Below are 248,966 nucleotides of genomic sequence, written 5' to 3'. Positions count from 1 at the left end.
TATAGGGGGTGGCAAGGGCTAAATGTAAGGCCACACAGTCTCCTTGCGGAACCTTCTTTCTTTCCCAATGGTTCTTTTCCCAGGAGGCCTATCGAGGGCAATTCCCCAACACATAATTCCCCAGGTACTTTTGTTAAGGCAAGATTACATAAAAGCCGGAGTACAAGAAGCTTTACTGTTGGCAGGCTGCCCTGCAGTCCCGATCCGTCCACCGCCCGGGCCCTGCCATCAGGCCGGTTGGATAGCTCGGCTTCCGGCACTCTAATTTTCCTATTGGTCCACAAAGCCTAAAACATTTCCTGTATGGTCTTTTAGATAATTTACCAACGGCTGCTCTAATTTTTCTTAAGTTTAAATAAATATATAATAGAAAATGTTAAAAATCAACTACACAGAACAAAGCGAAACAGCTACATTGTTTCTAAATAAGCTTAAAACTGTTTAAACATGAAATCTGTCCCAAACATCAGTATTCATTGTAATCTCATACTGACAGTACTTGACTTGCATAAAATGCACCTTTTATTAGGTGAATAATAAAGGCCCTATTGATGTTAAGGCAGGCATTTCATTAGTGTGAAAACCCTCACCCCTCCAACTCCCTTGCATTTAAAATTAATGCTGTTGCAGCATAAACCAAAATTATAGTATCTGAAGTTCAAGATAGCACAACAGACAAATCTCATTAAAAACATCTGATTCCTGGGGTGCCTGGGTGGCTCAGTCGGTTAAGTGCCTGACTTTGACTCAGGCCATGATCTCCTGGTTCGTGGGTTCGAGCTCCCCATCGGGCTCTGTGCTGACAGCTGAGAGCTTGGAGCCTACTTCCGATTCTGTCTCCCTCTCTCTTTGCCCACCCCCTCTCAAAAATAAACACTAAAAAATAAACATCTGTATTCCTGGGGGGGGGGGCGGGATGTACTGAATTCTTTTCCTCTAGATGTTATTTTAGAATATTTCCATGGATATTTTGACCCGATGTGTTTTAAAACCTCCCCAAACTAAACATTACAAGCCCAGCCATAAAAAAAATATAACTTCTTCTTTGATAACATCTATGCACAATTGATACCCCTACACATTTCTTCCAAGGGGCCAAGCAAATGGAAGTCCCTAGGATTCTGCATCACTACCTTGAATTTCATTTTTAAGTAAAAGGAAAGGGTTGATCTCTCACTCATCTGTGTCTAGAGTGGAGCACAGTATGTGTCCTCTAACAGAGGCTCAAGTGGCTGATTGGCTAATATTTTGTTATCAATTTTAATGGGAATGCTGCAACTCCATAAAATTTGAGGGTCTGAGTTTTAGGTACATTGGCCCTCTCTGGTTTCAGTAAAGTCCTATCTGGAAATGCTACATTTGTTCACTTGTTCACGTTGTTGCAAGCTGGCTTTTTAGGGCACTTTTTAGGTTCTGGAAATAGTGGTGTAAGTTACTGTTCACAAGTGAATAAGACAAGCTTCCTGTTCTTGTAGGATTTATAGGAGTGGGGTTATGGAAGGGAAGAAGAAAGAAATTTCTGGAGTGATCTTAACATTAACAGGATTGCGAGGGAAGATCTCTCTGAAGAGGTCTCACTTACATGGGACCTGAAGGACAGCAAGTTCCTGGGAACAAAGACTCTAAGGTAGGAATGTGATTGTTCAAGACACGTTGCTTGAAGTCTGAACGAGAGGAGTAGGAAATAAGGGTGAGGAAAGGGACAGAGGCCAGCTCACGTGGGGACTTTTAGGTCCCGCTATAAAGGCGGGTTGTAAAGTGCAAAGGACACCTCTGGAGAGGTTTTGTGGGTGGTGGTTTTTCATTTTGAAGTAAAGTGAGGTGCAATTCAGACGACCTAAAGCTAACCATGTTGAGTGCACTTTGGTGGCATTTAATACACTCACAAGCCCATACAACCGCTGCTTCTATCTAGTTCCAAAACATTTCCATCACGAAGAGGCTCTGTACCCTTGAAGCAGGTTCTCCTCAGCTTCCCCCTCCCCCAGCCCCTGGCAGCCACTCATCTTCTTGGTCTCCGTGGACTTACATATTCTGGAGATTGCATAATAGTCCAGTTCTATGGTGTAACCTCATGTTTAGTTTTTCACTTAGCATAATGTTCTTGAAACTCGTCTACACTGTAACACGAATCAGTATTTCTTCCTTTTGTGGCTGAGTAAATAGTCCATGTGTAGATACACTACATATGTTTATTCATTTAATGCCCACTTGGGTCGTGTCCACATTGGCCGTTGTGACTGGTACACATTCTTAGGTATTTGTTAAATATGTCTTCAATTCTTAGGGTAGATACCAAAGGGTGAGATTGCTGAGTCATGGGATAATTCCACATTTAACTCTTGAGGAACCACCAAACTGGTTTTCACAGCGGCTGGTAGTAGTTTACTTCCCCAGAAACACGCAAGGGTTCCAATTCTTGCACAAAGCTTGCCAACGCGTGTTTTCTGTTCCTTGACTCTAGCCATTCTGGTGGGTGTGAAGTGCCATCTCGTTATGGTTTTGACTTGCAATTTCCTAACGACTGATGATATTCTGTGCATGTTCGTGTGCTGGTTGGCCAGGTGTACATCTTCCCTGGAGAAATGGTCACGCAAGTCCTTTGCCCATGTTTTAATTGGGTCATCTGTCATTCTGTTGCTTAGTTGTAAGAATTCTTTACATAGTCTCAATATTAGATCCTAATCAGGTATGTGCAAGCATTTTCTCCCATTCTGTAGGCTGTCTTCTCACTCTTATTAAAGTATTTTTGCACAAAGGTTTTCATTTTTTTTTTTTAAGTCCCATTTGTTTTATGTTGCTGGTGCTTTGGGTGTCTTATCTAAGACTCCACTGCTAAATCCAAGGTCATGAAGACTTACTCCTATGTTTATTCCTAAGAATTTGTACTTTCCTAAGAATTTTGGATCAGTTTATCTTTTATGTGTGTGTAAAGTCAGGGCACAACCTCACTGTCTGGCATGGGGCTAGCCAGCTGTCCTGAGCTATGTGTTAAAGATTGTTCGTTTCCCCACCAAATGGCTTAGCACTCTCGATGAAACTCGGTTGGCCACAGGCGAGCAGGCTTACCTCTGGACCACCGTTTCTATTCCACTGGCCTAGGTATCTTTCCCTATTGAGGCACTACACTATTTTGATTGATGCAGCTTTGTAGTTAAGTGTTAACATTACAAAGTGTGAGTATTCCAACTGTATTATTTTTTTGAGGTTGTTTTGCTTTGTGGGGCCCCTTCCATTTCCATTTGATTTTTAGGATCAGCTTTTTTATTTCTGCAAAAAGGCCATTGGCATTTTGACAGGGATTGCATTTAATCTGTAAATTACTTCAGAGGACTGCCATCTTGACAATATTAAGTTTTGCACTCGACCACAAGATGTCTTTCCACTCACTCAGATCTTTAATTTCTACTGACATCTCATGGTTTCCATGTGCAAATCTTTTACCTCCTTCATTAAATGCATTCCTTTTAATGTGCTGCTGAATCCAGCTTGCTGTTATTTTGTGGAGGATTTTTACCTTGTGTTCATAAGGTATACTGGTCTGGAGTTTTCTTGTGATGTCTTTAATTTTGGGAGCAAGGGAATGCTGATCTCATAGAGTGAGTTAGGAACGTTCTCTCTTCTATCTTCTGGTGTTAATTCTTGTTTAAATACTTGGTAGAATTCTTTGTTGATTATGGATTCAATCTCTTCACGTGTTATAGGACTGTTCAGATTTTGCTTCTCCTGAAGTAAGTTTTGGTAGTTTGTGTTTCTAGGAATTCACCACTTTCCCATGAATTATCTAATTTGTTGCCATATGACTCTTTATAGTATTCTCATGATCCTGTTTCTTTAAGGTCCGTGGTAATGTCCCAAATTTTCATTCCTGATTTTAGAAATTTTAGTCTTCTGTGTATCTCAGTCTAATAATGGTTTACCAACTTTTGGTTTTGATTTTCTATTGCTTTTCTATTCTGTGTTTTTTTTCTTAAATCTCCAATATTTTATTATTTCCTTCCTTCTAACAACTTTGGGGGTCACTCTTTCTCCTAGTTTTTTAAAGTTGGGTTACTGATTGGAGTTCTTCGTTTTTAACTTCTATAAATTTGCAGCTGTAAACTTCCCTCTCAGTGATTTCACTGTGTCATAGAAGTTCCAGGATGCTGCATTTTTGTTTGTCCCAAAGTATATTCTCATCTCCCTTTGATTTATTCTTTGACCCATTAGGTAAGAGGATGCAGTCACTGGAGTCTCAAGTAAGGAAGTGGCACGCTAGGATTTATGACTTAGCAAGAATATATTGGCTGCAAAGTAAATAAAGTATTGTGGGAGCACGTGTGTGAGTGCTGGAGAGCCATTCAGGAGGCTGGTATGGTAGTCTGTGTGAGAAACAGTGACACTGTCAATAGTAGTGACTGTGCAAGTGACAGAAATTACACATTTGGAACATACTTGGGCAGTAAAATCCACAGGATCTGATCAACTAAGTGGCCACTTAGTTTCAGTTAAGGGAAAAAGAGAAATCAGAAATTCCTTCTAGGTTTTGGCTTGCATAGTCGGGTGGCTAAAAGCGACATTTACTGAGATGGAGAGACGATGTTTATTTTTCCTTTGGTGTTGAGAAGGAATGCCAAGGGAGAGAAATCAAGGGTTGTTTTGAGACCTGAGATGCTTGTTAGAACTGTCAATAACGAGTGTGTATGAGATGCTGATGTCCAAAGCAAGGGTCAGAACCTGGATACGTCTGGAAGTCATCAACACAGAGATGGTGATTACGTGGAACCAGATGCAGTTACCTAAGGAGGAAGTATAGATTGAGAAATGAGCCCCACATCCAGAGGTAAAGGGGAAGCCGGGAGCGAGACAAGGAATGGAAAATATGCCAGGCCAAGTCTGGGTGACAAAGCACTGAGAAGCTGAGTTAAGAAGAAGATAGAGATTAAACTTGGTAAAATCAATCACTGATGATTTTCATAAAAAGTCGTTTCGGGGAAATAGTACGTAAACAGCTGGGCTGAGGGAGGGTGAAGCACAAGCAAGAAGTGTACAAGCTGAGATAGTAACTGGGAAAAATTCTTTCCCTATGCTCTGTGTGGAGGTGAGTAGAGAATTACACGGGACGGGCAGCAGTCAGAGGGGAGCTTGGTGCTAAAGGCCTTGTTTTGTTTCGTGTGTGTGTGTTAGTAAGTGTGGGCTACACACCCTGCAGAGAGATGCCAGAGACGGTCAGATGCAGAGCACTGGTGGGGACGGTCCTTAAATGAAGAGGCACATGTGCCACTGGAACACGTGGGAAATCGGGAAATGCCGGTATTGGCAGGTAACAGGTCAGAATTCAGGGAGCAAGGATGGGCAAGTGGGAAGTGAGGCCCTCAGCTACAGGGGGAAGAACAAAGGACAGAGGTACTGAGATGCAACGATACTCCGGAAAAGAGGCAAAGCCAATTAAAAGGGGCAAGTGAGGATTGTCAAGCAGCCATTTGAAATGTGCCGTCCTGACGTTCAGGTTGTGGAATGAGGGGTGTGAATTAGCGGATGCAGCGAGAGGAGAGAGTTCTTTTCGACTGAAGAGCCGAGAATAGGTAAGGAAGCAAAGACAGACAAGGAAGGGAACAGGCTTAGCGAAGCAGTGGTGGCGTCAACAGCCCAGACCACGCTAGACAGCAAGCTGGAGAGACGCGACAAAGGTCGGCGCGGTAAGAAGGCTGGAAACGGAGCTTCAGAGGGGGAGCCACGACTGGCACTGGCCAGCTCACAGCTCACACTCGGGCTGGCGTCCACGTACAGTGAGTGTGGCCGCAGAGGAGGTACGCAGGGAGGTGGGTCGTCAGGCGAGCAGCCCTCATGTCTCGCAGGGCAACTCCTCCGGGCAGTATTTACTGCTGGACGGCTGTCGCGGTCTCGTGCCATAAAATGCCTGCTACCCTATCAGTAACGGAATAAAGCTAAGACGGAAAGGGTTTGCCTCTGCTTGTCCAGACTGAGAAAAGCCACTTCTAGCATGCTGCTTCAATGCTGGTAGTAGCAAAATTCTCTGCTACCATTAAAATAGTGAGTGAGGCTGCTTAATTTCATACTTCAGATGTCTGATTGTACAAGGATGTTTCGTCTGATCCGATGTTCGTAAAATGGGGAAATGATTCATAACATTTTATTTATAATCCTTATCCAAGTGGCACAGCATTTATTTCAACTTTAATACATTGTGTATTTTTATATTCTAGCAAAATATTATTATAGTGAATAGTAGGAGCTTAAAAAGTACTTGTCAAAAGAGCATGCTTAGGAGTTAAGGTATCTACCTGGAATTAAAATATTTAGAAAATACAGTAACTCTTATAGGCTGTTTAATGCCTTCTAATACAGGTGCCATAACTGAATAAATACACTCTCCAGCAGTGGGCCAGAAGTACCGACTCACACTCCGGTAAGCATCTGAAATCAGAGGCTTCTCCCCCTTCTCAGCAGGGCCAAGTTTTTATTGCATGTAGTATACTCCGAACTAGTAATACCTTATATTTAGTCCAAACTGTATTCATTTAAAAGTACATTTTCTATGGTAAGTTTTAGTTTATTAAAGAAACTAGTTTTGTGAGTATAGTTAACTCAGTAAGATTTGTCTGTCCAACATACATAGTCCTACAGAAACAAGCAAAATTCCTTTTACTATTTGGTTTTCCCAAAATTTTTCCCTAAAAAAAGAACAGTACTATATAGACAAAGGTCTTTTGAGGCTGGAGTCATGTTAGAGTGGTTCTTTCTCATCCATAAGACAACAATTTCTTTGGATTTGGAGGCTCCTACAAAAGTACTCTTGCCTGGGTGACGTCTGTTTTTCTCTCGGTAGAGCCACTGTGGGATTTCCTGGTATACACAAAAAGGGGTAAGTGGCTACAACTAATCGCTAACACCCAGACATCACACATGAACGTTTCTTTCATGAGCCATGAATAATGACATCAGTCCTCTGCGTACGTTGAGAAGCTCCTCTTCTTGCTATAGCCGGGGAGGGGGGGAAAAATCACACTTAGATTTTAAATGATCACTATAAAACCATCAAACGGAAAGAAAAAAGCAAGCTGTTATTAGGGATTCTTTTCAAAACAACCCCTTTCCTAAAGGTATTTTGTATCAGCGCTCATTCTGTCTAGCCCCCCAGGATCTATTGCTAGGTGTCTCCGGAGTTCAGGGCTCAACACGGATATTCTAGGCGCTCAATGTAGAGATCCGGTCTTTTAAAGCCCAAACTGCTGTTGACATTTCTTTCTAGACTGCTCCCCTCCAGACTGTCTTCGCCACAACAGTCTGCTGGGGTTCTATTAATGGAGCAAGTACACTAGTGCTCTGTGTACAGGAAGTCTTCAAGTCTACATGGAAAATGTCTGCCATCGTTGAGAGCAGTGCCTTTGGGCCCCTCCCCTCCCCGCCAAGGGTCTTTTCCCCCAGAAAGCAGCTGCTGGGCTACTAGACCTCTGGGTCAAAGTCCACTACTTCCATCATCCAATCTAAGTTAATGGAGTCCTGCTGTCCAAGCAGACAGCGATTCTGGGGGCTCTGTCCTGGCACACCTTCTTCAGAAGGCACAGGCCTGCTGCCGGGTACAGTGCTTGGGTACAGAACAAAGAACAAAGAAGTTACGCTCTTAGCTCATGTAAACATTTCCGAACCGATACTCCCTTAGGAGGGACTCATTTAAATCACCTCTGTGACTATCGTACTCTCGACTTGCTCCCATTATTCCAGTTTAGAGAACTCAACCCACTGGGCTGAAAGCCTCTCTCCATCCCCACAGGAGAAAAGGCTGTGGGAGAAGTCGCCGCTACGAGAGACGGAAGCACGTGAACCCCAGGGGGCAGCCGACCCACCATGTCCTTCAGAAGCTGTTCCTGCAGCACCTTCATGTCCTCCTTCATCGAGCACATCTGTAAAGCAGTATTGCACCCATGACGTTTACCGTCACATTTTCACAGCGAAGCTGTATCGATTATAGGAGTGTAAAAAAGCTTGTACCTCAGATGTAAAAACGGCGTCTTCGTAATCAGTGTTGTAGAAGACATTTTTGTCCAGTGACGCTTTCAAGTGGTGAAGCCTAGCAGAGGAAGTCACTTTTGAATTGCTATAATATTGCAATTACGTTTATATTTAAAAATTGTAAGTGTATATAGGTCATAGTCATTAAGAATGCCACACCAACCTCTGCAGCTCACTTTTTTGATAGGCACTGTACTTCTGAAGTATCTTCTCCCCCAATTCCTACATTTAAAAATACAAAAAAATAAAACTTGCAGAATTCCTATGTTCCTATTCCTAGTTTAAATAAACTTGGCTAGATGCTGAGCATATTCTAGATGTCATACACTGTCTCAGGGTTTCCCCCATATTATCAAAGGTACTCATCATAAGCTTCAGTCTCTAAGTGTGTGTATATGAAACCTAAAACTATTGTTTTTAATGTTTAATGTTTATTTTTTGAGAGAGAGAGAGAGTGTGTGAATGGGAGACACAGAATCCGAAGCAGGCCTGCACAGGGCCCGGTGTGGGGCCCGAACTCATGCTCCATGAGATCATGACCTGAGCCAAAGTCAGACGCTTCACTGACTGAGCCACCCAGGCACCCCTAAAACAATTTTCTAAAGAACAAAATTAACAGAAGTTTTCCTGAGTGTGGCTCTTTAAAAAAAAATTCTTAAAAGCACAAACCACAAATTCCTTCTCCAAATCTTTTAAAGACTGTGAATCTTTTTCAAAATTCTCCAGCTCCTCTATGATGATGAATTGGAATTTATCGAGTTTTTTGATCCTATTAAGGAAACAAAATGAAAAAAAATTTTAAACCATAGCATTCAGAAGACTGCAAAAAAGGCTTTTAGTACAGACCTGTACTCCTGAATCTGATGGTTCATGTTGGTCAGATGTTGTTGAGCTGTTTTCCAAGACTGCTTTGCAAAATAATCCATCATTTTTTGGCGGATCTGAAAAACACATTTTTAACTTGAAAACTCTTCACAAAATAATAATTTAACCAAGACTGTTAATAACAAAGCCTTTACCATGCAAATGACTAAGAAAAACTCAGAGAAGTAAAAAATGAAAAACTTGGTGATTTAAACTGAAGTGTTAATAAAAAAGCTCAGTCAGGGCAGTGTCTGGTTCCATCAAGAAAATTCTAAGGATTGAATTGATCATTGTTTCCATAAGGACACCACACTCTGTTTATAAAAACGCTAGTGATTATAATTCTCTTCAGGAACAAAGCCCAAATTCACACTCAGAATGACTGTCTTCCACAAAAACATATATTTGCTGGATCTAGCCAGATGCAGAACAGAACAGATACACATAAATCAGGGCGGCTTCTCTGTTTATAGGTTGTCCTTTGATAATTAAAATATACAGAATCTTATTTCAGACGAAGGACAAAGACAAGAGAGGGGCTGATGATAAAAGGTGTTTTTCCACACGGGTTAACAGGAGGCGAAGACAAGTATTCCCAGCACAGGCACGTGAGATAAAGAGGTAGGTGGAGAAAACAAGAGTTGATTGTTTTAGAAAGTATTTTTGCAAACATCACCTCACTGGAGCCTCAGTGGCTAAGGCTCCATGAGCAGTGACCTGGTAAAGCAGTGCGAGAGGATTCCTCTGGCTTCCTCCTCGACTGCAGCAACCTTGCTAGCTGTCATCTCCACGCAACGAAAACATGACGCACGGAAAGAAAATTGTTCAGACCAAAAGGAAAAGCACGGAAGGGTCAAAATGGTAAACTGAAAAGGAAAATAAAGAATCTAGGAAAAGAAAGACTATGGAAAATGCACAGACTTGAGAAGAGAAACCAGGCTTAGAAGACAAATCACTCCGCTTCTCACCAGTCCGTGAGGAAAAGCGAGTTCCTAAACGGGTGTGTTGTTGCCAAAGGATCAAACGAGCTGCTCGTCTAGTAGACAGGTGGCATATTATTTTATTGGGTATAAAATTGTCATTGTCATTTAAAGAATGGTAACTTACATGAAATTTCCTCCTAAATTCTGTATTGAGCTTCTCACACATCATCCCCACACCTGAAATTTCACTTTCCCAGCTCTCCGCAGGAAGAGACAAGTCATTTGTTGATAACGGAGATATACTTTCAGATACTAAAAAATGGAGACAATCAGCTGAAGATATGCATTATTACAAATTTAGCCTTACTTGTCATGAGGCTGAGGACAAAAATCTTATTTTCAGATTCTATGTGTGATCTAATAATATGACATAAAAGGTAGTTAAAAATATTTTCATTTCTAAAAAATCCTCTTGGCATGGGTATTGAGGCAAAAATGTTAACGGTGAAATGGAATGGTTATTTTTTTAACTATTTCCATGTTAATAACCAAATATTTAGTGACATACCAATGTATCTGTAAATTTACATTCTAGTAAAACGTGGTAATCAGTAATAGAATTAAAAAGAAGATTTAGGGCACAAAGACCCTTACTAACTATATTATTCACATAAAGTGAACTTGGTGATAGAGCATCATCCTTATGAGACTTATCCAAAGTTCTCTTTACAAAGGGGATTTTGTGTGTGTGTGTGTGTGTGTGTGTGTATCATTTAAGATCTCAAAAACCATCTTCCACAATTAATTGCATTTTGACACAGGCATTTGATCTACCTACCTTTATAAGTGTGATTGTCTGTGTCTTCAGTTCTGGATAGTTTTTTGGGAAGCAAGTATACTCTCCCTTCCTCCTCCTCTTCTACTACATCAGCATTACTTAGATTATCTTCTTCTATGTACATTCGTTTGCGACTAAAATGCTGTGTGGGGCCTTAGGAACAGTTAAAAAACAATAGCGCTACAATCTTGATCAAAAATAACCTAATAATTTTCTTGCTTTTATTAAAAAAGCCTTTCAGTTATTTGTTTGCATTGTTTTAGGCAGCTGTACATTAAATTCTCTCCAGCTTATTTTCAATTTGACATTAGCCACATTGAATAAATGGTATGACTTAAAATGTAATTCCTTTAGAAAGTGAAATTGCATAGTAGTTCAACAATGTTGTTTTTAAAGCAATGCTGTGACTACAAACCTGATACATGAGTAGAGTCACAAGGAATGTCGCACCGTATTTGCTCTCTTCCTTCACTAGACATAGATAGTGGAGATGCGGAATGATTTCCCTAAAACAGGTATTAGAAATTGGGGGAAAAAATTCTGTAAGTCCTCTTGGCTTCACCTTTGATCATCCTTCTCAAACCCTAAAGCAAGTCAATTTGCAATCGTCCATTCTTTTTTCAGATACTTTTGTTTAGGTCCCTTCCCAGCCCTCCTCCGCCAAGCTGTAAAATTTTGCATTTACCGTTCTGTGTCTTACAGATTATTAAAAATATTTTTGTTGATGGGCTATGGACTGTGGTAGTGGCACGAAGTTCAACCAATTCCTAAATAATCGTGAAACCAGAAAGTCCCCATTACAAATACATGTCAGTGGCTCAGCAACTATATCTTCACTATTTGAGAACTGACAACTTCTCATTTCAAAAATTTCAACTTTTTTCCATGATCTTTAAACATGGAAATACTTTGAACATCAGATTTTCAAGTAATAACCGTTGAAAAATATTTAAAATATATTAATCGTTTAGGGCCAGTAGTCTGATTCTTATAAGAACCATCTTAGTTTAAGTCTGATGGCTATAGTGTCCTTCAAACCTCTATTGCTCCTGTATGTGATCTTCTTTGTTACGTGCAAGTTCAACTTTGATATACTGTTTTTTCCCAAACTGTGTTTCCATCTGAATAGCTGGTGGAAAATTACGTGTTTCTTATGTAAGCACCACGGAACTTATTATTTTTTCTATGCACAACAGTATTATAAATTGGAGTATGCCTGGGCTATGAATGAGCAAGACCTACAGAAACCCAGAGGAAATTAGAAAATTATTTAAAGCCCAAAACAAAACCACAACAATATTCAACCAAAACTACTTATATTTCGAGGGAATAATTCATTCGCTGCTAAAACTCAACACCCATTTATAACAAAAAGGGAAAAAGTCCTTGGACAACTACAACGTTAATTTGATAAGTATCTACCAAAAACGATGGGTAAGTGTGTCTGCTAGTATGGCATTTATTTAACATTTCCCCAGAGGTCACAGTCACCTTAACAATAAGAAACTTAAGTATAAGGACTGGAATGGGAAATACACAAGTTATCATGAGTAACTGTCTATATCCAGAATCCAAGAGAACCTAGGCAGGGAATTATGACAAAATTAGTGAAGGTAGGTGGAGATATAAAAATCCATAGTGTTTCTATACAAAGCAAAAACATTAAAAACCCAGAAAAAAATTTTAAGGTTTTTTTTTAGTACAGCAAAAAGAAAATCCATAAAATACAGGAATTAATTTTCTTTGTGGAAGATCTGGCATCATTTTTTGGCAATAACACCAAAATGTAGAAAGAAAAATATATGGGTGAGAAAGCACCCAGTATCAATACTAGGAAATGGCATTCTTCCCTTGAACAAAGTAATTCCAAAATTTACATGGATGATTCAAGGGCCATGAAGATTTTAAGTAAAAGAATGAGAGGGGCAGGGTTGGCGAAACAGCCTGCAAGTGTTAAAGTCTATACCAACGACAGCAATGGGGCATTAGCACAGAGACAGACTGGCCAGTCACACGGAACAGTGCCCAGCAGTTGGCCCTCCAGGTTGCCTAGGCTGTGCCCAGATTAGCATTACGAACGATGGACAAAGGAAGGCACTTCATGTATGATGCTGCACTAATGCCCGAGAAAGACTGAAAACCTAGAAGTTAAAACTAACATTTTTACAAGAAAGGAAAATATGACCATAGCTGAGGGATTTCTTGATCACAGAAAGACTCTGGTAAATTCCATTATAACAAGTTTTGTCATATGGAAATTTTTTTTCATTTAAGTGAAATTATAGCTACTGGAAAAAGAATGTTTGCACTGCACATACATAAGCAATTTAGAATATCTAGACTATTTTAAGAACTACAAGTTTATAAAAAAAAAAGTCAAACAATTAAAAATTAGCAAAAAAAGGCAATTCACAAAATGGCCAAAAAACATGAAGTACTCACTGATGTTTTTAATCGGTAAAATGCAAATCAAAGTTATACACTACACATCAGATTGGTGATCACAAACAGAACATCTGGTAACGGTTAAAACTGTAGAGAAAACTGCCACTATCACAGAGAGTGTCGGAGAGTATAAGCTGACAGAACTAATTTATATAGCAAATTTCTAATATCTCAGAGTCAACAGTCAACGGGAAACAAATGGCCGATGAATATGTAACAATTAAAATTCTGACTAGTACAACGTAGCCTGAAAGAAAAGTGGGCAGGGAATCCCCTACGTTTTGAGATTTGCAAGACGGGAGGGATACTGGAGGGATTAAAGGATTCAGGGACACGAACGATGGTACAGCAAAGGACCATGGGATGGTGACCTAGTGGAAAACTGGTGTTCTGCAATTGCGAGCCTTGCAAAGGTGCTTTGGGAGTTACCCAGGAGGGGGGCTTAGACCTGTCTGCTTTACATGGTGTAGCTCCACTGTTACTTGTTTGGCACACTGGAGGTTTCATAAGAGATTTGGTTAGAAAAATATGCTCTGTGAAAACTACCAAACAGAATAAAAGGACCTTAAAATCCTGCAGAAATACAAATATTCGGTTCAAAGTGATAGGACAGAGTTTGGTTTTATCAGAGGTCTCCTATCTGGGCTGTGGGTACACTGAACTCTCGTTAATTCCATGTCCGTATATGGAGGTCCACACACATCAAGAAAATAACGTATCTGGGTACTTACTACGTATCAGGTATTCTGCTTGTACAATCAGACTAATTTTTCACAACCCTACTGTACAGATGAGAAAACTGAGGTAGAGCGGGCTTCATTAGCTTGTAAAATGTTACACAGCTAGCAAGTATTTAAATGCAGTTCTGTCTCACTCAGAACTCTTTCAGCTATACCCAGTTATACTATCTTGGCAATCAGTTCTATAACTTTATAGAGAGACCTATAGAGAACTATAAAATTCTCCAAATTAAGCCATCTACACAACCCAAGTCAAAAGGGGATGGCAGTGGGGTGGGTTTTAAACTGGTACCGAAGTATCCACAACTCACAACTCTTCTCTGTAGGCATAGTATTTTAACCTCACTTTGACCATAATTGATTCCTATCTTTAATGTCTTTTTACAACACTTTGAACATACCTACACGTTAGGAAGAAATGGTACACGTCACAATACACAAGAGAAGAAGAATGAAGAATTTTCCACTGTATCACTAACTCTGTTCATCTTAATATTCACTCATTCATGAACTATGTGGTTTTGATGCATAGACGAGTGAGCAGCGCCTCTGCTGAAGTGATCATTCCTTGAGAAGAGACACACTCGCTACTTCTCACGCCACCACACCCTTCCTCCTGGGCAGCTAATTAGTCTGTCAATCTCACAGAGGCCGTTCTACTTACCAGTACGTTATTCTTGTCCCACAGACCAAACCCAGAACCCTAAGTTAGGTGGACAAGCAATGTGTACTTGATTAAAATTAGAGGGAAATGATTTCCCCACTTCAGATAGATCTGATAAAGGAGGAAAATAGCGTATATTCTTACCAACAAGAAGGATCGTGGAATTGGTGAGCAACGTTCTCGTGCACATACATTTTTGTCACTGTTTTTAGGTGACTTTGCTGGACCTCCGACTCTATATTTACTGTTTAAAGATTCAGGTGATGAAGTTTTCAGATAAGGTGATATGGATTTTGTTATACAGTCATAATCCTGAGTAAAATCCTTCTCTGTTATTTTCTCTATACCTATATTGCCTCACAAAACACAGATGACAGGTATTATCATTGATGTCTGCTTTGGAAATAGTAAGATGTTAAACTCTAAGACTACAATGATTTATCAAATCCTCATCTTCTTTGTATTTAAAAAGATAAATTTCTAATAAATTTAATTTATATTAAAATCATTTGATTTGTAAGGCTTAGAAAAATATTAATGGCTCCATTTAAGATGTAAGTATAAGAACTTTCAAAAGCTCAAACAAAAATATCTATAGTATGAGCTGCACCGTAATGATCAACCTAAGCATTATCTTGAGTATTTTGACATCACAGCCAGAACTGTTATAAAGTCACAGAATTTTCTGGTTGGAGATGGCTTGGGAAATCATCTTATCTAAATCCTTCATATATAGGTGAGGAAATTCATGGCTGAAATAAGTCTTAGTATAAATGGACTCTTAGTTTTCAGATAAAATCAGGGCATGTGCGTCTCTGTTACAGTGTGCGGTTATCGGAGATGTCAGTGGTCCTGGGCGCTGAGAAAATATTCTAGTAAAGAACAAAATAGCTACTTTGGAGGAAGTATATATTAACTTATGGATACTTGGAAATGCTTTAAAATATCCTTAAAAAGAACAGAAAAAAAGTGCAAACTTATAGTTACTATATTAGAAAAGTGTGTGTGTGTGTGTGTGTGTGTGTACCAGAGCTCCAAAGAATATGAATTTTTCTTTGTCAGTTGTCTTTCAATAAAAGCAAACCTCAAAAATAATCCACTATGGGTCCACGGTATGACTAGGATGTTCCTTGCAGACTTTTTTGTCAATGAAATGTAAAAGAGAAAAAGTAGAAATCCCCATCATTATTTTCACATTAAATGTGTCTGGGGATTAAAAACCTAAAAGTTGATTTAAGCTTTCACATTACAATTTGTAAACGTACATTAAGTATTTTCCACATTGAACCATTTGGTCTTTAACGTCCTCCCATGAAAACCTTGAGTGTCGTAGTGACACCGTTGCCACGTCTACTTAGCAAAGACTAAGTTACTAGCATTAACTAGTTCACAAAATGAAGTTTGACTACCTATAATTTTGAGGCACATATTTAAGATTAATCTTCAAACTCTGTTTTCACAGAGTTATAATAGAAACTTGTTGAATATTTAAAAGAAAAAAATGATACTGACATCTCATGACTTCTGTAGATGATGGGCTCCCAGATAAAGATACAGGAGATAAGCCAAGGCTATTATCTCTTACGGCATCTTTTAGTAGAGATGAATTTTTCCATTCTTTTGATATATCCTTCTGTGATTCGGCAGAGAAGGCTTTCTTCTGTTTCTTTGGCAGCTTTATGGTTTTGCTTCTGGAATGGATATTTTCCTCCTAATTGTATTGGTAAGTTTTAAATTATACTTGAATGCAAGAAATTTATACTTGGACGCATAAAACAAATTATGCTGAAATATCAAATATCTTCTATTACTATACACGAGCACAACAGGGGCTTCAACATGAGTACTGAAGGACTTTCTGCGTGTAGAAGGCATATGACAAATTCATAGGAAAATATACATGGACTATAATATCCTAAGAAATGCAAATAAGCACCGTAAGGAGGTTATATCCAGTTTAGGGAAACTAGAAACAGTTCCTGGATTTCATGGTACTTGACGTGCTCGGGAGGTATAGAGAAGACGGTGAGGGGAGACCCCTCCCCCCGACAGGGTGCAGGGACTGGAGCTGCACAGTCTAGTGTGGGAGTCCCAGGTTAGCCCATCTGGCTGTTTCAGCTCTGAGCATACACCGGGGAGCAGGGGAAATGAGATTGCAAAGGTATTCTGCTGCACTGACCACATAGAGACTGTCAGCGTTTTTCTTTGAAGAGGGAGATGACGACAGGGAGCTTGGGAAGACTCATCTGACTACATGGAGAGTAAATTAAAGTAAGAAGTGATAGAAAATGCAGACGTAAGTTATGAAGTCCTTAAAGTCTTCCAAGTAAAGAATAACAAGGTTACAAACAAAGGGAGGTACAACTTTAATTATGTGCCATCAGTCAGAACAGTGTAATGATCAGACCTACCTTCAGTGCCAGACTCTTTGGGTTCAAACCTTTGTTTTACCACCTCCTAGCTGTGTGACCTTGGGCAAGTTCCTTCATCTCTCTGAGCCTCAATTTCTCATTTGTAAAATGAGATGTCAATAATAGTACTAGTCACCTATGGTACTTAAGAGATTTTAAGAAGTTAAATCTATAAAGTACTTAGAATAGCACCTGGCAAACTATAAGCACTATTTTTCTTTTTTTCTTTTTTGACTTTGTTAAAAAAGCTTTCAAGCACAGACGGCTGGGGATATGTCTGTAACATTAAGAGACAGAAAGAAGTCAAGGATAGACACAGGTGGGCAGTGTGTGGGAAGAACCTCAGATCTAGTATTTTTGCTTCCATTCAACAGAAAGAGTCACAGCTTTCCAACAGTCTGCACTTTTCTGACGTATAATTTGGAAAAATTCAAGCCCTTTTCTAATTCAAAAATGTTATCTTAAAGTTCTAATTTTACTAGAGTCAAACATCTGTTTTGTAACACTAATGCCAACTTATCACACATTTTAACATACTGCGTAAAGATCAATTTTTAGCATATAACATTTCTCATATAGAAGGTTCAATCTTAAAATGTGACAAATTCGACATTTCTGTAAAAATACATTCTCTATTTAGTATTTTAACAGGCTTTTTAGAAATTTTTAATCTGAATTATATCTATTTACTTACCTTGACTAGCAATTTCTCTTTCAATGAATGTGAAAATTCTTGTTCACTCTCTGATTCTGAATTTGAGAGATCTTTGTAATTTTTTTTGGTTTTTGCCACTCTTCGTGGAAGTCTGGTTCTCCCATCTGGAACTGTCTCCTCTACCTTTTTGGTGGTGTTTTTGTTGGGTGTCTTTAGGAGAAAAATTTTTGAATTAGTAGGTCAATATGTGAGATGTAAGAAATACAAGCTATTTGCTATAAACTTGGCCCTGTGACAATACATAAAATATTTGTATTTTATAAAATTCCTGATTAATATTTTAAAAATACTGGATTTTATCCTTCCGTCCAAATAACTTCCCCATCACCTTTTTTATTCCTATCACCAAAGCTCTGCGGGGTCTGGTATATCTATTACCTAACTTACATAAAAAAGAGAAAGAGAGGAAAAAAGAGGAACAGCTATAGGTACTAGAATCACAAAATAAAATAGACCTAAAACAGGCCAACATGATTCAACAAGGCAGAAAGTAAGAGTATGCATGCAAAGGCTAGAACAATTATGGAGAAACAAGTAACAACAAGGATAAAATTATAACACGAAAAGTGAGGTTTTTTACATGCTAGGAGAAAAATAATTTTCAAGGGATGTTTGAACACCAACGTCTTGGTTTTACCATTTTAGATCTTGGTTGTCCCCTTTCCAATGATGGTCCTGCAATGCAAGAAAATAAAGTTACATTTTTCAAATAGATTAGAACTGGTATTAAAATTTATTAGAATATTTCTGCATAGAAGTTAAAATCATAACAAGAATACATATTTAAATTCATTCAAAAATTTGAATTTCGAGATGATTTGAGGCTAAACTGACATCGATAACTTTGTAGTGTTTGGTAGGATATAAATGACCAATTTCTTTTCTCCTTTACACTATGAAACTTCTTCAACATGCGTGAGAAGAGGGAATGTGAGTTATAAAGTGAACACCTATGCATCTATCAATTTAAAAGCTAGATTATGGATAATGATGTTATCTATTTATGTGTACTCTCTCTGAGGCTCAATATCCCCTCTGCCAAAAGGGAGTATTTTCATTATCGTGAATTGTTTCTCATTCATTTGGTCTTAAAAAAAATAAAGTTTTACTTCACAGATATGTATCCCTAAACAATATAATGAACTTTATAAAACAGTATCCTCTCCTATGTAATATTCTACGGTGTGCTTTATTTTTCGCCCCTCATTGTTTCTAAGATTCATCCATATTTCCTGAGAGTAGCTTTAGTCCCTATTCCTTTTTTTGCCTTTCAGGCACAATCAACTTTCTGAATATTCTCTGAAGCCTAAGAAATGGGACTATCCAAGCCAAGGAAGCAATGAAGTTCTGGGAGAAAGGTCTTCCAATCCTGGCGATAAGCCAGTCCCTACATGTGACTTGCAGACATGCAGCCGTTTAAACAAAACCATTCACTCAGAAGTCCAATTTTTTTTTAAAGTCTGTACTGATTACAGTACTCTAACCTTGAGTGTCTCAAGATGTTACAAATGAGTATAAACTCCCTGAGAGCATGTGACTTTTATCAGCTCCTGGCTGATACCACGCCGCTGCCCAGAGCAGGTGCAGTGCATCTTTCGGCCTCTTCTCACAGGTCCTGTCTGGGCTCTGGCCACCCCCCACCCCCCGCCCCCACTGCACTCCCCGCACCAGCACATGCTGCTGTCTCAGACTTCTCTCTCTCTCTCTCTCTCTCTCTCGTAAGATGATTCTGCTGCTTCTCGTCTTGGCGGAGATGACAGGCCTCATCTCTTTTCAAGATTCAGCCTCATTCACCAATACGTGCCAAGCTTCATTTCCAGGTTTTTGTTTTTACTTCTGTTTACGCCGTCATGCACCCCACCCCCCACATACACAGAGGCTACTATTGGTTATATTTATCCTGACATAAAGTAAAGGCTGGTTCTCTTAAATATCAACTTAAAAGGTCTTATTTTAAAAATGGAATATATAAAATCTCTGTGTTTTAGTAAACAAGCTAGGAAAATGGTCCATATGTCTAGCCAAAAAACCCATACCTCAAACTCTTATCCAACTGCTTTAAGAGATTCACTAGACAAAGCAAAAGCCATATGCTGGGAAGACATTCTGTGGAAGATTTAGGCAAAAATATTTCTGCAAGAAAATGGTTTTCCTTATAATATGTTTTTATATGCATTCCTAAAAAGTACATGTGTTAGCTGTGACAGGAAATGGCATGTCCAAGATTTGATTTTTGCTTAGAGTGTTGGGTTCATGAGTATTTAATAACACACTATCCACAATAATTGCTAAACAATTGTAGAACAGCAGGCCACGAGTGGACAAATGGTGAAGAGTATGCATGAACCAAAGAATACGACAATCACATTTTCTGTCTTTAAGATTCCAGTAAAAAAAAATAATTTCTACACAACCATATTACTAAAAAGAAAACAAAAAACAAAACCACTGTAGTGTCGTGGTGTATTTACTCTTCTACTCATAAGACTACATAGTTATCAACACTAACAATGTACAGATATACTTGTCAGCCAACAAAGCATTTTAAGTAGTTGACATGGTAAAATCATTTCCAATATTTCTCTGAAGTCATTTCTTACTTGATTTGCCACTTTTCTGTTTCTTCACATTTTTATTTCTGCTATAGTCTATCAGCTGTGGTTTTGATTTTGGTTCCTTCAGCCAGCTAACATCGGTCTTGCTGTCATCACATCTGTATTCTGTGTCAGTATCACTAAAGAGATTTTTCTTTTTATGATTTGCTACAATCTATTAAAAAAAAAAAAGAATCCATATAATAGATGAAGAAACGTGTCTCATTATATACCATTAAAGGTAAGTTAAGCTAGGGGCGCCTGGGTGGCTCAGTTGGATTAGCATCCAACTTTGGCTCAGTTCATGATCTCACAGTTCGTGGATTTGAACCCCGCATCAGGCTCTGTGCTGACAGCTCAGAGCCTGGGGCCTGCTTCGGATTCTGTGTCTCTTTCTCTCTCTGCCCCTCACCCACCTGTGCTTGTCTGTCTTTCAAAAATAAATAAATGTAGGGGCGCCTGGGTGGCTCAGTCGGTTAAGTGTCTGACTTTGGCTCAGGTCACGATCTCACGATCCGTGAGTTCAAGCCCCGCGTCGGGTTCTGTGCTGACAGCTCAGAGCCTGGAGCCTGTTTCAGATTCTGTGTCTCTCTCTCTCTCTCTGCCCTTCCCCTGTTCATGTTCTGTCTCTCTCTGTCTCAAAAATAAATAAACGTTAAAAAAAATAAAAATAAAAAATAAATAAATGTAAAAAAAATTTTTTTAAAGTTAAGCTAAAAAACAAAAAAACAGAAACGACCCAAGCAACAGAAAAACTAACTTAATTTTTTAGCATACTAATGTACCTGGCATTAAGAACACATATCCAGACAGACAAATCACCCAGAAACCCAGATCAGAGACTGAGATTCCTATTTTGTTGTTGTTTGAAAGTTAAAACAGCTTACTTCCACACAGACACGAGCTGATGCCATCAAAGAAAGTAACTAAAGCTATCATATCTTCTGTTAGTAGATGACTTACAAATAGCTCTGAGACCATAACAGAGTCATAGTGGGCACATGAACAGTCTAATAGAGGGGGAAAAACCCAAATATTTTTGTTTTCTAGATCTGTGATCATCTCTGGCACAGGAAATTTTTGTTTAAGTATTTATCTTGAGAGAGAGGGTGTGCATACGCGGGGGGAGGAGTAGAGAGAGAATCCCAAGCAGGCTCTGTGCTGTCAGCGCAGAGCTCGATCTCAAACCGTGAGATCATGACCTGAGCCAAAACGAAGAGCTGGACACTCAACCGACTGAGCCACCCAGGTGCCCCAGAAAATTATTTTTTAAAATAAAGTTCTTAACGGACACATTAGGATATTGTAACTTACTTTTTTATCTTTTGTTTTGAGAGAAGATTCAAGTTCATCATGATTCCTCAAACCTATCCTTAAACAAAAAGATGCATTAATTTTAATTTCATTACTTTTTCCTTAAGGTAACATGCACCGAACAGCTAGACACGGGTCTTCAGCCTTACTCTTTCACTAGCTCACTGTATAATTCTGGCCAATCGCTCATCCTCTCTGACCTCGGTTCATTATAAAAATAACAAGGTTGGATGAAGGACTGAGTCCCTCCAGCTTCATCATCGGACACGCACAGCTAACATGACAAGTGCAGAGGACGCACATGTCAGTTTCAGGAGTAAAGGCCGAAGTGTCAGGAACGTCAGGGGGCAGTCCCACCAACAACGTTCCCCATCCTTCTTCTCAGTGTGGTAGAGCCTCTCACACAAACTGGGAGGACATACTGAAGAAAAAGAACAGCTGAGAAACTTATTTTACTCTGATCCATCCGATTATAATAAAAACACCTACAATTTTATTGAATTATCCACACAGGCTTCTGTAGCTGCAGCTTGAAATTCCTGGATCTAGATTGTGAATAAACATTAAAAATTTTTTCTTAGTGTCAAAATAAGGTAAACATACATTTTAAAAAATAAACATATAAATTCTAGTTTCTATCACTTCCTATCGTAAGACGCATCAATTAAATTAAGCTTACTAAAATACTTTTATATATAAAAAGAAAGTTAATACTATAAAATATATTAAAATATATATATTATATATATATTTTATAATATATATAATATATATATTTATAAATATAAAAATATCGTATATATAATATATAAATATAATATAATTTATTTAATATATATTATAAATATAATATAAAATATATATAATTATGTATAATTATGTATAATTATATAATTATATAATATAATATATAAAAAATATATTAAAAAAATAAGTAAGAGTAATGGTTTTAAAATGTCTTGTATCAAGAAGCAAAGCGATGTTCTTGAAGTAGTAGGGTGAGTCCCCACTCCCATGTCCTAATTACTCATTTTTCTCTACTTCAGGCCAAAAGGTTTTAAAGGAAACCAAATATGCCTAAGTTGGTACAAAAGAAGTTTTAAAGTATTTAAACATACTTTAAAGCATATCTACGAGAGAATGGAAACCAAAAAACATACACTGTAATAACAATATAGTGAATACAAAATAAATACTGAATAACCAATACAAAATACTGATTTCTAGCTTACTCCAAGTTTTATAATAGGCTCATCAGCGCCATTCAAGTTAAAATTGTAAACATCATTCCTGTAAAAATGAAGAGAAATATTAACTTCATTATATAATAAATATTCTTCGTATATGAAGAAAACTGCAAGATCTATGAAAAATTACTTACAGTGGGCATTCAGAAGTAACATTAACAAAAGTAGTCTTCAGTTGCCTATAACTTTTTTTCTGAACTTTTTCCTAAATACAAAAGAAGTTTATATACAACCATTGAAACTTGTACATTAGTATACTTGGCAAACAACATGCGCAATTGTATTTTTCATCTATTTTCTACCTGTTTCTACTCATATTTTCCATCTGTAGCTGTTGCCTTAATGTAAACTGAATAAAAGTATTAAACATCCACACTGTTATAAATTTTGAAGACTTAGGTATTAAATAAGAATATGACTGAAAGTAAGTTAAATACAAACATAGAATCCTTACTTTTTAATATGCACTGCCATCACTGTACACAGGTAAATGACCTTTTCACTGGTTTCAAAACAAGCTGAACCTTAGTGATTCCAGAATCACAAAAGAAACATGCTTCTTTTTTTTCTAGACTTGTTTGCTTTAAAGTCTTCAACAGAAAAACTTTGGGAGAGACTAAGGTTTATGGAAGATCACTACTAATATCACTAAATGATTGCTTACCGAAAAGAGATGCTCAGAAGTCTAATAAGTTGGAAATATTAAAACAAAACATTCATTTTAGTTGTTAACTATATTCAATTTGATTATGTACTTCGGCTATCTTATATATAATTATGTGTATTATTCCAGAAAGTTTATCCCTTAATATATTACTCCTCTGATCGCTTATCTGAGTTATCCTTTCCAATATGATTTTTACCAGTGTTTAGATACATCTGTTAAACTCGTCTATTGCACGCTAGTGTGTGTAGGTATTACAGAAGACACAAAGATAAGCCAAGATATAAAGAGAGATACAAAAGTAAGCAGAAGTGTCACACAGGATACAAAGATGATTTAAACAGACACACTCTAATAGAAGACACCAGAGAGAAAAAAGAACTGCAAGACTCAGTAAAGTATCAAAAAATGGTACAAAGGAACTGGCGTGCAGATTCTGCCCATGTGGGGTTTGCAAGTTTTCAAAAAGAAGGCGGACTCTGAAGCAAGACTCGCGAGGAGAAATCAAGCTCTGATGAGCAGAAAAGAGTGTGAGAGCATCCCGACTCAGTTCGGTTTTTCATAAAGAGGGGAAGAAAAAGAGAATAAGCACTTAGGGAAAACACTTCGGGGAATCTCAAGTTATTATGCTTCAGCTAAAGGAGACATGTCTAGGGAACTAATACTCGGAAATAAAGACAGACTTTTAAAGGGACTAGAGAGCCCGCCTAAGTCTGCACTCAGTAAGCAACAGGGACCAGAGAAGGCATCTGAACAGAATGGCACAGCTGAAGTGTGTGCTTTAAAAAGAGAAAAAGCTGGCACTGAACAGAATGGCGGACTGACAAGAGAAATACTAGAGGCAAAAAAATTACATAAATGCCACTGCAATAATCCAGGGATTAGAAATGAGAACTCAAACTAGGATAAAGGAGCTACATAAGGCGGCAGAGGGTGATGTAAGAGGAACGTACAGAAGGTGAACCTCAAAACTTGAAATTAAATGGATAGGAAGTAATTGTGAGGAATAATTCAAAGGCAATTGGTATTTTAAGCCTGCATAAATAATTTTTTTAACAGAAATACAGAGTTAAGAAAGATCTTCTTGTCAGAAGAGATGAGATTAGCTAAGGAAAACAAATGAAAACAAAGATTTATTGAATCACAAGGCAGAAAGTGAAAATATCACACTCACACACGTAAAAGAAACATTTTGGGGGCACCTAGGCGGCTCAGTCAGTTAAGCGTCCAACTCCTGACTGCAGCTCAGGTCATGATCTCACAGTTGGTGAGATCAAGCCCTATGCTGGGCTCTGCACTGCCGCTTGGGATTCCCTCTCTCTGCCCCTTCTCTCTCGGTCTCTCTCTCTCAAAAGAAGTAAATAAATAACTTAAGAGAGAGGAACTTTTATTTTGAAAAGCAGAACAGAAAGGACTATTTCGAGTACTTGTCACTAAACTTGCGGTTGTTTAACCCATTTATCAACATGCTGAAAACATTAACTCCATCCTACTGTGCTTCCATTTTATGTTTACAGTTATCAGAGTTTGACTATACATTTGGTGTAGTGAAATAAATGAAACCTACCTTACTGAGCTGTAGATCAGATTTGTTTGAAAAACCACTATAAAAGAGATATTGTCAAAATGAAACAAGCAATCATCAGTGGAATGTTCTTCGTAAAAGCCATGTTAGGTAAGGTAAAACATTTGGGTCGCTAAGTTTACATTCGATACGCTGTAAATAACTGCAGTGTGACAAGACTAGTCTCGTAATCCTGCAACCTCCCTCCTCGTAAACAGCAACCATAACCGCTAATTCTAAGCTGAACCACGCACGCGGCAAAAGGTGCCGAGCAATTTGAAATGAATGGTTCTGCCATGAGAGGGTTTCATGCCTTGTAGTAAGGCCAGAATTAATTTAGACATGAATTAACCACCTACAACCTGTAAAGAAACATCTTTTAATAAGAAAAGACCTAACCTTCAGAAAGACTGCAGACAAAAAATAACATATTTATTATATGAAAGCGACTCAGCTCAGCTCATTTCGATTTCCTATTCCGTTCAAGCAACATATGTACACGTATTTAGTCTTACTCATCACTAGGCTCAATAAATAAAATCTGAAAATGTCGATAGCCTAAAGACTTATGAAAAGGTATGCTCTATCAATATGGTATTTTGATACTTTATAAAATATAATCACATACTACAATGACTAATTTCAAATTTAGTTCCCTTCCTGTATAATTAAAACAGCTACTATTTACAAAAGTAAGTAACTAGGTGTTTTCTACTAGAAAGTTAATACTATTTGAACATGTTCAAAACTAATTTTCTTGTAACTGTGAAATAATTTAGTTGGATCTGTCAGAAAAATATTTATGTCTAAAATTTAAGTACATACCCATCAATCAAAGACTCCTTGAATTTTCTTGTAGACTTTATGTCATCCTTGGGTTTATATCTCTTATTGAGTTGGTTTATCAAGGAGTCTGCTGCATCGGTAAATCCTTTCTCTTTTGACTTTTCCCTCTGAAACAATGTATAAGTTACTTTAAGACTCTACCAGTTAACCTTCAAAGGAAAATAAAGGCTGAAAGAAATGTTTAAGAAAAATCTGGTTTTATATATAACTACAAAGAGAAATAAAGCGGGTAAGAAATGATTTAGTAAGTTTGGGCTTCGTTAGGCATTAAATAACACAGGATAAAACTTAACAAAGAGAACCAAGCAGAGTGCTCTGTAGAGATCAAAAGAAAAGTTTCCATCCATGTAAAAATAAATGGAACTAAAATACAACTGTGATGGCATTGCTGAAGGATACAAGGTTAATATACAAAAGTTGACTGCTTTCTTATAAACTAGTGATGAACAACTAGAATTTGAAATTACATTCCGTTTACATTAGTACTCCCCCCAAAATGAAATACTCAAGTATAAATCTAACAAAACATGTATGAGCTCTATATGAGAAAAACTATATGACGAATGAAGACAATCAAAGACTCTAAATAAATGGAGAGAAACTTCAGGTTCACAGATAGGAAGGTTAATATTGTCAAGATGTCCGTTCTTCCCAACTGGATCTAGAGTTCATGTAATCCCAACAAAAATCCCATAAGTTATTTTGTGGATATCAACAAAGTGATTCTACAATGTACACAGAGAAGCAAGAGACCCAGAATAGCCAATATAATGTTGAAGAACAAAGTTGTCAGATTGACACTACCCTACTTTAAGACTTGCTAAAATGATACAACAATCACTATAGTGTGGTATTGATGAAAGAACAAATAGAATAATAGAACAAAACAGAGAGCCCAGAAATAAGCCCTCATAGTCATCTGATCTTTGACAAAGGAGCAAAAGCAATGCAATGGAGAAAGGACAGTCTTTTCGGCAGACGGCGATGGAATAACTGGACATCCACACATCCACATGCAAAAACAAAACAAAACAAAACAAAACAAACAAACCAGAATCCGGACAGACCTTACACCTTTCACAAAAAAATTAACTTAAAAGGGACCACAGGGGCGCCTGGGTGGCTCAGTCAGTTAAACCTCTGACTCTTGATTTTGGCTTAGGTCATCATCTCACAGTTGTGAGATCAAGCCCCACGTCGGGCTCTGCTCTGAGCGTGGTGTCTGCTTGGGATTCTCCGTCTCTCCCTCTGCCTCTCTCTCTCTAACTAAACAAACATTAAAAAAAAAAAAAAAAAAAAAAAAAAAAAGGACCATAAACCTAAATGTAAAATGCAAGCTATAAAACTCCTAGAAGGTAACATAGAAGAAAATCTAGGTGATCTTGGGTTTGGCAATGCCTTTTTGTCTATAACACCAAAAGCACAATCCACAAAACACAAAGTTGGTAAGTAGAACTTCACTAAAATTAAAAACTTCCGCTCTGTAAAAGACACTGTTTAGAAAATGAAAAGATAAGCCATAAACAGAAAATATTTGTGCAACACATATCTGATAAAGGATTTGGACAGGCATACCACAACATACCGTGGGTTTGGTTCTAGATCACAGAGATAAAGCGAGTAATGCATTAAAATGAGTCCAATGAACTTGGTTTCCCAGCACATATAAAAGTTATGCTTACGCTATACTGCAGCCTATTAAATGCACAATACCATTATGTCTTAAAAAAACAAAGTACATACCTTAATTAAAAAATACTTCAATGCTAAAACATGCTAATCACCTGAGTCTTCAGCAAATGGTAATCTTTTTGCTGGTAGAGGGTTCTGCCTCATCACTGGTGGCTGCTGACTGAACAGGGCGGTGGCTGTTGAGGACCAGGGCTAGGGCGGCTGTGGCCATTTCTTAAAATAAGACAGCAATGAAGTTGGCTGCACTGACGGACTCTCCCTTTCATGGGCGATTCCCGTGTAGCATGCAACGCTGCTTCATGGTATTTTACTCACAGCAGAACTTCTTTCAAAAATTGAAGTCAATTTTCTCAAGCGACGCCTATGATTTTCTCAGCTAAGTTCATGTAATATTCTACATTCTTTGTGGTCAATCTTCCCAGAATCTTCCCCAAGAGTAGATGCCATCTCAAGAAACCACTTTCTCTGCTCCTCCATAAGAAGCAACTCCTCATCCACTCAATTTCATTGTGAGATTTCGGCCATTCAGTCCCCTCTTCAGGCTCCACTTCTAATTCCAGTTCTCCAGCTGTTTCCACCACATCTGTAGCTACTTAGGTACCTCCTTCCTCCACTCAAGTCCTGAATCCCCCAACGTCGTCCATGTAGATTGGAATCAACTCTTCCAAACTCCTGTCAATGTTGATAGTTTGACCTTTTTCCATGAATCATAAATGTTCTTAATGGTATCTCAAATGGTGAATCCTTTCCAGAGGTTTTCAATTTAGTTTACCCAGATCCATCGCAGGAATCACTATCTACAGCAGCTGTAGCCATATGAAATGTATTTCTTAAACAGTAAGACTTGAAAGTAGAAACTACTCTTTGATCCACCGGCTACAGAATGGATGTTGTGTTAGCAGGCATAAAAACGTTAATTTTGTTGTGTATCTCCATCAAAGCTCTTGAGTGACCAGATATAATGTCAGTGAGAAATAATATTTTATTTTTTAAGTGTTTATTGAGAAAGAGAGAGAGAGGGAGGGAGGGAGGGAGGGAGGGAGGGAGGGAGGGAGAGAGAGAGAGAGAGAGAGAGAGAGAGAGAAGAAGGAGGAGGAGGAGGAGGAGGAGGAGGAGGAGGAGAGGAGAGAGGGAGACAGAGAATCCCAGGCAGGCTCCACAGCTGTCAGCACAGAGACCAATGTGGGGATCGAACTCACAAATGGCAAGATCATGACCTGAGCCCAAACCAAGAGTCACACACTTAACTGAGCCACAAAAGTGCCCTGAGGAGTAATAATATTTTAAAAGGAATCATATTTTTCTGAGCAGGTCTCAACAGCAGGCTTACAACATTCAGCAAACTGTGCTATAAACGGATATGCTGTCACCCAGGCTTTGCTGTTCCATTTATAAAGCACAGGCAGAAGGGATTTAGCATGATTCTTAAGGGTCCTAGGATTTTTTACAACATTAAATGGGCACTGACTTCAACTTCCTATCACCAGCTGCATTAGTTCCTAACAAAAGAGTCAGCCTGTCCTTTGAAGCTCTGATGCCAGACATTGACTTGTCTCTAGCTATCGAAGTCCCAAATGGTACCTTCTTCCAAGATAAGGCTATTTTGTCTACACTGAAAATCCACTGTTTAATGGAGCCAAACTTATTACTTATTTTATTCCGGCTGGATCTTCCAGAGAACTTGCCGCAGCTTCTACGTCAGCACTTGCTGCCTCACCTTGCCCTTTTAGGTTCTAGAGACAGCTTCTTCCCTTAAACTTCATGAACCAACCTCTGCCAGCTTCAACCTTTTCTTACCGCTCGCAGCCTTCATAAAATTGAAGGGAGTTAGGGCCTTGCTCTTAATTAGCCTTTGGCGGAAGAGAATTTGGCGGTTGGTTTGAGCTTCTATCCGGGCCACTAAAACCTTCTCCAGGTCAGCAGTAAAATGGTTTCACAAGAGGCTGAGCTTTTTGCTTATCTCAGCTTTCTGCTTGCCTTCCTCATTAAACTTAATCCTATTTTTTTAGCTTTCAACTTCAAGTGAGAGACTGAGAGACGTGTGCCTCTTCCTTTCATATGAACACGGAGAGACGACGACGGTAGGGTTATTAACTGGCCAAATTTCACTACTGGGTGTCTCAGGGAATAGGGAGGCCTGAGGGGAGGGAGAGAGACGAGGGAGTGGCCAGTGAGTGGAGCGAGACGAACGCATTTGTCACGTCTGCCATCTTCTCTGGGTGTGGTTGGGTTGTGGCACTTCAATTACAATCGGAACAAAAAACACTGATCACAGATCACCATAACTGATACAATAATAACGAAAAACTTTGAAATATCATGAAAATTACCAAAATGTGACAGAGACAAAAGTGAGCAAATGCTGTTAGAAAAACGGCACCAATACACTTGCTCAATACAGGGTTGCCACAAACCTTCAGTTTGTAAAAAATGCAACATCTACAGAGTGCAATAAAGTTTGGCGTGCCTGTATCGAAATTATACAAACAACTATTGATACTCAACAGTAACAAAGAACTCACTTAAAAAATGAGTAAGAGATCGGAATACGTAATGCACCAAGGAAGACATACAGAGGGTAAATAAAAATATAAAAAGATGCTGAAAATCATAGATCATGAGAAAACTGCAAATTAAAACAAGACACCACTGAGCACATACGACAACAGCTAGAATCCAAAACGCTGACAACACCCAATACTGGCAAGGGTGTAGACCAATAGGAACTCACTCATCTGTTGCTTGGAATGCAAAAATGGTACAGCCACTTTTTCCACTTTGGGAAGACATGCGGTCTCTTACAAAACTAAACACACGATCTAGCAATTCTCCCAAATGAGTTGGAAGCTTACGTCCACCTAAAACCTGCACGTGAATGTTTACAGAAGCTTTATTTATTAAGTGTTAAACCACGGAAGCAACCAAGATGTCCTTTCACAGGTGAACAGATAAACAAATCTCGGTACACCATGCAATGGGATGTTACTCAGCAGCAAAAAGAAATCAGCCGTCAAGCCCTGAAAAGACACAGAGACACGTCACGGCATGTCGCTGAGTGAAAGAAGCCATGTGAAGACTACATACTATATGGTTCCAATTCTACGACATTCTGGAAAAGGCAAAAGTACTACGGAGACAGCAACAAGATCAGTGATCGACACGAGTTTTAGGAGGGAGTTAGCACAGGGGAAGTGTAGGCAGGAAAACGATTATGTAGGATAATGTAACAGTAGGTACAGGCTGCTATACATCTGTCAAAACACACAGAACATACAACACAATGAATGAACTCTAACCTCAACTACAGGCTTTAGTTAATAATAATGTAACGATGTTGGTGCATAATTTGTAACCCATATACCCACTGATGTAAGATGTCAATGACAGGAGAAACTGGGGTGTGGGTGAAGGGGCATATGGGAACTCTGTATACTTATACACCTGAGACTGCTCTAAAAAATCCCATTATTTTAGGGGCATCTGGCTGCCTCAGTTGGTAGTACGTGCGACTCTTGATCATGCAGTTGTGAGTTCAAGCCCCACACTGGGTGTAGCGATTACTTAAAAAAAAAGTAAAAACGAATAATACTCTAAAAATGGAAGGACTACAAAGAATTACTACCTGCATAATTTTAGGTAATTTGGCTGAAAGAAAACTCCCTATAATAAAGACATGAGTTCTCTTGTCTTAACTTTAGTTTTACCTTTCTCAGGGAACCAGGCATATGTTTTGTTTTTAATTATGGTAAAATACAACATGAACATAAATACAAAACTTACTATTTTAACCATTTTTAAGTTTATGGGTTTGTTTTGTCTTTTAAAGTTTACTTGGGGGGGGGGGGAGAGGCAGAGAGAGAGAGAGGACCCCAAGCAGGCCCTACGCTGTCAGACACGGGGCTCCACCTCACAAACCGCGAGATCATGACCCGATTCAAAATCAAGAGTCAGATGCTTAACCAACTGAGCCCCCCGGGCGCCCCTACGTGTATGTTTTTATATGTAACAAAGATAGTAAGTTATTACTTACTATCTCTTCTTGAGATTACTTGGCTTCGAACTGTAGCAAAAATGAACTCCCCATAAAATAGCGAGCGTGTGATTTAAGAACTTCCAGCATAATTAGAGCCAACTTGGGAAATGTGTACCATCGTGCTACAGAGGTTCTATTTCTCTGGATTAACAGTAAACAAGAAGCAGAATCGGATGCCTACCTTAAAAAGAGAGTCATCCATGTATGCGAGTGGCAGAAAGTCTTATAACACAGGGAGCACCACTGTGTGAGACTGAAGAGAACTTCCTAAGACAGGAAAGTGGATTTTAAAGAATCAGAGCACAGCTTAAAAGACATGATCAGTTTCCATGCTCCCAGGAAAAAACGAGTAGCCGGCTTAGGGAAATTCTGTGGAATGATTCTAAACTGCAAAGAAAACAGCTGAAAATAAAAGCTCAGCACTCAGACAAAAAGAACCTACTTTCCCTGGGTCTGAAGGAACTAAATAGCTAAGACTAGAAAGAACAGCATACTAAGAAACATGAAAAAGTGACCCAAAAGGATTTGGTCAAAGAAGAAAGTTGCCAAAGCAGGCAAAGTGAAATACAGATTAAAGACAAAATACAAAGGCCGGTTGAGACAAAGGAAATAATGTCTAACCATAAAAGAACAATCGGAAATTACCTCTTAAGTATCTCATCTGCATGGTGAGATGTCCCAACACATGAACATTTTACATCAGCTCTAGATATTTGGCTATCCAGGTATTAATACCACTCTGGATGATAAATGAAAATAGAAGCCTGTAAAAGCTGGATCTTCTAAGGAGCAGTGAGGAACAGACTGTATGACTGGCAGTGGAAATGTATTCTAATTACAGAGTTTTCTTAATCTGCATCTTGACAGCAATGACAAGAAAAAGATTTCCTGTAACTGCTACAAAAAGTAAACTTTCAGCCTAAAGTATGGCGCCGCTCAAACCCCTACTAGAGATGTCCTACGGAGGATTAACCTCACGTAGGAGGTAAAGGCTCCAAAGGGGATGAGCAACAGGACAGAAGATCGACTCCTGCACTCCACCTACATCTTTTCTTGAAAAATCTTGCTAAACTTGGATGCAATCATTCAAGAAATATAGATGCTACCGTGTGCAAAACTGCTAGGCCGTTCAGGATAACAACGGATAAAACACAATCTTTAAACTCTAAGAGGTTAAAGCAGGAGGAAAAAGAACACACAGAGACAACCAGTTTTTAAAACAAAGATAAGCACCGTGAGAGAGGCACAGACGGTTGCATACACATGCTCAGAGCACCTGCGGGGCAGAGTGAAGGAGAGCCAATGGGAGGAGACGAGGGGCTGCCGGGTGCTTTCTTGCTACACCCATTTACACACCTGCCCTGCGCCTGCAGGCACACTGGCTCGGTGGGGGCTGGTGCCAGGACAAGGTGAGGGAGTCGGGAGGTACTCACTCGCACACTGGAGACCTGAGTTAAAGAACGAGGTCTCACGAATGTTAACTCTGCAGCACTCAAGAAAGCGTCTTTCACTGTCTATGTTATTAGGTAGGCATATCGTAAGTATGCAGAAACCAAACACACTGAAAGCTCACCATTTGTTTTTGTTTCAGATCCCAGGAATCAAGTTGAGACGTTAATCTTTTCCCTGATCTTCTGTGACTTTTCACATTTTTTCTAGGAGAAGGGCTTTTATCACAAATAGCGGTATTCATGTCTTTTGACAATATGTACTTCTTCCTATAGATCAGAGATTCCTCAACTGTCTTATTTAAGAGAACGGATTTGAAAGTAGTTTCAGATTCAATACGCCAATCACTCTGCTTGGTACTTTCAGTGTTTTTCAGCTCTGAACGTTTAGGATGATTTAGTTGTTGCTGACTGTCTCTTTTGCAAACTCCTACTTCCACTTTATCTATTTCGCTATGCTGCGTTGTTTTTTTCTTATGCTGCACCTTTTCTGTTTCTTCACAATTATCACCAGATGTTGAAGAGGATGATTTCTGTTTAGTAAGTTTTTTGACAATAATACCTAGTGGAAAAATAAAACATTTATCTTTAGGAACCTAATAAACTGGTAACACATAAATTTGTTAACATCCAAGATGTTTATTAGACATTTAAAGAAATGAGTATTTCCCTGAGCTCCTGTTATATACAGAAAAAACGATGTTTCACCTTGATTGAATGTATCTCCTGATGAAGTACTTGCTCTTTTGTTATTACGTAGGTTAATATTTGCTACAGGGGTCCAACATGACCATTTGGAGTTCATCTTATTTCCACAGACGTTGTCCAACACATCAGATAACCTGGAAAATAAAACAGCCTGCTTAACGTATCATAAAACATTAGCCTAGGACTCTGACCTGAGACCTTGATTTTTTTTGTATCTAGTCAATGTTTATCGATGGTCATTTGTTAATAGTCAAGTATGAAAATATTTTGGTAAGTCATGATGAAAGTTAAAATTTACTATATAACTGATGAGATTAAAAAATGTTGTTACAAAAGGTCTATTATCGCCACTATTTGATATCTACTAATATGTCTCGTATCTTACATGTACTACTGTGCATTTAAACTAGGTTAAATTTCTTGACATTCATACCTTATTCTTTTAAAAATCCCATTCATTTTGAGTCAATTTGAAAAACAGTTCTGTTGGCTGCTATGGAAAAGCAGACTATTCCCCATTGCGCAGTCATAGTAATACATGTGATGATCAGAGCTACAGCCAATCCCACCTTCTAAGAATACACGGGCCTTTTCTTTTAAATTTATTACATTAATCTAAAACAACATTCATATATGCTGAGTTGCTTGATGGTTTTTGATACTTACCCAGGTTTATCTTTTTTTCCCACTGTCTGTGAGTCAGGAACAGCATCCGGCAGTTTATCTAAATAAAACCAAAATTCTGGCATTTTCAGTTTTGTATGCAGCTGGCAGGGTAAAATGGGAGTCGGTATACAATTTGATCAAGGTTCACATATTAGGAAGGAGAGACTGATGTTCTTTTAAATAGAGACTGTAGAATATTTTCCTGTAACCTCTACGTTTCTAAATGCATAAAGCCAAATGCATTCATTATGAATCTTTCTTTTTCAAATCAACAAGTCAGTGGAATTGAAGGAAAATATGAAAAGAATATTTTATAAATATTATAAATATTATATATACATACATAAATTTTATAAATATATAAATACAAAAAGAATAAAATATTTTTTTAAAGAGAAAGTAAAATTAAATTTAAGAAGTACTTACTAAAATTTTGGCTTAGGAATTCAGTGTCCTTGTTTTCCGTCTTCTCTACAGCTTTAGCAGTTTTGATACGCTATAAAACATAGGGGACATGTTAATGTTAATTTAAACAAGGTATTATAAGAAAACAACCCTTAAAAGTCACCGTGTTAATGTTTAAAACCTTTAAAATAAATCTGCCTTGCTATTAAAAGTTGGATAGTACTTCTACTGTTTCATAAAGAGGATGCCCATTCCAGGATATTGCTTATCCTAAAACACAAGAAAACCATTTTCATTGCAGACAAGGCAGAAGGTTCTACAAATTTTCTGGACTCATCCAGGGCTAGTACAGTAATTCGGCTTCCATCTGTAGCCGACACTCTCTAGAATTGCCACGGCACGTCTACTGCTCTGCTGCTGCTCTCACAGCCTGCACCTATTCTCGTCTTTTCACCAACATGCCTAGAAGATTGGGAAGTTACGAAACATTAAAGGATTTGGTAAAGTTGTGGCCACTGGGCAGGCGACCTCTTGCCTACACCAAGCTTCCTTCTTTCCATAGCCACAGATACACATGTACCCAGATCAAATAAAAACCTGCCGTGACTATCAGAAAAACACACCCTACAGGCTGGGACGTCGTGCCTCGTCCTGCCTGTCTCCCCTACTGAATCCGGCCAGTGGGTCTCTAAGTCGCGAGAGGAGCAGTGGGAACACGTGCTGGTGCGTTTGGTTGTCACGAGGACCGAAGGGCTCCCTGACGAAAAGGCACAGGCCTAGAACACTCAGGACCACGCCACACCACTGAATGAATGACAGTGCCCGGATTAAGGAACACTTAGCCTGAAAATCGGAACAACTCCTTCTGACTCTTTTCTTAGTACCGTTGATCATTCTGCCACATACCATTTCATCTTTCTCAAACCCACACCTATTCTTTTTCACTGCAGTAACAAGGCTGTTAAGCTTTGCTGGAGAAAATTACACATATTTCTGAACTAATACATGTGATAGAATTCAGCCTTACATTTAGAAGGCCTTCACTTTGCCTCACACCTTTACTTACTCTTCCTTCTCTCCATTATCTCTTAGTAGCTATTTCAATCTTTACAGGTCTCTGAGCCTCTCCTGCGACATAATGCAATAGAAATTCACCAAGCTCACCTGACACTTCAGAGAAAACAGACCTGTTAGGTGCTCCTCATCTACAAACTTAACTTACCTGTATCTCTCATTACCTCCTACATCTCCCAGGAAATAACTTTCTTTTACCTATTCTCTTATCTGTTGTTCTTCAAGAGCATTTCCTGGTCTTCACCCACGCCTCCAGCTCTGGGGCTAGGCACCTGCCCCTCCATTAGGTTCCTACTGCTTCCTTTATGTACAGTCTGAGAACATTTAGACAATATTATAATTATCTTATTAATCTATCTAATTTCCACAATAGACTTTGAGATACTTAAGGACACAGTCCACTTGTATTTTACATTTCTAGCAGACACTAACTTGTATAATAAACTAAAGAATGATGGCAAGTCCATTTCTCCTCCCGAATACATAAATCAAAGTTATATTGAATGGATATTCCTAAATTTTATTGGTAGCAAAATAAATAAAAGTCATAAGGACTGACTTTCAAGAACAAGAAGTCATATGTATATATACATAGATATATAGATATATAGATATAGTAATATTTTAAACAAAGTGAGACACTACTTGCAAAAGAAATTAGCTCAATATGTATTTCTATAGTAACTTGATAAAATTAATTTTTTAAAATGTGGTCAAAGTAAAATTACTTTGTCTGTATTATCTCTGCTCTTTCTTTCTTCAGATGGTCTGGATGTAAGTGATTCAGCATTATCCACCCCACTTTCGGACGTTTTAGGAATATCAGGTTTTTCTGCAGAACTCATCATGTGCAGCGGTGGTTTAACTCTTCCTCTTCGTGGTGTTGCTAAAAAGGAGGACAAAGGACTGCCGTATTTGTAGGGTTTTAAACATTACATATTGCGGGGCACCTGTGTGGCGCAGTCGATTAAGCGTCCGACTCTTGGTCTCCGCTCAGATCGTGATCTCACAGTTCATGAGTTTGAGCCCCATATGGGGCTCTGTGCTGATGGTGCAGAGCCTGCTTGGGATTCTGTTTCTCCTTCTCTCTGCCCCTACCCCGTGTGGACTCTCTCTCTCTCTCAAAATAAAATTTTTAAAATTACATATGCTATTACTGAGGCACTTTTTGGATGAGGAATGTAAAAAAGGGAGGTGCTGGGATGGGCCCAAGACTTCTGGTTTAGAAGAATAAGTGGATACAGATGCCATTTACCAAGGTAAAAAAATGGACAAAAAACTAGCAGGGAGGGTGGAAAAATCAATTTATTTGGGACCTGTTAAAATTGAGGAGCCTGTTGGATATTAGACAATTGCCCAGGAGGCAACTGGATTTTGGGAACAGAAGGTCACTATTAAATTGTCATAAGACTAATAATAAATATGACTGTTTTATAGCAGCTAGTACATAGCATTATGTTTTCATTTTTATTCAGCTCTTAGTAGGTACCAGCACTGTCTAAATGTTTCACGATATTCCTCATTGAATGAATGATTTTCATTTTGTCTTCTAAACAACTTGATGAGGTAGACACTTTAGCTCCACTTTAAGAAAAGAAAACTGGTTCTAAACTCACCTGGAGGATAATCTGTACAAAGTACACACCTGGGAGCAGGGGAACAAGCCCAAGCAGCCCGAGGGACACAATGTTTTAGCTGCTATGTTATGGCTGACTCCTGCTTAAATTACAAGTTATTAATCTGGGTATTAATATTTTGAATAATGCTTATATGTTAATACCTGTCAGACCTTTCTTCGAAATTTGAAATTTCTTGGCAATTAGAAGACGTTTGTGGTTTGTATCTTAACAATTTCCATATCTCTAACTTATCCTCTGTGTAAATTAAATCCCCAGAATATCTCTGAATTAAAAAATGCCTGCTTTAAAGATATAATAATGTCTGGGGCACCTGGGTGGCTCAGTCGGTTAAGTGTCCGACTTCAGCTCAGGTCATGATCTCGTGGTTTGTGAGTTCAAGCTCCACATCAGGCTCACTGCTGTCACCCTGTCAGCGCAGAGCCCACTTCAGATCCTCTGTCCCCCTCTCTCTGCCCCTCCCCTGCTTGTGGTCTTTCAAAAATAAAATAAACACATTAAAAAAAAGTGTGTGTATATATATATATATATATGCATATATATATATATATATATATGCATATATATATATATGCAAAAAAATATGGACATATATATAAATATGTATGTTAGAAATCTTTCAAGAATATAAAACTTACATGTGTTGATTAAAAGTATTGGGCTTCTCACAGTGTATCTATCTGCACCAGGAATAATCATTGATGCTTCAGACATTTTTCTTTTGCTAGGAGTAATTACCTGAAACCATGAGAAGCAGCCACAGTAAACACACATCCTCTTTTGAAATGAACTGTCCTACAATTTTATTCATAACATTTACCTTGACTACACCCAAAAGACATATGGTATTTTATAAATGACATCATATCAAGAAATTTCTGTTTTAGGCTGACTTGAGAGGTTCTATCCTAAATATTTGGTATTGAATAGGTAGCCCAAACAAGGAATGTTGTTTTAAAAAGTATTTATAGAGGGACACTGGGTGCCTCAGTCAGTTAAGCGTCCGACTCTTGATTTCTGCTCAGGTCATGATCTCACAGTTTGTGAGTTCAAGCCCCATGTCAGGTTCTACACTGACAGCACAAAGCCTGCTTGGGATTCTCTCTCTCCCTCTCTCTCTCTGCCCCTCGCCCTGCTCGCATGCTAAGAAATAATTTTTTAAAAAGTAGTTATAAAGTATCCAGATATATGGAATACAGCACCTTTATATACCAGCTGAAAATATTTTACTGATACTGGGTGTATCTTACAACCAATGGCTCAGTTTCTTATTCTATTTCAGGGCGTGATGTTTGGATACAGACTTAGGCGAATTTGTTCGTGAATGCTTTCATAACGTTCAGCATTCCTCAAAACTTTCACATATTTTAAAAAATTGTATTAATAATCTGTGGAGACCAAACTGACTTTGGAGTAAAGGTAGCTGCAGGGATTCAGAGACTCAGCAGCACACGCACGAGCTAGTGGCTCTGATAAAGATGCACATTTTCTGACTTCATTCTAGAGTGACTGAACAGAGGGAGGCAAGCAGAGGCAAGGGCTGCAGGAACAGGAGTTTCAGGGGGCGTCATATAAAGGAGGAGATGATGAAAAACTGCAAAGAGGCAGAGGAGAACCGTGTTGTTGTTGTTGTTGTTTTTTAAAGGCACCTGCCCCTGAGACTAAAAAAAAAATACTGCAGGTATTTTAATAGGTATGTAAATGGGGTAAGAAGGAAAGGTAGAAAGGAGAGGAAAAGGGGGAATTCTAAGATCGACCAGAAAACAAACTACTGAACCAATGGATTCTTGTGCAAAGAAGGATAGTTCCTAGCGGCATAGTGAATGGGACCTGGAAAGTCACTTATTCATGTAAATGCTTCACAGTTAATTCTGAACGAAAACACAGTGGGTATTTCACAACGGTGCAATGTTTTTTAGAGAGATCTTTTCCAGAGTTTATGACTTACTGAGTTTAAGGTGGGGGTCCTAAGAATTTTAAATAACTACTCAAGGTACAACTTGGATATAAAAGGCACAGCATTGCCAAGTAGTATTCCATTGTATATATAAACCACATCTTCTTTATTCATTTGAAATCTGGCCATTTGCAGCAACGTGGATGGAACTGGAGGGTATCATGCTAAGTGAAATAAGTCAGTTAGAGAAAGACAGATATCGTATGTTTTCACCCATATGTGGATCTTGAGAAACTTAACAGAAGACCATGGGGGAAAGGGAAAAAAAAGTTACAGAGCGGGAGGGAGGCAAACCATAAGAGACTCTTGGATACTGAGAACACACTGAGGGTTGATGGGGGAGTGGGGGAGAGGGGAAAATGGGGGATGGGCATCGAGGAGGGCACCTGTTCGGATGAACACTGGGTGTTGTATGGAAACCAATTTGACTATAAATTATATTACATAAAAAAACCAAAAGGCACAGCAAATGGCAAATGGCTTTTATAACTGAATTGTCTAAGGAAAACTGACATTTCACTTAACGAAGAAACAAGATTAACGGGAAAGGACAGTAACACCAACACGTCAAAGTGTATGGGGGAGCCTGTGAGAGTTCCAGTTGTGTAAAAGTGAGAAGTCAGTAAAAATTGCAGCGGGAAAAGGTCCATGAAGGGAAGTGAAATTAATCATCAAGCCTTGCAAACGTAAGGGCCGGGGGGAGATGGGGAAAAGTGAAAAAAAAGGACACACAACATGGATGAACGTAGAGGCGCAAAAATTAGTGCGACACAAAAAAGAGGCAGAAAAGCAAGTGACTCAAAGTGGTCTTTAGAGTAAAATGAGACGCGGAAGGTCCCAGAATCGAGTCCGAGTTTAGAGGCAGGAAGGTAAACACAGAGATCACAAAGTTTCTGAGCAGAAGAATGCTACCAGGACGCCGGTATTAAGAAAAGCATGGGACACCACACGGGGTAGCTCACAGGATGAAGCAACCGTGTCCGAGAACAACGAGGGGGTGGCTGCATCAAGCCAGGTGTGCGAAGATGAGCAACAGTGAAGGGCGTGAGGAGGCAAGGACTTGAGAGATGCTGTGAAAGGACCACCGCGGGTACCTTGGTCCTAGGTGTGACAGGAGAGGAGGCTGGATTCAGGACGCCATCCAAACACTAACTGTAGCCTCACTGAAGTATGCAGACAGATGCGAATTTGACACAAAAGATTTAAAAGAGTTTGAAGTCAGACTTTAGGAAAAGACTTGGAGGGACACACCAAAGGAAACACCAGAAGAGCGAGGCGTCACTGTGGCACTTTGAAGAGAGGTCCGGTACATTTCAAGAGTTTACACTGGGCACGTGAAGGAGCTCTGTAAGCGAGAAGGCACAGACGTGTTCAGGAGGCTGAGCCACGCTTTTAGAGCAAATCTACATCCAGAATGTAGGGAGGGAAAGTACCTCCAACGTAATGACAGAGTAGGGAGACAATTAAAATGCTAGCAGAAATCAGAGGAGGAGAGGACAATAGGAAAGACAGGGCTGTTGGCCATGTCAAGTGTCACAGCGAGGGAAGAAGGTGGAGTGCTGGTTCTGTTGAGTGTGGCCTAGAAGGGAGTCTCCACGAGGAGGAGGAGGAGGAGGAGGAAGAGCTTACTACTTTGTTTTCTGTCCTTGTGTGAATAAAGAGACACTGCATTATGGATTTGTGTTCTGCATAAGGCCAAAAGCAAATACAAAACAGGGGATAAATGTAAAAAGTGGTAGTTACTCTCTTACACTTACACATAAACAGAATTGCTAAAGCACAATGCTTTTGTTTGCATTTGTAAAAGGCAGGGGAAAATACTCTGAAATGTTATTGATGACGACCATTAATGTAAACTCTAGATACCTTTTTCTATAATTACATACAGCAATGATTTGATCTATGCCGTTTTATAAACAACTATTTTGACACCGTATTTACCCCAAGCTGACTATTCTTTCTGTCCCCTTGATTGCTGTTTTTGATACATTTTGGAGGTTTAGCGAATTCCTTTTGGGAGTTAGGTTTTTCCTTCAAACTAATGATTTCCTCTTGCATGGGTGAGATTTGACTTTCTGGCACCAGAATCTGTTGGAGAGAATGTGGAAAAAAGTATTTCAAACTCCAAACCACACAAAGTTCTCAAAAATCACTGGATGTCTTGGGGCGCCTGGGTGGCTCAATCGGTTAAGCGTCCGACTTCAGCTCAGGTCACGATCTCACGGTCCGTGAGTTCGAGCCCCACGTCGGGCTCTGGGCTGATGGCTCGGAGCCTGGAGCCTGTTTCCGATTCTGTGTCTCCCTCTCTCTCTGCCCCTCCCCCGTTCATGCTCTGTCTCTCTCTGTCTCAAAAATAAATAAACATTAAAAAAAAAATTTAAAAATCACTGGATGTCTTAATCAAGCGCCTACTCATCCCACACTTGGGTCAATTCTTTCTGTCTTCCATGTACTTAGTCCTACAGATTGACCCAACAAAAAAGCATCCACGTTTCAAATGTCAACAGACATAAAACCAACTTTGGCAGTAGAGGCAGGACATATACTTCTAATTTTTAAAGTTATCAAAACTATTAATAACTATCTTCTGTACTAAAATAGTAACATACTTTAAAAATCCCATACATCTTATTGGGGCACTCTCTATGCTGAGACAAGAGATCTTTTAGCTACTCACCCTCTAACATCATACTGTCCTATTACTTATGGTTCAGCTTAGCCCAGTGATAAAAATCAAGTAAGTCAGACACATACCTGTGATCCACTTGCATCAAAAATTATATGCACAGATGTTTTGGCAACGGAAATACCTTGTTTTCTGGTAAATTCCTAAAATTAATTCAAAGAGATGTCATTTTCTCTCAGTTCCTTCTATTTTAATGCAATTATTTCCTGTTTCCTTTCAAAACTGCTGTATTATCTCAAATCATTATTTTGCATATGTAAATACCCTTCTCAGAATACCGTAATGTCTCTTCACTAATCAGTCTTCCTAGCCTGCCATTTTGGTGAGGGTCCCTCAGAAACATAGTCTCTTTTTCTTTACCATAAATCTTTCCCACAGCTATAAACTGAATGTGTCCCCCCCAAAATTCACACATTGAAACCTAATCCCCAAGAGATGGTATTAGGAGGTGGGGCCTTTGGGAGGTGAGTGGGTTATCAGGGCAGGGCCCTCATGAATGGGATCAGTGCCCTCATGAGACCCCAAAGAGCTCCTTCACCCCCTTCTGCCATGTGAGGACACAGCGAGAAGATAGCCACTGTGAACCAGGAAGTGGGCCCTTACCAGAAAATAAGTCTGCTAGCACCTGATCTTGGATTTCTAGCCTCCAGAACTATGAGAAGTCAATGTGTGTCACTGAAACCACCAAGTGTATGGTATTTTTGTTACCGCAGCCTGCACAGACTAAGACATGCATTACCCAAGCTTGTCAACGGGATATCTCCCTCAAACTTAACATGAATTGTCACCTTACGAACTCATGATGTCTTCCACAATTCTAGAAAGCACCTTATCTAAATTACACCCATCAATTTCCAAAGCCATATCAAGCCCCATCTCCAAAGCCTTTCCTTTAAGTCTCTTAACAAGCATTGTCTTTCCTCAACTTCTATACCCTATTTTCCCTATGCCACTCATTCACTTCTTCTGGGGTACAGTCTGTAATTCTCACAATGTTTACTATCGTAAAAACAGGGTTTTGTCTCAATTCACTTTTTAAACACCTAGCAGGAATTTTGTCAGATGTTTTGAGTACTGCAGCTTATTTTGTGATCTGAGATTCTAAACAGGTGTCTCAAGGATACAACTAACAATCTGATGGCTATTCCACATTACAAATTTTAAAAACTAAAATCTACATGTCATTTTAAGAATTCTAGGGAAAAAAATCAATGAAACTTATAGCCCCAAATAACAAAGTTTCCAGAATTATGAAAATAAATATTTATTTAAAAGAATTTGATGAAAGTATGTATTAAAAAGAATTAAAACACTTACCCTGTATTTATTTGCACCCCAAATTTTTTGTGTCACACTAGCAATTTCCAATGATGCATCAAAATACAGAAGCAATTCTTTCCCTTCTCTTTTACTAATTTTTACTATATTTTTCAAGATTATGGTCAGTAGCTTCTTCGATTCTCTCACTGCACATAGACAAATCATACTGATTAGTTTACATTCATTTCTATGCTGCCACTCTATAGGTACAGTATAAATAAGAAAGTCATGCAGCATATTCATTAAATCGAAATAATATTAACTTCTGGATCTAACAATATGTAATTAATTCTGGGACTAACTATCTATGCAAACAAATCAATTCAATTTATTTTTCCGAGTCTTCTGATCGATGAATTACAGGCTAATAACTAATAAGCTAAAGCCATAAATATGTTTTGGACACTCACAGGTTCTTAGTAAATATTTCTGGAACACATCTAAGGGAACTATTTGCTTAACTTAAAAGAGGCAAACAAAATAACTTCAGTTCCATACATAAATAAGTATATTTTTAGGCAAAAGCATCTATTCAAACATTTCTGTTAAATCCAGTTGTTACAAACAAGTTGACAGTCAACAACGGTCAAACAACTTGAGTGCCAGGAAACTGAAGAAGAATACGGTGCAATTCCTCATGAATTCACTGATCCAGTGAAAACAGTCAGTGCCAGTTTGTAAGAGGGATTTACGTCCCTTCGGAATCACTTGGCATCCAATTCAAGTGCCTGTACTATGGACTACAGGCCACCAGGGTCCTGTCCTACTCTGCCAGTGCTCCTGTTGACTGGCAAGTCGTCACACCTGCCCCCAGTGTACACTTTGGGGCAGGAGGAAAACACCCTGATGGAAATGGAGCACACCATGTAGAAAAATTTCTCTGCATCAGGGAAAGCTCTACTGGCTACTCCATGACCTAACCCACGGGATAACTGTCTCCATTGGCTATAAAATTCTGATTCCTATGAGGCTTACTCAAGCAGAATATGGGTTGTTTTTGCAACGATATGGTCATAAGAGCTTCCAGAGTAACATCTGTCACGGTAATAAGAATTATTAATTGCTTGAAGACAGTGGTGACAGTCTCTAATTTAAAGAGTGCGGTGGTTTTATTTTGGGAAAAAAAGTCATGTGTGTCAACAGGAACAGGTATTCAGACTTTAGAGATGAAAGTTTGGTGACTTTGAAGACAATAATGTTTTGAATGCTGATGATGAATATTAGAAAATTTATAATCCTGATGTATATTTTTGCTGATTATTGTATCTCTCTGATCTGATTTTTTTCTGCAGCTTGCTATGAACTAGTAAATGAAACATTTACTTCGCTGCTTACCTAACCATGGTATTAGAAATTACTTCAAATGTTGCTGAATGCTTTGTGCCTTTATGTGCAAAGTATCCTCCACATATATTGTAACTATATAAGAATTAGTTGATATTTGTTATCTTTTATTGTCAGCTTTGTTGAAACTTCTGGTATTTCCTTTGACTGCGTGGACTATGTCATGGCTTGTTTTTAATTAGCAATATTACTGAGATATCAGAAAAGTCATTTTATTGCTTGCTAAAGAATCCAAGTATTTACAGATAAACATATTTGGACCTTATGTTATCTACATACCCATAGGAGATTCCAATACACTATAGGTACATGAATATAATAATATGCTTTCTCCTGCAAAGGCATTTAAAAAATTTTTAAGATCGTCCATGGAGACTAAATAAATAAAAATTCTTACATATTATATACAAAAGGGTCTAACTGCATGCACCCCATTGTGCTGCCTCCTCATCCCCTAGTCTGCAAGTATACTAACTGATCTCCAGGTTTTGCTTTTTTTTTGTTTTTTTTTTTTTGTTTTTTTTTTTACTTCCATGGGTGCCATTCATGTAAAAATTCGGTCTTGCCTGCTCCATACAGGTTACATTAGATTACCACATTATTATGAAGGATATTAAAGAATACAAACAAACAGCCAGGTGGAGAGATAAGTAGCGTGAGGTCTGGAAGGGTCCAGAGACAGGAGCTCCTATCCCTGTGAATTTTAGGTTGTACCACCCTCCTGGCACAATGATACATTCTTATTCACCAATCAGGAAGCCCCCCCAAAACACTTTTAATCCACATATAAAGAACTTAATGTTTTTCATAAAAGTATCCTCGTAAAATCAGGATGAGTTTTATATCGGAAAATCTTAAAAATCAGCTTCAAGTTATGCTATTAAAACAATGAAAATAACTTTTTTTTGCCCAATTATGTGCAGCTACACTTGGCAAGATGCAAGACAGAACCGCATTAAGAAGTGGCAGCAGTGATTGGCGTGAAAATAGAGGAGAGAGAAGAAATTCAAAAGATTTTAAGAGACAGTAAAAAATGGATGTGGAAAAAGATCAGTTAAGGGAAGGAAACGATCAAGAGTGGCTTCTGTATGGGGCGGGGGAAGCTGGAAGGTTATCCTACCATTTGTCAAAACAGGAAATAAAGAAGGAGTTTGGTGGGATAGAATCGTGAGTTTAGTTTTATTTTTATCAATTTTAAGGTTATTTAAATTCAAGTTAGTTAACACACAGTGTAACGTTGGTTTCAGTGATTCATCACTTACATATAACACCAATTGGTCAACACAACAGTGCCCGCCTTAATGCCCATCCCCCATTTAGCCCATCCGCTCACCTACTTCCCCTCCAGCAACCCTCAGTTTGTTCTCTGTATTTAAGAGCCTCTGGGGGCGCCTGGGTGGCTCAGTCGGTTAAGTGTCCGACTTCGGCTCAGGTCATGATCTCACGGTTCGTGGGTTCAAAGCCCCGTGTCGGGCTCTGGGCTGACCTCTCAGAGCCTGGACCCCGCTTCAGATTCTGTGTCTCCCTCTGTCTGCCCCTCCACCGCTTGCACTCTGTCTCTTGCATCGTCTCAAAAATAAATAAACACTTAAAAAAAAAAAAAAAAGAGCCTCTGGTGGCTTACCCCCGTCTCTGCTTTTATCTTAGTTTTTCTTCCCTTCCCCTACGTTCATCTGTTGCGTTTCTTAAATTCCACATATGAGTGAGTTAGGGTTAGGGTTGTTTGTCTGACTTATTTTGTTTAGCATAATACATTCTAGTTCCATCCATGTTGTTGCAAATGGCAAGATTTCATTCTTTTTGATGCTGAGTAATATTCCATTGTGTGTGTGTGTACCACATTTTCTTTATCCATACATTGGTCAATGGACATGTGGGCTCTTTCCATAATTTGGCTATTGTTGACAGTGCTGCTATAAACATCGGGGTGCATGTGCCCCTTCAAATCAGCATTTTTGTATCCTTTGGATAAATGCCTACTAGTGTATTCCTAGGTCTTAGGGTAGTTCTATTTTTAATTGAGTTTAGTTTTAGACGTGGGTTTAGATATTTGAGACATCTGCAAACATATAAAGGTGGGATAGTTTATTGCTCACATCTCTATCTAGAGCTTAGTTAAGAAATTAGGAAAAAAGATTCAAAAATCAAAGTGTAGTCAACAGTGTCAAATGTAAGGGAAGGGTCAGTACGAGGACTGCAAGTGTGCAAACTGATACTAATAATAAAGTTTATTATTTGGACATCTAAAATTCAGTGGAGTGGGACAGAAAACAGAATGTAGTAAGAGCAGGACTGAAAAGCAGGAGAAAAAAGATTTAGTAAAAACTCTCAAAGTTAGCTATAAATGGAAAAAGAGTAAGAGGGCTAGAGGAAGACAGAGGATCCAAGTAGGCTTTTTGTTTGAAAATACAGTAACATATGTATCACAAAAATATGGATACCATAAAAATATAAGATGTGAGGGGCACCTGGGTGGCTCAGTCCATTAAATGTGCAACTCTTGATCTTGGCTCAGGTCATGATCTTACTCATATTGCAAAGTTTCTGACACACGCAAAACCAAAACAACAACGACAGACAGACAAAGAACTTTTTTGTACAACTGACAGCAATGGCACAAAAGCCAGGAAAGCAAAAATGGAAGTATACTGTTACGGAGTTCCCATGCTACACATAAGAGGGCGTAATATTACACACTATCAAGCTAAAGATGTATAAAATAAACCCCAAATCAACCATTGAAGGGGGTATAAAGCCAACAAAAGAGACATAATAAAATCACTGGAAAAATCAATTAATACAAAAGAAGAAAGAGAGAAAAACAAACATGGCAGAAGGAGTGGTAGGGAGAAAAAACAAGAGCTAGCTGGTAAATTTAAAGCGTATTCAGAATCACATCAAACACCGTAATTCAAAGGCAGACATTGTCAAATTACACTTAAAAAACAATGCCTTTAGTATATGATGCCTACAAGTAACCCACATTAAATAGACAAAAATGAGTTAAAAATAAAGAAAGATATGCCATGCCATAATTAACCAACAGAAAGCTGGAGAAGGTATCTTAATATTAAAGTAGATTACAGAGCAAAGAATTTAACTACAGGAAGAACAGGGTCATTTCATAAAGATCAAGGGGTCAATTTAACAAGAAAAGATTCTACTACATGTTTGTGCAACTAATCGTAGAGAGTGAAAATACCTGAAGCAAAAAATGATAGAACTCAACAGGAAAAAAATCACAATTACAATGGTGACTTCCATACCCCCCTCTCAGTAACACAGGACAAGCGGATGAACAGGATATGTAAGACTCAAACAACATTGTCAACCCACCCTCCCACCCAACCATAGAATGCCCATTCCTTTCAAGTGCACACAGAAGATTTATCATTACAGACCACATGCTGGGTCATAAAATAAGTGTCAAGATTTTTAAAAGGATTCTCAAATCATACAAAGTATGCCCTCTAATAACAATGAAATAGTTATCTCTGAAATCCCAAATACATGGAATCTACATAAAAAATTTCTAAATAAAACTATGGGTCAAAAAAGAAATCAAAAGAAAAATCTTAATCAGATTAATGAAAATGGAAATACAACATATGGTAATTTGCAGGATGCTGCTAGGAAGTACTCGGGGAGAATTTAAAGCTGTAAATTGTAAATGGCAGGACACCTGGTTGGCTCAGTTAGTCGGTTGAGCGTCTGACTCTTGGTCTTGGCTCAGGTCATCTTCCCAGGGTCGTGAGATTGAGCCCTGTGTCTAGCTCCACATTGGGCCCCCCTGCATCAGGCTCTGCACTGAGCATGGAGCCTGCTTGGGATTCTCTCTCTCTCTTCCTCTGCCCCTCTCCCCTCCTCTCTAAAATAAAACATAAATAAAAATTTTAAAAGCATCTTCATAAAGTACAATACAATAAAGCTGAAATGGCTATACTAGAAGAATAAACAGTCTCAGATCAATGACTTCAGCTTCCACCCTGAGACACCAGAAACAGAAAGGCAAATTAAAACCAAAGTAAGCTGAAAATAAAGAAACAATAAACATGAGAGCAGAGGTCAGCAAGATTGAAAACAGGAAAACAAAAGAGAAAAATCAATAAAACCAAGGGCTGGTTCTTTGACAATATCAATAAATCGATATTCTCCTTTCATCAGACTGATCAGGAAAAAAAGATACAAGTTATGAACATCAGAAGTGACAGACAGGCCATCATTATAGTCTACAGACAGTAAGGACAGGAAGGGGCCACAATAAACCACTTAATACCAATAAATCTGACAATATGGATGAAATGGAGAGATTACGAGACACAAATTATCAGTTTACTCAGGAAGAAATAGGTAACATGAAAAACTCCTTAGTTATTAAATAAACTGAATTTGTGGTTAAGAGCCTTCACAACAAAGAAAGGTGCAAATACTAGCAAGTAGTTAAGAAAGAAACAATACCAATTTTACACACATTCTTGTAGAAAACTGAAAACTATGCAGTGCCTGGGTGGCTCAGTCGGTCAAGTGTCCAGCTCCGGATTTTGGCTCAGGCCATGATCTTGCAGTTCGTGAGCTCAAGCCCCATACCGGGCAGGCTCTGTGCCAGCAGCACGGAGCCTGCTTGGGATTCTCTCTCTCTCTCTCTCTCTCTCTCTCTCTCTCTCTCTGCTCCCCTCTGCTTGTGCCCACTCTCAAAATAAATAAACTTAAAAAAGAAACCTGAAGACTATGGAAAACTTGCCAATTCATTCCGTGAGGCTAGTAACACTGCCTGCACTCTGCCACAGAAAGACATAGACCTAGCATACAGAACATCAAATTCCTGCCTGACTTCTGGGAATCAGTGCCAATGATACAGAAAAGGAGAATACATACCAAAACCAAGTGGGGTTTATCCCTAGAATGCAAAGTTAGTCTAACATTGGAAAATCAATGTATTTCTATTAGGAACCTAACAAGAGAAACCATATATTACATCAACACATGCAGGAAAAGCATTTCCCCAAATCCAACATTCTTTATTATCAAGGAGGGCTCTCAGCAGCTTAGGAATAAAAGAGAATTTCCTCAGTCTGATAGAGGGTACACATGAAAAAGTGTCACCGTAAATAGGTCATAGTGAAAAAAAAATGCTTTCCCCTTAACATCAGAAACTAGGTCAAGACATAGGCTCCCATCACTTCTACTCAACATGGTACTGAAGGTTCCCGGCAGCGTAATACGGCAAGGAGGGAAGACTGACCCTACGGAGTGTCGTCAAGGATGTGGACAACTGGAACTCTCACACACTGGTGGTAAAAATGTAAAATGATAAAACTGCTTTGGACAAGTCTAAAAGTTTCTGAAAAAGGTAAACCTATACCTGTGCTTTTGATCACACTCCCTGATATTTATCCAGGAGAAATAAAAGCATATATATAATCACACATACATGAAGATAATTATACATGAATATTTTCAGTGGCATTTTATAATAGCTGGAAACAGGGAACACTCCAGATAGTCATCAACAGGGGAATGGGCGGAACAAACTGAAGTAAAACCATACACTGGAATACCATTCAGCAATAAAAAGGATTAAACTCTTGATACATGTGATGTGGCTAAATAAAAAAAAAATACAAATGTATATACAAAATATGTCCTATATAAATGTATATATTATGTGTAATATATGTCATGTAAAATATGTAGAATATATACTTCTACATGTATATTTTGTATATTATATATTACATAGACAGTATACATAAATACATCATATACTGATACAAGTATGTATGTATACACATATGCATTACTAAAAGAAAGTAGCCAGAAAAAATTGCTACATGCTGTATAATTCTATTTATAGAGACTGCAGAAAATGTAAACTTATCCAAGGTACAGAAAACATCAGTGACTTCCTGGGGATAGAGTAGGAGATGGGATGAACAGATCAAAAGGAGCATAGGGGTGCCTGGGTGGCTCAGTGGGTTGAGTGTCTGACCCTTGATTTTGGCTCAGGTCACGATCCCAGGGTCACGGGATCAAGCCCTGTTTTGGGCTCCACACTGTGTGTAGAGCCTGCTTGAGATTCTCTCTTTCCCTCTGCCCTTCTCCTGTGCTCATGCTTTATTTCTCTCTCTAAAAATTAAAAATTAATAAATCTTTTTTTTTTTTTAACGTTTATTTATTTTTGAGGCAGAGAGAGACAGAGCGTGAACGGGGGAGGGTCAGAGAGAGAAGGAGACACAAAATCGGAAGCAGGCTCCAGGCTCTGAGCCATCAGCCCAGAGCCCGACGCGGGGCTCGAACTCACAGACCGCGAGATCATGACCTGAGCTGAAGTCAGATGCTCAACCGACGGAGCCACCCGGGCGCCCCTAAAAATTAAAAATTAAAAAAAAAGGAGCATAAAGAACATTTAGGGAGACTGGATATATTTACTAACTTGAATACCCTAATGGTTTCAATGTGTGTTTATACATGTGAAGACTCACCAGCTTCCTCAACCCGATGGAAGTTTATCTACAAAAACCTTCAGCTAACGTCATGCTTAGTGGTCAAATACTCAATATTCTTCCTTAAGCAAAGATGATGAAGAAAGCAAAGATGACCACTTTTACCACTTCTATTCAATATTGTACTAGAAGTTCTAGCCATTGCAATAATGCAAAGGGAGGAATAAAGGAAGGGAGGGAGGGGAGAATAAAAGAAGGATAAAGAAAGAAAGGGAGGGAGGAATGGAGGAAGGGAGGAATGGAGGAAGAGAGGAATAAAGGAAGGAAGTTAGTTAAGGAAGGGCCTTAGAATCAGAAGTAAAACCCTATCTATCTGCAGACACCATGACCGACTACCTAGAATAACCTCAGGAATCCACATTACAACCACTGGAACTAGTGACTTTGGCAAGATTGTAGGATACGAGGTAAGTATTGCAAAATCAGTTATATTTTTATATACTAATAGAAAATATCTGGAAAATGAAATTAAAGATTCATTCCATTTACAATCATATAAGGTAAGATTGAAGACTCAGGAATAAGTTCATCAAGGGGTGTGTAAGATTTCTACACTGAAAACTACAAAGCGCTGTGGAGCGAAATTAAAGACCCGAATAAATGTAAAGATATACCACATTAGTGGACTGAAATACGTACTATTGTCACAATGTTGCCTCTCCCCCTCTCAAACTACAATCGCAATCATACATCCAGCAGGCTTTTTGTAGCAAGTAGTAGGTCAACTCTAAAAGTTATATGGAAATACAAAAGATCTAGAATTTCCTGAAAAAAAAAAAACCCACAATTTTAGAAGACTTGTACTACCCAATTTCAAGACTAACTAAAAATCTACAGTAATTAAAACAGTGTGGGACTGGCATAGTGAACGGAAAATAGATCCGTGGGATGGAGTACAGCTTTAAGAAATAAGATGTGAACTTCTATCAGTCATCTGACTTTCAAGAAGGGAATCAATGACATCCAGTGGGGAAAGGAAAGCCTTTTCATCAAATAGTCCTAGAAGTAACCGCATGTCCATAGAAAAATAAAAATGAACCTCAACTCCTGTATCATACCAGACCCAAATATTAATTTGTAATGGATCATAATCCTAAACATAAAAGCTAAAACCACGAAGTTCTGACAGAAAAACAAAAATTCTTTATGATTTGGTAGTAGGCAAAAGTTACATAAAGCAAAAGCACAAATGAAAAAAGTGATAAAGTGGACTGTAAACTTAAAGACTTCTGCTCATTAAAGACACCATTAACAAACTTAAAAAGCAAGACACAGATGGGGAGAGAATACACATATGTATCTATCAAAGGATTATTGGATTGGTATGCACAATATTTGTAAGAATCCAAAAACTTAATATAAAAAAAGACAGCCCAGTAAAAAAAAGGACAAAATATTTAAACAGATACGTCACAAAGGAATACATATGAATGACAACCAAGCACATGTAAAAGTGCTCGAAGTCCGGAATTGTGATGCCTACAGCTTCGGTTTTCTTTTTCCACATCACTTTGGCTATTCGGGGTCTTTTGCGATTTCATCCAAATTTTAGAATTGTTTGTTGCAGCTCTGTGAAGAATGCTGGTAATATTTTGATAGGGATTTCACTGAATGTGTACATTGCTTCGGGTAGTACTGACATTTTAACAATAATTGTTCTTCCAATCCAGGAGCATGGAATGTTTTTCCATTTCTTTGTGTCTTCTTCAATTTCTTTCACAAGCTTTCTATAGTTTTCAGCATACAGATCTTTTAGCTCTTCAACTAGGTTTACTCCTACGTGTTTTATGGGTTTTGGTGCAACTGTAAATGGGACTGATTCCTTGATTTGTCTTTCTGCTGTTTCATAAGTGGTATATAGAAATACAACTGATTTCTTCCTGCACATTGATCTCATATCCTGCTACTCTGCTGAATTCATGTATCAGTATCAGCAGTTTTTTGGTGGAGGCTTTTGGGTTTTCCACGTAGAGTATCAGACTTCAAGCTATACTACAAGACTGTAATCAAGATACTACGGTACTGGCACAAAAACAGACACATAGATCAACGGAAGAGAATACAGAACCCAGAAATGGACCCACCAAGGTACGGCCAACTAATCTTTGACAAATCAGGAAAGAGTATCCAATGGAAAAAGACAGTCTCTTCAGCAAGTGGTACCGGGAAAACTGGACAGCGACATGCAGAAGAATGAACCTGGACCACTTTCTTACACCACACACAAAAATAAACTCAAAATGGATAAAAAACCTAAATGTTAGACAGGAAACCATCAAAATTCTAGAGGAGAAAACAAACAACAAACTCTTTGACCTTAGCTACAGCAACTTCTTACTAGACACGTCTCTGGAGGCAAGGGAAACAAAAGCAAAAACGAACTATTGGGACCTCATCAAGATAAAAAGCTTCTGCACAGTAAAGGAAACAATCAACAAAACTAAAAGGCAACTGACAGAATGGGAGAAGATATTTGCAAATGATGTATCAGACAAAGGCTTAGCATCCAAAATGTATAAAGGACTTCTCAAGCTCAACACCCAAAAAACAAATATTCCAGTGAAGAAATGAGCAAAATACATGAAGAGACACTTTTCCAAAGAAGACATACAGATTGCTAACAGACACATGAAAAGAGACTCAACATCACTCATCATCAGGGAAATACAAATCAAAACCACGATGAGATACCACCTCACACCTTTCAGAATGGCTAAAATTAACAGCTCGGGCAACAACAGATGTTGGCGAGAGAACACCCCAAAGTGTTCAAAAAGGAAACCCTTCTGCACTGCTGGTGGGAATGCAAACTATTGCAGCCACTCTGGAAAACAGTATGGAGGTTCCTCAAAAAATTGAAAATAGAGCTACCCTACAACCCAGCAGTTGCACTACTAGGTATTTATCCAAAGGATACAAAAATGCTGATTCAAAGGGGCACATGCACCCCAACGTTTATAGCAACACTACTGACAATAGCCAAATTATGGAAAGAGCCCACATGTCCATCAACTGATGAATGGATAAAGGAAATGTGATGTTTATGTGTGTGTGTGTGTGTGTGTGTGTGTGTGTGTGTGTTATTATGTGTGTGTATGTATACGTGTGCGCAAACACACACAGTGGAATACGACTCAGATCAAAAAGACTGAAATCCTGCCATTTGCAACAACACGGATGGAACTGGAGGGTATTACATTAAGCTAAATAAGTCAGTCAAAGAAAGACAAATATCATATGATTTCACACATGTGGAATTTAAGAAACACAACAGATGAACACAGGGGAAGGGAAGGAAAAATAAAATAAAAACAGGGAGGCAAACCATAAGAGACTCCTAAATACAAAGAACAAACTGAGTGTTGCTGGAGAGGTGTTGGACTAAACGGGTGATGGTCATTAAAGATGAGCGCTGGGTGTTATACTTAAGTGATGAATCACTAATTTCTACTCCTGAAACCATTATTACACTATAGGTTTACTAACTTGGATTTGAATTAAAAAAATAAGAAAAGTGCTTAGCATTTCTGGTCACCAGTTATTTGCAATTAATGACAATCATGACTGGGGTGCCTAGGTGGCTCAGTCGGTTGAGCGTCCAACTCGGCTTATGGTTCATGAGTTTGAGCCCCTCGTTGGGCTCTGTGCTGACAGCTCAGAGCCTGGAGCCTGCTTTGGATTTTGTGTCTCCTTCTCTCTGTGCCCCTCCCAGCTCATGTTCTGTCTCTCTCTCTCTGTCTCAAAAATAAACAATCATTAAAAAAGTTTTCTTAATTAAAAACAAAAGACTATCATGACATACCACTACATCCCCACTGAAATGACTAAAATATATCTCGATATGTGAATCTGTAGTGGGGCCAGTCTTACAAGTTGTAGGACTTTGTCCAGCCATGTTACACAATGGCAGTCATAAAAGTGCAGGAACTAGATGTCTGGATCTAATCATACTAATAGAAGAAAAAGGCAAGAGCCTTGAATATATTGACAATAAAGTGACTGATCATGGGTTTTAGACTAGATAACAAAAATAAGTTCCAAAAGGAGTCAGGAAATTGGGGGTGAGGGAAATGTGGGTTCAGGGAATTCTGTTAGTAATGTGAATACAAGAAACTGTTGACTTTGTTTTCATGAGTATTTTTTTACCCCAGAGAGCATATAACTGCCATGTGATAAGAATCAAGTAGAAAATAAGCTTAATACCTTCAATGCTGTATATTTGTACTCTTTCCTCAGGCACAGTCACTGCTTCCCATTGATGATCCTTAAATTCAAAAACAGGTTTGACCATAAATAAATAATTTACCCCTGCTTTACACCCTCTTTAAACACCAGTTTTTAAGTTATACAATCAAGTTTATTTTTTATTAAGTACCACTAAGTAACCAGTTGATACAACCTATTTCTTGCTCCATCAATTGACTGTGTAATAAATACATTACAGGCCACATTTAATCTGCTTGTTCACTTTTTTTTTTTTAACGTTTTTATTTATTTTTGAGACAGAGAGAGACAGAGCATGAACTGGGGAGGGTCAGAGAGAGGGAGACACAGAATCCGAAACAGGCTCCAGGCTCTGAGCTGTCAGCACAGAGCCCGACGCGGGGCTTGAACTCACGGACCGCGAGATGATGACCTGAGCCGAAGTCGGCCGCTTAACCGACTGAGCCACCCAGGCGCCCCTGCTTGTTCACTTTTAAAACAAAATTTGATGGTATAATTTCCTGGTTTTCTATTCTTGACCAAAAAAAAAAAAAAAAGAGTAACTACCATTAATATATATTGGAGAATATCCTTTTTAAGAATGTTACCAAATCCTGTTATCTTGCCTTTGAAATACTGTGTGAAATCATGCACATTCATCAATTCCCACTCAATTGATTGACTGTCCTTAGATTCGAACACGGAATGCATACGAATAATAGCTGAAATATTTCCCCCTTCTCCCTTCCCAGTGCTTTTGCTGAAAAGTTGTATAACAGGGTAACACTGATTTCACACATGCACAAAAGCTACAGGAAAAATTAGATTCCACTGCTAAGAGATGGGATCCGAAAACCTCCCACTAATCTGGTGAGGAAAACAGACCCAGACCTTTTGTGGTTCAGGACAATTCATTCTAGGGAATTCACCTGAACCCTCCATCTGTTTGCTAACTGCCTCCACTTCTCGGCCTGGATTGAAACCGGTGCACAGGCTGAGGGCCCCACTGCTGCTACCGCTACTGCAACCACATCTCTGGCTACGGTGCTGGCTGCCCCACATACCGCAAAACCTCAGGGCTGGAAGGAAAGGGTCGGTCTTGTCTTTTCTGCCCGACACTCCGAGCAGTTTCAGGTCTCTCTGGGTATAAAAAATCTTGCTCCTGTGAGGCATATGCAGCTGGCCATTTTCAGGTTCTAACTCCAAAGTGATGCTTCCTGCTTTACTGCCTTCCTCTTTAAGAAATTTTTATCTTAGGGACATTTTCATATTGGTTAAAAGTAGAAGTCCTCGTATAACAAAACCAACTGTGCCCTCGCCGAGCCTCCACAGGCCCCGGTACGCTACGCACATCTTGCTTCACCTTCACTGCCTACCCTCCCTCCATCGTATGCTCTTCCTCTTGACCTTGGTTTTTATTTGTGTTTTTTTTTTTTTAACGTTTATTTATTATTGAGAGACAGAGAGACACAGAGCATGAACAGGAGAGGGGCCGAGAGGTGGAGAGACACAGAACCCGAAGCAGGCTCCAGGGTCTGAGCTGTCAGCACGGAGCCCGACGCGGGGCTCAAACCCACGAACTGCGAGACCATGACCTGAGCCGAAGTCGGACGCTGAACAGACTGAGCCACCCAGGCACCACGACCTTGGTTTTTATTTAATCTATCATCCTGGCCATCGGTTTGGAAAAGCTCTTATTCTTAAAGTAAAACAAGTACCTCACGAAAACCCTCCTTTGAATCCAATCTCACTTTAGCGACTACTGTGCCTTCGCCTGACTTGGCATCCTGACTTCTTGCAGGCATGCAAACGTTCCAGGAATGGCCAAAGCGCATGGCTTCCATAGAACTGCTGTCTCACGGACCACCAGTTCTGATGTCAGTTAACACTTGATTTGACACTGTCCACCATTTCCACCCTCATAAAAAACACCCTTCTCTTCACTTTCATGACACCCTTCCAGTTTGTTCTCTGTTGGCTGATTCTGTAAGTGTCCTTCGGGCTAGCATTCCTTCTATCTATGCTGCGTATATCTGTGGTTCCCAGTTCTGTCATTACATCCCATGATCGTGTTTATCATCTATACATAGATGGCTTCTAAATCTCCACTGTGCACACTTCCCTCACTTGAATTTCAGATCAGTGTATCCAACTGCCTAGCAGACATCTTTGCCGAATGTCCCACAAGGATCTCCACGTCACACATGCAAAACTGAACTCCCCCTATTTCTGCTACAGAACGCATCCTCCTGTGACACAGCTCTAGCCACCCACTCAAGCTTTATTAATCCTTCTTTCTCTTTTTGCCAGAAAAAAATCAGGTCTGCTCAATTCTATCTCTTTTCAAGTCTTCCTGGAACCCATTCATTTCCATCCATCTCTACTGTCACTTTCCAAGATCACACCAGCATGACTTCTCACCAGCATTACCACAGGTCTCCTGCCACTGGTCTTGTCCCTTTTTAATCTGTTCTCCCCCCCCCCCAGAAGAATCTTTAACAAGAAGGTGAGCCTCAGTGCCTAGCGTAAATCTTGCACAGAGTAATTTCTTACTTAATATTCCTTGATGTTACTTCCTACTTGTAACCCTTCTTTGGCTCCACACTGCTTTATTTCTTTCCAATCTCCTTTCCACTCTATGTACTAACCATACCCTAAATCTTCCAGTTCTGTGAGTTTTCTATTCACTCATTCTTGCAATAAATTTGAGTCCTTGATTAGCTATAAATAAGAAGACACAAGTCCTTGATTTCATAAATCTTATACTCTGTTGGGGGAAAACAAACAACAAACAAAATGATTTTAAGCAACAATTACTACTGTAAGGGAAATAAAACAAGACAATGTGATATAATGTGGTTGGGAGGCAACTTTAGACATTAGATTGAGTTACCAGAGAATATCTCCATAAAGAAGCAATACTTGTACTGAAACCTAAATGGGAAGAAACGAAGATGCAAAGATCTGGCACCTTCTAGGCAGAAGAACCAGCAAGTAGAGAGATCCGAAATGGGCATGATCTTTGTTAAATAGAAAAAAAAAAAAAAAATGAATGTGGCTGGAACATAGTAAGCATAGAGAATGGTCTTGAGATGTCAGAGAAACAGCCAGGGGCCAGATCATAAAGACCCTCATATACAATGTTAAAGAGACAAAAGATGGGTTTTAAGCAGCCACTCTACAGAGTATGGATTCTAAGAAAGTCAGAGAGAATACAGGGAGAATGTACTATTGCTACAGAAATCCAGAAAGGAGGGGATTCTGAATATATGTTTTGGAAGAAGAATCTCCCTACATTTCTAGATCAGTATCTGAAACACAGCAGGATTTAACACTTATAAATGCATTTTATACTATCCCTACCATGTATCATACTATAATTGCTTATTTTCTTGTTGGAATCATCCTTAACATCAAACTGAGTAAAGGTAGGGACTATATCAATCCTATTCTATCTTCTTCCAAAATGAAATCCCACTCCTAAAAATCCAGTTAAAAATATTCCTACAAACCCTAAAAGAATAAATACACTAATAAAAACTATCAGTGACCCTGAGAAGCAGTGCTAGTATCTGGAACTCAATTTTAATTAAGTATTCTATGAAGATACTCTAACATAAAAAGAGGGGCGCCTGGGTGGCGCAGTCGGTTAAGCGTCCGACTTCAGCCAGGTCACGATCTCGCGGTCCGTGAGTTCGAGCCCCGCGTCAGGCTCTGGGCTGACGACTCGGAGCCTGGAGCCTGTTTCCGATTCTGTGTCTCCCTCTCTCTCTGCCCCTCCCCCGTTCATGCTCTGTCTCTCTCTGTCCCAAAAATAAATAAAAAATGTTGAAAAAAAAAAAATTAAAAAAAAAAAAAAAAAAAAGAAATAATGTGGAAATCTTCAGGAGCATTTTGTTAAGGTCTATCCATAGTTTACCTGGAACAAAAAGCAGTATTTTACAAGAGCAGACTAAAATGACTAAATCCTCATTAAAGTATCTGCAACCACATCTGATTAGTAAATGCGGATCAACTCTTAGTTGGATGTTTACGAAGTGACTATATGGTTAGGACTAGAAGCTTGCCTACGGACCAAATATTAAGGATAGCTATTTGGAAACAATGACTCAAGAATTCGGCTCAGGTTAAAAAGAAGTCAGTAGAAAATATACCATCTGGCTGGAAAGTTTAAACATAGCTATTAATATAGCACATAAAGAAGTAAATCTCTTCCAAATACCACCATAAGAATCAATACTTCTCTATTTTCAAACAGAAGATTTTAGAAGGTATAAGACCACTCGTCATTCCCTGTTAATATTTTTAAGTGAGTGCCTCTGTATTTGAGTAACTGGTGTCTTTTCTAAATTTCACTCTTGTTCATATGAATGTTAAATGTTATATCATTAACATGTAATTTATTTCTGAAAAGCTTAGATTGAAAAACTAGTATTAAAATTTAGCATTTTCTGTTGCAATAAAACATCAGAAATAATTTTCATTTCTAATTAACTGCTAAAGGGTTACCATGCTAATCAAAACTATGGGGCTAATACTAAAATCTATTAAAATAGCTAGAAAAATAAACATACAAAAAAATCCACATTCTTAAATTAAGACATTGTAGACACACATAAACAAACATATAAAATGGTAGATGGAATAAAGCTTACGTCATTATCTCCAGCAACGTAGAATGATAGAGCCTGGCTCCCAAGATTAAAATCTATCCAAAATTCCTCAAGTTTTTCATCTGAAGGTATTTTCAACTAATAAAACAAATATATAAAACTGTTATAGACTGATTTTAAAAACAACAACAGAAAATGAGGCCTATGTTATGTTCATGGTTCAGTTTTGTTTGTGTGTTTGTTTTTAAGAAAAGAGAAAGGTGAGGAAGATAAAGGGCAGACAAGTAGAGCATTTAAACCAATTTAGAAACAATCAAAAGAAATGCTTCTTTAATATTTTACACAGAAATGAGCTCTACGAAATCACAAATATTCCAAGTGCAAATAAAGGTTAACAATATCAGTCTGAATATATTAATGAATGATAAATCAATTAGTGGGCTTAAGGGAAAAAAAGAAAATCTGAAGCACAGACTTTTATTTAAGTTATCCTTGGCTATAAATATATCACTTCAGAAAACACACACACACACACACACACACACACACACACACACAGAATACTAGACTAGACTAGCTGTATCTGTGATCAAATTATGACTATTTTTAATGTTCTTGTCAATTTATAAGCTGTAATTCACTTGACCCTGGTATCAAAATTCATCCAATAACTAAAACATGTTAAATTCAAAACTCACCTCATGTTTATCAAGAAATGCTGACAAACAAGGAAATGTAAAGACCCTGGAATAAAAAAGTAGTTTGCACTAAAGATTAATAGGCCTTCACAGTGTAATCTTGACCAGCCATAGAGAGCATATCTAGGATCAGAAGGAAATCAGGAAGTAGGCATAACGACTGAAATCAAATCATCTTTTCTTTCTTATTACTTTTTTTTTAATGTTTACTTATTTTTGAGAGAGACAAATAGAACACCAGTGGCAGAGGGGCAGAGAGAGGGAGACACAGAATCCAAGGCAGGCTCCAGGCTCCGAGCTGTCAGCACAGAGCACAACGCAGGGCTTGAACCCACAAGAGGCAAGACCATGACCCTGAGCAGAAGGCAGACGCCCAACCCTTATCCTTCTTTATTACATTTTAAAATAAGAGTTTAATGGAAATTTGTTTCTGTGTATTATTTTGAGGATACTACTCAACCTTCCATTCTGACTCGAGTGAGTGTACCAATTTACTTTTCATGCCATCGACTCAGAGTAGAAATTCCTAATTTAGCAGATACTTTCAGTACAGTGGAAGCTCCCATAGGATTTACGTGGGAAAAGAAGAGTAGAAATAAATAATACTGCTGATAAAAATGACCTAGGGGGCGCCTTAGTCTGTTTAAGTGTCCCAACTCTTGATTTCAGCTCAGGTCATGATCTCACAGTTAGTGGGTCCAAGCCCCACATCGGGCTCCACACTGACAACGTGGAGCCTGCTTGGGATTCTTTCTTTCCCCCTTTCTCCACCCCTCCCCCACAAAAGCTCACATGGTCGCTCTCAAAAAAATAAATAAATAAATAAACTTAAAAAAAAAAAAAGACTGAATTCACAGAACGCTTTCTTGGGCAGATAATATTATGAGCACTTAGCATATGATCATCTAACTTAATTTTCACAACAAACGTACGAGGTAGGTGTTAGTATAATTTTACAGCTAAGGAACTGAGACAAGTAAGTTTAGTACTTTGCCCAACATTAGAATAGGAAGAGGAGAACTATAATTCAAATCCAAATAGCATGAGTCCCTGCACTTAACCCTCAGCCTGTCTTTTGTTTCCTCAAGTAAATGTGAACTCACACATCCAATAAATGTATCCTGAGCATCTAAAATACAGTGCAAGACACTGAACTCCAAATACTATTCTTTTGTTACTAACAAAAGTAATTATTATGATAATTACCTTTCATTCATGCCCATTCCCGAGATTAGATAACCTCAGAAAGGTTAGCCTTAGTGTATGTTAATTATAAAAAAATGTATTTGTCGTATATTTTTATTACAGTACGTGGAGAAAGGAGGTAGCTCAAGTAATATTTATAGCTAGATTTTTATAATAATGCAAATGGAATTCTAAATTATAGTAAATCAATTTCAGACACTCAAAGTTATTAATATTAACTAAAAATGCATGTTTCCTCTAAAAAGTATGAAGTAAAATAAGACCAGTGGAAGATTATTTCAGCCTACCAATGTAGTACCTTATTACACAGTGTTACCATAGGATATTGTTTTAAGTACCTCTGTGCATTTTACATTCCAACCCAACAAACAAATTTTAAAGGTTCAACACTTTGAGCTCTAGTTCTTTGTCAGTAAATGGGTGAATTCTGTATGATGCTTACCTTCTCTTGTCTCCAAGCATGCCATTTACAAGGTTGAGAAATACTCTGCAATCCTAATTTTAAAAAAAAGAGAGACTTTTAAAAAGCAGAGTGGTTTTTAAAAACTGTTGTTAATTTGATATTTTTATACTACTCACCGTTTCAAATTCAGAGTCTTTAATTCCTTTAAATGCATTAGCAATAAAATCCATTGAAAACCACCGACACGAAAGTTCCTGCCTTTGTTTTTCTGAAGTCATTCTACATAGCGCTTCTACGATACCTACTTGTAAGTCATAATCTTGAAAAAAATCGTTAATATGTTATTTGAAATTGTGAAAAAGAAGCTCACACGTCATCATTTATAAGGTATTAGAACAAGCAGGAGAAAGAAACAAAACGTTAGTGTAATTCACTCTTTTTTTTGCCACTTTCTTTATAAGAATTAGATCTATCCCATCATCACAAAAATGAACACAGTCCAAATAATAAGTTTACTAGCAGAAAAAAGGAGTAAAACTTTTCCCCAAAACAGGATATTTAAAAGAAACTCCTAAATATTCAAAGGCTCTGCCATTCCATTATTCGAGTTGTGAACTGCAAAATAACTCATACAATAATCTATAAATCACAGAATCTTTTACTTTTGTACTATGTTTATAGTTATTCCAAAGTACTTTAACCAGTGGTTTGTTCTATATGTAAATCACTACATCAAAATGTTCTCATATGAAACTTACAAAAGAAAATTTGAGTTCTTCTAATAAACACATTGTTTAAAAACAAACTTATTAGTCCCCAAAATATTAAAACTCCCAATTCCAAATATAAAACACTATTTGAGGAATTTCTTAGGAAAAGTAATTCAAATCTATTAGAAAATTAAATTATTATTCATAATCTACAACAGGCATAAATTATATTTAACAACTCCTATTATCGTGCTTAATTATTGTTAGCCCCATAGATACAGACCATTTAATTTCTTATTAGTAATTAAAAATTGCTCAATTGTACAGAGTTTATAATTTCCTCACATAATCTCACTACATTAAAATGTTAATGTTATTTTGACTAAGGAGATATTATATTCTATTAATAAATCTTGAATAATTTCAAATATGAACATTTGAAAAAAACATACTTACCTCCAGCATCTAAAATCCTTTCTCCCATACGACTCCTGTAAACCAAAATAACAGATCATATACTAAACTAGTATCAATTAAATAGAAAACCCACGTATTTGGGGGGGAAATTTTCACTAAAATTTACAATTGGCTAGTATCACAGACCTCTGCAGGACATACAGCCATAAATTATATTACAAATCTAAAACAGCTTATCAGTTTTAATTATTAATGCAACTCATGGTTGCCTATAGCCTTGTAAAATATCCTTTAAATTATTGACTGGAACCACTAATGAAAGCAATGTAATACAAATTATTACATGAGAATAAACATTTCTTGCTCAGAGAGTATTGTTCTGGTGTCTTGAGGCATTTTGTCAAGCATAGCATTCATTTTTTTTAGAGCCTAGAAAAGAAAAAAAGATAATCCATCAACTTTATATATTCAGTTATATAAATACATACATGTGTATATTTAAGTATTTAAAGAAATATTCTAGGTATACAAACTTAGGAGCCTATTTAGCACAGCATTTTATGCGGGGAATAGAGAAGGGTGGAGGAAAGAACATAAACTATAAAACAGTGAATACAAAAAAACATGACAAGGATATCAAAAATAAAATATACCACGATACCCACATTTATCAGAATATACCATGAGTCCAGTTCTACTCTTTGCAATAAGACATAGGTTTTCTATTACTCTATTTTAAGAACTCAAGAAGCAAAATTATTATTTGTTCTTACAGTTACCTATACGTACACACATACATAGAATAATACAGGTTGTTTTTAGGATTTAAATACTGAGAACTCCTAATATCTGGATGGTTGAACTTATTTTCATCTGAGCTATGTGTACATAAACCCAGATGGCTATGACTATTCAATAAATATTTAGGTAACATTTATTCATCGTTTCAGGCAATAAATTAAGACAGCAGAAATACAATACATAATTAATTAAATACCAAGATAAAATGATTATTCAATTTGATGAATTGCTACTATATTTTCTTCACTTTCTCATTTTTAGGGTTTAAAAGAAAATCTAACAAATGACTTCACCTCTTGCTGAATACAAATATTCACTCTTGAGTCGATAACCAGGACACAGATTTGAGGTATAAAATTTTCCGCTACTTGCCTTTTACCTGAAAGTGTTAAATCATTAATTAATGTATATTTTAAACCATTTTAAATGACAGTCTTTTCTTATTTGAGTTAATGAAAGAATGCACTAGTTCAGACATGGCCCACTGTCTAGATGGGCATCAGAAAACATGAAATCCAATCCTACCTCTTCTATGAACTAGCTATGTGGCTCCGAAGAAACACCATTCAACAGAATGACTCATCTTAATGGCAAAGGAAAAACCCCAGATTCAGCTTCTCCTTTTGGGCACCTAAGGCAGTACTGACTTATAGTTCAAAAGTTGAAATTTCTATAGTGACGTTCTTATGAAAACAGGCCTCATTAATTTAGTCATACAGTAAAACCTTGGATTAAAAGTAACTTGTTCTGCGAGTATTCCACAAGACAAGCAAACATCTCTAGTAAACTTTAACTTGATAAATGAGCAAGGTCACGCAATACGAGTCGTACGTGATGCCGAATGTCACCTGATCACAACCAGCCAATGGTTCTTCTCTTTCTCTCTCTGAAGGATCATGGGTGACCATCTCCCATGCTCAGATGCTCAGTTTCAGGACGTGGTATTTGGCAGAAATCAGTGATTATTCAGGACATTGGAAGGTGCCCACAATTGGTGCTAGTGTATTTTTTGTCACTTTGAAGCACCTATGGACAGGCCTTTGCTTTTCCAGGCAAGAGTGAGCTTAGGAACGCTTTGCTTCATTCTAGGTCAGGCTGCCTGCAGATACAGATCCTTTCCTCTGCTGCCGTATTGCCAGTGACATTATACAGTATATGGCAAGAGTTTATTAATACTGTAGTCAACATCTGGGCGAGCGTATACAATGGCTCCCAGCAGAAAAAGGCTGAAAAGAAAGGTGGTTAGAAGAAGAGAGGATTATGGCGGAAGTTAAGAAGGAAACCATCGAGAAGTACGAATGAGGTATGCAGTGGCCAAAACTGCAAGATTTTGTAAGAAGTCTACGTCTGCATCTCGTCTGTAGAGGAGGAGAAGAGGAAGAGGAGAAAAGGCGGGGGAATCCCTCACCTCAAATGAAATTAGGGAGATGTGTAAAATGTGGGAAAAAGTACAAGATTTTGTAGAAAATCACCACCCGAATAAGGCTGTAGCAGAGCAAGCGATGAATCTGTTTAACGACAACGCAATGTCACACTTCTGCAAAATCCTCTAAAGAAGGCAAAAGTAAGTGTCATGGGATAGGTTCCTTGATTAAGTTGCACAAAAAGAAAAAGATTCCATAGATAGCAGTGATTCGGTCAGTGACAGCGAAAGCTGTCCTACACAATTACCTTCCTCCCTCTTGTCTCCTTCATCCACGCCACGAAAGTTTTCAAAGGTAAATGCAGGTTCATTTGTGTATTTTTCTTTATATTTTGTATTTTATAATTTTGTACTATATTACAATATCATAATCATTTTTATATGAATATTTTTGGGTTGTGGAACAAATCATCTGAGTTTCCATTTCTAACGGGGAAATTCACTTCGATATACAAGTGCTTTGAATTACAAGCATGTTTTCGGGCTGAGTTATTCTCGTAAACCAAGGTTTTACTGTATAGTGTAAATTCCATAATGGCCATAAACTCTTGTCGATATAAAGATCCAAATATTTGAGCTTTTTCTAAAAGTTAACCCTATTCTCAAAAGAGCAGGCTTTATCAATACTAAATATATTCAGAGGAATTTGCCACATGCTATTTTATAATGCAAAGATAAAAAATAATTTTAAATAATGGCAATACTGCAACAGAAAATATACAAATTTCCAAAGTGACTACATTGAAGGTAAAAAAAAAAATCATTCAATGAGATAAAAAGATATAATGATTTACTTAAAATTTTTTTTGATTACTTCATACTCACTGGTGCCTTAGGACGGTTTTCTTCCCTAAAAACTTAAGAATTTAGACTAGACTGTTCAATCAACTGCAAAGCAATCAATGAAAAGGTAGCATCAACTACAATTGAAATAAATAGCAATGGAGCTTTTCAAAGGTTTTGGTTTTGAAGGCAAATTGTTCCTTTATTTACAAACAATTCACCAGCCTCAATGACCAATCCTAGGTAATTCTTCCTCAACCAACAGAGATAAAATAATTTGGACTGATTGCTTGGCACAAAAAAAGGGCTACTCACAAGTGAGGATGAGTTGTAATGTGTTCTCTATTTTGAAAATTTTGTCCCATTAGATCAAGAGTTGGCAAATTATGGCCCACAAACCAAATCCACCCCACTGCCCATTTTGTATGGCTGTATTACTCATCAGCAGGTGACTCTGTGGAAATATTTGACTCAATCATGTTTCACTGAACCAGCAGTAGCAAAGTGAATTTCATTCTACTCTCATGCACTTAGCCAACATCAGTTACCACTGAATGGTTTCTGTAATTAATTAGCACGGGCTGCAGAGCTGATGTTTCTTAATGAATCTGACACAAAATTACAAGGCAAAATCATGCTGATATGACAAACTTACACCTCACTGAAGTCATTTCAATGAAACTAAGGTTATCTGAATTACAAGTTATGCTAAACTGTTTTATACATTTCCCAGGCTGTCAAAAATTAAAACAAGGAGTGACATCTCCATTCTCACACAAATTTACAGGAGTACATTTTTTCCAAGCTCCAGCTACAGGTTGAGCAGCATTTTTGGACACTGACAAAGCGCAAAGGACATTCCCATATTTCAAAACCCATTTAAATGTGCAATTGAGGGGCGTCCACCTAACCTTCAGTTGACAGTCATTCATCTGCATGCAATGACATTCTAAAAAGCAAATATTAAGAAAGGAACCTAATCTTCTACAAATGCTTTCCAAGTGATGAACACGCTCAATTAAAAATCGTGCTCATGAACTGATATTTGGCATTATCTACATGAAGAGACAGTTTCTAATGCAATATACATAAAATCTCATTACAGATAAGCATAAAAAATGAACATTTGCAATGAATTCTGATAACAGCAAACACTAACTCTGAACCGTAATTAAGTGAAATGTCATCCCCTCAAGAGTACTATTCTCATTAGTTGACCTATTACAGAAACATTGTACTCAATTTTATAATATTTTGAATTGTATAAATAAAACATCTGTGGATATTTGTTTTCTTTCTTGTTATATAAGTGGCTATATAATATTCTCACTTTCTTTTTCTTGGTCCTAATATAAAGCTTATAATGTTTACTATCTGCCCCTTTACAGAACAAGGTTGTTGACCCCCAAATTAACTAGTAGATTCCTAATATTAGCACACTACTATGAGGATTGCAAAATTATACTAAAACTCTAATAGGAAATTAGTGTTTTAATAGAAGTAAAATGCTTATTATACCTTCATCATTGGTGTCATGTATGACCTGAAAAAAAAGTGAATAATATTTAGTTTGTAATTTACTATCTTATAAGCCATTAAAAATAGTATTAAAATAACAGATCACATTGGAACTCACCATGTAATTATTTAACTTTTATTTATTAACTATTTAATTATATTAATCAGGATAAGTGCTTTAAACAATCTGAATAGAGTAATTAAATCAAGTCACTAGCCAATTTGTTAGTGACTTTTAGGCTCAGAACATATAGAACACAAATTGTTTTTTAAGTAAACAGACTTGTAAGATTAGTTAATCAATGTGATTTTTACCATCAAAAGATCAAATAAGTCTTCTATCATATTTATAGCTGCCTCATCTTTTGAATTTCCTCGATTGAGAATAATCTCCTTGGATTTTTCAAACCAGGCAACCATGTAAAAAAAGAAATGTGCATATTAATTACTTTGAATTCAATTTTAATAATTTTAAGAATGTACTTATCTTTGCATAAACAGTAACCTAGGAATAAAGAAACATCAAAAATAAAAATTCCAGTATTATATGAAAATAAGTTTATGTTTTTAAACATCTTTCTTGTTTTCATTTTTTGGTATCTCACCATATTTTTCCATTGTTTAGATGGGAATAGATGAACTAATCCTAATTCTAGGTAGACCACCTTTCTTTTCCCCTTCAAATACCTAGTTCAGGTACATTCATTAACAGATAAAAATAAATTATCATCATATATTAGATTATTTTGGCATTATCACTATTTGAAAAGTTTTAGTATTATTTTATTGAATTTTTAAAAATTTTTGTAACATTTTATTCATTTTTGAGAGACAGAAAGAGACAGAATGTGAGCAGGGGAGGGGCAGAGAGAGAGAGGGAGACACAGAATCCAGAGCAGGCTCCAGGCTCTGAGCTATCAGCACAGAGCCCGACGCGGGGCTCGAACTCATGCACTGTGAGATCACGACCTGAGCCAAAATCAGATGCTTAACCAACTGAGCCACCCAGGCGCCCCTTAATGAATTTGTTTTAATGAATTATTTTATTTTAATGAATTCAGATATTTGAGTAGATATTACATCCCAGGTACTGTTCTCAGTGTTAGGTACACAGAAATGAACAACACAAATAAAAACCAATAACCCACATTCTAGCATGGGAAGTAGAAAATAATATAAAAAGAAAAACAAATAATGCTAGATAGTAAACAGATAAAATAAAGCATGCAAAGGCCTGAGGGAGTCTTGTGATCTCAAATTCACATGATTATCAAGGAGCCTATGTACAGAGTGTCCTTTTGATCTTCATCGTTGTAACACGTAGCACAGGTTATAGAAACGTTTATTTTATCTAAAAGTTTTTATAAAGTTCTCAAATTTATTTTTCAACTGTTTGAGCTGTTAATTTTATTAAACGACACACCTTTAATCATACTCCCTCACATCAACATCACACATTTCGTACTTATCTTCTGGACTAGTCCTTGTTTTATCATAGTTAAAAGTCCGGCTTGCCCCAATATACTGATATTTTTACCACATCTTCCAAAAGAAACAAAAATGGTTGAAACAGTTTGGATGTCCTTTTTATTAAGCTCCTGAAACAAAAGGATACATGTAAACATCTGTAAACACAAAACAGTACAGAATTGGCATTGTGCTAGGAGCTTTATAATCCTCACAAATCCTGTAAGTTTGCCATTATCATAATGTCCATATTGCAAAGTACAAAAGCGTGGTTTAGGAGAGCACTAGGGTGGCCTAAAGCCACCCAGCCAGTGAGTGACAAACTCAGTATAAAAATGCAGATTTGTATAAATTCCTGAAACTTTAGACTATGATGCAATGCATCAGTTACCTTCCATTCTACAAAACTCTATGTATGTAACTAATGGATAAAAGAAATTTTTACTCAGTTTTTAGATTCATGATAACAAATCTCCTACTGGGGGAGACTGTCAATACTCACTTTTTCTCATGTATAAAAATACCTTACATATGATAAATCAAGTCCAAGGTTGTAGATAATTTTTGTTTATTTGTTTTATTTTTGAAAACACCAAGCTCTGGCCCATAACATGAAGAATATGCTGATGGCTTTTTAAAAAGTTGCTCAAACTTCAAACAGGTAGACTATTTTTCCCCAGTTTAGGTAACAGTTAATAATTATGGGATCACTATGTAAACATAGCTTTGTGTACATTATATTTAGAAAACAGCAGACCGATATGTTATTTGGGATTCCTCAGGCTTTTTTTGGTTTTTAATGAGCACTTACTGGGGCACCTGGGTGGCTCAGTCGGTTAAGTGTCTGACTTTGGCTCAAGTCATGATCTCGTGGATCATGAGTTCAAGCCCCACATCGGGCTCTGTGCTGGCAGCTCAGAGCCTGGAACCTGCTTCGGATTCTGTGTCTCCCTCTCTCTCTGCCCCTCTCCTGCCCATGCATGCTCTCTCTCTCTCTCTCTCTCTCTCTCAATAATAAATATTTTAAAAAATGAGCACTTATTTATATAACTATAACCGAATTTGCCAAAGCCTTTTTATTCATTTTTTCCAATGGAATATTTCTTCCTAGAAAGTAGAGTGCTATCTAATAATTTCAATAGTCATTCAAAGAAAAGGAGTACTTACCCTGCATACAAGGTCATCCAACTTGTGTAAAAATTGCTTGCTGCATTTAATCTTTACATCTTCACAAACACCAATTTGTAAAAGTGTTTTCAAAGGTTTGAAATCATTTTTTCTTAAAGCATCATCAATGCATTTTTCCAACTGCTAGAGAAATATAGTTAATGGCACATATATTGAATCAAAACCAAAATTATCACCTCATGCAGTCTAGTCTTCACATGAAAATTCTCAACAGATCTTATGTCAATTCACTTTATTAAAAAAAAAAATACCTGTACACTATGAAGTTTGAAGTAACAGAGATCAAGTTTCTTTGATAATAGCCAAGATTCTATATAAAATATATATATTCTAGTAATTTTCCATTTCACATCCTTTAAAGTCATCAGTACGATGAATTAAAAAAAAAAAAAAAAAAAAAAAGACCCCAGGGCACCTGGGTGGCTCAGTCAGTTAAGAGTCGGACTTCAGTTCAGGTCATGATCTCACAGTTTGTGAGTTTGGGCTCCATGTCGGGCTCTGTGCTGACAGCTTGGGAGTCTGGAGCCTGCTCTGGATTCTGTGTCTCCCTCTCTCTCTGCCCCTCCCCCGCTCATACACGCACTCTCCCTCTTTCTTTCTCTCTCTCTCTCTCTCTCTCTCTCTCTCCCCCCCCCCCCCCCCCTCAAAAAAGAAACATTAAAAAAAGTTTAGGATGCGCCTGGGTGGCTCAGTCAGTTGAGCGTCCGACTTCGGCTCTCAGGTCATGATCTTGCGGTCTGTGAGTTCAGGTCCCGCATTGGGCTCTGTGCTGACAGCTCGGAGCCTGGAGCCTGTTTCAGATTCTGTGTCTCCCTCTCTCTCTCTGTCCCTCCCCCACTCATGCTCCGTCTCTCTGTCAAAAATAAACATTAAAAAAGTTTTTTTTAAGTTTAAAACAAAGACCCTATTAATAAAAGAAGTGAAATAAACTATATAGTAACTAATACTTAACACCATGGAGAAAACCCTAACACATCTGACTATAAGTTTCTTAATGAGGTTTCATTTTTTAAAAATGCTTAAAGACAGATAAAAGCACTGTTTGGAAACCACAACTCAAGATAATTTAAGAATTTACTTCGTATACTGTGCATTTTTTAACTCTTACAGAATCCACCATCGTTACTACTAAAGCATACATCACTAATCAGGAATTTTCATACTACAATCTAAACCCCACATTTGGTGGTGAACTACATACACATTAAATACATATATCAAAACTTTTTACCTAAATGATAGTATCTTACAATTTTAAATCCTAACATAAAAATACCCAGGCACTGGTTATATATGAATCACTGTGTAATTCTTGTCAATGTAAACGGTAATAACCAGCATCTTTCATACCTCGCAAGTTATAATAGGTTTTGAAAACAAATTTATCAAAAAAACTGAAAGAATAACATTTCATTTAAATTATTCTACTCTTGAGGGGCACCTGGGTGGCTCAATCAGTTAAGCATCCAACTTCAGCTCAGGTCATGATCTCACAGTTCATATGGGTTAAAGACCTTCATTGGGCTCTATGCTGACTGACGGCTCGGAGCCTGGAACCCGCTTCAGATTCTGTGCCTCCCTCTCTCTGTCTGCCCCTCCCCAGCTTGCGCTTGCTCTCCCTCTCTCTCAAAAATCAATAACATTAAAAAAAAAATGTTAGTTAAAAAATTTTAAACTATTCTACTCTTGACCATTTCATGAAAAGAAGCAGGCTTTGTCTTTCCTAAAAATATAGCACTTAACACTTATAAATAAACCAAAATGATTTCAGGAATTAAAATATTTCCTTTTGGTTTAGGACTACATACCTGGAGATCTGGTCTTATTGGCATTTTGATGTAATTTTAAAACAGGAAGACAAAACAAACACCTATAAAACAAAATATATGCTTTCAATACCTTATAATCTATTCTATATATGTTTATTTACAGTTCAAAAATCTTAACACACATAAATAAGCTTATACCAAAGGCAATAAATAATTTCTTCAAGTGCCTCACCATTTAAACATGAAATTACACATTTGAATTTGACCAAAGAAGTTTCTGGAAGAAAGCCTGAAGATCATTTATTCAAGCCTTCTCTTTTTGTAGATTACTTAAATAAATGTCCAAAGTCTTGCTGAAAGGTCACAAAACTAGTTAGTGAAAGAATACAAACCTGGACTTTCATGAGCAATTCCTGCTGTATGTGTTTCAACTTTGGGAACAAGAGGAAAACTAATCTTTAATTAACGTATAAATGAAATTCAGTCTAGTAACCTAATACTCTTATAAGAAGGGGGGAATATCCCAGTACATTACCAAAGAACAGGATATAAGAGAATAGACAAATATGGAATGAAGGGAATGAGGAAAAGAAAACCTAAGAACATGGTCCCTTCAAAGAAGAATGGAAAACAGGAATCAATCGGGTTACCCTGATTGATTCACAAAAGCATCTAACATTTTCACAAAAGCATCTAACATTTTCAAATGTAATTTAGATGTCAGCTCTATAAAGGAAAAGAAATACCATCTTTCCTAGACATTATAAGTGGAACAATTTAAAAATAATCTGTACTTAAAGAGCTCTGTAACAGAAACACCAGGAAATCCACCATAGAGAGGCAATTAATTAATCCAAGGTGAATACAGGACCATGTATTCCTAAGAGAACGAGTGGCATTAGTCACAGTCTACTTTCTTGCACACGCTAGTAGAGAAATTTAAGTGCCAACAAGGGCACACATATCAGGCACGGAAAAGGCATGAGTAAAAAATCTCTTATAATTTCAAATTAACTCTAGGGGGAAATATCTGATCCTCAGAGAAACATTCGCTCCATGTTTATTAGGAGCCAAGTCTAATGATGTTTTTGCAGGACTGTGGTAAGTGGCAACAATTCAAAAGTACCCAGATAGGCGTTGGGAATGGGAGGGAGAGTGAAGAATGAATAAATAAAATGTGGTATATGATAATCAATTTTGTAAACGTAACAGATGAACCAGAATTTTAGATATCTGCAGTCAATTTTAAGTTAAATTAAAAAACAATGTTGCCAAATGATACATACTGTGTAATGGCATTTATGTAAAAAAAAGAAACATTGTCTTACGTATGATTAGATCTCTAGGTGTAAGTATACACATATTTGCACATATGTTTGTGTGTATTTGTGTGTGTGGTAGGGGGAGAGAACCAGAAAGGGAGAGAGGTGGAGGGAGAGGGAGAGAGAGATAGATACCTGTACCATTTCAGGACAGTTGGAAAGTTAGCTTACTGGTGAGGAAGAGTAGTGAGTTCCACAGAAATGTAACTTGCTATTTGTCAGAGGCAGGCTTTACTTGTAATTTATGCTTACATGACTTTTTAAAAGTACAATAAATTCTTGCCGAAATATAGGTAAGTGGAATCCAAAACATGGGAGATGTAAAATGTGGGTGGGGTTATAGTGAGGGGACAAAAATGACCAAGGCCAGCCTCGACAGTTAAGCAGGTGGGAAGTCTAACTGGCTCCATCCAAACCTATTCAGGGGCCAGCTGTGATTCTGTCCCCCCTGGTTGTGCTTGTCTGCTCTGGCCTCTATTGTATACTAAAGGGGCAATTCTAGGTCTGTGGCTAGCTGGGAATTCCAATATACCAGCAAGGATTCCAAGATCTCTAAGTAGCTGGTAGTCATTTTGTCACTTTGCCTAACTCAGAGAGATATGACCCAGAAAATATTGGAAATACAGGGACTCACTCTTTGCTTCCCCAATTCCAAAGAAGGGGTTTATCGACTTTCTATTTGGCTTAACTCTTTAATTCTCCCCAGGCCATCACAGAAGATAGAAATTTAGGTTGGTCCTGTTAGAGAAAGTTTTACTATACACTTACAAGATTTTAGTACACCCCCCCCCAAAACAGACTTGCTTCATATATAGAAAATAGTGGGGGAAAGACATGAAAAATATTATCTCAAACACAGGAGTAAAAAATAAGTACTGAAGGTCAACAACCAAATGGGGGTTAATGAGGAACAGCACTGGCTAGAGAACCTTAAGTATCCATTACTGCCACTATTATCATAAGCCTAAAGCTTAGGGGGTGGCTCTCTGTATAAGGGACTATTCCTTGGGTAATATGATCCAGAATATCACAAGGAAATGAAATGACAAAATGTATACAAGAAAAAGTTGATATATGAAGGAGAGATGTAGATGTTCCAGTACCTATTCAATAAGAATGCCAAAAATTATCTTAAAAAGACAGTGGGGGTGGTAACAGAATAACAGGCAAGAATTTCCCCAAAATAAATATACACATCCAGGAATTTAAGGAGTCTACTGAATCCCAAAGAAGACAAATTTTTAAAAGTACATCTATAAACATTGTGAGGATATTTCTGAATAATAAAAGAAAAAATCTTAAGTCACAAGAGCAAAAACAAAAGCATGCAAAAGAATATGATACCCTGTTTTCATAATACAATACATTTCTGTGAGTTCGAGCCCCGCGTCAGGCTCTGGGCTGATGGCTCGGAGCCTGGAGCCTATTTCCGATTCTGTGTCTCCCTCTCTCTCTCTGCCCCTCCCCCGTTCATGCTCTGTCTCTCTCTGTCCCAAAAATAAATAAAAAACGTTGAAAAAAAAAATAAATTTAGACATCTGCTACAAAGATAGCTTTAAACTTCCCATCTATTTAGAAACTAAAATATGTGCATGTGAATAGTCCTCATGATATAAAAACAGAGAAATGAATAAATATTTAGTGAATGAGAAAATGTGTATATACAAAAAACTGTAAGAGCAACCAAAGCAATATTTAAAGTGAAATTCATAGACTTGGGCCAATCTACTGAAAAGTGACAAACAACAGTAGTAGCCTAAAGTAACAGGGTCACAGGGCCTCCAGATGGTAAAGTTATTAAACACTTTACAGTAACTATAAGTACTGTGTACATAAGGATTATTTAAAAAGACTGGGAACTTTGGCAGAGACCTAGAAACTGGGGTGGGGAGTAAGGAAGGCCACAGAAAATTTGAACAAGAACCACATAATTCTAGAAACAAAAAAATAGTCAATAACAAAATTATTTAGAACAAAACAGAAAGACACACAGATGAATGAAAATTACAGAAATGGGAGCCATATCAGAAAAAAAAAAATCTATAAAGAAACAAAGATACACAAAAATATGGGGAGGGAGACTAGAGGACAGAACAACACAGAGGGTAAATAATAAAGCCCTATGTCTGTAAATGAAATCCCTGGGAGATAGTGAATGGGGCAGAGACAATAGCTAAAAAATGATGACTGAGAATTTCCCGAAACCAATAAAAGACATCACTATTGATTCAAAAAGCCCTATGAACCCCAGAAGGAAAAAGAAAAACTATACCCAAGTGTACCACAGAAGACTGCTAACAATCAAATACAAAAACATTAAAAGCTGCCAGAGACTAAAAAAAGACAGCTTACTTTTAAGTAGCCTGATAAGACTGATAGCTGACCAACAGAAACCATGAAAGCCAGAAGGCTTAGAACAGTATCTTCTTTAAAGTGCCTAGGAGGCGTCTGGGTGGCTCAGTCAGTTGAGCATCTGACTTCAGCTCAGATCGTGATCTTGCAATTTGTGGGCTTGAGCCCCCCACGTTGGGCTAGCTGCTATCAGCGAAGAGCCCACTTCAGATCCTCTGAACCCCTCTCTCTCGGCCCTTCCCCCATTCATTCACACTCTCTCAAAAAAAAAAAAGAAAATTTAAAGTGTCTAAAGATCAGACTTAACCTACACATTAGACCAGATGGACCTAACAGATTCATACAGAACATTTCTTCCAACAGCAGCAGGATACACATTCTTCTCAAGTGCACATGGAACATTCTCCAGCATAAGTCATATGTTAGGCCACAAAACAAGTCTTACTAAATTTTTAAAAATGTAAATCATATCAAGCATATTTTCCAACCACAACGATATGAAACTAAAAATCAATTACAAGAGGGGCGCCTGGGTGGCTCAGTCAGTTGAGCATCCGACTTCAACTTAGGTCAGGATCTTGTGGTTCGTGGGTTCAAGCCCCGCATCAGGCTCTGTGCTAACAGCTTGGAGCCTGGAGCCTGAAGCCTGCTTTGGATTCTGTGTCTCCCTCTGTCTCTGCCTCTCCCCCACTCATGCTCTGTCTCTCCCTCTCTCTCTCTCTCGCTCTCTCAAAAATAAACATTTAAAAAAGTCAATTATGAGAAGAAAACCAAAAAAAAAACCAAAAACCCACAATTATGTGGAGATGCTTCTGAACATGTTTCTGAACAGCCAACGAAATCAAAGGAGAAATTAAAAAAAAATACCTTGAGACAAATGAAATGGAAAAACAACAAAACAAAAATTATGGAACACAGCAAAAACAATTATTAAAAATATTTCTTTATTTTGAGATGAGGGAGAGGGCAGCGAGAGGGAGAGAGAGTATCTCCAGTAGGCTCTAAGCCTGACCTGGGGCTCAATCCCACAACCCTGGTATCATGACCCGAGTCAAAATCAAGAATCGACTGAGCCACCCAGGTGCCCCATTTTTAAAAATGTTTGCAAAAACAGTTTTAAAAGATAAGGTTACACTGAAAAACACTTACAGTAAGAGAAAAAAAGATCTTAAATAAACAACTTAAACTTACACCTCAAAGAACTAGAAAAAGGAGAAAAAACTAAGCCCAAAGATAGTAGAAGGAAAGAAATAACAAAGATCAGCGTGGAAATGAAGGACACAGAGACTTAAAACACAATAGATCAATGAAAATAAGAGCTGGATTTTTGAAAAGATAAACATAATAGACAAACCTTTAGCTAGAGTTCCCAAGGGGAAAAAAAGAGGCCTCAAATAAAATTATAAACGAAAGATACATTACAATTGATATCACAGAAATATAAAAAAATCATAAGACACATTAACAATTACATGTCAATAAATTGGACAACCTAGAAGAAATGAAACCTAGAAGAAACATACAAGCTAGAAAAATACAAGACTGAACTGTGAAGAAATTCAAAATCTCAACAGATCAATCACTAGTAAGGAGACTGAATCCATAAGTAAAAACCTCCCAACAGGGGGCCTGGGTGGCTCAGTCAGTTGAGTTTCAGACTCCAGCTCAGGTCATGATCTTGTGGTTTGTGGGTTTAAGCCCCTCTTTGGGCTCTGTGCTGACAGCTCAGAGCTTGGAGCCTGCTTCGGATTCTGTGTCTCCCTCTCTGTCTGCCCATCCCCCACTCATGTTCTACCTCTCAAAAATAAACAAAATGTTAAAAAAATTTGAGGCAAAAAAACAAAAACAAAACAACTCCCAACAAAGGAAAGTCCAGGGCAAGAGGCTTCACTGGCAAATTCTACCAAACATTTAGAGAAGAACTAACACCAATCCTTCTCAACCTCTTCCCAAAAACAGAAGAGGAAGGTACACTTCCAATTATGAGTTAACATTCTCTTGATACCAAAGCCAGACAACGACACTACAAGAAATTACGAAGTACTGAAAGAAGAAACTACAAACACAAATTCTACAGCCAGCAAAAATACTATTCAAAATTAAAGGGAAGAGGCTTAGAGGAAACATACCTCAACATAATAAAGACTCCTATACGGAAAATGCACAGCTAACCTCATACTCGATGGTGAAAAACTGAGAGCTTTTCCCTTAATGTCAGGAACAAGACAAGGATGTCCACTCACACCACTTTTATTCAACACAGTACTGGAAGTCCTAGCCACAGCAATCAGACAAGAAAAAGAATAAAAGGCATTCAAATTGGCAAAGAAGAAGTTAAAACTCTCATTATTTGCATATGACACGGTAGTATATATAGAACACTCTGAAGACTCAACCTAAAACTACTAGAACTGATAAATGAATTCAGTAAGGTCGCAGGATACAAAATCAACATACAGAATTCTGTTGCATTTCTACACACTAATAACAAAGTAGAGGGAGAGAAGTTTAGAAAACAATTCCATTTACAATTGCACCAAAAATAATAAAACACCTAGGAATAAACTTAAACAAGGAGGTAAAAGACCTGTACTCTGAAAACTATAAAACACTGATGAAAGAAATTGAAGACAGACACAAATAAATGGAATGATACTGGGATAGGGAGAGCAAATATTATTAAAATGCCCTTCCTATTCAAAGTCATCTCCAGATTTAATACAATCCCTGTCAAAATACCAAGAATGCTCTTCACAGAACCAGAAAAAAATAATCCTAAAATGTGATTGAACCACAAACACCCCAAATAGCCAAATCAATCTTGAAAAAGAAGAAAAATGGAGGTATCACAATCCCAGATTTCAAGGCATACTACAAAGCTGTAAAAGAGAAGTCAAAATTGCATGGTACTGGCACACAGACACATGGATCAATAGAACAAAACAGAAAACCGAGAAATAGGGGTGCCTGGGTGGCTCAGTTGGTAGAATGTCCCACTATTGGTTTTGTTTGGCTCAGGTCATGATCTCACAGTAGTGAGATTAAGCCCCATGTCCGGCTTTGCACTGAGCGTGGAGCCTGCTTGCAATTCTCTCTCCTTCTCTCTCTACCCCTCCCCTGCTTGTGTGCACTCTGTCTCCCCACTAAAAAAAAAAATTAATTAAAAAAAAAAAAAAAGCCCAGAAAGAAACCTACAATTAAATGGTCAATTAGTCTTTGACAAAGGAGGTAAGAATATGCAATGTGAAAAAGATCGTCTCTTCAACAAATGGTTCTGGGAAAACTGGACACCTACATGCAAAAGAATGAAACTGGACCACTTTCTTATACCAAACACAAATATAAATTCAAAAATGGATTAAAGATCTAAATGTGAAATATGAAACCATAAAAATACTAAAAAGAGCACAGGCAGTAATTTCCCTGAAATTAGCCATAGCAACATTTTTCCAGATAGGTCTCCTAAGCCATGGAAAACAAAATAAAAAATAAACTACTGGGACCGCATGAAAATAAAAGACCTGCACAGCAAAGAAAACAATCAACAAAACAAAAAGATAACCTACTGGACGGGGGAAAGGTATTTGCAAATGATATTATCTGATAAGGGATTAGTATCCAAAATGTATAAAGAACTTCTACAACATCGAAAACACAATCCAGTCAAAAAATGGGCAGAAGACATGAATATAGACATTTCTCCAAAGAAGACCTGCAAGTCGCCAACAGACACATTGAAAAGATGCTCAACATCATTCATCTTTGGGAAATGCAAATCAAAACCACCATGAGATATAACCTTACACTTGTCAGAATGGTGAAAATCGACAACACAAGAAACGACAAGTTTTGGCAAGGATGTGGAGAAAAAGGAACCTTCCTGCAGTGTGGATCAGAATGCAAACTGGTGCAGCCAGTGTGGAAAACAGTTCCTCAAAAAAGTAAAAATCAGGGTGCCTGGATGGCTCAGTCAGTTGAACACCCAACTTTTGGTTTCAGCTCAGGTCATGATCCCAGGGTTGTGGGATTCAGCCCCACGTTAAGCTCCACGCTGAGCATGGAGCCTGTTTGCAATTCTTTTTTTCTCTTTCTCTCTCTCTCCATCCCTCTCCCCCATTCACCCACTCTCTCTCTCCCTTAAGAAAAAAGAAAAGAAGAAAGAAAGAAAAAATAGAACTACCATATGATCCAGTAATTCCAATGCTGGGTAATTACCCAGAGTACGAAAACACTAATTTGAAAAGATCTATGTACTCCTATGTTTACCGCAGGATTATTTATAGTAGGAAAATTATGGAAAAAGCCCAAGTGACCATGGATAGATGAACAGATACAGAAGATGTGGTATATATACACATGTATGTATGTGTGTGTATGTATATATGCACATACATATGTATGTGGTAGAATATTACTCAGCCATAAAAAAAAAATGAAATCTTGCCACTTGCAACAATATGGATGGATCTAGAGGGTATAATGCTAAGTGATGTAAGTCAGAGAAAGACCAATACCATATGATTTCAGTCATATATGGAATTTAAGGAACAAAACAAACAAAGGAAAAAAGAGACAAAAAACAGACTCTTAAATATGGAGAACAAACTAGTGGTTACCAGCGGGAAGGAGCGGTGGGATGGGTGAAACAGGTAAAGGGGATCAAGAGTACACATATTGTGGTGAACACTGAGTAACATATAGAATTGTTGAATCCCTATATTTTATGCCTGAAACCAATGCAACACTGCACATTAGTTATACTGGAATTCAAAAAATTTTTAAGTAAGATAAAATATAAAATTAAAGGGAAGAATAATCTTTTTTGATAGTAAAACATATTACAAAGTCACAATTACCAAACAAAAAAAACCAACAGTGTTAAGAATAGGAAACAAATGGACCAATAAAACAAAACAGAATGCAAATGCACACCCAATGCATATATTGTAAGTTCATGTACACATAAAGCTTCATAAATCAGAGGGAAAAGGTAAACTAGTTGATAACTGGTATTAGGAAAACTGACTTACCACGTGAAAACAAATTAGACCTCTATCTCCCACCATTCACAAAAATAAAGTCTAGATGAATTAACTATCCAATGTAGTAAGTGTTTAAAAACTACTAGAAGGAATACATACAGGAGAATATCCCAATGACCTTGAAATACAGAGGCATCTAAGACACAAAAAGTATAAAGCATAAAAATAGGAGCTTTTTGTACATCGTTGTCTCTCTCTCACACACACACACGCAATTTTATTAAGGAGCACACAGGAATCTCTATTCATTCAGAATCCAGTACTGGCCCAGCAAGTCCTAGAACCACGAACACATTAATTCTTGTAATTCACCATCTTCAGGCCCCAGAGAAACACTTTCCTTGCCTACGCCCTTGGAAGAAGGGGACTTTAGTTAATTACACTATTCTGTTTATTTTACATATGTTAGAATCTTCTATTTTAAAAGTTTAAAGGCTTGGGGGGAGGCTAAAACAATGCTGAGAAGGTTGCAGGTTGTGCTGGCACTGACATTTTTGTTTCTGCTTTAGAATGGAGGTAGAATTTGAGAAACTTAAGTGGTCAAGTATGAGAAAAGACATTAATTCACTGTCAAATCCTTCTGTTAGCAGAACAAGAATACAGCTGATTCTTGCATAATGAAGAACTGATCCTTAACAGTGCCAAATGCCCATTTTCTTGCTTTTCTTTGCATTTCAACTTGTGGCTCTACAAGTACCAGCAACTCAGTGCACAGCTGCGCATGGTGACTGAGGAACATCTTGTAGTTCTAAGCGATTCATAGTATTCTTTAATTTGTACACATGTAAATCTAGACATAAATTGCATGAGCATAATATGGATTCTATCATAGCAGAGGGCAGGTAAACGCTAGAATGATGACTAAGTTTATGTTTATAAAAAATTTAGTAAGATTCAATTATTCAAAAATAATTTCAGCATTATTAAAAGAATTTTAAGATTAATGTTCATTAATAATTTGTATTTTATCTTAATCTTAAGAGAATTTTAATATTTCAAAAATTTTTAAGGAAAAATATTTTTATACTATGTCATGTTCTTATGAAAATATTCTCAAATTAGATTTTGAAAGCAATTACATATTGTTTTAATCCTTAAATCATACTGTCTATAAAACACAAAAGTCTTGATTGTAACATATTGGTGATTTATCCAAAATTAAAAATTATGGCATATCTAACTTCTGACTTACATAGATCGATATTTTATTACCTATCCAAAATTCACCAGTCCATCACCAAAGATTCAGTTAATCTTTGATATTTTGCCAACATTCAATCATAAAAATAATAGCTTTACACATATTTGTCTATTTTATTGCGATGAAGGTATATCTGTAAAACCGAAGACTAGAACATTTTATTTAACATTTGAAAACTTGGTTAAAAAGTTTAAATACTTAAAATATATTTTAGGGACATCAATTTGTACTCTTTCCTAGGGCCAGCAACTTTGGGGGCAGGCATGCCTACGTCCTTATTGCTTTTCTGCCTCCACAAATAAAACAATTTGGATTTGAATCTAAAATGTACTTTACGAAGTACTCCTGAGACATGAAATACAGCAAAAATCACTTACGGCCAAGAGGCACAAAAATGCTAACAAGATGGTTTAGTTCCTAGACTACCCTCCTGCAAGATGTCAGCCAAGGAAAACTGATTGGTATCTACGCAGGTCAATTGAAAGTGAGAAAACCGAACAATCCGGTGACCTGTCCCTCCGTCGCAAGGCTGAATGCCTACTGGCCTCAAGGGAGCCAAAAACTGAGTACCACTCATTAAACAAGCCAGACATTTGCAGCTGAGCGATTAAGGCCGACTCTAGAAGGAAACAAAGGGGATACACTCAACTGCCAGAACGAGTGACCCCCTCCTAAAACATGCTTCCGAGGTACCACGCAACAGAACGGGAACACCAAGATGACATAAGAAACCCGGCACAGAACACTTTTCACAGAGAGTGTGGGGCTGTGTGTCCAAGCAGGCTTTGAACCCCGGTCCACTTAGGGGCAAGACAGAACCAGTGAGGCGAGGAATGCGAACACGCAGGCGGATGAGGACTGAGGTTTGAGAAACGACCAGACGGCTTGACAAACAGGAGGGGCGTGTACTTTCCCCGCAAAGCGGAACACTTAGCAGCCCGGGATCAACACAAGGTCCCCTCCAGCACCGGCCCGACGGCTCACATTTACAAAGGCAAAGAGGAGGCCGACCCCGCCCGAGGGACGGGAGGAAGGGGGGGTGGTGCGCAACGGGGGACGGGGGCGGGGGCGACGGGATGGAGATACGGGAGGACGGGGCAAGGGGGAGGAGGACGGGGCAAGGGGGAGGAGGACGGGGCAAGGGGGAGGAGGACGGGGCAAGGGGGAGGAGGACGGGGCAAGGGGGAGGAGGACGGGGCAAGGGGGAGGAGGACGGGGCAAGGGGGAGGAGGACGGGGCAAGGGGGAGGAGGACGGGGCAAGGGGGAGGAGGACGGCGCAAGGGGGAGGAGGACGGCGCAAGGGGGAGGAGGACGGGGGGGGGTGCTGGAGACCGGGGATACGGGGTGGGGAACGGGGTAGACGGGAAGACAGGGGTTGGGGGTGGGGTTGGGGGTAGGGTCGGGGGTCTGGGAAACGGGAGGACGGGTGCGCGCGGGGGGCCGGGTGGGGGTGACGGGGTGGGCGGGCCGGGGGGCCTAAAGGACGGGAGAGGAGCGAGCACCACCTTCCTGAAAACTTAACCCCAACTGTCTCATCAAACCCCCGCGATGGTACTACCATGGAGGCCAGCACGCGCTCCCATTTTATCCGAGCAGGGCAGGCGGCGCCCAGGAAGAAGGCCGCACGGGGCACGCAAGGCCGGGGAGGGGAGCACGTTGGCCACGGCTAGCCGGCGCGCGGAAACGGCGCCCGCAGACGGAAGCGCTACCAGCCCAGCCCCGCACCCCAGCGGGGAGCGCGGACCACCCCGCCACACGCACGCCAGCGGCGGCCAGCACGCCCCCACCGGCGTCCCCCGACCGGCGGCGCGCGGACCCGGCGGGGCCCCGCCCAGATCCTCCCGGCCCACGCCTGCCACACCCACGCCTGCGGCTGCCGGCACGCCCCCACCCGCGTCCCTCGAGGGGCGCAGCGCGGACCCGACCCCGCCCAGCTCCGCCCCGCCCCGCTCCTCCCGGCCCACTCCGCGATCTGCGCGAGGCCGGCCCGGCCGGGGTCCGCCTCTAAATCCCGCCACCGCGCCGCCCAAGTCGTTTTCACAACGGCTCCGCCTCAACCGTCGGGGGATGGCCGCGCCCCCCCCCCCGCCCGCCCGCCCGCCGCCAGAGGCCGGCCCGGTGCCGCGGTCCTTCTCCACACAGCCCCGCCAATCAGGGTGGCCCGCCACGGCCCCCGGCTCAACCTGCGGCTGGAGAAGGCCTCCGCGTCGCGCCCACGAAGCCGCCGTTACCGTCGCCGCCCCGCCCCGCGTCTCAGGCCTCAGCGCCTCACCTCAGGAGGCCGACGGAGAGCGGGAAGCGTCTGCCCAATCGGCGCCGCCTGCGTGCGGGACCCCGTCCTATCAGCGCGGCACGCAGGCCAGGCTCCGCCCCTCGTGCCCGTCAGCGACGCCGGGGTCGCCTGAAGCGGGGGGGGGGGGGGTGGGGGGGGGGAAGGGGGGCGCGATTCCTGGCCTTACTGGGGAGGTGGACTGCCGCGCCTAGGCCACGAGCCCTGCCCCTGCCCCGGCCTCGCGGACGCGCCCCAGGAGCCCTGACTTGCCTCTGCAGGATGCCGGTCGGCCCCAGGAGACTCCCTGGCTATCCACCACCACTCTGGACGTCGACGGCTGGACGGGGCCGCAGAGACCCGGGGTGCCAGCCTAACCTGCGAGGGGGGCGAGGGTCCGACTCCCTGGAGGAACACACACTGTGGCCCGCGGACGACCGCAGAGGCAGGGCGGGCGGGTCCCCACTGACTCTCGCGTACTGCCCCCGCTGCTTGACTTTACAGGCCGGCCACCTGCTCCACCCGGCCACGCCCCCGGAGGTCACGCCCTGAAGACCACGCCCCCTGGCGCCCCGCCCCGCCCCGCCCCGCCCCCATCTTCATTTCCTAGAAGCAGGAGGTGCCGGGTTCTGCTGTCCTCATTAGCCAAACCCCAGACTCCTGAGGGGCACCAGGCCCAGGCCATCTAGGGGCGGTACTGGGCACAATCATCGACAATATATTCCAGGCTTCTAGAACATTTCCATTTGAAGTGTCAGTTTAAACGATAAGATCAACAATGGATGCTTGGTGTTTAAAAACATGCATGGATACACGGATACAGCAGACAAGCACTTCAAAATTTAAACTACTGATTTCTCATCTTGCCACTTTTTAGTAGAGAGAAAAAAATAATTGTCCTTTCTATTGTTTCATGTGTCTGGAAAGCATAAGGATTGTTCAGTAATACCACATGGAAGATCAAAGCAGATCAACTTAATCTTACTTGAATTGTTTTTAAATGGGTTTTTAGAATGTGGTGTTGGAAAAACCTCATCAATCAATCATAATTGGACTTTCAGTTAAATTTAACAAGCACTTATTGGGAACACCCCATCACAGGGCAGAGCAGGTGGATTCTGGTATAGGTTTGAATGCTGACTTTGCTCCTTACCAGCTGTGGGTCTTTCGAAGAATTAAGCCTCTCCGAGCTTCATTCTCATCAGCTAAGAAAATAGGGGCATTATCTACCTGGTAATCTTCAGAGTCTAATGAAATCAAATACATGCAGTAGCTATCACTGTGGGCAAGCCAGTGAGAATGAGTGAGTGCACAATAAATGTCACAGTTTCCTTCCGCTACGTGCCAGGCTCTGCACCGGGTGAGGGAAGGCAGATACACACTCATCACTCCATACACAGGATTCAGTAAGCACTGAAAGAACGGTCGAGTATCCCATACCCTACATTCCCTTAGAGCTTTCTTCCTACGTTAGCATCGACCTGGCATAAAGATTGTATCTCACGGGGCGCCTGGGTGGCTCAGTCGGTTGGGCGACCGACTTCGGCTCAGGTCGTGATCTCACGGTCCGTGGGTTCGAGCCCCGCGTCGGGCTCTGTGCCGACATCTCGGATCCTGGAGCCTGCTTCTGATCATGTGTCTCCTTCTCTCTCTGCCCCTCCCCCACTCATGCTCTGTCTCTGTCTCAGAAATAAACATTAAAAAAATTAAAAAAAAAAAGACTGTATCTCAGTTTCTCAAAGACATACACAACTGTGCTGAAGCTGAGGTACAATCACAATTCTTTTTTGGTAAGGCCCTAAATTTGATAGTGCTTTAGGAAGGACAACACTTATATATGAAATGATTTAAACAAGAAGTTTCTCAAGTCTTTTTTCTGTATTAGACCGCAAGAAAAACACTCCTCAGATAACAATGTATGCACATACTTTAATATTTAGGCTTGAGTGAAATCATCTTAAGTGACATTAAAATATGTTTGGGGAGACAACCCCACAATTGCACAATCCACTGCAAAATGTTAACCTGTAAGCAATATAACTGTGTTAGGGTCTGAAAGTTCTCCTTAAGCTGAACTTTTATCAACTCCTGAATCAACTAGGCAGGTATATTTAAGTTTTTAAATTTTTAAATGTTGATTTTTTTTAAAGGCACGTTGAGGTTCTCTTAATATCGAAGACAAAGCATTTACTTTATATTCCGTGACCAGGACCTTTTTGGCAAGTGACTGTCACATGGACAAGATTCTTACATGCCTTTACACAACAATACACCTGGCAGCTCTAACTCTTACACCTGAATACCCTGGACAATTGTCTTGCATTCCGGGCTGGGGCCAACGACACAGCAGCCAAGGCTCTCACAGGCTCGCTGACCTAATTGGACAGTTTACTAAACAGCAGGAAATGGAACCAGGCTTCTGCCTCTCTTGCATATCAATGTAGTGCACAGTGCTAATAGCCAAAGGTTGTTCAATTTAATTACAATACCTTAAATCAAAATTCAGTGTTGTTATTATCAAAAGGTACCAAAGAAAGCCATCCCTCTTCTTGGAATTTCAGAAACCCAGAAGTTGCAGTTATAAAAACAAGTTGGTTAAAAGGCAAAACACATCTTTTACATATTGATTTGATAAATGTCAGTAAGTATTCAAAAATTTAGAGTGAATTTATTGGTGACAGCTATCACAGATTCATCCCACCGGTTTCAGCTGTATCAGAACCAAACGTCACAAGCTGGAGACCCTGTTCATATTAGCTGGATTTTCACACCCTCAGTGCTGGCATCTGCTGTCAGAAACCACCACTCAGCACCAAAAGAAATGATCAGCGCCTTGCTGGGTGTTTGAAGTCATTGTGGCATTCAGCAGGGGACAATGGCCTTGACTTCTTGGAGATTTAAAAAAGAAAACAAAACAAAGAAGACGAAGCATTTAACAGTTTAAAAACTGGGGGGGTGGGGGGAGTGGGGGGGGGGGAAGCCCAGACGGATGTTAGAAACTCTATCTGAAGGCACAAGGATGTTAGAAACTCTATCTGAATAAAGTTGGCAGATAGCTGATAAAACTGGGCATATATAAATACAACTTAAAACGATTAAAAAGTATAAATGTTTGTGACTTTTTTCCTCTAGGGCTCTGGCTATTGATGAAAACACCTTCTAGTTCCACTTGGTAACCTGACTTCTGAAAGATGACTGCTGGGAATTTTCTGACACTTAAGCAGACATAAAAAAGAGTCACCTTAATCATCAAAAAGGTAATTGCAAAGGGCATTGTTGCCTGAAATTACTCTATAGAGCTGCCTGGAAATTGAAATAACTTAAGGCAGAATTTCTTAAAATGTTTAGGTAGTCTCAAACCTAAACAGAATGGCCTGATCACATGCAGATACAGAACTGTCAAACACGAAGAAGGGAAACTCACAAAGAGAGAAGAGAGACTCCAAGAGAAGGGGCTGTTTGGCTAGTTTAAGAGTTAAGCTTTTCCCTCTTCCTTGGCTCTTCCTTTCCTCTTCCACGGCCTAACCAGGGCAGCCTGAACTCCCAGGAATGGTTGTATGATGACTGATGAGGCATAAATTTCTTGCCTATTAATAGTTTCCCACTGTTAGAGGTCTACAGGCTTTGGCAAGCAAACCTAGTCTCAGGTTTTCCTTGTCCCAGGGCAGAAATGCCTCAAGGAAGCACGGTGGGAGTCACACCATGCGTTCTGTTTACAATGGGCACAAACACACCAGACTGACTTATTCTTTAGCTTGTTAAACCCAGAATGTTCCTGAGAAGGCATCCAGTAAGGGTAAAATGTTCCAACATCACAATGATAATAAATAACAGCTACGTTTACAGAGACCCAATCAGGACACATGCACAAGCCACAGGCCTTTCCAAAAAACAAACCAACTGACCCCACCTGGACCGTCGCCGGAGGGGCCAACACTGCCATGCATCCCCCCCCCCCCACCCTGCACCCTCCCCCCACCCCGGGCGTGACACTACTCGGCCTTCTGGCCACCTGAGGCTACTTTTTGAGACCTAGCGACACAGGCAGTTCAAGTAGAAGACGGGAAGGGCCACTTCCCAGGGACCCTGCAGCGGGAAAGGAGGTCAGAAGACTCAGGCAGGGGGTGGCGTGTGAGGAAGCGTCGCCGCCTGGCCCGGAGTGCCCAGCGCGGGAACCACTGCGGGGCGGCCTTAGAGGGGACTCGCTCAGATGAAGTGGATCCAGCTCTCTTCGCACTCCCCGCGAGGCATGTGCAGCGCGTGGTTGCGGCACGTGAGGCTGTAGTCTCGGCCGTGGTTGTTGTCCCAGTACTCGGCGCCGGCCACTCGGTAGCGGAGCGCGAAGTGCACGCGCGAGCCGAGCTCCAGCAGGAAGGGAGGCACCGGGAAGCCGAAGGCGAAGACATCCTCCGTGCCCGCTGCGCCCGCGGGCCCGCGCCACCTGGCCACCGCCTCGTGCGCGCTGCGCCAGTCTGAGAAGGTGTAGCGCACCGCCACCTGCTTCTCGAACGCCACGTTGCGCACGCGCACCGTGCCGCTGATGCCCAGGTCCGAGCAGGTGACGCGCTCCAGACAGACGAGCTGCCGCCCCAGGCGCTCGCCGAAGTCCGCGGCCTCGACGGGCGGCGGGAAGTCGGGCACCAGGCACTGCAGGGTGAACTCCAGGTCCTGGCTGCTGCAGCACAGGTCCGAGTTGATGGCGAGGCGCGACAGCACGTGCAGCGGCACCGACGGGTCTTCGCCCGCGTTGAACACCTTGACCTGCGCCAGCTCCAGGCCCAGCGCGTCGGCGAAGCGCACGCGGAGCTGCCGGCTGCAGCCCGGCCGGCAGGCGGCTCCCGGCGCGCCCCCGGCCTTCTGGCGGCGCTCGGGCGAGCTGGGCAGCGAGCGCGCCCGCCGCAGGATGATGGGCCGAAGCGGGGGGTCGCAGCCGGACGGCTCCGGAGGTGGCGGCGGCGCGCGGCCCGGGCTCCCGGGGGGCCTGCAGGGCCGTGGCTCCCGGGCCGTGCCGCCGTCCAGGTCTGAGAGGCAGCTGAGGCTCCGCGGGGCGGGCTTCCGGGGCCCCGGGACCGGCGTCGCCGGGCCGAGACCTCCGGACATGGCCCGGCCAGCCGTCGGGCTACGGGGAGGGGGAAACGAGGGGCGGCCTCCGGACCCCGCGCCCCCTACCTCGGGGTCCCCGCCGGGCCGGAACGGCAGCGTGCAGGGAGCGTCTGGGGCGGGCTGAGCTCTCCCCTCGCCCGCCACCGCGCCCCCCGAGTCCTGGCGCGGGTCTTCCGCCTCCGGCAGCGAGAAGGCAGACAGAGGAGTGCTTTTTCTCCAGGGGAGAGGAGGTTTTTCCGCGCGCCCCCGGGAGCGCGGGGTGGCGCCTCCCTTTGGCCGCCTCGGAGCCTCTCGGGGGCGGGGGCGGGGGGGGAAGGCTGCGTCCGTGGAGCCGCCCCTCCCGCCTTCCCCGCCCGCTGCGTTACTTACATGGCTGCAACTTGTCGGGGCGCAACTTCCCGGCGAGCCTGCGCCCCGCCCCTCGTGACGCCGCCGCGCGCCCGCCCCGCCGGTGGGGCGCAGCCCCGGAGCCCGCCGTGCCGCGCGCCGCCGCCTCCCCGGCCCTGCCGCAGCGCGCCGCAGTCCGACCTCCGCGCCCGGCGCCGGGAAGGCCGGCGGACGGCCTCGTCACGTGTCCTCGGCGACCGCGGAACAGGTCTGATCCATTTCTGTCTGCGTCGGCCCGGCCCCTGCGCCTATCGACCGTAGATCTGTGTCTGCACAAGCGGAGGACGAGGAAGATGCATGCGGCGGGCCCTTGGATTTCTGGGTTACTGGGGGTGGGGTGGGGGGTGAACGCAAAACGTGGCCTCCCCGGGAGCTGGTCCCCGGGCCAATTTGAAGTCTCTGGGCTAGCCAGCTCTTTGGACGTGTGCACTGCAATGCAACCTGGAACCCCGTCCAGATCCAGGGAGCCTCGCTGCGTAGAGGACAGGCGACCTGACCACACATCACCCACAATGCTTTGCCGCCCAGACGGCCGGCCTGTTCCCTGGAGGGTGGGGAGGGGCGGTGCTGCCTCTGTCCGTCTCCTGGCGCCTAGCCTGAGAGGAAGATGTGGGAAGGCGAGTTAATGCCCTGTGATGAATTATGCAGCTGCCCTTAGTCAGCCGCTGGCGCTCGGGAAGCAGTTTTGTAGCCAGTCTCAGACTTGTAGCTTTGTTCCAATGCAAGCCTGAACCGTCAGGGAGCCCGGGAGCTTGCTTTCTGCATCTTAGGACCCTACAAGCGTTCCTTTCCTGTGTCACTCAGTAACGTGCCCAGAAAACGCTGCCGCTTATGGTGCAGAGCATGCCAGGTGAAATGAACCGGGGGGAAAAAAGGTGGAAGTGCACGTTCCCGACAGCAGTTTGGGGCCAGGCGTTGTAGAGGGGCCCTTTTCGCTGTCCAGAGGGAGAAAGCAGAAGGAAAACCAAACTATTGAAGGAGGGCTGGTAAAGGGAAGAACCTTTTCTACATCTCAGATGAACCCAGCCTGTTGATTGTGATAGAAGTCATTAACTGTGAGAGCCTGAAAAGGCACACATACTTATGAAAAGTAATACAGCAGAATTTCAGGAGGACAAAAGAGTCTTCTATAATCCCACCTTTTTTCCTGTTTTACAGAGGCAGGGGATATTATGAAAGACAATATTCACTTTGAAATCAGGGCACTTTTTGTAGGCCACCCACTGAAAATCAGGGAAAGCAGCATTCTCCATTGTGAGTCAACAGAGATAGCATTTTGTGCACAGAGATAGCATTATGTGATAGGTATTACTAGATTGACAATCTTTTACTGGATTGATGTGATCGAAAAGGCAGGAGGATTAAAGGGGAGCTTCCCTAATAGTTTTAGTTCTATGAGAGCAGGGATATGTGCATTTTCTAGGCTCTCCTGTAATTGTTGAATGAATGAATGAGTGGACATGGGAGATTAGAGTAATACCTGACCTTAATTAGCCCTGCACATTTCCTGAAGGTGTTATTTCCAAGGAGACTCTGTGTGTATGTGAGGAGAGAGAGAAGGATTTCATTGGCAGCATTTATAGTGGTCTGATTTTTGTATCTAATATCCACCGTGAAAAATAAACAAGCAAAAAAGATGAAACTATAAACAGAAGGCAATACCCCCCACCAACATTTCAATACTATGCAAATATTTCAAAACAAACAAGTGAAAACCAGCCCAGTACCGGTGGCAGAGCCGTTTGCAATCCATACTTACCTGCCATGTTCTGTTACTTCTAGTTCCGGTGGCCTGGAGGAGTCCTTTCCAAATATAAGAGGAATAAAGAAGTCACTTCCCCAGCTGTCATCATCTGCCAACAGATTGAGCAAGAATATTTCAAGCACTACAGAAAAGGTGATGTGAATTTTGAGGGGAAATCTTACTTAGATTTGTTTTGCTGTTTTGTTTGGGGTGTGTGTGTGTGTGTGTGTGTGTGTGTGTGTGTGTGTGTTCATGGTATTTATTACTGCATGTCTGTTTTTTAGACAGTCCATCAAACCCTAGATGATGATCAGCCATGTGATTTTTTCAAGAAAGGGAATCGGGTGAATCAGTGTCATCAGAAAAGCAGGTAAATAATTTTAATTGCTTTCTCTCGCAAATGGCACGTTATATCAGTTCTCCAGACCGAATATGTGTGGCTGGAAAAAAAGTAATGTCTGTGGATACGAAATATGTACTTATGTTTTTGACCCATCAGAAATGAGTGGACAAAGTGGTTTTAAACAGTACCAGTTAGTAAAAATTCCAGAGGCCATAATTCTGCCACTGTTAGCAGAATCTATAATTTTAGGTAAGCCCCTTAATCATCCTTCTATGCGTGCTTCCTTTTTTATAAAACGGATATTGATAATAACTTTTACTGATATACACTGACAGAGTAAATAGAAGTTATAACGGTTTTGGTTATGAGTTCTAAGTAATGACAATTCCTTTATTCATTTTTCCAATATATATTAAGCACATGTTAGCTATTGCACATGATTCAACACTCTCCATATTTATTAAAAAAAGTAACACATTTTCAAACAATTGCTTAGTGTGGCAGAAACCACTGGACAGGTGACCTCTGAGCTTTCCAGAAAGCCTGTTTACTGCCCATTTTCTTTTACCCTACCTGACTTAATGTTCCTGAGAAGCATTATGAATCCTAGTGAGATGCTGTGTGTTGGGTAAAAAGAAAAGAAAGTATTTTCCACTCTGATATGAGATCCTGCCTGGGAATAAATCACCTCCAGGGGAATTGCAGCTGTGCTGGTAATGCACACAGAATCCGTCATTCCCATTTCCTGCCCCTCACAAGGGAGCATGAATCCTATGTTTTTCATTCATATGGTGTTTTAAGGCACCGTAAGATTTTTTCTCTCTCATTTTAAATACGGTTTTTCTGAGTGCACTTCCTATTTGAAAACACATGAATAAGCTTTCGATGTTATATATGCTACACTCTTTCATGTTAAGATTTTATTTATTTATTATTGGGCCCACCTGGGTGGCTCGGTCAGTCGAGCGGTGGACTTCAGCTCAGGTCATAGATCTCACAGTTTGTGAGTTCGAGCCCTACATCGGGCTCTCGGGCTCTCTGCTGTCAGCACACAGTCTGCTATGAATCCTGTCCCTCTTCCTCGCTGACCCTCCCCTACTCACTTTCTCTGGCTCTCGAAAATAAATAAAAACATTTCTTAAAAAGATTTTATTATTTATTTATTTTGAGAGAGAGAGAGAGTGAAAGGGGGGAGAGGAGCAAAGGGAGAGAGAGAGAGAGAGAGAGAGAGAGAGAGAGAGAGAGAGAGAATCTCCAGCAGACTCCACGCTGCAGGGCTCAGTCCCACGACCCTGGGATCATGACCTGAGCTGAAATCAAGAGCGGGTTGCTCAACTGCCTGAGCCACCCAGGTGCCCCTTTCATGTTAAGATTTTAGGTGGTTCAGGCTCAGAATCACCACCAATCAGTGACTAAGTTCTATACAACTTGCATTTTATACCTTGTTTACTTTTCATTGAAAATAGGCTTGTCAAAGAAAGCTGTGGCTTTTACTTGTCAGTGTTGTTAAACACTGTTCATCATTAACAGAACAGGTTGAGAGTTTACAATAGATTTTTTCCAAACTGGTGGGGTTTGTTTGTTTGTTTGTTTGTTTGTTTTGGAATACACACGACTGGTCTAAAATTACAAGCACTTTAAGAACTGTCAGTGTTTTTCCTAAAGGTATCTGGTATCAGACAAAATCCATGCATCCACTCTGGGCACCTGTGTCCTGTCACGTTTCTTGAGTGGCGTCCTGTGTGCCCAGTTGCTCTGTGAGCGCCACCGGCTGGGCAGGGGCCGTGCGGGCCTTCCTGGGGACAACCGAAATGCCACTGGCGGGTGCCTGTTGTCTGTTTAATCACCGGCAGGCCAGGTCTTGTCCAATGAACTAAGAATTACAGTTTTATCTCTCACAGCAATATGAATGCTGGCCCATCTTGGAATAAAGCACAACGTTCAAAAAACTCTTCAGGAAAAAGGCAGAGCAAATCCCAGGCACCCCAGGTGTCCCCCCATCTGCCTGTGGACAGACTCAGAGAAAGCGTTTCCCCGGAAGGCAAACCCAAAAGGAGCCCCCTGGACCCCAGGTGTCGGGGCGCCTCGGGGAACGAGCTGTTTCTCGACCTTCAGTGCATGAAAATCATGAAGGAGGGCGCAGACGAGGACGAGGACAGCGCCAGCGACTTGTCGGACTCGGAGAGAGTCCCGGTGCCGCCTTCCGCGCTCGCGCCCCCGGAGCTGCACCTGCGAGCGGAGGAGATCGATGCCGCCGACCCGGACCCGGACCCGGACCCGCGGGGCACGCAGACCACCTACCGCTACGCGGACTTCCTCCCGGCCCCGTTCAGCTCCTGGGACCTCCGCGACCTGGCCGTGCCACCGGGCGCCGAGCCCAGGCCAGCGGCTCAGGGCGGCGCTGCGGGGCTGCTCGCCAGGTACATCGACAGGCTGCTCCAGCTCGAGTGGCTGCAGATGCAGACCGTGCAGGGTGAGAAGGGGAAGGGCGCCAAGGCCAGGCCTCCCACCGCCCCCGGCATGGCGGGGGCTCTGAAAAGCCCAGGCAGAAGCAAGCTGGTGGTCAGCGCTCCCGCCAGGCCTCACCAAGAGGGGGCTCCCAAGCCAGGCGCTTCCCGAAGGAGAGACCTGCACCTCGAGGAAGCCCGTCCATCCTATTACGCCTTTGACACCCCCCGCAAAGCTGTCCACGTGGCGCGGAGCGGCGGACCAAGTTCGCAGAAGCCGGCCTTGGAGGGCAGGACAGAGGAGCAGAGAAAGAAATGGAGTAAGAGCCCCAGGCCGCAGCGCCGGGACCTGCCCTGCCGTGACAGCGGCCCCCGCGCGGACAGCGGCGGTGGCGGTGCTTCGGCGCAGGCGGTGACCACCCCGGACTCCTGCGGGGCCCCCAGAGCGCAAGCTCACGGGAACCTGAAGAAGAAGGGCAGTGCCAGCACCTGCTCTCAGGCCACCATATCCAGTGAGAAGAAATTCAAAACCAATGGAGTAAAGCAAAGCACATACAGATTCAAATAACAAGTGAAATAACGAATTGCAAAGACCCGTGGATACCTAAACATGAGAGCTCTTGCACAAGTCACAATACGGTGCATTTTAGGACATTTTATGATGACTGACATGTAAGTCGTTGACTGGCCCTTTAAGCGCATCCCCACCCTTACCCCAGCCACACTGGGCTTATTTCCAAACAAAGGTGTCTTTCAATAAGCCTTTCTTTGTCTTGACTGTCTTAAGCAAGTGAGAGCCCTTTTGAGGAAAATTTAACCAAGATCTGTGCCATATAAAGAAAATGACAGGGAAAGAGAGGTCTGAACCGGAAACAGCAGCCAGCCCACGACATAAGGCAGGCGGTACCGTTCAGCTCCCCACTTGCAGTGCGCCTGCGTGTAGAAAGTAGCGCATACGTACTGCTTTGGACCCCTGTGGGATCTGAAACGTCTGAGATCGAGTTCTTGGTGTCCTCCTCATGAGCTGTCCAAACAGAAGTTGTGTCCAGCCCGAGGAGAAGCTTCAGCTCTTAAGTTTGGGAGCATCTCTTTTGAGCCAAGTTATGTATCACTAAGCTGCTTGCTCTTTCTAGACCATGGATTCTAGCACTTTCACAGTTGTTTTTTTTTTTTCTTTAAAGTGTTTTAAATGTCGAGGTGGTGGGGAAGTCTGCCTTTGGAGTCTTTGTATTTGCGGACAAAGGTGCCAAGACTTTGTCCGGCTGTAAGTCAGCGGGTCTCAGCAGGACCGCTACTGTTTGGTGAGAGATAAACATGAACTTTTTGGCACCCTAGTGTTTCCGGCGTGTATGGCTTCTGGAAGAAGGTGCACAGAAAAACCACCTTTTTGGAGTTTGTACATGAAAGGCCTACAATCAGACACACACAGAGCCACATGTGACTGTCACAGTCATTCCATTACTGATTTGGATATCCTGCTGTCTGTAGTCAGTATAAGGATCTGTTTTACTTTGCAAGAGCAGGATTTTACCACCCTGCTTCGGGGCAGAGGAGTGAGGACACATTTCAGGATGGAGAGGGGCAATTGGATAGGAATAATAGGGATTACTGAGTGTCTTCTTAACATCCTTAGCTGGTCCCTGGCTCCCTGGCTCTCCTAGATCCTAGATGCTGCTTATTTAACTGTCCTTAAGTGATGCCTGCTTGTCCATACACTTGTGCTGTGATACAAGTCACATACAGATTCAATTCTGTTGCTACTGTGAATATCTTTAAAACCTTCGGTTGACTGCTGGATATCCAGTATGTTTTGATGACTGTAGCTGATTTTATGTCTTTAAATGATTACTCTCTTTGTTTTCATACACATGGGTTTCAATTTTTTCACCTTTGGGCAAACTAAAAACTTGGCTCTTTTCATTTGAAAATGCATACCGGCCTGCAGGCTCCGTGGACCCTGCCATCCAAGCGCCATCTAAGATGCTTTGAGTTAATAGCCTAAGGACAAGATGCAGTTATAAATAAAATAATCATGGGCAGAAGTTCAATATTAAGGTGCCATTTTAAAATCTGACTTTGATAACGTTAAACAACATCTACACATTTTCAAGGTCACTTTTTTCTTCCAAGAATTTATTTCTAGAGTTTTACAGATTCCCTGTTAGAGTCTTTATCTTTCACAGCACCCTGTGGGAGAAAGCATGCTCTTCACACGAAGATCTTGTACCTTTGGATGTGAACAAAGACGTGCATCCAGCGGGCATCCCTTCCCGAGTTCTCGGTGACGCTGTCACTTCCACACCCGGTGTCTGTGTTGTAACTTGAAAACAGCGCTGATCTTACTTCACCTTTCTGTGCTTCCTGAGTGGCACCCCGTGTGTCCTGCACCCTACCTGCTGCTCGTGAGTGCACACGGACTGGTCCTTTATACACGGCTGGTACTGCACCTCGTGCACAATCCTTTCTCTACTCAGATTTTTACACAGCTCTTGATAACATTTCAGGGTCGATAAATCTCTGTAAGCACGTTATACACACATATATATACTCCTGTTACCGATACTATGGGGTTTAGGCTGCGTCGCTGCCTTCTCTGGTAATGCTCCCTTTGGGTACTCTTGGACACCCCCCAGGGTGAGGCTGTCGGGCTTCTTTGCCTCGCGTGTGTCGGAGCCAACATGATTAAGAAATTTACAGGTGGCACCTGACATGTTCCATTTGTTCCTTGCTCTTTGACTTGAAGTCAGTTGCCTAATTTGGGGAATAGTTATAATGTCACCTGTTGAGACCGTTTTAAAAGCCTGTGAAAGTGACTTTGCCTGTTTACTTTTTTGCCTCAGGTTGATGCTTTATTTTAACCAGTATTCTTGCAACGGGATCGGGGCTCCTGATGAACCGCATAGGTTCACTGCAGAACGTAAGCACAATTTGAATTCTGGGATTTCTGGTACACATCCCCAGCACAGCCTCCTTTTGTAAACGCTGCAGACAGGAGTGTGGCCATTTTCACGCAGATGGCCCTGGCAAGTGGGAGTCGGGACCTCCTCTGGCTGGTCCGGTCGCAGCCACCGAGTGTCCTGCTAGTCTGGGGACATGAGTCGTTCATTCAGCATTCAGAGAAGTGCCTCTCATTTCTGGGGAATTGTTTACATCCATGTTATGCTTCAACCAATTAAAATGATGCAAGGTAAAAAAAAATGTAGAGAATGTAAGAATTAATTGCTTCCGGCTCAGAACCAGTGGAAAATGTAAAAACATACAAAAACAAACTGCAAAAATATATCAGTATTAGTACAGTTATTTAGACTGAGACTACTTCTCAAATCTTCAACGGCTTGATTGGCCAAAGGTTCGTAAGTGACTGGGCACTTACGAGGGCAGGGTGGGTGCCCCGTGTCAGCAAAGATCGGGGGACGTGGTTGATCTTATGGCAGCTACGGGCTCAAGGGAGGAAGGTTTGGAGTGGTTCTTAAGCTATTAGGTTAGTTTCCAGAGAAACGGAAGAATCTTTACCTTTCATGCTTTAAATATTGCCTAAGTCATCTTTATGCTCACCTACTTGAGTAGTTAAAAATATAAAACTTTAGGTAGGTGGTACTGGATTTCACGGTAACAGAGAAGCAGTATTTATTATGTATTCACGTGCACGTACAGAGCTCCGTTTCAAATGGCCTGACTCTGTGGGGCATGTTTGTTATTTGCTGTTATAATTATTGTATGCTTGGTTTTGTACATAATAATACAGAGCGCGTGCAAGTTTTTGTGAGTCTGGATTTCTTTCCTTGAGATCAATTAAACAGTAGGAGATATCATCTGCATTTTTTGGATATGGTTTTGTTTTGCTTTTCGTGCAGTTCTCTTCCTGTTTGTCTCTCTTCTCCCGGATCACCTCACAGAACCACAGGGGAGGGGACTTGGCCCCAGTCCTTTCTTAATACTGAGCAACGTATGTGACAACATGACTGGATGCACCTGAGAACCACTGCCGGTGTGTTTTTGAGTCCCTCGTCCTCTTATACCCCCAGAAGGTGCTGAACGCTTGGGGAACCGGGATGGAAATTCAGTAAAAGTAAAATGGCATGTGACGGAAGGGGCTCACATTTAGCTTGCACATCTAGGACTGAGCGCCTGCTGTCCCAAGGAGGGCACCTGGGTGTCGCAGACATTCCGAAAGGCCCTTTGCTCCTTCACCTAAACTCTTTGCTCCTTCTTCTAAATTCATATCTGGCAAGGAGGTGAATTCTTTTGAGTCTACCGAATAGTGGTATTTAGAAAAACAATTTTTAACATTTATTTTTGAGACACAGAGACAGAGCGTGAGCAGGGGAGGGGCAGAGAGAGGGGGAGACACAGAATCCGAAGCAAGTTCCAGGCTCCAAGCTGTCAGCACAGAGCCTGACATGGGGCTTGAACTCATGACCTGAGCCGAGGTCAGATGCTTCGACTAAGCCACCCAGTCGCCCCCAAATCGTGGTGGTTTAAAAAATAATTTTGGGGGTGTTAAAAATTCAACTGAGAAAATTTTATCGATCTTACTGACTTTATTTAATGATGCATGAGTCAGGCAGCATCCCATCCAGCAGATGGAAAGGAGCCCCAAGGTACGTCCAAAAGGGAAGGACTTTTATAGGCAGAAGGGAGTGGGCATGAGGAAATTGTACAAGGTCACTTTCACTTCTGGGGTGGCCAAGGTCTTACCAGGCGGGTGGCCTCACTAGTGCTGATCACATGACTCCTGACTATCTGGTTTAAGATCCTGCTCTGGGAGAGGCAAGACTGTGAGTAAAGCTGGGTTCAGTGACGGGCCGGTAGTCTTGTTATCCGGGGGTTTAAAAGTAAGTTTTTGGTAGTTTGAAAATTAACCACGTTGGAAGTTTTAAGTCCTAAATTTGTACATAAGACAGTAGATTGTTTTCGGATGGTGCTGTGTTATTATCCACAAGGTAACAACTTAACCTCTAGACCTAACCTAAAACAACCTCAGTCTGCCGTCTCCCTGTTTGATTGCTTTAACACCTTAAAACAACTAGATCAAGAGTAGAATAATGCTCAATGAAATAACATGGATGAATAATTTGTAAAAATCTTCCTAGAGACCCTGTTTCAAAAAATAGGCCTCAAATAGCCCTGTCCTCGGCGGTTTGATATGTAAGGAATTAACTCTGATAACGCTGGGAAAATATAAGTGGGATTTTAAAAATGGAATAGTCATGAATACAGTTGTCCTCGTGTGAATGATACTTGAGAGGAAGCCAGTGTACGTTTCTCTGTACGTTACATTCAACCAGAGCCGTCTCATGCCGTGCTACCCAAGCTTGTGAGCCCCACCTCAGACCTGCTGCACGTGAAGGAGTTCAGCACACGCCACCCCAAAACGTGACACTCTGGCGAACTGACTGCCTTGAGCCAAAGGCACTTGAGAAACAGCAACTCAAAGGAAAACACTCTTCCCTTCCTTTTTCTTCAAAGCAGGAGATGAAATTCCTATATGAAAGACATCCTCCCTGCGCCAGAAAGGAAGTAATGTGCTTCTCATCAGGGATGAGAGGCTGAGGCCAAGAGGACTCTACACGCATTTTGTTTGTTAAAATGACCCTTATCTGGGGCGCCTGGGTGGCTCAGTCGGCTGAGCATCTGACTTCGGCTCAGGTCATGATCTCACGTTTCTTGGGTTTGAGCCCCACGTCGGGCTCTGTGCTGACAACTCAGAGCCTGGAGCCTGCTTCGTGGATTATGTATCTCTCTGGCTCTCCCCCACTTGCCCTCAGTCTCTCTGTCTTTCTCGCTCCCTCCTCTTCCTTAGTCTCCCCACATGGCTCCCTCTGTCCAACCTAATACCAAAGCAGGTAACCGTGGCCATTTCTTTGGGTCTTGGTTCCTTAGGAAGTCTGCATCATGGAAAACTTGTATTCTAGAATTTGCATGCTTTTGTCCCCCTGATCTGTCTTCTGTCAACTTAATTCTCAGGAGCAGCCAAACAGAACCCTAAGAGGGTACAAGGGGAGCCGTGTTTGCAGCCCCAAAATACACCTCTTTGACATAAGCATGATTTTAGGCTCCTTATATTTAAGAAACAGCATACACATAGGAAAAGCTCTGAGAACTGAGAAGTTACCCTTTTGTAAGAGACACGTGGGGGAGATCTCCATCTGTAAGGTGCCTCCCTTTTGTTCCAGGAAGAGGATGAGGAAATCTCTAGAAACACTTATCAACTCTTATCTCGTTAAGGCCTGGACTTACATCTGCAAAACAACCACGGCCATTTATTGTACTTTTCCTAGTAACCTCATATGAGCGCCCCCCCCCCATCCCCACCCCTCGTATCTTTTGTTTTTTGGTGGAGGTGACATTGAAGGTGACAACGTGAGGCATTTCAAGGACTCTCCATTTCCTAGGTCTCTCCCATGTATGCAGGAGGCATACGTGTTATTAAACTTCTGTTTGTGTTCCTCTGTTAATCTGTCCGCGTCCAGAGGTCTCAGTCAAGAACCTACATGGGTAGAAGTAAAATAATTTTTCGCCTCCTGTGAAGGTAAGGGTAACATTTTACCTCCCCAACAGAATCAAAGTCTGCATCTGAACAAGATCCTTGGCAGGTAATGTTTGACAAAACTCACATTCATGGCACTTAAAAGTCTGCAAGTTTGAGGGGCGCCTGGGTGGCTCAGTTGGTTCAGCGTCCGAGTTCAGCTCAGGTCATGATCTCACGGTCCGTGAACTCGTGTCCAGCTGTGTGCAGCCTGCTTCGGATTCTGTGTCTCCCTCCCTCTCTCTTCCCCTCCCCAGCTCATTCTCTGTCTCTGTCTCCTTCAAAAATGAACATTAAAAAAAAAAAAAGTCTGAAACAACTGTTTTGACCACACAGCCCTGGCTGGACCCCCTGCACTCTGGCCAAACTAACAAGTGTGTCTGCTTATCTGTATCCTGTTTTCTCCGGAGCTTACAAGCCCTCTGCTATCTCTTTGCCCAAGAATAGGTCATTAAGTGGCTTGATTTATGGCCTCTGATAACCTGTGGGGCAAGCGAGTGCCAAGGAACTGAGGTTTCTCAGAACATGTCCACCTTGAACATACTTCTACTTTGAGGCACTTCCACTTTTATTTATTTATTTTAAAGAGTGTGAACACTTTATTTTTATTTAGAGAGAGAGAGAGAGCGGGGGAGGGCAGAAAGGGCAGAGAGAGAGAGAGAATCCCAAGCAGGCTCTGCACTGTCAGCACAGAGCCCGATGCGGGGCTCGAACTCACGGACTGAGATCATGACCTGAGCTGAAGTCAGCAGACGCTCGACCGACTAAGCCACCCGGGTACCCCTACACTTCTGCTTGTAAACGCAGGAGCGAGAACCTCACCGTGCCCTCAGCTCGCCTTCCCACTGCCTTCATCATGCTGGCCACGTTTACAAGACTCACTGCCACCTGTCACCAAGCTTTTCCTCCGAAACCCTGTCTCGCAACATTCCCGCCCCAGCACAGTAAGGAGAAAGAAAAGGAGGGCTTTGCTTTTGTCCCGTGTTGCTCAGTTTTCTAAATACTGGAATGAAATGCTTTTTACTTATAGGTCTCACACAATAATGAGCTGAATGGTCTCCCAAGTTTAGTTGAAGATGTTCTAATTAAAGGAAGTATGTCTTTTTCCCTCAGCAGGACAGTTTTGATGTGGGAGGAGATTAAATAGCCCCAAAGTTCTCTCTTCTTTCCCGAAAAAGCATAAAAATATTTATATACATAAATCACTGAAAAAAAAAGAGCTCAGTACGTCTGCTATCAATATAATTAGTATAAAACATACTTGCAGAAAGCGAGAAACACTTCAATCTGTTGTATTTGGCAGTGTTTCTAAGCACCCCCACCCTTTCATCTCCAATTACTAGTTGAACAAATAGGGGCAAGAAATTTCTCCAAGGAAATGTTCTGGCCAGCTCTTGGTGGCTGACAAAATACGAAAACGTAAGGACCACGCTTTCTCATCGGCCAGCCTACGTGACTACGAAAGCATCAACACAGGACAGACAAATATCTCTCGGTCCCTTACAGCAAATCAGGAAATACAAATGACGAATAATTTTATTCTCACGTGAAGTCTACCCTTCACTCCCACACATGGCAGGTATCGGGGTACAGTGTTAGATACACAATATTAGACTGTAGGCTCAGAATACGCTTAGTCATAAGTTGCATTTTTCAATGCGGGACTCAAATTCGCTTTTCTGATGTTTTCCCCCCAACATCGTGTTATAAAATTCTTCAAACATAGAGAGAGGTCAAAAGATCCGTACAGCGAACACCTAATGCTCACTGTGTAGATGCCACAGCTCATAGCTCGTTCCCTGCCTTGTGCCCCCACCCCGCCCTGCACCCACCCACCTGCCTCCTCCGAGCACCTGCCGCCCTCCAGTTTCCACCTGCCTCTGGTCGCTCGCCAGTGCGCCCGCATCACTGTTCTGTGTTTTGGTGAGCGGTGGTCATTCTTTGTGGCAGGCCTGGGCTGGGGAACCAGTTCCCATGACTGGGGACACAGCCTTTCCCTTGGGTTTTTGTTACTGTTCTATTTCGTTCCTTAACTCTACTTGAGACTATTCCAAGACTCATGACTTTGGAGAAACAGGACCTTGAATTGAGAATCCTTTGATGGGAAAATAAATTTTATATGAGGGGACATACATGGAGAAGTACCAACCAAGGCAAAGCCTAACCGGGAGCCATGTAATTTGTTCTGAATCTGAGTTTTACTTATTTATTTTTGAGAGAGAGAGAGAGAGGGAATCCCAAGCAGATTCCACACTCAGAGAGGAGCCCGACTCGAGGCTTGATCCCAGGACTCTGGGATCATGACCTGAGCCGAAATCAAGAGTCAGATGCTCAACCGACTGAGCCCCCCAGGTGCCCCTGAATCTGACTTTAAAGCAGGCTGTTTGACTCCCTCAGCTCCTGCGGGCACTCTTCCCCAGGCTCCCCAGCGTGGGGGCATCTGCCTCCCGGTTAGCAGGTGAGCGGTCAGGGGTGGGTGTGGGGGCTCGGCCTGCTCTTCTCCAACCTCCCCTCCGGCATAGAGAGGAGGGCCGCCTCCACTCCCTCCCTCTCCTAGGCCCTGCATCCTCCAGCACAGACAGGGGACACTGAGGCAGAAGCAGCCGTGTTTCCTCTTTCACAGACCTCCCTCCACACTTTCACCGAGGCTGGTTCGCCTCTGGGCAGAAGGCATCCACACGTCACACACCAGACCCGTCTCCACCTGTCCGCACAGCAGCCCCCTCAGGGGGCAGGAAGAAGGCTCCCGTCCCACTGTTTTCCTCTGTTGACATTTACTTGACCGCATGGGAGAGTCCGCCTCCTGGCACGCCAGATGGAGAGCATTTTCCCGTGCCCTCTCTAGGGCCACACTTCTGGTCTCCTCAGCCGGGCACAGGGCCTGGTCGGCCACACCCCGTCCGAGCAGAGCCGGGATGGGGCGCCAGGCCCTCGGCCTTACCGTCACCCCCGCCCATTCCCAGTGATTCCACTCACTGGGAAAACCCCACCCACTGATTTCCAGAGATGGAAAGAAAGCTTCCCATCCCTCCCCGGTTGAGGCAAGCGGAAGGCAGCTGACCCCCTGCCCCGTGACCCCTCATGTCCACAGGACCAGTCCTGCCATCATCTTTTAGAGTCCTGAAGCGTCTGGTCTTAGTTGTTGGGGTCTCTTTTTAGAATGTAGTGAATGTAACACTTCCTTGTGTTCAGTTCGGGGTCCTACTCACCAGTTCCTGGGCAAGTACACACCTTCCGTGCCACGTGCTTCTCTCTGCAAAGACGGAGAAAGGATACGGTTAAGTTGCCGTCACCAAGTACCCTGAAAATGAAGGCTGGCGGGTGCGGGAACCCTAACTGACATGGATAATTCAAGATGAAATTAATCCTTAGCAGCACTCGTGGTGTGCTTATCACTATAATGAATGCTGAGGGGTGCCTGGGTGCCTCAGTCGTTTAAGTGGCCCACTTTGGCCCAGGTCATGATCTCGAGGTTCGTGGGTTCAAGCCCCGAGTCAGGCTCTGTGCTGACAGCTCAGAACCTGGTTCTGGGGCTCCTGGATGGCTCAGTCGGCTAAGCGTCTGACTTTGGCTCATGTCATGATCTCACGGAACCTGCTTCACATCCTCTGTCCCTCTCTGTCTCTGCCCACCCCTTCCCCCAAATAAATATTTAAAATATTTTTTTTAAATGCTGAGAACTTGTGCTGGACACCCCAAGGTGAGACCGTGAAGTCCAGGTAATTCTCTGTGGCTCACTCCTTCCTTTTCACCCTCCCACACCATTTATTTACCTTTCAACCACATTTCATTCAACTGTGTACGTGGATCCGGGAGCTGCCACCTTGTGGCTTCAAAGCATTAGTGCACTTGTGAGGGCACAGGAACCCTGGACAGTCTTCTCTGCAATCAGATGCTCACGAGGAAAGGGAACTGACACCTTCTAGTTCTGACTCACGGGGGACGTGTGGCAGGCGAAGCCCAGCGTCTCTCAACCCGAATGAGAGAAGGGACGCCTTATGGGAAACTGGCATCTTGCTCAGTTATTTTTCAATGTTTGAGGATGTCGAAAATGTGGCTGTTTCTAATACATTAAAATACCCATTTCTTTCAACTGAAAACAAATTGAGACTAGAATCCATCATAAGCATTCCCCAGCCCCTCCCCAGATACCTGGAGGTCAGCACACTGTCTTTCCGGCTCTATTTTATCTCCCTCAGCATTATTCCAGCAAAGGGGAGCCCAGCTTGCAACTTCTGTTTCTCCCCCAAATGTTCCACATGGTTTAGCTTACCGGGTCTAGAAATTCTGAATTAGGGATTCTAACGTTAGCAACATTTCAGTAGAACAAACGGAATAAAAATACCCACTTTGAAAATAAGCATGAAGTCATAAATTCGGTAATTATTATTCTGTTTCTGTTTATGCGCGGGAGGTATTTACAGACCTTCAAATTGCATTTGTTACTGTGTTTAATAATAAGCTACTAATTTGGATTAAGGGAACAAACTACTCACAGTATAATGCTCAGCAGCATCTCACGGAACCATGAATGGGCGGGAAGAAAGGCTACCTTCTCCACTCGCTAAAGAACGGTTCGCTATTTTAAAGGTGTTGGGGTACCAAGCTACTAGTACCCACAGTACTAGTGATCGGGTGAACGGAGCTCCGAGTTCATCTAAAACTCAGTCATTGCAACCTGAAGTGCGGATTGGGTAGAATCCTTGCCTGCGCTTTTTTTCTGGTAGTTGAGTGCAAAACCCCCCAGGTTGGCACAGAGCCCCTGCCCGCAGGGCGCCTCTCTTTATCTCTTCCTCCTCCAATCCTAAAGTCACAGAGTCAGCTAAGCCTAGCAGAGACTTCGGTAGAAAAGGTCTGCACGCCGCGGAGCCCGGAGACACGGTTGGGGTAAATAGAGATGGTTGGTGCTTCGGAAAGTGGACGGTGTCTGCGTTTTTCTCCCCGCTTCACAAGGTTCTTCTTTCTTGGAGTCCCTTTGCACTGCTTCTGTTTCAAATCACAGGCGCTGTAGGAAACGGTCGTTGAAATATCCTGCTTCAGAAAGAGGTCACGGGACATTCCGCTTGGAACTAAAGTCAAACAAACCAACCACAGGTGCCGGTGTCATGTTCCTCGAGCTGATCTAATCCCCCGGGGTCGGGCCCCAGCCGGGCTTCTGTGCCCGTGACCCAGCAGGCAACTATGTGTGCGAGGCAGGGCAGTTTTATTCCCCTCCACTCCCTTCCCGGGAACTGGATTGTCATCACGAGGTTAAAGCTTAAGGCTCAGCCCAGCCGCTCGCTGTGATAAATAGAGGAGGAGCGAGAGGAGATGAGGGTTTCTGGGACAAAGTGCCCCCAGAGCGGTCGGAGGACCAGGCTGGGAAAGAAGTGATCGGGGATCAGAGGCTCGGGGGGGACCTGCGGTCGCCTGCGTGCACCCCCACTCGGACATGGGCTCCGGGACCCGCCCCTCGCTGCCACTTCTTCCAGTGCTGCTGCTGGTTCTGCTGCTGCAGGTGAGCTGGGCAGGTGCTGGGAACCCGGGCGGGGATCCATGCACAGTGGGACTGAAGGCACGGCTCAAGTGCCCCTGCTGCGGTGACAGGCTGGGCGAGGGGCCGAGGAGAGCTCTTTGGCCGAGCCCCGCGGGGAGGGCAGGTGTCGGGGGAGCCCGGGGTCTGTGCACCCATAGGGGGGCGTTGGCAGCAGGGCTCCCGAATGTGTACAAGGGAGGGGTTGGCTTGGGGTCACAACCTGTTTGGGGCAGTGGTGGAGATGGGCTAAGGTGTGACTTCATCTTAAAACTGGTTTCAATAGTACACAGCAGTTTTATTTAGATTTGTGTTGACCCAAGCTTCCTAAGGGCACTTCTACTCACGCCTCGTATAAGGCTGAGAAAATCTCAGCTGTGCGTGTGGCGGACAATCTGAGCAGACGAGGAGGGTGGGAGGGCGTAATCCCCCCTGCCCCCCACCGCTTGCCCCCTAGCACCAGTGGAAATACAAACAGTGGACTCAAGGTTAGAAAGCACAGGAGCTTGTTGGATTTGCACTTACCCTGGGAGACTCACCGTTGGGTAGCTTGTCGTTACCCCCGCTCCGTGGCTTTCTGCCACAGAGAGGGACAGCCGCGAGACTCTGCCACGGAGTTTTCCCTTAGGAGCCGGCCGCGGGCCAGCTGTACGTCTGGATCGGGTTGCCTGAGGACCTCGGTCCTCACCTTGGCTCGAGGTGGACTCTTTCAGGTTGCTGCAGAACTCCCGAGGCCTGGGAACCTCTCCTAGGGGTTCGGACTGAGCTGGTCTGGGGGGTGGCCTGGCCCTTATGGCTTTAACTTGATCTTCTTAAGCCTCGTCTTCTTTACCTGCAAACGGGGCTAATGGTTGCTCTCCCCTGCCCTGGCGGTCACAAGAGTGAATGAGGAGATGGGCTTGGCTGGCGTGCCCGCATGTCTGTGTCCCTCTGGTTTTCTAGCCACGGGGAAATGGTTGGTCACACGCATCCAGCGCCCGCCCTGCTGCTATGTACTGGATACTTGCTCTGGGCCGAGTGAACAAGGTGGGGGGTGGGGCGGTGGACGGAAACCCCGTGTGTGGTGCCCACGCCAGTGCAGCTGGCTCCTGACGCGAGCACCACGTTTGGCACCAGGGGCGCAGAAGTTGGAGGGTTTTCTTGGTTCCTCGTTGCCACATCCAGTTGTGAATGTTCTTCAACAGCACTCCTTTTACCTCCAGGAGACTTTGTTGAATCCCGTTCATAGCCGATTTTAATCATCAAACCCTGGCTCTGTCTTTCCCTTGCCCCTGCCCTTGCCCCTGACCGGTGTCATCAGAAAACAGAGGTGCGTTTTCGTCTTCTGACCGAGCCCAAGCAAGTTAGTTCGCGTCCAGGGGCGTGTTGAGTCGGGGTGGGCAGCGGCGATTGGACTGTGGGTAGTAATCCAGTGTTTGTTGGAAGCAGCTTTCTGCTGATTCCGGGGGGATCGAGACAGACAAAAAGAATGTGCTGCAGTAGGAACCGGGGGTGGGGGGGGGGTTAGCAATCTCCATTCTGGACCCTTAACGGGGCAAAGAGCTTTCCGCCCATCGGGTGCTCAGTCATCGGCCATTGGCCATTAGTAACCCAATTTCTTCCCGTTCCTCCCCTCGTCCCCCCGCCCCCCGGGTTGGCTTACAACCATCCCTGACCTCCAAAACAGGTACCCACTGCCCCTCTCTGATCTCCAAATGCAAAGTCGGTGCGCGCACTGCTGGAGCTCTGCCGTCTCCAACGGTTTTCTCGTGAACCCCCACATCCTCGCTGTCTGGGGGGCATAAAGCAGAGGACGACGTTGTGAGCCTCCGGCAGGTTTTCACCTTTGCTCCAGACTCAGCGACAAGCCTCGGAGGGGAGTCCTGCCCCCTTCTCTTAGGGAATTTCTGGTCCCAGGGACTCGGGAGTGTTCAGGCCTGGACTGTGGCCAGCTCCCCAGATCACAGAGGAGGGAGGGACTGAGGGAATGAAATCGGACGTGAGCAATGTCGTGGTTGCTGGTTTTTAATCTGGGAAATTCTACACCGAGTTTTCTTTCAAAAATTGTCAGCATCACTGGTCTGCCCAATTAATTTGCTAAGCCCTTCATTCAAGATGAACAGTCAGTGGGTTGTAGAAGGTGAGGGACAGGGTGGCAGGGCTGAAGCTGGGCGCTCAAAGGGACAGAGCAGGCTGGACAGAGCGCTGGGAAGCCAGTGACGTGTCGAAGTCTGCACTTTTAAAGATCACCTGCGCTTCTGTGTAGACGATGCGCTTGGGAAGCATGTCAATCTCCTAGGCCTGCCGTGGCAAAGTGCCCCAAACGGGAAGGCTCCAAGCCACAGAAGGGTCCAGCATGGTGCCACGGGTAGTCCCCACACCGTAGCGCATACCTGAAAGTCATTAAGGGAGTGAATCTTCCAAGTTCTCAGAACAAGGAAAACAATTCCATAACTACGTGTGGTGACGGATGTTAACGAGACTCATTGTGGTGATCATTTTGCAGTCCGTACAAATATCAAATCATTCTGTTGTACACCTGCAGCTAATACAGTGGTGTTTGCCAATTATACCTCTATTAAAAAAAATTCTCCTTGAATGCAAATTCGCAACGATAAATGGAATATATTCAGGGCGCCTTGGGGGTCAGTCAGTTAAATGTCCGACTCTCGATTTTGGCTCGGGTCATGATCTCACGGTTTGTGGGATCGAGCCCATGTCCGGCTCTGTGCTGACAATGCAGAGCCTGCTTGGGAGTCTCTCTCCCTTTCTCTCTGCCCCTGCCCTGCTCATATTCTCTCTCTCTCTCTCTCTCTCTCTCTCAAAATAAAGAAATAAACATTAACAAAAATAAATATTTTCAGGAAGGAATTATCTCCATGCAGGCTTCTTAGTTCTTTAGTAGCCTCTGCAGACACAAAGCCTCTGTATACCCAGATCATTTCCCACCAGTGATGCCACAGGTACTCATGCAGGCCAGCCTGAACAGTCCTGGTTCCACGTCCCCAGGCCCAGCACTGCCTGTCATATGATTTGTGCGTGGCCCTTGCAGCCAAATGCCTGCCTGCCACACAGCATTAGGTGGCCACTGCAGCCAGAGACAGCAGCCTCTAAGAAGTTTTCTCCCCGCCGCATTCTACAAGCATTATGTAAATCTTTTTTCAATGCTTTTTTAAAAAGTTTATTTATTTATTTTGAGAGAGACAGAGACAGTGTGAGTAGAGGAGGGGCAGAGAGGGAGAGGGAGAGAGAGAATCCCAAGCAGGCCCCACACTGTCTGCACAGAGCCCGACGCAGGGCTCAAACTCACAAACTGGGAGGTCATAACCTGAGCTGAAGTCAGACGCTTAACCGACTGAGCCACCCAGGCGCCCCACCGTTTTATAGTTTTGCAAATCTCTTGTCCTAAAAGAAGACGGCCAGATTCTCCTCTCTGAGTCTGCAGTCTATTGTAAATGTTGTTTAGTTAAAAGAATGAAGAAATTCTGGCCTCGCACAGGTACGCACATGGAAAGGGAGGAATATTTGAATAGCCTTCAATGGATAATTGTGGATATCCTTCTTTGATATTACACCAAAACTTGGCAAAGTGGTATTTTTTAACAACAGCTTCTCATGTGGGATCTGAACACATGTTAATAAACTTGCCCTGCTCCATTACGTTAAAACCATGTCTCTCTTGCCTTTTGGCAAGAGCATGATTTTGGAGGTCATGCATTAATCATTAGGAAATCCTTTTGGCTCATTGAGTTATGCAGATCTTCCAAATGTTGACATATTTCATTCTACAAAATCAGAAAATCACATTCATTAATAGCTCTACTGGCATCATCAGAAAATTCTTCTAAGTATCGGGAAGCTGTCAAGCCCATTGTAGCAGACAGAAGTTTTCCAAAATTCTAATTTTTGCTTGAAAGCTTATGTTTGTTTTATCATTGGCAACATGACGCCATCCACTGTTTTCCTTGAAGTGATCGGCTGGCTTGTTTACTATCAAAGAGCTGTCCATCGAGGGCCCGATCCTGGACAACACGGTTTGTCAGTCATTCTTTCAAGTAAAATGCTCTTCTATAAAAAAGTGGCCCATTCACCTGGTACCTCCAACGATCACACACACACTTTCTTAATTTTTCTTTTTAATGTTTATTTGTTTTTAAGAGAGAGAGAAAGAGAGAGAGAGAACACAGCGGGGGGGGGGGGGGGGGGGGGGGAGGGTAGAGAGAGAGAGAGGGAGACACAGAATCGGAAGGAGGCTCCAGGCTCCAAGCTGTCAGCACAGAGTCCGATATGGGGCTCGAATCCACGGACCACGAGATCATGACCTGAGCTGTAGTCGGACACTTAACTGACTGAGCCACCCAGACGCCCCTCACCAATTCATTCTTAAATGCAACAGGCTTCTCCCTTCTTCCTTTTTCTTCCTGCACACGCGTACCGATGAAGATACTGCGGGTGACGCTGGTGCCCTTGGCTTCCTCGGTGCCGAGGCCCCAGTGATTTGTCCCATCGGTGCAAACGTCATACAGTAAAACAGGCAAATGATACCCTAGAGTCACTAGGGAAGTGTGTGGCCCTGTGGACTCTGATGGGGATGAGGAGGGGAAGGGTTGACGCTAGGCAGGGAGAGACCAGGGGCCCTCGGGGAGGCTGACCGGAGCTGCAAGTGGGAGGCAGAAGAAGCAGCGAGGTTTGGAATTAAAAAAAGGATAAACATATGCCAGACCTGCCTGGGCCAGGTGCCACGCATGGAGCCTCACAACCTCTCAGATCAGGTCCCAATAGGAGGTCAGTGACAAAAGTCCTCGGAGGCTCCCCTGTCGGAACCCCTCTCACTCTTGAGAGCTTTGTACCTTCCCTCAATTAGCTCTAAAGCTTTGCTCACTCTCTCTTGTCTGCGAGATTCATTCTTTGACTCCGTGAGACAGGGACCAGCGTCTCCCCCACCTCCTGTAACAGGGTCAGGGACCCCGGTGTACCGCACTTTCAAAACTGCCACTCTGGAGAAAACTTCTCTATGCACATGGATGTTTACTACCACAGCATTTTTGGTTTTTTCTTGTTGTTGTTTTTGGTAATAACAAACAACCGAAAAAGTCTAAATGACCATCCCCAGAAGAATGAGTAAATAAATTGGCTCTGTTCATGCAATGACATGGTATATGGTAGTGACAGTGAGTGGATTAGGGCCATACATGTCAACACGCACATGCTCGTTCAGTGTTGGTCCCGACATCCTCTACAGGGTCTGTCTTTTTTCAACAACCTCACTGCACGTGTGTGGGTTTTATTTTTATTTTGTGTGTGTGTATGTGTGGGGGGAGAGTTTGTTGAGATGTAAGTTATAAATAAATAATTCTCAATTGTAAATCATTATATAAACAAAAAGTACCAAGTTCTATTATTTTATTGATTATTATAAGATAGAGTCTAAAATTAAGGGGCGGGGGAGAAAAAAAGAACAGGAGAAAAGGCCCAGTTGGATCTCTCCAATTAACGTTTGGTATTTACGTGTGATATACCAAGACATCTCTGCTCGTCCGGAATAGATAGGGTGATCTCCCGAGTTACAGTTTTAGACATCCCAGTATCAGTGATACTCTGTGTAAATCCTTTTGCATGGTTCCCCTATGGTTGCAGAGGAAACGTGGTAATTCTGAACTGAGATGATAAGAGAAAGAAATTATACTTATCAAAATGAAATAAAGTTCCTTTTCTTCCTTTTCTCATTCCAGAAGACTAGTGTGACTTCAGGCAGGTCCTAATAAGTGTATCCCCTACTAATTCATGCCATTTTTATTTTTAAGGTCAACAGTGTCAACAGCTTCCGACAAGAAAATGATGATCTCACTCAGCAAACAAAGGTGGGGTTTGGAGGTCACTTTCTTCCTAAGCCACGTGAGACCACACTTCACTCAGGGACTCTGTTGCAATGTTAAGGTTTTTAGTTCCTGGTCGATATTCAGTTTGCAGGAAATAAATTAGTAACTACATGTGGCCTTTTGGAATCTTCAGGGATTTCCAGAGAATTGCAGAAGATGCTTTTATGTCTGCTAGAATAAGAACAATCTGTGAACATCAGAAATCAGCCATCCAGTGCCAGCCCAGAGCTTTACCCACGCTATTTTCTTCTTTATGCAATTAAAATATATTGAACTTAACATTCTCTGGTATGTGAGCTTTGGACAGTCCAGGGATGCAGCCACACCCCCCAATCACCTTGTGCCACCTTATGAATATCTCCTTCCTGTCTTGTGATCAACTCATTTTCTAATTGAATACAGTTGACCCTTGAACAACATGGGTTTAAAGTGCATGGGTCTATTTACATGGAGATTTTTTTTAAAAATTTTTTTAATGTTTATTTATTTTTGAGACAGAGAGAGACAGAGCATGAATGGGGGAGGGGCAGAGAGAGAGGGAGACACAGAATCGGAAGCAGGCTCCAGGCTCTGAGCCACCAGCCCAGAGCCCGACGCGGGACTCGAACTCACGAACCGTGAGATCGTGACCTGAGCTGAAGTCGGATGCTCAACCGACTGAGCCACCCAGGCGCCCCTACATGGAGATTTTTTTTTTACAGGACAGTACTGTAAATGTAGTTTCTCTTTCTTATAATTTTCTTAATGACATTGTCTTTACTACGTACAGCATATAATACACAAAACATACAAAATATGTGTTCGTCGACTGTTCATGTAATCAGTAAGGCTTCTCTGGTCAATGGTAGGGTTGTTAGTAGTGAAGTTTTGGGGGGGTCAATAGTTACATGTGGATTTTTGGCTGCCCCAGGGGGCAGCACCCTAATCCCCACATTGTTCAAAGATCAACTGTAATTTTTTAAAAAGCTTACATGTTTGTGGACCAAAAAATTAATGTGGCTAGAAAGCAGCTTTGCTTATAATAAATAGATGGTTAAATTCCATCTGTGGTGTTTTGCCTGACAAGTCTCTGAGCCTGATACCTGAGTCTGAGTCTCTCTCTCTTCCTGTCTTTGTTAAAAGGGAGAGTAATAGACGAAGTGCCAGCCCAGAGCTTTATCCACACTATCAGCACCGAATGGAGATGTTGTCATCAACTCTTTCCTTTTGTTATATATAATTTATTGTCAAGGTGGCTAACATACAGCGTGTTCAGTGTGCTCTTGGTTTTGGGGGTAGATTCCCACGATTTATCGCTTATATACAACACCCAGCTCATCCCAACAAGTGCCCTCCTCAATGCCCATCACCCATTTCCCCCCACCGCACCCCCCATCAACCCTCAGTTTGTTCTTCAACTATTTCCAAAAGACGGAAAGACAAGTGGGGGAAATAACCTTCTCGTTCATTCAGCGACTGTTTGCGTGTCTGCCGTGGGACAGGGGTTGGCACATAGTAGGCAACGGTCTTCAACGTTATGTCTGCATAGCCCTTAAGACGATCTCACGATCCATGTAAAACCATCGGGCGGCCGGTGCCCCGCCGTCTAGAAACGACTCTGCAGCTGTGAGCAGAACAGTCACTTTTAACTCCTAAGCATCGGACGGAGGCTGTTGTGAGGACAAGAGAGATAATGCAAATGTAGTGCCTGCCACCTCGCCATCACCTCCTTATTGCCGGCATTGTAATTTCAGGGAGAGAGCCACCGGCCCCTACGGCGATCCAAGAGGAGGTGGGTTATTACCACCCTGGAACTGGAGGAGGAAGATCCAGGACCCTTTCCCAAACTTGTTGGTGAGGTAAGGAAGGCCCCCACCATCCTCTCTGATTGGCAGGCGGGTTAAGTCTTGAAAGGCTGTGTGCTAGGGGGGCCAGGTCAGTGATGGGAGGAACACCGGACTGGGTTCTAGAACCCACTGTGCCTCTACCTAGCGGGGCGACTTCGGGCGAGTCCCTTCACGTGAGTGGGTGCTGAGAACGTCGGTCACATCTGGCAGCGGGCTGGTTAATTCCAGCCCACAGGCCTGCTGTATTCGGCCCAGGCAAAGTCTTTGGTAAAAAAAAAAAAAAAAAAAAAAAAAAAAAAAAAAAAGTATTCTTTAAAAATAAGGGGATTGTGGTTACCAGAGGTGGGAAGTGGGGACAAAAGGGAGATTCGAAAATAAATAAATAGAAAGTAAAAAGGTGGCCGCCAGGGCTGGCGGGAGGAGGTTCATAGAGACTGGCTGTCTAATGGGGACAGACAGGTGTCAGTCTGGTCACATGAAAAGCACTGTGGACCCAGATGGTGGTGGCGGCCTCCCCACCCGGAGCGCTTAGTACCGCCGGCATGCACACTCCGAGGTGATTAAGACTGTGAATTGTATGTTATGTGTATTTTCCCATAATAAAAAAAATGGGAAAGAATAGGAAGATTGTATTAGAAATTGTGTAATTTTAGAGGTGTTTTGAAAATTGGAAAATCTGACCACACGGAGCAACAACGAGGTGGGGCTCGTGTCACCCCCAGTCCCCACCGCTCCCTGCTGCCTCCCGCACTCTGAGGCCTAGCGCCGGCCCATGCGCCAAAGCGGTCACCTGACAGTGTCGCAATGCCGGAACGTTTCCGCCTGGCCCGTGTCATTCCCTCCCATGACAGTCCTGACCTGATGCACCTGTGCATTATGCACTGAGTCACTAAGTCCCTACAGCTCTGACATCCTATGGTTTCTCGAGAAACAAATGAAAACAATTTGTATTTTTTGCAGTGTTCATAAAGATAGTAGATGCTATATATATAAAAAAAAACCATACAGAAAGTTTTCAGGGCTCAGTGGTTAAAACTGTATCCTCATAAGAGTCAGGGGAACACAGTGGGCTCCTATTCCCAAGGTACCGTATCCCTAGTATAGGAGTTAGATACACTCGCTGCTCCCTGTCTGCCCAGTACAGGCCATGATGGCACCTCCATTATGCGGTTGTTTTAAAGATTAAATAGGCCAGGGCAAGTGAGGCATATAGTGACCTGGCTCACTCTATGGCCTTTCGAAATGTTAGGTTTATGAGTATTTCTCCTCTCTCCCTGAAGGGATCATCAATGTTAACAGATCGGTATGTATGCTTCCAGATTCTTCTCCATAGCCTCACTAATGTGAGTCTGTATTGACAAATGGGATTGCCATACGTATATTGTTCTGCAAGTTGCCTTTCTGGTTCAACAGTAAGGCACAGCCCCCTCCCTGGGGCAGGGTGTGTAAATCCTGAAAGATTGGGGGCCCGTGCCCTGTGAAGGGGGTACCGTTCTAGGGTTCTTTCCCTGGGGAGGGACATGTGTGTTGTTCAGTCAGGTGCTTGCCTCAGAACCCAGGCTGCGATGCACCTGCTTGGGCCCCTAGCGTGGGACAGGCTGGACCCGAGGCTTCTGGGCCCCAATGCGCCTGGCATCTTAGCCTTGATATTCAATGCGCCTTGTGATTTATTCTCATTTTCTTTTCTCCCCCCCCCCTTTTTTTTTGGCCTTTTCAGCTGTTCAATGATATGTCTCAGAACACGTCATTAATGTATTTGATCCGTGGACCCGGTGTGGATGAGTATCCAGAGATTGGGCTGTTCTCTATAGAAGATCACAAGAACGGACAAGTGTACGTTCACCGCCCTGTGGATCGAGAGACAACGCCATCTTTCACGGTACCTAAAACTTGATATATTTTAAGCTTGGGTTTATTGTGAAGCTGCTGTGGGAATATTGTATTAGCTAGGCATTAGTGAAGCTGTCCACACGTCACGTCCTGGGAGACCGTATATTATACACCATGGTGAGCTTTAAAAGTATGCGTGGGCAGAGAGGTTGACTTTGTAATGTTCTTTTAAAGTTCTGGACTCAGAGGATTCATGGGAGCTGCTACGGATCTTCCTTCCAATGACTGGATTCCCAGCACTATCAGGATATCCGAAAGCACTTGGAGATAGGGCTATAGGATGTTTACAAAATGGGCTAATCTGATTTTTGATGAGTCACCATTTGAAATATGTGGGCAGGAGCTACAGGCAGAGTCCACAGTTATCTAACGAGTGATGGATGAACAGTTGTATACCTGGTGACAGTTTCTCATCGTGAGCCCGCGTGTTTCTTATGATCTCATAACCCCAACACCATGGTCTACTATGAATCTGAAATCCAGGCTCTAAGCCAGGAAAGGAAATTGTAAAGTAAAATGCCCAAACCACATGGTGGTATGTCACTTTACCAGCCTCACCTCACGGGGATAGAAGGACATTTTCGCCTTTGTTATGTTGTGACTTCTGCTGGACACTGAGCTTGTCTGCACATTAACTCCTTCAGGGTGGGAAAGAACAACGAAAGACGTAATTTAAATACCTTGTCTCCAATGATCTCAAACCATTTATATACATAATAGGATATTTGCCCTTAACTCATTGATAGGCTCTGAGTCTCTAATTTTTAAACAGGCAGAAATTCTCCCCAAACTCCAAAAGTCCTGCACAGAAGACTTTCCGGGTCTTCACTATTCATAGAAATCCTTGTCCCATCTAGGGAACGTGCAGTGTCTGTTAAAAAGAAGCAATATGGAGTGGTCATAGGGGGACCGTGGGGCAGCACCGTTAAATCTGGAATGAGCAAACAGGTCACCGAGGGATCTTGGGAAAATGCAGATTTTGTTTCCGCAAGTCAGCGTGGAGCATAGACTCTGTGTCTCCAAGAAGCTCCCAGGAGAGGGAAGCTTGGTCCATGGCTTCTACCCGCTGAGCCCGGTGGGGGCGGGGGCTGGGGCTGCTCCGACAAATAGTGGGCGTGACTCCGTGCAGGGAGGAAACAAAACATTTAGTGCTGTGTTCTTGGTCTTGCTGTTGTGATTTGGTTGCTGTTGTTTGCCTTTAACGTCTTTGCTGACCTATCGAGGGTTGCGTTTCACAAGGTTTAACGTGGGACTTCGTGCCGGCAGCAGATGATGCCGAAGCCAAATCCGTAAGAGTGTTTCCTGACACGTGAGGCCCAGGTGGAATAGTTTGGCACGTCACAGGGAGGTCCCAGGGAACAATTCGAGCAAACGGGGAAGACGTGGGGACCTGAGCGGTGTCCCCTTGGGTCCTGCTCTATCAGGATTTCCGGGCCCTGTGCTTGGACCTGCCCGGCCAGATGGAGACCCAGCCCACGCACAGCCGTCCTTTCACACTGAGTTCTGCGATCACTTGCTAGCTGGCCCCTCATTTGACTGTGAACTTGCATGAGGGAAGACTCAGGGTGGGGATTTGGAGGCGTGCCCCCACCCCGTGGCTCCCTGTCTCACGCCCTTGGTTCTCGGTCTCCTTGATACTTTTCATCGCCTGAAGCATATACCTGACACGTGTTTGGTTCTCTGTGAGTGGCCATTCTCCCCACTGGAGGCCCATTCTAAGAGGAGGGAGTGTCCTTTCCAGTGCCACTACCCCCCGGGTCAGGAATCGGGCTCTGCACATTGTAGGTTTTCATTTAACTATGTTGGATGAATGAATGAGCACAGTGGCATGTACTCTCTGCTTCGAGGGTGTTGTGGGTTGAGCTGTGTCTTCTAAAGAGAGGGGTTCGTGTCCTCCCCGTGGTACCTGTGAATATGACCTTATTTGGATATAGGGTCTTTGCAGGTGTCATCAAGTTAAGACGAGGTCATACTGGATCAGGGCGTATCCTGAGCCAGTGACTGGCCTCCTTATAAGGGGAGGGGAATTTGGACACCAAGAAGGACACAGGGGAGAAGCAGGAGACAGAGCCTGGGGTGATGCACCTGCAGGCCGAGGACACCGGGATTGGCGGCAGCCACCCGAAGCTGGGGGAGAGACCCGGAACAGAATTTCCCTAAGAGCCTCCCATGGAGGGAGCCATGCCTGCTGCCCCCGGGTGTGGTTCTGGTCTCCAGAAGGGCGAGAGAACACATTTTGTCGTAAGGCGCCCGGTTTGGGGTAAGTTGTTGCAGCGGATGTAGGAGACTGGCACGCAGGGGTCAACCTACTCGTTAGGGAGCCACAAGACAGGCCAATGAGAAGGGTTCCCAGCCGCAAAGAGTGGGACAAGCAAGTGTCACCGAAACACCACACAAGCCAGGCCTTCCAGGTCCACCACCTACTTCTGGGTCTTGGCTGTCCCCAAAGCTGGGGCGTGTTAGGCACGCAGTCAACCCGAGGAGGTGGCAAAGCCCCATTCCCGGCAGCGCTGCTGTGTTCTTGGGGGGCAGCGAGGGGTCACTGGAACCAGCCAGAGCATTTAAAAACCTGTGACTGGGAGCTGAGAGGAGGTTGAGGGGCTATCTTCTTGTTAATTCCGTAAACCTACAAGAGGGCGGTAACTGTGGCTGAGAATTGCTGGAAGATTTAAGACACAGCTGGAAAGGGGGGAAAAAACAGATTTTTTCTATATAGGAATCTCATCTGTTTATATCAAAATATGCACAATCCCATAGGCTACAGATACACTCAAGAAAATCATTCTTTTATTTCCTTGAAATAGTCATTTGTGGGTCTTGATCTCCACGCACCCATCTTTGCCTACTTAGAGCCCATGCACGTAAGTGATTTTGTCTTGTGTGTTCGGCGTTTAAGGTATTTCCGCGTGCTCACCAGTGACTAGAGTACGCATCTTGCACGTGCCATTTAAACAGCCATGTACCCCTCCGTCACGTCACTGCTCTATGGTGCGTCATCCAAGATCTAAATCTTAAGGCCATAACAAAAGGCTGAAAACCCTTCCCAAGTGCAGAAAATGTCCATGACGCTTCCTCTCTCCATCGCAGCTCTGAGGCGCCAGAAACTCTTAGCATCTGGTCAAAGAATAAACAGTTATTTTGCCTCTCGGGCATCTTACAGAACTTACTGTCTCAGAAGTCGCTTTTAGGATGATACATGGAACATAAAATGATAAACATAAAACAAACACGCGGTTCTTAGTTTTAAGTGGAAGGGTTACAGGTGGCGCCTTTTGGAGCCAGAAGTCCGCGTGATGCGGCAGCCAGCACAGTCATAAATTATGGAGGAGCATGTGGAAATGGTGTGTGAGAAGGCCAATTTGCTTGCTCAAAAATTTTAAAATGTATGTTGGATTCCCCAGGGTGGACTGGTTCAGTAGTCTTGTAGGGGAGAGGAGACAGCTAAGTAGGAGAGCCCACGCCCAGGCCACTTTGCAGGACACCTGGCGGGGCCACCATGGTGGATGCTGAAGAGGAAGCAACGTGTCTGCAGAAAAGACGCCCAGGGAGGTACGTGCCTCGGAGACCTCATGGGCTCTGGGAAAGGCATGGAGAGACCATTGCCCGATGCTATCAAGGTGCTGAGACCCCTGTCTGGTGAAGCTGCCTGCTCTGGGCCCTGGGGGAGCCATGGAGGGGAGTGGTGAAGACCTGGCTGGCGGTGTAGTCTAGTCTACACCTTCTTGGAATGAACCTGGGCCGAGCTGAGAGTGGACAGCCGCAGAACCTCTCGGCGTCGCAGAGTGGAGCGCTGGGGATGCCTCCCTCTAGGGCTTCTCTGAGATAGAAAGGAGGTGATCTGTGTAAGAGCTCAGCCCCAGGCCTCCCTGAAGCTGCTTCTTCCAGAATAAACCCCGTGCTTGCTCAGCGTCCCCGAGCCGGGCTCCGCACCTACAACCGGCCAACCCTTGAGAAACCAATGTTCCCACAGCAGACGGTCTTCCGCCTTGAGAGGTCCTCCGGTCAATGTCCCCCTTCCCACTCCTTTTCCTGGGGCTCTGAACTTCTCTCTCACCGCTGATTCTTTCCCCACAATTGATCAGCTTTCAACAGATCAAATCACTGTTTATCCTAGAGCAACAGAGATGCAGCAGCAAGTCTCATTAGACTTACTTTAAAATATATATATATATGATAGGTATACGTTATATATATTTTTATATCTATCTGTATATGTATCTATACCTATATCTATCTATACATGGTGCTCACTTTCGCAGCACACAGGCTAAAATTGGAACGACACAGGGAACGTTAGCGTGGCCCCTGTGTGAGGACAGAGGATGGCACACATATTTGTGAAGTGTTCCATATTTAGAAACATATAAATACATAATATATATGGTTGCCCACTTTTTATTTTATACGTAGGGGCTTTTTAAAATTAGTAGACTTTTTTTTTTTTTAATTTTTTTTTTTCAACGTTTTTTTATTTATTTTTGGGACAGAGAGAGACAGAGCATGAATGGGGGAGGGGCAGAGAGAGAGGGAGACACAGAATCGGAAACAGGCTCCAGGCTCCGAGCCATCAGCCCAGAGCCTGACGCGGGGCTCGAACTCACGGACCGCGAGATCGTGACCTGGCTGAAGTCGGACGCTTAACCGACTGCGCCACCCAGGCGCCCCCCCTTTTTTTTTTTTTTTTTTTAATTTTTTTTTCAACGTTTTTTTATTTATTTTTGGGACAGAGAGAGACAGAGCATGAACGGGGGAGGGGCAGAGAGAGAGGGAGTAGACCTTTTTTTTTTAGAGCGGTTTCAGGTTTACAGAAAAGTAGGGTGGGAAGTACAGAGCGCCTGTCTGCCCTTCATGCCCTCCCCACCCCACCCAGCTTCCTCTCTTATTAACATCGTGCGTGGGTGCTGAGTTTATGACAGGGGATGAGCCAATATGATACGTCATTATCAACGAAGCCTCTAGTCACCTTAGGCCTCACTTTCGGTGTTGCACCTTCTATGGGTTTGGACAAATGTGTAGTGACACGTATCCACCGTTACAGTAGCATACGGAGTGTTTTCACTGCCCTAAAATTCCCCAGTGCTCCCCATATCCACCCATCCCTCCTTCCTGAGCCCTCGGCAACCTCTGATCCTTTTGCGATCTCCATACTCTGCCTTTTCCAGAACGTCGTATAGTTGGGATTACACAGTGGAGAGCCTGTTCAGATTGGCTCCTCTCACTTAGCAACGGCCACTGAAGATTCCTCCATACTCCATCCTTTTTTAGTGCTGAGTAATATTCCATTGTCTGCATGGACCACAGTCTGTTTATCCAATCACCTAGTGAAGGCCATCTTGGTTGCTTCGATGTTTGAGGACTATGATTAAGCTGCTATAGACATCTGTGTGCAGGTTTTGGGGTGGTCATAAATTTTCAACTCTTTTGCATAAATGCCAAGGAACATGATTGCTGGTTTGCACAGTAAGAGGATGTTTAGTTTTGTAAGAAACCACCAAAGGAATGAAGAATTCTTTGCCACCTGTACATCTTCTCTGGAGAAAACGGGTCTGTTCAAAACTTTGCCTGTTTTTAACCTTTGAAATTCGATTTTAGCAAGGTCCCAGGAAATAAAGTTAATATATAAAAATCAATTATATTTCTGTATCCTGGCGATGAGTAGTTGGAAATCAATATTTTAAAAACCATATCATTTATAATATCACCAAAACAGACGAAGTGCTTAGGTATTCATCTAAAATCTGTGCACTATATGTTTCCTCAAAACTATAAAACACTGATGAAGGAAATCAAGGGAGGTCTAACTGAATGAAAAGACAGACTGAGTTTATGGATTGAAAGATGGAGTATTAAGGGGATAATTCTTTCCAAATGTATCTGTAAACTCTGCACAAGACTGATCAAAAGACTAGCAGACCTTTTCATACGTATCGACAAGCTGTGCCAAAATTTACATGGGGGAGGCAAACCAGCTTTTGGTTCTCTTGGCTCTGTTTTGCTATTTTGAACTTTATTGATATATCTTTATCATTTCCTTCTTTCTGTTTGAGTTTAATTTCCCAGGTTCTTAAGAAACCGAAGGGAGAGAAGCCTAAAGTATCAATCTGAGATCTTTTGAAAGCAAAGACTTCCCACTGCCTGTTTGGGGTGATGCACCCTCCTTATTCAAGCACAGAAGTAACAGCAGTAGCCTTTCGAGAACCCACCGCAGGTCAACAGCGGTGCCAATTACTTTCAACGTTCCTTTTCCCCAAAACTTTTAAGTGTCTGCTCTCCGCGACATTTCAGCAATACTGGTTAGCGTATGTATTTTTCATGACCGTGCTGACACGGCCGAGGCTTCTATGCAATCTGGCCACGTCTCCCCGGGTAGAGAGACTGAGATTAGAACCTAATTGTAACTCATGGTGTACTTTTCCAGTCAGTGCATGGGTCTGTCCCACAATCTTTGTGCCAGCCCTGTGCTCGGTCCCTGGGGTCACATGGCGAAGGACAGCGACGTGATCCCTACCCTCAGAAACTTCCCGGCAAGTTCAGGAGCGGGGGCAAAACATACGAGTACGCGAACAGTGATTTGAGCAGCAGCATCCAGAAAATGATCCTGCAAGGTTAATACAGTTCTCTGCTTCCTAGGTTTACTTTGATGTTCTGGATCGCCTATCAGGAAGAGTCATGGACAGTTCCCTGATTTTCAACATTAGGATCAGTGATGTGAACGATCACGCACCCCAGTTCCCTCAGAAGGAATTTAACATCAGCGTGAAGGAGAACCACGCTGCAGGTGTGTGCAGTGGGGCGTCCTCTCTGCTCTGCTCCATAAAGGTTTTTCCCGCTTTGATTCTGAGGGGGTGCTTGATCCTCAGGGAGACGGTTTACTGTTCACATCCTGAAGGTTGCAGGCCCTGGGTTCCAGCGAAATGCTTGGAGGTTTGTAAGCCTCATTTTGAATTGGCAATAAAATGATATGGAAATCGTGTCTGTCGGAAAAGCCGATAGGTAAAGACCAGTCTAAAATAAGCCAGGGGCGCCTGGGTGGCTCAGTCGGTTAAGCGGCCGACTTCGGCTCAGGTCACGATCTCACGGTCCGTGATTTCGAGCCTCGCGTCGGGCTCTGTGCCGACAGCTCAGAGCCTGGAGCCTGCTTCGGATTCTGTGTCTCCCTCTCTCTCTGACCCTCCCCTGCTCATGCTCTCTCTCTCTGTCTCAAAAATGAATAAACGTTAAAAATATTAAAAATAAAATAAAATAAGCCAAATGCAACGAGGGAGAATGCCGAGCTGAACGGCGGGCTCCCGGATAGTCTCTGTATTTTCTCGCCTGTAAAATGGCAATGAGATGCCATCCAAAGTTTCTGAGCTACAGATTCTGTGAGTCTTTAACTCCAAACCACTCATACTAGAGTGTGCATCTATTTTAATAACAGAAAAGCATGATTTACTGCACAAAATAGTCTTTAGAGAACTCAGAAAATTCCAAGAAATTAAGACTGAAATAGAAAGCATATTTACTACTTCTAGAGATAAGTATCATTAATGTTTTCGTTTATATTCTTTTCAGTATTTTTCTTTGCATTTTACATATGTGTGCATGTAAACACACTGTATGTTATATTTACCTATGTGTATATATTCCCGGATTTTTACATATAAGCACAAATGCAAATATGTATATATACATACATTTTTCATCTTTATCATAGTGCAAAATGTAAATGGGTGTATATTAAATATTTACAAATGTACGGGTGTGTTTTTTTTTACATGGGTAGATTTATGAATTTTCTCTTCTAAAAGTGCAATTCTGCTGTTTGTAAACTAACTGTTCTCCTACAGCATATCCTATTGTGTAATACTTTATTTCATGGATGTGTTTTTACAGTAACTAACCTCCTATTGTTAGACATGTATGTTTTGTCCCCACTTCATGTTATTTTCACAAAATACGCTTCCGTGGATGTTTTTGAGCTAAATCTGCATCCCATTCAAGCGTCGTTTCCTTGGCATAAATGCAGAGAACGACGGCACACGACATTTAAGTATTCTTCTCCAGTCACCTCCCAGCACATCCCAGGGGGCCTGGCCGCTGTCCGTCTTGGATTACTAAGTGCTTGCTTGTGTCGATAGGTTTCCTGTCCACGTGTCCCTTCCTTTTGTCTACTTCCTGTTGGCGTGCCTGTCGTTTTTCTCCTTGATTTTAACCTTCTTATTCTATATGAAGAATGTTTATGTCTGCCCTATATACGTTCTCCTGGCTTATCATTTCTCTTTAAGTTTTGTCTGCGGTTTTTTTTTTGTTTTTGCCACACATTTAAAAGTCTGTCTGATCTATCAACTCAGGCCTTCCTGTCTCCTGCGCTAGCAATCGTGATGAGAAAGTTCTTATGACTATTTAAATATTCCTCTTTATTTTTTATAGTATGTCTGTAGTTTGATTTTATAAATATTTAATCCATTCTGGTGTATATGCCTCCATGCCATTTAGCAAAAGGATCGTCATTCTACTGGGTCGATAGGCTGCCTTTGGTCAATAGTAACCGTTAAAACAATTCTTTCCAGGTCAACCTATTTTCCGGATGTTAACAGTTGATTTGGATCAAGAAAATACTCCAAATTCTGAAGTCCTTTATTTCCTTATTTCTCAAACGCCAATACTGAAAGAAAGTGGCTTCCATATCGACCGTATCAGTGGAGAAATACAACTCTCAGGATGCTTAGATTATGAGGTTATGTGGATTTTATTATTTTAAAAAAATGAAATGTGTTCTCTATCTCTGAGCCCCAGACTTAGGATTTATGTTTGCAGCAGAAAACCCTCTGTGGCTAGGCTTGCTATTGAGATCGTTAGAATGGATTTTTTTTTTTCTCATTTTTTTTTTTACATTTATTTATTTTTGAGAGACAGAGAGAGACAGAGCGTGAGCAGGGGAGGGGCAGAGAGAGAGGGAGACACAGAATCCAGGCTCCAGGCTCTGAGCGGTCAGCACAGAGCCTGACGCGGGGCTCGAACTCACGGACCGCGAGATCGTGACCTGAGCTGAAGTCGGACGCTTTACCGACTGCGCCACCCAGGCGCCCCTGTGGTGGATTGTTTTTTTAATGCTTCCCTTTGCTTCATTTGAAGGGCTTGACTGTTCATTTCCACACAGACGGCTCCTTGGTTTACACTGCTAGTCAGTGCGAGGGATTTTGGAGATCCACCACTGTCATCCACGGCCACGGTTCACATCAACGTGGAAGAAGGCAACAACCACATGCCCACGTTCACCCAGGAGAACGTAAGGCACCCAGGCTTGCCCCGAATGCCCAGTCCGTACGGAAACAGCCTCAAGTGCTAGGCTCAGTGTTGCTGAGGGGATCGGCCATACCCCCAAAGATACATGTCATTCTCCAAAATAACTTAAACCAGAAAGAACACGCCAGCCATGCTGATACAGAATCCCTCAATAATAGACTGGGGAGCTTACTTTTATTTTTTATTTTTTATTTTTTTTTTTTACTATTCTGGGCTAGATCCTGTGCTCAGAGCTTTTACATGCATGCTTTCATTTTCAATTGCTGGGACTAGCACGCGATTCCCATTTGCCAGACGAGGACACTGAGGCACAGAGAAGATAGAGAATCCGTGCTCACTGTCCACGAGATTTCTCAATTCCACACTGTTGACGTGGGATGGCAAATTCGTTGTTGTAGGGTCAGGGGAGGCCGCCCAGTGCACTGCCCAATGCTTAGCAGCATCTCCGACCGCTACCCACTAGATGCCAATGGACCCCCCAATTGTGACACCCAAACATGTCCGCAGACATTGCCCAATATTCCCCGGGCAGGGGGGGCAAGTTCGTGAGAATCTAGACCTGAGCGTTTAACCAACATCCAGAGCTCTAGAATAGGGAAGATGGGCAGGTGGGTTCTGGCTTTGCCTTTCTCAGCTCATCTGATTTATAGACTGACATGGGATTTCACATGCTACACATCCCCACGCTTGAAGAAAGCGCTGGAACCCACTGTTCCAGACCATTTGGAAATGCCACGCCATTTGAGATCTGCAAGATTGCTAAAAACACTCAGGATCTGTCCCCTATTTTGTATTTTGTGCTCTTCTATATGAATTTTTCTGAGAAAAATATCCACTTTACTTCTTTCTCCTGACCCCTCTCAGTGGGAACTTTCTGGAAGACCTAGAGAGATCCCCAACCCAGCACCCCTCCCTCCCACCCCCCAACCCAACACACCCACCCACACCCACACCCACACACACACACACACACACACACACACACACTCTCTTAATCATCAGCTCCCTGGGGATGGAGTTTTGCCAATCCCGTTCCCAGCACCTAAGATAGAATCTGGCACATCATAACCTTTGTTGAATAAATAAATGCTACAAACAATTATTTGAGAAAGTATTATTAAAAAAAATTTTTTTTAATTGTCTAGATAAGAGGAGCCCGGCCTGCTCAGTCAGTAGAACGTAAGACTCTTGATCTTGGGGTTGTACGTTCAAGCCCCATGTTGGGTGTAGAGATTACTTAAAAATAAAATCTTTGAAAGGAAATAGAATAGACCAAAGCTGAAATGTTTTCAGATGAAAACACCTCAGCAAACAGTATAAAATAACTGAAAAAAAATACTTACTATGTTTCAACCTTATTTCAAAATCTTTCTCTGGTTTAGTAAAAAGCTCTGCTCTGAAGTAAGGGTGGGGAGAATACACCCAGTTTCGATATACTTGTTAAAGAGAAATTATCTTGTCACCTGAGTATTGAATAACAAGTTTGAGATCTACATATGTTAGAAAAATGATTGCCTTAATCTAAGTAACCGTAAGAGTTCCATCTTAGGAGAAGAGCTAGGATTTTTTTTTTTTTTTAGCAGCACAAACTAGGATGTGTATTACTATTTTAAATATTCTTAGAAAAATAGTGCATTGAGTTGGATTTAAGAGTACTTTCAAAGTCATTCAGCTGTCAGGGTGCCTGGGTGGTTCAGTCGGTTGGGCGTCCGACTTTGGCTCAGATCATGATCTCACCGTTGGTGGGTTCGAGCCCTGCGTCGGGCTCTGTGCTGACTTGGAGCCTGGAGCCCGCTTCGGATTCTGTGTCTCCCTCTCTCTGTGCCCCTCCCCACCAGCACTCTGTCTCTCTCTCTCTCTCAAAAATAAATAAATAAAAAAATTAAAAAAAAAAGCCATTCAGCTGTAGACACAAGTCACGGGGGAAAGGGACAGAGGAAGGACCTGGGTGTGCTGGGTCAGGCAGAGTTTCAAATCACTTGAGGTTAAGTTCAATAGCAAGAGAAATAAATACCCGTGTTAGATCAAACTCAACGCACTATTTTCCTAAGAATCTTTAATATCCATGTTGTGCATTTCTTTCCTTGCTTTCTTTTTCTTGCTTTTGTCTCCGTGACACGGAAATGACGATGGCCGCTCCCAGTATAAGATTCAGATTTCTGAAGGCCGCGCCAGCTGGGGCGTGTTGCGTCTCGTGGTCCAAGACGCTGACTTACCATTTACCTCAGCTTGGAGGGTCAAGTTTAACATATCGCAAGGCGACGAAGAAGGACGTTTTGACATTCTGACTGACCCCGAGACCAATGAAGGGATTTTAAATGTTATCAAGGTAAAGCCATCAGGGGATGTGCACCTACCAGTGGCCGCGGGAGTCCCGATAGCGAGATGCCTGTCGTGTGCCGAGCACATGAGGTGTGGCATGTCGTGTGTCCCCGTGGCGCCCAGTGAGGAGGGCAGGCTGTGTCATGACCCCCTGCTGCCGTGGGCCCTCGGCCCTTTGGACTTCGTAGCTCCTCTCACCAAAATGTTATCAATACTACAAGTTAGTTTTTTGAGATGGTGTTAAGTACGTCAACATTTAATTTTCTTATTGTTTGAGACAAAATTTAATAGATCTATATGGGCCCTAAAATGTTTTTTTTTTCTGATATGCTAAAAATATTTAAAACATTTTCTCTAATCCTGGGAGTCTGTTTTTTTTTTTTTTCTTCTGAGTTGAAAAGACATTAGAACATTTGCACGGACCCCTGAAAGTATCGTGGGCCCCTGGCACTTTGCTGCTGTGCCTAATGAGGAGCTGGCCCTGCAGGAAAGTATATTATCTTCTCATTTGACTGATGAGGAAACCAAAGCCCAGAGAGGTCGGGTTGTTTTCACAAAGTCTCACAGCTGGAGTAGGGGTTCCGACTGAGGCAGACTGACTTTATTGCTTTTAGTCTTACTCTCACCTAGAGCCTGGAGTGACCAGTGCCTCTGGGTCCGGGCAGGTGAGTCAGCCTGGGGGTCAGGTTCACAGACAGCCCTGAGTCGGTAGGTCTGGGGTGGGGCCTGAGCTTCTGTCTATCGGAGGCACAAGCTCCCGGGTGATGCCCCTGGACCCTCCCACGCTGTGAATAGCAAGGCTCTGGGGGACTCTATCTCAGACGCCTGGGATTGAATATTTCAAATACTCCTGGCTTTTCAATCCTTTTAAGGCAGTGAGTGCCCTGAGTAACAGCGATCATTAGTATCTGTATTTCCTTAAGCTCCCCCCCCCCTTTTTATAGCAGAGTCACCACATTAATGTTTCATTAGGTTATGGTTTTTGTTGCATTTTTCATTCCCCTCTGATGGATGGTGGCTCTTTTCAACCAGGAGAGGGGGAGGAAAAAAAAAAAAAAAGAACTCCATAAATGACTTGAAAATGAGCTGGCAACGGTCTTTTGATCACTACCAGAGGCACTGTGAATAATAAATGAAGCGCAAAAGCCACGTGCTCGGGGTGTGCGTGTGCGTGACAGTGGGCACGGGGCTTTCTCCGGCCAGAGAAGCAGCAGCAGGTGCTAACGGGATCCTCTCTCTGGGACTTGCAGCCCTTGGATTATGAAACTCACCCCGTGTGGCGCCTTGTCATCACGGTGGAGAACGAGGAGACCCTCTTCTCCTGTGAGGGGGGCCGGCTTCGGGAGCCCAGGAAGGCAGCGGCGAGCGCCACTGTGAGTGTGCAGGTGACCGACGTCAACGACCCCCCGGCCTTTCACCCCAGGAGCTTGGTCGTCAGTGAAGTCGATGGCGCCGGGCCTGGAATTCAATTGGGAATATTTAACGCTACAGATCCGGACAGAGCCGCCGGCCGGATAAGGTGAGAAGAGAGGGCCGGGAAGAGTGGTCGTTTAAACAGAATTAGGCACACCGAGGGCGCTGCCGTTGGGCAGCTGGTGAGGTGGACTCAAGACACCAGGAGGCCCGCTGGCCCGGGTTCAATGCCACCTTCCTTCCATAGCTTTCTCTGCGCCCCCCTCCCCAGGTGGGGTTCACCTGCTCATTTTCCTTTGCACTTAGCATACATCGCTTTTATACGGGTTTTCTTGTATTAAAATAATTTGTTGGGCATTTCGATCTCCCTTTTTACTAAAGGTTGTAAACTGGCAACAGAAGGGGTTGTTTTTTTAAATTGTGGTAAAATATATCTAACACAAAGTTTACCATTTTAACCATTTTTTTGTTCGGTTATTATTTATTTATTGAGAGAGAGAGAGAGGTGGGGAGGGGCAGAGAGAGAGGGAGAGAGAATTCCAAGCAGCGCGGAGCCCCATGCAGGGCTCAATCCCACAAATTGTGAGATCGTGACCTGAGCTGAAACCAAGAGTCAGAACCTTAACCAACTGAGCCATCCAGGAGGCCTCTTTTTTTCTTTTTAAAGTTTATGTATTTATTTTTGAGAGAGAGAGAGAGAGGGATTCCTAAGCAGGCTCCACACTGTCAGCATAAGTATGACTTGGGGCTCAAACTCATGAACTGTGAGCTCGTGACCTGAGCCAAAATCAGGGGAGTTAGATGCTTAACCGACTGAGCCACCTAGGTGTCCCCCATTTTAACCATTTTTAAGTTCAGTGACATTAAATACATTCACACTGTTGTGCAACTGTCCCCGCTGTCCATCCCCAGAATGTGTTGATCTTATAAAACTGAGACTCTGTCCCCATGAAACAAGAACCTCCCTCCCCCCCTCTCTGCCCCTCTCCCAGACACTGGCGACCAGCACGCTACTTTCCATCTCTACGGGTTTGACTGTTCTAGGAACCTCACAGAAGTGGAATCATCCAGTGTTTGTCTTCTGGCAGCTTATGTCGCTGACCATACTGTCCTCCAGGTGCGTCCACACGGTAGCATGTTGCAGACCTTCCTTCCTTTTCAAGGCCGAGTAATATTCCCTTGTCTGCATAGACTACACTGTGCTCATCCATTCATCTGTGGGTGTGCACTTGAGTTGCTCAGTGTTTTGCTTTTACAAATAAAGTTGCCAGAATCCCTAGGAAGATGGCGGAGTCAGAAGTAGCAGGAATCTGCCTCCCCACCGACAAGGGCGCTAGAAGAATCTGTCTCATGTACCTGTTTTGGAACTCTGGATTCTGTTGAAGGGCTGCAACTCCCAGGGAAAGGCTTGGGTGGCAAGCCGAGGTTAATTTTGGTCAATTATAGCTCTTAGCACGTGTTCCTGGAACAGCCAAGTGTGCAGCTTGCAGGAGCCAGAGTGGGCACAAAAACCTCTGGCCTCCAAATGTCAGGGATCCGTGCTTTGCTCACTGATTGCTGCTTTCAGTCCCAGAGGTACAGACAAAGAGGCAGGTGGCCATTGTTTCTGGTCCCCCACCCTCATTGCTACAAATCCCTTCCCCCCTTCAGGGGATTTGAAGGTCCGATACCTTTATTTCCCCCTCTTCATTTTTTGCCTTTTCCTGTTTCAGGAGCCAGACATTAAAGGCCAGGATAGTCAACATGAAGCACAGATAGGAGGAAAGTTAGAAAGGGACCACGCACACCCAAGGAAAGGCTCAGGGAAAAGGCGTGAGAGGGCCTGAGGTTGAGAGGCTGGGCCTCAGCACAGAGACAGCCTATGACATCAGACAAACAAACGAAAATAAAATAAAATAAAAACAATAAGGAAAATCAGAAAACTCTGGGAAGGGGCAGAATTTGATTTCCAGAATCATCACATTATTAGATGCAAATGTCCGGTGCTCGAAGAAAAAAAAAAATCACAAGGCACATAAACAAACAGGAAACTAAGGCCCATTCAAAGGGAAGAAAATAGATCAACAGAAACTGTTCCCGAAAAATACCTGATGGCAGATGGGTTGGCCAAAGACTTCAAAACCGCTATCTTAAAAACGCTCCAAGAGATAAGGAAGCTGTGGAGGAAGTCCAAAGACGTGTAACAAGGACACAGAAAACATAACAGGAAACGAGAAAGGTGATGAGGGACTTACTGTAAGAATTACTTTACACATGTACAGATTCTACTCTTTAATCAGAAGACAGAGATCGACAGCATGTATAAAAACATATGGTCCAGGGGCGCCTGGGTGGCTCAGTCGGTTGAATCAAGAGTCGGACTCTTGATTTTGGCTCAGGTCATGATCCCAGGGTTGTGGGATCAAGCCCCAAGTTGGGCTCTGTGCTGACAGCATGGAGACTCCTTGGGATGCTCTCTCTCACTCTCTCTCTGCCCCTCCCCCACTTGCACATGCTATCATGCTCATGCACTCTCTCTCTCTCTCTCTCAAAATAAATAAATCACTTAAAAAAAAAACATGTGGTCCCACTAGATGCCGTCTATAGGAAACTCACATGAAGATCCAAATACACAAACAGGTCACCTGATACCATACACAAAAATTAACTCAAAGTGGATCAGGACCTAAATGTAAGACCAAAATCAATAAACGCTCTTAGAGGAAGCATAGGAGAAAAGCTTCATGACCTTGATTTGGGAATGATTTTTTGGATGTGACACCAAAAACACAGATAACAAAGGAAAAAAAGAGTCAGATTGGACTTCATGAAAATCAGAACATCCTGTGCATTAAAAAACACTATTCATGGAGTAAAAAACTGACCACAGGATGGGAGAAAGTCCTTGCAAGTCCTGTATCTGATAAGGGATTAATATCCAGAATATACAGAGAACTCCTATAACTCAGCAACAGAAAACCAAGAACAAGCAAGTCCCAAAGTGGACAGGACTTGAATAGACATTTCTCCAAAAAAGATCTACAAATGGCCAGTCGGCACGTGAAGAGATACGCAACATCGCCAATCATGTGAGAAATGCGATTCAAAACCACAATGAGACCCCACCCCACGCCCATTAGGATGACTTCTATCAAAAAGCCAGAAAACAAGTGTTGGCAAAGATGTGGAGAAATTGGAACCTTTGTGCACAGTTGGTGACAATAGAAGTCGGTGCAGCCACTGCACAAAACAGGATGGTGGTTCTTCAAAAAATTCAAAGTAGACACCATGTGACCCATAATTCCACTTCTGGCTATATGCTCCCAGAATTCAAAGCAGGACCTCGAAAAGATATTTGTACACCCACACTCAAAGCTCCATTATTCACTATAGCTAAAATGCCAAGGAAGCCCAAGAGCTCACTGACGGGTCAGTGGAGAAGCAAAACGGGGTATATATATATAATGGGATGTTATTCAGCCTTAAAAAGGAAGGAAATTCTGTAATATGCTACGACACGGATGAATGAATTTGTCGACCTTACGCTCTGTGAAATATGCCAGACACAAAAGGACAAATTCTATTTGAGCTCACTTACAATTTCCCACATTACTTGCGATAGAATCTGTGTCTGCCGTGATATATTTTGATTTGCCTTTTGATGTAACTTTTTACTTTTTAAAATCGTTGTGTGTTTCCTTCTACAAGGTATAAACTGGTTCGTGACCCGGCAAGTTGGGTCACAGTAGATGAACTCTCAGGAACAGTCACCACCAGGAAGCAAATTGACCGAGAATCTCCTTACGTAAATGATAGCTTTTACATAATCATTGCTCACGCTATTGACGATGGTAAGTGTTGACCCAAAATTAGGCGGGAAAGTGTGTTTCCTGGCTTCCTGAGGGAAAATAATTCTAGTGACAGTCTTTCAGCCCAACCTGGAAAACTGTACATCTTTTTATCACTACACAGGTACTGGCACCTATTTTCTTTTTAATGTTTATTTATTTTTGAGAGAGAGACAGAGTGTAAGCAGGGGAGGGGAAGAGAGAGAGGGAGACACAGAATTGGAAGCAGGCTCCGGGCTCCGAGCTGTCCGCACAGAGCCTGATGCGGGGCTCCAACTCATGAACCGTGAGATCATGACCTGAGCTGAAGTCGGACGCTTAACCGACTGAGCCACCCAGGCGCACCCTCCTTTATTTTTTTTAATACTGGCAACTATTTTTGATGATAATGTTTGAAATGGCAGACTCGAGGCAAATGCCATGGGAAGAGGGGCAGTATTCATTCAGAAGATGATTGAGCCGATGAGGAAGCCACCATTGGACCCAGTGTCTGTTCCATCTAGACATAAAGCAGCTTTTTAGCTCTTTCTCAAAGCCGGTGGTGGGTGACAAATACTTAGCACAATGTCTCTGTACTGGGAATGGCTTATAAGCTCTGACAAGTGTGACCGTATGGGACAAATTTGTCATAAACCTGGCCGGGCAGTTCTGTGAGCCTGTTACAACACTACTGTCTCTGATCTCCCATGGCTGAACTTTTAAACCTGCTGAAACCAGGGTGCCCGGGTGGCTCAGTCGGTTGAGCGTCCGACTTCAGCTCAGGTCACATGATCTCACACTCTGTGAGTTCGAGCCCCGTGTCAGGCTCTGTGCTGACAGCTCAGAGCCTGGAGCCTGCTCAGGATTCCGTGTCTCCCTCCCTCTCTGCCGCTCCCCTGATCATGCTCTCTCTCTGTCTCAAAAATAAATAAAAACATTAAAAAAATTTTTTAAAAAACCTGCAGAAACCAAAGTTGAATAAATCACAACTTTCAAGTAACTTTAGTTAATTGCCTTGAAGGAAATCTGTGAATTCAAACCCAGGTTTTAAGGGAAATGTAGGTGTATATCCCATTTGCACGATTAACGAGTAGAATGTTGGTTAGGTTAGGAAGATATTAAATCTGTGTTCCCAATCGTTTTTTTTTTTAATTCATTTTGAGTGGGAGGGGGTGTGGATAGAGAATCCCAAGCAGGCTCCACACTGTCAGTGCAGAGCCTCATGTGGGGCTCGATCCCACAAACCGTGAGATCATGGACTGAGCTGAGATCGGGAGACAGATGCTTAACTGACTGAGCCCCTCCCCCACCCCCGGGCATCCCCCAATCAGTCTTAAGTGAGGAGAAAGAAAGGGGGTCCATCTTCCAGGGATCTGAAGAAATGATGTAAGTGGGGTCCAGAGTACCCATTATCTGGTGTCCCCTGGTGGCTGACACCCTATAAAACTGTAGTGACAACCAGGATTCTGATGTGGACTCAGCCAAGATACAGACCATTTCCGTCACCACCTCACACCCGTTTCACTCCTGTCCCACCCCCTTCTTGATGCCTGGCATGATCGACACCCAGAAAAACGAATGATTCTATCCCACCTGGTTCTACAAATGATTTTGGGTGGCAAGCGTTTTGTTCACGTACCCTTCCCAGAGATTCCAAATCCAAATTTTCCAAAAAGCAGGAAGACAGGTCCTGCTGTCGTACTGTAAAGCTTACGACGTTGAAAGGGAAATGGAGTCAGTCTTTCTGTGGATCGGCTCTCTTCCCCGGAGGGCGGCAGGGCTCATGTTCCAGGGATTTGTGCGAGTGGAAAAGGTTCTTTCATTAATGAGCAACCCTGTCTGGAATCCCTGTGTTCCAAGGCCTCCCGCCGCAGACCGGGACGGGGACCCTGATGCTTTTCCTGTCCGACATCAATGACAACGCCCCCGCTCTCCATCCGCATTCTCGATACATGGAGGTCTGTGAGTCTGCGGCGAACGAGACGCTCCTCCTGGAGGCGGAGGATGGCGATCTGGAGCCCTTCGCAGACCCGTTCACGTTTGAATTGGACAAGTTGTGGGGAAATGCAGAAGACACATGGAAATTGGGGGAAAATCGGGGTGAGTATTTGTTCTGGCCAAGGATAAAGGATTGAAGGCAACCTGACTCTCACAGACACAGGCAAAAAAGGAATTTATTGGCTTATGTAACTGAGAAAGATGCCAGGTAAGCCTTTGTTCCAGCAGAACTGGGTCTAGGTGCTCAAGGGACATCCCTGGACAATGTCTGTCCTTACTGTGGCTCTGCCTTTCTCCGGGTTTCTTCTTTTTATTTATTTATTTATTTATTTATTTATTTTTTAATTTTTTTATTTTTTTAACGTTTATTCATTTTAGAGACAGAGAGAGACAGAGCATGAATGGGGGAAGGTCAGAGAGAGAGGGAGACACAGAATGCGAAACAGGCTCCAGGCTCTGAGCTGTCAGCACAGAGCCCGACGCAGGGCTCGAACTCATGGACTGCGAGATCATGACCTGAGCCGAAGTCGGTCGCCCAACCGACTGAGCCACCCAGGCGCCCCTCCGGGTTTCTTCTTTTGCACGCAGGCTCTCCTCTGGGGTGGCAGGGTGGCTTCCGGGAGTCCCTAGGACCCATCTTAGCACCTGGCAAGAAGACGTATGTCACTGTGTGACCTGGGTCGCCTGCTGGGAGTTGGGAAGGGCAGATATGTGGACTGGCTGGTTCTGAGTCCACGCGGAACCATGCTGGGATCTGGGCTTTACGCCTCCTGACCCACCTGGGCTGAGGGTTCCGGAGGTGTGGCTCTCCCAAAGGAAAACGGGGGTGCTGTTAGCGGGAGGAACCACTGGCATCCATTGCCAACATTCTCCTTTGAGCTTCTAGCAGCGTATCTGCAGAATGTCGCCTGTCTTTTAGTTGCCACTGTGAGCTCATGTTTATGGTTCCCAGACCCAGAGTGTGTAGGGAAACACTGAACTTTTTCCCACAAGAGCTCTGGCCTTTGCCCTTGGCTTCCGGGAGTTGCTCTCTAGGCCCTTGGGACGTCCTGCCTGAAAGGAGCGTTTCTGCTTACCTGGGGTCTTGTGCCAATCGGATAGGAACACTGGGATTTAGGGTGGGCGCTATGGGTCCTGTGGGCGTCCGGCGATCTCCAAAAGTGCTGGAGCCCGAGGTCAGCCGTACGGGTGGCCGGCCAGGTTTACATGACTGAGTCTTGAGAAAGATTCTGGACACAAGGCTCAGTGAGCTTTCCTGGTTGGCCTTGCTCCAAGAATGTTGTCACTTACCTATGCGGGAAGTGACGCTGTCCTGACAGATACAGAAAGTGACACCGTCCTGACTCCACGGATACTCCTCTGGACTCTGCCCTATGTGCTTCCTGCCCTGACTGATTTTAATCTCTATCCGCTTGCTGTGATAAACCATAACTATGAGCACACAGCCTTCAGTGAGTTCTATGGGTCCTTGGAGAAAATGTTCAAACCTGAGCCTGGCTGAGAAGCCGCGGACTTGTAGCAGGTGTCACAAGTGGGGGTGGTCTTGGTGACTGTTCCCTCTCACTTCGAAGTTGGCTAACTTTTGTACAGAGCCTTGGCACATGGTAGGCACTTAGTAAATACCTGCTGAGCAGATAAGCAAATGAACGAGTGAATTGCATGCAAGGTCCGTTTCCTTTTGCAGGTCGGTCGGTTGAACTTTGGATGTTGAGAAGCCTCCCGCCTGGGAATTACTCTGTGCCACTTTTCATCAGAGACAAACAGGGACTTTCCCGGAAGCAGACCGTCCACGTGAGGGTCTGTTCCTGCCCTGATGGAGTCACATGTGCGGAGCCGTCGGTCACAGGAGCTGGGCTCCTCGTGGGGGCCCTGGTCCCTCCCTTTGCAGCGTTCGTGGCTCTAGCAGGTCAGTGGTCTGCGGAACTGTCCTCGGGATGCGGCTCCTCTCCCCGGCCTGTCAGCCAGCAGTGTGGAGTCCTCCCTCCGGGGCGGGGAGCAGAAGATGGCAGAGATCAGTGGGATGCCTTGAGGATGACCCCTAGGCTCATCGGAGTCACGGACTCAGATCAGACTTTCCCGACCTGGTCGGACATGCTGCCTGTCCGGCGAGAGCAGCTTCTATTCAGCCGGCGGCTGTTGATAGCAACGGAGCCCGTAGATGAACGCTATGCTTTGCAGTAACGCCGGGGGCCACAGTGTACAGATATCTAGGCTCCTGGGCTGGGAGGGGGCTGACGAGGATGCTAGATTTTCAAATAAACGATACGATATTATCGATCGCATGGTATGAATCGATTCAACCAATAGTTATCTGGCACCTGCTCGGGCCCCACGCTGCACTAGTCCTACAGCTACGGAGACGATCGCGGCCCAGTTTGGCCGTGTCCACTCATGGCCGAGTTGCAAGTTATCAGAACCAGATCCCGTCAAAACCCCCGTCCAACTCATTGTCCTGCCTGGTCTCATTGTAGTGGCTCTGCTGTTCCTGCTGCGGTGCTATTGTGGCTCCGAAGCCACGGGGCACGGACGGTCTGTCCCACGTGACCAAGGCCAGCAGACGCTGATCATGTATAACGATGAGAGCCAAGCCATCTCGACCCAGGTAACGGGGCCTCACGCGTCGTGTTTCATGCTGGTGATGTCCGCAATTCACAGGCACACCTTCCCATTCATCGTGCCTTCTCTCATCTCTTCAAACTCACGCATGTTTGAGTGGAAAATGGGCAAAAAAAAAAAAAAAAAAATCCCGTGAAAATTGTCCAGCTCAACTACATCGATTTCTTGCGTTAGGTCGGTCATTCTCAACTAGGGGCAATTCAGCACCCCCGGGGGACGCGTGGTGATGTCCGGAGACGATTCTGATGGTCGTAACCGGTTGGGCTGGGGAGACGTGTTTTTGGCTTCCAGGGGGTGGAGGGAGGCCAGGGCGGCTCCCGAATGTCCTCCAGTGCACAGGACAGGGAGGGGGCTGGCTGAGGTGCCAGCCGCGCTGAGGTGCAGAAGCCTTGCTCAGAGGCAGACGGTGTCTGCCGCGTGGAGCTTCTCTAGATGGAGAGTGTGTGAGGCTCACCCGTGAACCGCCTGGGGCAGGGGTGAGGCACAACCCGGCCCTCCGCCCTCTCCCGGCCGAGGCTGGGCACCGAGCTCACCAGCCTGGCAGGGACTTCTCATTCCCTTCGTCACAGCGAGCGCGCCATTCACCCTCACATCCTCACCTGTGCACCAGGGATGGCAAAGTCCACCTTAGAGACCGGCTGTGGATCAAGCAAGACCTGCCCGTGGAAGCTTCTCACCCTCCCCAAGACACAAGGCGATCGGCAGGTGACTGTTGGGTTTGCAAAGCTGCTGCCACCGCCGCTGACCTTGCTGGGTGTCGTCACAGCAGCCCTGGGCTGGGGTCGGCCGGGCAGCGCAAGGAAGGCGCTGCGAGCTCTCCTGCCTGACTTCACCTGGAACTAAGGGTGGTTGATCTAAAAACCGAAAGCCAAGAAACGTGCGGAGGGAGCACCACCCTTCCTGCGCGGGGGACACGGGACGCCCCATCTTGCTCTCGTCTCGGATCTCCACCCACAACTTTCTCCTGGGAGAACAAGAGACTTGTCGCGCCAAGTGAGACATTTTTGGGAAAAGACAGTCCAATTCACTTTGGCCACGTGCTTGAGTAAACAGGGAGATGTTCTCAGAAGTGATGGGTGGTTGGAGAAGCTGGCGGTGAGCCAGACCCCTCGGCTTCTTCTCACATTTTCTCTTCCTTCCGGGCGTGAGGGAAAGGGAAGCGACCGCCTTGGGCCATGGTGTGGGTGCACCTGCCTGTGCGCCCACAAAGGACTGCTCTGAGCCCTCCCGGGGTGGGGTCGAGAAGGCAGGAGGTGTGGTACAAACTCTCCAGTACACACAGCACGGCCCAACCCCGGGGACCCCGAGAGCGTCGCCGCGAGCCTTGGAAGAGAATGAGCTTTGGACTCTGAGGCCCCATCAAAACAGGAGTCTTTTTCACCATCATTTCCTGTGAGACGCGGAACAACAAGAAACTCTGCCTCCTGACCAGCAGTTCCGAAGCCGTTGTCTGGATTTACGGGATCGGTGTATTTTCCAGAGTCGGGGTGTTTCCCGTGAGGGTGTTGATCCGTGTTTGGGATGCCACTCCTCGCTCTCTGCCTTTATTTCTGCCGTCTGTAATTTCAACCCCGTCATATTTCTTTCCGTGTGCCCACAGGGAAGGCCAGATGTCAGGGATCAGATGTCAGTCCGGTTGCTAAACACAGCGGGGGCGGAGGCCGAGCTCGGTGCTCAGGTAAGCACGGCCCACCGGCTGCTTGGGTTTAGACGGAGGGCGGCTCTGCGGAGGGTTCCCGTGGCAGGGAGCCCCCGGCCCACATCCCTCACGCCCCTCTGCGAGCCCGCTCCGTGCCTGCCTGCCCCCTGCCTCACCTGCAAAGCCCTGTGACTCGGCCTAACAGGTCAGCAGCATCGGGTGACCCCACGCCCAGATTTCAGCCTCAGCGGTGCCACCTTCACGACCTTCTGCCACACGCACATGCCACCCGTGCCAGTGTCCTTTTTACAATATTTCTTTCTCTCAGTGGATTTCTGTCCGGATAAAGCACGTTTCTTTAAACAGGAAATCCTATATTTCAACGGTAAACAAAAAACTAGTTTTACCTGTACGAAGAGCTGAGAAGTGGAAAGTAGATGCAATTGAACTAGAACCCCATAACTCTGGGTAGAAAATGCCACCTGCCAAAGGCTCGGGTCTCTGAAGAAGGCAGAGACGGGAGAGCCACGCTGCCACTGGGCGGAGACCCCCCACCCCCGATGCCATCAGGAGTGTGGATGAGGACTCAGAGGGGGAAGCATCGTCTCACCCTGCAACTCAATGCCATTTAAACCCGTGTTGCCAAACCGGCCAAATCTTCCCTTCTCTACGTGATAGATGATCCCACTTCAAAGACAGCGAGTTAATCCGGGCTGCCATAAATTACTGAGCAGGTGCTTGGCTGGGGGTGAGCAGGGGCCGGTCCACGGGCGTCCCGCCCACCAATCCATGCCCCTGGGGGAGGACGACTGCTCCTTCTCTCTCGCGCACCTTGCACACCGGTACCGTGTGAGCTGCGTCGGTGGGCCTGTCAGCTTCCAGAGGCCAGAAGCACCGAGCGTGTCCTAGGCACGCACCCTGCAGGCCCCACGCTCTTTCCCAGAGCCCCCGGGGGAGGGGGATGGAGGCCTGCCGCTTCTGCTTCTCCGTGTGCCCCTGGGTTCCTTTCACCCAGAAAGTGAAAGTCCTGCAAATAGTAACTTCCCCTGTGGTGACGGGTTAAATACAGTGCCATTCACACACCTTCCCTCGGTCAAGGTGTCACGTATGATTTATTGGGTAACCTGATACGTTAAAATCTGCTGCAAAGCATGAGCTTTGTTAAAGCCACCGTTAAGATCCACTCCCTGCTTTATTCTCTTGGAAATTTTGTTTCGCCATCGAAGGGCCTAACAGAATAACAGACACCCAAAGCAGAACTTGCCGACAGCCCCACCCTCGAATCCAGCTTCATTGGTCTGTGTCACCAGCTAGGTCTTGTGCACGCACACCCTCGGTTTTCGGGCATCCGCGGCACTACGGATGGAATGTTCCAGTCCCCGCCTGCAGTCATGGTGGGCCACCTGCTCTGTCCCCAGCCCTGCTCTTGCATTTTTCCACCTTTCTCTCCCCTTCCACCCCCCTTCTCCTCACACTAGCTTCTATCTGCACATGAGCATAGCGCGAGGGAAAGGTGCGGAAGGATGCGCACGCGCGCTCTGCTCGCAGCTGGGGGGAAACGCGTTATCTTCCGAGTAAATCAACATCCGCCTCCCCCGCCCCCCAGGATGCACACGACGTGCTCGCACCTGCGTCAAGAACAGCAGAGCAGGAATACTTCGTCTTGGGGACTTCAGTGCATTACAGAAGCTCACCGCCTGTTGCGGTAAGGACCCCTAATGTTTGACAGTTGGCTCCCTTGAGAGGCAGCCCTTGTAGAAGATTCTGTGTTGCCGGTAGAACACAGTCAATGAAAACCTTCTCATTTACCTAACTAGCTATGGTTATTGTTGGCTGTTAAGAGTTGTTGTTTGATAGTTTTGATCAAATATGATGCTTCTTTTTTTAAATTTTTTTAATGTTTATTTATTTTTGAGACAGAGAGAGACAGAGCACGAATGGGGGAGGGTCAGAGAGAGGGAGACACAGAATCCGAAACAGGCTCCAGGCTCTGAGCCATGAGCACAGAGCCCGACGCGGGGCTCGAACTCACGGATCGTGAGATCATGACCTGAGCCGAAGTCGGCCGCCCAACCGACTGAGCCACCCAGGCGCCCCATATGATGCTTCTTTTTAGAACACCCACAAAGAAATACATTTTCTTGTGTCCACCTAAGGGTACCTGAGATAACCCATAAGATTACAAACACGTGGCTTTGGCCCCAATCACATTTCAGCCCTCCTGCCGACTGAGCCCTGACATCCTCCTGCATCGTGTCTTCATGCCCTCTATGTACAAATTCTAGAACTATTGTTTTGATTTTTGGAATGATTTTTCTCGGGGGTGGGGGGAGCCCGGCTGGCTCAGTCGGTGGAGCACGTGACTCTTGATCTTAGGGTTGTGAGTTCGATCCCCATGTTGGGCGTGGGGCCTTAAAAAGTGGTTTTTCTGAAATCATGTGGCTTGGAAGAAACTGTAAAAATAGGCCAGAGAGTTTCTGTGTACAGTTTCACTCAGCTTCCCCCAAAGATAACACAACCAGAACATTTTATCAAAACCAGAAAACTGACTTTGGTACAGCACTATTGTTTTTAAATTTGTATTTAATGTTTATTTTTGAGAGAGAGAGAGAGAGAGAGAGAGAGAGCAGGCACAACTGGGGGAGGGGCAGAGAGCGAGGGAGAGAGAGAATCCCAAGCAGGCTCCACACTGTCAGTGCAGAGTCCAATGTGGGGCTTGAACTCAGGAACCATGAGATCATGACCTGAGCTGAAATCAAGAGTCAGATGCTTAACCGACTGAGCCACCCACGTGCCCCGGTACAAAACTACTAATACGGGTCTCAAATAGAGACCTTACTTGGACTTCACCAGCATAACTAGGTACGACTTTAACAAAAAATGTACAGTTTTGACGACAACTAAAAGAGGTATTCAAGGTCCAAAAAGCCACAATTTCTATGATGGAAAACTTCTAAAAAAGAATTCATGATCTCTATCATTTCATTCTCTTTTCTCAGGCTGTGTTTGAGATAAAAACGTGCTGTTCTTTTTTGCACAAAGATGATGCCGTGGACCCACCCTTGAGTGGGCTTGTGTATTTGTGAACGTGCCCCTCTAACCCTGGAAGGGCTGGCTTCGTGGGCCTGGACCTGGTCGGTCACACGGGGCCCTGTGCTCACAAGGGCCCCATGCCTGGTTTAAAGCCCTGTTGTCACCACCTTGAAAGTCTTACTGTTTGGACAAGGGGCCCCACGTTTTCATTTTGCAGCGGGCCCTGCAAATCGTGTAGCCGGTTCTGGGTCCCAGGGATGAATGTGCCTCATACGCAGATGTTGAGCCTACGCCCATGGCTCAAAGCAAGCCTTCCTTGGGCCTTCCTAGACCAAAGATGGGGCTTGAAAATCTCACGTGTTCATCCTCCATCTCCACAAAGCACCATGTAGCTGGCTTGTGGGTTTTTGCTATGGACAACATTGCCATCACTGGAATTGTTATACCTGTAGTACAAAAGTTAGAAGCGATGTGATTGCAAGAATGTCTAGTTACACGTTTGCATCCTTGGAAAATTAATATGAAACCAATAGACGTTCCATCCGTGTTACTTTTCCTTTACTGATTTATGTATTTTTCATCCTTTTTAAAATTAAGGGTTGTGACATGCCTTTTGAGCCAAGAGGCACGAGGAACAAATATTCTACTCCCGTAAGTACAGATGGATGTGTCACCAGGGAGAGGGTTCCCTTACCTTGCTAACAGCTGTGGAAAGCCCTGAAAATTGGAAATTTGAGAAATTCTGCCCAACACCCAAATGAACGAAAAGGAGGCGTGAGTGTGGAGAATGAATTCGAAATAAGTAAAAAACCACACATCTAGACTTGGAAGCATAGAGTTTTTCAGTCCCTGGCAAATTCCTTTTGCTGCCGAGTTGCTAAGAACTTGGCCAAGGCCCGAATATTCTTTTGCCGTCCTCTTCACAGGCTTACAGAAGTTTTGAGCTAAGAGGGCCCCAGAGGCCCTCTGGTTCGTTTTGTTCCTAGACCTTACTAGCAGCAAAATTCTTCTGTTCATCTAAGATCCTGGGAAGAATGCCATTGTAAGTAAAACAGATAAGGGAGGCTTCTTATTAATACCCACTTTGAGGATACCGACACTCACAACATAGACCCATTGCCAGAGCAATCAGTGGAAACAGTGGTCCTGCTGAAAAACAAAAAATACAAGTGAGACGTTGTGGATGAAGAATGCAAAATCATGTTATCCCAGCACCTGATTCATTGCCCCACATTGTTGTAAATCGCTTGTTAAAATATCAAGAAAATCTGAATTTACGCCAACAGGCAGTTTCAAATATTAAGTTTTTAGGTAGATCTATTTATAATATCAATATCTCCTTTGATTAAGCAAACAGGAGATGAAAATTTCATTCAAGTTCATGAAAGCAAATTGTGACACTTTTGCTTTTATGAACATGTTGGGGGAGGACTCGATTAAAAAGACGTAAACGATTTTCCATTATATTATAAAAATAACATTCAATAACATGTTCAAATAATGTGCACATAGTTAAAATGAAATTCAAGCACTCTCGCTGGAGTGTCCTGGGGGAGTCGTGGCCCCGGGGACACAGGCTGAAGCCAGTGACTCAGTGTGGAGGCCGGGAAGCTGTCCCGTTGGTGAGGGTGGGGACACATGCTGTCTGCGCTCGGGCAGAATGGCCCCGAGTCTCACTGGAGACGGAGAAGGACCAGTGTCCGACCAGTGAGCGCCTGGTGAAGGGCCCGGGTGGCAGGAGAGGTCTCTATCTCCAGGAGCCAAACCTGGCACGGCATCCCCAGCCAGCGCCCTCGTCGGGGCCGCGGGTCCTCAGCACTCTTTGTAGCCGTCCACACTTGCTCTCTGGCTAAGTGAGTTTAGTTCAGGTCAGTGGGTGTGATGTGGCAGGTAGGCAGATATGTGTGTAGGTGGGTGTGTGTGTGTGTATGCATGTGTGTGTGTTACACATGAACTTGTACAACTTATATCTTATGTGGACATGTGAGGTTTTATATATACAGGAAATTGTCCCAGACTTTCCCATTTTTCACACGCTTCTCTGGACCGCCACAAGTACCCCTGCACTCAGGGATGGCCGGGAGTCACGTCAGTGTCTTACAACACAAATCGTATGGAATTGCTGTCCAGTTTAAAACTTCCCGATGGCCTCCCGCCGCACTTGGGAAACAGTCCGCAGCCTTGTGGCCCAGGGTCCTCTGGGATGTTCCGCTCACCCCTGGCCTCCACCTGCCGCTCGGGCTCCAGTCTCTCCGTGCTCCCCCTGGACCGCGGGCCTCTGCTGGGCCTTCCACCTGGAAGGCCCTCCTCCTCGGTGGCCCTGGTGTTCCTTCCTCCCGCTCCCCCTCCTCCCGAGAGGCCTCCCTGGCCCCGGCTGGGCGGGGTCCCCCTCACCGCTGCTCCCCAGCGCCTCACTCTTGTTCCTCTTCACCCTCAGGTGCTCCCCTGCACCTGTGTGAGCACGGGAGCGAGGCCGCCTTGCTCTCGTGCCCCAGGCGCCTTGCCTGCCTGGCCCCGAGCGGCCCCGACTCCCACGATTCGGTTGTGCAAGCTGCGGGCTTAGCTCGCTTCCCCACCGTGGTGCCCCAGCCGTTGCCAGGCCCAAAGCCCCAGACCCGCAGACACTTGCCAAGTGAGTGAAGGGTGCCCGCCCACCACTGAGAGCCAGGACCAGCTCTTCCAGAATCATCTGGTCACTGAACGGAGTTTGCGAACCTACCTAAAGCCTGCTGGCTGGTCCTGCCGGGGCTCCCTTCCCCAGCCCCCCAGAGCCGCTGCATTGAAAGGTCCAGCATCGGCACCTGCCGGGCCTCCCCCTCTCCCAACGCTCAAATAGGGGACATGTGTGCACTTAGTCCTTGGCCTGCCAGTCCCTGGGTGGCCCTCCGGCTGGGAGGTGGCCCTGTCCCTGCCGGGCAGCAGAGGTCAGGAAGGTGAAGGGCCCCCCTCACTGGTGTTGGGGTTCTGCTGGTTGGCTTCGCAGGTGTACCGGGATGCCGTGGTGCCCAGACGATGCCCGGAAGTGAGCGCGGGGACGATGGCGGAGACCCTGAGCCAGGTGGGAAAGGCTTTCTTTTGTCAGTGTGCCTTCCGCTTCTGCCTCTGACTCCAGGTCCCCGGACCCTGTTTGGTGAAGCCGAGTGATGCTCCCCTGGCCGTGAGGATGGGTGGCAGGCAGGGCGGCACCACTGTGGCTTGAGGAACCAGACCTTGGCGCTCCACAGTCACCGCCTGGGGCCTGCCCTGTGTCAGGTCCCTCTGGGGCCCGGCCAGTCCCTGGGGTGGGAGCTCCACACCTCAGTGAGGCCCTGAGGCCACAGGGAGCGTGGTCCCTCCCCAGCCCAGCGGATGGACAAAACCACAAATACTTTATGTCTCCAAGTCTGGAAGCGAAGGCACATGGTCCAGGCGCCTTTGGGAGGGGGCCGAGTGTCCCGCACGGTCGTGGCTGCGTCCCGAGGCGTCATCGGCCCCGCTGCGGGCGGGGAGGACGGGGAATGGGCCACCCAGACCACAGCGTCTGCCCGTCTCTCCCTGTGGGGACAGGGCCGCATCACGCCTGACACGTGGTGGCCAAGGATGGAGGACAGAGCGGGTGACGGGTGCTCAGACCCAAGGCCGGACCGGGGGCCGCCGAGGGCCCCTCTCCTTGAATGACCACCCCCAGCTTTGAGCAACGTCCAGGGGGCCCCCCATCCGCCCGCCTGCAGGGAGACCCGAGCGAGCGGCTCACTGCACACCCGGCAGATAGAGTCACCGGCACCTGGGGATGGTCACGTGGCATCTGGCAGCCCCTAGTGGCACACAGCTGCACCCAGGGGGCCGTGGGGAAGGGCCAAAGGTGCCCGCCCGCTGGGTCCAGCCCGGGTCGTCCTCCATCCTCCAGGCAGGAAGGCGGCCTGTGTTGGGTACGAGCCCGGAGCGCTGTGCTCGGTGGAATCGGTGGAGGAAAACAGATTAAAGGCCTGGTTCCTTCCCCGATGAGCCTTCTACCTTAGGTGGGGCTTGATGATGAACTATTGATCTTCTGGGGCCTCTGAAATCGCCGCATCAGGGCCCAGGGGCCGCTGCCGCGTCGTCAGCCTCGGGGGTTTTGAGCCTGCACAGTGCGGACCCCGCTGCGGGTTGTCATTCATGATCCCTCCAGCGCCCCTGGGGGGACGTGAGGGGACTGGTGAGGCCTCGGCCAGAGCGTGGGCACGTCGCCAGCTGGAGGCGCTTCCTTTCCTCCCCCGCCCCCCCGCCCCCGGGGTGAGGGCCAGACGGTGACCACAGTCCCCGAGCGAGCGGACGCGGGCAGGGGCCTACCTGTGGGCGCCTGTGGACACGGGGCTGAGACGCTGCGTCTCCCGCTGAACACAGAGCCTGGGAGGGGCTCCCGTGAGCCCCAGGAAGCTGGGTACAGCGGGGAGCTTGGGGACAGGGATGGTGTCCAGGACCCCTCCACTTCCTCTTTCCGGCCTTCTCCCGCCTCCCGCCTCCTCCTCGGGCTCTGGGCCCTCTGGTTCTGAACGTCCCCGTGCCCTCTGTGAGCTCGCCCTCTCGGGATCTGCCGCTGAACCCGCTCCCCCCTGGGCTGACGTGGCTCAGGTCCAGACGGCACCCTCCCCGAGGCGCTGGAAAGCAAGCAGCTGGGAGTCTGTCCGGCAAACATTTAGCGAGTCTCTCGGGCCAGAACAAGCCAGAGAAGGCTTCGCAGAGAGACGCCTTGGGCCCTGAAGGATGAGCGGGAGTTTGCTCAGTGGAGGCTGGCAGGTGGGGGCGGGACAGCAGGAGCGAGGGGGGCATCGGGGTGCGGGGGGCGAGGCTCACCCAAGGGGTCAAGGCGGGGGTGGGAGGGGGAGCCAGGCCGCGCAGGCCGCGAGCTCGCCACGGTTCCCTCCGGGAGAGCAGCTGGGGAGCGGGAGGGTGGTCTCCTTCCCCTCGGCTGCCGTTTCTGAGTCTGTAGAAACTTCTGAGACAGCCGGGGACAAAGAAGAGCGCGCCATTAACACTGCACTGGGGCAGTCCCCCCCCCCCACTTCCCCTCCCCAACCCCCCCGGCCCCCCGTGGACCCTGGAGAAAACGGACGGCGTGTGGAAGAACCTGGCACTTACCTTCTCTTCCCCTGGCTTTTCTCCAGAAGCTCTGTGGCGTTGACGCCCTAGCAGGTGACACCGGTCACCGGCCTCACATCTACGCGGAGGAGGGAGAGTGCGAAGGAGCAGAAAGCCTCAGTTCTCTTGCCTGCTCGGAACCGGACTCGGGCTTCAAAGGCTGCTCCGCTTGAAGAAATGTATGCTGAGTCAGGTGGTCCTGCCTAGAACAGCCCATTTTGGACAACTGGGATAATTCGTGGAGGGTATTCAAGGGAGTTCACCTGCTATGCTAGTCAAGGGACTTTTCTTCTCCCCAACCCTCCTCCTAGTCCTAAACTAAGGGTAAACTGTGAGGCTGGATTCTGATATTTTCAGACCAGGCATCTTGAGCCAAAGCAAAACAACAGGTTATGCTTTTTTATAAATGTGACTTGTCAGACAGATTTTTTTTTTTTTTAAGAGAGACTCCCTCCTTCTGTTAACAGCCCAGCTCTGAGGGGAAACGAAATGATAATTTATAGATTAGCCAGCAATTTCGTGACAACAGGTTAATACTGGGGGAAAATGTAAACTAGACAGTTTTTAGTGATTATTTATTTCTATAAGTATGATTCTGCTTCAGTTTAAGTAAAAAAATAGGTAAACAGGGAAATGTTTTTGGAATATTTGTGAGCAGTATTTTTAGTGATGGTCAAAAAACAAATACTGGTTCCTTTGCACTTGTTGAGTAAAGAAATATGTTATCGTAAGACAAAGGACCATGGTTATCACTTTATAAGCTGTACATACTTTAAAACACGAATAGGTATGATTTAACTTGTATTTATTACATATGAAAGAATTTATATACATATGTAAAAGAATTTAGTAGCCATGGAATGAATACATTCCAATTAGATTTTATCTTTAAGCAAAACTCAAACTTGGGACACGTGGGTGCCTCATTCGGTTGAGTGCCTGACTCTGACTTTGGCTCAGGTCACGATCCCAGAGTCGTGGGATCGAGCTCCGAGTTGGGCTTTGTGCTAAGCATGGAGCCTGCTTAAGCTTCTCTCTCCCTCTCCCTGCCCCTACCCCTACCCCTCGTACCCTATCTCTCCCTCTCTTAAAATAAATAAAATAAACTTAAAAATTTAAATTAAAAATAAATTTAAAAATTCTTTTAAAAAAATTTAAATAGCAGGACATTTGCCCTATAAAGAGTTCTCTTGTCTGGGTAACAGATGTATGTGTGGCACAGAAGCGAATGTATGTTCCTCACACGAGGAAGCCCCCGCTGGACCGATCATTGGACCACCTTATTCTGGACTCAAAATGAGGGAGATTTAAATATGTCTTGTTTAAGCTGCAGCTATTTCGGATTTTCTGCCACTCCCGGGCAAATCTAATGTTAACTGATACAAAAGAAAGGACGAAGCAGGGCACCTGGATGGCTCAGTTGGTTGAGCGTCCGACTTCGGCTCAGGTCATGATCTCGCTGTTTGTGAGTTCGAGCCCCGCATCGGGCTCTGTGCTGACAGCTCGGAGCCTGGAGCCTGCTTCGGATTCTGTGTCTCCGTCTCTCTGCCCCTGCCCCGCTCATGCTCTGTCTGTCTCTCTCTCTCTCAAAAATAAATAAAGATTAAAAAAAATAAAAGCAAAACAAGACAAAACAAAAGAAAGGACCAAGAGAAGCGAACTGCCAAGCAGTAGAGTAACAGTGGTATGATGATGTTGATAGTAACAGAATACAAACAAGATAGTTTTCTTGTGTGAGTAATTTTGCTCAGCAAAAGCCTAGTGCTATCAGGACACTTTAATAAATACATTGGCTATCTAAAAGCCCAGGGCCAAAATTAAAAAAAAAAAAAAGTATATAATTGATAGGCACCATCTTTTGCCGTGCCCTCTCACGCCCCCGGAAGTATCAGGAGAAACACGTTGGCTGTGGAATCAGTGAAGTATTACATTAAGCAGTTTCAGCTGACTCAGGGTCACAACTTCCCCTTCTTTCTGAAGAAGCATTTCCTTCAAAGAAATCTCAAGGGTCTGTACGTGGTTACTTCACTCATCACCTAGGGCTCTGGGTAACTGAAGAGGAAGAAAACCATCTTGGAAACACTGGGACATCGACGTGGCGCCTGAGTGTGTACGATAGCTGTGTGAATGCTTCAATGATTCAGGAGAGACTCTAGGACATTTTCTGGGTAATTAGGGATAAAAGTAACTTTTTAGAAAACTACGCCTTTTGAGACTGAATTGTTGCCAGGATCAGTAGGTGGTCATTAGACCTTCCTGGATCTGAGGCAACGGCCAGAAAACCAGGGCAGTGGGGCGGATATGGTTCACCATCTGCCTTTGTAAATAAAGTTTTATTAGCACACAGCTATGTTCTTGCAGTGTCTGTGTATCATCTATGACTGGTTTTGTGCTGTCACGGTAGAGCTGTATGCCCACAAAGCCAAACATATTTAACGTGTGCCAACCCTTGGTGAAGGCATTTTTTAGTGGAAACCCCGTATCGTATCAAACATTTGCATTTTATGTTTAAAATTTTTTTTCAGTTTATTTTCTTATTTTGAGAGAAAGAGAGAGGGTGTGCAAGCAGGGAGGGGGCAGAGAGAGAGAATCCCAAGCAGGCTCCACACTGTCTGCACAGAGCCCGACACAGGGGCTCGATCTCACAGACCCTGGGATCATGACCTGAGCCAAAATCAAGAGTCAGATGCTTAACCGGCTGAGCCACCCAGGCGCGTAAGGCGGATACGCACCCGTATCACACATTTGAAGATGTATCCACAGCCTGTGTTAAAAACAGACACACTGCCGTACAAATTCTGAAAGGTTTTAAATAAGTTTGTTTTTGGCTACAGGCAGCTTGCTTCATTTACTACTGGTTTTGAAATCTTGGCAGCTGCGTGTATTTGTGAATTCTTGCATTATGAGAGACTCTGCAACTAATTGTTTTCAAAAGTAAAATACCGATGAAAAATTCATGAATGCGGAATTTAACAATTAATGAGGAGAACAAAGTATTATATTTTGTAGATGCTTAATTAGACATTTATTAATTTTAATTTTGCTGCTCCCTTAGTGTGTTTGGAAGGCAATATTTTTTCAGATCTTGACCATTTTCATAGGTCTCGAGCATTGGGGGCGTGGTGTCCAGCAGAGACGATGTTTGTGTAACACACACGAGGCATACAGCCCCTCCCTTTAGGATGCCGGTCTGTATTATGTATGATCACTTTTCCCGACTGACATGATTCGTGGATGTTCTCACCACAAGGTTTTTCTCAAGTCTGTGTACATGACTTAAAAAGTTTCTGCGGCACCTGGCTGGCTTAGTCAGGCAAGCGTCTGACTTCGGCTCAGGTCACGATGTCATGGTTCGTGGGTTCGAGCCCCACGTCGGGCTCTGCGCTGACAGCTTAGAGCCTGGAGCCTGCTTCGGATATCGTCTCCCTCTCTCTCTGCCCCTCCCTGGCTCCAACTCTGTCTCTCTCTCTCAAAAATAAATAAACATTTAAAAAAAATTTTAAAAATAATAAGTTTCTATTAGAAACACTGGCATCAGGAGGTTTTGGTGAAAATGCTGAATTTACATATATCCGTGAACTAAATCAAAATCTTATTAATAGCAATGAAGAAGGCAATAAAAACAGAAATAGTACATATTTTCAGGGAAAATGTGATTTTATTAAGAACATTAGCCTCTAAACGACTTAGTAGTCCAAGGCTAGCTGCAGTCTGGGAAGTTAAATATTTTGCATTTCATCAATTTTGGTTTTCCATCTGCATTAATAGTCTTGTTGGTTTTATGGGTGCTTCTCATCGGAGGTGTTTGTTTTGGTCACTTCTGTGATTCACTGAGCACAGAAGCCCTCCTAGCTGTTAAAACCTCCCCAACAGAAACAGTAGCCCGGAGACCCTCACTTTATGTCCCCGTGAAGTAGGTGTAGCAAAAGCATCCTCAAGAATGATGCGTGGGCAGAAGACTGCACACCTTGTCCGGTCATTGTCTCTTCTGCAAGGTGCATGTCAGAGGCATAAATCTGTCCTGAAGAAGGAGGAGGCTAGAGAATTCTAGAGCTAGAATAGGAGAGACACTGATACTGAACTTTTCCACATTAGCAGAGCCTAATTGCCCCCAAATCCATCACCTCTCATTCCTCAACAGAAACTTGACTTTTCTGCCATCCAGAATGGAAGTGACCCTTCCATCCTCCCTTGAGCCAGGTATGACCATGCGACTAAGTTCTGGCCAACGGAAGGCAACTTCCTGGAAGTGTCCCTGATGAGGGCAGATGTGTCTGTCTGTTCCCACTCTTCTTCTTCTACTGGGTTGGAATAAGGATTTGATGGCTGGCGCTGAGGCAGCCATCCTGGGCATCACCATTAGTGCTGGTATATGGCATGCCAGCAAGATAGAAGACGGGTCAGTTCCTGCCGCCATGGAGTCCCGCTGGACCGTCCGTGGACCACCTTACTGTGGACTCAGAATGCGGGAGATTTAAAAGTCCCGTTGAAGCCACTGCTCCTTTGGATTTTCCGGGCAAATCTAATCTTAACTGATAGAAAAAAAAGGACCAAGAGAGGTGAGCTGTGAGTAGCAGAACAGAGACATGTGGCACCGACTCCGTGGATGTTGGCAGGTGTCAGGGACTCAAACACTGTGGGCCAGAGGCCTGGCGACAGCGTGGAGAAATGAAGCAGTTGCTAACAGCTGTCCCCTACTGTTTTTTGAAAAGCGGCCTGTGTTCTGAGCTCGGATCGAGGGAGGGATGACAGGAGAGAGCCATGACGCAGAAGCGTGGTAGCCGCTGCTTGCTGCCCTTAGCAAAGCTTTACAAGAGAGCGGCCGGCGTAGGCATGGGAAGAGGGGACGCCCTGTGATGATGGAGATGCTCCCTGCCTGCAGCCTGCCACCGAAAGTGACCGAGAGCTTGGTAATTTGGAGCCTTGCAGGGTTGAAAAAGCAACTGCTAGGCTCTCCCACGGCATCCGGAACTGGGATGGTTTTCCACAAAGCAGCACACTTAGCAGAAAAGAAACCCGAGCCCCGTCCCACTGACGTGTGAAGTTCGCAGCAAAGCCCGTGGCCCCCGGAGGCTCGGGGTGGCCAGGACATCGCGCCAGGAGACGGGGGGGGGGGGGGGGCCGCGTGCAGGCCAGTGAGTGAAGACGGCCGACACTTCAGGGTTAGAAACTGCCTTGACGGCTAGAGCTGATGGGCAACTGATGGATCCGAGGTCCACACGTTTTGGAACAAACACTCTGCCAAAGAAACCACAGCCTGGTCTGCAAGAGCCCGGGACTGCCCAGCCCCAGAGCAATCCCTGGAGCCACCACCACAGAGACCCCAGGACGACACGCCCTCTGACGTCCACTTGGGGCAGGGGCGGCAGAGACGCACCTTGCGAGGACCCCGGCGGGGGGCCGTGGCGTCCTGGCTGTTCCTCCTGCTCGGATTGGCGCACGTGGATGGACCAGGGGAGGTTGTGCTTCTCAGTCTTCGCTCCAGAGGGGCGTTTCTCGTGCCGGCGTCTCCTTCCCACTCACCCGCCTTATGCTGGGTGGACTGGGAGCCGGGGACTGCCTGGTTCGTAGCTTCGAACCGTTTCTGGTGGGGAGGTTTTCCGCCTTATCCTTGGGACCCTGCGTTTTGAGGCAGATGCGGGGACTGGCTGGGGCTCTGCCGCTGTGTCCGGGGGTGCGGTGGGGGTGGGTCGTGGGTGCAGCAGAAGGGCGAGCGCCGATATGTGGGTGGCTGCAGGGTGGGCGGTGGCCGAGACTGCTACCCAGCCCACAACCCCGTGCCTTCTTCCTTCTCCTAAGAAATAAAGTCCCTGAGTTTTAGCCAGAGTATGGCTTCCTCAAATGCAAACATCTCCCGGACTTGCCTGACCTGGATGCGACCAGGTAACCGGGTTCTGGAATGTACGTGTAGAGCTTTACCCACCACGCAGCGCATGTTGGGAGGAGCCTAGACCCTCACACCGGCAGCCATGAGGGCCCAGATCAGCGCACTTTCACGGGAGAGGAAAATAAACGCAGCCCACTGTTTACTTGGGGGGGGGGGGCTGTCTGTCACTTACAGCCAAGCAGAATAGTAAGCCACCTAAATTATATGACCTGAGAAATGAACCTATAAATAGAAAAAAACCCTTGTGTGTGTACTAATGTGCGTTATGCTTTAGAGAAGTTACCTTTGTTAGTTCGTCTTATCCACCGAAGAGATATTTTTTCATTATGTTCAAACACATTTTTGTATGATTAGTGTTTTGCAGTTATAACATGCTGCATTTTTCCTTAATATGTTTCTACAATTCTTTTTAAAAATGTCTGTTACAGGGGCGCCTGGGTCGGTTAAGCATCCGACTCTGGATTTCGGCTCGGGTCACGATCTCACGGTTGGTGGGTTTGAGCCCCGTGTCGGGCTCTGCACTGGCACTGTGGAGCCTGCTTGGGATTCTGTCTCTCCCTCTCTCTCTCAAAAATAAATAAATAAACACACACAAAAATGTCTGTCACTATCCCGTGGCAGATCCTTTAAAATATAAGGACACATAGTGCATAGGTTACATAGTATCTTTCTGGCACTGGATTAGATTTTTGGAAACTGCCAAAAGTCATTCGGGACCTTGCTGGGTAAGCAGTGAGTGATGGGTGTCAGTGATTCTGTTTAGAGCTGGAAGTAGGGGTGAAGGTAGCCAGACCGGGAAGGAGCTGGGTCCGGGGAAGTTCTCAAGGGGACCTGCCAGATGTTTGAGCCGTGGGCTCCCTGGGCAGCCGTGCTGGGTGGGTTTACCGTGCCCAGCTGGCCCTCTGAGGTCCCGATATGCCCTATTTTAAGACCAGGAGCTTCATTCTATAGTTTGTGCCTTGAGACGTTCGGTCGGGCCCCCTGGATCCCAAATGAGCACGCTAACCTGGTGGGGTGGTGTTACCAGGGTCTCTGCTTTAACCAAGAGGAAATTTCCCAAGGCTGCTATGTCATGCGGTTGGAGACATAAAAATCCACACATGAATCTGAACCCACGAAGGAGGCCCCCACTGGGCACAGGGCGGTGAGCAGGTCCTAGGTTCTCAGAACCATATCGTTGGGGCCACTGTTCCCTTTCCAGACACTGCAGTGCCCGTGTTAACTAACCGGTGACCTGACTGAGGGGAAAGAAAGGAGAATGATTTTGTTGTTAGGGTTATTCACGTTACATTAATGAGCCACCTACAACGGTCCACACGCACCAGTCTCTGGGGGAAAAACCCAGTTTGGCGAAGTTTTCAGTTGGTATCTACTGAGAGCTCCAGGGTTTTTTTTTGTTTTTGTTCTTTAATTTTTAAATTAAAAAATTTTTTTTTGCTTTTAAATGTTTATTTTTGAGAGAGAGAGAGAGAGAGAGAGCACGTGAGCAGGGGAGGGTCAAAGAGTGAGGGAGACACAGAATCCAAAGCAGGCTCCAAGCTCTGAGCTGTCAGCACAGAGCCTGACTTGGGCCTCGAACTCACAAACTGAAATCATGACCTGAGCTGAAGTCAGAGAGGCTTAACCGACTGAGCCACCCAGGTGCCTGTCCAGGGCTGTTTTTACCAGCCTGTTCACAGGTCAGTGGTTCCAACGGGAGTGGCTGTGCCTCCAGGGACACCAGGCAATGTCTACAGACACTTCTGGTTGTTACAACCAGGGGGTGGGTGTGCGGGCACAGGCAGGGTGGATGCTGGGGTGCTGCTGAACCTCTGCAGGGCACAGGACACCCCCCACAGAGAACCACCCGGTTCATAGACCCACACGGACCCCCTCTGAAATACTGTTCCGATGCCAAGAAGCTAATGACCTCAGTTCAATCCAAACAACAAAGGGCTCTGGGGCGGGGGTGGGGGGAGGAAACATCCAGCAGCAGACTGAACCCTGCGCCCAGGGCACCCACCCTGGGCCAGGCCGCCGCTCTCCCCCCTGGCCTGGCCTGTCAACCAGTTCCTCTGGGTTGACAGTGTCCCCTTATGGAAGCGCTCTTGAGCTCCCGGCGGGCTGGGAGTAGAACAAAGATAATTAGACGGGAGCGGCTCGCCCCTGATCCAGACAAACCCGGAGCAGACGAACTCACAGGTGGAATGCTTTCAGCCCAGCGTAATCAACTCCTAGCACTCAGCGCTCCGTTTAGCAGGAGGTGGGCCTGGAAACTTCCGCGTCAGCAGAGCCCAGTGCCAGGCCCAAGGCCACAAGCAGACCCGTGGCCCAAAGCGGGGGCCCAGCTCACGAACCTGCGGGGCTCTCCCTTGCTGGGGACGTCCCAGGTCAGGGCCTCAGAGTCTAGTTGTAAAGTGTCATAGATTCAAGAGCCTCAGTTTCCAGGGACATCAGGATGATCCAGAACCGACTGCGGCAGAGGAACGCTGGCGGGTCGGCACGGCAGGTCTCTAGCTCTCTGTCCGTCTGTGACTGCACCGACTTCTGGGAAAGCCCATGCGCACTCCAGGCGTGGATCCGGAATGGTCTAAGCCCCTCGGCTAGCCCCTCCCCTTGCCCACCATGATTGGCTCAGAGATGAGTACATCACTGGGTCTGAGCCAATGAGGGTCAGGTCCAGGAGTTTGAAGCCGGCCGTGTCTTAAACGCAGGGACTGTGGAAGCCGCTTTGCAGGGACTGTGGGGGCACCAGTTATGGGCAGCGTGGAGGGTTGCTGAGATGAGCGAAGGGCAGGGGCTGCGGCAGGATACTGATGAGGAGACGGTGAAGTCAAGAGTGACCTAGCTTCCAGCCAAGCACCCCCTTTCCAGAAGGTTCTTTATGACCATAAAGGTTTGAGTCAGTGTATTTGTGCATGTAATAGATTTCTCCTTCTTAAAAAGATTCAATTATAGATTCAAGCATCTGAAATTCAATACTCAAGGATTAATTGAATTAAATTATTTGTAAAAACTTCTCCAGGTTCTTTGCATGAAAGGAGTGTAATATTCATGAAATTCTGTTTGTAATTTCCAGTAGTTGATATGATTCAGATGCATTTTTTTGAGCAGCTTTATGGGGCATGGAAGGTTCTTTGTGGGAAAGGCGGAAAGAGTGGGCAAAGGATGCCGGGAGAGGGCTGCCCTCACTTTGGGCTTTGCCCGCTGTTTCTCAGGAACCACGTGGTGACCACTGTCTTTGTATTTTCCCTTTCTGATTTGATGTTTGAAGCCTTTATCCTCCTATTTTGGAAGCCTCTTGACTTAATGTATTGTGTGATTTGCAAATCAAGACCCCAATAGGAGCTGTCTGCTTTCTTAGCTTTAATAGCCTTGGTGACCCTGAGTGTGAGACCTGCCTCCTTCCGAAAGTCAGTTTTTAATATGGAACAAAACTGAGTTGTTCCTCCAGGGGCCAAGCAGGCTAAGAATCATAAGAAAAAAAAAATAATAATAATATAACTGTATTGTGATTCAATACCTATAATTATTCAAATGCCACCAAGAAGGCCTGGGCTTTGCAATGGATGACGGAAGTTGGAGAAATTAGCCCTGAATTAATATTAGTCAAGGAAGTTAACGTGAGAAGCTTCCACCAAGAAATCCACTAATTCTCTTAACTAATAAGGGTTTGTTCCTCGTGCAGAGATAGTCCGGTAACTGCGCGAAGCGGACCCCGAGTTCGCTGTGGCCGGGAATAGATGAAGAGGGCACGGTGACTCTTAAATTCTGCTGATCAGAACTGGCCCCACGGCCACAATCTGCGTTCATGGGAGGCTGGCAGGTGGAGAGGGGCACGTGGGTAATAAAGCCCTAGATGGATTTCTGCCGTTGTGCCTGTTAGAAGTGCAAGCAGAGATTCTGATTTCGAGGGTAGAATTGTGGAGAACTGAATGTGGCCCTAACCCAAGAACCGTGCCTCAGCCCCGGGGTTCCACAGATGATCAAAACACAGCTATGAAGATGCACGTGGGCGTCCGCTCCATCATTTCCTTCCTGGGTGCCCTTCATTAAGTCTAGTCCACACTTGGAGCCTCCGCGGCTTTGTCTGTGAAAGGAGGAAAACATCGACGCGTCTCTTACAGGGTTTCCGAGAAGTCGTCAGCACTGCGGTCCCCCTCACCGTCACCATCGTCACCAAGGCCACCAGGGTCAGCAGCAGCAATGTCAACAAACTTGGCTCTGTCGTGTCCTAAACCGATTAACCGTCATCTGCGCATCACGGTCCGTGGAATGGTCTCTGCTAGGCGCCACCTGCACGGCCCGGGCTCCCGAGAGAGGCCGACTCCACGTTTAAGCAGCGGTGCTTGAGGAGTGGGGGGAGCGGGATACTGTGCCCGGGCCTGGGGACTCTGTGGAGCCATCTGTAGGTTCTCTATGGCCATTCTGCGGCGGAGCACTGTCCCTGGGAAAGAGGTCGACTGTGGGGCTTCCAAACAACCACATGCAGAGCTTGTCCCAGTACGGTTTCTGGGCTTGGCTTGGGACATTGGGCTGCGGTCTGAAAACCTATATTTTTAATAAGATTTTCAGTGACTCTTAAATGAGCTACGCATTATTGTTTAAGCTCAGCCTTGTATACAGACTGCATTCGTGCATGCACGCATCAAGTATTTATTGAGCACTTAACCGCGTGCTGCACCATGTTGGGTATTTTGGCCGCTGTATCTGATTCTCCCATTCTGTCACCACCCCATCCTGTACCTGAGGACCATGGAGCTTGGGGATAGCACACGAGTGACCTGCCCCAGGCTACAGCTGGGAAGCGGGTCCAGAGGTCACACTCTTCACATCCCTTTGCAAAAAGGGGTCTTTTCCCGGAGCTGACGGAGGACAATAGGCAGGAGTCACAGCGGATGGAGGATGTGTGGACGGGCGTGTGTCCATTCTTGGAGGCTGGGTGGTGAGGGGCTGGGAAAGGTCTCCCTGGAGGTCAAGTCAGTTATCTAGGAAGACAAGAGGTGTGTGTGTGCGTGTGTGTGTGTGTGTGTGTGTGTGTGTGTGTTTGAGAGACGGGGGCGGGGGGAGGAGGGAGAAGGAGAGAGGGAGGGAGAGAGCATGGCAGAAGAAAGGACACGTGCAGAGGCCTGGCAATAAACAGCATCTCCTCTGCAAGCTGGGGCCTGCCGTGTCCTGACACTCCTGAAGTGTGACGTTCTCTCGGCCGGTTTCGTCACTGCTTATCAAAGTCCCACAGAAGAGTTTTTCTCCGTCTTCTACAAATTTTAATAGAACTTCCTTTAAGGCATGTTAGAGAGACAGTAAGTGGTATGTCAAACTCATGAGGTCGCACTCACGGTATTTCTTAGGATGCGGGTGGAGAAAATCACGGTATTTCTTAGGATGCGGGTCGAGAAAATGAATCCGTGTAAACGACATCACAGAGCACGAGAGGAATTGCAAACACGGTGAAGACCGCAAGCCCAGGGGAGCTGGAGATTGGGGAACCCTGGGCCAGAGCGTGTCCGTCTGTCCCAGCCTAGGAGCCCCACTCTTCAAGTCTGTCTGCGCGTGTCCAGAAGGCGGCGCTGTTCCCAGGGGGGCAACCGTGGCCCTCTGCCGCTTTGAGCCGGGAAAGATAACGCACTACAGATACCAGCAACCACAGGGCCAGATTCTGTCCTCGGGCCGCTCGGGAAGAGCTGTGCTCTCTGGGGGAAGGGTCATGCAAGTTCTAAATTAGCCTTGGGAACCGGTCCAGCCCAGAGCTGGGGCCCGCGGTTCAGGAATGTTCTCTGGCCCTGCCCTCCGAGTCCCTGCTCACAGCCTCAGAGCCGTGGCCGCCACAGAGAGTGGCTAAAAATACCTTGGTTACGGGCCTAGAAAATTACTTTTAGAAAATTGCTTTCCAGAGGCAGCCTCGGGGAAGAGCCGAGGGTAACACGGGCCCCAGGCAGGCCGCCCGGCCGCAAAGGTCAGCCAGCCCTTCGGAGGCCTGCGGATCTGAGCCTCAGCCAGGTGGTTCTTAGGGCTCGGGCTCCAGTGAAATACCACTTTTGGCTCCTTCGCTTACGAGGTCTTCAGAGCTGGAGACCTCCCTGCCTTTACCACCTTAACCGCAAGCGTGGGCTGGGTGTGCAGGAACGGAGGCAGGGCTCGAACCCGCCAGCACTTGAGAAATGTTCCCGCAGTGCCTCTGGGCCCGCTCCGCTTCAAATCACCGCAGAAGCCGGTGCCATCAGGCTCTCCTGCGTGGGTTCCGAGGAGGGACGGGTATGGACGGGACACGGATCACTTCTTTGGGGAAGGGGACTGTGGGTGGAGGTCGTGCCCAACTTCCTCCTCGGCAGCCTGGCACTTGGGGGGGGGGGCTGATCCATGCCAAAGCGATGAGCAAGGAAGGCACCTGACTCTGAGAAACCACACAGACGGTTGCGCCTGTCCTGTGGACCGGTCCACCCGCAGGGTCCTGTGTCCTCAAGGGCCTGTCAGTTGTGGGGGCCAGGACTGGGTCAAGCATCTCTTGAACAGTGCTATTCACGGCCGCTGCTGTCACTGAGCACTTAGCATGCGCCGGGCACCGTGCACCGTCTCGTGTAATCTTTACGGCAAGTGCACCCGTCAGGGCCGCCACGGCCCCTGTTCTGCTCACGAGGACACAGGGGTGCAGGGCTAGGTGGGGTGCTTAGGCTAACCCAGCGGGTCAGGGGAGAGCAGGGATTTGATCCCGGATTCCTCGGCCACTCCACTCACCTGCTGGGCTCACCCCCCCGGGGCTGTGCACAGAGGTAGCCCTTGTTCAGTAGACTGAGTGTCCACGGTTCTCTGGGCCATGATTAAAAAGGCCGGGTCATGATCCTGGGATGGGTTATTTTTGAGGGTAGGATTTGGCCAGGGTCCTGTGGCTGAAATAGCAGCTGCACTTCGATCCCCGTGGGGTGCCATCCAGGGCTCCTGGTGCCCTTTGTCCTGGAGCAGAAACCGCACTCACCAATTGGAGCGGCAGTTCTCAAAGTGGGGTGCACTGGACCGGCAGCCTCAGCATCCCCTGGAAGCTTGTGGGAGGGCACGTTCTCGGGCGCAGCCCCAGATCTGCAGAATCAGAGGCTGGGGGTGGAGACCAGCACTCCGTCTTAGGAAGCTCCCCTGAGGGTCTGGATGCTCGGGAAGCTGAGAACCCTGGCCCAGGGAGATGACAGGTCCCCCTCGTGTCCTTTCCCACTGCCCCTGAGAATGGCTGTTCCCACAGTCAGGGTCGAAGCGGGGGTCAGCGAGGGCTGAGTCATTCCTCATGGGAAGGGTGGGGCTGGGGCCCCGGGTCAGGTCCCTGTGTGTGCGACCAAGCCATATGCCAGGAAGTGACTCTTGAGGAAGATGCTCAGCTACTTCTGACCTCCAGTCACTCCATTCTAGACGACCAGGGCACCCTCCATTCCCTGGGGTGCCCCCAACAGTGCCGATAGATGGGTCTCCTAGAGCTCTCAACACCTGCCTGGCTGTCCTACCTCGTAGAGGAACTAGGAAGGTAGCAAGGTTTGGGAACTGTAGACCGATTCCTTCTACCCCCCGACAGTTCTCTCTGACACGGTCCCAGTGCCTAAAATGCTGCCGTTGTTCTTGCCACAGTGTAGCATCTTTGCAGGAGCCATTAACACTTTAGTGTGAAATAGATTTTTCAGCAGTATTTCTAAGTCACGGGTGCTGAGAGTAAAGTCTGGTGGGTTTGGAAGTTGTATGAAAGGCTGATGGGGGTCCTGAGCGTCACGGTAAAGACTCAAGACAGAGAGGAACGCCAGCAACTAAGAGGAGGTATAATCAGGACGTGACCAAACTTGAACAGTTTGAAAGAAGAATCTGTGAAAAGGTGACTTCCTTCCCGTCCAACATCCCAGTCCCTTGGTCCTTCTTCCCAGAAGTGATTATGACTCATTGTCTTTGTGAATAGGTGTGTAGATAGATTTTTTTCATATTTTCATTATGTGCCAACCGTACCACACCTCCATTTATTCACCTAAACGTCCACCTCAAGGATTGTGTCTTATCAACATGGGCATCTTTATCCAACTTTTTAGAAGTTTCACACCACTCCTTTGTGCGATTATATTGGAATTTACATAAGTGCCTTCCTGCTGAGAATATTCAGGTGATTTCCAGCCTCCCGCTACAACAAACAATACCGCCGAGAGCATTCCGATTCACGTTTCCTTACACACATGTACAGATGTATCGTTCAGGTAAAATCCTCAAAGTGAGATGCCTACACCAAGGGGAATATACAGTTTAAATTTTAATACCTATTGGCAAATTGTCCTCCAACACTCCACCAATAGTGTTTCTCATCAATTTTTAATCTTTACGAGTCTACGTAAATTTTTTTTAAATGTTTGTAATTGCACTTTTCATTTCCATGTCTTTCATTACAAATGCAGTGAGTTGAGCATATGAAAATGCTTATGAGCCACTGATTTTCCTATGAACTGCCTGCTTTTTTCTCTTTACCCCTCGTTCTAACGAGTTGGCGGTCCTTTTTGTTTATTTGTAAGAGCTCTTTATATGTGAGGTTCCCATCTCTGTCAGTCACAAGTGTGACAAATATTTTCCCAAGGTGTCATTCGTTGATATCTTTTTCCACATGGAAATTTAAAACATCATGTGGCCAAATATATCAGTCTTTTCCTTTATGGCTTTAGGAGGACATTGATTTCTGAGTGGGGACAAAAGGGGATGAGGAGAAACCTCTCCAGCTGCCTGCCCTTGAGCAAACGGAACTTGGTCTCAGAACACATCACCCCAACTGGCCGCATGCCAGTGATTGATGTTCCACGCTATAGACTGAATGTCTGTGTTCCTCCCAAATTCACATGTTGAATCCTAATTCCCGGTGTGATAGTAGCTGCACTTGGGGGCCTTTGAGAGGCAATTAGGTCGCAAGAGTGGGGGCTCATGGATGGGATTACTTCCCTTATAAAAGAGGCCCCAGAGAACCCCCGGCCCCTTCCACCATTTGAGGACGAGTGAGAGGGTGGCCAACTCCGAACCAGGAAGGGACTTTTACCAGACACTGACTCTGCTGGTGCTTTGATGCTGGACTTCCCGGCCTCCAGAACCGTAGAAATAGGGGCGCCTGGGTGTCTCAGTCGGTTAAGCATCCAACTTCAGCTCAGGTCATGATCTCGCAGTCCGTGAGTTCGAGCCCCGCCTCGGGCTCTGTGCTGACAGCTCAGAGCCTGGAGCTGCTTCGGATTCTGTGTCTCCCTCTCTCTCTGCCCCTCCCCTGCTCATGCTCTGTTTCTCTCTCTCTGTCTCTCTCACTCAAAAATATATAAACATTAAAAAAAAAAAAACTGTGGAAATAAATCTCTGTTGTTTATAAGCCACCCCGTCTGCGGTATTTTGTTAGAGCAGCCGGAGAGACCGAGACGGCCCGTCTCTTCTGCTCGGTCACCATCACCTTCTGTTTCCTTCTTCACATTGTGAAGAATGTGAGCATCACCTCCCCAGAGCGTGTCCCCACTGCCATGTTCCTTCCCGCCTCCTGAAATGTCTCCCTGCTTCCAGGACCTCTGACCCAGCGGGTACTAACATCCTCACCACACTCTCTCTCTGTATCAAAAATCTTCAGTGGCTCCCCAGTGCCTATGGGTTTCCATGCAGTGGTCTTCAAATCCTGATCCTGATCTCTACCTCCAGCCAGAAATTCCAGCAACTCCCAGTTATGTTGTTACCCCAGACACCTCCCCGGCTGCCCCCAGGCCTTTGTTCATGCTGTTCCCTCCTCCTGGATCCTTGTCACCCTTCCTATCAGTGGAACTCTCTGGCCTCTGCGGCCATCGCTATGGCCCTTGCCCATGGTCTCCTCTTCCTCCCCAGGTTGCCTGTGGGCTCTGAGCCTCCGGGCCCTCTCCTCATGGCAGGCGCTTTGCTGTATCTTCCTGGTGGGCAATGGTGCTCTGTTGTCCTGGGGTTCCTATTCGTTGACCCGGCAATGATGACCATCCTTGATGTGGGGCTCCATCTGGCTCCCTGGCCAGAGCAGAACATTCTTGCACTCAGGGGGCCAAGGTCTAAGGGCCAAAGACAGCAAATACACACAGATGTGCAAGCTTGTGTGTGGGAGTGCTGTGTGCAGGTGGAGGGTTGACACTGAGCTGGGACTGAGGGATTCATGGGAGCCAGCGGGGGCCAGGAGCCCCCTAGGCAGGGAAGCAGCAGTGGGGCTTGGGTCTGAAAGGGCTACACTGGTTCAAGGGACCAGGAGGGGAGGGAAGGCTGGAGGGCACGGGCCAGAGGAGAGTGGGTGCAGAGGTTGGTGGGGGCTGATTTCTCAGGGCAGGAATTGGGGGCTAATTCTTAGGGTATGAAAAACCACTTGAAGGTTTTAGGTAGAGAAGCGACAGTACGATTTAGGTTTTATAGGCCCAGAGTTTCAGACGTGACCTATAGGGCCCTGAGTGATCCCTCCCTAGCTGCTTCCTCAGGACTTATTTGAAGGTCATTGCACACTTGCTCGTAATTCCCAGCATAGGAAGGGCTGTCCTCCCTCCATGACTTTGTGCTGTGTCTGCTGAGTACCACATCTTTCTCTCCGGTTCTCTCCTGGGTTATTCACTCACTCACTTGTCCACCTGTCCGTCCATCCACCCATCCATCCACCCCCCCATCTGCCTGCCCATTCATCCACCCACCCACACACTCACCTATGCGCCTGTCCATCCATCCACCCATCCATTTACCCACCTATCTGTCCATTTGCCCGTTCACCCACCACCCATGCACCCATCCAACTGTCCATTCACCCAGGCACCCACCCACTCACCCATGCACCCACTCACCTATCCACCCACTCACCTACACACCCACCCACCCATCTGTCCATCCATCTGCCCAGCCATCTACCCATCTATCCATCCATCTATCCATCCATCCATCCATCCATCCATCCTCACATCCATCCATCCTTCTAGCCATCCCTCCATCCATCCATCCCTCTATCCATTGACCTCTTGCTGTGCCAGGTCCTGTGCTGGATCTTGCAGGGCACTTTTCCCCAGCTCCTCACTTTCCCATAAGGGGGACCACTACTAATTTGGAACTACTAGCCTCTTGCCCACACCTTGCCTGAACCTCTCCATGGACTATCTGTGGCTGCAGTCATTAATTAATTTTTTTTTAACGTTTATTTATTTTTGAGACAGAGAGAGACAGAGCATGAACAGGGGAGGAGCAGAGAGAGAGAGGGAGACACAGAATCTGAAACAGGCTCCAGGCTCTGAGCTGTCAGCACAGAGCCCGACGCGGGGCTCGAACTCACGGACCGTGAGATCATGACCTGATCTGTGGCTGCAGTCAACCTGTATTTCCTATTCCCTGAATGCCTGGAGTCCCAGACGTTCTCTGTTCTCTCCTCTCCACCCAGGAGGCAGCAAGCCAGGACAAACAGAGCCTGGTTTTGCCTAGGGTGCACTGCCCAGGGTCTAGTTGGCAGATTGTATAGTGCGCAGGGCGGCCTGGTGAACCTGCTGGGTGGCACCCCACGGCAGCCCCCCACCTCGTGGACATAAAGCTGACACAGTGTTCCCCACCTGCCTGCCTCCCCCAGGCCTCTTTCTCCCTCAGTTAATTCTAAACCCTGGCGATTCTTAGTAACCCGCTAAAACCCCAACACAGGGTACCCGGGACATCAGGGGGTGGGGGGCAGAAACAATGATCTCTGTTCTAGTGGAACAGAGACACTTGAGAGAAAGATGAGAATTAAGCAATCTCTCTCTCTCCCACCCCTCCCCCCTCCCCACCACAACACACACACACACACACACACACACACACACAACCACAGCTATGGTCGTTGCTACAGAAGGGAGTTTGTGATGACTGGAGAGTGTCACAGGGGGTTTGGCCTCATCTGGGGGTCAGTGCTGCTGAGGGAGCAGTGACCAGGAGGCAGCACCACAGGCTGAGTGGCCTGGCAGGAGGCTCCGTGAGGCTGGGGCACGGGCTGAGGGCATCCACAGCGATCCTGCCTCCCCCGACCTTGCCTTTCAGAGGATCTGAGGCTGAACCAGAACGAGGGCAAAGGCGGGCATGTCCCCCAATGTAGCATGTGACAAAACGGGCAGTCTTTTCCTTTGGAACCAACGTAATTTGCTCTCAAGCAAACAAACGGACAAGTGGGAGCTGGGATCCCCAGGGGTGGTGAGCAGTGTCGCCCAGGCTGGGCTGGTGTTTCGGGACAGGTCCTGAGCGAAGGGTGACTGAGCTGCAGCCACCGAAAGCACGCTTCCGCCCAGAAGGTGACCCACGCGGGGAAGGCGATTCCGCGGGGCTAGGCGGCTGCGAGGGAGCCCCCCGGGGCGCAGGAGGACATGTGGGGACTCTACTGTGCCTTGGGTTCTGTCTTCTCAGCAGATCGAGTGCACGAGAGAGCTGAGATCACAGCTACATGTTAGCCTCTGCTTCAGATTTTGTTTGCACGGTGAAGACAGTCGAAATAATGCACATTTCAGCTTTGGATGAAATACCCAGCAACTCAGGATCTGCGTTCGTTTGCAAAGTTTACTCACCCAATGAATCACGCCTTCGCAGCGATGCCATTAACGAATAATTCAAGGCTGGTAACCTTCAATCAACCGTGATTAAAGAACTTTTGCTGAACGCAGAGGGGATAACACATTTTCCCGAATGCCAGCAGCAAAATCTAATTACACCGTCATCCATCTTTACTTTGATAAAGTGCCCTTAACTAGTAATTCCAGGTGGAAGGATTTTAAATCAAGCATGGGGGTTGGCAGGATTGGGGCAAATGCTCAATTACCGTAAAGACTATTTTTTTTTTTTTTTTTTTTTGCAAACCATCTTCAGATGGGCGATATTCACTTAGGTTCTAAAGTGCAGGTGATATTCCAAAGCCTCCCAGGGCACCTGACCCTGTATTCATTCGTGGAATGTGGGCAATTCACACCTGCTGTGTCAGGGTTCAACCTTGAAGCGCAAAGTTCAGGTGCCGTGCTCCTGGCTGGAAAAGCAGGTTCCCAGAGTGATGCTCAGCCCGTCTCTGCCCCGCTCTGCCTGGAATCTCGTATCCCATATCCCGGCCACACTGGGCTTTTCCTTGGCTGTGCCCTTCTCATCCTGCACAGCCTGGGCCAGCACCCTGCTCTGCTTCTCACACCAGCCCCTCGCGTGGCACTGGGGACATAATCCCCTTTCTGGGTTGTCTGCTCTCCCCTCTCACAAGCCCCCTGGGGACAAGTGCTGTGTCTTAGCCTCTTGGGGGGCCTCCACACGTAACGCAGCACCTGGTATGGGGTCGGTGCTTCATCAGTGTGTGTCCTCGAAGCAACTGATGAGTGAATCAGCCCCTTGCTGATTCATACTAATGAGGGAAGGCTGAGGGCTAGACAGTAATGACAGACGGGACCTGAGCTCCCCTGTGCCAGAATCTCCGGGGGAGCGGGTTGAAATGCAGATGCCGGGGTCTCACCTCCAGGAGCTCATTCAGCAGGTCTGAGCTCGAGCCCTGGGAATCTGCATTTAACAGATTTGCTAACCTCCGCCTCTCCCCTTTCTTCTTTGCCTTGGATAGACATGCCTATGGGCTTTGAGGGACAGGCGCTTTTCTATCTAGACTGTGTTGAGTATTTTGGTGCTATGGGTCTGTGGTCTTTGACAAATAATTAGTGGGCGGGGTAATGGGGAGCCCTAGAAGGTCTGGATAGCCAAGGGAGATCAACCTAAGATAAAGTATTGTGATGGGGCATCTGGATGGCTCAACTGGCTAAGTGTCTGACTGTTGCCTTTGGCTCAGGTCATGATCTCACGGTTTCATGAGTTCGAGCCCTGCGTCAGGCTTTGCACTGAGAGTGCAGAGCCTGGTTGGGATTTTCTCTCTCTCTCTTTCTGCCCTCCCCCACTCACGCTGTCTCCATCTCTCTCAAAGTAAATTAACTTAAAATTTTTTTAAAAGAAAGTGTTGTGCAAACTGCAAATGCATTCACCCATTCAGCATGTATTTGTTGAGTACCTACTATGTGTGTGGGGCAGTGTTGGGTGCTGGGGCAAAGAGGCGAGCAGGGATGACCAGACCACAAGACCAGACGGCGGTCTGGTGGGTTCTGGATCTGATGGGAAGGGGAAGAGGCCGAAGCCCTTGACCCACCGTACGTGGGTGGTGGGGAGTGAAGTTCACATCGCCAAGGCCTCTGTCTGAACTTGCTTCCCGCCCAGGACAGCATCAAGTCTGCAGCCGCTGGGCCACCTGGGACCACGGGCAAGGCCTTGCCAGAGGCGAACAGTCTGGTAGCAGTCCCCAACCCCCACGGTGCCAGCTGCGGCCTTTCTCACCGTGGCTTTGTGCGTGGGTTGGCATGGAAGTTCATGAGGGGTTTTAGTGGGACTGAGACCCCCTCAGACATGGGTGCCTTTCACAATGGGTGCAGCTGCTGCCCGTTAGAATGAAGAGAGACCGTGGAGGTCTCACGTGGAGCTCGTGAGCCCTTTGACACCTGGCTCCTCAAAGTGTGGTCCCTGGTCCTGTGCACCTGGGCATCACCCAGGAGCTTGTTAGAAACGCAGAGTCGTGGGGGTGCCCGGCTGGCTCAGTCGGTTAAGTGCCCGACTTCGGCTCAGGTCATGATCATGGTTTGTGAGTTTGAGCCCCGCGTCAGTCTCTGTGCTGACAGCTCGGAGCCTGGAAACTGCTTTGGATTCTGTGTCTCCCTCTCTCTCTGTCCCTCCCCCACTTGTGCTCTGTCTCTCAAAAAGTAATAAATAAATGTAAAAAAAAAAGCAATGCAGAGTCGTGGGCCCATTGCACACCTATGGCACCCAACATCACACTCAATGGTGAAAAACTGAGCACTTTCCTCTGAGATCAGGAATGGTACTTCCGGACGTTGACTTTGCAGGGAGATGGGAACTTGACCACCACTTAGGGAAACCCATGCTCCTCCCCCTTCAGGGGCAGGGCCCGGCATACTGTGTTTAACCCTGAGAATTCTTGTCTTTTGAGCTTTCTCTTCCTGCAGCGGCAATCTGTTAATTTTGAGGCTATGACATATGTTTGGACAGCCACCCAGACACATCATCCCGGGTCAGAGGCATAATACACAAACGAGTCTAATCTCCACTTTAGGCACGGACTTCAAAGTTGTATTTGAAGAGCAGAAGGGAAAGGAAACAAACCACCCCTACTGATTTCTGAAGAGGCCCTATCCAACCCACAAGGTATGGACACCAAAAGGAAAGTGGTTTTAACATTTAGCTCATTTTGAGCATCTGCCAATGAGGACAATCTGGTGGATGACGGATTTGTGACCAAGATCGAGGGGATTAGCAGCTTCTTGGGCAGCCTCCCAGAAGAGAGGCCAGCCCGAGGTCATCTGAATCGCTCCCAACATGGAAGGGGACAGCCACAGCCCTTCGCTCCGAAAGAGAGAGTAGTAACAGGACCGGGAGAAATCCTGCTCAAAACTGCACGTAATCTATGTATTAGGTTGCATTAGGAAGCAGAAGGAAAATTCACTGCCTGATAAAATGGTCGTTTTGCCTAAGAGAACACTTTGTTGGGCCGATTTGTCGTGAGAGGCAACGGATGGGACATTATCTGGAATGGGGACATCCTGGCAAAGAGTCACATTAGTCTGCATAATGAGATAAATGTGAGCCTTCCATGTCCCAAGGCAAAATGGTTCTCACTCTCTGGGATGAATGCAGTCCCCACTGTAATTTCCACTTCCTGCACCTCTGAGCAGTGGCTCCTGAATTCAGTTCTTTTGGAGGGGCCCCACAGATAAATGGTTTGAAGCTGGGCATGGGGCACCAAGGAAGCAGGGTGGGGGCTCTAGGAGAATGAGATGCTATGTGGGTGCTATTGGTAGAGCAGGGGGATGTTGGGGAGAGAGCTGTTAGGGGTCTCTGTGCTGGGTCATGGGTGATGCACTGTGTGGATGTCGTCTGATGCCTGTATTTATTTATTTATTTATTTATTTCAGCTCGGGGCTGTAATGTGCTTTCAGTATATCCCTCCTGCTCCAAAACCATCAAGCTATTTTCTACCCACCAATGTCACTGAACCTGAGTAGGGTGGTGGGGAAAGAAGGAAAGAGGTCACGTCCATGTTTGGGGCAAAATGGAGTAGCCACAGCAGAGATGGGATACTAGGGGTCAGGGAGAAAAGCAGGAGGAGAGGAAGGGCACAGTTGGAAAATATAAGCCCTCTTCCACCCACCCCTGCCCCCCACCTCTTAGAACCCTCAGTAATATTCTGGGGAGGACTCAATGCATGAGGGAACGGTGTGATGTGCAGGTGTGGGTTATTTTGTCCCGAGCAGTGAGGGACAGAGTGGCTCCAGGGGCTGGAGGACTGCAGGGGAGGAGTTGCAGCAGCCAAAGGTTAGTCAGGGTCATGGCTGTGGTTTGCCCAGCAGTGAAACTAATGACCACGGACGAATATGGGAATTCAATTACTTGAATGTATATCCTGGGTTTTCACTTTGAAGTTAAAGGCAATTCACAGCAAAAATCTTGTATACACAGCCCTACCTCCATCACAAAAGGACATCATGAGAAGGATGGATGTCTGGGTGCCTATTTTAGAGGTGGGAATCTTGGGCTTCTGAAGAGGACCTTAGGAGTCAGAGTTGGAACTGTGACGTAGGTTCCACCCAGCTCAACCAGCGGGTCGGAAGGGCCAAGACAGCACAGAGATAGGATATAGGAAATCATAGAATTTGAAGGTTGAAAGTATCCTTAAAAGCAAAAAGCAAAAAAAGAAAAAAAAAACAAAAACAAAACAGAACAAAAACTATGATGATGGAGGCGGTGGTGATGGTGGTAGTTATGATGAGGATTTGAAAGTTAAAAGTGTCCTTAAAAGCAAAAACAAAAACAAAAACGAAAACAACTATGATGATGGAGGTGGTGGTGACGGTGAGATGTTGGTGGTAGTGGTGACAATGATAATGATGGTGATGGTAGCACCACATTACCTTGAACACATTTAACGGCTCCTTACATTCCCTGCACCTGTTAGCTGGTCTCCATGGATCATCTCTGGACTCTCCACAAACCAATTTCCATGGGTTTTTCAACGTAGGCACCATTGACATTTGAGGCAGAGTTTAATTCTTTTCTTTCCTTAAGGAAAAATGGTCTGCTTGGTTCAACATATGATTCATTGTTCTGTCCAAACACAGTCGTACTTAATTGTCCTGGAACAACTCTTACTGCGTATACCTATATGCAGGCACAAATCCACGCAGCTGGTTTATCTCACCGATTATTACTTGTTACCAAGTTCTGCACTCAAAATTTCCATGAACACTTTACCATCTTGCATATTTATCTTCCTTTTTTTTCCCGCCAGCTTTATTGACATATTATGGGTGCTATCTGACATTGTGTAAATTTCAGGTGTACAGAAGAACGCCTTGTTGTGGGGGTCGTCCTGTGCATTTTAGGGTATTTAAGCAGTGTCCCTGGCCTCTACCCACTAGGTGTCGGTAGCATCCCCCCAACTCCTGGTTATGACAACCAAGGATGTCTCTCAACACTGTCAAATGTCTCCGGGGGCTGAAATCACCCCTTTTTGATATCCCTGCAGAATCCCCCCATCTTTTCAGTCTGCCTATAAGATCCCCCCCAACAGGAGGACCTTTGGCACTTCCCACTAATTGCTCCTGAGCTGCCAGGTCAACTGTAAGGCCGTTCAGTTCCCTATGTCCCCCACGTTGATCATGACGATGCTGAGCCACCGAGGACGTTTCAGTTGTGAGCAGCACATACCGCTCAGGCCGCCACGAAATGTGCTTGCTGCCGGAAGAGATATTCCCACTCTGGAAGGGTGAAGCTCTAACAAAGAGCACCCCCTCCTCCCCGCCCGATTTTATTCCTAAAGAGGTAAGACCTTAGCGCTCCAGAAGGGCTGACTTCTTGGATTAGCTAAATTTATGGCGTGTTCCTCCCAGCTGAGGCCTCCCAGCTGAGGCACCCCAGATTTGCCTCTTCAGAATAATTTTACAAATGTCTGTTTCCAATTTTCCGCATTGCCTGTCTTTCCCTGAGGACCGGGGCCGTCTGTGCTGACCCACACGTCTCCAGCCCCGGGCACAGGGCCTCGTGTGCGGTGGGGCTCAGAGGGGATTTTTGCGGGTGAGGGATGAAGTGGGCAGAGAGCGGCTTAGGAACAAATCCATGCAGATTCCCAGGGCTGCATCCGAGCCCCGGTTCCGCCTGACCGAACGGCCCTGGCAGACCCGGGGATCTGACCAGCCGGCGCCCCAGGGGGCTCAGGAACAGCCCTACCCTGGGGCCCGCCCACGACCGTCCTATGTCAGCGCCTGATGCGTCTGCACCTCTGAAGGTGGAGAGGTTCCACACCTGCTGTCATCGTCTCATCAGCACCCCGGGATGAAAATGCCCACCTGGCAGGATTAAGATGAGGATTAATCTGGTGAAAAAAAATATTTCAAAGCACTTATCGTTCACTTTCAGAACTTTCCTCCTCCTCTCTCCGTGTTTCAGGTGGGATTGTTATCGGATTGGCCCGAACCTGGTCAGCTCCCCGACCCTGCGCTTGGTCTGGGGATCAGCAAGTGACCCGAGCGAGCCAGGGAGAGTCTCTGGAGAGGGCTGATAGGGATGCTGGGTGTCTGTCCTTCCCCGGGTCCCTGGGCTTTGGGCTGATGGACCCGTGAGCGGGTGGTGGCCAGCCTTGTTCCATGGGGGCCCACCGGAGACGCAGACAGCGGCCAATTCCGGAGATGGAGACAGGTCGCGTGCCGATCACGTTGCTTAGACTTCTGCATCCAGCTTTGCCTGAAGCCCACACACCTTTTGTTTTTCCATTCCAAAGTCATGAGTGTTGTAATTCTTGTTAATGCAGTTCAGTTTGTTTTTTGCCACTTCCAGTCAAAAGGGTCCTGACTGAAACATTATCTCTCTCTTTACTCCTCCCCTCCTCCTCTGTTTGACTGCCTTCCTTCCCCTCCTTCCGTGCTTCCTTCTTCCCCTGTGGAGTCCCCACTTTCCTCACTTGCTCGCCTGTACCCCAAATTTTCCTCATCTTCCTGTCCATTGACTGTTTCGATGGCACCCTCATGTAATGGAGATACTCCTGGACATTTTTTGTTTTTCTAAAGTTTATTTTTTTATTTTGAGAGAGAGAGAGAGAGCACAGTGGGGGAGAGGCAGAGAGAAGGAGAGACAGAATCCCAAGCAGGCTCTGTGGGCACAGAGCCTGATGCAGGGCTCGAACTCACAAACCTTGAGACCGTGACCTGAGCTGACAGATTAACCAACTGAACCACCCAGGTGCTCCATTCCTGGACATTTAAAAGTTATAATCCAAAGCCCCTTTCAAGACTCCCAGGCACACAGCTTTCTTAGGACAGCGCTGGGCAGTGCCGTCGACATCCGGGGTCAGGAGGCTGATGTCCTTCAGCCCCAGTCCAAGCCACACTTCGCTGGCTTCTGCCTCAGTTTTGTTTTCATGTAAATGAAAACATCTTGTTTTCAGGTACCACGAGGACCAACCTGTGTGCCTCCCCCGTCCGGCTGTGTTTTGACTGTGGTCTCCAGCTCCTGCTCGTGGCTGACGTGGCCGAGGGCTGCAGGACCTCACCGGCTGGGGTGGACCCTGCCACCGTGGGGACGGGGCAGAGAACTAGCACAGCCTGCTGTTGGGTCTCTGGGTCTGGCAGCCCAGGGCTCCAGTGAACAATCACAGGCAGAGGATGTTCTGTGCCCCCCGGGGTCTCCTGAGCAGCAGGCGGTCTCATCAGCCAGTGAGGAGTTTGTGAATATTGACAGGGCCGACGTATTGTTCATCGGAGGAGCAGGGATGAATAAGCCCAGTGATTTCCAGGATCTCAAACATGGGAAGCACGGCCTCAAGGGGCACAATTCATGGCTGGAGGGAAGACACAAATTGAGGGGTTTGGTTCCGACCGTCGACAGGGTTGATTGCAAGCTCTGGGGAGAGCAGGTAATTGTCTCCAGGCACAGTGGCCTGGGTCCCCGGTGCGGTGATCCCCACCGCGCTCACAGCCGATCTCTTCCAGGGGGGCTGCCGGAAGTGAGTCGGCACAGCCGGCCTCCGCTCGCCACAGATGGCTACCAGGCCTCATGATAATAGCGGCCACATCTCCGGTTTACGGTGCGCTCACCGTGGTCCTGCCACGTTACATCCGTCATCTCCGGCCTCCCCAGATTCAGTCGTTCAAAGACCACCTTGCTATGTTTGGGTAACACTTTTTTTTTTTTTAAACCCAACTAATTTTTTCCCTTACGTTAAATGTACCTGAAAAGCAAACCTCTCAAATCTCCTCTAAATGGAAAACTGGCAGCCCTTGCTGTGAATGGGAGAAAACCATAAAAAGTCAGAGGTAAAAAATGGAGAGATGTGTGGTTTCCGGTCTGGCACGTAAGCCGCTGAAAGACGGCGCTCTGTCCTCACAAGTCAAACACAGAGCAGACTGAAAAACCAATAGCTCTTGTTAGGCCCATCCGAGGAGTGAAGTTTCAGGAAAGTGCCTGCCCCACAAACCGGAGACGCCAACAGGCCCAAACAGAGAGACACCGCCTCCGCCAGGCAGAAACCCACGGTCAACAACTGCGCAGCGGCCAGACCCAGGGCTGGGAAACCTGAACTTGAATTCCAAAATTGCCGGAGGCTCAGTGTGGACGAGCCTGAGCGAGAAAAACCCCAGGACAACCCGGTCGTCAGGGCCCTGATGCTTTTGTGAATCTTACCTGCAGGAGCGTGACCAGGTTGTCACAGTGAATATCAGAAATATCCCTCGTTTCTGGCGGGGGAAGAGGAAGAAGAACCATTTTGAAATACACTGCGTTCTTTTACACGAGGTCTGCCCTCGGCAGGAACCAGTTAACCGGAACCTAACGTGCTGGGATTTACCAGAGCCTAGCTGACCCACGGGAAGGGAAACGCCCAACTCCAGCCCGCAGTAGCCATCCTGTCCCACCTAGAGGGAGAGAAACAAGCCGGAGAGACCCTTATGAAGTTCACAGTCCGGAGCTGAAGCTCATCAAAGATGGAGACCTAATCACAGGCTATAGGTTGCTTTCCTTCCCCACACCTGACAGCAGCATTACTAATGGCCTGTTCACTGCACTGTCTTCAACATCATGTCTGGCCATCAAGAAAAAACTGCAAGACCTACTTGAAGGCAAAAAAACACAATTAGAGAAGACAGAGAAAGTATCAGAACAAGACTCAGATGCGGCAGGGATGTTGGAATTACGAAACCAGGAACTTAAAACAACACTGGTTAATGGACCAGGTAGATGGTGTGCAAGAACAGATGGGCAACGGGAGCGGAGACGGAAATTCTACGAAAGAACCCAGAAGAAATTCTAGAGACAAAACCCACTGTAACCGAGACGAAGAATGGCCTTGACAGACTTATGAGTAGAGTGGACACAGCGAAGGAGAGAACCTCCAAGCTGAGTGCATGTCAACAGAAATAGCCAAACTTAAAAGCAAAGAAAAAAAAAAGATTAAAGAAACCCCCACAGGATACCCAAAGACTAAGGCACAACTGCAAATACACGAAACAGGAATTCCAGAAGGAGAAGAGAGAAAGGAACAGAAGAAATATTTGAAACCATAATGACTCAGGATTTCCCCCAAATGAGTGTCACACAGAGAACCCCAGATCCAGAAAGCTCAAAGAACACAGAGCCGAATAAAGTGCCTTAAGAAGACAATATCTGGGCACACCGTTTCCAATTACAGAAAATCAAAGGTAAAGGAAAAGTCCTGAACGAAGCCCAGGAGAAAACCACGATGCCTACATAGACGTAAAGGTAGAATTATATCCCGCTTGTTCTCAAAGCAACGCAAACAGGAGAGGGAAGGACTTGAAGTGTTGAGAGAAGAAAAATCAAAACGCCAACCTCAGAATCTGTGCCTCATGAAATTATCCTTCAAAAGGGAAGGAGAAATAAAGGCTCCCTCAGTCACGCAAAAACTGAGGAAGCCTGTTGCCATAGCCCCGCCTTCCAGAGATGTGAAAAGAAGTTCTTTAGAAAGGGGGAAAGTAATACAGGTCAGAGACTCGGATCTGCGGAAAGGAAGGAAGAGCATGAAAGGAGGGACAAGCAAAGATAGAATAAAAACCTTCCTCTTTCTTATTCTTAATTGATCTAACAGACAACAGTTTCTTCAAAACTAGTAACAGCAACCCTGTGTTCAGTCGTGTGTCTGTGTGCACTTGCGTGTCAGTGACAAGGACAGCAGCAACGACATGGGACAGGGGGCAGGGGTTAGATGCCTCTGCGGTATTGCTCTACCCGGAGAAAGTGAACGTGCATTAGTTGTAAATGTGTATCGGAAATTCTAGAGCAGCTACTAAAAATAGTAAAACAAAGGGGTATATCTGATATGTTAAGAAAAGAGAGATGTGGAAGGATAGAAAATGTTTAATTAAAACCACCGAAGGCAGAAAGAGTACAAGACAAAAGCAGGCACCATGAACAAGGGTAACAAACAGGAAGCCGTTAAAATATGGTAGCGGTTATGCCAACTCCATCCGTAGTCACTTTAAATATCGGTGGTCTAACTGGACCAATTAGAAGACAGAGATGATCAGAGTGGATCAAGAAACCTGACCCAACTACATGTTGTCTACGAGACACAACACACATCTATCGAAACGGCCCAAATCCAGAACCCTGACGACACCAGATGCCGGCGCGGGTGTGGGGCCTCGGGAGCTCTTCATCCGTTGCTGGTGTGAGTGCAAAATGGCGCAGCCTCTTTGGAAGACAGTTTGGCAGTTTCTTCCCAAACTAAACATACTCCTGCCATATGATCCAGCAACCACTCTCCGTGGTATTTACCCAAAGGAGTTGAACACTCATGTTCACGCAAACACCTGCACGTGATGTTCATAGCAGCTTTTTTCATAATCGCCCAGACTTGGAAGCAACCAGGATGTCCTTCGGCGGGTGATGGATAAAGTGCAGTCCATCCAAACAATGGAATAGTGTTCAGGGCTGAAAAGAAACGAGCCATCGAGCCATGAAAAGACATGCAGGAATCTTAAATGCTTACCACTAAGTGCAAGACGTGAAAGGAGCCAGTCTTGCTACATATTGTGTGTCAGTATGTATGACAACGATGTGACTTTCTGGAAAAGGCAAAACTATGGAACCAGGAAAAGATCAGTGGTTGCCAGAAATTGGGGGGAGGGAGGGATGAATAGGCAGAGGATTTTTAGGGCAGAAACTACCCTGTAGGTACAGTCGTTGTAGGTACACGTGATTATATATCTGTCCAAGCCCAGCGAAGGTACAACAGCAACGTGGCCCTAACGTAAACTCTGGACTTTGACGCGTCAGTCTAGGATTGTCAGTCACAACAAGTGGCCCTGGCTGGTGGGGGTGGTGATAACAGGGAGGCCGCGGGGTGGGGGGACAACAGGTATGTGGCAAATCTACTCAGTTCCACCTTCCACTTGGTTTTGCTGTGAATATAAAACTGCTCTAAAAAATAAAGTCTACTTAAAAAAATATACATATAATATATAACTGAATGATGGTTGATAGTGTTGCCTGCCCGGGACTCTGAGCTGAGCCCTGCATCTGTTACAAGGGGACTTGGCGAGTGGTGGGGCTGCGTTAAAGACATGCAGGTACCAAAGTGAGACTTACTTTTTTTTAATGTTTGTTTTTGAGGAGGGGGGAGGGGCAGAGAGAGAGGGAGACACAGAATCCGAAGCAGGCTCCAGGCTCTGAGCTGTCAGCACAGCGCCCGATGCGGGGCTCGAGCTCACCAACTGCGAGATCATGACCTGAGCCGAAGTCGGACGCCCAACCGACTGAGCCACCCAGGTGCCCAGAGATTTTCTTGTTTTCTGTTGCCAGAGGCACAGAAGGGGGCTTCGCAAAAAGAGAGAGTCACTTGTTACCATGTCGCTGTTGTGGCCCCTCAGAAGGTCCCCTGCAGTGCTCAGAGCTGCATGCCCCACGTGCTGCTTTGTCTGTCTTGCTTCGCGTCTACCCCTTGACTTGGACACAGTGTCCATTTCAGAGATGAAGGACGTTCAGAGTGGAGGTCCCATCCTGAAGTGCTGTGGGCTGACATCACACCGAGGGGGGACACTGAGGCTCCCCTGGCAGGGAGCAGGAGCAGGGCTCCCAGCGCGGGGAGCACACTCACGAACCACTCCGGAGCATAGTTCATTGTTGTGTCAGCGATCAGTCGTGCGGCCTCCGCGCGGCTGGGTCCTCGAGAGCCCAGCAGTGGACGTGTCTCTGACCAGTGAAGCAGAAAGGGGTTTGGTGCACAAGCTTTGGTGCAGCTGCTGGAGAAATGGGCCTAGAAAAGAAGGAGAAGGAGCCCCTGATGGCGGGAGGAGTCAGAGCATGGCCAGCGGCCTTTTCTCCTGTCCTGGGGTCTGTCTGCTCGAGGGTGGGGACAAGCAGGTCTGATTGGCCTGCTCAGGTCACGCACCCGTGCCCTGGGAAGGTGGGCTCCCTATTTGGTTGGCAGGCAGCAGGACCTCCCACCATGCAGGAGGGGCAACTCCTTGCAAGGAAATCAGGGTGCTGTCATCAAAGACTCAGAGGCCCGAACTAGAAGCAGGTTCCCACAGCACCCACTGGGGGTGCCAACCCATGGCCAGGGGGGCTGCCTTCCGTCCCACCACAGCAAGAAGCCCTAGCCTGAAGGGCTCGCCCTGGCTCTCTCTGCACTGGCTCTGGGAGAGACATCCTGGGTTGGGCATATCATCTCCGAGCAGGGGTAGGGGGCTCAGAAAGGTCTAACCCAGCTCCCGGGGCTCCCTGTCTGGGGTGGTCTCGGAGCCCCTCCAGGTTTGACATCTGCACACCTTCTACTCCCCTGAGGCCCAGTGCAGCCTCCACACTGGCGTGCCCCTCAGCAAATTCTCTTCAGGTGGCCTCCCCTCTCAGGTGCCCCCTCTCCCAGGGCAAGCCTGGATCAAAACAACAAGATACAAGGGGAACCTCATCCCCACTGTTTAAAGAATGCATTAGCGGGGTGCGTGGGGGGCTCAGTCCATTAAGCATCGGACTCTTGATTTTGGCTTAGGTCATGATCTCACTGTTCATGGGTTTGAGCCCTGCGTCGGGTTCCGTGCTGACAGCATGGAGACTGCCTGGGATTCTAACTCTCTCTCCCTCTCTCTCTGCCCCTCCCTCATTCACGTTCTCTCCCTCTCTCTCAAAACAAATAAATAAACTTAAAAAAATAATGCATTATTGTATCGTATCTTTTCCAATAATAGTTTTCATTAAATTAAACCCGCAGCACATACATTCCTGGGAATGGCTGGTAGGTTAAACGTGGCAGAAATGTGCTGGAATTTCTTTAGAAATCAGCCTGTTGGCTTTTGAAGAGTGGCTGGTGATCAAGGGCACAGGCTATGGAGTTAGGCTGCGGGGGAGGGGGGGGGCGGTTAAACCCAGGCTCTGCCCCTTGTGGCTGTGTGACTTTGACCAAGAGACATCTCCTCCCTGGGCATTGGCTTCCCCATCTGAGTAACGCAGCCAATACCGATTCCTACTATCTGGCTTGTTGTGAAGGTCAAATAAATTCACGTAACATTCAACAAGCTCAGCTCCAAACATGGAGGTGCACGTGGGCCATTTCTGGAGCAGCAGAGACCTGGCTAGAAGCTCGCTGACTGAGGTCAGACTGTCATGTGTAGGCAGAAGGGCAAGACTGAAGCGGGAAATATGTCTTAGCAAAGCTGGTTATTTCTTTAAGGCTAAGAGCAGGGATAAGCTGTCCTAACCTCCCCCACTCTCCTCGCTTTGTTTTTTTTTTTTCATCTGTCAAATAGAGGGTCTCCTTTGCACTCTATTTCCTAATACAGTAACCTCCGTCATCCTAAATGTAAACATACCGAGCCAGCACAGACAAGCACTTGCTTCCTGCACACTGCTTCTAGAAGAACAGGATGAGGGAGGGTCACCAGGTGAGAGCAGCAAATGCTCCAGAAGGCAGAGCAGGGTTCAACCCAAAGGCCCCTCAGGTTCAGTCCACTTGCTCCTTCCTCGTTAGACTCTCTGCCTGTTCATTCATTCACTGGTTTAGTGAGAGCCATGTGGAAGTCAGGGACCTTGCCTTATGGAACTTACGTGCAGAGGAGGCAGGGTGGACCAAGAACCATCCAGTGTGTCGGTGCTGAGATGTGCCAATTTACTGAGGACTCTGGGAGGGGGCACAGAGAAGGCCCTGATTCCAGGAAGACTTCCTCTGGGAGATGTGTACAGATAGAGAAATGAAGAACAAGGGAAAGATGTCAGCCCCGCAAAGGGCTAAGGGGTGTGCACAAAAGTCTGTAACAGCGTGGAGTCAGAGAAGGCACAGTAACTATAAAATTGAAAGAACCATCTCTCCATGGCTGAACACCAATTATTTGGGCATAATATGTCCCTGGGAAACCTCTGTTCGATCCAGCTCCCGAGGCCTGTCTAAAGGTAGCTGCCCCACAGCACCCCAAACTTCTCCAGCCCCAGCTCAGCTTCTCAGTGCCTTAATTTCCCTTGCACCATTGTCAGACCACTTGGAGATGCTCTTGGCCTTGTTCTCTTTCTGGTACCTTTGTCTGCTCTCCATCTGGGATGTGGAGATCTTGAGGACAGGACTCGATCTCATCCCTTCTCCACATGCCCCTCTTCATGACTGAGCTCAGAATAGGTCCAACAAATGAGCAGCCGATGGCCAAACTCTTTGTGCATTAGAGGCATCAGACCAGAAACCTTGGCAATGTCTGCACTGTGGCTCGTGATCCAGAATTCAGGATATGCTCTTGTGCCAGTCTCCCTTTAACCTCAAGTGTGTTGACTCTTGTGTCTGTTTGTCCCTTTACCCTTCTGTTTCACTCAGGCTGATGCTAGGCCATGCTGTGGTAGCACATTAACTGTAAATCATAATGGCTTAGCACACAGTCTACTTCTAACTCATGGAATGAGCACAACACATGTATTCACACATGCAGGGAGACTCTATAGTCAGCTGGAGACATGGTCTGATGAAGGAGTCACCATCATGTAGCTGCACCAGCTGGGGCACGGGGGTCTCTCCGGTTGCCGTGACAAAGGAAGAGAGACCTGGAGCATCATTTCCAATCTTGACTCTTCCATGCTTTGCTTCCATCAATTTTGCTTGCAGCCTATTAGGCAGAATAAGGCGTATGGTGCTAACCAAAATGGGGGCTGGGGAGGGAGGGGTGCAAATGGATATGTGGTGTGTGGTAAATGTCTTGGCCACAGCATCTCATTTCTCTGCTCAAACACTCCTTAAGACTCCCAATGCACATGCATTATTTTTGTCTTTCTTGCATCCATTCCCTCCACTTTTGGTATTGGGCCATGGATATGCAGTTGGGTCTCCATCTGCAATCCTGGGGAGGGTCCTGGCTATCAGGCTACTTTGAGATCCCCATGCCATGAAGTGGATGTTTATTCCTGTCAGCAAGGTATGGGTTTGACTTTCACCTTCGAAGGATATTTGGGCTAGGTATGGAATTCTAGGTTGGCGTTTGTTTCCTTCCAGGAGGTATTATTCTATTGTCTTCTGGCTTCCCTTGCTTTCCTTGAGTTCATCTGTACTTTTACTGTTGCCTCTTTGAAGGTAATAGGACTTTTCTGGCTGTTTTTAAGATTTACTCTTGGTCTGTGGCTTTCAACAGTATTACTGTTACTATCATGCCTTGGTTTTGTTTTCGTTGTATTTATCTTATATATATGGGATTCTAACTGATTCTCGAATTTACGGTTTGATGCATTTCATCAATTATAAAAACCTCAGGTTTTATCTCTTCAAATATATCTTCTGCCTTTTTCCTCTTATACCAAAAATTTGATTACATTTATATTACTTTTCTGCCATGGTCCATATATCACTTACAATTTCTATTTTCTCCTTCTTTTTACCTTGATTCTTTAGTCTGGATAGCTCTTCTGCCACATATTCCAGTTCACAAATTCCCTCTTTGGTTGTTAAGCTCATTTCTTGCACTCCTAAACTAATTTATTATACTTTTCAGTTCTGTAATTTCCATTTGCTTCCTTTTTTACAGGTTCCAGTTCTATGATTGATCTTGTCTTTTAATTCCTTCCAGATATTGATCATATTATTTTAAAATATCTCCATTATTTGGATTTCCTGAGGATTTGATTTATTGTCTGCTTCCTCCAACCTTCCCCCTTTTTTGGTCACAGTTTGGCCTTTAAAATGCCTGGTTATTTTTGATTGAGTGTTAGGCATTGTTAAATGAAAATTTCTTGAGTTCCTGTGCAGTTTTTTGGAATGATGTTATCTTCCTTCAGAAAGGAATCAATTATATTTTTGGCAAGCCGCTATCCCAGAGGAATGTACCTCACACGATTATGGCTTGATATAATTTGAAGCTGACTTTCATCTCTCTTGAGCATGACTGTTGTCCAGTCAACCCTTACCCTTAAGGTAAAGCCTGTCCAAGTCCCAGTCCCAAATTCAGGAGTATTTCTCAAAATTTCTTCTCCTTAGCAGTCCTTGAATTTTAATATTTGTCCCCTGGCCTTATGAGAATGTTGTAAACTCTATTCAACTTCTTAGCCTTTTAGTTGTTGATTTTGGAACTGGCAATTGCCTCTAGGGGAAATGAGATACCTGATGCTCAGTTCTCATCTCATGGTTTCTTCCTCTCCCAGATTCTGCCTCACATAGTCTCACTGCTTTCTTAACTCATTGATGACTTCGGACAAATATTTTGAAACTTTTTGTCCAGATTTTCTTACACAATAAACCTTGGATTTTGAGTAACTTGTTCTGTAAACATTCCACATGACGAGTAAACGTTTCTAATAAATTTTAACTTGATAAATGAGCAATGTCTTACAATAAGAGTAAGATATGCTGCTGAATGTCACAGGATCACAACTGAGCCAATGATTCTCTCTCTCTCTCTCTCTCTCTCTCTCTCTCTGAAGGACTGTGGGTGATCAGCTCCCCCGTTTGGATGCTTGGTCTCAGGCAGGAATATGTTTGTCAGAAATCAGTGATTTTTCAGGATATCGGAAGGTGCCCACAACTGGCACTAGTGTATTTTTTTGTCACTTTAAAGTACCTGTGGACAGTCGTTTGTCTTTCCATATAAAATTTAAGCTCAGGAATGCTTTGCTTCATTCTAGGTCAGGCTGCCTGTGGCTCTAGACCCTTTCCTCTGCTGCCTTATTGCCAGTTACATTAAATACAGTATATGACAAGAGTTTATTAACACCATACTGTAGTCAACATCCATGTGAGTGTATACAATGGCCCCCATGCAGAAAAAGATTCTATTGAGCCAATAGATAGCAGTGACTCCATGAGTGATACTGGAAGTTGTCCTATACAATAACCCTCCTCTCTCTTGTCTCTCACACAAGCCATGAAGGTTTTCAAAGGTAAGTGCAGGTTAATTTTATTTTTCTTTTATTTTGTATTTTATTATTTTTTATTCTATATTGTATTGTAATCATTTTTATATGAATACTTTTGGGTTGTTGAATAAATCATGAGTTTACATTATTTCATACAGGGAAATCTGCTTTGCTATACAAGCGCTTTGGATTACAAGCATGCTTCTGGAACAAATTATGCTTGCAAAGCAAGGTTTGGCTGTATTTTAAGTAAGAGGATTGGTTCAAAGATCTTAGCCTGCTGGAAGGAGAACTCCTCTCCTCCAAATTGTATACGTTAAAATTGGAAGCAACTTAAACCCAACAATAAAATATTCGTTGTAATACATCCATGTAAGTGGAATATACTATCATTAAAAATGTTGGGGCACCCGAGTGGCTCAGTTGGTTGAGCATCTGACTCTCGGTTTCAGCTCAGGTATGATCTCACAGTTCGTGGGTTCAAGCCCCGCATCAGGCTTTGCACCCACGAGGCAGAGCCTGCGTGGGATTCTCTCTCCCTCTCTCTCTTCCCCTCCCCTGCTTGTGTGTGCTCATGTGCACGCTCTCACACAGAATAAATAAGTAAACATTAACAAAATTTTTAAAAATGGCAAAACTTCTTGTTATAATAGAATACTAACAATGATATTTTGAAGGAAAATCAGAATATACTTTTTAAACATTATCCTAGTTTTGTGAAAACAACAAAATATCTATATGAGCATAGATAGATGACTAGAAACAAAGTAAAATATGCCCTGAGGATATATTACCTCTAGCTAAGCCAAAAACTTAGGAAAAATAATTAAATTTGCTTCAGGCATGCATCATTTGCTGGACCATTTCTTCAGTATCCGCCCCACCCCCGCCGTATCCCAGCAGCACATGTGTCCTCAGGGAGTCCACTATTACTTGGTAAGTGTCCTTGATCATTTCATACCAATAATCTTTGTTTCCCTGATTTTTTTGTATCTGAATTTGGGGTGTTAGGGGGCTGGCTGTGTCTCCTGAAGCCATCGTCTGCAGCCAAGGTGTCTTACCTACTTCTCATTGGTACCTGTTGAGGAATGTTTATGGAAAGGTCATTGTTTGCCAATCACCACACTCATTGTACCAGATTATGAAGCGTCTGTGCTGTAAGGGAGCTTGGAGATCCTTTAACTAAGTGAAACATTCTGCATAAGACACACACACACACACACACACACACACACACACGCACACCAGCTGGGCTGTTCTCCATGAAGAATGTCTGTGCGTGTGCATAGGGGCGATTTCCACTCACCCTTGTGGTCTTCCACCTGCCTGGGGAAGGTCTGTGGACCCTACTGTTAGGTATAAAACACAGGTGCTTCCAGGCCCCTCTCTGTATAAGTGGGACCCTTATTCCCCCACTAACCAGGCGAGGTAATGCATTCGCTCCTCAATGCGGGACACTTCTGTATTACCCCATGTCTCACAAGGAGCATCCGTGACTTATTTAATTTTTGCATCTGCCAGCAGAGTATAATCAACACAAGGGCAGGGACCCTGTTCATCCTGCTCACTACAGCCTCCCAGGACCATGTCCTGAGGCTAGCAAGTTACGAGTCTCTCTGCATCTGTTCCCTCACTTGTAAAATGGGGGTGAGTTAATGGGGGTACTTCGCAGGGTCTCACGAGAAGGCAAGAGTCACCATATGCAAAGTGCTTAGAGCAGCAGCTGGTGTAGAGTAAGTGCTACCTGTCACCTGCTGATGCTGTTACTAGGGTCATAAGAGCGGGGTCTCTTGCCTTCTGCATCCAGGATGGTCACCCGTCACAAAAACTCTGGCTTCTGACTCTAAGAGCTTCAGTAAGCTGACAAGGAACCGTACCCCTCTCCCCAAGATGGGTCCCCGTACTCTTGCTTTCCTTAGCAGGCTGTCTCTGCAGACACTGCCTCAGATGCTGACTCACTTCCCTCTTTTGGCCTCAGCGAGGCTGGTCACTGGGTTTCTCCATCGTTTTCCGGGGTGTTGATTGAGCAGGAAAGCTTGGTTTCCTGTTCACTTCCTGCTGAGCCCCAGGCCCCTGCTGGACCTTGTGAAACCCCAGTGCATGGCCACACCCAGCAACGCAGACTATGCGCAGAAGTCCACAGTGCCCAAGTCACCTGCCCTGGGAATGAAACATTGAGAGAAAGAGCATCGCCCCAGTGGGTCAAGCTACACCCAGTTGTCATCATGGCCCCAGGGGCTAGAAACCTGCTTCGCAGCTGTTTGGCTAATGGTAAATGTTCACAACGCAGTGCAAAAGCCATTTAGCACCTTTAAAGAAATTAGAAATGGGTTTTTCACGTGTGGCGGTGCTGAAAATTGCGAATAATGACAGAATGATTAAGAACAGCCTTCCTGGCCTCGCGTTCCTAATTGCCTCTGGTCTGTAAAGCTGAAAAATAAGCACCGTAGAATCCAAACGTGCAGCAGTCTTGGAAGCCTAGGAGAATGGCTCCTGGTTCTTTTGTCTATTGGGTGTGAGAGTGCTGTCTGGGTGGAGAGGTGCTGTGGGGACGAGAGCAGAGAGCTGGGAGCCGGGGGCCCTGCTTCCTCTCTCATGTCCCTAAGGAGGCAGTTTGAAATGATAAGGGCAAAAGGGGTCTGTGTGGTGACCTTCCAGGCCCTCCGCCCCCCGCCGGTGGCTCTGCAGGTGGCCAGCTTTGGTACAGGGGAGCAAGTTGACTAGATTTCTTCCTGCAGGACTTCCCAGAGCCTTTAGTAGAGTTGCAATGATGGGTAACGTTTATTAAGCACTCACCCTGAGCCACCCCAGGGCTGGAAGCTTTGCACCTGTCCTCACTTGTCTTTATCAGCAGGTGTAGAGAAGCTGCTGGGGCGTAGAGGTCACAAACAACTGCTTTTCCATTCCCAGGGCTTGTGAGCAGAAGCGTCGGTCTGCACTGTGGATCTGACCACAGAACCTGTGCTCTAGTCCTTACACTGCCTCTCTGTCCTGTCCAGAGACCCTTGCATGCAACCCTGAAACCGTGAAGTCCAGCGCTGTCTTCCACATCATCTTCTCTGGGCCTCTGAATGCATGAGGGCGGAATTCCTCTCCTCCGTCCTCCACTCCCCAAGCCCCTCCGCCAACTGTACAACCGGGGCCATTTGCTTGTGCAGTGGTAGAATTTGCCCGCAAGTGCCTTACTGCTTCGGTTCAAATCTTGGCTTTCTCACCTGGCTATGCAGCTTTGGGCAAGTTACTTAACCTCTCTGAGCCTTAACAGCCTCAGCTGTAAGTAGTGCTCCGTAGTGCTCCTTAATCATAGGTTTGATACTGTTAATAGAGTTAATATATGTAAAATGCAGAAAAGTCATGGGACTAGGGCCAGGCGACTTTCCCCACCCACCTGGGGCCCAGAGTCTGCCCTACTCAAGGGATGGGTCAGCCAGGCTCCTGGCTTTTGCCCAGAGAGAAATAAAGTTGGCGATGAATTACTTCTTCCCAGAAGGAACAAAAGCACCCGTGAGACTGGAAAATAGACCCCTCTTCTCTGGTGCACTTTAATGAGTGGCCAGCAGATGGCAGGAGCGAGCTAGGGACGGGGCCGGTGCCCCAACTGTGGGGCTGTAGCAGCAGCCCTGAAAATCCCGTGGTGTTTGGTGGTCGTATTAAGAGATCTACAGTGTGAGCGCTCTCCTTTATTTGAGGCTGGATTCCACACAGACTCGGCACTGGCTTTGTGGCTGGCACAGACCGAGGGCCCAGGGGCTCCCACCGCCAGCCTCATGCAGAGAGGACTGGCCACTTGTCTCTGCTCCCTGACCACAAAGACCTTCCTGGCTGGTGCACCAAGGCCTGGGGACGGGCGTGGTGACAGCGTGTCCCTGTCATGAAACTGGGGGTCGTTGATTGTAACTCACGTCCACAAGGCCAGTTCTGGGGATGTCATTTCGCAGGTATTTATGGAACGTGGACTGCATGCCTGCCCCCTTCCGGGGTTTGGGGACACAGGGTGAAAAAGCACACATTAGGTCCACGCCTGACAGGGAGCTCACGTTCCAGCGGGAGAGACAGAAAATGACCGGTGAGCAGTTAGGATACTGTGGGACTGAGCCAGGTGCAGAAGGAAAACCAGATAGGGGAAGAGGCAGCCAGGGGGTTCTGAGGGACTTTACAGGGGGGTCAGGGAAAGCTGGGCCTGGGAAGGGCAGTCCAAGCAGGGGGAGACCGGGGCAAACCCCGGGTGGGGGCTGGGCTTCCACTGTTTCAGACCTAAAAAGGAGGCCTGTGTGGCTGAGCTGAATGTGTGAGGGGGAGGGGAGGGGGCAGTGGTGTGGTCACCTGCAGGCAGGGTCGAGGTTGGGATGCTGCTCGGTAGAAAATGTGAGATTGCCCAAATGGCCAGATGCAGAGATTTCACATGGTTCAGCCTGACTGCCGAGCAACGTCACTGGGTTGGGTTCCTGGGCTGCACAGACCCCCTAATTCCGCAGCCCCTCCTTCCAGGTGGATCCGCTCTCCAGGGCAGCTGGAAATGTCTTCAAGGCAACTGCGTCTCGCTGACATCATTTCTCCCGTGAGCACCGAGCTCCCATGGTCGGCTGGCCATCTCTCCCCTTGTATCTGGCTCCCTGCCCAGCCCCTTGGCATCCCCACCCACCAGGCCTAGCCAGGCCCCAGGCCCCCAACACCCCCAGGCCTAGCCAGGCCCCCCAGCCCCCAGGCCTCCCGGTCCCCCAGGCCCCTTGCTGTTTCCTGGGGCCTTCCAGGGACACTCAGGGCAGCTGGAGTCTGTGCACAAGCCTCTGTCCCTGCGTGTCCAGCCTGTCACGGTCCCCACGGGGCGCACGTGAAAGCCGAGACATGTTGTTCACATCTGAGAAAACAGTTAAAGTGACAATTCCTTGCAGACTCAGGTTCAAATCCTTATTAAGCTGTTAAGTGAGAAGGGATTTCACGTCCTTCCAGCGGCCCTGGTTCCGCCGCCAGCGTCTGTTTGGTGCAGCTTCGTTCCTCAGCCAGCCTGCCCTTCACTATCTGCTCCTCCTGTGTCATTGGAGGCCACCTGGGAAGCCGCCAGAGGCTCCCTGTGGCCCCTGGTGAAACAGAAACCCACGCAGCGGGTGCTGAGGGCAGGGAGAGGCAGAACGAGGCCCCGGGGAGGGCAGGGTGGGGACCTGGAAATGGAATAGGCAGAGAGTGAATGAGGAAATGCGACGGGACAAGTTCCTGAGTTTTAACCTAGATGTTTGTGAACCGTGTTCACCATTGACAGCAGGTGCCCAGGAAATCAGGTCCTGTGCAGGGGGGCTCAGGGGCCCTCAGCCTCCTCGAACTCTTGAACAGGAAGCTTCCCGGTGGTTCCTAGAGGTGAAGGCTGCTGCACAAGGTCAGTTTGCTGCCTGCCTCTGCCGGGCGCTGAGGGCTCTCTCCCGGACTCAACTCAGATCCTGCTTTAACCTCTGCTTCATGGGAGCTGTGTTCCTTGTGGAGTAGGAGACAGAATTCAAATCTGACTCTGTTAAAATCTGCATAGAAACACCCCCCTTCGTGAGCTCATGCAGTGAGGGCGAATCAGAGAGTAGGGATTTCACACGCTTGCATTACACGAACCACCTTAGTGTATTGCCACTTGCTGTTCAAGAAGGGTTAGTGTTGGGGCACCTGGGTGGCTCAGTTGAGCGTCCGACTTCAACTCAGGTCATGATCTTGAGGTTCGTGAGTTCAAGCCCCGCGTCGGGCTCTGTGACAGCTCAGAGCCTGGAGCCTGCTTTGGATCCTTTGTCTGCCCACCCCCTCTCTGCACCTCCAATGCTTGCACTCTCTCAAAAATAATAATAAAAAGAATGGTGTAGTGTTATTTGGAACATCGGTTGGAGGGTTTGGGATAGGCTGGGAATGTGTTATCTTTTCTTCTCATTTCACATAATGGGATCTGAGCTTCCGATGTCTGAAAATTTATTCTCCTCTAAGTGTTTCCAGGAACTGATAGTGTATGGATAATGGGAGGTTCCTGCCTTTTGCTTGCTCTCAGCTGCTGTGGACATCATTTTCACGTGATGGGGCAGGTCACGTAGGGAGCAAACAGGTGCCACCCAGCACCAGACTTGAGAGATCCCTGCCTTCTTCTGTCATTAACGGGAAAAAAATGTCCCAAAGAACCTGCTGGTTGAGTGGTTGGTGGAAATCCTCTCGTAGGGCTCCCTCTGTAGCTGTCAGGTAGGAGTCCCTCTGTGGGAGTGGGAGGGCACTTTGCAGCCCTTCTGCGGCAGGAGGCTGGTCATGACTGAGGCCCCCACCCAGGCAGAATGCAGGCTCCGCCCCTCATGGGGCCGGGCCTTCATGGGCTGAGCAGAGCTTGTAATCAATCAGCACCACGGCTGATCGATCTCCTCAAGCCCAGCCCTCTTGCCAGGCGCCCGGAGGCCCGATGGGTCTACTGTGCCAACGTGCCGCTGGGGAGCCGGCTGCAGCTGGAATTTCTCTTCAGCCTTTCTTGCAGCAAACCGGGGATCGCCTGGGCCCCGCCTGTCCATCACGGTGCGGGCCGGGCCGGGCCTGCCTGGTGGGCCTGGCAGCCGAAACACCCCAGATCCTGCCAGAAGACGTGGCCCGAAAGCTCCTCTTGTAGTCGCTGTACCCTGAGATGCAGCTTCTGGGCTGGCAGGATCCGTGCAAACAGAGGCTTCTCAGCTCCCTCCTCCTCGGTCCTCCTCTGGCATGCATCCCCACCGTCTGCCAGGGAGGGCCACTTGGTGATGCTGTTAATTAAAACCATGGCACTTGGGGGCAGGAAGGAAGTTAAAAACTCCGAAGTCGCTTTCCCTAATAGAAATCTTATTTTGGAGGTGCTCATGGGGGTCAGGCCGACCAGGAAAACCTGTGCACCTCAAATGAACTCAAATAGATTGACTTAATTTACTCAGCCAGGTGCCTGGAGGGACAGAGGCCTACCACTGGCAACGGTTGGGGGCGGTCCCCCTCACCTATGGCCCCAGATTCAGTCCTGGGGCAGGGGGATGGGAGCAGAGGGCCAGATCTTGGAAGACTCCAGAAGTGCTGACTAACTGCTTTGGAACTTGCTGACTCAGGAGTCTGTGAGCTCAGCCTGTCCGGCCATCTCTGCGTCCAGTCTCTAGAGTGTGGCTATGGTCCACTGGAAAGTCGCTTCAACGTGGCGGCAGTGAGTGGGGAGTGGCCATGTCTGGAATCCGTGAATCACACAGAGAATTCCCCCTTCTCCATGTTTTCTGGCCCGAGCAGCTGCTCTGAGTGCTGACGGCTCTTTGGACCTGGCCGCATCTCAGGCCACACTGAACTGGCTCCTTTGAGAAGAGTTGGAGCGGTCTGAAAAGACCCAGAGGGAGGGGCGTGCTCTGAATCCGGGGCAGCGGCAGGCATCTTGGGTATGCAGGCCCAGGCCTTTGCCGAGGAGGGAGCCGGGCACTTGCTTCCGGGGAGCAAATTCATTCTGGGCTCTTGGACCCATTTTTGAAATGACCTCTCCCCACAGGGCTGGAGGAGCACTGCCTCCAACACCAGCAGCTTAATTCCGGATCATGGTCCTAAGTCCATGGAAAACCAAATTTTATCCTTTCTTCTTCATTTGCCTGTTTAAAGCCCAAGGCGGTGGGGCTGGGATGGGGCAAGGGCCTGGAGTTGCTATGGAAACACCGCCTGGGCCTGCGGCTTGAGTGCAGACACTGTTCCCTGTGCCGGACGCGGCCTGAGCCCTGCGGCAGCATGGAGACCATGGAGCCTGGCCTGCCCTGCAGGAACCCAGGAGGGCGCCCGGGCATGCTGGCTTTCCCTGAAACTCGCATACACCTCCTACAGGCTCCTTCCAGAAGGTTCTCCAAATCCTCTCCCAGTTCAGCTCCTTCTGTCTCCATGGCAACCAACACCCCATGACAAGTGGCCAGACCCATTACTGTCTTTGTTTCACTCCTGGCATCTTGAGCCACTGATAAGGAGGTGGGGGTCTCAGATGCCCGGAAGCCATTCCCTCCTGATTCTGCCAAACTTCGGAATCCATACGTGGCTGTCTTTCAGTGACCAGCATTAGCCCAGCACAAATGTCCCTGTTGTGTAATAAGGGATTTCTGGCCTTTGTCCCTGGCTTCTGGGAGAAAGCCTCTAAATCCTTGGAATTTTCTGGGTTGTAGGAGTAGCGATGTTATCCGTGCTGGGCCCCTGGGACCTTACCTGGGATTATGCTGAGGAGGTGACTCAGGATGGGGGTTGTCCTGCTGGAAAGACCAAGGGTGTGAACAGAAGGCCCACACAACATGCCATGAGACCCCCGGGGGTCGGGATGGAGGATGAATTCAGTCAATCTGTTTGTGTTGCAAGCTGTGGACGCCAAGGCACAGCTTCCTGGCTGGTGACGCTCAGCGATGTGCCAGAAGGGAGATGCTCTGAGTCTGGGACCTTCCAGGCCTGGCCCTGTGGCTGGTCCTCACTTGTACCCCCTGTACTAACACTGTTCCTCAACACAGCATGTCCCTGAGTTACGGGAGTCCTCTGGCAGATGACTGCACCTGTGGGGCTGTGGGACCCCCCCCCCCCAAAAAAAAAAAACGCGTAGACAGATGGTCAGAAGTGCAGGTGGCCACTGGGCTGGGGGCTGAGGTGAGGGGTCCTCCGAGGACTCTCCCTAACCCGCGTCCGAGCTAACTGGGCTGCATCTGTTGGTACTCACCCCAGTGCCTCACTCAGAGCAGTCAGGGGAAGAGGGAAGGGGGGTGTCTTTCCATGTCTACACTGCCATTCAGTGGCTTCCTAACCAGGCTGCCCCCTGAGTTGTCTGAGGGGCTTCTAGAAACAAGAGCTGCCTGGGCCCCGTCTGGAGCACGCCTGATTTGGTGAGCCCGTCACAGGAACCTGAAATGGACGTGTTTAAAACCGCTGTGACAGGTGGTTCTGAGGCAGGACCATATTTGAGAGTCATTTCCTCATGAAGCCAAGGACACGTTCCAAGCAGAGAAAATCTGCCTGAAAACGGGGAAGATGCAGGAGGCCATTTGCCGACATTCAAACAAAAGGGAACAAAGGGACGGCGGGTAGAAAGTTAAGTGCTGGTGGGCAGATCACGTTAAGATCTGTCTCCGGAAAGGCGAAGCTTGAAAGCCACGTGTCACCTGAAACGTGCTGTGATATGGCGGCCACTTGAGAGACTTCTTGCCTCTACTATGCTCTCCCCTGGCTCGCAGGGCCTTGAGTCTTTCTGCAGGGCCGAGACGCCGGTGTCCTCTGCTGGGATGCACATGTGCCGGGTCCCCGGGGCACTGGAGCTGGGAGCCGTTCGCTGCTGCCATAGGGCCGGAACCTCGGCCCTGGGAGTAGGATCTCGTGGAGCCGTAAACATGTGGATGCAGGGAGTGGGGCAGAAACGTCTGGAGAACTGATAGCACATGAATAATTCACTCTGACAGCTTTCTCAAATCTGCTCTTTCTCTCTTCTCCCCGGCCACTGCCCTGAGCCCCGTCGTCTCCCGCCAGGGTGACAGTGACGGATTCTGCTCTCATTTCCCTGCTGCTTTGCTTGCTTCTGTGCAGCCCTCCCTCCTCCCAGCAGCCAGGGTGATCCTTTAAAAAGTTAATCATGTCATGTCTTTCCCTTGCTTCTAATCCTCCCATGGGGTCCCACCTCACTGTGAAAAATAGGAGTCCTTCTGATCTGTCCCCACCTGTCCCTCGGTCTCCCTTGGTCCACCCCTGTACCAATCGGCAGCCACATTGGCTTGCTTGCTGTTCCTCAGAGTTCCCAACTCTCTTCTACCACAGGGCCTTTGCATAAGCTGGTCCCACTACCCTCAATGCTCTGCCCGCAGCCCCACACTTGCCATGGCTTGTTCTTTGAAATTCATGATCTCGCCTTAATTGTTAGCCTTCCAAAAGGCCTTCTTTCAGCAAAATACATAGGTAGGTTGCCCCTATTATTATGCAGGACATCACTCTATTCAAGCCCTTCACAGAACTGCTCATGCTTAACATACATTTACTTGCTGAGCTTTCTTGTCTCTTCTACTCGGCTGCTGAATGTTCCAGGCCATGCCCGGCCCAGAGTAGGGGCTCATTTTAGCTGGAGGGATTACTGCTAGCTGCACCTGAGCTGACCCTAAAAACCTCAGTGGCTTATCTCAGAAAGGCTTATTTTTTTGATTATCTGACTCACCCTGTGTGGATGGGGTGGGGATTTCTGATCTCTACACTCCAGCTAAAGAAGGGCCTTGCCCCTTTGTAGCCTCCCCATCCGAACAGTGTAGCCCGTAAGGTTTGCCAAAGAGGAGGAGTCATGAGAAAAGTGAGGCTTGTGGCTTTTAACAGCCTGGAACCCACCCGTGTTGCCTCTTTTCATGGTCCATTTGCCCCAAACAGTCCTGTGGCTCCACCGTACTGCAGGGGGCCTGGGAGACAGAGGCACATGGGGTGCTGTGTGAACACTCGTGGGGGACGGTGGGGTCGGTAGGGCAGACCTATACGGCCAGGAGCCCAGAGTGGGAGGGGCCGGAGGGACAGGAGGGGCCGAACCCTCCAGAACCCCACAGAAACAAGGTCTGTGGCTTCTGCTGGATGTTCCCTGTGTGTGAACTTCTAGAAACTAATGGCCACACTGAACAGCGGGCAAGGACTCAGGACAAATCCCCCATTTCCTCGGTATTAGCGTCGGCCCGGGTGATGGAGTAGCTGTGTTGGCCGCTGGCAGCATATATGTTAAGAGGTGGACAGAGACTCAGCGGCTATTACCAGGTCCCGCCTGCCTAATGCTCCATGAAGCACCTTGGAAATAGGCCACCGTGGGAAATAAATGATCCGGTGGGCACAGGCGACCTCCAGCTGCCTCCACCGGTGCTCCCTTTCCCCGGAGGCCTCCCCCTCCCTTCTTGTGGGCTCCCAGGAAGTGGGTGGCAGAAACCAGCCTAGTGAGTTACCTCTTGCCTTCTCGTGACTCCCACCCAGTCCTGTGCATCTCATGTTTAATTATGAGGCTGTGGATGGCACCGATATTAATTATAGCACTGAGGTCGTGTTTCCTCGAGAAAGTCGGTGCACATGTAAGTTGACTTTCCCCGAGAAGGAAAATTATATTTTTCTTGATCTCAAAAAGAATGCCAGGGAAACATGCCGAATCACACCCGAGGGTTTTACACGAATGAGCTTCAGTTTAAAAAATTAAAAACCTTCCTATCTGGAGAAGATCGGGAGAGTCCACGGGTACAATCTGGAGTTGCTCAGGAAACTCTGTGTTTCCCGGCGGTGGCCTGGGGAGGGCCCGGCGGCTTTCTCGAGGGGAGGGCTGCGCGGCGGCTTTTGGGCAGAACCGGCTTTGCTCACGCTGCAAAACCAAGAATAGGTCATGGCTGGGTTTCTATAAATGTGGAGCAAGAACATTTCTTGGCAAGATTGATTCTTGGCTAAAAGCAGACATATGCACAGTCCACAGGGTGACACGGGGAGAGTCTGACACACTTCGGTCTGTAAGCAGAAACCAGGTTAATGTTGGTAATAACAACACCAGTAACAAGTAGCGACCTTCGTTCAGCATGCGTTACCGGCGAGGCCCTAGTCCACGTGCTGTGGGTATGGGCTTGCCACCACCCGGTCTTCGCGGGAGTCCTGCCGGTCGCCACCCTCCCGACTTTGACCCCATCACAGAGGAGGCTGGTTACAAGGATGGGAATGTGCCCGTGCTGGGTGCGCACGGCAGACGGCACTGCAAACGCGCCATTCGGATGTTGCGCCATGGTGTCTGCGGCCTACTCAGTGCTGCCGTTTTAACCTCTTATTGTGTGCTGAGCACTTGTGCGTGCGCACGTGCATGTGCCCAGGTGTGTGCACACACTCGTGTGGAAAGAAACTGACCTGGGTGAGTTGGCATGCTGTCAGCACAGAGCCCGCCACGGGGCTCGATCTCACGAACCGTGAGATCACGATCTGAGTGGAAATCAGGAGTCAGACGCTTAACCAACTGAGCCAGCCAGCTGCCCCTGAACATGTTTAAAGCTTTAACAATGTTGGACAGTTGTGCCTGTAGAGAGAGGTGCACGCGGATCCCCAGGGTAATGAGTACGCAGGAGGCAAATGGATGTGAGCCGCGCTCAGGTAAAGAGCTAACAGCCTTCACCTGGGCAGCCGCTGGGTGTCCCCCTCCAGGCGCACCCCTCACTAGAGCCTGTCACTTGCTGAGTCTTTTCTTACCTGCTGGCAGGAAGCGCTGTGTGCCATCATCATCGAAAAGGCAGAGACAAGCCAAGGGGACAGCGTGTCCGGCTCGGTGTAAGACACTTCCCGGGGACTCTCGCGTGGGCCTCTGCAGACAGCGCGATGCGGTCAGCGCCGGGACCCCCCCCACTTGGCAGATGAGGGCAGCGTGGCTCTGAAATGGGATCCAAGCACACATCAGCCCAGTCGAGAGTGTGAGGCCATCAGTCCCTCTCTATTCCTGACCTTCAGGTTTTCTTCCCGTTTCCTTTTTTTACTCCAAGTATCTCCCTTTCTTGCTGGGTGGAGGGAAGCTGAGACGCTCTTTGGCTGTAGAACCAGGCCTCTGGGCAGCTTTCCCGGTATTTTATTACTTCGATTTTACCTTCCCAAGAATCCCGGGGTCCCATGAAGAAGCCAGCTCAAATGGTAAATTATTTAACAGAAGGACAGACGGCTCTGCTGTGCTGAAACTAAGGATTTGGGATAGACAATGGGAAGCTATTGATAAAAGAAATTCCACCATTTTCCTCGTCCCGAGGTGGGAGAGCCGTGGAATCAACTCTGAGTGAAGGCATCAAGTGTAAGCTGCTAATTACTTCTTAATCATGCAGAATAAAAGCGACATCCCTTAAAATACACCAGGCAGCTAAACATAATCTTTGCTCTTCCCGGGTATCGTCGAAGGAATCCAGATGTTACTGTAATAACCGCTCCATAAACAAACATAAGACCCAGCTGTAGGAACTGACTCCTCAGCATTCGTGTGCCCCCAAAAGGCTCTTCCTGGGCTGAGGTCCTGATCGCTGCGCAGCGTCCCTCTGGGCAGCCCCTAATGCAGACACACCCACAAAACCGGAAGGGAGCCCGGCACACAGCTTGCTGAATGGTAGGGACTAAAACCCAGGACCCACCTGAAACCTTTGTGGACTTCTCAGCAAATGAGGGGCAGCCTTGGGTCTCAGTTGGGGGACTGGTTACAGAGACGATGCCCTGAGCAGATGGAAATGTTTGACTCAAACTCATTTATTTAAATGTTTTATTTATCTATTTTTAAGAGATAGTGTGAGCAGGGAGGGGAAGAGAGAGAGAGAGAGAGAGAGAGAGAGGGAGAATCCCAAGTAGGCTCCACACTGTCAGTGCAGAGCCAGATGCGGGGCTCAAACTCAGATGCGGGGCTCAAAGTCACAAACTGGGACCGTGACCTGAGCCGAAATCAAGAGTCAAAAGCTTAAGTGACCGAGCCAACCAGGCACCCCTAACTTGAACATATTTAGATGGTACCATTTATTTTTGGTCCGTCAATATTAGTAACAGTGTAAGTAGCTGACGTCTTCTGGGGGCTCAGTGCATGCTTTCGCACTGAACCCCTCACAACTCTACGAGGAAGCTCCTTCTGTTACCGACTGAGATTCAGAAGTGAGGTCATTTCCCCAAGTCTCTGAACAAGTTTATGGTGGAGGTGGAAGTGGGAGTATAGAAAATCTGGTTCCACTATTATTTTCCTTGTTCCTATTTGGTTCGAGCTGGCCTCTAATATTTCAAAACTTTGGCTGAACTCATGGTTTTGTAAAATAAAGTCAGTTTTGAGATTCAACAAAAAAGCGCATTTAAAAACGTTTATTCTTATTTTATCTTGCAAGTGGCGACATGTTTATAAAATGATAAATGTTCACTTGCTATGAACATTTCGAACAACATTAGGGACCATCAGAATCCCATCCCTCAGTTGAATGCTTTGCTGAATATTCTCCTTGATATGTTCCATCCCAGACAGTCTTAAGGTGCAGGACACTTCAAAGAGGCTCCAGGAGAAAGGGGCTCTGGAGTCAGCATGTTGGGAAATCTTGGAGGGCATGAGAATTTCTGCAGTAAATAAACCCTTTGGCTTGATCCAATGTCACGTCTCCCAAACCAACTTGTCCACGGAGAGCCTTTCCCCACGATGTGGGTTTGCCTTCTCTCCAGAGATAGGACCCTGGGAAATGCTGGCCTCACAAGACAAGCCTACAGGAATTTACAAGTCTGGGCTGTTTCCATGCGGGGCTCTGGAGGCTCAGGGGTGAAGGAGGCAGACTCCTCTCCCACGGCGCCCACCTCCTCGTGGCAGAGGCCGCACACAAGGGAACAAGAAAAGGAAGAAACACATGGGTACTTTCAGGTGCTGACCGTGGCCACCAAGAAAATCGGAGGTCCACACGGTGCCTAAATCCGCAGAAAGCCTTCTCAAGGATAGGCGGCATGAGCTGAGTGAAACATGACGGTCTGGGGGGAGATCTGGAGCGAAAACCCTTTGGCCTCTATAAATAACGATGAAGATGTGTGTATATAAGTCACATATTTGATATCATATTGGATTTTGACACTTGCCTTTCCTACTCAATTACAATGTCAAAGATAATATTTCTAGTCCGTGAATGTACTTCCTGTTGTCATGTTTAACAACAGAGTGTCTACTTACCCAGTCACCTGCGGGTGGAAACTCCATGTTCTAGTGTGTTCAGGCTCGAAATTCCATAGACTGGTGGCCTGTATTTCCCACAGCTCTGGAGACGGAGGAGACCAAGAGCAGGTGCTGGCACATCGAGAGTCTGGTGAGAGCTCTCTTCCTGGTTCATGACATCTGTCTTCTTGCTGGGTCCTCTCACGGCAGAAGGGGAAGGGGGGCTCTGTGGGGTCCCTTCTGTAAGAATCACCGATCCCACTCATGGGGGCTCCACCCTTGTGACCTCATCTCCCCCACAGGCCCCACACCTAACACCATCACGCCTGGTGATGGTGTTCCAATACACGAATTTGCGGGGGACACAAGTAATCAGTTTACAGCACATGGGAAGTTTTCCTGTGGGTGCACCTTTCTCACTTCTGAAATAGCCTCCTTAGGATAAGTTCCTGGAAATAGGATTGTTGGGTCCAGAGGTGTGAGCATTGTATATTTTTATACAATACTGTCAGACTTCCTTGGAAGCCAGATCCTACTTTTCACTCCCTTCAAGACCGTTCTCCCAAGTCTCTGCCATGACTGGTTCTCATCTGTACTGTAGTTGCCAATCTGATAGGTGAAAAATGGGATTTTTATTTTTTTAATTATTTTTAATGTTTATTTATTTTTGAGAGAGAGAGAGAGAGAGAGAGAGAGAATGAACAGGGGAGGGGCAGAGAGAGAGGGAGACACAGAATCTAAAGCAGGCTCCAGGCTCTGAGCTGTCAGCACAGAGCCAGACACAGGGCTCAAACTCATAAACTGTGAGATCATGACCTGAGCCGAAGTCAGATACTTAATCAACTGAGACACCCAGGTGCCCCAGGAATTTTATTTTTATTTATTTGATGGATAGTGACCTTGAACATGCCCATTAGTCTTTTGTATTTCTTCTTTAATGACATGCTGTTCAAGTCCTTTGCCAAATTTTCCATTGACATATTGATTTGTTTTCTCATTTTTAAGAGCTCTTTTGTATGTGGGGTATATTTGTGATAAATTTGTGATAAAAATTATGAAATTTTTGTTGTCTTTTGGTTTTGTTTCTGGTATTTTAAACCACTTAGATGTTGTAAATTTTTTTTTTTAATTTTTTTTTCAACGTTTTTTATTTATTTTTGGGACAGAGAGAGACAGAGCATGAACGGGGGAGGGGCAGAGAGAGAGGGAGACACAGAATCGGAAACAGGCTCCAGGCTCCGAGCCATCAGCCCAGAGCCTGACGCGGGGCTCGAACTCACGGACCGCGAGATCGTGACCTGGCTGAAGTCGGACGCTTAACCGACTGCGCCACCCAGGCGCCCCAGATGTAAATTTTTATGTTGTTAACTTAAAATGTCTTATTTTGTGTTTCTGATCTTATAGTGTGTTTAGAATGGCCAATCCTACCTTATGATTATACAAATATTCTCTCATATTTTCTTCTAGCAGTTTTGGTTTCTGTTTTTCTTTTCCTTTAAACCCTTTGTCTTTTAGGAATTCACTTTGCAGTAAGGAATGAATTTGGGGTCCAGTTTTATGTTTCCCAAATGGTTATTCAACTATCTTCTCCTTTGTTAGAAATGACCGTGGTCCCCTCATTAAAATCCCTACATACTGGAGACTGTAACTGTGATCTTGATTTCTGTTCTTTTGAGCTGTATCACGATTCCTTGGCCAAACCACGCTGCTTTCCTTATCGTCACCATACGATACATTTTTAACATCTGGCAAGACAAGTCCCTCAATGCCACATTTTAAAGACTTCTCTTGGTTATTATAAGATAAACATCTTATAATTTACCTTACAAAACATCTTATACTTCCTCAGAAATTTTAGAATTATTTTTTTTCCAAGTTAAAATATATCCCACATTGGAATCATGTTGAATTTAAAAGACTAATTTAGGAAAAAAAATCATGTCTTTATTGTAATGTCTTCTTAGTCAATAAAACAAGATATGAATCTCCATTTACTGAAATATTTTAAATGATCTTCATTAGAAACTTAGTTTTTGTTTCGTATATGTCTTGCACATTTATTGTTAAATGTGTTTTAGGGCTTAGGTTCTATTGCAAATGATTTTCTAAATTATAGATTTCCTAACTTGTTATATAATTTACATATGAGATTGCAAATTATACTGATTGTTCTATAACTGATCATACTAGTCTGTTTTTATTATTTTAATAATTTTTCTATTATTTCAGGTTTTCCCAGAAGCATACCCTCATTAGTTACAAATTACGGTTGTTTTTGCCTCTTCTCATGATCATAACTGCTTTTATATTCTTGTCTGATTGCTTTGTTCAGTACTTCCAGAACAATGTTACTCAACCGTAGTGATAAAGGGCACTCAGAACTTTTTTTCAACACAAATGGAATGCCTCTAGTATTTTTCAATTATGGTAATTTTTTGGATTGAAATGTATGTTTTTGAAAATCTTTAGGAGGACGTATCCACCATTTCCATTCCAAGTTTGAGAAGTGGATTTTATGAAATATCTTTAATGGTTTTTAAGAAATGGTTGTATGTTTTTTTTCCCTTTGTCCTATTAACATGGTAAGGACATTTTTAAAAGTTTCTTTTTTTTAAATGTTTATTTATTTTTGAGAGAGACAGAGACAGAATGTGAGTGGGTTGGGGGAGAGAGAGAGGGAGGCACAGAATCCTAAGCAGGCTCCAGGCCCCAAGCTATCAGCACAGAGTCCGACGCGGGGCTCGAACTCACGAACTGTGAGACCTGAGCTGAAGTCGGATGCTCAACCGACTGAGCCACCCAGGTGCCCCCATTTTTAAAAGTTTCCTAAGCTGAATAGTTCCTGGACTGTGTGCATCAGTTACTCATTGTCGTGATGTATTATTTACTCCTTTTTGCTCACGCTTTATTCAAGCTTGTGGCATAACTTTCTCTAAGTAGCTTTTCTGTGGTGTTCTACATCAGGCCCTGGCACCCAGGTGATGCTGGCTTCGTAAAAACAGTCAAGTGAGTTTTGTCTTTCTCTATGTGCTGGAGTTGTTTAAATAGTGTAAGAATAATCGGTTCCTTGAAGGTTTGAGAGACTAAGACTCTGGCAAGCACTAACTCTTAACCCACTATTGACAGTGTAAATTCTTTCAACCACTTTGGACAGTAATTTGTTAATATCCAGTTAAGTCTAAAACATTTCTACCCTATAGCCCCACAACTGCGCACCGTATCTGTACCCTAGAGAAACACTCTTAGATGCATAGAAATATGTACCAGGATTTCCACTGCAGCGTTGTTTTGGTTAACAAATTGGAAACGACCTAAATGCTTTTCATTGGGGGACGGGATAAGGTAATGTATGCAAAGACTAATCTGTGGCAGTTGAAGCGACTGAATTAGATCTCCCCATATCAGGCTGGAAAATTCTAAAAAACAAAATACTGGAGGAGGAGAAGAAAATGAAAAAAAAAAAGTCCATTTTGATACAATCTGTGTAAAAATAACACTGGAAGCAGTGCTATATATGATTTTTGGATGCACATACATTATCAAAAGGGAAGAATATTCATCACCTTCAAGAATCTGGGTTTGCACTGGCGGGGCGGGGAGGAAGAGGAACAGAAATGGTCACTCAAATGTCTTGGCTTCATTTTGTTCACTAAGTCCCAAAGGTCTGCTGTAAACACAGAAAAGCCATGACATTTATGAAGCTGAGCGGTGGGACATGAGTACTTGGTATATTAGCCACACGTTATGTACAGTCTTACAGCCTCTGTTGCCTTTATTCATTTTTTACGTGGTTTCTCAACGAAGGACTGAGAAGATTTTCCAGTGTCCTATTGTGTTTCTAGTCATTTTTCCTGTTTATCCTCTTTTTAGAACTGGAGATTGATGCTGGATGGTGATGGCTGTTACTCTTTGGGTATTTTGAATTGGATAACACAAGGTTCGGCACACAGTAGGTGTTTAATAAATGTGAGATGACATCATCTTCCTCCTTCTCCTCATCACCACTTTGGCTCTATACTCATCCCCCTCAATTCTCTGCGCCTCCTGCCTTGGTATGAAGCTTTGACAGTGGTTTGTGACCTTGGGGTGTGACCATTTCCATGAGAGTGGCACCCCAAGAGGAGCTGGGGCATGGACACCTGAGCTTCCCGGACCCTGTGTATGTCACCTGCCCTCTTCGTCCACTTGCAGTGCTGATCCCAGGTTACTCTACAGGGCCTGCCCCACCTGGTTAGAGACAATAAGGGGTGTGCCTTCTCCCCCATCCCCGCTCCCTCAGCTGGGCCCGCCTGTGGGAACGAGCCAGCCTATGGTGGCTTCTCTTTCCCCCTGGCTGCCTGTGGTCCCCTCCCCAGACCTCACATTTTTCTTATGAGTGGAAGTGACACGTGTTCCCTGGCGTCCTCTCACCGAGATCTCTTTCTGATCGTATCTGGGAGATTTATCTCCTAATTTCAGAGGAGGCCAAGTTTACTTGTCCGTTTGTGGATTCCTTAGGTCAACGTTTCTCCACTGGGAGTGATTTTGCATTCTGGGGACATGTGTCCGTGTCTGGAGGCATTTCTGGTTGTCACACCCCGGCTTGGCAGGGTGAGAGCTGTGCTACCGGCAGCTAGTGGGGAGACCGGAACGCTGCTAAGCACCTACAATGTGCAGAGAGGACAGTCCCACCCCAAACAAGAATTATCCCGCTCAGGTGTACTTGGTATCAGAGCTGAGCACCTCACTTCAGGCCCAGTCAAGGAGCCATTCTGTGCAGCCATTCTAGCCAACTGGCTTGGCCTTGGAGAAAGGACACGCGCTCCCCCTTCAAGGCCATCTGACATCACCTAACACTCGCTCTAGGCACGTGGTGTTGTCCTACTGCTGACTGGCCTTCCGTCTGTCCTGTAACTGTTACTGTGTGCAGTACAAGATACCGACTTGAAGTCGGGAGATGGGATCGAACCTTTGCTATGTCACCTCTTGTGTGCATTCACTCAACAAACATTTACAGAGCACCCACCGTGCAGTGGATACAGAGCGTGACCGTGCTGGGGCATGCACGGTCCGGCAGGAACACGGGCGGTCAGCGGCACACGAATGAATAAACGAGGGCATGTTTGAGGACGACAGTGTGGGGCAGGAAGGAGGTGAGAGCATTGGGTGGTATCTAGGGAGAGGGTCTCTCCGTTTTGTTGGGCTGTAACAAATCACGGCAAACTTGGTGACTTAAAACACCAGAAACCTGCTCTCTCACAGTCCGGAGGCCTGAGGTCTGTAATTCAGGTGATGGCAGGGCTGTGCTCTCTCTGCGGGCCCTAGCGGGTCCTGCCTCACCTCTTCTGGATTCTGGTGGCTCCGGTGTCCCTGGCTTGTGGCTGTGTCATTGCAGCCACTGCCTGTCTTCACGTGGCCTCTCCTCTGAGGCTGAGTCTCCTTCCCTTCCACCTCTCGTAAGGACGCTTGTCATCGAATCTGGGGCCTGGAAAACCCAGGATGATCTCATCTCAGGATCCTTAGCTTAATTACATCTGCAAGGACCAGACCTGTTTTTCCAAATAGGATCCTGCTCACAGGTTCCAGAGATTAGGCTGTGGACCTGTCTTTCGAGAGGCTACTATCCAAACCCTTCAGAACTGCACAATTTTCCTGGGAAGCCCCAGCTGATTTCCTTTTTTTTTTTTTTTTCCTTAACCACCAATGGGAGGTGCTAGCTTAGACCAGGCAGGATCCATCCACCTTCCTGTGCATCCTGGCGCTCACACACACGAGTTCTAAAACCAAGACGATAAGTGGCAGGCTCTGACACACCAGAACCTTCTCCTCCCTGTTTTCCTACCAAATGTCACACTTCCTCCATGCTTTTCATTTATTTTCCTAAAACGGAGATTCTGAAACCTGAGTGTGCATCAGAGTTTGGGTTTCCGGTTCAGAGCCTGTATTTCAGACAAGATCCTGGTGACGCCGATCCTGGCACCACACTTTGAGAACCGCTGGGCTGACATGTTCCTCCTGCTTCTCAACTCCCCGATTCCCCTCAAGGCTCACTTTTGCCTGGAGCCTCGTGCAGGCTCCAACCCACAGGTCTTGCCTCCTTTCCTCTTCTATTGCATTTACTATAACCTTCCCTTTAGCCCATTTGCAGAGCTTGTCTTATGGCCAAGGACGGTGCCTCAGTGTCTCCATTTTCCCAGCATCTAGCACAGACATCCATGTGGACAGTACTCAGGGATGGTGCTGAATGAATGAGTGAAGGAGATTCATGCTCGGTCTTCCTCCTCCAAGGAACCCATGATGCTCTGAGAGCTTAGACTTCAGTGAGCTCCAAACTCAACACTGCCTGTGTGCACATGGGGGCCTGGCAATGTGACCTTGATTAAGCCATTTAACTTCCCTTGGCCTCCGTTTCCTCATCTGCAAAGGGGGCATAACAATACTAATACATAACAAATACTAATGATACTAATCTTAGGAGTATCAGATGTGATAAAAGCATGCATATAAAATGTTCACTGCATTTTTTAAGCGACTAGTAAACATTAATAAACCATAAGAGACCCTTAAATACTGAGAACAAACTGAGGGCTGATGGGGGTGAGAGGAGGGGGAAAGTGGGTGATGGGCACTGAGGAGGGCACCTGTTGGGATGAGCAATGGGTGTTGTATGGAAACCAATTTGACAATAAATTATATTTAATTAAAAAATAAAGAAAATAATAATTATCACAATAGTATCATTCATGGCAGAGGGGTGCACCCGTGCTTTCTCTCGCCGGAACAAGGCAAGTCAGTTGTGAGTGCGTCCTCCTGCTCCAGCTGGGGGTACGCGCCTCGGTGGGCGCAAGGCTGAGAGTCAGAGGCTGGGTAAAGCCACCCGGAAAGCCTGGTGTGACGGCCTGGAGAACCAGTTTCCCACCTGGTGAGCAATTTCAGCTTCTGAACACTATTGTCGGATGCAGTTCCATGACAGGGCAGAATGAAAATGCTCGTAGATTTTAAGACAAGACATCCAGACTTCAGCACACTCCTCGGGCAGAGACCCCGATCCCTGCAGGGCTGCTTCCCTCGCTGTCCTCCCGGGGCGCCTGGCGCAAAGCTGCCAGCAGGCCGGGGCTGCGGGCCTGGCAGAGGCGGGTGGATTGATGTTCTTCCCGCACCTCTCTCCTCCTGACACAAATGCTTTTGCAACCCCGTGCCCCGAGGCTGTGTTTCAGACAGGTGTAGGCCCTGGTGACACGGCAGACGCCGGCAGCTGAGCCCCGGAGGAGGCGCGTTTGATTGCTCGAGGCCTGAACGGTCCGGCCCTCGCCTTCCTGGCCTTTTGTGCCGGAACAGGCCAATCGGTTCCGTCAGCTCCTGCCGGTGGTGACTCGGTTTCACCAAACACTTGTGTGTCTGGGAGAGAGAGCTCACCGCCTGCCTGGACGATACATGCCTCGTCCCCGCCCTGCTGCGCACGCTCCCCCGGTCACATCGGCCAACTTCATCTCGTTTCGTAGGAACAACACAGGGAGCCAGAATGCGGTCCCCGCGGCCTGCGTCTCAGAGAGCAACTTGTCCCAGCTCGACAGCTGCACTGGCTCCACGTGGCCTTGGCCTTGCTGCGCCGTGTGGACTCCGGCATCTCCCTCTGTCTCCCCACCGCTCTGTCCATTCCCAGCGGGCGCCACCCACCGAGCCTCCCTCCCTGCCACTGCCCTCTGACACGTGGGGTGGTGGCAGGGGCCCCGGGAAGGGGCCACTTCCCAGGTTCATTCTCCAAAAGTGGTGGCTTCTCAGCACTTTGAAGGGCCAGTGTGATCATTTTAGGCATCTCAAGAAAGACTCCGGCTCAGGCTTTCCCGACCCTATTGACATTTGCGACTGGATCGTTCTCTTTTGGGGGGCTGCCCCGGGCACCCCATGGTGTTCAGCAGCATCCCTGGACCCCACCCACTGGATGCCAGTGGCTCCCCACCCCATTAGACATGACAACAAGAGACGCCTGCAGACAAAGCCAAATGTCCCTGGAAATCAAAAATGCCCTGGGTCGAGACCCGTTCAGAGGCAGTGAGGTGCAGAGCAGGGCCAGACCGCCGGAGCGGATCAAAGACCCAGTGGTTGGCCAGAGAGAGGCCTCCAGAACGCCGGTGAAAGAGGCAGCCTTTTTAGGGCCTTGCTCACCCCCAGTCAGAGGCATCCACTCTGCCCAGGCCCTGCCCTCGGCTGCTCAGCACAGGACTCACCTCGGCCTCTGAGTTGCTGTCTCCTGCAGGCTCCTTCCTGAGCCGGGTTCTTGGATGTGGACCCAGCCCATCTTTCTTCCCTGTGCTCTCTTGCCTCAATGGCTCGGCGCTCTTCTGGGCACCCGGAGGCCCCTGGCTCAGGGGTCAGAGGGGCTCCCTGAAAGGCAGGAGCCGGGCCTCGCTGAAAGCTTCTCTCCTCCACGGCTGGAGACTCCAGTATTATTTTCTTCTCTTTATGCTTTTGTTTCTTATGAGATATCCCACTAACGAGATAAAAACGTGTGAAGGTTTAGGCCGTCTTCCACAGTAAGTGGCACTCACGATTCGGGAGGCTGGCCAGGCGAGGGGCTTCTGATCAGGAAGACAATGGCCAGGTTTCTTTCCAGAATTATCATCTATAGATCAATGTAATCTGTCACACTTTATTCATCATGCCCTCAGGTCTCTACACGCGCATGTAGAGTAGCTGCGTCTGTTTTACAAAATCCAGAACAAGAAAGGCTGACCCTCGCGGGCTGTGTGAGGACTCCGCGGACGGTCGCCTGTGCGCATGGCCCACTCATTATGCACTTACCTGCAAAGGGCATCAAGGCGTAATCGGCCCATTTGACTGCGGATTGCTCGGTCCTTTAAATATCTCCTCTGATGTGTTAAAATTAGCTTCTTCCTAAGCCACAAAAAGAGAAAGGAATGTCCTTTTTAAGCAAATGTGTGGAAACAGCTCCGCTTGTCTGGAGGAGTTGAAAGTGGCCATCCATATCTGAAGCCAAGGGCGTGTGCCAGGTGACCTCGCCAGGCAGCATCCGACTTGAGATGTTAGAATTCTCCCCTTTTGATTGGGGGAAAAAAGACTTTCTTGACACTTCAGAGCGTTGGTAGCACAATGGAGTCGGGAAAGGAGGAAGGGGTGGAAGGAAGGGGGGGACCCGAGGTGCGGAGCAGGTGCGGAGTCTCTGGAGTCAGGCCGCCGACGTAGTGGTTTGCTGCACACAGAAAAGAGTCTGTTGTTTTACTCAGCCCCCCGCCCCGTGAGGACAGGGGTGCCGGCTCTCCTATCGCATGGGGAGCTCACCTCGGCCCCTCACGTGCTTCCCTGCTCCTTCTCCATGCCCCTGAACAGGCACGCACAGCGCGGGAGCGTCTGCAGCTGCCCGAGGTCGTGAGGGGCGCGAGGGACGGAGCAGAGGTGCGAGCTTGCGTCTGCCCCAATCCAAGGTTAACCTCATTAAGCCATCCCGCTGCTAAGGTCAGGGGAAGAATCAATCTTGCCTGTTCTTCCCTAATCGAACCAAAGTCCCCAAAGACCTAGAGAACACATTTGAGGCTGTACAAATAAAATTAAGCCCTTTGGGAATTCTCCTGGTCTTGAAGTTCTCCCGGTGATTTTGGCGGTGGAGGCGCCCACGGCTTCCACCTGCCCGCAGGTGGTCTGACCCCGGCAGCCTGACCGTGGCACGCTCGGACCGAGAAGCTCTGGGTGACAGTGGCCTCCAGAGCGGGGCCGGCAGGTGAGCCGAGGGAGGGGGAGGCTGCTGTCCCGGGGGCGCATGAATGGAAGGAAGCTCTGAGAAGGATCGCAAAGAGCACATACATATATTTTTTACTTCATTAGTATTTCCACAGTGAGCTCTATGCTCGAAGCAGAAAGCAGGGGAGTGAGTGAAGAAACTAACACTAATGTTTGGTCACATGCGTCACGGGGAAAGAACAGAGGAACAGGGGGCAAAGAGGTCGAGAACATCGGCCTGATAGCATGGGATCTGTCAATCCTTGGCCGTGAAAACTCACGCAAGTCATGTCACCTTTCTAGCCTCAGTTTACCCATCTGTAAAGTGTGGGCAATGAGCAGCAGCAGCTTACCGGCACGCCAGCCAGACTGCTGGAAACAGGTAAGGACGGGGCCCAGGACCGGGGGCTGGGCTGTCCACTCCTGCTCTGTTCCCTCCTTGCTGTGACTCTCGTCCGGTTTTTCCTGTACCCCTGAGCCTTAGCTTCCTCACCTGGAAAACAATAAAGGTAAAAATTAAGACGATGGGGGCAGAGGGAAGACCACCTCCTGGGTTTGGTGTGGAGACACAAGGATGATGGACAGAGGTTCCCCACCGCAAACAGCTGCAGGGCCGCAATAGCATGGGAGGTTCTCACATGTCCTACTCACTGTGCCCCGCACCAACCAGAGATGACTTAGCCTTCACCAGCCCGTGACTCCACTCCACACAACTCGGGGGCCAGGGTCGAAGGATCAGGACGCCGAGGACGGCCAGCCTCCAGGCCGTCCTGTGTTGCGTAGAATCTGGGCTGTAGGTGACACACACGGGAAGCCAGTGCCACAGTGGCTGGAGAGGGGACATGAGGAGGGTGAGGCAGAGGAGGAGGAGAGCGAGAGAGGATCACCGTGGGGTGTTAGGAGGTATACTTGGGGGCTCGACAGGTGAGAAGTCTACAGGGTACGAACTAATTGGGGAAGAAAAGGCATTTGGAGAAGGGATGCTTTTGGAGAGAAGCAAGAAAAGCCTGCAATTTGTTCCTAATCATTTTTGGCTGTTGGGATGTGCTTCTTTGAATGTGATTCCAGCAGAGACTGGGCCACCTGGGGCACTGGTGTGTAGTAGGTCATCTTGCAAAGGTGTTCTGGAACATCCTTGGGAGGATGGCTATTTCACCATGGGGTAGGCAGTGTTTTATAGTTCACAGAGTGCTTTTGCAGGCATTTTCTCCTTTGAGTCTCTCCCAAGCACTATGAAAAAGGCACGGTGTGGATTTTATATGTGTGCGCCCTTACAGCTGTGCTTTACCTGACTGGCGTGAGAGTAGGATTCTGGGTCCCCTGTCATAAATGTTAAGCTTTGGCCATTCACTAAATGTCAAGTTTTACCAGCGAATCAATCATTTCATGTATTCACTGGCTTAAGGAATCACAAAAACATTCACCCTGCCCCAGGCACTGTGTTAGGCAGGCAAACGTGGTCAGAGCCTCTGGTGGAAGCAGTTCTGCAGGCTCCAGAAAGATGAGCGAGAATTCATTGCGAGGACAGGTAGGAGGCAGGGGGAAGGAGGTGGACACGGTGGAAAACATCCAGTTGCCAAACAAAGCCTGGCTGGGGAAGCACAGAAGTCACAGAGATCTACCCATTTAGCTGTCCTACCATTCTACGTTCCGTATCTTAAGCCAGATGCCAACGGCACAGAGCCCAACCTATGGATCTGCAATAAATTGCAAATAATGACATTTTATAAGAACAGTTCACCAAAAGGCAATACTTTAAACCTAATTTTCCCATGTGTGTCATTGATTTATGAATTTTTAATGTTTTTATCTAGAGTCCATGTGAGGCTATACCAGAGCCCAGAAATTCTGCGTTGCTCTGGTTTTCTAAAGATTAGTTATTGCACAAATAAATGGTAGATGATGGCATGTGAACGGAGAAATCAGTGACATAATTTATTTAACTATCCCCTTAATTTGTTCAACAATATGATATGACATCCTACATCTAGATTCTTCTAGAACTCTCCAGAGCTATCTCCATTTTTTTTTAATGTTTACTTATTTTTGAAAGAGACAGAGACAGAATGCGAGTAGGTTAGGGGCAGAGAGAGGGAGACACAGAATCCAAAGCAGGCTCCAGGCTCTGAGCTGTCAGCACAGAGCCCGACGTGGGGCTCGAACTCATGAGCTGTGAGATCATGACCTGAGCCGAAGTCGGATGCTCAACCGACTGAGCCGCCCAGGCGCCCCGAGCTATCTCTATTTTTAAAGCAGGAATAGTGAAGGCAGAGAATGATCAAATGATTTGTCTGTGGTTACCCTACTAATAAAGGGTCAAACTAGAATGAGAAGCCAGCTTTTCTGCATGGGGCTTATGCCTGTAAAATCACACATGGAGAACGTGGTGAAGGACTCTTACGTCCTACAGTCTCAGGGCCTTTTCTCTTGAATCAAAGGCTTGTCCGTTACCCGGCGTTCATGCTGGGAGGGGTGTTTGTGCAGAGGGGCCCCGGAGGGCTACTACATTATGCAAACTTGATTATCCTGTCTGACATTATTGATGTCAGCAGCCATTGTGAAATGAAGTTTGGGAGATGGAGTGTGGAGGATCCCACTTGTAATTTTTAATAATCATCCTCCTTTGCCTCTTGGGGGGAGGCAGTGGGGGAGCCGCAGAGCTTCGGGGCTGTGGGTACTTTAATGGAATCTGTCCGTCATGATAAGGAAGTGGAGAAAGTCTCTTAGCACTGTGCGGGCTGGGTCGGGGCTTGAGCCATGGGGCTTCTGGTGAACAAGTTCCTCGAGAACCTCCGATGTTCTGCACCATAAAGGCAGACTGGGAAAGACTGCAAGGCTAGTGAAGTTGTGACCACCGGTTTGACTCACCTCTGAAATCCTGGCGCCCTTCATAGGACCTGGAACCTAGCAGGTGCTGCCACAGTGATGGTCATTTCCTAACTTAATAAAGAAACATTCGAGTAGAGTTTCAGCAGCTCACCCATTGTGTTGTTGGCCCCTTCAAGAAACTGTGCCGTCCAAACTGCCTACTCAGTTTCTACCTTTGGGTGCCACATGACCAGAAAACGTCCCCTCAAAGATGCTTCATGTGAAGACCAAGTAATGACACCACCATTTCCCAATCTCCCAGTGCGGGTGTGACACCTTGGCATCATTTCTGACTTCCATTTCCCTTTGCTCCACCTACCTGCTTATTCAGCAAGCACACCTCTTCTGTGTCCTCCCAAACTCTTAGACCTGCAGTCTTCTCTCCATATCCACCAGCGACTCCGGGGGACTTGCGGCCATCCTGTCCCACATTGGCAGCTATAACTGTCTCCTAATTGGTTCCCTGTCAACTGTTCTCCCTGTGGCAGCCAGGATGGCATCGTGTCAATGCCTACTTAAAACCCTCCGTGGCCTTTTAGTCAAAGTTCAAGGTCCTCACATGGCCTAAGGCCCCTTCGAGGTCTGGTCCTTGCCAGCTTCTTCACCTCCATCCCCCACCCTGCTCTGCACCTGCCTAACCCAGGCCCCTTGTTTCCTCCAGTTCTTCCAATGTTCACACCTTCTTCACACAGCCTTCACCCACGCCGTGCCCTCTGCCCCTCTGCCATCCTTCCCTGTTCCTTCGTCTGGCCAATTCTTGCTTCTCTGTCTGGTCTCAGCTTGAAAGTGGGTCTTCAGTGAAGATTTCCCAGAAGAATAGGAAAAGCAGATGCTTATAAAGGCCTTGCTATGTGCCAGGTGGTCACCGAAGCACTTTGCACACGCTAGCTTCCTTAAGCCTCGCAATGACCCTATGACATAGCTAAAATGGTATCTGCAGTTTGCAGATGGGGAAACTGAGGTGCCAAGAGGTAAATGGACTCGTCCAAGGTCACAGACTAAGAATCATCAGGATTCAAATGCAAGAGGCTTGCCCTCTTCAGCCTGTGGTCTGATTGCCAGACCACAGAGTCTCTCAGCCCAGACCATGGCTAACGATACACCTGTACCCCACGTACTGCGGAACTCACTTCCACCACGCCATAGTGCTCATTGGGTGCTAGTCCCCCCACCACAGCATCACGTGGGAAGGACCGTGCCTTCTTGCTCCCAGAAGCTCCTTGAGGAGGTCCCGCAGGGGAGTGCCCTGGCACTGTGGAGTGCTGTCCTCCAGTGACTGTACCAGTGACCACGGTGAGCGTGTTTATTCAGCTCTGCTTGCTTTCTCTCCTGTGGAGGCACCTCCTCGGTCCAAGAGGATGCCTCCATAGTGAGTGCCTTCTCTCCCAGGGGATCCAGCCTCAGGATGCTGAGAGGGCCCAGGGTGCCAGGCAAGAGCTTGGCAGGAACAGTGGCTTGTGCAGGAGGGGGGGGGGTGTTGAGCTGGCTCAAGGGAACCTGGCTTCACAGGAGTTTTATTCAATAATTAATAGCAGTGGGCAAGGCAGATGTGACATTAGGAAAATTTAATTAGAACATGCAACTTATACATGTAATTGGATGCCTAGGGGTAATAATGCATTTTCACAACACTTCTAACCAAAAAAAAAGAAAGTAAAAGAAAAGAAAAAAAGGTTTGTTTTGAGTCATGAAGTGGGATCAGCCGTGACCAGCTGCAGATGGCATGGACAGTGATTTCTGTCATCCTGAGGGTCACTTCTGTCACCCAGCATGGGACACGCACTGAGCAGGTGCTCATGGTAACTGCTGACGTGGGCTTTGATGAGGAGAGTAAATAAATCAGGCCACGCGTGGCCTTCAGGACTTCACCAGGTGATTGTGTGTCTGGTCCCAGAACACGCCTCTTCGTGTATGATGGCGGCTCAGTCGAAGCCTCAAAACAGTGTGGCAGCTATTCTTGGACCCATTTTACAGCCGAGGAGGCCGAGGTCCAGAGCTGTCTACTAACTTGACCAAGTTCACTCGATAAGAAGTGACACAGTTGAGACTTGGACCTGGGTCTCCAGAGCCCCCACTGTGAATTGCTAAGTAAGCACTGGGGTGGGACGGTCGAGGCTCATCTCAGATCCCAGCTCAGTGCCCACTGGCTGTGGGGCTGGGACCGGGCAGCTCAGGGGCCAGCTGCACAAGGTTGACCCCTGAGAGGGTGAGAGTGAGGTGAACAAGGTGATGCCCGGTCTTGCCCACTGTCCTGCTTGCCTTACAACAGCCGGAATTATGCTTTCTAAAATGTGTGAGGTCCTGAGACCCGTTTGCCCAAATGTTCTGACAGCCTCCACCTCACAGAATGAAACCTGACATCCATGCCTTGGCCTCTAAGACCCTGTGCGATCTGGCTTGGACCACACTGGCCAAGGCCACTCGCCCAACTGGAGTGGCGATCTGGCTCCTGCCTCAGGATCTTGGCACGTGCTGTTCCCTCTGTCTGGGAATCTCACCCTCAGGTAGCCTCACGGCTGGTTCTTCATTTCCCTTGGGCCCCAGTTCAAATGCCACCCCTTGGAAGAGCCTGTCCCTGGCACTGTATCTAAAATAACACCCCCAGCCCATCCCTGGCATGTCCTGACTCCTTCGACCTGCATTCTTGTTCTGCATAACACTTCCTGCCATTGGTTTGCTGGTCTGTGGGAAGGAGGCCCCAGGACGGACTGGCACCTCCCCTTGGTCACTGGTCTCCCTGTTTCTAGAACGAGCTCGTCCCAGGAGCTCAGGGAACCCACGTGGCATGAATGAAAACGGTACTGAATCGTATCAGTGATTCTTAACAGTTTTTTTTTCTGGAGGTTTTCATTATCAACTAAAGATTTATAGTTGCTGCATAGAATTTTGCTATTAATGATGTCATGAAGAATTCTGAAACTGTATGAAACCAGTGTGTGTTTATAACCTTTCTCCTACTGTTAAAATAGTACTTTTTTAATAGAAAATACATTATTATATAAAACTATTGTATAAAATCGTTGTCATATTTTTTTAACGTTTTCCTTCTGTCTCACTTAAGGTTGGGTACATGTATATATTTAAAACTTTTTTTAACGTTTATTTATTTTTGAGAGGGGGGAGGGGCAGAGAGAGGGAGACACAGGATTGGAAGCAGGCTCCAGGCTCCGAGCTGTCAGCACAGAGCCCGACGTGGGGCTCAAACCCATGAACCGTGAGATCATGACCTGGGCTGACGCGGGATGCTCAACTGACTGAGCCACCCAGGCGCCACATGTTCATATTTTTGGCCTTTCGTGTTTTGTTGTTTTCACTGTGGCCAAATGCCCGTGACACACGATTTGCCATTTCCCATCTCTGGGTGTTGCAGGTACTCACACCGCTGTGTACGGTTGTGTTTCACATCCCACGATGCTCTTGCTGTCCTTTCAGCTGTTAGGAGGAGAAGGTTTCCTCAGGAGAAAACCTGAGGAAGAGCAGCGGCCGGGCGAGGCCTCTGCTGGGGAGGCTGCCTCCTTCCACATCTCCAGGTCCCAAAGGCTCAGTCCCCAGCTTGCTCTGGTGTAGTCTCTCACCTGCCCTCCTGTGGCGCCTGCACAGATGGGAGCTCGTCCCCACAGAGGCCCAGCACGGACGTCTGGTTTGGCCACTGGAACGTGTCCGGTGATGGCAGGCTGACGGCATCTGCCCTCCACCTGCCGGTCACTCGCCAGGGGCCCCTGTGCAACCTAGTTGGGCACAGGGCGCGGGTGGGCACCTGGCAGGGCAGCGGGGCTCCCCTCACGACACGCTTACCTCACCGTGTCCCTGGGTTCACCCGTCTCTCCTCAGCTCCCCTGCTTGGGATTTCATAGAAAAGCAGAAGAAAGAACCCCAGTCTTAGGAGATGCCGCAAATAAGCAGTGTCATGTTGTGGCAGAGACGAGGGAGGGAGAGATGGCATCTGGCAGGTCAGGGAAGGCTTCTCTGAGGCCCCTGGGGACCAGGAGGAGCAGAGAACTGAAGGGACAGCAGGGGTGAGGCCCTGGGGGTGTGTTTGTGATTCCAGGACTGAGCATGGAAGGAGGGGGCCAAGAGGAGGGAAAGGAGACCAGGTTCACAGTGCTGGGCCACCTACTGGAGAAGGTCACTCTGGCAGGTGACCGACACACGGTTCCCACCAGAGGATGGGCCAGAAGCCGACCAACAGGGTGGTGTGTTGGGGTCACACAGGAGCCCCCATACTCCACAGGGCCCAGCAGCAGCTCGGGTGGTCAGCCTCCTGGGGGCAACTGGCTGCAGACATGGGTCAGTATCTTGTGCGGGTGCCCACTCAGGAGCCCCTCAGCCTCCCCGACAACCAGGGTGGGGACCCTGGACCCCTGCCAGCTGGGTGAACACAAACAGCAGGAAGTCCAACAGGGTCTAGTCACAGAGACGGCAGCCATCCGGCCTCCCGCATATGGAGATTCCGGAATCCAGGCTGTGGCCATTTCCCCTGTGTCACCCAGCCCCCGAGGGAGGCCCCACCAAGGCAGAGACGAGGGCGGCTCTGTGTGTGTGCACGTGCGTGCACACGTGTGTGCGTGTAACACATCACTCACCCTGGTTCTCTCTCCGGGCCTGGCCACCCGACTAGGGGAGTCTGGGCCGCACTGGCCAAGACCACTTGCCCAACTGGAGTGGCAAATGTGTTCCTTGGTATAAATTCTGTTTGTCTTATTTCTCGGTTATTTTCCTAACATGCCAGTCTCCACTCTTCTGGCTTCATTACTTCTTCATTGTGTGTCTGGATCCACAAAGGGGCCTCCACTCAGCTCCACTGCTGCCATGTTTATTCCCAGCCCTTTTGAGATTCTTTCAAGATTTTATTTCCAAAACCTTCCAGCTGGCCACTTAAGAAAGGCTCCCTCAAGGCTCGGGATCCCAGCTCACTCTCCAGGTCCTCTGGCTGGCTGTCCCCAGAGTTAGCTGGCTTCAGAGCTTAGTGTCAGGGAAATACATTCTGTCTGGGAGGGAGGGGGGGGGGCAGAGGCTGAGTTGTGTTGATAGGGTGTCATTTGTTCAGAAAATCAACTGTTTCTTTGGGGTCTTGACCAGAACAGGATTTCCTGGAAAAACTGTGCTGTCTCCGTGCCTGTGGTCCCTGCAGTGAGGAACCGATGGGGCAGATGCACTGGGACTGCTCAGGTTTCCTGAGCCCTCTGTTGACATGGCCATGGGACCATGGAGTTTCCACTGCTCTACCTGCTAGTGATGAAAACAATCGTGGCCAGCAAGTCTCACCTTCTTGCCATCCCTGCTCTGCTTGCCATGGGGCTCTGAGGGGCCCTGGCTGTGGCTAGAGGGGGACAGGATAAATCTCTGAAGTCCTTCCCATGGCAGGCATCTCCACGCCAGCAGCAAAGTGTTATTTATGAAGCACTGTGCTGTTTCATCAACAAGATGTATCACTGAATTTGAAAACCTCTTTGCTATCATTCTTTCAATTATCTCAGGCAACGAGACAAGAGGGGGAGGCTCAGATGCCTAATGGGGACAAGCACAAAGTCATGGCAAGGGATGCCGGGGCTGACCATGTGCTTTGGGGGTGGGGTTGAAGCTGCTTCCCTCCCGAGTAGCACTTGGAAATGAGTTTCCCCAGAAACCTCTTTGTCCTAGACCAACATTGCCAGTTTCACTGATACCAGTTGTTGACTGGGATAAGGTAGTGTTGATCTCAGTAACTGCCTTTTGAGCATGAGCTTTGAAATTGCCCGGCACCTTCTGACACATGCTTGGGGTCTGTGTGTTGAGGAGGGGCTGAGCCCAGCGTTTCCCCCCAGTTTGCCCTGGGGACTCACCAGCCACATGCTGCTCTGTCGGGGTGGCCCCCAACCCTGCTTGCTCTTAGATCTGCTTCTCTCCACCTTCTGCTCCCCCCTGTGTCACAAAGAACCACCTTTCCCGCCAACTGGCCTCAGCCACTGGGAGGCACAGATGAAGAGAGGAAGGAGGGAGGGGAGAGAGAAGCCACCTGGCTTCTGGGCTCTCTCACAGCTCACAGGCCTTGGGAGGTGCCTCTGCACTGGCTCTGGTTCCCAAGGGTCAGTCACCCCACCTTGTTCCCAGCTCCAGCCAGCGTACCCCTGCCATGATTCCACCTCAGCCCTTGGCATTGGTGTCCTGATAAGGCCACCCCTGCCACTTCTTCTTTCGTCCTAGGATTATTGTGCCTGTGATGGAAAATCAGAGGAGCCAGAGGGATGGTGAAACAAGCCAGAGACTAGAAAAGGCAGGGAGCGGCTCCCACCTCCAGCTGACCCTACCCAGAAGCCAGGATGCAAGGCAGATCTAGGCTGGTTTCTGTTTTCCTAAACGGACCCTAACTAACCATCCACATGGTAAGCACTTGGGCCCAGCCCATTAGCAATGATGACCCATTCAGGGAAGGGCATGTGATGTAATGAAGCCAATCCGAAGCAGTGAGACTTAATTCTGAGTCTTGCTTCAATTAAGGGCAAGCCACCACATTCTTCCTCACCTGGTGCTATGACAATGGGGGCCAGGAGCTGCTGCAGAACAGCATCCCAATGGCGTCATCTGAGCCAAGCCAGATGGAGACAGAGCTCCTAAAGTCTGCTTAAAGCAGTAACTTTCTCTCTCAAACGTAAGCCAGTGTGAATTGGCCTTTATCGCTTACAACAGGAGTCTTGACAGGTCTCCCTACACAAAGCGGGAGCCACACAGGCAATAGGGATGAGGTGAGGAGGACACAAGATGGCAGCAGTCAAAACTGGTCCTGTGCCCACATCGCCATGAATCTGTTAACTGACACTGAACAGGCCTCTCCCTCCTGGGAGCCTCAGCTGTCTCCCCAGTAAGCAGAGAGGTGAACTGTCTTTCCACCTCTTGTCTTTGAGAGTCAAGTGCCCTGCAGCGTGAGGAATACAGGAGTGGCTCAGTTGGTTGAGCATCCCACTCTTGATTTTGGCTCAGGTCATGATCTCAAGGTTCGTGGGTTCGAGCCCTGCATCGGGCTCTGCGCTGACAGCATGGAGCCTGCTTGGGATCCTCTCTCCCCCTCTCCCTTTGCCCCCCACCTCAAAATTAATAGATTAGCATTTAAGAAAAGGAATATAAGAAAGCTCCAGATGTCATGATGCCCCACGCTCCACCACGTGGCTCTTCCCTCAGCCTCCCTCTTTACAAGGAAGCCACTCAGGAACCAGCTGCATCTAGGGATGCATACCTTACAACAAACCAAATCCACTTAGGGTTGCTTTCCTTGGGGACAGCACAACTAGCATGTATCACAAGCCTGGGGTTGGAACAACGGGGAAATGTGCAAAAGGCTGCCAAAAAAGCCATTAGACTTGACTGGCATCAAAATCTGACAAAAGGCAGGCTCCAAAGAGAAGGGAAGAGGAAGTGCCCATAGCCTGCTAAAAGGCAGGGGACCGTTAATTTTAACAAGAATGCACTTACTTACCTCTAATATTTATTGTCCAATTATTATTTCCCATTTACTGTCTTGAGCACTTTATATACATGTTTTGACTCCTCACAACATCCAACAAGGTGCCTGGGGTACTATCCTTGTCCTCGGTTCAATAGATGAGAACACAAAGTCTCAGCTAGGGAACTTCCTCAAGACCACAGAGTGGTAGGCTGGGGGAGCCAGCATATAAGCCCCAACACTGGAGCCCGTGTTCTCAACCACTGTACTATCCTTGGGGATTTTTACTGACTTGAAAAAGTTCTCCTCTGCCCGTGGTTGCAACATGAGATTTATCTGAACCTGTATATATTGATAATTCCGCTAGCACTTCCTGAGTCTTAACCGCAGATGTCAACGTTCCCTGCCAGTGCCCTTCCCCATGTCTATGCCTGCACCTGTTCTCTAGTCTCCAGGATCCTGCCTTCCCACTGTGTGGTCATTACCTGTTTGGGAGTCATTTGGGGTGGTGGATTCCTTGGTGGATTCTGCATTGGCAGAACCTGAGCAAGAGATCCATGGAGTCCTGGACAGCACGAGGTAGTGGGAAGAACATGGGATTTGGGCTTGGGTCTGAATCCTGGGTCTTGTCACTGGCTGAATCCCAAATGCTGGCTGATGAGAAGCATCAACTGGGCCTTCTGGCACAGTTTTAGGAAGGGGATCCAACGAGGGGCTCTGCTGACTCTCCCAGTTCTGGAGGTAGGGACGCACACGAGTTTTGAGCTGCAAAGTCAGGCAGAGCCCAATTCATGCCTTGCCTCCCTGACTTATAGGCTGAGACCTCACTGGATATCCCTCACTCAGATTCCACTGCAAATTGGTCTTGCAGGACTGGTGGGGTCACATACCCGCAGCCCTCGGCACAGAGCCCGAGGTGACTTGAGTCCACGGATAGCTGTGGTTATTGTCGTTGTTACTACCGTCACTACTAACTGTTTGCTCCTCTGCAAATGCTCTTTTCTCCTGTTCCTTTACATCTGCTGCCTTTGGTCCACCAGATGCCCTTCAGCAAGTGCCATTCAAGGGTTCCCGAAGTTGTAGGCAGCCCTCATTCTCCTCGGTTCACTTTCAATTGCCTTTTAATGGGAGAGAGATAAAGTGAAATTACGGCCTTGGGTAGCTGCTTGCTTGGGAGGCTGGGAGCAGCCCAGCCCTTTGCATCATATACTATGGCTGCATTTACGGTCCCAAGAGCAAAGGGACAGATCGCAAATCAGATCATTTATTGCTGCTGCTAGCTCAGCGAGGAGAAAATTCCCGCAGGGAAAGGGGTAGGGGCTCTGGCTGGGAGTGTAGCCCTGTGGTCCCAGGGCTCCTGAAGACCAGACCGGGCATACCAGCAACACCAGCTTATGAGAGCAGTAAAGGAGGGCCAGCATTCTGTGAGTGTGCGTGCGTGCGTGTGCATGCGCTTGGGTGCTGTATCTGTACACGGTCTGCGCATCAATGTATGTGAGGTGGGGAGCTCTCTGACTGATGGTCTGTAGAAATAAAACACAGCTGGCAAAACAAACAAAATGACTGAAAATATGCTAAGGTCCCCAAGCCTTCTGCCTTATCTGTGACCTTCAGAGCTCTTACGATAAGGTGCCAGCAGAAGCTGAGAGGCAAAAGCTTCCTCGGGTTTCCTTCAAACTGTGAATCAGGAGGCCCCTGGTTTCATTCCCTCTGGTAGGATCTGGGCATCAAGTCCCAGCTAGAGCTCAGAGCCTTCATAGACTGACCTGCTTTGTTCGTCAAACTCTTCCTGTTGCCCAGCACGGGGCTCAGGATGACGCACAGTGTGTTTGCAGGAGAATGTATTTACCGTGTGAGTTTTGTGAGCCACTAGTGAACTGACAAACTCAGAATTCAGAAATTGTATGGGTTCCTTTACTGAGCCTGCCATGTCACAGCTGTCTTAGAGATGACATTTACGCACACTGAAAGCCCATCCAAAGTTATAATTGTTGTTTTCCATCCTTGAACACATTTTTAGAAAACTCCAGAAGAGAAGAATTGCTCATTTACTCAGAACGTTTCCACTTCTGTCGCTTTTCTTTCATTCGTGATGCTGTGAGTTTCCTTCTGCTTAAAGAACTTCCTTCAACATTTCTTATAAGTGAAGGTGTGCTGGCAATGAGTTCTCTTAGTTTTCCTTCATCTGGGAATATCTTTATTTTGCCCTCATTCCTGAAGGGTGTTTCCTCTGAATATACAATTCTGGGTTAAGAGTTCTTTCCTTTCAGTCCCTTATAAATGGCACGCCACTTTCTTCCACCATGGAAGAATCTGAGGTCATTCAGACCATTGTTCCTTCACAGAGAACAGATGCTATTTCAAGATTTTTTTTTTGTTTCTAGTTTCTAGTAGTTGGATTTCAATGTGTCTGAGTGTGGATTTCCCTGGGTTTATCCCATTTGGAGTTTGCTCAGCTTCTGAAATCTGTAAGTGTATAAAAATTTGCCAAATTTGGGAAATTTTCAGCCATTATTCTGTCAAATAATTTTCAGCCCTGCAGTCTTTCTCTCTCCTTCTGGGAACCTGAACACCTATATGCAAGAACTTTTGCTATTGTCCCGTAGGACTCTGAAGCTCTTTTCATTTTTTAAAGGCATTTGTTCTGTGTTGTTTGAAGTGGAGGATTTCTGTTTATTTATCTTCAAGTTCACTGATTTTTCCTTCTGTAATCTCTATTCTCATTTTGAGCACATCCATTGAGGTTTTATTCTGGTTATTGTATTTTTTTCAGTTCTAAAATTTCCATTTGGTTCTTCTTTCCATGTTCTATTCATTTTTATTTATTTTCTTTTTCTAGTCACCTTAAACATGTTTGTGATTGCTTTTGCGGGGGGGTGGATATTTCTGTAATAATTGCTTTAACGTCTTGGTCAAAAATTCCAACACGTGTGCCATCTTGATTTTGGCATCCGTTGGTTATCTTTTCTCATGTGAGTTAAGATTTTCCTGATTCTTCATATGCTGGGTCATTCTGGATTTTATCCTGGACACTTTGACCATTGTGTTGTGAGGCACTCAGTCTTGTTTATGGAGACTCATAGAGAATGTGGACATTCTTGGTTTGGCCAGCAACTGAACAGGTTGGGCTCAGGCCATAAGTTCCAATCCAACTGGGGGCTGTAGTTTCAATCATTGGCTCACTTTTCAAAGTCTTTACATGCTTCTCAGAGATGTCCTATGTATGTGATACCCAGAGACCAGTGACTAGTAGATATGTCGTCAAATTAGTTGGTAAGTGGATTAGGACCTGGCCCTCCTGAGTGCAACTTGGATTCATAAGCATCTCTGTGGGGTTGCTTTCTTGTTTCCTCCCTCTCTGCCACTTCCCTGGTCCTGTCGGACTCCTTGGGGATCTTCTTTTCCACCCTCCATCCGGAACGCTGGGGTTTCAGTTTCCCCATTCCGTCATGCACTTCTGTAACTGTGCCCACCCCGGGTCCAGGTTGGGGGAGGACAAAGAGAGGTAAGTAAAGCAACAAGGATTCACCCCCTCTCAGACCTCTGGGGACCACAGTTCACTGACTGGGAGAATCTTTCCTCTCAGAATTTTGGCTTTTATGGTACCCTGTGTACCACTGTTGATTGCTTGGGGGCTGAGAGAATAAGGAAAACTTAAAAAAAAAAAAAAAAAAGGAGTGGACTTCTGCACTCTTTCGGGGCTTTAGGAGTGAGTGCCCCTCTCATTCCTCAGGCTGGAATAACAGCATTCTCGCACACTTCTCTCTCTCTCTCTCTGTCCTGATGCCCACTTCCTGGTCAGGCTGTGAGGATATCAGGCTGTGGGATTCTGAAGATGGTAAGCTCATGGCCAGTGCAGTGGTACTTCTCTAGGATGAAGGGTGTGTGTGATGTGTGTACAAGGGGACGTGGGCTTGGAATTCTGCCCCACCAACCCCCGGGGGAGCTCTGACAAGCCTCAGGCTGCAGTGACTGTTCAAAGGTGGAAAGCTGTCGCCTGTGCGTCCTGAGTGACAGCTGGGGCTGTGCTAGGCCACTGGGGAGACAAAGCTCTGTCTCCCTCCAGATGGTGCTCTGTGCTCACGTGGGGCCAGATCCCATAGCCCTTGTGTCCCCAAGCAGGCCAGCCTGTGGGTTACATGGGTGCCGGGCAAAGGTTAGAGCAGTCACCAGGAAGCCAAGGAGCTGGTCACACCATGACCAAACCCTCCCCGTGCCCCCCGACACACAAGCCGACCAAACTGCTGGAAAGAATTCATCCTTCAGCTGTTTTTCTCACTCAAGTGTCCCTGGCCTGGCAGCCTGCTGTAAAACGTGTTTAATATTCCATTTGTAGGATGCACAAGCCCAAATCCACGCTCGCTGGGCTGCTTGTCAAGAGTACCTTGATGGGTATAACAAAGGAAGCAGAAGGAGCCACTAATCAGGGGTCCTATGCTGTCACTGGGCACAGAGCTGCTTGGCAGTCAATGTCCTCACTCGGCTTCCCACACGGGGTTCCCCGTGCACTGCTCAGAGAACTCTGAAAGTCTAGCCTCTGGTTCTAGGCAGGCCTGGAGCAGGATCCCTCAAGTGTGGGCTCCTGTCTATCCTCCACTTAGAACTCATGGACAGGCCAAGGGGCAGCTGTCCGTGGAAAGCAGATCGAGGCACCTGCTTAGATGGACTGTTAGCTTCTGCTAAAAAAATAAAATATTGACCTGTCACTGCTCTGAGACACCAGCGCAAACCAGTTGTTGACATCTCGTTTCACCCTGGAGAGTGTACAGGGAGGAGCAAGGGCCGTGGCACGCTTAATAGATGGCCGTGCACTTACCACGCCACTCATGACACACGCAGTTCAAGGGCCGTGTCCGACCACTACAGCGTTCCCAACAGACGCATGGCCACAGCTGCTGCCACCACGTTGCTGCTGTGGTTCGTATGGCACCTTGACCTCTGGAGAGAGGGGAAAGGGAAGAAACCTGTGGCCATGGACTGGGTCAGTTCCCTGAAGTGCAGCACGCAGGGTCGTCTTGGGGGTGGAGGGTCACAGACAGGGCATGAGACAGCATCACATCACACATTGCCACTGTCCACAGTTCAGCTCTTTCTTGACCTGATGGCTTCACATAAGAGGTCTCGGCTGATGCCGGATGTCTTGAGTTCCACCACACTTCCCTCCTTGTTTCTGATGCAGACAGAGGGGGCCTCGGGGTGATGCTCCTGCAAGTAACTGGGCTGAAGAGTTAGCAACACTGGTGGGTTTCATTCCTTTTTAAGGTTACAACCAGTTAAGGAAAGTGGTATTGGTTTTCCATTTAGAGGAGTGAATGTTCTTTGGAATGTACAACTTACATCCTTAAAAAGTTTTTTTAAATGTTCATTTTTGAGAGAGAGAGAGACAGAGAGAGAGGCAGAGAGAGAGGGAGACACACAATCCGAAGCAGGCTCCAAGCTGTTAGCATAGAGCCCGACGCGGGGCTTGAATCCATGAACTGTGAGATCATGACCTCAGCCGAAGTTGGACACTTAACCGACTGAGCCTCCCAGGCATCTCCTTCCTTCCTTTTTTTTTTAAAAAAAATTTTTTTTTTTTAACGTTTATTTATTTTTGAGACAGAGAGAGACAGAGCACGAACGGGGGAGGGTCAGAGAGAGAGGGAGACACAGAATCTGAAACAGGCTCCAGACTCTGAGCTGTCAGCACAGAGCCCGACGCGGGGCTTGAACTCACGGACCGCGAGATCATGACCTGAGCCGAAGTCGGACGCTTAACCGACTGAGCCACCCAGGCGCCCCTCCTTACTTCCTTTCAATGTATCATCTACTTGCTTATTTTTGGCTGGGTGAGACCCTCACCTGTCTGGAAAACAGCTGTGTATAGAAGGGTGCGTATTAAAAATCCTGCCTCACCTCCCAGTCCTGCCTTTTACCGCCCAGCTCCCACCCACATTATGTCAGCACTCCTAGTTCTGCAGTCTTCCAAAGAGTTAATGAAACACCACCTGGTATCAGCATGCATTCTCCTCCAACATTTCACATACCGCCCTGTATCCTTTCTTTGCATACCGTACCCTGGTGGATCTCTCCTTATCTGTGAATTTCCCTATTCTCTGTGCTGCTGCACGAAATTCCATTTTTGTGGGTGTGCCTTAGTTCACTCATTCACTCCCAGTGGACGGACGGCAAAGTTGCTTCTGATTTTCTGATATTAGGCACCGTGCAATTGGGAAGAACTTGGACTTCCATCAAGTTCAAGTGAGCTATCTGGGAGTCAGCACTGCTAGGTATTGCTGGGTCAAAGAGAGTGTTCACTTGTAATTTTGATGGGCATTGCCTCCCAAAGGGCTATGGTTTTTTTTTTTTTTTAATTGTTTTATTCATTACAGTTTTATGGAGAAGATTTGGAGCTGAGTAGTACAGGTGATGTACAGATGGGGGTAAAGCTTGTGGTGCTGGTATGTTCGTTACTGCGTCTGGGAAGGATGAACAGAATCAGCTGGGGGGCAATGGGGGTGGGGAGCTTTGGCTGCTGCGTCAGGGGGGCTCTGGCCTGGTGGGAAGGGACCCAGGTGTCCAGGTAGAGGTGGCCAAGTTCCTAGGGGACTCCTGTTTCCTGCCTGTCCTGTCCCAGACTGGCTGCTGCATTTTTCTTGGACTCTGACAGATTCCTCGTAATAAGTTCCTTTCTGGGCAACTCGGAGTGGCCTTCTTTCCCTTCTATGTGAAACCACCTTGAGACACGTGTCATGCCTGCCCAGGTAGAAGCGACCCGATAGGTAATGTTAGAAATACTGTTGCATCCACTCGTGTTCACGTTTAAAAACTTGGAACTCGGAGTTTGTCTTTGATCCCTTTTTGGAAAGAAACCGGCTTGGCAAAGCTTCTGTTTTTTATGGCTGCTTTTGTGCCCAGCTCCTAATGGTGAGTATTAAGAATTTCTTCTTAGAGTCAGAGGGGTGAAAAGGAATTTTTCATTCAAAAATGACAAAACAGATTTATGTTGGAAATAATGGGAGCTTTGTTGGTGCCCTGACACAGTATGTGAAAAAAGGGGGGACAGAAATCTCTTTTATTGGCCAGATTGTACAAGTTCACGCTTGGGTCTCAAGAGAAGAGCAAGGTCTTTCTTCTCGTTGGCAAGTTGTTTTCAACAAAAGATTCAGAATGCCTTTTCTTTTCTCTTTCTTTCTTTCTTTTTTTTTTTTTTAATAAAGGAAGGATATAGTTAGTTGACCAGGATTAGCTAGGGATTAAGGGCCGGTTGACTTTGCAATATTCCTACCTGCCTGCTGTGCATATTCTTGAATTAACAATGGTAAATAATCAAAAGGGTATTAAAATGTGAGTTGGGCCACAGAGGAACAGCCCAGTACTCATCTTTCTGTTGTACCAAGGTCCACTGGGCCTCACTGGAATTCTGTGGTTTTGAATTTATAACACCCAGGGATCTGGGGGCTTCTGAAAGCCACACTTCCAGGCACACTGCAAATAGCCATGATGTGGGGTAATTTTCTTTAATGGCGAAGTTGATTAAGAATCCAGGTTCCATTTAATTGCTAGGCTTGTTCATGGCCAGCCATACAGTTATCGGCTGAGACACATTGACACCGCACAAAGGGCCGTCAGAGCGGTGAGGCCAGTGCCAGGACTGCCACAACCACCTGACAGAAGACGTAACCCACTGGGAAAGGGGCCTGACCGCAGCCGTTTCTCACCTGCTCAGTTAAATTTAACTCAAAAGGCTGGGAGGATGGTTTGATTAATTCCGTATCTCAGCGGAAATCGAAGCATCTTAGAAGATCAAGGTTTCAGAACTCTCCTGGGGGAAAAGACATCAGCCACACGGCACAAAGGAAACCCTTCTGTTTGTCAGAGAAACACCTAATTGTGCCTTTTCCTCCTTGAAGAAGTTTATAAACATTTGCAAGTTGTCAGAAATAATTAGTCTAAAATTGTTTCATAAACCATGGGATGAAACAGTACGTGCCTTGTTGAGATCAAAGGGCTCCTGTTACCTCCTTGTTAATGCACTTGAGACTCTCCTGAAAGCGAGCCCCTGGAATCGGTGGTGGCTTCTGTTGGCTCTTGATGGTGGGGGAGGGGGCAGAAGGATTTCGATGCGGAGCATCAGAGAGGAAGGTGCAGGAGTAAAGCCATATGTGTCCACAGAGACTGGAGTGGGTCTTGAGCAGAAACACTGCTCGGGGCCAACAGGTGTAAAAGCCGTTTTCCCTGGGAACCTCAGGCCCTGCATTCCTTCCAGGATTGCAGCCGGTGAAGCCGGGATCTATGATCTTGACCTTGCAAGGTGGGAATCGGCGTGTCCACCTGCACTTCCACGGACGAAGTCAGAGCAGGGGCTGGTGAGTTCATCTGACCGAGTCTCTGCCCCAGCACAGCCACCTCCGTGGACAAGCCACGTCGTCCCTCTGCGTCTTGGTCCACTCATGTCTAGGGTGTGGATCAGAGACACACTCCTTCCTGGGTGAGGTGGGTGGTGTTGCAGTCGACCGGTCGGTTTGGTGTCTAGCCCAGAATAAGCTCTGGGTGACGACAGATCTCGAGCTCTTACTGGTATTCGGTATCAGTGTCCGAAGAGAGCAGACATTTGCCGAGGGCTTCCCGTCCTTTGGTGTGTCCCAGGTGCTGGGGGAGGCCCTGGGGGCCAGCTCTGAGCAGAGGAGGAGAGTTCCTCATCTTCTGGGAAGTCAGAGGGGAGGCCAGCTCACTGCTCGCCTTCAGGGCTGCGTGGAGGTGTAGAGACGCAGGGGTGAGGCACTCAGTAGCCACACACACACATAAATGACATTTGCTTTTGGTGATCCATCTGTTCTTTTTGGTGACAGGGGTCTGTTACTATATGGATCAGAAGTTTGATGTCTGAAGACTCAAACTCTTCCCTATCCTTGGAGTTGCTTTTTCCTTCTCTCCACCACCCACCCATCTTCTGTGGATTTTATTTCCAGTTGCTGGTCCTGAAAGAGCAATGTGGACACTCTGCAGTGGGCCGCTCTCCTGCCTGTCTCAGCCTGTGCTTGTCTTCTCACCTCCTGGCCGAGTCCCCTGATACAGGGACAGCCACCCAGGCAGAGTGTGACTGGCGGCAGCGAGAACACAGACGAAAGCCCAGCTCTTACCTGTGCAGACAGGGTGACGATACTGCCCGCGGATGTCATCTGACCCCTTTGAGGGGTTCCCCGAAGTTCAAACACAGGACTTTCTATTATGATGTTCCACAAACAGTCCCGGAAACCCTCCTGTTGTGTGAAATCATGCATTAAGAAACAAACAAAACAAAACAGCAATTAAAAGCAAAACAGGGCTCTGGGTAAGAAAGGGTCAGGGTGGATTTCTCCAAACCTATGGAATTTTGGAACCGAAGCACTCACAGAAAGATAGCAATGGCAATGAAAACACGAGCCCCATTCGATCTAGGATCATGGTCAGAGAATCCCTCAAGGCTTAAAACTCCCAGCGGGCACCTCCTTCTGTGAGATGGAGGTCTTGGAGGGTATTCACATTGAACAGAGATGGTCTTAAAAATGAAAATTAAAAGCGAACGCAGGGTGTGCCTGAATATATTAATCTGTTGTTCTGAGGCAGGGAGATGTGGCTGTGGCTTCCTGTGCACGTGCAAATTCTCCAGGTGGCCCGGCCAGCAGAGAGCCAAGTGGCTCTTGAAGCCACTAAGCAGCCACTGCTTGCATTAAAGGAAGGCATTTGTATAGATTTTAAGTATTTTTTTTTTTAATTGATAAGGCTTGCTTTTCAAGTGGGAGAAAGCTTGCCCCTGACTGCTTCAAGCCATTAATGTGCTTGGAGAAACCACGTGTGTGCACGGTGCCCCACGGTCCCTCCTTTCTAGCATGGTGGAGTCCGCCCACGGGCCACCCCTCACCACGACCCAGGAGTCCTGCACATTGCATCACTGGGGGGGGGGGGCGCGCAGAGGATGCTCATGGGGGCTCTGTGCTCCCGTGGAAACACTGCTGTCCCGCTTGAGATCCTCTGTACCTTTGGAGTAAGGGCCCATGCTTTCATGTTGCACTAGTAACATCTGGAAAGTTCTGTGGCTGATCCTGCACGCTGGCTGGTGGGGTCACTGGGCCCTGTGTCTCATCACGCATCAAATGGGGTGTTGGAGGGTGTGTGGGGGGGACCTGCAAAGCCTGGTGTGGTCTTTAGCATGGAGGTGGCTGTATGGAAGTAGGGGGGCATTACAGAGGTTGCCCATCTTTGGGGACGGCAGTGCAACAGGGGTGCCAGGCCAGGGGAGCCAGGCCATCTCCCCCACCAACCCAAGCCAGTCTGTCCTCCTGACCCCGGGTGAGTCCGACTGCTTTGTCTGCTCCCCCCGCAGAACCTCCCTCCCAGCCTCCATTGTCTTTTTTTTTTTTAAATTTTTTTTAATGTTTATTCATTTTTGAAAGACAGAGAGAGACAGAGAGCCAGCAGGGGAGGGGCAGAGAGAGACAGGGAGACACAGAATGTGAAGCAGGCTCCAGGCTCCGAGCCATCAGCACAGAGCCCGACGCGGGGCTTGAACCCACGGACTGTGAGATCATGACCTGAGCCGAAGTCGGACGCTCAACTGACTGAGCCCCCCAGGCGCCCCGCAGCCTCCACTGTCTTTGCTCAACAGCTTCTATGCCGCACCCCCCCCCCCCCCCCCCCCCGCCAAACAAATCAGTCCCTCTACCACCCACCACCGACGCTGTGGCTGGAGGGTCTCCTTGGTGCCAACACCACTGCGACTTCCTTGCTTTACTTCTAGTGCTTCATCTGTTCTTGAGAGAAGTGACCGAATGTTTAACACCGTCTGGAAGGCCTGGCCCCTGCGCTTCCCCTCCGAGCATCTGCCTCTCCTGCTAACTCGCCACGTTCAGACACACTGGGTGCCTTGCAGATTCGCTGCTTCCTTTCCCTTTTCCCTCAAAGGCCTTCACATATGCGAGTGTCTCTGGCAGGTGGATACGCACCCTGGTGGACTCTTACCCCTTCTGGAAGCCTCTGTGGCCCCAGGAGCTACACGGGCCTGGCACACGTGGCAAGATGCTCTGCGTCTCTCTCCAGCACTCCCAATGTCTGTCGTCCCCACGGGTCTCCAGGGGGACACAACCATGACCGACATATTCAGCACCTCCATCTCCGTGTGGGGCACATAATAGCTGCTCAATAAATAGTCACTTCTTCATGGAGAAATAAAGGCTTGAGAGCTAGAAAGATAGGGCACCCACCGTGTCCTAGAAACACGCAACTCCCGTTATCAATGGCACATTGGAAACAGATTATGATGATCATGTGAAGACAGGCCCCCAACTCAGGGGGGTGGGCGAGACAGGAAATGAGCGTTAATATTGGCACTGAATGTGAATCCTGCGTGCCCAGAATGGCCCTCACACGCACTCTTGAGCTTTCTGGAGTGGTCCTCACCCAGGACAGAATGTGCATGAGAAGCTGGGGTTAGCAGTGGTAGACAGGGTCGTATAGTGTCTCTTCAACACTAGCATCATAGGGCCACTTGGGGCCAAACACCTCAAGGCAGGTCACACTGTTGGGAGTTACGTAGCTTTTCTTTGGAATCTTTGAAATGTCACACCGTCTGCATTTCTATGTGTTTTGTCAAAGCGAAAGCCCCTCCATTTCATCCCCCAAATTCTCCAGCAACTTATTTTCTCTGTGGATACATGCTAGCATCTTAACTTATTTTACAACAATGAGAGCAAACAAAATCATATTTGTACGCTTGCTTTTTGTACTTAACCAGTCGTGGCTGGCTTTCTAGGGAAGTACATCTCAGCCTCACTAACTTCTCTCTTCGTTGCAAACGACGAAACGGCCATAGTTTAATTAATCAGTCCCATGTTGATGGAGATCTCGTCGTTCCCAATTTTTCACTATTACAAACCATGCTGCAGAGACCATTAAAAAAAAAAAGTTCTTGCATAATTGGGTGATGGTTTCTGTAGGATAAATTCCTTCCTAGAAATAGAATCCAAGGGGCAAGTGGTGCGAACATTTTAAATATTAATTGACATTGCCAAATTGCCATCCACAGAAAGGCTGTGAAAAACGTATACTCTTAACAATCAGTGAGAACTTAGAGCAGAGAGGATACTTTTGGGTGGAAGTGACAGAACACCCCACTTGAAATGGTGGAAACGGGTAAAAACGAAAGGGCTTGTGTGAAGGGAAAGTCTGCTGGAGGGACGTCACAGGTGTTCTTGGAGTCTGGTTGTGCCCGGGTCCTGGCTCAGCCCTGCTGTCTGCTGTGCATGTGCCCTATTTTCAGGCCGGTCTCTCCCGATGGTCACGGGAAGGCTGCAACCAGCAAGGTGGCTGCGTGGTCCCCGGTCCACAGCAGGGGAGAAGAACTTCTGGGCACAAGCCCGGAAATCGCTTAAGCCCAGGCCGCCCGCTCTGATTTGGCTCACATGCTCCCCCCGAACCACTCGGTGTGGTTGGGGCAGTGTGACACAGTGGTGGCTTGGCACTGGGGCCACACGTCCTGGCCCCGTGGCCGCCCGTGGCCTCTGCTCACACTCGGCCGAGTGTGGCTTCACAGGTGTGCGGCTGGGGTCTGCGTCCACGGTCAGAAGGGTTTACCTGTGTGCGGTTTAATGCTCTGCTGTCGCCATCTGGACATTCCTAACAATTGTTGAACAAGGAGCCCCATGCTTCCATTTGGCTTTGGGCTCTGCAAACCATGTAGCCAGTCAAAGATGGGAACTGGAGTGTTTCTAGGAAAAGGGGGAATACAGCCAAGTCAACAGCACACAAGGGTTCGCTGCAGTGGCCTGTGCTAACTGATATGATTCAGGCTGACTTTCCCCTTGAACAGTTTTGTCACCTGCCGTCTCTAATCCCGTGCCCTGTATGTAAAATGATGGGACTGGGTGACGTGGTCTTCAATGGTGTTACTGCTCTGATGTTCTCCTCCTAATGAGGTCTGCCTCCGTGAGGCTGTGAAAATTCATCTGTACCTTGTACTAAGTTTATGGACATGATGATATTCGCAAATATAAGTTGCCTCAACTGTACCGGTATTAAAAAGTGACTGAATTTAAAGAAAAAGAAAAACTTCCGTTACCAGAATGGAAAACTGAATTGGTGGGGCCCAGCCTTACTTAGGTCTTAGCGACCACCTAGTTATGGGGAATTTCCAACAGGAAAATCCTAAGGTTTAGGGCAGTGCTTTTTAAAGATTCTCGAGGGGTGCCTGGGTGGCTCATTGGTTAGGCGTCTGACTCGATTTCGGCTCGGGTCATCATGTCACGGTTCAAGAGTTCCAGCCCCGTGTCAGGGTGTGTGCTAACAGAGCCTCCTTGGGATTCTCTCTCTCCCTCTCTCTCTGTCCCTCCCCCACTCATGCACGTGCTCGTTCTCTAACTCTCTCAAAATAAATAAACATGAAAAAAAAAGATTCTTGTAAATGGGTAACAGCTTGGTGTAGTGGATTAGACATAGTTTCTTAGTCTGCTTTCTTTTTAAAAGTAACCCAGTAACGGGGGTGCCTGGCTGGCTCAGCTAGTAGAGCATGATACTCTTGTTCTTGGGGTTGTGAGTTCGAGCTCCACGTTGGGCGTAAAGATTACTTAAAAAATACAGTCTTAAAGGAATAAAAGTAACCTAATTATTGTTCTCTAATTGAGGAGAAAAGCAGACACTTAACTGGCATCTAAGTATTTCTAACGTGCTTCCTTTCCATCCTTATACATGGTCCCATCCATACAGATTTCAGCAAAAACTATATGGTCCAGCTTCCAAAAAAGCAATTGATATTTAATTTAGCTATCAATACATAAACACTCTGATAAAAAGTAAAAAAGAGAAGAAAGTGGAAGGATTCCAGGTAAGCTTAGAGTCCTTCCTGACCCACTCTCTGACCACTCATTCTCAGCCTTGCCCCCTTCTCAGATAAAACCACTGTCAGCACTTCTGCATCTCCTTCTAGAATGTTCTATGCATTTAGATAGCTCTCATCTATCTGCACGTGGATACCCACAGAAAATATCGAAAACATTGTTTTGAGCTAAAGGGCATCATCATATTTGCTTCTTTTCAGTTTTTTCATGTTTATTTATTTATTTCGAGAGAGAGAAAGAGAGCGAGCGAGTGCACATGAGTCAGGGGAGAAGCAGAGAGGGAGGGAAAGAGAGAGAATCTCAAGCAGGCTCCCCCCCGCCCCACCCGTCAGTGCAGAGCCCTATGCAGGGCTTGAACTCACGAACCGTGAGATCATGCCCTGAGCCGAAACCAAGAGCTGGACGTTTAACCGACTGAGCCTCCCAGGCGCCCCTCTTGTCACTTTCTCAAACTCAACGTAGCTTGGTGGGTTTTCTGTGTAATCATATGCAGACCCACCAAGCCCTTCTAACAGCAGGCGTTGGTGCCACAGAAGTGTTCCACATCTTATACAGCCTCCCTGGGCCTTTCAGTTGATTTACGGTTTTCGGTATTTCACACAATCAGCGATGTGGACATCGCTGCACACAACTTTGATGACAATGTATCTGGTCAGCACGGATCCCCCAAAACTGTTAGGAGGCCATAGGATATGGCACTTTGGGGGTCCCTGCGAAGGGGGCTCGGAGACGGTTGAGTGGGGAGTGATCCATACCTCTGGGGTGCAGAGGCAGTGGGAGTGGACTGGATGGGGGACCCTGGATGTGATGAAGTTGTACCAAGGCCCCAGTCACTCCCATGCTTGGGGGTAAGCCCTGGAGCAGAAACAGCTCTTCAGAGTTGTTCTGAGCTGGGGCCATGGGGCTGGGTGTTTGCACTCAGATCAATCGGTCGCTGAATGTGGGCTGCCCGAAGCGCTGGTCTTCAGCAATCCCAGGGGGGTTGAGGAGGCAGAGGCACCAGGGTGGGCACTCGGCTGGGGCCACCAGCCACACCCGGGGCAGCCTAGGGATGGAGAGAGAGGTGGGGTCGTGACGCAGAGCCCCAGGGACCCTGGGGGCCACACGTTCTAGAGGCAGCATGTGAGATGGCCTCTAGGGGTCACGGGCTTGGAGGTGGTCCAGCGAGAAGACCATGCATCGCTTGATTTCAAAGGGAGGAGACGTTGTCAAGAGAACCCCAGGCCAAAGCCTTGGCCATCTTCGGTGAGGGCCGCACCTGCATTTTGGTAGCCATCTCCAAGCACGGCCCTTTTTCACAACCCCTTAGACTCTGTTAGTTCTGCCGCCCAGACACGGGTAACTTAAGCACAGCTTTCTCTCCCTCAAGGCAAATAGCTTTTAAGGCGATGCGCCGGCTGGACACCATTGCCGATGCCTCTGGCAGAGCTGGCGAGACTCTAAATGTGAATTGCCACCCGTTAGCACATGCTGCTCTCGGCCGCACATCAGTTGGATGAACTTGAATAAATTGGGGTTTGATAACTTATTTTTACACAATAAATTTTATTAAACATAAATGGGAATCATTAGCTGAAACACTTAATTAAAGCCATGGCCAAATTAGATACATGCTAAGGCGAGTCCTCTAGATTTATTGCCCGATGATCTATAGGCTTGCTCAGTAATATACTCCCGGAAACCTCCTTAATGAAGCTATTAAGTGCATAAATATCATATGTGCCAAATGGCGAAATTTAGTGATGATCTAACCCAATTTACTTGCTAAGTAAATAAACCATGTGGAAAGAAACCAATAATTTATGCTGAGGACGACCACCGGACAAAAATCCTCACCTGCCTGAAAAAAGACCTTTTAAAAGAAGCAATTTATTTTACCTGGAGGCTAGGAAGTGAGGAACTTCTCCACACCAGCAAGCCATCATCAGCTTCTGAACTTGTCCCCCTCTATTTCTTGAACTTGCCTTCTTGCAAACGCAAAGCACACACCGTGGGCCACGGACGCAGCCGGGCTTTGATTCGCTGCACCACTTGGCATGGAGTCTGGCAGTGGCTCCTTCTCAGGAGCGCTCCTCTGCTCAGAGTTGGGTGGGCTCTTGGCTGACCCGGCACCGGGGACTGGGAGGCCGGGGAGGGCTGCCGGTGTGCGCGGTGTGGAGCTGGGGCCTGGAAGGCACCCCGCCAGCCTTAGAACCTTGCTTATCTGACCCGTCACGCCTTCACTGGCAGCGGGTGGATGGAGCTCAAGCCCCTCATTCAGGAGCCCAGCTGAGGCGACTGCAAGGTAATGACCCATGACTGTGGCCACAGAGGGTGCTACGAGACAGGCCCTCCTTCCCTGTTACCCTCCCCTGCTGCTCTCGCTTTTGCTTACTGCTCCAGCTCTGTCGGCGCCTTGACCCTTCCTTTCCAGCACCTGAGTGCCCCCAGCCCCCCAGTAACCACATGGCTGCACGGCTGCTCCCTCCCTCCACGGAGACCCGTCTGCCAGCTCATCTTCTCTCCTCACCACCTCTGAAGAGGACGCCCAGGCCCGTCACCCCTCACCCTGCCTGGCATGGTCTCGTGTCCTGGCGCTTGTCACCTGTTGGTGACATCCTTGATATGTATTCATTTACAGTCTCCCTTCCCACGACTGCAAATGCCACCGGAGCCAGGGGAGAGGGTGACCACTCGTTTTGTTCACTGTGGATCCCTAGCATCTGATTCAGTGTCCGGCACATGGTTGGTACTCATTACACTGGTTTTCTCGATAAATGGATGAATGAATAACGAGCAGCGGCCACGTAGAGCTCCCGCTGCGTGAGGACGCACACTCCACCTGCCTGGAAACAGCCAGCACCCCGCGGGGACCTGGCACAGGGGAAATGGGAGATCATAAGAGCTGGCGGGGTCCTCCCGTGGGAAGTGCAGGGTCCGCAAGCAGCCCCAGGAAGCGAGCTGACCGGGCGGAGGGCGGGGGCTGGGCGCGAAGTCGAGTCCAGCGGGGACCAGCCAGGTGAACCGGTTGCCAAGTGACTGGCTAGCGATGCTGGAGCCTGGCGAGCCGGGGCCAGAGGCCTGGAACTGGAGGCACAGGTGTGCAGGTAGGGACAGCGGCCTTGGAAGGCGGGACTGCCCTGAGAATGTGTGTGGTGAACAGGGAGAGGCCACGGACAGAGCGGCAACATGCACAAGGGGCTGAGGAAGACGTGCCCTCCAGGAGGGGAGCAGCGGCTCCCAGAAGCAGGACGGAGTCCAGGAGGGCTGGGGCCCAGCTGCAAAGGCAGAGCCAGCCAAGGGCTCTGTCAACCGAGTCACCGTTGCTCTGTGGCCAAGAAGGGTCAGAAGCATGGCTATCGGCCTGAACCCGAGGCTGTCGTGGTGACTGGTGGGTCTAAGTCAAACTGCAGCAAAGACAAGACAGCATTAAGGGGAGAATGGAGACTGAGGGGACACTCTTTCCGGACTGCTGGATCTGTAGCAGTAAATCCTATTTACCAAGGGGAATCTGAAGGTCACGTTTGCTCAAGTTGACCCAGGTCTGCCTGCCTTCACAGAGTGGCTGTGGTCATTCTGACAGTGATTTCCCAAGTATGTGGATGTGTTTGGAAGATGCTTTGTGGTGGCCCAGGGACATGGCACCAAGTGACGCTCCCATAAGACAGGTGAGTACTGGCCTTTCCAACCATCGGTCCTGAGCACAGAAAGCAAAAGGACACCTGTAGGTGTGATGTTGTCTCGGGCGCCTCTCTTCCACTTGCCAATCTTCCTTCCGCACAAAGATAGCAGCCTTGCAGACAGAGCACCGGCTGGACGCACCACATCACTGGGTTCTGTGAACGGATCCCCCAGCTCATCTGGTATTGCAGGCAAAGGAGGTCCATGTTTCTTTAAGGTGGTGATGTCAAGTTTCTCCTAAGAATGCATTAAGCTAAAAAAAAGTGAGTCCATTAAAAAAAACCAGAAAGCTAATTAATTAGGTAATGTTAACTAACAGACGACCTAGAGAGAGGGCCAGGCTGGGGGCGGGGGGGAGGTGGTGCAGGGTGCGACACCACGGCCACAGCCACAGCATGCTACAAAGACGATCTGGCAGTGCCCTGAACCTGGGATCCAGAGAAAGAGAGTTTGTGACAGCGACCATGGAGAGTCTAGTTAGCATTCTACCAGGTCCAATAGTGTCCTCTCTCCTCTCCCCCAAGTCACGTCTACTGGGAACCTCAGGGTGCAGCCTTATTTGGAAATAGGGTCTTTGCATTATGTGATGAGTTAAGACAAAGTTGCTGCTGGAGTAGGGTGAATCTTAGCCCAATGATGGGTGTCCTCGTCAGAGGGAGATCTGGATGCGTAGACAGACAAGGGAAGAAGGTCACGTGACAACAAAAGGCAGAAGGTGCAGTGATGTGCCTGCCAGCCACACCATGCAAGATGGCCAGCCGCTCTAGCGGCGGGAAGGACCTGCCCCCAGCGGCTTGGAGGAAGCACGGCGGGACTGCCGACACCTTGAATTCAGACTGGCGGCCTCCAGGTCTGTGAGAGATCCAATGTCTGTTGTTTTCAGCCACTGGGTTTGTGGCGCTTTGTTACAGCAGCCGCAACACACGTGTACAACCACTTACTGAAAACCGATCAATAGGTGAATTAGTGATTAAGAAAAATGGCCTTCTGCAGCACACTGGTGAGCATTTCGACATCCCTAAGATTTCTTTCTCGCAAAGTGTTACTCTGGGTGAATCCTCCGGAAGCCATACGGTGAAAACACAAGATTCTGACCCAAGCCATGGGGTCTTCACAATATTAAGCATATTTTATCTTAAAAGAAAAAGAAAACTACGGACCTTTGCATGACAAGTAGGTTTTTGCCAATGTGTATTTTTATTTCCAATAAAGTTGACGGGATCGGGCAGTAGGACAGGTGGCCTGACTTGGAATAATGATCCTTCTGGATGTATTCTTATCTTGCTCTCATTTACAGCCTTCGAGGCATCAAAGCATATTTTCATAAAGCCGACCCTTCTATATGAAGGCAGATTTATCATTCAGATCCATCATTAATTTCCCAATGACGTTCTCGCTGGCCATAAAAAAGACATAGAGCTCTTTACGAAAATTTTATTCCAGAGAAAATGGTCTTGGAACATGGTTCACACCGACCTCTTTTAACTTCTGGCTCTCTGTGTTGTGATTATTAAGTAATAATGTCGCTTCCTGCCGACATCACTCTTCCCTCTTTGTACTTCAGGAAGCAAGCGGTGCCTTTTGGAGTGGAGGACAAGTCAGCACTGAGTCACTGCCTCGTGCTCCTGGCTGGTCCCCGTGTGTCTGCTGAGATGGCGGTCTTACATCATCTTTTATGAGTACATCAACTTATTTGCAATTAAGTTTAGATTGTCTAATAAAATCTGGTGACATTTTAGCTTACAGTTTATGTCCCAGTAAAAGGCTCCAAATGTTATTGCCATAAGAATCCATGTGACAACTCGACATAAACCTTTTATTTCGGGCCGGACAGCTGACTGTGCGTTTAGAAATGGTAGGGCAGGGAGGTGGAGGGGACCAGAGGTCGTGACTGTTGGTGATCCCCGAGGCTTCGTTTTTACTGCCAAGTTCTCCATCTAGAACTCAGAACTCAGGAACAGGAGCCCTACCCTCCCTCCTTCTTTTCCCATCTAATGATCTATCCACGCAATTATTTTGCACTGTGGTAAGAGACGTAACATGAGCTCTACCCTCTGAACGCATCTTCCCGTGCGCAACACCCTGCCGTTAACTATGGGCACAACTTTGGAGACAAAGCGGACCTCTGGAATGCATTCATCTGGCATGACTGAAACTTCATACCCACTGAGCAGAGACTCATCGCCCTCCTGCTCTAGTCCAGGACAACCACCATTCATTCCATCCTCTAATTCTATGAGCATGGCCACGTTAGAGTCCCCCTACAAGTGGAATCCTGCAGTGTTAGTCCGGCTCATTTCAGTTAGCATAGGATCTTCCACGTCCCCCCGTGTAGTTGCAGGTGGCTCAATAACATTCCACCGCATGCACAAACCGCACTTTCTGTACCCGTTTGTCCACTGACAGACACGTGGGCTGTTTCACGTCTTGACAACCGAGAACAAGGCTTCAGTGAACGTGGAGGGGCACCTGTCTCTTCAGATCCTGATTTCAGTTCTTTTGGATGAATACCCAGAAGTGGGATTGCCGGGTGGAAAGGGGTTGAGATGTCACTGGACATGAGCTTTGGGTCTGGGCAACAGCTGTGAGAGCTGAAGAAATCTCAGAGGGAGTCAGACACGCTGGCAGGATTGTTTCCGGTTCTCAGAAGGTCTCCGAACTCAGCTCAGGAAAGGTTACTTTCGTAACAGTCATACAGGCACCACATAGACACCTCGCTCAGGGGTTCTCTGCTGGGAGCGATCCCCTTGCCCGGGGACGGCTGTCTGGAGACAGGTTCTGGTTGTCACATCTTGAAGGAGGGTAGCAGGCACCTCCTGGGTGGGAGCCAGAGACGCGGCCACCCATCCTGCGGTGCACAGGACAGTCCCACCACAGGGAAGGATCCAGCCCCGAATGGTGACAGTCACCACGGCTGAGAAGTGCTGATGCCACTGAACTTCCGCAGTGACAAAGCCCTGACTTTTCAAGGTCCTGCCTGAGGGTCCTTTGTCTTTACAGCCAAATCATGTTTTTGCTCAGTCCTTGAAAATGATAAGCCTGCTGTACGAGAAATCACCGGGCAAGGTCACGGGGCCCCCGGCTCCTGGGAAAGCACATGGTGATTTTAGGAGAGGGGAAGTAGGAGAACAAAATAGGCAGCCAGGTGGGGGAAGGAGGAAAAAAGCCCCCACGATCTGCTTCAGTTTTCTGTTGAAAGAGAGGCACCTTCGAAGCAGTGACTTCATTTTCAAATAGGAGGCACATCTTTTGAGGAAAAACCACCCAGTGCCTTTGGAGTAGCGTTTCAAAGGCCCTCAGGATTTATGACCCCAAACTATGCTAATAGGTGCTCTGGATGAACCTCTAGGTCTGACGTGGATGGAGTGTGGAATATTCCATGACTCTTACATCTTAAAAGCTTACAGATTCCAGAAATGAAACCAGTTCATGCATAAAATATCCACTCCCAGAGCACGGTCATTTTCACGCTTGCCCTTGTGTGGGGATCTGGGTTATAAAGTACTGTGGTTAGACCCGAAAATCCTCAGCCGTGTGGAAAGAGGCCCCTCTATTTATAGTTCTCCTCTCGATGATTTACAGCATAGGCATTAATCTCCATCCGAATCCTGAGCCCCCAAATGCCTAAGGAGATATGCTAAACCCTTTTCCCCGTGGCATTCTTCCAGACAGAATTTAAGAGACACTAGAGGGTGGCACATTTATACTGAGTTTGCAGTTTCCTAAACATGAAGAAGATGAACGGCTCTCAGTTAAGAACACGGGTCAGATAGGAGCTTGAAATTGAATATTTGAGCTGACACAGGAGAGAAATACAGAGAGTGGCTCCATGAAGTTTCTGGCATCTCTAAGCTTCATGAGACCCTGTGATTAGAAACAGATTGAGGTCAGAGAGCATGGTCCTATTTGAATTAACGAAAAAGCCAAATTGCTCAGAGTGCTAGTTTCTGCGCCACATGTCTGGCTGCTAGGTCTGGAGGGGCTATGGTGACCTCTTCCGCAGGGTGGAGGCATCACGTGGGTGCCGGCCCTCGCCTCCCCTCTCCTGTCTGCTTTGGTAACTTGAGATTCCAAATAGATTTTGGTAGAGAAAAACACAAAACGACTCTTATTAATTCAAAGAAGGAGGGTCTGTTCGTGAGAAGTTGGAGTGAACTATTTAAAAAGAGAAAATCAACTTGTTTACTCTTGGAGGCAGAGGAAGCTTGGAGAGTGGACCTTGTTGTCAAACAGATTTGGTCAGATCTACATGCCCATTCACCAGCCTGCGACCTTAACCCTGCTGAGTCTCCAGAGCTCACTGGGGCTGCTGCAGGGGAGGGTCTGGAGAGCAGCCCTGCGTAAATGCACAGAGGAGGTGGGGGGGATGGACGGCAAGTGAATGGAGGTCTTGGTCCCCCACCTTGGGTTCCTGTTGACCTTGTTAGGCCCTGAATCATTTAGACTTCTTGGGTAGCAAGCAACAGAAACAATCTCAGGCTCTTCAGAGCCACGAAGGAACTTACCAGATGGCTGTCGGATGGCTGGTACGTAGACAGAGTGGAGACAGATGCAGAAGAATTAGGCCCAGGAGCAGGAAGGAAACCAGGGAAGCCGCCTTCCAAGTGCAGAGCTGAGCTTTGGTGGGCATTACCGCTGGAGGCAAGTTGATGGCCTTGGTGTTTTCCTGACCCAAGTCCCTCCAGCTTTGGGTGACCAGCCCGTTCCTTAAGGGAGGGTAAAGTGAACTTGTTGAGAGGCCCTAAGCCTCAGCATGGCATGGGCAGTGATGTCCCCAAGTAAATCCAGATGCCGGCAGCCAAAATGCTAAATGCCACAAGCCCCACATGGCCTGTGGTTCCTGCCCACCCTGTGGCTCAACGCTGCCCTCCTCTTACGGGCTTTTCACTGTAGTCACCAACCTCTGCCAGCTGGATAAGAAGGGACTGTCAGTTCCAAGTCAGCTGCCCCAGCTTGTTTATCTGAAGTCAGGATTTTGCAGAAGCATTGGCTGCCACCACAAATATTCCTGTCACCAGGCAGGCAGGCAGCAACTGGCATACGCTACTGTCTTAGGGAGTTTTAGAACCTTTCTAATGATGCACTCCAAAACTTGGTCTTAGATCTCAAAAGTTTCCAAGTTACTTAAGGACCAGAGTCCCCAGAAATACTGTGGGCCATCGTTCATTCCCAACGCCCTTCGCAGGCAGGCCCTCTACGTGCGGGTTTGAATGAACGCTGAATAAATTATCAGCGTGTGTTAGCTCACGCAAATGCCCGGCTCCCCGTTTGTTCCCCTGAGTGCTGACATCTTTAGTATTCTGCGGGAAAACTCTGTAGATCTGTTTCAAAAGTATCTTATTCTGTAACATTCTATGAAGAAATCTAGGGGAAAAAAAAATACAGGCATATTGGCTAATTAAGAAAAAAACCCTGCAAAACTAAGAGAAACAAACAGCCTCTGAATTTCAGACTTATGAAATATTTATTCAGTGGCAAAGAAGACACGGAAGTCGGAAATGAACTTTGCAAAGTAATTACTTTTGATCCCAGCAAAATGCATTCAGAGGCCTTCAGGTAAACATCACCTTTGATAGGCAGGAGGTGAATTGTAAAACAACATTATGCTTTTAAAGGAGACAAGGAGTGAATGAAAGTAAGTGGCTTGAAGGGCCTGTCGGAAAGCCTTCTGCGTGGATGATGGTCTTGGAAAGGGCGGTGGGGAGGTGACTAGGAGGGTAAGATATGACCAAACGGCAAATGAGCAAAGCCAGAGGCAGCCAAGCCCAGAAAGGAGCTTCCTCCTTCTTAAAGAAACGTAAAATAATGCACATGTATTTAAAAAGTGTTTGTGCCACTAATTTTGATAAAGATCTTTCAAATGACATTAAAATGGAAACACACTCAAAGCAGACACCTCCTGGGAAAATGTCACTAGTTATGTTACACTTGTCTTCCGTTTTGCTCCAATGCTCTTAGGAAAATAGCTTTATCTTCAGTTCTCCCAGACTTGAAGGATGCAGTTTCAGGGATAAAGGAGCATTTTTTTTTTCTTTTTTGGTTGTAAATAAATTCTCTAGGGAGAGCTTGCGCTGTGGGAGCACAGCGGCTTTTCCAAGGTGTTTACCCGGGTGCTGTTTCCAGGGGTGTATGTTTGCCTGTATTCTTTTCTCTTTAGAGTTTTAAACCTCTGAGAGAGCAGACCAAGGTCCACTCCCAAGCTTACTGAGTGTTCAGAAGTAACAGCATAACACCTCTGACCAAAGAACCTGTAAACGGCCCCAGTCCCAAGTTAATACATAGATGGCTGATTCCCCCCAAGACTCCGTGTTCCTGGGCCCACACAGACCCAGTTGGAGACGATCTGATGGCTTCAGACACAGAAAGCTTGTCTGAGGGCTATTCTCAAGCGGGTGTTTTAGGGAGGAAGACACACCCTGCCCATTTCAGTCCCCAGACACGTCAGCGGTCAGTGCTACTGCAAACCATTCCCCTCTTTCAAAGTTGTTGGGAGAGGTATTTTATAAATTCCTCATATGAAAAGAAAAGCAGAAAAATTTGAATGCGTCTCTTTGCTTTCATAAAAACCCTAAAACAGTTTCTTTTAACTCAAATGTCATTTCCGAAACCCTTCCCTTGAAATCTTGGGACACTATTTGGAAAGAAACAGCAAACCCCCTTCCTCTCCCTAGTTCATAAGAAGAAGGAAAATTCCGCCATATATTTGAAAGAAAAGGCTGGAATAGGTCTATCTTTTCCCTGCTGGATTACAGAATAGCAGAGAAAGGTGAGCAAAGATTCAGAATAGTAATAAAGGTCAAGTCACCCCCCCAAAGAGGGCTCACAACTAATCTCAGCCTTTGTAATTGGAAAAATTGTGCATTTTGAAGATGTGCTTTGGAAGATCTGGAAAACAAGCCAGAACTGTTATGTGTGGGGCTATCCAGTGAGGCTGGTCCTCACCGTCCTCGGAAGTGGGAGGGGCGACAGGGAACGCTTCGGGCTTGCAACAAATGTTTACCGAATGCCAATGTGAACCAGTCCTGGGAACAGGCTTTGTGCACAGGCCGAGTTACTAGGAAAACTGGGGAGGGAGGAGGGCCACAGGACGCGAAAGGTAGAGAGAAGCCAGGCCAGGGTTCCACGGAGGTGGCGTCAGCAGGGCCCTCCAGGGCCACTAGGAGGGGTTTCTCAGACTGAGGCTCGCACACATCCACAGTGGTTAGTCACTCTCTTAGGGACAGCCGTCAGGCGTCTCCCAGCCAGTGCAGGCAAGGGGATCCGGGAGCCTCTGGGCCCTCCCTGGAAACAGGCGCAGTAACAAGAGGCTAGAAGTAAAAGCGCACAGAAGCCAGAGGGAGTGGGGGCCTGGCTCAGAAAAGGTGAAAGGGACGGGGGTGGGGCGGGGGGTCTGGGTGGAGCACCCAGTGTCCTGTGCAGCAGGCAATGCAAACTAAAAGCCACAGTGCAGAAGGCTGGGTGCGCTCTCTGAGGGCTCACAGGCTCTCAGCCACGTGCGCGCGGCCCCGTCCTTCTCCCCCCGTCACAGATGAGCACACTGAGGCTAGAGAGGGGAAATCAGCCGCTAAAGGGCGCTGATGGCCAGCTGTGCAATGCCAGTTGGGCTCACGCAAAATCCACCTGCCCTGTACCCACTCCCCTGCCTCTCCACTTCGGCCAAATGTCCTTCTAGCCATTTTGTTAGAAGAATCTTTTGGCCAAAACCGCTTCCTCCCTGCGATTAAACAGCTCCGCGAGCTCAGCTCTGCTACTCTGTATGCTTTGTGGAATCCTGGTTTGTTTGTTTGAATACATTCTTTTCTTCTGCGAGCATGACAGGCAAAGGCCCCTCTCTCCCCCAGCAGATGTGCGGGTATCGCTAAGTGACAGTGAGAAGTAATTAGCACCCCAAGTCCCCACTGCCTGCAACCTGTCTTCGGCGGTTCTCGCGTTCCCTGTCAAACGGCTCTGAAGCCCATGGATAATTCATGGTTACATTCTGCATGCCGGCAGAGACTCTACTCTGGCTGCTGCTGGAGAAAGGAGCTCGGCTTACAGGGCGAGGTGGTTTTCCTTCTCCAAGAGGGTCGGACACACAGAAGTAACTGGCTGATGACCAGCTCCAATGGGTTCTTGGGAACACACAGAGATGCCCGATAAACCGGCCCAAAGCAGTAGCCTGGGGACAGCTGAGTAGGTTCTGGGGCCCCTCGTTTCTCCCTTAAATGCTCTGCTGGTAGCTTTGAGGGTTTATTCATTAGCCCAGGGAGTCTTTATGGAGCCCCACCGGATGGATGCTGCCATCCTCAATAGTGGGCGGACTGCGGAGGGCTTCCTTTGTTTCTTGTCGCAGGGAGGTGCCCACGGAGGCAGCTCAGGCCTCAGCTTCCCAGGCACGCGGGTGGGGGCAGGCTGCTGAGGGGCCTGGGGGGCCGCAGAGTGAGGCAAGTTCCCTGAGCTTCCATGAGGGCATCCAGTGCGGCCAGGAGGGAGATTCCAGGAAGGCAGGACATAAGGAGGAGGCCCGCAGGAGGAGCGGGCTCTGAGCTGACCTGGGCAATGTGCTGTCTCCTTGTATTTGATTTCTGGGATGGAGTCATTTCCTACTTTCAAAATTTTACTCTCTAACACACAGAGCACATACAGCCGTCACAACAGGGTCTCAGAAGGCAAGTGGCCAAGCTCTCCTTGTGTCTGTGTGTGAGAGTGTGTGTGTGTGTGTGTGTGTGTGTGTGTGTAAGGGTATGCATATGCATGTTTGCATGAGCTGAGTGTGTGTGTGTGTCTGTCTGTGTGTGCACGATCAAGTGTGTATGTGTGCACCTGATCCTGTGCCTGTCCGTGTGTTCACACTTGCGTGTGTGAGCATGTGTGCTCACGTGTATACGTTTAAGTGTGTGCATATGTGCATACGTGTGCCTTCACGTACACGTGACTGGGTATTTGAACAGCATGTATGTGTCTGCATGTATGCATGAGTGTGTACGTGTAAATGTATGAACATGTGCACACATGGTCGTGTGTGCAAGCGTGCTTTGCTGTGTGGGTGGCAGGCGTGTCTGTGTGAGTGTGTGTGCGTGTACATGCCTAGGTGTAGGCAGGCACGCACGCAGTGAAGGCTGAGAATGTCTCTTCTGCTCGCCCATGTCCACCCCTGCAAATCTTACTGGAACTTAAGGGCAGCTCCTGGCATCACTCACTTCTCTTAACTCACTTTCTTCCACCTTCAGAAGACCTGGTGACTTTGAGACTTTCCTACGTGTACGTCTGGTCTGGCCACCTCTTCCACAACTCCTGGGGGCCTTAGTGTCCTATATGATTTCCTCCCGCTCCCAGCCTCGACTGACAGATGCTAAGTCACAGAGTCTTCACTCTTCAGTGGATTTATTTTGGTTTTTAATTGAAGTATAACATACACACAGAAAAATACATCATAAATGTACAGCTTGATAAGTTTTCACTAAGCAAACATACCCATGGGATTACACCCAAGTCTGGAGATAACACACTGCCAGCCCCCTTGTGCCCCCTCCCAGGTACTAGTGCCCTCATCCCCAAAGATAACCTCCATTCAGTGCTGAATATGCCACATCAGTCTTGCCTTCTCTGAACTGTGTATAAAGGAAACCATACAGTAAGCTTGCTTTTTGTGTATGGCTTCTGTTTGTGAGATCCACCCTTCCATTGCTTATAGTGGCATTTCCCCCTTGTAATCTCTGTATAGTATTCCTCCACATGCAAATACCAAACCAATATATCCGTCTTACTCCTGACGGGCAATTGGACTGGTCCCAGACCTTGGCTATTTTGAACACTACTTCTACGTATGAATATCCTTACAAATCGCTTCTGGTGGATGCACATAATGCGTTTCCACTGGGTATCTATCCAAGAGTGGGATTCTGAGTTCCCTCTAGTCTTTGCTCAGACTCTAGCAGGAGCCTGAAACCAGGTTTGCCTTGATCTACCCCAGCCTGCATTCCCCATGCCGCAGAGCACATCTGTAGGAAGCCCAGCTCAGCTCCACTCAGCAACTCCCAAAGCGTCCCCCACTTGTGGCACAGAATAAACCTTCCAGATACTTCTTACGTGATACACTGCAGAATACGGTCACACACTCCTCCTGTGGAGGCTCATGCCTCTTTGTGCTGTGACGCCACAGCCCTCTCCGTTCATCTACTCCCTAGAATGCAGACTGCCCTCCTGGCTTGTTGTGGCCCATGTAATGCAGTGAGAGTGACTCCAAACTGAAGCCTCGAGAGGCCCCGATGCTTCACACCTCTTCCTGGGATGTGAAATGTCTAGAATGAAATGTCATGTGAAGAGAAGTCACGGCGTCCTGGCTAAACCCAGCTCTGGCCAAGCCCTCTAATCAGCCCCAGAGTCCCGAGTTTTCATGGGGTTATGATGCAGCAAGAGACTAACGGGTGGACCCCAGCTGTTGGCCTTCCCTGCTGGACAGGTCTTGCCCTCTCCCCTCAAGCTCTTGCCCTGCCTTCCAGTCTCACTCTAGTACCTGCCGACCCCCGTGGGTTTTGTCCTGGCTCTCCACCCTGATGTCATCTCTCCTTCACCAGAGCACTCAACACTGATCTTCACTTCTCTTAGGCCACTTGCCCGGCCTGGAATGCCACTGGCTGAGTGCCTACTTTTCCTCCAGAGAAGTCTTCTCCAGAATGGGACAGTCATCATCATCCACGGCACCACTGCTTCTGGTAACAAAGTTCTCTCTCTGTCCGGGCATCTTCTCATAGGTCTTGTCACGGCGCTTCCTAGACATCATCTCATTCACTGTGTCCTCCCTCTAAAGGAGGCGCATCACTCTCTGGTGGCTGAGAAGACAGGGAGACACAGCTCCAAGATGCAGTGGGACTGAACTCGGGGGTCGGCTCCACAGCTATGGCATTTCCTCTCGTGTCACTGCCTTACTTTGCACGGCATCTGGCCGGATACATGCGAGACACTCAAAATACTGGCTGAGTATAAACGAATTGGAGTTATTGGACCCCTTAAGGGTAATGTGTTATCATGTCTGGGCACCTCCGGTAGGAAGTTAGTTAAATCAACAAAGGACAACAAGAGTGGAAAACTATATGGTTTCCCAGTAAAACCTGCCTGGCATGCAACACACACTGCTTTGTTTCCTGATGAGCTGGGGGCTCGGAGCACTTCCCTGCTAGGGAGCACGGAGACGGTAGACCATGTTGCACACCACCCGTTTTTCAGCTCAGTTACCCCAGGAGGTTACTCTGGCGCCATCATTTTACACACATGGAAACCGAGGCTTGAGTGGTGACGCCATCCCACAGTCAATAACGGTAGGTGCCTGGCGTTCATCCTAGCTTCCTTTGTGCTGTTTGCTTAGCAAATGTTTATTGAGCCAATGCCACATGCTAAATTCAGACGCAACGGGATCGACTCAACTCGGCTGGGACACCTTCATGCTCTCTGGGACGGACTCTCACGTTCTAGACATTCTTCAAGCTTGGCGTCACGGCATCCCCTGCTAAGCTGGGTTTTTGACTTCTAAGATCAGCCTCTCTGCAGGCACGCTGTCACCGTGTGAGGTAACACGTGGTTGGCTGCGGGTCATATAGGGCTTATTTCTTAGACTTCTAACTGTCAGTGGGGTTGGTACAATTTAAAGAGTTGCAAGTTTATTGTAAAGCTTTACCTAGATAAAAATTGAGTTGTTGTAACATATTCCCAATAGCTTCCTTCTCTGTCTTGCCACCTCTAGATAAATCTATTGTCTGAGTTTTCAGCAGTGAGTGACTGCCTCTTTCAGTTTTCAGTATTGTTTAACCACAACGAGTAGAAGGTAAATTATGTTGAAGTAATAATTCATAGTATGGTTGTTTTACCATTGGAAGGGTTTTATCTTCTTATTCTTTCTTAGATAAGCATCAATAAGGAAAAATGGGCAGTAAAACACTTCTCCTTAAGATTTTGCATGGCTGTATAACACGGGTCACATTCTCAATGAGCCTAAATAAAATTCCCTCCAGTTAATGTTCTTGCTCATTGGTTGTTATTTGGAAGAATAATGATGAGAATTTGAGAAGTCTTTCAGATGGAACTTAAGAACCCACATTTAATATTTATGGTGTAGAAAGGCCCGAACTGGAAATTCCAAAGTCAGAGTGTGGGGAAGGGAGAAACTGATTCTGGGCACTGCTCAACCTGCTATAAATCTAACTGGATGCTTTTCTTTCATTGCCCATTTCATCAGGATGCAGGTTGAACCTGGAATAACGTGAATGCTTTACCCCGCTTGCTGACTTAAACAATACATTTCATTTATTTTAAATATTCTATAATTCAGTGCATAGACTTGGTGCTTATTTATGTTGTGCATTATGTCTCTTACTACGCACTTTCTAGCTCAGTGCAAGAGGGCTGAACTCTGAAGTCATGGGTTCAAATGCTAGTTCAGTTCCCTAAAAGCCTGTCACATCACTGACCGCGGGATGCTTCAGTTTCTTCATCTGTCAGATGGGGATGACAACAGTGTTGCATTCACAGTGTCGCTGTAAGGACTGAATGAGATAATGCAAGGGACAGCCTGCACTGCGCCCAGCCTGGAGCAGGTCCTGAATCACCCTGCTGTCATTATTGCTGTCGTGTGCTGCGCACGAGGGTGACCGATGAGTGCGGATGGACAAAAGTATCTGGAGAATTACGGCCTAGAGAAGTTGTGATTTGCAGAAGAGCTCGAGGATGGGTGGCACTCCTTAGACGAGAGGGGTGGGGACTAAAGTCACTTCAGTCCCAAGCATGGCGTGGGCAACAGCAGGGCAGGGGAGGCATCAGCAGGTCTGTGCACATGCTCATATGCATTTCTCTCTTGAAGAGGGAGGCTCACTGTCTAAATGTGTGTGCACGCTGTTTCCTGAGTCACGTGGCCCCGTTCTCCCTGCATTTTGAGTATGTCTTTCCATTCATCTGTGTTCTGGGCACAGGGCTCTGGCTGTGCACTGACTGCCGGTTCGGAGCGTGCACAGTGCCTGCCGTGTGCTGGCGGAGGGGTCCCTGGTGGTGCCCGGGCTGTGGATGCAGATGCAGTGAGGGTCTTGCAGAGAGGAGGCAGGGCTCGATTCTGGGGACTGGGGGTGGCGGTAATTCTGCCGTCAGCACCTGCTTGTTATTCAGAGTAGAAAACGAAATTCTGCAGAAATAAGACAAATGTTCCATGCAACTGCACAAGTTTTCTTGTCAAATTAAAAACACAAATGGTGTAGCAGCAGCTTAAATATTTTCTGCTTCTTTGTGTCACCTTTAACAAAAAGAAGAAGAGAAAACGGTGGGCAGGAGATGAACAGGGGGCATCCTGGCACAGGTGAGGCTAGGTTTGTTGGCTTCACAACATCAACAGATTCTGTTCCTGTGCCACGTGGAGGGCCGCCAGGAGAGGTGTGACAGAGGGAGAGGCTGCTTCTGAAAACCGTCTGTCGCAGCTTCTGAGAGCATTCCGGCACGGTCTGCTTCGTTGCACCTTTAGAGAACGTGTGCCGACCAGCACCTGGCCCTGGGCCCATCCGGAGTATCCACGGCCCGGGTCTGTGCAGAGCACACAGAAGCCGTGGGTTGTGTCCTGAGGCAGATGCCAGCCTCGCCTCCTGCAGGCGTCCGCCTGGGAGCAGGTATTCCAAGAGGAGAAGAACTTTCTGGAAACTGTCCCTCCCACTCCACTCAGGCCTGTGTATTCGGCACGCAGCGGTCAAGACACTTCAAGCAGGAAGGAACAGCTGCTGGAGTGGAGATGTTTGGAAGCTGCGGGGGGGGGGGGGTGGACAGCTGCCCCGAAACCAGGCAACGGAGGAAGCTGCTGGAATCTGCTGAGGAAGCCACTGCCGCAGCCTGTGCGGGAGGCCGACAGTGGGCGGGCCGGAGGGGGGTAGGGCTGGAACATTCAGGAAGGCCCTGCCTTTGCTGCTGCTGGTGCTGCAGGAAGTACAGGCAGTGGCTTACCTCCTGCCTTCTGCATTCCACATGAGCGCCTCTCAGAGGCAGAATCCAAACCAGGCTCCTGCTGGAAAGGGATTCCGGAAAAGG

At 46.3% G+C, this 248,966-nt stretch overlaps 4 protein-coding genes, 1 long non-coding RNA gene and 1 pseudogene across 19 annotated transcripts; 3 read left to right on the top strand and 3 right to left on the bottom strand.

Moving 5' to 3' along the window:
• Positions 1–6,117: 6,117 nt before the first annotated feature.
• On the bottom strand, positions 6,118–85,190 carry SYCP2 (synaptonemal complex protein 2). 13 transcript variants are annotated; one of them, XM_042980009.1, is made up of 43 exons: positions 84,975–85,190; positions 72,554–72,615; positions 70,725–70,868; positions 69,560–69,688; positions 68,406–68,510; positions 68,091–68,115; positions 64,660–64,745; positions 63,909–63,994; positions 63,605–63,639; positions 62,615–62,757; positions 62,478–62,530; positions 60,830–60,875; positions 60,174–60,269; positions 55,519–55,579; positions 43,466–43,614; positions 42,217–42,291; positions 41,404–41,550; positions 38,144–38,243; positions 36,597–36,754; positions 34,816–34,885; positions 34,390–34,465; positions 33,724–33,857; positions 33,141–33,577; positions 25,822–25,949; positions 25,000–25,036; positions 22,903–22,973; positions 22,754–22,811; positions 22,011–22,066; positions 21,522–21,579; positions 20,214–20,382; positions 18,251–18,288; positions 17,593–17,763; positions 16,000–16,198; positions 14,632–14,843; positions 11,054–11,144; positions 10,639–10,791; positions 9,985–10,112; positions 8,860–8,954; positions 8,683–8,782; positions 8,177–8,235; positions 7,993–8,071; positions 7,848–7,904; positions 6,118–6,978 (listed from the first exon to the last, which is right to left on the bottom strand). In XM_042980009.1, exons 2-43 carry the CDS (start codon positions 72,575–72,577, stop codon positions 6,901–6,903), a joined length of 4,416 nt encoding a protein of 1,471 aa, XP_042835943.1. In that variant the 5' UTR covers positions 72,578–72,615; positions 84,975–85,190; the 3' UTR covers positions 6,118–6,900. The 13 variants fall into 13 exon arrangements, with proteins under 13 accessions (XP_042835943.1, XP_042835947.1, XP_042835942.1 ...); XM_042980013.1 differs by having other exon boundaries at positions 70,725–70,865; XM_042980008.1 differs by lacking the exon at positions 84,975–85,190 and adding an exon at positions 84,616–84,789.
• A 3,491-nt stretch (positions 85,191–88,681) lies between these two features.
• On the bottom strand, positions 88,682–90,189 carry PPP1R3D (protein phosphatase 1 regulatory subunit 3D). The gene has a single exon (XM_042979688.1). It carries the CDS (start codon positions 89,799–89,801, stop codon positions 88,908–88,910), a length of 894 nt encoding a protein of 297 aa, XP_042835622.1. The 5' UTR covers positions 89,802–90,189; the 3' UTR covers positions 88,682–88,907.
• Positions 90,190–90,289: 100 nt separating this feature from the next.
• Positions 90,290–98,539, top strand: FAM217B (family with sequence similarity 217 member B). Of its 2 annotated transcripts, none has more exons than XM_042980006.1 (4): positions 90,290–90,399; positions 91,974–92,088; positions 92,220–92,305; positions 94,180–98,539. In XM_042980006.1, exon 4 carries the CDS (start codon positions 94,184–94,186, stop codon positions 95,291–95,293), a length of 1,110 nt encoding a protein of 369 aa, XP_042835940.1. In that variant the 5' UTR covers positions 90,290–90,399; positions 91,974–92,088; positions 92,220–92,305; positions 94,180–94,183; the 3' UTR covers positions 95,294–98,539. The 2 variants fall into 2 exon arrangements, with proteins under 2 accessions (XP_042835940.1, XP_042835941.1); XM_042980007.1 differs by having other exon boundaries at positions 94,165–98,539.
• Positions 98,540–106,535: 7,996 nt separating this feature from the next.
• CDH26 (cadherin 26) lies at positions 106,536–148,545 on the top strand. The gene is made up of 18 exons (XM_015539713.2): positions 106,536–106,751; positions 112,550–112,606; positions 114,358–114,462; positions 116,168–116,329; positions 122,971–123,118; positions 124,893–125,059; positions 125,483–125,611; positions 127,772–127,957; positions 129,201–129,469; positions 133,051–133,193; positions 135,030–135,269; positions 136,852–137,073; positions 137,639–137,769; positions 139,384–139,461; positions 141,029–141,127; positions 143,053–143,106; positions 145,439–145,513; positions 147,579–148,545. The coding sequence occupies exons 1-18, from the start codon at positions 106,686–106,688 to the stop codon at positions 147,723–147,725; spliced, it is 2,478 nt and encodes an 825-aa protein (XP_015395199.2). The 5' UTR covers positions 106,536–106,685; the 3' UTR covers positions 147,726–148,545.
• On the top strand, positions 120,584–120,697 carry LOC122237500 (annotated as a pseudogene).
• Positions 148,546–152,671: 4,126 nt separating the features above from the next.
• LOC122236928 lies at positions 152,672–155,950 on the bottom strand. 2 transcript variants are annotated; one of them, XR_006215106.1, is made up of 4 exons: positions 155,776–155,950; positions 154,446–154,677; positions 152,930–153,346; positions 152,672–152,790 (listed from the first exon to the last, which is right to left on the bottom strand). It is a non-coding gene; the product is annotated as an uncharacterized LOC122236928 (long non-coding RNA). The 2 variants fall into 2 exon arrangements; XR_006215105.1 differs by having other exon boundaries at positions 152,930–153,171.
• Positions 155,951–248,966: the final 93,016 nt, after the last annotated feature.

Source organism: Panthera tigris, chromosome A3, assembly GCF_018350195.1.
Source record: "Panthera tigris isolate Pti1 chromosome A3, P.tigris_Pti1_mat1.1, whole genome shotgun sequence".
Taxonomy (NCBI): domain Eukaryota; kingdom Metazoa; phylum Chordata; class Mammalia; order Carnivora; family Felidae; genus Panthera; species Panthera tigris.
Note: the sequence above shows the minus strand (reverse complement) of the source record. Positions and strands in the feature narration are given on the sequence as shown.

Bases quoted from the DNA above. Each gene is read 5' to 3' on its own strand.
- FAM217B (XM_042980006.1), top strand. From the start codon at position 94,184: ATGAATGCTGGCCCATCTTGGAATAAAGCACAACGTTCAAAAAACTCT.
- CDH26 (XM_015539713.2), top strand. From the start codon at position 106,686: ATGGGCTCCGGGACCCGCCCCTCGCTGCCACTTCTTCCAGTGCTGCTG. The intron at 125,612-127,771 runs GTAAGGCACCCA...GGCCGCTCCCAG, and splicing joins CCACGTTCACCCAGGAGAAC to TATAAGATTCAGATTTCTGA. The intron at 129,470-133,050 runs GTGAGAAGAGAG...TCCTTCTACAAG, and splicing joins AGAGCCGCCGGCCGGATAAG to GTATAAACTGGTTCGTGACC.
- PPP1R3D (XM_042979688.1), bottom strand. From the start codon at position 89,801: ATGTCCGGAGGTCTCGGCCCGGCGACGCCGGTCCCGGGGCCCCGGAAG.
- SYCP2 (XM_042980009.1), bottom strand. From the start codon at position 72,577: ATGCCAATAAGACCAGATCTCCAG. The intron at 17,764-18,250 runs GTAAAACCAAGA...TTTCTCCTAAAG, and splicing joins GACAACCAAGATCTAAAATG to ACACCCAACAAAAACACCAC. The intron at 16,199-17,592 runs GTAAGTAAATAG...CAATACAATTAG, and splicing joins AAGAGAAATTGCTAGTCAAG to GAGGAAAATATCCATTCCAG.